This window comes from Cenococcum geophilum (assembly GCF_001692895.1).
Source record: "Cenococcum geophilum 1.58 unplaced genomic scaffold K441scaffold_22, whole genome shotgun sequence".
Classification (NCBI taxonomy): Eukaryota; Fungi; Ascomycota; class Dothideomycetes; order Gloniales; family Gloniaceae; genus Cenococcum; species Cenococcum geophilum.
This window is the reverse complement of record NW_027137580.1, coordinates 116,381-371,229: the sequence shown is the minus strand read 5'-3', so window position 1 is coordinate 371,229 and position 254,849 is coordinate 116,381. Positions and strand designations below refer to the sequence as shown.

At 41.1% G+C, this 254,849-nt stretch overlaps 32 protein-coding genes across 32 annotated transcripts; 16 read left to right on the top strand and 16 right to left on the bottom strand.

Annotated features, from left to right (window-relative positions):
- Positions 1–21,370: 21,370 nt before the first annotated feature.
- Positions 21,371–23,084, bottom strand: K441DRAFT_116089 (NAD(P)-binding protein). The gene is made up of 2 exons (XM_067639987.1): positions 21,962–23,084; positions 21,371–21,889 (listed from the first exon to the last, which is right to left on the bottom strand). Exons 1-2 carry the CDS (start codon positions 22,709–22,711, stop codon positions 21,557–21,559), a joined length of 1,083 nt encoding a protein of 360 aa, XP_067503784.1. The 5' UTR covers positions 22,712–23,084; the 3' UTR covers positions 21,371–21,556.
- Positions 23,085–24,674: 1,590 nt separating this feature from the next.
- K441DRAFT_696494 (PCI-domain-containing protein) lies at positions 24,675–26,395 on the bottom strand. The gene is made up of 2 exons (XM_067652891.1): positions 26,021–26,395; positions 24,675–25,963 (listed from the first exon to the last, which is right to left on the bottom strand). The coding sequence occupies exons 1-2, from the start codon at positions 26,286–26,288 to the stop codon at positions 24,957–24,959; spliced, it is 1,275 nt and encodes a 424-aa protein (XP_067503783.1). The 5' UTR covers positions 26,289–26,395; the 3' UTR covers positions 24,675–24,956.
- A 178-nt stretch (positions 26,396–26,573) lies between these two features.
- On the top strand, positions 26,574–33,801 carry K441DRAFT_696493 (uncharacterized protein; the record flags this gene model as incomplete). The annotated part of the gene is made up of 2 exons (XM_067652890.1): positions 26,574–26,834; positions 26,937–33,801. The coding sequence occupies exons 1-2, from the start codon at positions 26,740–26,742 to the stop codon at positions 33,799–33,801; spliced, it is 6,960 nt and encodes a 2,319-aa protein (XP_067503782.1). The 5' UTR covers positions 26,574–26,739.
- Positions 33,802–34,607: 806 nt separating this feature from the next.
- On the bottom strand, positions 34,608–36,266 carry K441DRAFT_687217 (gamma-glutamyl phosphate reductase; the record flags this gene model as incomplete). The annotated part of the gene is made up of 3 exons (XM_067652073.1): positions 34,608–35,605; positions 35,660–35,821; positions 35,966–36,266. 3 exons carry the CDS (start codon positions 36,264–36,266, stop codon positions 34,608–34,610), a joined length of 1,461 nt encoding a protein of 486 aa, XP_067503781.1.
- Positions 36,267–36,988: 722 nt separating this feature from the next.
- K441DRAFT_561274 (glycoside hydrolase family 16 protein) lies at positions 36,989–38,175 on the top strand (the record flags this gene model as incomplete). Its single annotated transcript, XM_067643529.1, has 2 exons — positions 36,989–38,042; positions 38,099–38,175. 2 exons carry the CDS (start codon positions 36,989–36,991, stop codon positions 38,173–38,175), a joined length of 1,131 nt encoding a protein of 376 aa, XP_067503780.1.
- On the top strand, positions 37,979–38,839 carry K441DRAFT_660092 (uncharacterized protein). Its single transcript, XM_067648645.1, has 2 exons — positions 37,979–38,042; positions 38,099–38,839. Exon 2 carries the CDS (start codon positions 38,243–38,245, stop codon positions 38,504–38,506), a length of 264 nt encoding a protein of 87 aa, XP_067503779.1. The 5' UTR covers positions 37,979–38,042; positions 38,099–38,242; the 3' UTR covers positions 38,507–38,839.
- Positions 38,840–39,177: 338 nt separating this feature from the next.
- K441DRAFT_660091 (glycoside hydrolase family 20 protein) lies at positions 39,178–41,868 on the top strand. The gene is made up of 4 exons (XM_067648644.1): positions 39,178–39,653; positions 39,734–39,866; positions 39,933–40,972; positions 41,058–41,868. Exons 1-4 carry the CDS (start codon positions 39,516–39,518, stop codon positions 41,472–41,474), a joined length of 1,728 nt encoding a protein of 575 aa, XP_067503778.1. The 5' UTR covers positions 39,178–39,515; the 3' UTR covers positions 41,475–41,868.
- A 608-nt stretch (positions 41,869–42,476) lies between these two features.
- On the bottom strand, positions 42,477–44,670 carry K441DRAFT_636552 (putative MFS transporter). The gene is made up of 4 exons (XM_067646481.1): positions 44,107–44,670; positions 43,594–44,053; positions 43,389–43,534; positions 42,477–43,257 (listed from the first exon to the last, which is right to left on the bottom strand). The coding sequence occupies exons 1-4, from the start codon at positions 44,469–44,471 to the stop codon at positions 42,699–42,701; spliced, it is 1,530 nt and encodes a 509-aa protein (XP_067503777.1). The 5' UTR covers positions 44,472–44,670; the 3' UTR covers positions 42,477–42,698.
- A 6,048-nt stretch (positions 44,671–50,718) lies between these two features.
- On the bottom strand, positions 50,719–51,608 carry K441DRAFT_660090 (uncharacterized protein). Its single transcript, XM_067648643.1, has one exon. It carries the CDS (start codon positions 51,445–51,447, stop codon positions 51,124–51,126), a length of 324 nt encoding a protein of 107 aa, XP_067503776.1. The 5' UTR covers positions 51,448–51,608; the 3' UTR covers positions 50,719–51,123.
- A 713-nt stretch (positions 51,609–52,321) lies between these two features.
- On the bottom strand, positions 52,322–53,627 carry K441DRAFT_561558 (NAD(P)-binding protein; the record flags this gene model as incomplete). The annotated part of the gene is made up of 3 exons (XM_067643537.1): positions 52,322–53,031; positions 53,173–53,529; positions 53,591–53,627. 3 exons carry the CDS (start codon positions 53,625–53,627, stop codon positions 52,322–52,324), a joined length of 1,104 nt encoding a protein of 367 aa, XP_067503775.1.
- A 601-nt stretch (positions 53,628–54,228) lies between these two features.
- K441DRAFT_561149 (uncharacterized protein) lies at positions 54,229–55,777 on the bottom strand (the record flags this gene model as incomplete). Its single annotated transcript, XM_067643524.1, has 2 exons — positions 54,229–54,827; positions 54,880–55,777. 2 exons carry the CDS (start codon positions 55,775–55,777, stop codon positions 54,229–54,231), a joined length of 1,497 nt encoding a protein of 498 aa, XP_067503774.1.
- A 13,876-nt stretch (positions 55,778–69,653) lies between these two features.
- Positions 69,654–70,562, bottom strand: K441DRAFT_636545 (uncharacterized protein; the record flags this gene model as incomplete). The annotated part of the gene is made up of 2 exons (XM_067646480.1): positions 70,179–70,562; positions 69,654–69,923 (listed from the first exon to the last, which is right to left on the bottom strand). Coding segments are annotated over exons 1-2 (456 nt in total), but the record flags the coding sequence as incomplete, so codon positions are not given.
- Positions 70,563–83,178: 12,616 nt separating this feature from the next.
- K441DRAFT_561793 (uncharacterized protein) lies at positions 83,179–84,156 on the bottom strand (the record flags this gene model as incomplete). Its single annotated transcript, XM_067643544.1, has 2 exons — positions 83,179–84,044; positions 84,102–84,156. 2 exons carry the CDS (start codon positions 84,154–84,156, stop codon positions 83,179–83,181), a joined length of 921 nt encoding a protein of 306 aa, XP_067503772.1.
- A 360-nt stretch (positions 84,157–84,516) lies between these two features.
- Positions 84,517–86,757, bottom strand: K441DRAFT_561377 (uncharacterized protein; the record flags this gene model as incomplete). Its single annotated transcript, XM_067643532.1, has 4 exons — positions 84,517–85,710; positions 85,764–86,161; positions 86,214–86,421; positions 86,482–86,757. The coding sequence occupies 4 exons, from the start codon at positions 86,755–86,757 to the stop codon at positions 84,517–84,519; spliced, it is 2,076 nt and encodes a 691-aa protein (XP_067503771.1).
- A 1,720-nt stretch (positions 86,758–88,477) lies between these two features.
- On the top strand, positions 88,478–90,403 carry K441DRAFT_677495 (ankyrin; the record flags this gene model as incomplete). The annotated part of the gene is made up of 3 exons (XM_067651075.1): positions 88,478–88,590; positions 88,665–88,721; positions 88,807–90,403. The coding sequence occupies 3 exons, from the start codon at positions 88,478–88,480 to the stop codon at positions 90,401–90,403; spliced, it is 1,767 nt and encodes a 588-aa protein (XP_067503770.1).
- Positions 90,404–90,919: 516 nt separating this feature from the next.
- Positions 90,920–91,817, top strand: K441DRAFT_687209 (NAD(P)-binding protein; the record flags this gene model as incomplete). Its single annotated transcript, XM_067652072.1, has 5 exons — positions 90,920–91,018; positions 91,081–91,152; positions 91,190–91,285; positions 91,366–91,533; positions 91,608–91,817. The coding sequence occupies 5 exons, from the start codon at positions 90,920–90,922 to the stop codon at positions 91,815–91,817; spliced, it is 645 nt and encodes a 214-aa protein (XP_067503769.1).
- Positions 91,818–92,738: 921 nt separating this feature from the next.
- Positions 92,739–93,657, top strand: K441DRAFT_705627 (lytic polysaccharide monooxygenase; the record flags this gene model as incomplete). The annotated part of the gene is made up of 5 exons (XM_067653611.1): positions 92,739–92,802; positions 92,855–92,944; positions 92,978–93,226; positions 93,391–93,415; positions 93,456–93,657. The coding sequence occupies 5 exons, from the start codon at positions 92,739–92,741 to the stop codon at positions 93,655–93,657; spliced, it is 630 nt and encodes a 209-aa protein (XP_067503768.1).
- Positions 93,658–95,494: 1,837 nt separating this feature from the next.
- On the bottom strand, positions 95,495–99,090 carry K441DRAFT_611260 (uncharacterized protein). Its single transcript, XM_067645566.1, has 2 exons — positions 98,772–99,090; positions 95,495–98,589 (listed from the first exon to the last, which is right to left on the bottom strand). Exons 1-2 carry the CDS (start codon positions 98,915–98,917, stop codon positions 95,757–95,759), a joined length of 2,979 nt encoding a protein of 992 aa, XP_067503767.1. The 5' UTR covers positions 98,918–99,090; the 3' UTR covers positions 95,495–95,756.
- A 1,692-nt stretch (positions 99,091–100,782) lies between these two features.
- K441DRAFT_677492 (uncharacterized protein) lies at positions 100,783–101,493 on the bottom strand (the record flags this gene model as incomplete). The annotated part of the gene is made up of 1 exon (XM_067651074.1): positions 100,783–101,493. One exon carries the CDS (start codon positions 101,491–101,493, stop codon positions 100,783–100,785), a length of 711 nt encoding a protein of 236 aa, XP_067503766.1.
- Positions 101,494–101,987: 494 nt separating this feature from the next.
- On the bottom strand, positions 101,988–102,774 carry K441DRAFT_677491 (uncharacterized protein; the record flags this gene model as incomplete). Its single annotated transcript, XM_067651073.1, has 2 exons — positions 101,988–102,285; positions 102,530–102,774. 2 exons carry the CDS (start codon positions 102,772–102,774, stop codon positions 101,988–101,990), a joined length of 543 nt encoding a protein of 180 aa, XP_067503765.1.
- Positions 102,775–103,498: 724 nt separating this feature from the next.
- Positions 103,499–105,288, top strand: K441DRAFT_561812 (uncharacterized protein; the record flags this gene model as incomplete). The annotated part of the gene is made up of 3 exons (XM_067643545.1): positions 103,499–103,904; positions 103,961–104,047; positions 104,111–105,288. The coding sequence occupies 3 exons, from the start codon at positions 103,499–103,501 to the stop codon at positions 105,286–105,288; spliced, it is 1,671 nt and encodes a 556-aa protein (XP_067503764.1).
- A 762-nt stretch (positions 105,289–106,050) lies between these two features.
- Positions 106,051–106,810, top strand: K441DRAFT_660079 (uncharacterized protein). The gene has a single exon (XM_067648642.1). The coding sequence runs from the start codon at positions 106,494–106,496 to the stop codon at positions 106,683–106,685; it is 192 nt and encodes a 63-aa protein (XP_067503763.1). The 5' UTR covers positions 106,051–106,493; the 3' UTR covers positions 106,686–106,810.
- A 21,326-nt stretch (positions 106,811–128,136) lies between these two features.
- Positions 128,137–130,327, top strand: K441DRAFT_687204 (uncharacterized protein; the record flags this gene model as incomplete). Its single annotated transcript, XM_067652071.1, has 3 exons — positions 128,137–128,476; positions 128,537–128,658; positions 128,717–130,327. The coding sequence occupies 3 exons, from the start codon at positions 128,137–128,139 to the stop codon at positions 130,325–130,327; spliced, it is 2,073 nt and encodes a 690-aa protein (XP_067503762.1).
- A 148-nt stretch (positions 130,328–130,475) lies between these two features.
- Positions 130,476–131,321, top strand: K441DRAFT_115727 (uncharacterized protein). The gene has a single exon (XM_067639986.1). The coding sequence runs from the start codon at positions 130,623–130,625 to the stop codon at positions 131,154–131,156; it is 534 nt and encodes a 177-aa protein (XP_067503761.1). The 5' UTR covers positions 130,476–130,622; the 3' UTR covers positions 131,157–131,321.
- Positions 131,322–143,497: 12,176 nt separating this feature from the next.
- Positions 143,498–144,112, top strand: K441DRAFT_660077 (uncharacterized protein; the record flags this gene model as incomplete). The annotated part of the gene is made up of 2 exons (XM_067648641.1): positions 143,498–143,612; positions 143,661–144,112. Coding segments are annotated over 2 exons (212 nt in total), but the record flags the coding sequence as incomplete, so codon positions are not given.
- A 29,998-nt stretch (positions 144,113–174,110) lies between these two features.
- On the top strand, positions 174,111–175,049 carry K441DRAFT_561306 (HET-domain-containing protein; the record flags this gene model as incomplete). The annotated part of the gene is made up of 1 exon (XM_067643531.1): positions 174,111–175,049. A coding segment is annotated over one exon (939 nt), but the record flags the coding sequence as incomplete, so codon positions are not given.
- Positions 175,050–176,702: 1,653 nt separating this feature from the next.
- K441DRAFT_660074 (uncharacterized protein) lies at positions 176,703–177,912 on the bottom strand. The gene is made up of 3 exons (XM_067648640.1): positions 177,542–177,912; positions 177,168–177,470; positions 176,703–177,100 (listed from the first exon to the last, which is right to left on the bottom strand). The coding sequence occupies exons 1-3, from the start codon at positions 177,847–177,849 to the stop codon at positions 177,064–177,066; spliced, it is 648 nt and encodes a 215-aa protein (XP_067503758.1). The 5' UTR covers positions 177,850–177,912; the 3' UTR covers positions 176,703–177,063.
- A 911-nt stretch (positions 177,913–178,823) lies between these two features.
- K441DRAFT_660072 (uncharacterized protein) lies at positions 178,824–180,708 on the top strand. Its single transcript, XM_067648639.1, has 2 exons — positions 178,824–178,904; positions 178,969–180,708. Exon 2 carries the CDS (start codon positions 179,039–179,041, stop codon positions 180,554–180,556), a length of 1,518 nt encoding a protein of 505 aa, XP_067503757.1. The 5' UTR covers positions 178,824–178,904; positions 178,969–179,038; the 3' UTR covers positions 180,557–180,708.
- A 24,810-nt stretch (positions 180,709–205,518) lies between these two features.
- K441DRAFT_720651 (uncharacterized protein) lies at positions 205,519–205,993 on the top strand (the record flags this gene model as incomplete). The annotated part of the gene is made up of 1 exon (XM_067654048.1): positions 205,519–205,993. A coding segment is annotated over one exon (381 nt), but the record flags the coding sequence as incomplete, so codon positions are not given.
- Positions 205,994–217,771: 11,778 nt separating this feature from the next.
- On the bottom strand, positions 217,772–218,449 carry K441DRAFT_720645 (uncharacterized protein). Its single transcript, XM_067654047.1, has one exon. The coding sequence runs from the start codon at positions 218,366–218,368 to the stop codon at positions 217,937–217,939; it is 432 nt and encodes a 143-aa protein (XP_067503755.1). The 5' UTR covers positions 218,369–218,449; the 3' UTR covers positions 217,772–217,936.
- Positions 218,450–230,285: 11,836 nt separating this feature from the next.
- On the bottom strand, positions 230,286–231,207 carry K441DRAFT_660064 (uncharacterized protein). Its single transcript, XM_067648638.1, has 3 exons — positions 230,998–231,207; positions 230,642–230,940; positions 230,286–230,589 (listed from the first exon to the last, which is right to left on the bottom strand). Exons 2-3 carry the CDS (start codon positions 230,826–230,828, stop codon positions 230,519–230,521), a joined length of 258 nt encoding a protein of 85 aa, XP_067503754.1. The 5' UTR covers positions 230,829–230,940; positions 230,998–231,207; the 3' UTR covers positions 230,286–230,518.
- Positions 231,208–236,295: 5,088 nt separating this feature from the next.
- Positions 236,296–236,880, top strand: K441DRAFT_660060 (uncharacterized protein). The gene has a single exon (XM_067648637.1). The coding sequence runs from the start codon at positions 236,442–236,444 to the stop codon at positions 236,661–236,663; it is 222 nt and encodes a 73-aa protein (XP_067503753.1). The 5' UTR covers positions 236,296–236,441; the 3' UTR covers positions 236,664–236,880.
- The last annotated feature ends 17,969 nt before the right edge of the window (positions 236,881–254,849 follow it).

Here is a 254,849-nt window from a genome sequence, read left to right as displayed (position 1 = left end):
ACTTAGCTNNCTCTTTAGCNAATNCCTAGTTNNCTTTTTNTCTTTAATATACNATANANANNTATTNTCTAGGCATTCCCACTACTATTATCCGTCTAAGCATTCTTCTATAAGGAATCTTTCTAGTTAAAGTACTAAACTTCCTTCCTCTTAAACTTCTGCTGGATGCTATCTATGCATATATTTGGCATTTTTATACTATTGCTTATCTATTATTTAGTATATCCTTATAGGGTATTTCTAATTCTTTTCCTTTAGATTCTTATATATCTTGTATATATCGTCCACGCACGCGATTTATGATAACGTATGGTATACTAGGTGCTTTGGGTTAACTCTTAACTCGTCTTTATCTTTAAGTTTAAACCTTTATCGTGCTGATCTAAATATTGCGACTTTATTTGTAGGTACTAAGATACGCCTCTCGCTTTTCTAGTCCTCTAATTGTTCCTTTAGATCCTTTAATGTTATAATTAAGGCTCCTTTAATATACGTTATGGCCTTCTCTATAATTAGGTAGTTTTAGATAACTTTTTCATCTAACTATATATAGAAATCTTCCTACTTGTTATTGTGCCTCTGCCTATACTACTTTTGGTATAGCTACTAGAGTATATATAGTCTGTCTATAAGGAAGTATCTTCTTATTACTATATCGTAATAGCCCTTTATATATTGTTCTTTAAACCTAGTTAGGATTCCTAGATCCTCTTTATCTTCCAGTTTAGTAAGCCACTTAGCTCTTAGTATACCTATTCTTGGCCTATTAGTGATTCTTTATACTAGCGCTCTATCCCTTATACGTTCTAATATACTAGATCTCTTATCTAGTTTCTATTCTTGCTATACGATAATTCTTTACCTAAACTCTTCTATAGTTTCTTTTAGTTTGCGCCTTATGCTTTAATCCTTAAAGTCTTTATACTTCTTAATCTTAGTATTAACTTTTCGATCTTTAGTTCGAATACTATATTCTACTAGTAAATCCTCTAGGTTTATATACTTGTCTCCTAGTCTAATTACTATTTATACTATAGATTCTCTAATCTATAAAGAAGCTCCTTGCCTCTTATTTATAGGTGTCCTAATTTATACCCCAAATTCCTAACCCTATAGATTCTTTAATCCTGAGCTTACTTCTAACTTAAGCTTAGCTCTAGCCTTAGTTTAACTAGGCTTGCTTAGTGTTCTTATTTTATCTTAAGAGTCTTAAATCTTACTTATCTTATTTTGAGAATCTTGTGCCTATAGGAATCTCTGTCTTAAGCTTATTCGTATATTGCTAAACTAAGCTACTACTCTACTCTATTGGTTATTGTCTATTGTGGGTCCTTAAGCTTACCTTATCTTGTCTTGAGAATCTTGGTCGTCTCTTATCTTACTATAAGAATTTTAAGCCTTTGGCCTTTTGCCTTTATTAAATACCGAAGTGGTTTGCTGTTTTACTTCTCTTACGTCTTGTAAAGCGATAGACATTATATTTAGTGGGGTTTTAATCCCTACTAATATTCCCTATTCTATAGTGGAATCATCCTCTACCTTTAGTATAATATCTTTAAGGTCTGCTCGCTTCTAGTAAGCGGCCCTTATTACCTTATTATTACGGAATATTTTACCTACGTTGAATTTATTGTCCTTAATGTCCGATCTGCGAACTAGTTTATTGGTTTCTCTATATCCTATAGGTGCTAGCTCTTATAGCCAATAGCTTACGCCATACTTAGCGTCCTTATAAATTTGGTATGCGTTATTATAACAAAACGCAAAACTTCTAATTAAATATTCTTTTATTCCTCGCAGCATATTATTGTCCCTCTATACATATATATTGTCTGCTAGTCTTGTGCCTTTTACTATATAGTGACTCTGCCTACTTCTACAGTCTCTGACGTAATAACCCTATTTTCCGCAATTTATATAAGCTCCTTCTTTAAACCATTTTTCTTGCTATAGAGTCCGCCTGAATATCTTCTGCTATTAAGATCCCTAATTCGGCCTCTACTCCTTAGACCTTTAATTACTTAATCCTTGTCCTCTAGGTTTCTATAATTTGCTCTATCTCTTATAGGCTTCTTTAGTACTACTTAGGTCTATTGGCTCTGCGCTATACTATAGTTTCTAACTTAGCTTTTGTCGTTATATACTCTGCGCCTTATATAACTATAGAACTCTATTCTAGCCTCTCTTAGCCTATTCCCTTTAGTAGATCTAATTGTTAATCTTAATCACCTAATCTATTAGTTCCCTTAGGGTGTCCGTATCTTCCATTAGGATAATCGCGTCCTAGACTTTAGCCTTAAGTCCCTATTTATACTATGCTATAAGCGCCCTATTATTCCACTTAACTTATATTACTAACGTCTGGAACTATATTATATACTTAATTGCTAAGGTTTATTACGTAATGTCTTAGAGTTTTCTTTCCGCTATAGTTACTGCCTCTAGGTCTCCGAATATTTGTATAAGTCGCTTAACGAATCTATTCTAGCTTAAGAATATAAACTGTACCTCTTGGTTCGTTATTATTATTCTATTTGCCTGGATTTCTATAAGGTAAGGCTTAAACTATTTAAGTGCTCTTCCTGTTAGAAACAATCCTGCGTATATTATTTAATCTATAGGTATTGCCAGCTTAGCTCCCTCTTACGCTACCTTAAAGTGCATTTATATAAGGAATCCTTTAAGCTTTAATCTCTCTCCTAAGTATCTTTTAATTAATAGTAACTTAACCTTTACTACGCCTATTCCGTTAATCCTATTTTCTAATATTGCGTTATTTTCTGTTAACTAGTTAACTATCTCTTATAGCTGTCCAACCGTTACAGGTTGCTATAAGTTAGTGTTTACTATACTGGTGTCGTTACCTGACCTTGATATAGTTGCTGCCGTTAATGGCGTTGTGGTGGCTGCTTTTGGTGGTATATTATTTAACTCTTTATATTAATACCGTAACTAGGTAGTAATTATATAACGGAACCTTATAGCAGGAACTACGATGGGCTCGTTATTAGGCTAGGTGTATAGGAAATGCAAGTATAAAAGTTAACAACGTAATAATAACTAGTGGAGTAGTTGCCTAATAGATTAACTCTAATTATATTCTAAGAATTACTATAAGGAAGGAACTATCTAGGTAGGGACTAAGGGTCCTTAAATATATAACCGTACTCCTATAAAATCCTTCTTATACGTGATGTACGTCTTATATATAAGGTACGTAAGTTCCTCTCGTTCCTCTTATTTAATACGTAGCACATTATATAACCTTAATTACCATTCCTCGTTATATGGTTCTATCGGCTCTATTCTAGACTGTGCCTAAATTAACTAACTAGCTTCTTCTGTCTCTTCTCCAAGTAGTTGTAATATTGTACTTAAAGCGTCCGTAATACCTAAGGCTTTATTTAATCTCTCCGTTGCCGCTTAATACTAGGAACTAACTAAGGATAACGTTCTTGCCCTAAATAAGCGTTTTTTCTAGTAAATAAACTATTTTAATTGGGGACTACTCTACGTGCTTATTAATCTTCCTACCACTAAGCTCTTTGTATTTGTTTATGGATTATTTATAAATAATAAAGATTTTAGCTTCTAGCTAGGATATAAGATTATTATCGCGAACGAATCTACTAGAGAGAATAACTTTATAATCTACGGTAATTTTATTTATTAGAGCTTAACTAAGAGTAAGCGCATTACTTAGAGCGTTTTAGTATTAGAGATATATAAAATGGTTAGCGGAGTTAATATAGTAATTGCAATTAGAACTACCCTAAAGATAATTATAAATTAACTTAAACTTCTCGTTATCCCTATAATTGTATACACTAACTTATATTCCCTTTATAAGTGTTTAGTTAAGCTTAGTACTATAAAGGAAAAGCGCCTTATAATCGATATTATAGCACTTTAGTAATCCTATAAGCGTTAAAAACTCTTTAAAATTTAATANATTAATNGCTAAGATAACCNNGTAGATATAATAATAAAGGNNAACCTAAATAAGGCACTAGAGACGTTTGTTAATATAAATACTCTATATATACGAGTTAAAGGTTAGGTTAAAAAGGAGCCCCTAGAAACTTCTTAGTTATATAAGGTTTTAAGATATCTAGGAACTTTAACCAGCGGTTAAAGTTATTTAATTAGTTAGATTCTCTTACCAAGACTTTTTTAAAGGGGGAGTATAATATTCTATAGACCCTAACTTAACCTAGCTAATTAGGATTTTCTATCCCTAGAATAGAAAATCGCTATTAGCTCGCTTATAACTAGCGCCTTAGCGGCCCTAATATAATATCCACCTATAACTTTAAGCAAGAAAGCACTACGTGCTAAGAGGCAAATTTTAGGATAGCGAGACTTATATTACAATAGTAATAGTAAGTAAGGAGGATTAATATTTGTTACGCTAGTTAAGCAGTATTTATATATAGATAGTAACTATAAAAGAAGAGTTGCTAGTATTGGGAATGAGGCAAGCGGTTATTACATGACGCCGCGGCACTAGCGTGGCGAGGAGTCTAAGACTCCTCGCCCTTCCTTATTCTAATAAATAAGCTTTATTAACTAACATCACTGTAACCTACTCAAGTAGTCGTTATTGGTAAGTCACCCTATATAACTAATACTAAGCCTAATAGCAAATATAAATGGATCCTATAGATACGCGATTACTTTAGTAAATACTATACCCTCTACCCTCTTAAGCAGAAGACCGCTAAGGAAGTCGCTGCCGCTATATTATAATGGATATATCACTATAGTGTTTACCTGTATATTTAGTAAAGTAATAACGGTATAGAGTTTAAAGGCGCCCTTTTTATATTACTTTGTTATTACAAAGTAAAAGTTATTATAAGGTGATAAGCTCCGCACCACTCAGCTATACAAACTAAAAGGTAAGTAAGTGACTGGCTTGATGCCAGACATAGCTGTGCGGAACAATATATATAGGCGAGGTGACTTCGTCACCTAATAGTTATTAATAGCCGCCCGCGCTACCTTTAATTATAAGGCCTTATAGAGTAGGCTAATAGCTTTATAAAGAAGAAGCTTTATATAGTAAAGCAACTCTTAGAAACTTTATAATAGGTAACAGCTTACCTAATTATCACGGCCTTAATTAATCGCACGTACCACGAATTAATTAGCTATATGCCTTTTCGCTATTTATATAGGAGAGATCCTTAAGCTTCTACTTTAGTAGCGCCTGCCCTAAGGGCTATGGTAGAGCCTCCGCCTAATATTAAAGTCTCTAAAGCTGAGGATAAAGATCTAGATGGCAATAAGGAAGTTTTAGGCCCTTTACTAAAAGAGAATAGTAATAGGTAAGAGGCTGCCGAATAGGAGCGCGATAAGGAGGATAATCGCTCTATTACTTTAAACGCCCTTACTACTTCTAATAAGGATCTTAATAATATTTCTAATATAGGAGATAATAGTAATTGGCTCTTAACCTTAGGTAAATCTTCTAATAAGGAAGATAAGGATTCTAATAATGGGAGCCTTTTAAATTTAGGAACTACCTCTATAGGCGACCGCAATCTATCTAAAAAGGACTATAATTTAGCTAATAGATTATAAAGGAAGGAGACTCCTACGAACTATACTCTATTTAATAACAATAGCCTCTCTCCTAATTACTTACTAATTTTAATTTAAACTCGTTAAATTCAATTATTAGGATTAAGTGGATTTAGGCAGCCTCTACCTTTACTAAAAGGCTTTCTTATACTAAGCTAAGAGGCTAGTATATAGGAGGTAATTAAGATAATAGATAGAGAGGCTAAAGCTTTAGCGGTAGTAAGATCTAAACCTACTATAAATTTATAGCGTATAGCTAAGAGAGCTCTGTAATCTATTTAGTAGTAAGAGCAATTATATCTAAATAACTGGATTAAAAATCCGGATAATCCTTACTACACCCCCAGAGGCTACTTTATAAATAATCTTACTATTTAAATTAAAGCTCTATAATTACAGCTTTATTATAAAGCTAGTAAAGCTAGTGTTCTACTAGTAGATCTTTAAGAGTATTATAATATGGTTACACCTACTTTTAGGCGATTAAGAACTCTAATAACCCTATTTATGCCATTCTACTATAGCTAAAGCTTAAGCGGCAGGTGTTAAAGAAGCTTAAAGAGCGCTAAAAGGAACTATGGCTATAGAGGCGTTTAGCAAAGTCGGGCTCTATTTACGATATATTAAATATTTATAAAAGAGTTTGACAGCGATTAGCTTACTCTTATAACTAGATAAAAAAGAAGTACGGTACGCAGCACTCTATTACTATATTTAGTATAAGTGACTTAGTCCTTTTTCTAATTTCTAAAAAGCTTTAAAAGGCTATTAAGATCTCTTGAATACCTAGCTACATCTATAAGATTTGTACTTAATATAGAATTATAAAAGAGCCCTTCCTTAGTAGTGAGCTTATTAAACTAGGAGAGACCTATAACGCTTAAATTCCTATAAGCGTTAGTAAGTGTTGGTACCAATTTAATAGTATAAGTCGTGTCTAGGGGCACGAAATACGTTTAGTATTGTATGCTCATTTAGACGGTGGTGACTGTCGATTGTATTAAAGCAGACTACGTGGTCTATATACTGATGCGTCCTCCCCCTAATTAGTTAGTGCTTTATAAGTGCACTAGACGCGTAAGCGAGTGGCTGGTACACCAAACGCGCAAATGCGTACCTGGCGTACCGAACGCGTAGGCACGCGGTTGGTACGACAGGTGCTGTAATTATACACTAGCGGTACTTGAAAAATGAAGCCACTTGTGTATAGTCTCCGTAATTGCTTTAATAGAACCATAGAACACAAAAGAAAATATATATAGGAAACACCTCCTGAGGTGCCTTCTGGGCTGCCTTCCAAACGGTGCCCCAAGCTGGCCGTAAGTCCTGCTTACGGTCCGTAAAATGAATCGTACGGCCTTTTGACGGGCCGTAGACGTTCCGTAGATGCTCCGTCAGTCTCGTTCCACCTATTCTATAACTTCTAGGTTAAGCTTATTTGTGTTAATTAGGGTTTTAAGGGCTTAACATGGCTTTGCCTTAGTTATAGCGTCTACTAGGTTGTTTCCGCCGCTAATCCATTTAACCTCCGCAATTTCACGTCGTTCGTAGGCCTGACGTAAGCACATTAGGTTGACCATAAGCCTCTTCTCTTATGTCGTACCTAGTTTAACTAGGCAGTCATAGAGGGACTTTAAATCGGTGCATAAAACCAGGGGTAACTACTCTAGTTGTAGGATCTTCTGGACCGTTAATTTGATTGCGGCTGCTATATTAAAGCTATAAGCTAATGCGTATAGTTCGGAAGCTAGTACGCTGCGGGTTACTTGTTTACATTTAATTAAAGACTAGTGCAGTATATTTGCGTCTTGATTATAGTCCGTAAGTATAATTATAAAGCCGATTTGTAATAATAGGTCTTTATTATTAGCAAAGGAGGCGTCTATAAATGCTAGTAAGCTAAGGGAACTTAGGTCTAGTGGTACGAAAGTAAGTCCCCTTACTGCATTGTTAATTTGCTACTAAATACGCTTATTAAGCTGCTTAATATTTTCTTCTTGCGGATCTACTGCCTGGGCCGTAAAGGATAAGTTGTAGGCAGATTTAGGTTAGCAGACTGTGGTAATATAGGCGCCTCTTATACGCTATACAGCGTATTAGTTCTTTGTATTTACAGTCTTACGGGTCTCTCTGTGGGAACTAGTAAGGTCCGTAGGCTTTACTATAATAAGCTTTAGGTTTTAAGCTTAGCGTTCCTGGGTTAGCTAGATTAAGTTGCCCTTTTATATAATTAAGCCTCCATTAAACTTAATTAGAGCCTATATAGTTAACTGCTCTTATAGCTTTGCTAAGAACTTAGCCTTTTATAGTTCGGTTTCTTTAGCGTCTATAAAGGTCTAGTCTGCTAGAAAAAGGGTATTATCTATTTAGAGCCCGACGATACCAAGGCCGTTTAATAGGCTGTATAGGAGGTAGGGGTTATAGGTTAACTGTTCCATTTTAAGCTTACTAACGTGATGCTAGTGGTACGTCTTAAACCAGTGGTTTCCAGCTTCTGGTACTCCGTAAAGAGGTTTTATAACCTATAAAATTGTTCCTAGTTATAAATTAAGCTCAAGCAGTGGTTGTATAAAGATGTCCCTACTTAGGTAGGTATTAGACTGTATATAGGCTTGTGAGATGTCCTATAAGTAGAGGGCTACGGGTTTAGTTTGCTGTAGTCTAGGCGTAAGCGTAAGTATAATCTATTAACTGACCCGTTAAATTATAGGCGATTGCGTAAGGACTAAGCCCTTTCCCTAGTTATTATAAGCTTATATAACAAGCCTTAATTTCTTAAAGGCTTTATCAGTACTAGGGTGCTTAATTTTGTTAATAAAGCGTGAGTTAAATATATAGACGCCTTGCGGAACGTCTCTCTCCGTTATAACCGTAAAGACGCCCTTTTTAAGTAGTCCGTTAATCTCTTTGCGTCGTGAGTCCGTAAAAGGGGTTTTTTATACTAGAACTGATATATCCGTAGGCGGAGATTGTCTTACGGATATTCCTGCGGAGATTAGGTAATTCTCTATTATAGTATTCTTAGTTATAGGGTACTTTCGGGGGCGTCCTCGACTACGCTTTACGGTAGGTTTAGTAGATTTAGTAGGTTCCTAGGGGACTTCTAGAGTAGGCAGGGGTGCTTCTATTTTGTTTAGTTCGGTAGGTGCTTCTAGTTTATCTAGCTCGACGTTATAGGTGTCTTTAGGTCAAAAGTAGGGTTTTATAGACGTGCTTTTAAACCTAGTTAGCCCGCTAGGAAGTTATACGCAGCACGTCTCGTTTTCTACGGCTAGTACACGGTAGGGTCCGGTCTACTTGCCGCTTTTACGCTATATAAGGACTTTAGAGTTAAGCGGGAGGTCGTGTACTAAGGTTATATTAGGTCCGTTGCGGTAGTACAGGGCGTTATTAATAGTTTATTTAGCCCGTAGTTTGACTATCTTAGCCATCGCCTTTCGTATTACAGCTACTCGTTCCGTAATAGATGGGGTAGGAGAATCTAGATTGCTTATCCTTAGGTAGGCTCCGTAGACTAAGAGGGTAGGTACTAGTCTATCTGGGCCAGCGGTGTCATTAACGGCTTTTACGGCTATCTGTAGAGCTAGTTCCTTTTAAATGTCCTTATATTCGTCTGTAATAATCTAGTAAGCTCTCCGTAAGGCTAGGTAAGCTCGCTTAATAAGCCTAACGGACTAGTGCGCCTTAACTAGAACAGCTTTTGTTAATATAGCTATGGCCATAGTATATTACTAAAATTTCTTACTAATAAAGTTCCTATTAGCGTTGTGGGTAATATATACAGGGGGTCTAACGTATATATTAATCTAGCAGGTCCGTAGAATATCCTAGGTATACTTTACGGATATATTTTATAACTAACGGGTGGCTTAGTAGTGGGTTGCCTTATTAATTATATATAGTACTAGGCTGCCGTTAATATACATAATATCTATGTATACTAAATGGTTAAAGTTAAGATCCTTATAAAGGGTGAACTTAAATTGGCCTGGAGAACGTCTATATTTCTGGCAGTAGGAGTAGTATTTAGTTAAGTGGTTAATTACCTTTCTATTAACATTGTTGTATCTAAAGCGTTTAAGGACTCTATGCAGCTTTTTGGCTAATAGGTGGCCGAAACGGCGGTGTAGGCGGTAGATCTTAGTACTAGTAAGGTAATATAGGTTGTAGTTAAAAGACTCTTAAATGTACGTCCGTAAGGTCTCTCCCTATATAAGGAATGGGTGTCTAAATCGTTATATAATTAGTAGGGTAATGTATTTACTTCCTAGGGCAGTTACTGGGCCAATTAGGGTGTCCGTAACGTTATTATAGTATACCTATAACCTATCTATGTCTGTAAGATAGAGTAGGAAGGGGGTATCCGCTTTTACTACATAGAATTTAACTAGGCTAATTAGAGTCTTAACTATAATTAATCTAATTAATGCGGTTAAGCTGATGCCGAACTAGACGTTTACGGCCCCAGTCTATGTAGTGTCAATATCCGCATTATTATTTATAGTGGCCTTATATGCAAGGTATTACCTATAGCCTACGGTAGACTTCTTAGAGGCACCTATATTAATTATAACGCCGTAGAATTCCTTAGGGGTATAGCGTTCTGTAGTAATATATATAAATAGGTCCTATTTATAGTCTGTAACGTCCGTAACGGGGGTACTTATAGAATGGTTTTTGGGCGTAACTAAGTATATAAAGGAACGGTTGGCTAATACGGTTATAATATTAAAGGCTTAGCTGTCCGTAAAAGGTCTAAAAGTAGTTAGGAATGTCTTTAAGGTCTCTTATTCCTAAGCGTCTAATTTAAAGTTAATTATAAGGGCTTCTATTAACTTATTAGGGGGCTCTTCTACTTCCTCTCCTTTATATTCTAAAATAAACTAGTTAATACAGCTATTAAGTCTCTTCCTAGACTTGTTATATTCTTTTTAGGTATGCCTTATAAACTAACATCCTTCCTTACTGCATATAAAGCACTTCTAGCTGGTTTGTCTATGGGGGTATATTTTTATATAGGGGTTACTACGGGGGTTATAGGTAGGACTTAGTCGGTATAGGTACTGCTAGCAGTAGCGGCGGTCCGTAAAGTAGACGTCTAAGTCTGTTTACAGATATTAAATATCTGTAGTAAAGGCTTAAGTGTTACCTAGTGGGTTTAAGACTTTGTACATTATAATAGAGGAGCGTAGATTGTTAATAAGGCCAGCTAAGGTATCTGTAGGCTTATAGTAGGCGTATTTATAAGGCTCTACTTCCTAGTAAGCTATAATAAGTTTATTGTATAGAAAGTCGTCTGTTTGGAGCTTAATATTAAGGCTATGCTATAGATGCCAGAGGTCCTTAATGAGGATTTACAGGTACTTAGTAGTCGATTTTTTGGGGTTCTTATTAATTACGGTCCGTAACTTAATTGCATTCTATTAGGTAAGGATATTACGCTTATATTTAGGCCCTTTAAAGTAGTTATATATAGCTTCGCATAGCTTATTAAAGGGAACACCGAGGGGTTTACTCTTAAGGTTAGTGTAGTAGTAGTTAAGGGCTAGGCCGCGCAGCATGGTTAAGTAGGCTTGGCTAAGTGCCTATTTAGGAATATTAGCCTTCTAATAGAGGTCCGTAAAGATAGTCAGTTTAAAGTTAAAATTATCGTTTTTACCGCTGTATTTAGACTCGTTGGTATAGAGCTTGGCTAGGTTAGCTAGCTCCTTACCGTAGGTCTTTACTTAGGTAGGTTGCGGATCTGTAACTTGCGGATTTATAGCTTGCGGATATATAGCTTGCGGATTTGTAGCCTGCGGATATATGGCTTGCGGATCTGTAGCTTGCGGATATGTGGCTTACGGATCTGTAGCTTGCGGATACGTAGCTTGCGGATTTGTAGCCTGCGGATATATGGCTTGCGGATCTATAGCTTGCGGATATGTGGCTTACGGATCTGTAGCTTGCGGATATATAGCTTGCGGATCTGTGGCTTAAATAATAGAAGTGATCTGGTCCGTATTTTGGGTTATAGGGGTATTATAGTCTATAGCTTGGGTATTAGGTGTATTTTAGCTAGTAAGGTTAGTTTTAAAGCCGCTTATGTTTGTAGGACAAATTTGGTTAAGTGGGTTAGGTGTAAGGCTAGTAATTATATTAAGTTTAGGACAAGTAAAGAGTTTCTTAGTAGTGTTATATTTGTCTAGGAGTTCTTTCTTAGTCTATTCTATTTGGTTTTCTTTATATGTTGTGTTATATAGGGACTGTGTAATAGTAACTCGTTTATTCCTTTTAACCTATACGCCTTAGTTATGTAGGAGGGTCTATAGGTTGCGGATAGTAATAGGGTTACATGCTTTAAAGATAGCCTCCGTAAAGTCCGCGAAGTCCTCCTAGTATTGCTCCTATAGGTCAACGTTTATAAACTTAAAGTATCCGTACTTAAGGGTTTTAAATTTAATATAGTTGTTAATATTAGGTATAGACGTAAGGTCAACTCCCTACCTCTACTTATCCTAACCTTTATTAACTTGCTTTTTAATATCTGCTATACTTATATAGGGTAGTACGTAGCGGGTGGAAGGGTCTTATAGTTGTCCGTAAAGGTGGTTAATAGGTCCGTAACGGTTTATAGAAGGGTAAGAGGTCTCTATAAGGGGTTAGAGAGAAGGCCGGGGTATTAAGGTAGGGTGTAGTAAGGGTTGGGGTTCGAGGTGGTTGTGTTCTCGGTATGATTGCGTTTTTGACGTAGTCGCGTTAATTACTAGTATAGTGGTTAATATATCTGATTAAGGTGGAGTGTAAACGTCTTCTAAAACCAGTATAGATTTAAGGTAGTTCTAGATAAGGTAGAGCGTTAGACGTCTTCCAAATCTGAAGTACTTTGATTCTCTTTAACTGAAATAGGGGCTTATAAGGTAGAGCGTAAACGTCTTTTAAGCGAGTGCGTATTTCCTAATCTATGCGCGCTTACTAATTAGTGTTGGTACTAATTTAATGGTATAAGTCGTGTCTAGGGGTATAAAATACGTTTAGTATTGTATGCTTATTTAGATAGTGGTGACTGTTAATTGTATTAAAGCAGACTATGTGGTCTATATACTAATACGTCCTCCCCCTAATTAGTTAGTGCTTTATAAGTGCACCAGACGCGTAAGCGAGTGGCTAGTTGTTGAATATTAAGGTCACTGTTAAGTACCACCTTATGACTTATACCCTGTTTCTTGCTATTATATATCTTATTACCTATTCATTACCTATTACTAACTAAGTAGCAATGTCGACCTGGTGGCAATTAAGTAATAGTTCTAAATTGTCGTCAGTATCGTCGTTAGTGTCGTCGTTAGTCTTTTGCCCCAATACTATGTATATAGAGAGCTTCTAGAGCCAGCTTTAATTGACAGAGTTCTTATGAGTAACTTATCCGTCCGACAGTTATAAGCCCGGGCCATCTACTACATTATCTTTAATTTGAAACCCTAATTACCCTATTGTCAACTAAATAGTAGAAGCCTTAAAATGTCCTCTTAATAATCCGAAACCCTTATTACGACGTATACTATAATCCTAGTAGGCCTAAACGATTAGGACTAATAAATTGGTGTCGTTAAGTATAGAGCTAACGGTAAGAGTGTATGGGAGTATATTAATCCGGATATTAAGAAAAATAATCTACCTAGATATAGAGTACTGTTAGAGCCATCACTATTAGTTGTTAATCCTTAGAAGACTACGTTCTTAGCCCTTAATAAAGGCGAGAAGGAAGAGCTTTAAGCTTTATAAAAATAGTACGACTATACTTATAAGCGGTATAAGAAAGAGGAAGCAGCCCTTAAGTCTCTACGCACCTATATTATCAGCACTATTTCCCGTAACTATATTAACTACACCTTTAAAGGAAATACCGTCTATAATGTCCTTGTATTACTTAAGCAGGTAGTTACTCTAACTAATAACGCTTAGAAGGTTAATCTAGCCACCTAATATTTAAAAATAAAGAAAGCCCTAAAGAGTTAAAATATTAAGAAGTGGCTCTATAAGTGGGAGAAGGTGTATAATAACTGCAAAAAGGTTAAACTACTTAAGGTAGATAGCGATTGACCAGTTAAGGACTTTATGTATACTGTTAAATCTATCTTATTAGGATAGTTAGAATACTAGAAAAACGAATTACAGAACCTTAAGAGGAAGAAGGAAAAACTACCTACCCTTTAAGTCATCATTAAGGTCTATTGAAATTATCGTTAATTGGACTTAGCTTAAAAGGTAAGAAGCTAGTAGGGCTCCTATATAGTAAGCTTTAAAGGAGAGCTAATTAATAAGCCTAAATTAGAAACTAAACCGGAAGCTAAATCTTTAAGAAGGTTAGATAAGGAATGGACAAAGCCGTGCCTATACAAATTGCTATACCCGTAGAGGAAATGCTTCTACCTTATTAAGTTAATTTAACTATTAGGTTGGAAACCAAACGACTTAAAAATGCAGTTAGTAGAGCAGAAGCTTGCTAAGGCTTTACCTGAATTTAAGGCCTTAATCGACCAATTAAGGAGCTAAGCCTTATTTAATAAGAAGCCAGAGAATATAGAGAATGTAGAGTAAAAGAGCTTACCTAGTAAACTATATGGAAGCTTCGCAGTTAATTAAGCTGGAGCTTATATTATATCTAATTACGCTCTCCGTAATAGTGTAATTCTTAACCCTATAACAACCCTATATATTATTAATGACTAAATAAGGTTTATAGGTGAAATCTAACTAGCTAGTAATTAGTTATATATAGGATCTAGTACGGAAACTATTAAAGGCTTTAGAACAGCTAAAGTTATAATTATTACCCTATTAGGAAAGCAGAAGATTTATCTAAATAAGGCTATATATATATTAGGATTTTATATAAATCTAGTCTGTAATTAAAGACTTAATAAAAAGGGTGTCTTTTAGCATAATAAGGGCAACTACCTCTACCGTCGCGGTGGCGAGAAGTTCGTATATTGCGGATATTACTATAGTTAAATAACCCTCAAATATAACGAATTAAAGCCTAGGACGGAGGACGCGTCCTTTGCGGCTAAATTAATGGAACCTTTACCGAATTAAAAGGTAGACGGACGGCTTTAGTATAGTCGACTTAGATATGTAGGAAGTGCTATAATTAAGAGATTGCCTAAAGAAGTGACTAGGGTAATTATATAAGGCCCTATAATAATTAAATGCAAAACCTATATAGTTAGTAAGGCTTATAAGGTAATATTAAGAAGGGCACCTATAGATAAGGTAATAAGACCTTTCTTCCGTATATATGTGGATTTGATTTAGGGAATTAAAGCCTATAACGGATATAAATACGCAATCTATTTCCTTAATAATTTGGTTTAAATAAATAAGGTTAAGATATTCGCGTAGAAGTTATTAACTACCTAAGCAATTATTAAGTATTATAATGTAGTTAAGCGATGCTACGGCTTTAAAGTTGCTATAATTTATATTAATAATAAGTTATTGCTTAGAAACAAATTTGATGACTAGATAGCCGAAAAGGGTATTATAGTAGAGTACTTAGCTTTAAGTATACTAGAATAAAACGGTTCTGCGGAATGTTCTAGGGGGGTAATTATAACGAAGTTTTAATATATGCGAATTAAAGCACGACTACTAGAAGAACTCTAGCCTAAAGTTTTTAAAGTAGTAGCGTATATAACAAATAGGATACTAAGCTAACGGCTTAACTAGAAGACGCCTTTTAAAAAGCTTTAATTAGTAATAGGCCTTTTACCAACTAAGCTAAATATAGCTTACTTACGTGCCTATAGCTGTAGAGCCTACCTACTTAAGTATAATATTCCTTGTACCCAAAAGCTTGCTCTTAGAGCCTATATTAGGTATCTAGTAGGGTATAATTTAATGAATATCTTTTGAATATATATACTAAGCGAAAAGAAGGTCATTTAAATAAGAGATATTACGTTTAATAAGCGGCTTGTCTATAATAATAGCCAGCTAGATCTTGCAAATTTGCTTTAAAAAAAGGCCGATTAAATGCTAGAGATAATTAATGTAATTAACCCCAATAGAATGCTTTAAGAGGACTTAAATAAGGATAAGGATAATAAGATTTTTGATAAAATTTGTGTAGATATTAATTGAAATCTATAGGTGGATTCTAGTGGAAATCTAAGATAAATCGTTAATTGTAAGCAGCTAGACACTTAAGCTAATAACTTAATTATAGCAGACACCTTAAAGAACGATCCTCTACCTGGCCTTCCTACACTAGAATTAACGCCAGAACCTCAATTAATTCCTACCAATTTAAGCTCCTTAAATACCTTAAGATCCTACGCTCCATCTACCCATTAACGCCCCGGTTTTAAGTACATTAAAATTAACCCAGAGGAGTTAAAGAAGAAAGACTTAGCTAAAGTCTCTAAGGATAATATTATATAAGGAAGAAGATTAAAGAAGCTAATAAAGTAAAATAAAGCCTATTTAACTTACCTTAAAGAGGTAGACACCTTCTAACCGTTTTAAGCAGCCTTTTATATAGGGCTTAAATATTAAAGGAAAATACATCACAATAAGCTTCTACCTTTACCTAAGAATTGGAAGGAGCTGCTAACTTACTAGTATAAAGCAGAGTTCCTAGTAGCTGCTACAAAGGAGTATATAGACCTAGACAATCGTAGAACGTTTAAAGCCGTAGATAAGATACTATTAATTAAAACGGTACTTATTACCTAGGTATTTACCTATAAAACAAATACGGACGGATACCTAACAAAATTTAAAGCCCGACTTTGTATTAGAGGTAACCTATAAGAATTAATCTATAAGGATACCTATGCAGTAACTCTAGTAGCTAAAGTCTTTAGAGCTCTCGCAGCAATTATCGCAGCATTTAATTTAGATGTTTGGTAAGGTAACGCTGTTAACACGTTCGCGAATAGCCTAATTAACAAGATAGTCTACATTAAGTGTCTAGATGGATTTGCCATTAAGGGCAAATGTCTACTACTATATAGAGCTCTTTATGGACTTCGATGATTGCTATATCTATAGCATAACGACTTTAGTAATTAACTTATTAAATTAGGGTTAAGGCCCGTTAATAAAGAGCCGTGTCTCTACTATAATAACTCACTAATTATATTCTTCTACGTAAACGATATCTGCGTTGCCTTTACTAAAGAAAATTAATCAGAGCTCTAAAGCTTTAAGAAAGCACTTATAAAGAAGTATAAAATAAAGGACCTAGGTAAACTGTCCTGGTTTCTAGAAATTTAAGTCTTAAGAGACAGAAGTTAAAGAAAGCTATAGCTCTATCAAGACTCCTATATTAAGAAGATCGCTAATACATTTCACCTAACTAATATGCGCTTAGTTAGTACACCTATAAGCACTGACGAGCTCCTACCTAACCTAAAGGAAGCTTTAAAGTAGGAGATCTACATCTACCAAAAGATGGTCGGATTACTACTTTATGCGACCTGTATTATAAGACCTAATATAGCTAGAGCTTTAAGCAAGCTATTAGAGTTCCTACAAAACCCCTTACCTCTTTATAACGCCGCAGCTCGACGAGTAATTATATACCTATATTAGAATAGGACTCTGGCGATTAAATACTTAGGACAAAATATAGGAAGTTAAGCCTTTATGGGGGTAAGCGACGCGGCGTTTAGAGACGATTTAATAAGTAGACGTAGTATAGAAGGATATTTGTTTACCCTATTCGGAGGAGCAATTAATTGGCGCTCTATAAAGTAGACGCTAGTAATAAAGTTAAGCACAGAGGCAGAGCTTACGGCTCTGTCCCATGTAGGAACTAAGTTAATTTAGTAGAGTCGCTTTTTTAGGGAAATTAAATTATCCTTAGATAAGGAATAAACGATTAGCTATAATAATCTATAGATAATTAGACTGCTTATAAAGGACAGATAAGAGCTCTTTATAAAGCTTTAATACGTTAATATATACTACCACTGGCTACGCTAAGAAGTATATAATAGTTAAATTAAAATTAACTAGACACCTACCGCTATAATAGTCGTAGATGGCTTAACGAAGGCCCTACCGCGCCAGAAGCACGAAGCCTTTGTTTAATAATTAAATCTCGTTAATATTAAGGATCTAATTTAGTTTGATCTGGATAATATTAGATAAGGTAACTATATGGATTTCTTTAACTTAATACCAAATTAGTATTGTGACTTTTTCTATTTTCTATTCAGCTGCTTAGTCTTAACTAAGCAGCTAGGGGGGGGTATTAAACATTAAGGTCACTGTTAAGTACCACCTTATAACTCACACCCTGTTTCTTGCCATCGTATATCTTATTACCTATTCATTACCTATCACTAACTAAGTGGCAATGTCGACCTAGTGGCGATTAAGTAATAGTTCCAAATCGTCATCAGTATCGTCGTCAGTGTCGTCGTTAGTCTTTTGCCCCAATACTATATATATAGAGAGCTTCTAAAGCTAGCTTCAATCGACAAAGTTCTTATAAGTGACTTGTCCGTCCGACACTAGTGCACCGAACGCGTAAACGCGTACCTGGCGTACCGAACGCGTAGGCACGCGGTTAGTATAACAGGTGCTGTAATTATATAGTAAGATTATACCACTTTTAAAAGTAGTAAAAGCTTATCTAACTACTATACGGCCTACTAGCTGTGCGTATAAATAAGGATATAGTAATTACCGATATAGTTATTAAAAAGGAAATATAGAGTATTCTATATACTGCTATAGAGGGAAGCCCTATATAAATTAACTAATAAAGGGTTCTATAGAGCCTCCTATAAGAGGCTATAGAAGGCTTACTAGTACTTAGCTTAGCCCTTAATTAAAGCAAGTTTAATAGGAGACCTTATTATAAAGCCCTATACTACCTTAATTAACAATAGCAAATTAAAAAGGCAATTAATTAAGCCTACTATAAAGGCTGCGTAAGGTAAAGGAAAGGAAGATTATAAAGTAAGTAAGGTTAGCGCAATTAGGAGAAATCTAAATTATAATTACGCTAAACCTAAATAGGCAATTAGTCTACGGCTAGTAGAACCTCGGAGGGCCCAGTTTTTAATAGATCTTAGTAAGATTGGAGCTTTATAAGATTTTTAATTTTTAGTGTTAGGGAACGCAATTAATTACCCCTTACCTAATTAGCTTCTACTACTTATAGGCTATATCTATAACGCGGAAAAGCCTTTAAATATACTTATTAATCGCAGCGTAATCTTGTTTAGATGAAATTTAATAATATTATAGTAGTTAGGGGGGTAGTAAAATATAATCTCTAGAACCTTTTAAAATCTCATTAAAAAATTAAGATCTTGTATTTTTATTCTAAATATACTCCACTAGATGATTAATTATAATATTAAGGATATATTATTACTTATTTTGCGCCCAAAATCAATAAGATTATATATTAATTATTATTTATAACCATTGACTGCACCATACTTTCTAAATTAACTTATAGAAATGGTTAAAATCTACTAAAAAGCTTCATTAAATGGCTTTATATAGCTTCAAAAGTTCAATATAATATTAAATCTTTTCTAGAATAACGCAATTAATCTAGAATGAAGACGCTCAAAGCAATACACGATTTGTTCCTCTTTGAAGACAATCTGTTCCGGTATGAAGCAGAAATAATCCGGAACGAGCCGTGTGCCGGTATGGGGCAGAACAATCCCTTAACATGATGGTTTGCGTCCACAGTTTATCGATAAGAGCCGGCCAATAGAAGGCTCTCGTTGACCTGATATCTTGGCACTGATGTACATGCGATACTGGTGTTCTTAGACTTGGCGCCAAGCTGTGGACACCATCCTGTCAAGGGATTCTACGACAGCCTCGTGGCACTCGTGGCACTCGTGGCAGATCGAATCACCGTGCACTGATGCATAGTGATCCTTGTCCATAGCCGGCGCGCATGGCTATCAGTGACCGCAAATTCAGTGATACCATTATTACCGTTCAAACAAATATAGAGAGGATAATACCATTTCCCAGCCAGTCCTACTGGCTGGCGAGCTGTGGCATGAAACTTGGAGGCAAATTTCACAAGTTTTTCATTCTATATTGAGTTGGAATAAGGAACGATAATTTCAAGCAAGTACATGTACCTTTAGTGAATTTCTAAGGTTGGGTGTTTTGCCATCCTTCAAAACTCTTCTAATCATCAAATGGGCAATACTAGTCTACAGAATCGTATCTCCAGATGAAATAAAACGAGCCATCGATATTACGTCTCTATACTCTACGGACTCCCTTTCTATCACATATTGCGATAGAAAGGCCTTCGATTGCTGCGCCTACAGCCTGTCCTAGACATACCCACAAACCAAATCCTCAAATAACGCTCTCGATACGGCATGCCCCCGAATGCAAAACCAATTTAGTATAAGGGCGGAACGGCTACGCATATAATTATCTCTGGTTTAATAGCATAGGACGTCGTCAGTTCAGGAGGAAGAATAAAGGCCATGCGCATGGAGGTTCTCAGATAATCTCGGAGGAGGTAAATGGAGCGAACACAGCTTGTATGGTTGGATAGAGTTCTTGAATGCTTGAGAATATTCTTGAAGTGTTCAAATTCTGCTGTATTCTTCAAAAGGGTGCTGTTCAAAAGACGTTAGGTCACTGCAGTTCACGCTTAGTTTTCTATCAAACCATTTCAACAACGAGGTTGTGGAGACATCAGCTGTGTATCGAAAGATTGGCCGGCAGCTTTACACACACTCTGAAGAGATTCCGAAGAACGATTGGGGTTCTTTGATGGAACTGCAGCCTGTGGATGTGTCTCGCTGGCTTTAGCCGCCGGTTGCAACTACCATTCTTGCGGTCTATAATATTCCCATAATGCCAAATAACTTCAATTGTCGCTAGAGATCATCTTTCTCTTCATGAATGCGGCTGTGGCATCATCAGCCTTTGTCAAGCACCTTCCGAATGCGTCTCCTTTGCCCGTGCGGGTTATCCGTATTGCCACTGGCCTAAGATTGAGCAAAATATGCCAATGGAAACACGAAGATGATGTGAGGCTCAAAGGTAGCGTGTTTTGGTGATCAAAATTGGTAAATCGGGGTGCTTTAGTGGCAAAGTTTGTCGAGCTGGACAAGGTTAACAACAGAAGTCTTGGACAGCACAGCTGGTGTAAGCTTTGCAGTGTGTGGGAATTGAACGAGCAACTTTATTGTAAATCTATGGAAATCAAGTAGTATAAATACATGAAAAAGGTACAGGTAATAAGATGAAGGGGGGTACCAATGCGTAGCTAAAACAGGGTGATACGCAGTTGAGACGGGGTGGTACGCTAGTGAGACAGCGTACTGTTTTGGCAGGGTACTGATACCGGTAGTCGGTTACAGCTGGACACATGTTGATAGCTTACTAGAAGATAGCTGAATCCTCTCTACGTGTAGTGCAATGATTAAATATGGGTCGCGCATTTTACTGTAGTATTTCTAGGTCCGTTAGGCCGTTGTCCAAGCCCCGAAGTAACCGCCTAGCGCATTACTTTGCTCTTTCTGGATTTTTTGCCTCACTCTTAATGTTTTGGGGGCCTAATCTCAAATCGGATGCCTTTCGTCAGGTTTTTTTCCGTTAATAGAGGACCGTAGTGCCTTTTGTGAGTGTTTGCAGAACTGCAGTCACAGGTCTTGCTGGGGGTTGACTCCGCAAGCGCCAACATCCCAACTTCTAGTCACTATTACTTCGAATTCAGCCACCAACTACTTACTCACTAGAACGATCTCTCGGACCATACCATTAAGTATCTTTGCTTAGTATGTTTCAATGATTCGTGGTTATCATAAATGGAAATCTGCCCAATGTGAAAAAAAAGCCCTCTGTGTTACCGATGAAATACGATAAACACTCGGGAGTATATCTTGAAGGTCAGGCTTCAAGCTGTAATGCGACCAATGCGTGAGTAGAAATAGGAGAAAAGCCATCCGTCCAGTTCACACCAATAATGCTATCAACCTGCCCCACTCCCGACACCTCTGACTGTATGCTCTAGCCCTAGTAGTTGCTTCGTCACGTCCACTAGCGTCTCTTCGATGGTAATATATTTAATTAGGCCAAGTATTGCAGACGCTGGGGCGGAATCGACAAGATCCTTCGAAAACTTCCTAGATATTGCCACTTTGCCCTGGTTGCCTCCAGGCGGTAGTCGGTCTTCCAGTTCAGGGAACCGCGTGCGCAAGATATTTGAAACAGCCTGCAAAGACATCACCCCTGCAGCTATGGTGAATCGCCTGTTGCCGGCTTCTGGGATGAAGACTGCTTGAACGTGCGCAAAGGCAAAATCCTAGTGACTCGGGATCAGCATGACAGGTCCGCAGTAATCCTGCTAATTGTGTTATACGCGCGTCTCACTTACCCGGACATCGGCGTAGTAACTGATTCCGTCAGACGGAAATACAGCTCTCTGATTGGAGGCTGTATGGCGAATGCTCCAAATCACCTGGTTGCCCTCTTCTAAGTCCATGATTTTTCTTGGGTGTCGAGTTGACGGTCCATAGACAGACGGTGCAGAAAGTGCAACAACATCGAACCCGGGCCTTTCATCTTCAATATATTTCCATAGACGGTCATTGACGAGGTCATCGCTTGCTCGACAGGTTGCGAGGAGGAATTCCGGATCTGCTGCCGCAACACTTTGTACAGATGACGTATTGAAACGAGCTTGACTTTCGACCTCGGAACTTTGTAGCCAACGGGCAAACAAAGTGAGGGTACTTGTGATAATAACCCTCCGAACTCTCGGTGCGAATGCTCTGACGCTCTCCAGAAATGATTTTTTACTGTCACTCTGTAGATTGACGAAATGAGAGAAACGATCCTCCTCTGACGAACCAGCACACACAGTGTGAATAACGGTGTCGAAAGGCTCTGAAGTTGCGATCAGCGCATCATCATACGCACGAGGCGCCAGCAGATCTGCGTCCGGAACTATCGCGAAGTCGAGTTCGGCCTCAGTGGTGCAGGGAAATTGATTCCTTAGAGCCTCTCGTTCTGTCTCCGATCCCACCACAGCGCGGACTGAGATGCTGAAGGACAATAGTTGATCGAGAATGTGCGAGCCAATGAAGCCGTATGCTCCTGTTAGCAAAACTCGCTTGGGGGACATATCTCGGAGGTTTTGTTGAATGCTGACGCCGGAGTCCGAAGGTCGAGCGGACAAGTTGTTGAAGAGAAAAGCGGAGTCGGTTGACTGGAATTGGTGACGGCGGTGATGTGTAGAAGGGAATATCGATACTTAATAGTTTTCCCTGGGTCCGCGCACCGTGGCTAGCGCTATTTCCACAGTGGTTAAGCCTCGTTGAGAGAATTGATCATCAGCAAGCCTAACCCAACATAAGTCGCACCAGATTAGGAGATAACATAAATGAACAGTCGGGGATTAAGCTGGCTGCCACTATTGCGTGTGATTGCGATGCTGCGATGCATGTGTAGGAACGGAGATGATAGTTGTTAGGTGTACTAATAAGAGAGATACAACGTTCCTATTGCACCAAAACAAAAGAGACCTTTTTTCGATGGCTTACAAGCGAGGCTGACCCCGCAGTATTGCTCCATTCCCACATGTGTGAAAATCCACTTTATTCCTGACCTGTACGAGATCAATAGGACCGCCTAGGTTGCCTTTCATGAAACACGCCGGATGAGGCCCGCTCAAGCCAGGTGGCGCAAAGCTGCATGCCTAGATGGACAATTCCCGCGTGTTCGCCAAGGCTGGCTGGACAAGAGTTTCCTCTGCTAGCTAAGCCTTAAGTTAGAGCCCTAGGTAGGCATCTAGCGCGAAGACATGGTTGAAAATTCGTGTTGGCAGAGTTGAATTAATAACTGATGCTAAAGCCGTGTTGTTTGATTTGGCATGGTACACATGGGGTACCTGCGGCGAGGCAAGCTTGAAGAGTGGCGGTCCGATCCCGCCCGACTGCAGAGCCATCCTACGCTTCCCCCGAGCAAAACACGGAGAGCAGCAGCTAGTCGGGCTGAGGAGGATGCCGATGGTAGCTCCTGCTTCGTGGGGGATGGTGAGCTCGGCCTGCGGGAGTTGGGGAACTGGCCTATTCAATTGCGCAATCTACTTAGCGCCAGTGCCCCAACAACCGTTAACCTGTTCCTCAGAGACCTAGTACCGGGTGACCGGTTCCCTAGCTTTCCTGACCTCCAGAAAGCTTCCGTAGCACCCTGCGGGCGTGGGCAGGACGAAGAAGTATGACCAACAGGGCCTAGCAAATCAGCGTTGTGGACAAGGGTTTGTTTACACATAGGGCTGCCGCTGGGCTGCAGGAAAGGTTCACGTGTATCCCTGCGACTCTACTCACGTTGTATGTCAAATCAAGTTTACCGATGTGATAATTATATCAATGTCAGCTGCAGAAAGCGGGGTCGAGCTCGAATGTGGTGCTCGCGCAAAGATGGCTGGGCTTTAGAGTTGAGGACGTCGGAGGTCGGGACTCGCTTGCCGCCCCTCGGGCCACCACTCATAGGCATCGGGGCCAAAAAATAGGAACTTAGATACCCCTGTAAGCCAACAGTCTCTGGCGATTACGTTGATAGTGTATCAGAAAAAGTAGAAGTCTGCAGAGATGGGCTTTAGCCTGTGGGCCCGACTTCGTCCAGTCCAGAGATCGTGACCTCTTCACAGTTTCATGCTTCAAGCTTCAAAGCATAGTGCTTATCAGACTTCCTGTGGTGGGTTGGATGGGTAGCTGGCACAGGCATTCCTGCAGGCATCATCATGAAATGGAAATGTAATGGCCCGAGAGATGGGCTACATCTAAGCTGATTACGCTGCTTGTCGAGCTTTGCCTTATTTGAAAGAACTAGTCGCAGATTGAAGTGATGCATCCAGCATTTATGCTGCTAGATAGACACCTTTAGCACTCACTCTTGAAGCAAGCGCGAAAAGCCCAGCGTACATCTTGGCTATTTTGGTCAAACAGGTCCATAAGCAATGAAACCGGGACCAGGTTATGAGGAATGAGGTAATCTGGCCTTCATATAACAAAGAGTTGCAAAAAAGGGAACAAACCCTGAAGGGAGGATGATGCGAGGACTAAACACTCGTTTAGATAAATGGTCGTTGGGACAGTGTGGACTAAATTGCATTTTGTAGGTGTGCCCGTAAATAGCGCAAAGCGAGCGTACTTTAAGAATAGTCACTTGCCCCGGAAGGCGATCCCTCAACAAAGGATACGAAATAGGATTTTTCCAAAGTTGTGAAGCAATGTGGTCTTCTCGATTGAAAGTACCAATGCACAACAAGATTCGCTTTGTTGCATTGCTCCTGGGCCTGTCTATGATATATTAAAACATTCGACCGAAGTAGAAGGTTTGCAGACAAACCCTCTAGCGGCCAGCCCTTACTCCAGTAAAGATGCTTGGTTTGTGTAAAGCACATCGACAACGCTACTTAGCTTTTCAATTGTCTCCAATGCTGCATCATATCCCTGGTCCCGCTCCGCCTCGTCGTACACGATAAGGCATCCTGCCCCTTGATCCAGCACACCGATGATAACCTTGTCTAAGATCATCTGAGAGAGCTTACGTTCGACCTGCTGCGTATCGAGACCCACCATCTTTGCGACGTGGTCGATTTCCACTCGGCTGAATGGTTCAATTACCTTGATAAGATTCTGCTCCAACATGGCATCGTAAAGTCGTCGTAAGTGGTTCGAGATGAATCTGTCGCTTCCAAGCTCGTACCTGTAGTCAGAAAGCGCCGTTTCGTATTCCTCGAGGCTACGGTTGGTGTGTGCACGAGCAACGGCTTTCATCGCATCCAGGTTTTTGCCTGCATACTTGATTGCTTGCTTTGATGTCATGAGGGAAGTGACATCGTCACCAAGGTTAAGCATAATCTTGCAGAGCAACATGTACTGTAGTGCTGATGTTGCTTTCTGCGCCTCATCTTGTGAGTGATATCCTTCCATAGCCTCGATGAAATAAGAGAAGGCGGTGTTAAAATCCTTGTCTTCTGCATGTAGCATGCCGCTCTGCATATCAAGCCCAGCTTGCAGTAGCGGAGGTGTGTATACTGACGCAGCTGATGTTCGTGCGGAAGTAAGAGCAGCGCGCCCTTTCGGCACGTTGCCTAGAGCATGGTATACCCTGGATTCTAGAAGCTGTACTTCTACAAGAACAAGTTTGTCGTCTAACCGCTTGAGCTCCTTGAGGAGGCTGTTGATGAGTGTGAGAGCATCGTAATAGGATTGTTTCTGCATGTACAAAGAGACAAGACGAGTTTCGAGATTTTGACGTAGGAAGCCACGCCTTTCCGAGATAGCCCACTCTATGCATGATTTCGTAACGGAGATTTGGATGTCGGTGGTGCTCGGTATGGTAGTAAAGAGGTCGAGGAGCTGTCGCACTGGATTCGCACATGGTTAAAAAAGAGCTCCTAGATAGTTTTACTATCACTACATACCTAGTTTGGCAGTCTTTGCCTTTGCGAAAGATGATAGCACCGAGCGTGTTTGACGAACGAGTTCCGCAAGCTCATCCACTTTCTTCTGATCTCGGTATAACTCTCCAAGACCCACAAGAGCAGTCTCAAAGCTCTTCACCGCAGCATCGCTTGACCCCGGATCCTTAGACAGCACCTCTTGGTAGGTAGCTTCAGCCTTAGCAGGCTCACTCTTCGCCAGCTTCTGCGCCTCTTCTATCCGCTTCGCGTTGTCGGTCGCCGGCGCCATTTTTGGGTATCGGGGGGATCGGGAAAGAGAATAGATAACCAAGCCAAGGAGAAAGGCTTTGATGATGTTAAACGAAGTGGTGGGGGTGGAGCTGGTAATATCGTGAGAAGAGGTCGTATTAGTGAAGCCAGAAGCTCTGGCAGTGAGCTCAAAATGGGCTTAGCAAGGGCTTGGCTAGAGGCGCCGGCGAAGGCCCGGGGAGACGTGGTAACCGCACGGGCCACATAAGTTTGTTTACCAACTCGTGTCAACATCACCATCCTCATCACCACTGTTACCACCATTTTCACACCTGGACACACTTCTACTGCCTCTCGTACGCGCTGGATCGCTAAGCATAGAGAGCTCTACTGAGCAGTAATGCAATTGATCTAAACGCGCTTGGGTTTTGGTATTCCATTCCGCTTTACATTCCGTACCACTTTTCCCGACATATCAGCACTTCTACACAATGCCTTCGATTGAGAGGGAAGAGTCTCGTGACAGAGATTTAGTGATCAAGCACCAACATTCCTTCTCTGAAGCTAACAGGTCACCTATTCCCATGTAAGCATTTTCTCTATTCTCTTCAGGCGTCAACAGAACCTTCTGCGCTTCCTTCATTGAATCATGAGAGATGCCGCTGATCAACCGTCTTCGGGCTCTCAGGTGGGACAGCTCTGATCCTGACCGCGCACCCCCTCCACTTCCTCTAAACCCAGGCTCGCCAAATCTTTCTACTAGACCGAATACATCCGCAGTCATTGCTGCTACGGCCAGGGCACTGGAAGAGAAGGCACGAGAGAGTGCACCAGCCAGCTCATATACAACCAATCCTATGCCACAGAAGTCACCCGAGCGATCATTGATCAAAGGAGCTCAGCATAAGCGGATGCAGTCGTTGCAAACTACCAGTGTCAGGGACTTACGAAGTTTCCTTGATGGTGTTCGATCCCCGGATCGATCACCAGAGCGACCGATCACAAGGTCAGGTACTCCTACTCAAAGTCGAGAGCATGACAGGGACTATCTGTTGAGCTCTCCAGAGAAGAGTCCAACTAGATCCGGAACACCTACACCTATTGGCCGCGAGATTCTAAAAGAGACTCCTGCTCTCCGACCCTCCAGTAGACCACTTCAAAAGGCTATACTTGGGGAAAATACGCCACCATCAGCAACAATGCTAGCACTACAGACGATGTCTGTCCCACGAGAGCATCTCGATCCTCCTCTATCGAATATCACCAACTCAAACTCGACGATGAAGTCACCGCAAACCTTCGAAGCCATCTCATCCCAGCTCTTGAGTATTACGAATATTGCATCAAATCTTCAGAAAGAAATGGCTCAGCTCAGCCGCCGAAGCAAAGATAATGCTACAGATCTAGTCAGTCTCAAAGAAGCCACAAACTCTCGGGACGAGGACATCCGGAAATGTTTAAGGGAATTAGTCACCACTGTCAATCTCCAGGTACCTCATGGGGTGTTTCTAGGACCACCTGCAGATATGCCTCGATCAAATAGCGCGTTCAGCGCGGGGTACGGCGAAAGAAAGGACCTAAATTCAACTCCCCCAGGACCCTCCAAGACTTTCTCGCTACCTAGAATTCCTTCACCAGGCAGTTTCCTCATTGACGATAGAGTGGGGAGCCCAAATCCATACTCTGTTGAAGGCGCAGCAAGCGTCGCAATGCTGGAAAAGATCATTCGCGAAATGGTGACAAAAGATGGCCAGGAAAGACTCCTTGCCACTTTGTCAACGCTATTCGATAAAGCAAAGCAAGAGTCGGGCGAGACCGCTAAGAAGGTCACAGAGCTTGTGGAATTCATCAAAGAAGGGTCGCAGAGCCAAGCACTTATTGCTCGAGGAGGCGGTAATGGTGCTGGAATAAACGGAGCCGGGGCGGGTTTCCAACCATCACCTGGGACCGGGCCCTTGGCTCGTACGACGCGCGATATCAACGCCAGCTTTGGGATGTCCAACTGTGCAGATGGCCAGAAGCCGTACTCCAGTCCCAAGGCTGCTGATTTTGTGAGTGAAGAGATGTTGAAATATCTGCGTAAGATCAAGGATAGCGTGACGGAATCTGGCTGTATGACTGCCGAAACCAAGTCGCTTGTCCGTGACCTTCGTGGAGAGGTATTAGGCATGGGCAGGGAACTTGGGCGTAAAATTGACGAAACTGATAAAGCCCGAGGGGGTCCTCCCGCAATCGAAAGCGGTCAACCCCAAGAGGACATAGGAAGGATTGTGCAAGAGGGGCTAGCGGAACTCAAGGAGCATATGGATCGTGTCATCCGGGAAAAGCGCCGACAGTCCAGCTCATCGAGTTTATCAAGAAACACGGTGGATAGCCAAGAAGTCTACGATGTAGTCAAACATGCTTTGGCGGAACGCGGTCTTGATCGTCCTTCGGCGCACGTCAACCCTGGATTAGACAAGGAAGCCATCCTGAACGCAGTCAAGGAAGCTTATGAATCCTATAAACCAGAGATTGAACTTCAGCAATTTGGTCTTGAGAGAGACGAAATCCTTCAATGTCTCAGGGAAGGACTGGAGGACTATCGCAACTCTGCCCCCTCTCCCGAGCCCACCGGTGTTAGCAAAGAGGAAGTGATGGATGCGATTCACGAAGCATTCCAACATTTCAACCCTCCCGCACCGATAAACGAAGCACACGAAATCCGTGAGGAGATGCTAGATGCAGTTCGTGAATGCCTTGAAGAGCTCAAGCCTACGATGGCCATAACAGCAGCGTCTCAAGATCTCGAGATTACGAAGGAAATCGTTCTTGATGCTGTCAAGGAGGGACTTGCAAATCATGATCCTAACGGCCCACGGGAAATTGAGATCAGCCGGGAAGACCTGTTTGAAGCAGTGAAGGCAGGGCTCGAAGGATCCCGTACTCCATTAGAGGGCTATGGGGAGCAAGTCATGACTCGTCTCCAAGAGCTTGTCGATGATATGCGAGGTGAATTCAAATCATACTCTTCTGCGAATGGCAGAGATACGGAGCAGGTATTGGATGCCATCAAGGACGGGCTTGAGACGCTGCGTGCAGAGATTGAATCATACGTCGACAAAGCTCAAGATGTGACCGGGAAAGATGAGATCATCGACACCATGAAGGGTGAGCTGGAACGACTTCGAGTGGATGTGCAAGGGTTTGTCGCTGAAGGTCCTCGCGGCGATCATGCTCTTAGCCGTGGAGATATGCTTGCATATATCAAGTCGGAATTCGAGCATCTCCATGAAGAACTTAGCTCACAGTTCCTCCCGGCTGCCAAGGACAAGGATGATATCCTCGAAGCTCTGAATTCTGGATTCGAAAGCATGAAATCCCAAGTCGCTATCCGTGATCTTGATGATCCGCCAAATGACGAGATGAACGAGGCAATGAAAGAAGAGTTCGAGCAACTCAAAGACGTTGTACTTGGTGGAAGCGCTTCTCACAAGGACGAAATCCTAGGGGGACTACAAAGGGGATTCGAGAGCATCCAAGCGAAGCTCAGTGTCTCTGACACGGTTGTCAATTCCAATGACGACGTTTATGCATTAATGAAAGAAGAATTCGAACACCTTCGAGAAACCCTTGCTACCACGCTTGTTCGGTCAGTTGCCCCAGATAAAGACGACATAATTGATGCTGTCCGGGAATCCTTCGACGGTCTTCGAACACAACTACTTGCCGAGCAGGGCGATGTGTCTAAGGAGACCCTGGGCGCAATCCAAGGGGAGCTTGGGCATTTGCGTGAGACTCTTGGAACCGCCCTTGTGCGAAGCGGCGACTCCGTAGAGAAGGAGGAGATATTGGAAACTCTAAGAACTGGCTTGGACGAGATCCGCGGCCACGTCTCTAGACCTCAGCCAGTCGGTCTTAATGAGGAGTTACTAGAAGCTTTCCGAGGAGAGCTTGAGCAACTTCGACAATCAATCGCCACAGGTCTAGCTCGTCACAATTCTCGAGCTGACACTGAGGAAGTCCTGGACGCAGTTAGATTAGGTCTCGACGATCTCCGCTCTCACCTAGAAAAGAGAATAGACAATCCTGACCGTCAAATGTCAGCCACAGGGGAAATCCTTGATGCACTAAATGAGGGTCTCGAGAGTCTTAAATCTGACGTAGCTAAGATGGTTGACAAGCCTGTGGATATGACAGTCTCATACGAAATCTTAGACACACTCAAAGATGGTCTTGCCAGCCTCCGAGAAGACATGGACCGCTTAAAAGGAAAGCAGGAGGTAGAGGAGGTAGAGGAGGAAGTAATTCCCACAGGAAATGAGGTAGTACTGGCTGAAGACCCTGAAACGGCAATCACTCGCGAAATTCCTGCGGTGAAGAGCATCTCGGATTCTCTTCGCCGTAATGACCTGGAGAAGATGGAGGTGATGCTTGCCCAGCTGCAGATCAAGGTTGAAGCAATGGATGCCAACATCCAAAACCCGCCCCCACCAACTGTTCTACCTGAGCCTCAGCCGGCGCCCGATAGCGCAATGAAGGATGATCTAGTCGGAATCGAAGAGCTCTTGAAAGACATCCAGGCACAAGTATCTCTCATTGAGACACGAGAACGCGAGAATGTTGACGGCTTGGCAACGAAGGAGGACACTGATGCCATTGAAACCCTTCTGCGAAATACTAAAGCAACTATCGACGAAATTTCCTTCCCCGACTCTGCCGATGCGGTGACTAAGGAACATATCGAAACTGTCGAAGCCGTTGTCCGGGCTTCCAACGACGCGATCGAAACCCTTGCTGCCCGTATAGAGGAGAGCGGTGCGACCAAAGGCGACGTAGCCGTTGTTGAAGTTTTGGTGCAAGATATGAAGACAGTGTTGGAGGAGCTTAAAGAAGCCAAGCCTGCCGAGGACGAAGGCGAGAAACTTACCAAAACTGACGTTGATACCCTTGCGCTCCTTTGCATGGATATTAAGAGTAAGGTCGAGGAGATGAAGATTCCCGAGGCCGACCTACTCCCCTCTAAAGCCGATGTTGAGCAATTGACTGGTCTTATCCACGACTTCCGGGACAGCCATGACAAAATGAAGGATAGCTATGAGGCAGACATTGCAATTACAGCTAAAGCGTTTGACGATCGCAAGAAGGAAGCGGAAAGCTTGGTTGAGAGCATCGCCGACGTGAAGGTTGTTTTGGATGAGATCAAGGAAGACATTAAGAATAACCTACGCGAAGGGGGACAAGGGGTAGATGGTCTGACAGAATCCTTCAAGAGTCTTGAAGATACTATTGGCTCCAACTTCAACATCACTGCCGACGTTAAAGAGCTTATGGAGACGGTCACCAGAGAGTTCGAACGGGCTCATGGCTCAGTGGAAGGCTTGAAAATCGAGCAGGACGAAAAGTCGGCAGCTACGCTGGAGAAACATAACGAAGTAAAGGAGGCCATCATTGCCGAGTTGTGCCAGAAGCTCGATGAACGTTTTGATACTATTATGGCAAAGTATGACGATGCTCAGTTACTCGTGGAAGCACAAGCGAAGGCCATGGAAGAGAAGGCTGTTCAGCAAGAAGAGATTCTTGCCAACACTAAGGCTATGGCGGAAGAGCTCAGGCTGACAATAGACACCCTCGGCGCATCGATTACTGGACTGGGCACCTCGTTTACTGAAACCAGCGACAAGATGGCACAGGACTCTCAGACAGTCTTTGGTCGTATCGATGAGACCGTCGCAAAGCTCGATGAGCATCACGGAGATATTAAGGTAGAGCATCAACAAACTCGCGGTGAAGTCGCGGATGCTCTACGCGCAATCAACGACCTTCAGGGAGACGTGAGCGAGTTTCACCCCAAGTTTATAGTGACTTTGCAGGAGATCTTAGCTCTCGTTAACCAACACTATGAACATTCTCAACAAGCTAAAATGTCCACCGAGGAACAGGTTCGAGCCATCGCCGATGAAACTAGAGCCCGCGCCGAAGAAATGAGGAACAACTTCTCTAATCTACCCGCTCTTCTGCCTCCACCTCCACAAGCCATTGAGTTACCGGAAAAGTATGATGATGGCCAAGTTCAGCAGAAACTTGACATGNTCCTGAATCACACAAGTGATGTTCAGGTTCAGGGAAAACTCGACATGCTCTTGAATTACGCAAGCGATGATCAAGTTCAGGAGAAACTCGATAGACTCTTGAATCATGCTAGTGATGCTGAGAAGTCTACCGCGCAGCTGGATCGCCTTGATCAAATTCACCGCCAGGTCATGAATACGGCAGCCGAAGTAACCGAGTTCGTAGCAAAGCAAACTCAATTAATTACCGAAGGGCACGAGAGTAAAGAGCGAGAAGCTGAAGAGGTTGCTCTTGTCCTTGAACGTAGACTAGCCCAGAAAGAGCAGCTAGAAACCGACATCCAAGGTCTTAAAGAGGAGAAAGATTCTCTTCTTTCCATAGTAGCCGCTCTACAGGTCGAAAGAGAAAACCTCGCCAACCAAAAGGTCCGTCTTACTGGGGAAGTGTCATCACTGCAAACAGCTCTCGAGATTCGTCGCGAAGAGCTCCACGCTATGGACGCTAAAGCCGATGCCTTGGAACGCCGTATTCTTAATGGCATTATGGATCACTCTCGCGCTCTTCTTCTCTCCAAGTCCAACAAGGGCCCCGGCAAATCAAAGAAACAACGCGTTCCAAGCAATGTATCCCAGAGCACACTAGGAAACATGACTTCTCCAAGCGCAGCTGCAAACGGCCTGGCCTTAGCACTGAGGCCACGTCCTGCCATACGTCGCAACGGGCCTCCACTCAACCCAGCCAGCCGCCGCATTCTTTCTCTCAGTCAAATCACAAACAATGTTCCTACTGGCGCCCAAGCTTACTCCGACGCATCGAGCAACATGTCAAACGGTCTTAGCAATCTCAAGCGTAGTCATTCCGTCAAGACGCAGTTCATGCGGAAGAGGTCATGGGGCAAACGCCATAGCTTGTCTGCAGTGAATAGTAAAGAGAACGAGGCCTTCAGTGAGGAGAGCGACGTCGATGGTGACGAAAATTCCCGTACGATTGAAAACAGCCCGCGCGATCTTGAGCAAGACGACTATAATGGCGAGCACGACGATCTTGGGAGCGATGCAGGTACTGAGCGGAGACACAGTTACGCTACTGCTACCGGTTCGTACGTAGACAGCTATGCTGACGGTAACACTCCCGGCTACTCGGAGAGCAGGGTTAGTTACGGCCCGGTGGATAGCGAGTATACTTACGGAACTGGGTCTTACCTCACTGGAAGCGATGTCGACAGGCGAACTAGCTACGGCTCGACCGCTAAGTCAACAATGCTAAACGGTGCGATTAACGAAGAGGAGGATGAAGTGAGTGGGGATGATCACACGGAGGGTGGTCATGAGCATAATGAAACAAACGCGGGTTCAGGAGAAGGAAACGCGCAGAAAGACATGGTTCTCTTCACGGCTCCTAGTGACAGTGGCATCGGCACCGAGGTTCCGAGCACAGCGCTAGAGCACAGCGAAGCGGATTACTTCCGCCGGGCCGCTGAAGAGGGGTCTTTGGTTGAATAAGCGAATGGAGTTGTCTCAGATTGTTAGTGAGCGTTATGTGGATTATGAATCTTTTATTGCTTTGGTTGTTGCTGGGTATTTGATTTTCTGGTGCTGTAGGAGGGGGTGGTGAGCGGGTCTATTGTGTTACGACTATTAGGAAGGAAGTTCCCGCTAGCATTATTTGGAGTGGTGGAAAAGGGGTGCATGAGATACGGTCTGGTGTTATGTGGTAGGGTTTAATAGGCTCTTTCTTTAGGAATGCATGATCATGACCCTTTTCTAAATTACCTCTTCGAACGTGCGCGTCCTAGGTGTGAAATCGGACAAGTCCTGCCTGTAAGGCCCTCCGGTATCTTAGTTCGTGGTTTTCGCCTACAGAGCTATTAAGCAATCTAGGAGAACCTATCACCACTTGTTTTGGAGAACAAGATGAACTAACCTAGCCGTAGCCCAACGACGCCGTCGTTAAGATATTGATGTCGTGTTACAGAACAGTGCAGATTTTCCTTCTAGGCAATCTGTGGAGTCGATTATTATGGCGAAAATCAACCCCCCGTCAGGAAATCAATGCTGTCTTTCCGTCGCGCCAGGAGCTTGAGGTACTAAAAAAATGACGCAAATGCTCCTTAAAAATGATCGCGTAAACCTCATGAACTTTTTAAGGCTATATAACGTGACACACGGAGTTTTGCTCGGTCCCTGAGTTTTGCTCGCGCTAGTAAACCGCCTCCCTTTTTACTGCCAAATTGGCATTTTGATGTTCAAATCGAGCAAAATCCAGGGACGATCAAAACCCCGTGTGTCACGTTACATAGAACTCCGTCTTACTTCCCAGCCCCATTCACCACACCGGCCTTCTTCGCCCTAAATGCCCGCAGCAGTTCCACTTCCTCTTCGGTCCTCGCAATTTTCTCCTCTTCCCCAACCGGCAATTGCTCATGCTTCCATTCCTTCCCTCCGGCTCCATATTCCGTGCTGACCTGTCCCTGGCCCTTTATCAGCCACCGGTAGATCGTTAGGCCCTCCAGGCCGACCGGACCCCGGGAATGGATCTTGTTGGTGCTGATGCCAACTTCGGTGCCGAAGCCGTAGCGCTGCCCATCCGCCATGCGCGTGCTCGTATTCCAGTAGACCGAGGCGCTGTCGACGCCATCCTGGAAGCGCGAGGCAATGGGTGCGGAAAGTGTCAGGATGGCGTCAGTATGGTGGGAGGAGTAGTCATTGATGTGACTGATAGCTGCATCGGCCGCTTCCTCTAGAGTTGGCAGGTTAGGAATTGTCTTAATGGCGAGGATGAGATCTAAGAACTCCGTGGCGTAGTCCGCCTCCGTGGCATCCTGGAGTTGCACAGCCGAGTGTTTGTTTAGCACTGCAGATAGTGCGGTTTTCGAGGCAGAGTCGCAACGTAGCGACACGCCTTTTGCAAGCAGCGCTTCTGCTACGGCGGGCAACACGGTTCTGAGGGCGTTTTCGTCGACTAGAAGCGTCTCGACGGCGTTGCAGGCGGCTGGATAGCTGGTCTTGGCGTCTACCATTACCCGGACGGCCATTTCAACGGGGCAGTCATCGCGCAGGTAGATGCAGCAGAGTCCATCGGCGTGGCCTAGCACGGGGATGGCGGTGCTGTCTTTGACGGTCCGCACGAGCTTGTTGCTGCCTCGCGGGATTACGAGGTCAATATACTGATCTAGTTTGAGGAGCTCGCCGATCACGTCGTGTGTTTGTACGAGCTGGAGGCAGCCATGCGGGACAGAGGTCGAGTTGAGGGTTTTAGAGATGACGGAAGAGATAGCTTTGAAAGACTCGGTCGATTCTTTGCCACCTGTTGGAGGGTAAGTGCTGTCTTCCTCAGGATTGCAAGCAGTTGATAACAGACCTTTCAAAATGGCGGCATTCCCTGATTTTATGGCCAGAGATGCAATGTTTGCTATAACCTCTGGGCGAGCCTCGAATATGATCAGCAGCACACCGATGGGGGAAGTTTTCCTTTCAAGGATGAGTCCATCGTCTAGCAAAGTGCGCTTGTTCACCACGCCGACTACACCCCGACAAATATTAGCTTTGTAGGTTAAGATGAAGTTGAATGGCAACAAATTAGGTGTATCCAGGATGTGATATTAACTCTTTTCCAATTAACATAACTTTATAGAATATGTCAAACATAGGGAAAAAGCCTGCGTACTTGGATCGTCTAGTGCTCGCACATCGAGGATGCCCTGCAGCATATCCTCATATTTACCCTTCTTGCCTAGATCTAAGCGTTTTACTAGGCTTTTACTTAACTTTCCACTCTCGGCAGCTTTGTTAGCTGCTTCGAGATCAAGCGCATTAGCTGCGAGAATTTGATCCTTGGCTTCAGACAGTGCAGAGTGTATAGCTGTCAATGCAGCATTGCGAGCATCTGTAGGAAGGATCGCAAGCTTACGAGATCCTAATCTCGCTGCGCGTGCAACGTCCAAGGGAGTCGCATTCGTGAAAGACATGTTGTATAGGCCTTGGTAGGCATCGCGAAATTCCCTTGAAAATATTTTTTGCCTCGTAGAGCTCTATTTGCAAGGGTCTTCTCCTCGCTTCCGACGCCACAACGCCCCCCCGACAGCGCCGCTTGGTGATTTTGCGACAACCAAAAGTTCATGTTATAATCAATATTCAAAGTTACCACCTTTGTGGGGAGGCTATCGATTGGAATGACGCCCTGCATGCCAATGATTTTCCCTACAGCGTCGGGATCGCGATTGTGGAGATAGGGGTATGTACCCAGCCACATAGGTCTCGCAGCCACCCGACTTTTCGGGCATCACGAGCTGCCCTGCCAACCTCGCAATTTATCACCCAACACCAGAGCTCCATCTGGCTCGCCACGCCGCATAACTAATTTTAATCATGTAATTATTCGTAGCTGGTAAAAAGATGGCTGGTGTCGCGCCTTCTTAAGTCCTGTAGCTTCCCGAGGTGCTTCCCATGTCACAAAGCATTCACTCCCATCTCTCAGTTTGATCTTTACGATTAACGAACTTATCATTTCTATAGCATTGCTCACCGATAGATTCCTCAGTTTCACAGGCAAATCCTACTACTCCTGCTCATACTCATACTCCTACACCTAGCCGTAACCACACTACGTATCGTCAGACGTTCCACAATATCACCGCATAAGCACCTCCTCCGCCATTTCAGCTCCCCCATCTGCCTTCAGGCAAACAATATGTGGACAACTACGAGAGCGCTCGCGACTCTAGCAATGGCAGCCTTTTTCATAGCGCCATCATCCGGACAAACGTACAGCAACTGCAATCCCCTCACCAATACCGCATGCCCGGCGGACTCGGCACTGGGCCGAAGAGTTAGCATCGATTTCACACAGGGCGCCTCTGACAGCTTTACTTCTCAAGGCAATCCTACATATGATTCAAACGGCGCCTCTTTCACGGTTGCGAAGTCGGGCGACTCTCCACAGCTGACATCAAAATGGTACATCATGTTTGGTAGGGTCGATGTCGTTCTCAAAGCGGCCCCTGGTGCTGGGATTGTCAGCAGCTTTGTCATGCAGTCTGACGACCTAGACGAAATTGACTGGGAATGGCTAGGAGCCGACTCTGAAGAGGTTCAATCCAATTATTTCGGCAAGGGACAGACAACAACGTACAACCGTGGCGCATTCCACGCAGATCCTGGCAGTCAAGCTGGCTTCAAGACTTATACTGTGGAGTGGACAGCGAGCCAAATCGTATGGCAGATCGACGGAGTTACCGTCAGGACTCTTGAGCCGGCCAACGCAGACAACCAATATCCTCAAACACCGATGCAAATCAAGGTTGGTGCGTGGAGCGGCGGCGACCCTGCAAACGCTCCTGGTACCATCCAGTGGGCTCGTGGACCAACAGACTACTCCAAAGGGCCTTTTACCATGCAGGTCAAGTCCATCTCGGCCCAAGATTACTCCACTGGCTCTCAGTACAAGTATGGAGACACTAGTGGAACCTGGCAGTCAATTCAAGCTATTGGAGGCGAAGTCAACTCCGGGGGGACACCTATCGAAACTGCTGCTCCGGCGATAACCTCCTCATCAAGCGGCCAGCCAATTCCGTTTGTTGTGAAGTCGTCATCCACATACGTTACACCGACCGTCTATCCCTGGGTCCCCCTTGCGACGACAATGTCCACCGCGACGGTAACCTACAGCAACTACCCCGGACTCCCGAGCGGCTGGACGGTATCGAGTTCAGGAAAAGTAGTCCCACCCAGCTCGGCACCTGTGAGTAAGAACTCTCCATCTTTTTTCTTTTTGAATCTTAGCTAATATCCAATCTTCTAGTCGACGCTCCTACCCGCTCCATTTACGTCATCTTCTGTAGCCTCACCTTTGGTTTCCTCTACGGCTGGCGGATCTGAGGTAATTACTGCCTATGATCAGCAGGGCTTCACGACTCTCGTAACGGTTGCGGCTGGTGCTTCAGCAATGCCGAAATCATACGACTGGCGTGGTTTCCTGATTACAGATGCTCCATCAGCACCTGCTACCACTTCTACGGCACTAGCTAACGTTCTGGAGAATAATGCGGTAAATTCGACCAAGACTATTCCCTCGGAAAGCGTATCCCCCGTTCAAACAACACAACCATCTGCTACGCCATCTACGCATACGAACGACTCTTATCGTGTCTTTTTGAATTTGAGCCTCCTTGTCACTTCGACAATCGCTGGCGCCATGTTACTATTGTGAGCACCGTTACTTATCAGCAGCATTGTTTTTCTCCACTTCAGAATTCTTAGTCGAGCATTTTTGGGATCGGTCTTGCATGAGCGGTGGCGCATGGGTAAATCTTTGGTTAGGGACGCCTTAGAGCGAGCTTCCTTCGTGATTTCGTTTCTTTTGGCATTTAAGCATCCTGAAGGAGGGAACTACGGTGGACTATTTCATGACTTTACGGCTTAGACGTGTGTATATTTACTAGTGGATGTGACGGATAATGCCGTTATACATAATGGGCGCAGTTGACTAGAGCAGCGCATGTCTATAGCGAACGAAGAATGGTTACGATTCAGAATCATAGGTGCTTATTGCTCAGCCTTAGAGAGTGGTTTTATTGTTTGGCCATGTGGTGACGGCTAAGGAATTGTGGCTGTTTGCAATGTTTCAGCGCATGGCCAAGTAAGCGGCCAAGACAGCAGCCCTGACCAGTGGCTTGGGTGCCTGGCGGCGATCTAGCACCAGCTGCCAGTGAGCTTGCAGCACTATTATTAACCCTAACTTCAGCCTTCTACGGGGAGCAGCAAACGGCTGGACACTCCGCTCTGCGCAGGAAGCCTCCACCAGCAATTGCAATGGTGTCACCACAAAGTGGCACCGAACCGTCCTTGCGCTGCAGCACTGTGCCTGAAGCCATTGACAGCCCTCAATTTAAAAAGCCCGATTTCCCATTCACAGACGGCCTACCCAAGCCACTAAACCAAGTTCCCACCATAAATATTGATCAGCACCCCAGTTCCCTATTCCCCCCGTGCCAACCCCGGTAATCCGCGACCTCGCGTCGTTTGCACCTGTGCATATATATTCCCTTTCGCCCACTTCTTTGCGACATCATTCCCTATCAATCATTTCCTCTTTCTTTTTTTGTTTTTTAAAATCAGGCATATCCCTTTTCCTCCTTCGACTACTCGCAATACGACACTCTTCTTTGCTGGTCCCTCTTAACATTTTTCACCAACATCGAAAGTCGACAACGGCCAAGATGAAGCTACTCAGCGCGGTCGCTCTCTTCGCGCCACTAGCGGCCGCTCTTTGGCCAATCCCGTCCAGCTACAGCTCCGGCAGCACTGTTTTGTGGATTGGGAGTGATGTCAAGGTCACATACAACGGTGCAAACGATGTAGGCTCCGTCAAATATCCAAATGAGCCAGGGCTGTATGTTCCTCACCAGATAGCTACTAACACGAGTTGCACTCACAGACATCTACTCATAGCTATGGCGGAAACACTACCAGTGGCGCCCCACTCACGTCACAGATAGTCCAGTTCGCTATCCAAAGAACATACAGCACTATCTTCGAGAAGAACTTCGTGCCATGGAAGTTCCATCCCCGCAACTCCGACTTCGAGCCGTCGACAGATAACAAAAACCTCGTCACGTCATGGAAGTTCCATCCCCGCAACTCCGACTTCGAGCCGTCGACAGATAACAAAAACCTCGTCACGTCAATTACTCTAGAACAGCTTGTTGCTGACCCGCCAAATGTTGTGAAACCTTTGGCTGGAGAAGTTGATGAGTCGTATACGCTTAGCTTGACCGAAGATGGAGCTGCCACCATTACAGCAAATTCGTCCATCGGCATTGCCCGCGGATTGACCACATTTACTCAGCTCTTCTTCAAGCACTCCAACGGCGGTGCATATACGACTTTGGCCCCAGTTGAGATTTCGGATTCGCCAAAATTCTCTCACCGCGGATTGAACATGGATGTCTCGAGGAACTTCTTCCCCGTCGCAGATATCAAGCGCACCATCGATGCTGCGGCTTACAACAAGCTCAACCGCTTCCATTTGCACGTGACCGACTCCCAGTCATGGCCGCTGGAGATCCCTGCACTACCACTGCTAGCTTCAAAGGGAGCATATGAATCTTCTTTGACGTACAGCCCTGCCGACTTGAAGGAACTTCAGTACTACGCTGCGATCCAGGGAGTTGAGCTCATTCTTGAAATTGACATGCCCGGTCACACGGCCTCTATCTGGTACGGGTATCCTGAACTCATCTCAGCATTCAACATTCAACCAGATTGGGATACTTATGCAGCTGAGCCTCCCTCTGGCACACTTAAACTTAATTCATCCAAAGTTGATGATTTTCTGGACACTTTGCTCAATGATCTCCTTCCACGAGTTAAGCCATATTCAGCATACTTCCACACTGGTGGTGACGAAGTTAATGCGAATGCATACTCGTTGGACGAGACGGTCAAATCCAATGACACTGCAGTCCTCCAGCCTCTCATGCAGAAGTTTCTTGATCGTAATCATAACCAAGTCCGCGCTCTTGGTCTTACTCCAATTGTTTGGGAAGAGATGCTTTTGCAGTGGAACATTACGCTTGGAGACGATGTTGTTGTGCAGACATGGCAGAGCGACCAGGCTGTTGCCGATACAGTTGCCAAGGGTCACAAGGCCCTTGCTGGGAACTATAACTACTGGGTAAGCTAATCGTTCCCAATAGCAACTTTAATGAATAGCTAGCAACTAAAAACCTTGCTTGATTTGCTAACGTTGATGAAAATAGTACCTTGACTGCGGCAAAGGCCAATGGCTCGACTTCGGCCCTGGTGCATCATCGGAGAAATTCTGGCCCTACAACGACTACTGCTATCCACTCCACAACTGGCGTCTTATGTACTCTTACGACCCACTTCAAGGAGTTCCTGACAACGGCACTCACCTTGTTATTGGCGGAGAAGCTCATATCTGGACCGAGCAGACGGACCCAGTCAACCTTGACCGCATGGTCTGGCCACGTGCTTGCGCAGCCGCAGAGGTTCTCTGGAGTGGTGCGAAGGACGCCCAGGGCCAGAACCGCAGCCAGATCACGGCGAGCCCGCGACTGAGCGAGATGCGCGAGCGCCTGGTCGCCCGAGGCGTGCAGGCCGAGCCGATCCAGATGCCGTTCTGTCTCATGAACGGAACGCAGTGCGCACTCTAAATACATCGAGCATGACGAGTTTATGTACCGGCACTAATATACATATATCAGGGGTGATATGGCTGGAGTTAATCTTTGCTTGTTTCTTGTACATACTTAGCCTGGTGGCTTTCATGTTGCACGAAGGGGAGATGGAGGCACATGTTCGGGAACGACTGTATCAGGGGGTTGCATCTTACTGAATTCTCGCGTAATGGCGGAATCATCATCTACATGGACGGAATGGAAAATGGTTGTTATCTTAACAAACAGGTATGGAGAGATATAGTGTAATGTAGTTTTTGCTAAGCGGCACGCTCTTATATCGGATAGTTTGTAGCATTTTAGAGGCTGCATCTGTTTGTAACAACAAGTACACTAAAGCGCCTTTCACAGCTCCGGCTAGATCTCTTCGTCACTGTTCTTGGTCACTTGGTGTCGATCCCCCTGAAGAATTTCAGTATAGAGTCTCACGTCGCGTTAAAAACTGGGTAGCACATACTGTGGAAGATTCTGGGTTCGGCAAAGGCTGCGGGTATGCAAGCCAGGCCTGAAGTTCCAGAGCTGCCGTATTTCTTATCTCACAAATCAGACCAGAGGGTATAGTTCTTTTCACGTGATTTCCCAATTACCTAATATATAGTGTATTCTTGGCGCAACGAAATTTGACAACAGCCGAGCCCCTAGATAGATCAATCAACCAACGTTCGGTACCACACCGATTAAAGTTGCGAGGCTGCAAATCCAGTGCCCTCAGCTTGGATAGGTATATATACACCATAGCACAACAAGATTTAACGTGGCTACTTGCTCCTGCATAGGCTCGAGCGTGCTTAAAGTGACTTTCGGACGAGAACTCCTGAGGTCCCCGCCATCAATCATGCAGATACGGGCCTTAGTCTTCAGGGGAATCTCGACCAGAGAGCACGAGACCCGGGGCCGAACTATTTTATTCTCAAGCAACTAGGAGTTGTCCAAAATGTTGGTCGTTTGAAAAGGATACAGTGGGTGCAAAAGGTAACAGCTAAGTGCTATATTTCCTCTATTTATACTAACTGGTAGCTGTCTCTAAAAGGTCGGTGAAGAATCTCCCTTATTGTTGAATATAAAGTTTCTTTGTGACCCCCGCACACTCTCACTCTTCCACAGACTCGTCACCATTTTCACCTGAGTGAAGAACCTAATCCCCCTTTCCGAAAATGTTCATGAACCAATGTTTTGGTCAGCAGCCAAAAGATTGTTCTTCTACTCCGATATTCCTGTCTTTGTCTCGACATGATCTTTACTGAGCGCTCGCTTCGCAATAAACGCACCTGCAACAATCCCGCAGGCAGAGACGCAAGTATACAGAATCCACATGTTCCTCAGGCTCCAGGCAAACGCCTCCTTAATGACAAGCTTCTGATGCAGATCTGAAACTGTCTTGATGAAGGGGACATTTGCGGCTGCATAGCCACCGGAGAGCTTTTCTGTCATGTCTGCTGACAAGCCAGCCGCTCGCAGGCTTTGTGCTCGGTTCTGCATTCCATTCTGGAATACAACGCCTCCAATTACTACCGAAAATGACTCTGCGATGCACCGAACGAATCCTAACGTTGCTGTGGCAGTAGCAGTGTCTTCTTGGGAAACTAGTGCTTGGAGGGCAATGAGAGGGGGCTCGAAGAGAAGACCGGCTCCAATACCAGCCACAATTTCAAAACCGACGATTTCGGCGATGGAAGACTTTGCGTTGAGATGGATGTAGAGTCCGTTTCCAATGGTGAGAAGTATCACACCAACCCAGACAAGATCGAGGTAACGACCACTGGCAAATCAACAAATTAGCAGAATCCAATGCAGAAAAATGCGAGTTCCCATTGAGATGATTGAGGAAGATATTGCCAAGTGTTAAACGGTGAGTGCGTCGTAGGCAGAGTTTTCTTTCACTTCGCGTACCTGCGATGAATGAAGATGCCGGCTGTGATGCCCATAAGAGCCTCACCGACAGTTATTGGTAAGATGAGGACACCGGAGCGTATTGGTGAAGCTTCCTTCACGGACTGGAAGAACAGAGGCATATAAAACTCTGCACCTATGAAGACCTGCACCAGAATCTATCAGTCTGGATGATCTTTACGAAATATTGTCTAGTTCTACTTACGAAGCCATGCACGAAGCATAATACAAGACTTGCAACGTTAGATCGATTGCGGAAAAGACTTAGCGGCATAAGGGGATATCGTGCTAGGCGTTTTTCGCTGAAAATGAAGAGTATTGACATGAGGCAGCCAAACACGATGAGACAGATGACTTTAGGCGAGTTCCAGGGGAACACCACCCCTCCAAAGTCCAAGCCAAGAAGTAGCATTAGCGTTAAACCCAGGATAGAGAAGCTTCCCCACCAATCAATGGCTTTAACACCATCGAGGATTTCTGTTTTTGGGTTATGAACGTCGAGGAAGAGAACTAGAAGAATAAAGGTTATTCCTGAAACAGGAATATTGATCCAAAAACACCATCTCCAGGAGGCGTATTGCGTGAAGGCTCCTCCTAGAACAGGGCCAACACCCCCTGCCAAGCACCACATAAACTCTAGGAGGCCAAGGTAAAGGCTGCGACTCCTATTTCAAATCAAAAACCACTCCATATGACGGTAATGGAAAGAAATGGGTACCTCATGCTAAATAAGTCAGAAATAACTATATTTACCAGTTGGATCAAGCCTCCACCAGCAGTTCCCTGGAGAGAACGACCAACGATTAGCATTTTCATGCTGGAAGCCCTAGCACATATAATGGAGCTACCGAAGAAGGTCGCAACCGCTGCAAGAAGAATCGGCTTTCGACCCCAAATATCCGAGAGTTTTGACCATATTGGGGCTGCAGCTGCGTTTGCGAGAAAATATGCACCGGCAATCCATGTATAACCAGACGCTGAGTGAAGTTGAGCGGAAATTGTTGGAATGGCAGTGGCTACAATTGATTGATCAAGAGCTGCTATGAAGAGGGAAAGAAAAAGAGCGGTTAGGATAGCAAGCATCTTAAGTTTGCTGCGCGCTATTCCGGGTCCTGGCAGCGTCCCACCCACTTCGCTAAGTTCGAAACTTTCAAGACTCGCTCCGGCATTACTTCTGGCTTTCTCATGCACATTGTCTACTCGGGACTTATGAGGTTCGAAGGTAGCCAGGGCAGTGATCACAACGCTCACGTCTCCCTCCCATGGGCCATTTTTGCGGGTGTGGTTGTCAATTGCGGCCGCCATGCTAGCGGGAAAGGCGGCGGAAAGGGCGAACAGGTTTTAGAGTGAAGAGCATTCAGTGACGCAGTCGATGAATTTAAGGCTCTCCGAGAGTATACTCTGAGAGAGGGAGTCTTTTATAAAATATGCAGGTATCGCCTAAGGTGTGGAAGCGTGAACTCTAGTCAATGTCGTTGGACCACTAACCAATTCAATTACCTAAAAGGTTAAAATAATGGTCTCCAAATGGCTGCAGCATCTTATATTGACTGCGAGATATATATCAACAGCGAGATATATATCGACAGCGAGATATATATCGACAGCGAGGTATATATCGACAGCGAGGTATATATCAAGGACAGCGGTAGCGGGACAACCTTAATTGATATACGGACACTCCCCAATTGATACACGGACACCCTCCACCGATTGAGTTTAGTTCCTTCCTAATTAAGTTAGAATATTACGTGAATTTATATTGTTTGCATCCGCATCGCGAAAATTAAATTATCAAAATGTAACTTTTATAACTATAACACCTCAACTAAGTCCCAATTTCGACTATAGTATAACTAGCAGAGTTAAAATTAAAGTTAAAATGTACTAAAGTAGCCCTCAGCAAAGCCCTCGTAAAAGGGTAGAGCTCCTAGGCCTCTAAAAGCCTATAAATATTACCGCCAATATCAGGTAAGGCACCTCTAATATTACCCATTCGCACCCCTGTAACCCCTCCTGCCTGCTTTTAAGTTAATTAATTAGATTGCGCAGTACCCTGTGAGGCACTAGGTGAACTTATTTAGGTAATACTACCTCTACTTAATATCTACGAACTGCCTCTACGAGTACGCCCGCGCCTACGCGTAGTATTCCCGGTATTTTGTGTAAATGCTGATGGCTCGCGATAAGTTAATATATTAACGCGAATAGAGCTAGCTGGGCGGCCGCGGTGGCGCTTAATAGTTAGAGGCTATTGGATAAGAAGTAGAGGATTAATAGGTAGGGGGAGGATCTAATTAAGGACGATTAAACTATTAGCATATATTAATTTCAGTAAGCTAAATATTTAGTACTAAGGTGGCGCTCTAGTATAACCACCGGTAGATTATATATCAGTAGGGGAGGCTGTATACTGCAGTCTATACGCCGCTATAAATTAGTTAGTAATTAGGAAACTTTATAAGCTTTAGTTGGGCCGTAGGGTAATGGAGGTACTAAGGCGTTACTTTAATAGGATATTATTAAACTCCGGCTCGCAAACGTTATACGGTAGCTTATCTTAGTAGGAAGCTAGGGTTACTCTATATTAATTTAGGTTATTCTTAATTCTTAACTGTCGGAACGTTAATCACGTGACGTAGTCACGAGACTACGAGGCGAGACTAGCTAATCTGACTCGGAGCAACCCCTAACTTCAAGACAATAATTAACTACTAACTTCAACACCGCATACATACCACTACAAGTGATATTCGTGCACGTTGATAAAGAGAGTTATACCGACACTAATTAGTAAACGTATAGATTAGGAAATACGTAATAGCAAAGCTCGAAACCATATATTAGCTTAACTGCTAACGCGTTAAATTGCAGAGCTATTGCCCTATTTTAGTTAAAGGAGAAAGCTACGTTACCCTCGAAGCTTAAGACCACGTATTAGCTTGCTGACGCGTAAGATTGCCTAGAGAATTGTATCTTTACTTAGAGAGAGCTACGTTACCCCTTAAAGCTTAAGACCATACATTAACTTAACTGTTAACGCGTTAGATCGCCTAGAGGACCTTAAAGCTTAAGACCACGTATTAACTTAACTACTGACGCGTAAGATCGCCTAGAGGACTGTATCTTTGCTAAGAATCGTCTTTAGTTTTCAGTCTTTAAAAACTGTAGATTTATTAAGGGGACACGCACACACCCTTACACCCTTACCTTTACACCCCCGACCTCAACCTTGACCTTAACCTCTACCTTACCCTCGACCTCGACCCCTGACCTTGACCATAACCCTTGACCTTAACCTCACCCTTGACCTTGACCTTGACCTTACCCTTGACCTTAACCTTAAACTCAAACCTCTAGAACCTCTACTTAACTTCGAACTATAATATAAATACACCTTTCTATAGCTTCCTACGGCTGTAAAGAACACACGACAATATGGAAATTAATTAGAAGGAGAGAATTGCTAAGTATAGATACGGAATTAATATAGATAAAGCTATAAAGGACGAACTGGTAGAGTTTATAGAAATGATAATATATCTAACATAAGACCTTACAGACAACGACTTATGGTATATTTTTTGGGAGTAGTTTAAGGGGTTTATAGTAAAGAGCTTTAAGAAGATACGCATAGATATTAGATCTAAGCTACGAAGACATCTCCTTAAAAGAGGTGTTTACGTAAGCAGACGCACTAGCAGAATTATTATATCTAAGCTGTTATTTAAAGTTATATAAGAAGAAAAGCTGCATTAATGGACAGATAAGGAGATCGTAGCAACTATTAGGGAGTTAGCAGAACCACTGGCTTTAAGAGTACTATAAAATAGGCTAAACCACGCTCGTGACGGTCTATCGGGTTAGCCTATAGCTATAGTTATAATACCACCTAGGTTTACTATACCAACTACTACCCAATAGTAGTATACCCTATTATAACCTACCTCTACGCAGAATTAGCAACTATCGCCTATAGTAACTACCTCTTCTCCAGTAACTGCTCCTACCCCACTACTAGCTGCTCCGCCAATTCCACCAGCTATTCTAACTACTATACTACTAGTTACCCCAATCGCTGCACCGCCAGCTACCCCAATTGCTACCCCCGCTGCCCCTACTACCCCTCCTAGTCCTCCTACTCAGCCTACAGCTATAGCTATAACGCCGCCTAGAACGCAGATACCTACCCCTATAACACCTCAGCAGCCTAGCCTACCGCAACCTACCCTACCGCAACCTGCCTAGCAATAGTATAACTTTTAGCAGCCTACCTAGTAGCAGTACAACTCTTAACAACCTGGCTAATAGTAGTATACCTTATTTAATCTACCCTTTGCTGCCCAGTCTTTAATTATTACATAGAAGAAGGAACACCCCAGTTAGGGGGTATATACTACCTTTACGGATTACTACTACTATAATTAAGATTAAGGCCGAAACCGCAATTAAAACAACCGAGACTACAGCCATAACTGTAAAGGGGTAGGTTAAACAATAAACTGTAAGGTATTGCCTAGGTATACAGTAGGGAGTAGGCAATACCCTTATATAGGAGAAAGAGAGAGATAAACCAATAGGGGAGGAAGGAGGCTATAAGCCTAAAGAGCTTATAGGGGGTAGCCAAGGCCTAGCTAAAGGCTACCCTTAGCAGCCCTAAGAGCTCCTAGGATATAGTCAAACACTAGTATCTAATATCTGCAATATCTACAAGATCCGCAAGATCCGTAATATCCGCAAGATCCGCAATATTAACAATATCCGCAATATTCGCAATGTCCGCAATTCTCTACACTAATTCGAAATCTTTATACGACTATCTCGTCCGACGAGGAACTACGCAAGAGAAACGCTTAATAATCGATATTAATAGAGACACTAACCCTGCGGACGCTATAACAAAGGGTAAGCCTTATACGGCACTATTACGGCTTATTAACACGAATTAAGTCGAATTACGGGCCGTAGGGTAGGTTAAACGAATGGATTTGGCCTTGGTAGGTACGGACTTGTACTATATAGAGCCAGCCGCTAAGGCGCTAGTAGCAGGTAAGCTAATAGCGATTTTCTATCCCGGGGATGGAAAATCCTAATTGGCCGGTTTAACGGCATAGCAGAATATGGCAGAATTTTGGCAGAATTTAGTAGAAAATCGCTGTTGCGTATTATAGACGGAAGAGCTAGCTATTACATATACGCTACGAATAGTCTAGAAGTAGACTTAACTTTAAAGTATAGATTAGCCTTCTTTTTAGAGTTGCTTTAGTGTTAGAACGTTAATTATATAACGTAGTCACAAGACTACGAGGCGAGACTAGCTAATCTGACTTGGAGCAACCCCTGACTTTAAGACAACAATTAACTACCAACTTCAACACCGCATACGTACCACTACAAGTGATATTCGTGCACGTTGATAAAGCGAGTATACCGATATTAACATTTAAGATAACGTTAAATAGATCGCTAGTAGAAACTTAAAGGAATAGCTTTAATTTAGCGTGCGCGCTCTTAAGTTATAATATAATACTAGGAAGAGTACTTTTAGTTAGCTAATAGCCTAAATGCTCTAATATATAGTACTACTTTTTAAGTTACTAATTTTCGAAATATATAAATAGATTCGTGTAGTAGGTAGCAAACTCTCTCCTATAGAGCCACCTTTAAAGTAGTTAATAAGTTATTCCTAATTATTATAGTCCTTTATAGCTAGTCCTAGGCTATAGTGAACTTCTTTAATATATTTTAGCTATAATAATCTACCTAGCGCTTTATAAAGTTATTACAATACTCTTAATTATTTCCCTTCTCCTTATTGGATAGGTCTCCTTATATTACCTAGTTACTTTACGCATATACAAGGGCGTTCTTAGTAATATACTATAAGCAGAGGAGCTAAGGGATATTAGGAAAGTATATATATAGTACATTATTAAGCGCCTATTCCTTATCCATAATTACTACTTTAGGCTTTAAATTATAACGGTAGTAAAGGAGATAAAGCTATTAAATCATAAAGCCGTAATTAACCCTTATTTCGCCCAGTAGAAAGTAATAAGTAAGCTTAAAGTTCTACTTAGTATTACTAACCCATACTATATATAGGAAGGGCATCTTAAACTTATTTATTTTATAGGTATAATTAAGTAGTAAAACATTAGGATTCTTCTAGAAGAACTTAATTAATTACAGATAAGTAAAGAATAAGTACTTAACGCGATTACTATAGTCTTCCTTGTGCGTTAGGTAGTATCTACTTATCGGGTTTGGATCGGAAAGTCGTAACCGCATAGCCTTGGCCTTTTATAAGCTTATTAATATTATTAATTGTAAGCTCCGGAAAGTCGTATACCTTCTGGGGGGGGGGTGGGTTAAGGGCCATAGTAGTGGTGGGGATAGGTAAGGCAAATGTGAGGTAATGCTTTGGGTCTCATACAGATGCAAACAACATAAATTTACGTGATATTCTAACTTAATCAGGAAGGAACTAAACTCAACCGGTGGGGGTGTCTGTATACCAATTAGGGGTGTCCCGCTACCGCTGTCCTATATCAACCGCGAGATATATATCGACTGCGAGATATATATCAACTGCGAGATATATTCCTCGTGTCTTTGGCCAGTGATCTGTTTGGACCGGCACGAACACTCGCACTAATTGGATTCCTATTTAGGTTTGCCTTCTATATTACGATCTAAACCCCTTGATCAAGCTTTTTTTGGTATAATATTATGATAATTTGACTTTTGACAATATCGTTATGCACCTACCACCAATATCGGTATAAAAAGTAGAGAATTTGTATGGGAAAGAGCCCTATTGGACCCGTGAGGTAGATATTGTCGAACGACGCGCTAATTGTGATCGTCGTCCTAGTGTATAGATTAGGGGTGTCTCGGCTATTTCACTTGACTATATATTGAGGCTTAACAGCCTGCATCAATTCGACAGAGTTCTCCTTCTTGACGTGCCCGTTCGACACTCTTTTAGTATTAAATCCCGTTTTTCCTACTTATTCACCCTATACGTGACTCTTGATATAACAATACCATTGGTATTACGATACGTTCGGCCGAACAAACGGTATCGTATTAAAGAGATTTGACTGTACCCGTAAATAATGTGTAGACACTTGCCTTGGCTTGTGTACGTCTTGCACACTAGTTCTTATGCAAACCCATCCGTTTTAATTCCAAGATTTCGATGTAAAGATGCTGTCGCGAGCTTCATGCAAAACATTTAAGGAAGCTTATCAGAATAAGAGTTCACTGCAATTGTAAATTTTGGTGATATGGCTGACTTTGCTGGATAAAATACTAGACGGAAGGAACACGTCGTTTGCGAATATTATGAACTTCACGCGTTTGGTACAGTTGACCATCTACTGAGATGAAGAGTCCACGGTAGCTTTTGGTTGCTGCACTTGAAATACAAATTACACAATCTTAAAGAGATTGAACATGGTTTGGTAACTGGTTGCGCACTGGTTCTCTGCTGCATAAAATTGCTACTCCTCTTTGGTGGCTGAAAGTATGCGTCTATCATTTCCTGACGCTAAGTCCGCTATACCAGCCTGAAACTAGACTCTACTCTAAATAGGGAGGGGTATTACTATCAGGCCATCTTCTCATAATGCGTCATATCTGAGCCTATGACCGCAAGCCCAACTGTAAACACAATGCCCCATTGATGTCCATAAACATGTTGAAGAGCCTCCTCTTCTCTCCACACCCCTCACTGCCTGACATAGGTAACGCTCTTCCGATATTGATCCACAGTAGGCTGACTCCCTCTCACATACTCGACTCTCTTTACGCTGCTCCTAGGCGAATGGTGCTCGATCCTCGGCTGACTGTTCCTATACTCGGTGCGCGGGGCCTCACGCAACGAATGCGAGCTGCGGCGGTAGGTGTCGTATTCGCGGTATGAGTGTGACGAGCCACGAGGCAGGCGCACAACGCCTGGGGGTGGGTGTGTGGAGTAACGTGAGTGGTGCGGCGGCGGGTCCGTCACGCCGTGGTGGATGGAGGGGTCGTTGGTTGTGGTGAAAAGGCACATGAGTGCGGTGCTTGAGGCGGATGTTGGGTGGAATTAATGTATTTTGTATAGAGTATTTTGGTCAGGAATTTGGAGGTAGTAAGGGCGAAGGTAAGGGTTTGGGGTGAAATAGTAGAGCGACGCACTCCGGGAATTGCATTGGTATTTGGCTATTCATTGTTGGCAGCAGACAGGGGGATTCTTGACAAGAAGCGGGATGACGATTGCCATGCTTTGGCGGCCTTGGCGGGAATAAGGAATCGTGGAGCTACTTCATTCTAGCGATTTCTAAGGTCTTGCGCTGGTTTGTTAAATTTATTCACCTAAATTACAACTTCAGTTTATGATGTTCCAGTTATTATCTTCTGAAGGCCTTTAGATACTCAGGAGAACTGTACATAATTGTTTTTGAAGCACTTCAGATCTCGTACAAAACCTGCATGGCATCTTTAGGATTTGACGAATGAACAAGTTTACCTCTCTTTCTTGTCGCTATAATTCTGTGGTCATCCTATGGCGGAGGCCTTATTGTTATTTTGTACTGCTGTTCCCTAATCGTAACAGCTATCAGACTTCTGTCTCATCTCGTATCATTTCGAGGGGGAGGAGCTGATGCAGGGCCAATGATTCGAGGATGGGAGATAGTAAGTCAGTGACATTATGATATTCTGGCGTAATCGCAATCCCTCATATCAGAATCTGAGTTTACTCAAGAATCTCTCACCCTCAACCACTAACGCTTGCAGCTTTGTCCCACTGATCGGGCACTCCCAACCCCCCCGGCCAACTAGAACGCCACAGGAACCTAAGAAAAACTCGATAAATTGGCCAGGCAGTCACCGCAGAAGAATACATAAAAGCTCTTATAAATCCTACACCACGCCCTCTCAACCCCTCAACCAACCAACACCCCTGACTCGCCCAACTTCCCCTCGCTCGGCTGCTCGACCTGCCGCCCCTTCCACCCCTTCATAAGCCTCACCAGCCGCTTTCGGAGCCCATACTGCATCCAAATCGGCCACCCCCGCAGCTTCTGCGAGATATACCAGCCGGCGCCCGGCAACGTCAAATGCTTGCTGCGACCCGCCAGCACCGCTTTCACAATCTCCTCGGCGACCGTCTCGGGCTGCAGCGCGTAGCTGACGCGCTTGTCGGCGTCCTCGAAGCCCTCGAACAGCCGCGTGCGCGTGTAGCCCTGGCACATGACCACGGTGCGCACTTTCGGCGCGTTGTACAGCGTCGTCAGCTCCGCGCTCAGCCCCTCGTGGAACGCTAGCGCCGCGGCCTTCGACGCGCTGTAGTCGACCATCCGTGGCGCGGTGATGTAGGCGGCCGCGGAGGCGACGGTGACCACCATGCCGTGGTTGGCGCGGACCATGGACGGCAGGAACTCCTGCGCGAGGAAGTAGTGCGAGAGCGTGTTGACGTTGAAGGTGAGGCGGAGGTCTTGCTCTGTGGTTGTGAGGATGGTCTTACCGTGCGCAAGGCCGGCATTGTTGATGAGGATGGTTGGGTCGCCCAGGGTGCTGCGGACGGCCGAGGCCGTGCTCTTGATAGAGGCTGGAGATGAGAGGTCGCATCTGAAGTAGTGGACGGATGAGGGTGCTGCGGAGAGGGAGTTAGCCAGCAAGTCCGTTTTTGAGCTGTAGACATGTTGCTCATGTCTCCAGTCGTCGAGTTTAGACGTATAATATATATACACATATGCATATATATATAGCTTAGAGATATTGAATTCAAACTCACCCTCATAAGTCAATGGCTGCGCATCCGAAACCCCAACCTTGATGCCCCTCTCCGCCAACAACTTCACCACAATCGCTCCAATCCCATCGCTTCCACCAGTCACAACCACAATTTCTTTGGCCCAATCATACGTATCATTCACCCAATTATTCGCGACTGCACTGTCGAGAAAGCCGCTGATATGGCTGGCTAGGCCTAGCCACAGCAGCGCCTTCAGGTTATGGAACGCCCGCCCATGGTCGGCTGCGAGCAATTGGCCTTTTTGCGTGTATCGTGCGAGGAAGATGAGCGGGAGGGTAAGCGCGGGATTGAGGAGCGTTTTTCCGATAAGGCGGCCGATAGTATCGATCGTGATACCTGAGGAGCATGTTTAGTAAGTTCCGTTCGGGCGATTAGGAAGGTATTGAAACTGGGTTACCTTCGCGCTGAAGCTTCCAATCACTGCGAATCGGCATTTTCTCGGGTATTTAGAAGCAATCCAATTTATTCTTTATCCTCAAAAAGGTGTAGAAATAGAGGAAATCAAGACACAAAATACTTTCACAGGTCTGGGGCGGAGGTCTGGGGGGAGAGGACGTAGAAGTTAGAAGCTACGAGTAATGTCTTATGAGCTCTTGCGCTGCCTAGCATTGCTGGTCCATCATTTTGCGGGGTTATGCGGAACCGAGGCGCGCCCGTGTCTGGGTTGTGTAGTTAACCAATATCTGGTATAGACCTGAAGCCGACGGAGATGGCTACTTGTAGATGATGGCGTTTGCAAGGAACGTAAGGGGAAGACGGCGTTCAGCTAGGTGGGCTGCATAGGACGGAGATGAGATCTGCATATGAAATACCCCCAGAACCACATGGAAGGAATAATGAACTTTTTTGAAAAAACTATACAGATCTATTACATCCCAGGATGCACCGAATGCCAACCAGCCTACCCAAGTCAGCACCCAGAAAGCCTGCCGAAAGAGACACAAAGGAAATTCGTTACCACAAACTCCAGAACCTCGCAAAGAATATTAAAAAGGCCCCTATGACCAGAGAACCTATTACAAAATGCCCTGCCATCTACATAACGTTGCTACTGAGGTCCATACTCTCGGGCGCTAGACTCTGCATTGACCGAGTGCGGCTGTCTATGTCCATCGCTCCGCTCAGCACCCTCACCACCTTTTTGGTTGCCGGTTTGGCCACTAGAACCTGCGCCGGACATACCACTATCTCATCCTCACCCTCACCTAAATCGTCACCCTTCTTCACTACCAGGGGAAATAGAACAATCTTGACAACTGCACCCCGCGCCTCAAGGTCGTCGTTTGATGTGGTCTCGCCACTGCGCTCGTTCATGAGTGATGCGTTGAAAATGACCTTTGCTACGAGATCACCATTAACGTCATACTCTGGCTGTAATGGCGGCAGCATAATGTATTCTGCTCGTTGAGTCCGCATCTCGATGGATAGTTCTACAGCTAGAAACATGACGTTGCGAAGTGAATCCTGAATCTGCTTTTGGAGATGTGCCGGAGGAGGTAATAGCGAAGCTAGTGTACTGAATATTTCGTGAATAACAGCTTCGGTATCTTGAGCACGCTGTTGGAGGAATGCTTGTCGTTTAGAGAGTAGAGTAAGAGTAATTGCTCGCCACTGGGCCACTGCTTTAGTAGGGCCTGTACTGTTATTAGCAAGAATACAAAATGAATCGGATAGGTGTTCACTGACCAACTTCAGATAATGTCTTTTCAAGAGACTTTAGCTTTTGGCGCTGTTCTCTGTCCATGCCGAACAGGTATCGCGTGAAGACATATTCCCAAATCATCGTCATCACGACAGACATGAAGACATCGCGCCGCTTGACGCGGTCTGCGAGAAGCATGTCTACATCTGAACCATCAAGAATGGCATTGTCTAGGCGCGTTTCAATCTTATCTCGCATCGGGGGTTCGAGTTTTGGATCATTGGCAACATCAGAGGAGAGTCGGCAAGCCTTAGTGTCAGAGAACTTTGAGAATCTCAGAACCCATTGCTGCACGTGTTGACAAAGTTGTTGGCATGCGCTGTCGAAGTAATCTTCATCGCGGACAACGAGGAAGCTGTCACCTTGCTTTGAAGCATGCATTTGTTTCTGCAAGGTCTTAATCTGCTCCATGGCTGACTCAAGCTCGTTGTTCAGACGCTTAACCTCCGCATTTCGATCGTCTAGCGCAAGGGCAATTTCATGGCGCACAACTTCTTCCATCCCAGAAGTCAGTTGGGTGTGCTGTTCGCGCAGCTCTTCTAATGCCCTGGAAGACTCCTGCCATTTTTGATGCACTTCAGCTCCCTCAGACTGCAGCTGTTCTAATGCCCTGGAAGACTCCTGCCATTTTTGATGCATTTCAGCTCCCTCAGACTGCAGCTGTGCATATCTGGCATTGGTATCGGCAGTGAGGTTCCTATTAGCTTCTGTAAGACCCCGGTTGAGCTCGGTGAGCCTTGCGATTTCTTGCTCCAGGTTGCGCAGGGTGTCACGCATCTGGGCAATCTCGATATCCTTTTCGCGAATCTGGCGGTCACGTGCCTCAACAGCTTCGGTGATAACTTGGGTGTCGACCTGTCGCTGGTAATGAGCAGCTTCCATTTCCTGTTCTGCTTTGGCTTTGGCATCTTGAAGAGCGCGATTGTCCGATGCGAGTTGCTCGACTTGGGATTGTAAGTCCATGATTTGCGTGCTTTGACGTTTGCGCACGCTGGGTGGTCGCGTTGGCGATAGCGGCGAACCTTGCGCATCGCCCCAGCCCTCCTGCAAGTTATGTTGGTCAGCTATCAAAATTCATCAAATAATCATCTCGAAATAGTTATGGTACTTACATAGACATCCGCCATGTCTAAGGCGCGGGCTTTGCCCTTGTCCTTGAAGGGGTCGTATGTTGACGGTCCGGGGACGGCTGATTGTTGTGATGAAATTTTAGCGTCGCGCGCTTTGCCTTCGCTAAGCCTACTAGCAGACCGCAAGTCACCTGATAGGCTGCGATCAATTCGCCGCAGTGGCGGCGTGGCAGATCGATTGCTCGCAGCACTGAGAGGCCGAAGGTGGTCGGGCGTTTTGTATCTTGCCACACTGACTCCTGATCGGTCATGCTCGCTGAGACTGCTCGGGGATAGCTGTTCACTTCCTCGCCGCTTGGTAGGATCAACATTTATGTTTGGAGTATGCTGATCATGCGGTAGTCGCCGCGATGGAGTGAGGGTCAGAGCTCGATCAATGCCAACCGTCTCATGCTCTTCATCCACGGGAGGCCAGGAGAGCCGGGAAAGGGCATCGTCGGTTGTAAAAGGAATCTGGGTTACGCCAGGCTGACCATCCTTAGTTGAGGGTGTTGCACCAGCACTTCGAGGCGGTGGAGACTGCAGACGCTCGTGAAATGACTTGGGAGTTCCAGATCGTCGTGCTGATTTGACACCCCGCTCTGGCGCTCCAACATCTGTGATTGCACGGCTTTTCTTGCTCAGAGGAGATTCGTCCGGACTGCTCTCTTTGATAGTGTCGAGATGAGCACTTGGCGATCTAACGTTTCTTGACGGTGTGGAATAGGCCGGCTCTCGTTCAGTTGGACCACCAAAGATTGAGCGGCTTGTCTTTCCCTCCGCCTCAACTTCTCGGCTTTCTGTTGGGCCAAAGATCGACTGGACAGGTGCTGTAGGTAGGTCTCGAGGTTTGGTAGCAGGTGAATGAGACTCCTTCTCTGCACGCTTTCTGATATTCCTTTGTACTTGAGGGGAGGCGCTTGGGGACATATGACGCTGCTGTGATGCTTGAATGAGCCCTGTATATGGGGATTCAGCAGAGTTCTCGGGTAGTAGCTCTCGAGTCGACGGTGAAGAATTGAATAGGTACGATGTACGTTCTTTCGAGGTAGCATCAAGTGGAGAAGACGGTACTATACCTCCTGTGAACCCTAGGTCTGGCAATGATGGGCTCCTTGACCTTTCTATTTCTTCACGCGAGACCTCGGCTTTTGGAATTACAGGCGCTGTAATGGGTTCAAGATCGCTATCGGAAAGCCGTTCGGACGGTCGTTTTCTGGCAACGGAAAGTTCCCAGTCTGGATCAATTTCAACAGAGACTCGTAGGGGATCCGCAGAACTCGTCGAGGTACTGGGGATCTCTGGTGTTGCTTCGTGTTCACGGGCGTCTCGTGGGGGATCGCCGCGATTTTTGACTGCGTCTTCAAGCGCATGCTGCGACTCTTCGGGTATTTCTCGTTCCAGCGCAGACTTCTCAAATGTTTCCGCTGGGCCTTGACGCACCATAGGGCTAAATTGGCTGTCATGGTAGCCACTATCGCGCATAACATCGTGCAAAGGTGGAGATGTCGAGAGAAGAGGGGAGTCCGAGACGAGTACAGCGCTATCTCGCATTGGAGGTAATGACCACGCAGGTTCTAAATTCGCAGCTAGACCTTCATTGTTGAAGTTCTGCGCCGAGGTTTTCTCCTCTTCTTGCTCGATTGGCTGTTGAACAGTAAGATGGAGCTTATTAGTGGTGGTTTCAGGCACGATGGTTCTTGAGATAACTACCGGTTCTTGAGTCGTGACAATCTCGTCGCTGATTCTTTCTAAACCTTCCCTGTTATTTGATTTAATTTCTGGAAGATGGATTCGTTTCTCTTGTGGTTGCTCATTAAATATTGAGATTGGTGAAGCTCGACGTTTGACTCTTTCTAGACTAGGGGAAACACTTGCGTGCTTGTCACGGGAGTTCTTCGCGGATTTCGGAGACTCCACACGCTGTTCGGATAGCTCTGGTGGCGATATATGGTGTTTTTCTATAGGGGTAGCTTCGGGGTGGGGTTTTATTTCAAATTGGCCCCGAAACACCTCTGTTGTATGCGACCCACCTGGAAGATCCGGTGTGACGTCTTCTAAAGCTGGCATGTCCGACTTTTCGATAGACTCGGTAGGATCTGACGCTGGCATTGCTGGCTGACTTGCTTTCCGACCCTTCTTGCCTTTATTTCCCTTTTTCTTGGTAATAAAGTCATCCCAGTTGTCCTCATCTGCAGCTAACCCAGCTTTCTCGATCCCCGGTTCTTGCGTTTCGGCTGTGGTGTTCAAGCTAGGCTCCTTGACCTGTTCCTTTTCGGTTGGTAGGACTGCTGTAGGCTCTGCGACTTCTTCCTTCGCAGGTTTCTCCTTGGGTTCAACCTGTGGTTCTGGCGCACTTCTCTCTCCTACTATCACACTCTGCTCCACCACATTATCCTTCTTTGGTTTCTTGCCCTTCTTGCCCTTCTTTTTTGATGGTAATGCCCATTCATCTTGTTCATGTTCCTGGCCTTCGGCAATATCCCCCTGAGGCTCCTCAATCTCGCGTCCCAGAACCCCTAGCGCAGCTGCTCCGGCAGTAATAGGTAACATAGTTTCCATCACTGATTTTTCTTCGACTTCAGCCTCACGCTCGGGTTCCTCCAACGTTTCCACAGTGTCCCGCGTTCCCTGCTTCTTCCCTTTCTTGCCCTTTTTCTTTCCTCCGAATGCAAAGTCGTATTTCTCTTCTTGTGGAGCTGCAAGGTCAACGTCTCCCTCTTTTCCGCTCTCAGCAGGAGGCTGCTCCTCAACAGGTAAGCTCGGTGTATCCCGTATCGGTTCCGAAATAGGTGGCTCTGCTTCGGAAGCAACCATTTGACTAGGGGCGTTCGCTGTAGGAACCTCTTCGAAAGTTGAAACTGATGGCTCTGCTGAACCCTTTTTGGCCCCCTTCTTCCCCTTCTTGCCTCTCTTCCTGCCAAAGGCTGCCCGGTCCTCTTCTTCTTTGGTCGCTTCCTCAGCTATGATGTCTGTGTTCTCATCATCTTGAACGTCTCTTAAAGCTTGCTGGTCTTGTGACTCTTCCGTCAAAAAAACTGCAGGGATAGCCGTAATGGTACTTGGTTCAGCGAGTTTTTCCTTTGATCCTGTCTCGTTTTGCTTAGAAGCTCGTTTCTTGCCCTTCTTTTTTGGTTGATTTGCCCATTCATCCTCTTCGGGTGCAGGTGTTCCCTTGATAATTTCAGCCTCTTTTGCGACATCGCGGTCTGGTTCTATTTCGGGGCCCATGGTCTCTTCAGCGGTGTCTCGTGAGATCGGTCCTTGACCTTCGACTGGATAATCGGAGATAGGTTCCGTAAGTGGAATATCCTGAGAAGTCTCGTGCTCGCGAGATTCCTCAGCTATTTTACGTTCTGCCTCAGAAGGTAAAGCGGTAAATTGAGTTTCAAAGCTACTACCTATATCTGTGAAGATACCACCTAGTCCTCGCTCAGAACCCGGCATTTCGGTAACGGATGGCTCTAGGCTAGGGGTCTCATAAGTGGGCGCCTCAAAGGCTGGAGTCTCGAAGGCTGAAGTCTCAAAGCTAGGTGTTTCTTGTGCAGACTCAAAAGCAGAGGTTTCCAAGGCCGGAGTTTGAATTGGAGACTCTGTTCGTGGGGCTTCAAGTGCCGGCGACCCAACATCCCGAGCCTCACTCTCTTCTTGGGCAATGGAAGCTCGCTTCTTGCCCTTAGCACCTTTCTTTCCCTTCTTCTTTGATGTGAACGACCAATAATCTTCTTGTTCAGCTGATTGTTCTGCGGAAGTACCAGGCGGGGCTATTTCAGAGGGTTTAGAAGGTTCAGGCTCAGTATGCTGAAGTTGTGGCTCTGTTGGTGCTTCAGAAACAACTTGTCGATCACTTTCCAACGGAGTGGCTGTTCCAGATTCTTGAGGGGTATCGGATGTTGATGCTTGTCCTTTCTTCCCCTTCTTGACTTTCTTAGGTCTTTTCTGCATTGCAAAGAGCTCTCCAGGTTCGGCTTCTAGAGAAGTGCTAGGAGATGATTGTCGCTGAGAAAATTTCGGATCATTTAGAACAAGATTTGGGTCAAATCCAGAGCCTTGAAGCCCAGCAACCAGCGCCTCAGCGAACACAGTGTCTTCCATTGGCGGCTTTGTATCGGCGCCAGAAGCTAGTTCTCGCTGTGTATCAGTCATAATTTCGGCTTCTGTAGCTTGGCCGATCGAAGAAGCGCGACTTTGCTTGGTTTTCTTCCCCTTTCTTGTTTTAATGAAGACTTCTTCTGGGTCAGCTTCACCAACGACCGAGGCTGTCGCCGATCTTTGGTGGAACGAGGGATCATTAAGGACGAGGTTGGCGTCAAAGCCAGATTCTTCGAGTCCTGCCGCTACTGCTGCAGCGAATTCGACGTCACTTGCTGGCGATGCAGCGCGTTGCTCAATTGCTGCTTTCGGTCCCACAATATGTGTAACGCCTTGATCTTTATCTTGTGGGGCGATAGCATCGGACTTTGCCCCTGAATCGAGAGGTAAGTCTGCGAGCTGCTCTGTTGATTGCTCTAAGAAATTGCTTGAAGCCGCGGTATTGTGCTCTTGAGTCCCACGTGTTTTTTCAAGGAATCGGTCAAACGCTGGGTCTGCGGTACTCATAACAAGCCCCTTATGCATCTCGACTCCTGTAGAACTAGATTCGATGGCTGGTTTGCCTGTGTCTAGATCGAGACCTATATCTTCAGCTAAGGGGGCCGCGGAAGGCTCTATGATGGGATGCACTAGGAGATTGGATGAAATCAGGTCATCAGGTTGGTCCGAAGTCAGCGGTTCCTCAAGGATAGCATTCTTAGTGTCGGTGCTGTCATGAGATTCAATGTCTTCTTTCCTCTGCTCCAGCGTCGGAAGAGTTGCAAGTTCGTGCTCAATATCGATCGCTTCTGGAGTAGCCTGATCCAAAGATGGTGCCAAGTGCTCTGCTTGTCGTAGTGTTGAAACGAATTCACGCGCGCCATCGTCCAAACTGATTGACGTTCGAGGAATTGCAGGATCGCGATGCTCGATATTATCCTGAGAAAGTTCAGAGGCATGAACTTCTTGATCTAAGCTACGCTCAGGCCTAGTTTCCGTCTCTTGGATTCCTTGAGGAGCGGTTTCAAGGTTTTCGTCTTGCGCGGGCTCTGGCACTGGGATTGGCTCACTTTGCTTCGAGGTAGGTTCAGCGGCTGTGAGCGTCGGTTCTAAAGACTCCGTCGGAAGTTCTTGTGCAGTCTCTGGTTCTGAAGTCGACGCGACTGCGCCTTTCTTTTGTTTACGTTTCTCTTTTTTGCTTTTCTTGCGAGAAAGCGGGGATGACTCCTCAGCTTCAGGTGCTTCGCGCTCGCTAATGGCTTCAGTTTGTTCGGGCAGTGTAACGGGGTGAGGCTCTGCTTCTTCCTGAGTAACGATCTCGTCGAGTGGTGTTGCGACAATGGCTTTGATGGTGGTAGGTTCGGACTCCTTAGGCAAAGCTGAAGACTCGGCTAGCTCAGACAAGTCGATTGGAGTCGCCGTCGCTTTCCTTGATTTGCGCTTCTCCTTCTTACTCTTCTTGACGCCGAACGCTGCCTCGGGCTGTATGCCCATTTGTTCTTCAGGAGCTTCTGCAAGATCCTTCTCGTCTAAAGTTCGCTCAGGAATGGATACATCTGCTTCGGGGACTGAGATCTCCTCTGCTGGCACAACGACGTGTGCGACGCCGATTGGTTCTTCTACGTGACCAGCGTTCTGTGGCTCAAATGTTTCCGGTACGCCACATTCCTGTTCCTCTGCCTCCGCAGGAGATGACTCAACAGGCACCGACTCTGTAGGTTCTGGCCAGTCGTATGCACTGGATTTAGCTTTCTTAGCCTTTTTCTTATCCCTCTTGTTCTTTTTAGAGAATTCCTCAATTGCGGCGGGCTCCTCCAATGGAATTACACTCTCTGCCAGAGCTTCGGCGAATGGAGCGGGTGTCTCTTCGGGCAATGGCTCTTTAGGCAAATGCTCTTCGGGTAAGGGCTCTTCAGGTGGGTTGTCCGGTGGAGATATTTCCTGTTGCTTTTCTAACGTTGTGAAGGAATCGTGCTTTTCAGAGACCAATGAGGTTTCAGATTGAGCAGTGATCGGCTCCTCAAGCAACGGAGGTGGCGTCTCTTTTGGAATCTCCTCAGCACTGCTGATGGCGGTCAGTTCCTGGACTTTTGAAGATTGAGACGTTCCTTCTGCTACCAAGACAGGCACCTCTAATAGAGTCCAATCAATTGATGTCTCTGCAGGTGTTGCGAAATCATCTTTCTTAGTTTCAGGGGTGTCTAGAACCATATTCTCTTGCCGCTCGAAAGGTACTTCACGTTCAAGGGCAGGTCCGGGTGGAGAAGGTTTCCGTTGCTCCTCACTTTCAACCACAGGGATGTCGGATTTTAATTCCGCTGGAGGTACGCTCAAGGCCGACGGTTGTTCGAGTGCCGGTGTAGCAAAGACTTCATCCTGATCACTTAAAGTAGTTTCAAGAGTCGTGTGCTCAGTAGGAGGGCCCGTGGATTCGGTTTTCGGAAGAATTTCTTTTACCCTCTCAGGAGAATGATTAGAAGATTCGGTAGGCACGTTAGTCCCGATTCTTTCAATTGACGAAACGTCTCTAGATTCGCCGGTATGGACGGGAGGTGTGGGGAGTTCCTCTGAGAGCGTTGGCTCAGTGGGATTAGGTGCGCTAGTGGGAGCCTCGTCGAGGTCTTGTTGTATTGATAAAGCCGGCTCAGCCTCAGGTCGAAAGGAGTCCGCCGACTTTGCCTTCTTTTTACCTTTCTTGTCCTTTTTGGCTTTCTTGATGTTGAATTCTTCCTCAACCGCTGGTTCAGGCGCAAGCTCTATCTGTGGCTCCGGTTCTTCAATGGCTGCTGGAGATGTGGATAATTGCACATCCTGTTTTACTTTCTTCACTTTCTTGCCTTTCTTTTTGGACGCAGAAGGCCAAAGCTGGTCATCTTCAGCTTCTTCCTTGGCGGTGGCAGGCTCGAATTCTAGTTGCTCGGTCGGAACATCTTTCGGAATATTTGGAGACGGCGTGGCAAAGTCGATAAATTTCACTTCGGAAGGTTCGCCCCTTGCTAGATCACGGTCTTGTTCTGGTACTGACCCTGCCACTGACTCTGGCGCTGGGGCTAGTTCTGGCGCTGGCTCTGGCGCCGGTTCTTCTGTCACTGGTGGAGTGCTCGACACGGATGCTCGCTTTGACTTCTTGCCTTTCCTCCCGTTCCTTTTCCTGGTCTGGGTAAAGAATTCCTCAGCATCTTCCGCATCCTTGGGTTCCTCCGCAGGTGTAGACGGTTCCCCTTGTGGCGGCTCTGGACCTAGAGGAGCTGTGCCTTCCTTCGGAGCTTCAAACGTTGGTGATGAGCCCTGAGAAGCTTTATCTTGCACTACTTGCTCCCGTGATGATTCCCCTTGCACCGGTTCTTCTGAAAGTGACTCCTGTACTGGTTCTTCGAGCGATGGTGTCTTAAGTAGCGCTGCCTCACGCAAAGGATCCACGTGTTGTTGCAATTCTTCTCGTGAAGGTTCTTCCTGTGGAGTTTGTTCCTGCAGAGCCTGTTCCTGGAAGGGCACTTTATGCGACGGTTGATCTTGCAAAAGCTGCTCGCTGAACTGCTCCCTTGGCACTGATTCTTCAGCCACTGGTTCTTTATGTGTTGGTCCGTCTTGCAGTGGTTCTTCCGGTATCAGTTCTCCGCGTAATAGTTCCTTTCGTACTAGGTCTTCAGGCAGCGGCCCCTCTTGTAGTAATTGCTCTTCTGCAGCTTCAACAACAGGTGGTTGCTCAATCGTCTCAGGAATCTCAAGCAATGGCTCTTGCAGCTGCTCTACTGGCTCGAGCACAACTTCCCTCGCGGCCTCAGGTGGTACCTCCACAGGGAGATCACTCTTCGACTCTAGCTCCTGCTCTTCAGCGATAGTTGGGGTACTTGGCGTAGAAGTTTTCCTCCCCTTCTTACCCTTCTTGCCCTTCCTTTTCGACGATTGGGCAAAGGGCTCGAACGGTTCTTCTTCCTGAGGGGTTTCAGGGATGTCAAAAACTTCTTCGGGTACTGGCTCTAGAGACCTAGTGGCTTCACTTTGAAATTGGCTTGTAGTATCGAAAGATTTGTCACCAAGGGGCTTATACTCCTCAAAGGCAGGAGGACTAGCCGAAGAAGCCTGCTTTCCTTTCTTGCCTTTCTTGCCTTTCATTTTCGCTGTGGGGGCCAAGAAGCTCTCTTCGTCTGCTGGCTCTTTCTTTGGAGTTTCAAGAGTTGCCATAGACTCTTCAGCGAATGTCTCGACAGCAGTGGTTGGCTGTTCACCCGGCAATTCGGTAGCAGTCGGCTCTTCTTTAGAAAGTTCGTGTGTAGTTGTGTGCTCTTCCTTCGGTGGTTCAATGGGAGCAGCAGAATCTTCCCCTGGTACTTCAACAGCAACATCTGGCTCTTCTTTAAGCATTTCAAGATCAGCCGACGGTTCTTCTTTAGGCAACTCTGTGGCAGTAACAGTTGGCTCTTCTTTGAATATTTCGATTGGAGTAGCTGGCTCCTCTTTAGGCAAGTCAATAGCGGCAGGGGACTCTTCCGTTGGCGTTTCGATAGCAGCAGGCGATTCTCCTTTAGGCGCCTCAGTAGTAGCGATATCTGGCTCTTCCTTGAGTGTTTGAATGGGCGTGGTGAGTTTCTCGCGCATTTCGGAAGTAATGACTGGCTCTTCTATTGAGGTCTCTGCAGGGGCTATTGGCTCTTCATGGGACACTTCAATAGTAGTTGGCGGCTCCTTCTTTGGCAACTCAGATACAACCGTAGGTTCCTCCTCTAGCACTTCAGTGGTGACCGTTGGCTCTTCTCGAGATAACTCAGCAGGAGCTGCTGGCTCTTCTCGCGGCAATTCAACAGGAGCCATTAGTTCTTCCACAGCCGCTTCGAGAACAGGAGCCGGTGCTTCTTCAGGCGCATGAACCCCAGTAACTGGTTCTACTACTGTATGCTCTCGAGGAGTCTCGGAAGGTTCAGGTTCGGCCTCTGTGGCAAGTTTCGTATCTGCGAGTTCTCTTTCCACTTCTGGCTCTGGTACAGCCGGAGGGGTGCTAGGAACAGATTCTCGTTTGCCTTTCTTACCCTTCTTTCCCTTCTTACTCTTAGCTTGTGGCATGAAATTATCATTACTCTCTGCGATTGGAGTCTCGGCGGCCGTGTTCGTGAGCGTTTCCGTGGGTGTTTCCGTTGTCATTTCCAGCTCCCTGGGAGGCTGACTTATCGGTGTTTCGCTAGCAAACTCATCAGCTCCAGGAAGGGAAGATTCGCCTCTCTCAGACTCTCCAGTTTCAATTGGTACCTTCTCAAATTCTTCGGCGACAGGCGGTGTTGCTGCGGCGGAAGCTTGCTTCGACTTCTTGCCTTTCTTGCCCCTTTTGACCTTCTTGCTTGCCGACGGCGCCCACTCATCTTCTTGAGCATCCTCAACTTGTGTTTCAGGGGTCGTATGTATTTCCATTTCTTGTTCTACTGCATGGGCGGTCTCCTGAGACTCGGTTTCTAGGGTCCGCTCCTCAGTGGGAGGCTCTGAAATAACTAGCGTCTCTGTTTCGGGCTGCTCGGTAATTGAAACAGGAGCCATAGGCTCAGATTCTGGCTCGGGGATCACTGTGATAGGTGTCTCAAGAATAGGAGATTCATGTTCGCTAATATCTTTCGTAAGTATCAAAGACGCGATAGCAGATGAATCCGCTTCTGGCTTTTCTTGCGGAACAGCTTCTCCTTTTAATGGCTCGGTTTCAGCGATTTTCTCCTTCACGGATGGTCTTATGAATTCCTGGGCTTCTGCAAGGATAGGCGCAGGTTCAGTGGTAAGTAGTTCCACTTCATGTTCCTCTTGTGGAGGAATATCTTGCTCCAGAGTTTCTAGTTCGGCTGCTCGCTTCTCCTCAACAGGTGGTTCAGTGGGTTCTGCTGAGACGGTCGGTGGCTTGGTAGTAAGGGGCTGTGTCTCATGCTCTGACGGAATAATCTCTTGCTTTAGGGCATCCACCTCACACACCGTTGTCTCCTCCATAGAAGGTTCTGTGGATTTCGGTTTATCTGTAGAGGCGGGCACTAGTTCAGTAGTGGCTAATTCTGGCTCTACTTTTGCTACGCGCGATGAAGTGATTTCTCGTGCTAAGGGTTCGACTTCAGCCATCGGTGTTTCGTCGGCTGTTGGCCCTGCGGATTCAAGGGCTTCTGTGAAGGTTTGCGCAGGCTCGACGGCAAGAGGCTCTGCTTCATGCTCTACTCGAGGAATGGCGCCTTGCTCAAGAAATTGTGCTTCCACCGCTGGCTTCTCTTCGGTAAGTGGTTCAGTGGGCTCGATGATAGGCTGCGTGATTTCTATTTCTTTATCACCTGCTGGTTTCTCTAATGAAACCTCTGGTGAAGGAGGTGTTTCCGGCTCCGCTAACTCAGATGTTGGTGTCTGTGCTGCCGATGCCCTCTTTTTCCCTTTCTTGCCTTGTTCTTTCTTGCTGGATGTAGAGACCCATGTATATTCTACTTGTTCAGCTGGCTCGCTCAACGCTGCGGCCTCTGAATCCATGACCGCGGAATTCTCAAGTTCCCTAGAAGCCGGCGCGGCGGCCTCCGGCGTAATCACTTCCGGAACTGGGCTCTCTGGGGCCGATTTCTTGCCTTTACCTTTCTTTCCTTTCCTTTTCGCTAATTTAGAAGGAGCCCATTCTTCCTCTGCGGCTTCTGTAACCTCTGCGGTTTCTGTTGCCTCTGTTGGTTCTGCCACTTCTGCTGGTTGGGTCACTTGAGCTACTTCCGTCGGGGCTAAGGTGACTAGTCCTTCGACGGTGGGGGTTTCGGGAATCTCAGGCACAGGTTGGGGTATCTCGGGCTCAGTTTTCTCAAACTCTGTCGTTTCTGGTACCGGACTTTCTGGAGCTGACTTCTTGCCCTTTCCTTTCCTTCCCTTCTTTTTTGTAGGCGCTGGAAGAGCCCACTCATCCTCTGCTGTTTCTACTACTTCAGCCACCTCTGCTCGAGCTACTTGGGTTAGCTCTTCAGTAGTGGGAGCTTCCGAATCCTCAAGCACTGGTTCAATTGGATCGAACTTGATCTGGTCGGGCCCAACATTCTCAGGCTCAATTGTTTGTGGCACAATTTTTTCAGGCTCGACTTGCTCAGGCTCAACCGTCTTAGGCTCGATGATCTCCGGCCCAACTGCTTCAGGCTCGGTCTTCTCAAACTCAACCGTCTCTGGTACCGGAGTCTCTGGTGCAGATTTCTTACCCTTGCCCTTCTTTCCCTTCTTTTTAGTAGAGACAGGGGGAGCCCATTCATCATCAGCTGTAGGAGTCGGCTCTGTTGGGGCAACAGTAGTCGGTTCCTCGACGCTTGGGAGTTCCCGATCTTCAGGCATAGGCTTAACAGTTTCTGGAGACGGGCTATCTGGTGCGGATTTTTTCCCTTTGCCCTTCTTTCCATTCTTTGAGACTGAAGGAGCCCATTCATCCTCAACAGACTCAGCGGGTTCGACTAACTCAGCTAGGGTCGCGATTACCGGTTCTTCGATAGCGGGAGTTTCTGGCTGTTTAAGGACAGTTTCGGGCTCGACTGTTTCAGGAGTAGGGCTCTCCGGAGCAGACTTCTTCCCTTTACTCTTCTTTTCCTTTTTCTTTATCGGGAGTGAAGATGCCCATTCATCCTCAGCAGCCTCGGCAGGTTGGGTAAGTTCAGGAGACTCAGTAGGTTCAGCTAGTTCTATTGGGGCTATAGCGCTTGTTTCTTCGATAGCGGAAGCTTGGCGGTCTTTAAGAACGGGTTCGATGGTTTCTGGGGCTGGGCTCTCTGGCATGGACTTCTTTCCCTTCCCTTTCTTTCCTTTTCTCTTGGACGCAGTTGAGGTGGCCCATTCATCTTCAGCGGGCTCCACAGACCCAGCAGGTTCTGTTGAAGTAATGGCTATAAGATCCTCTGGGGAAGCCGTCTCTGCTGTTTCGATTGGTGAGGCCTCAGTTACTGGCTCTCTACCAGTAAGAATCTCCCGGTCTTCAAGTACAGGCTCGACAGTCTCAGGAACTGGGTCCTCTCGCGCAGATTTCTTGCCTTTACCCTTCTTTCCCATTTTCTTAGACGGGGTTGGGAGAGCCCATTCATCCTCAATGGGTTTAGCAGGTTCAAGTGACTCGACAGGCTCGATAGGCGCGACAGACTCGACAAGCTCAACAGGTTGAGCAGACTCGGTAGGCTCGGCAGGTTCAGTGGACTTAGTAGGCTCGGTAAACTCGATGGGCTCGATGGGCTGAACCGGTTCAGCAATTTCGACAGGCTCGGCAGGCTTGGTTGAACCTTCAGCGATAGGATCCTTTGTGATAGTTGTGTCTGCCGGCCCCACTAGTGTAGCTACGGCAACCGGCTCTTCAACGGCTGTTGCTTCCCGACCCACATCTGTAGGCTCAGTGGCTTCTGGAGCTAGAGCCTCTCGGGCTGGACTTTCTGCACGGGGCGTCTCCGGGGCAGACTTCTTGCCTTTACTTTTACCCTTTTTGCTCTTCTTTCTGGTTGGCGGGGCCGATTCACCCTCTAAAGCTGTAGTAGACTCTATTAAGGTAGGAGAAATAGGATTTATATCTGAAACTTCTGTGGGCTCTTCAACTGGAGCTTTTACTGTCAATTCTTCCAGTGGAGCTGGTGCTCCCGCTTCGACAAATGGAGCAACGGTTATTTGTTCTTCAGCAGCAGGAATTTCCCGAGTCTCAGGTATAGATTCAATAGGCTCAGAAACCGAAGGCTCTGGAGCTAGCGCTTCTACAACTGGAGGTTCTAGAGCTTGGCTCTCCGCAGGCGATGTTTGCGAGGTAGACTTCTTGCCTTTGCCGTTCTTGCTCTTTTTCTTAACCAGCGGAACCGGTTCGTCTTCTATTGCTGGGGCAGGCTCTGTGGAAGTTTCAGGAATCGATTCTGCAATTGGAGGTTCTGTTGTCGGCCCTACAGTTGGAGCTAAGGCTGGCGGTCTCTCAGTAGGAGCTTCCCGAATGCCAGAAATGGATTCTGTAGTCCCAGGAGCTGGAGTCTCCGAGGTTGGAGTCTCTAGAACAGAAGTCTCCTGAGTAGAGGTTTCTATAGCTGGTATCTCCAAAGCTGGCATCTCAGAAATGGATTGCCTGTTTTTGCCCTTGCCTTTCTTGCTCTTCTTTCTAGTTGGCGGGGCCCATTCGTCCTCTGCAGCTACGGTAAGCTCTACCGAAGTTTCAGGGATAGCTTCGAGAACTGGAACTTCTGCTGTCGGTTCTACAGTCGGCTCCACGGCTGTCGATTCCACGGGGGTCGGAGCTCCTGTAGTCTCTAATACAAGCTCTGAGCTCTCTGGAACAGGAGTTTCTACGGTTATAGACTCTTGAACCGCGGTTTCAGCAGCCGGGGTTTCAGGAGCAGGTTGCTTGTCTTTACCTTTCTTCCCTTTCTTCCCTTTCGTTTTAGGCGGCGCAGCCCATTCGTCTTCTGCAGCCACAGTAGGCTCTGATGAAGCAGCAAGAATCGGTTCTTCACTGGGAGCTTCTATTATCGGTTCTTCAGCACTGGGAATTTCCCGGCCCTCGGATACGGACTCGATAGGTTCAACTGGAGCCTCTAGCGCTGGAGTCTCCAAGACTGGCGCCTCTAGCGCTGGAGTCTCCAAGACTGGCGCCTCTAGAATTGGCGTCTTCAAAGTTGAACTTTCCGCGGCTGGCGTGTCTGGAGTAGATTTCTTGCCTTTACCTTTGCCTTTCTTGCTCTTCTTCCTGCTTGGTGCAGCCCATTCGTCCTCAACAGGAGCCGTGATCGGCTCAGTACTTGGTTCAGGAAGTGGTTCGTCTCGGGGCGATTCAGTTTGCATTTCGGGAATGGGAATTTCCTCAGCCTCTGCACTCTCCTCAAATGAAGGCTCAGGCTGTTCTTCGTGAGCTGGCGCTTCAGTGACTGGTTTGTCTACAACCGAGGCTTCTGGAGCTGGAACTACAGAGATTGGTTCTTCAGTGGCTTGAACATCTCTGACCTCTAAGAAATCCAAGGGGGCAGATTCAATAGCTGGCTCAGAGACTACAGGTTCTTCGACCTCAAACGGCTGATCGAGTGGGATTTGGGCCTGTACTTCGCGGGCAAGCATTTCTGTGACCTCTGGTAGTTCCTCATGCTTATGTTCATGCTGCGGTTCTGCAATAGGCGCCTTGTCACTATCTAACTGTTCAGTAGTCGGTGGGTAAGCCAATGATTCGGGAGCAGGCAATTCTTTTGTTTCAGATGCAGGTTCCTCCTCTACCATAGGAGTTGGCTCTTTTTCAGTAGTCAGGGCAGGCTCCTCCTTAGCTATAGGAGTTGCTTCCTCGCTGACCTCGAGAACAGGTTGTTCGATCTCAGGCATAGGCTCTTCCTTAAGTTCGGCGGTAGGCTCTTCTGCTGTAGGAGCTGTTTCCTTCGTCACAAGAGCGGGTTCTCGGATGATTTGTGGAATCAGATTTTCCTTTGCCTTAAGATCTGGTTCCTCATTTGATTCAAGGGCAGGCTCTTCGTGTGCCTCAGGAGTAAGTTTCTTGGCTACCTCTAGAGTGGATTCTTCCCCAGCCACAAGAATAGGTTCTTCTTTAATCTCTGGAGGTAAATCTCCCTCCGCTTCAAGAATAGGCCCTTCCGTCATCGTCTGGAGAAGAGTTTCTTGTTCAATCTCGAGCGGGGTCTCTTGTCTTGCTACAAGAAGAGGCTCTTCCATCATCTCAGGGATAATTTCCTTCGTTGCCTCAGGAATCGGCTCCTTCCCTTCAAAAGTGTGTTTATCTTTGACCTCAGGCGCAGCTTCTTGCGCAAGCTCAGGAATAGGCTCTTCCTTCATCTCTGGAGCGATCTCCTTCTGCTGCTCTAGTACAATTTCTTCCTTCGTCTCCGGAGCGAATTTGCCCAGTACTTCAGGAGTGATCATCTCCATCAGAGAAGGTTTTTTCTTAACCTCATCCTTAACTTCAGGAGCAGGCTGCTCCTTAGGAATATCATCTGTCTTCACAGTAGGACCAGGCATCTGCATCATCTCTCGCTTAGGCTGTTCCACGACCATAGGAGCAGGTTCTGCCTTCGCCTCAGCAGCAGTCTTCTCCTTACCCTTACCCTTCTTGCCCTTCTTCTTGCCCCATCCAAGGACGCTCAGTACACTCTCAGCAAGCGACTGTGGCTCCTCTTCAGCTGCAGTCTGCGCCGGCTGTTCTAGTGGTTGTTCTCTTGTCGCTGAGCTCTCAGCAACTATAGGCTCGACTGCAGCCGTCTTCGGGGCTGTCAGCTCCTCCGGAAGAACAGACGCTACTGGTTCAATCATCTCAGACTGCTCTTCAGGCACGCTCAAATCCTTCATCCCATCCTCGATCGGCAGGCCCGCCGAGGCCCTCGTAGCCTCAGGGAGTTCGCCGGACGCAAATTGTGCTTCGAGTAATTCGGTAGAGAGTTGGGGGGTGGGTCGAACTGAATCGAACGCTCCAATGTCACGAGATAATTCGGGAGTCAGGCTTTCGGGAGGCAGCTGGGTGACTTCTTGTGTGACTTCAGGCTCGCTAATTTTGGCTTTCTTGCCCTTTTTCCCTTTCTTCTTGGATTTCTTTGCGGGAGCTGCGAAGGTAGTGTCTTCGGGTTCTTCTTGAGGGACATCAGGGACTAGCTTCTCGGCGACTAGCTCCTCAATTTTAGACGGTTCTGGAAGCTCGTCTACAGGAGGCTGGGACAAGGAGATGGGCTCTTCAGGCTTCGACGGTTCTTGAGGCTCCTCAGTAGGCTGTTCTAAGGCAACGGGTTCTTCGGCTGTTGATGACCCTACAAGCTCGTGTTGAGTAGCTTTGGGTGAAGACAGAGGCTCTTCAACTACTCGCAGTTCTGAAAGCTCTTCATGGACAGCTGGAGGTAAGAAAGCAAATTCTTGAATGCTTCGTGGTTCAACAACCTCTTCCTGAATAGGTTCAGGCGGTGTCATAGGCTCTTCGACGGTCGCTGGCTTTGGAAGCTCTTCCTCGACGGGCTGGTCCAATGTGGTAGATTCTTCAGCTGGAAGTAGCTGTGCAGGTTCTTGAGCAGGTTCGGATAAAGACACAGGCTCTTCAACGCTCCACGGCTCTACGACACCCTCCTTGACAGCTTCAAGTATGGAGACAGGCCCTTCAACCTTGGACGGCTCAAGAATCTCAGCCTCCGTAGCCTCAGGCAAAGAAACAGGTTCTTGACGTTCCTCAGCCTCAGCAAGCTCTACAATAGGCGCTTCTTCCACCGCAGCAACCGGTTCCGACATCTGCATCTCCTCAGCCGGCTCACTAAAGTAATCTTCGCCGTCAGGTAAAGGAACGCTCTCAGGGCGAATCTCCTCGCTGGCCTTGAAACCACTATCATAAGATGCTTGCCGAGATTGAGGTGGCCTCGAGAAAACGCCGCTTCGAGGTAGTGGTGTAGTCGGCGCCGATCCTCCAGCTTCAAGGAAAGGAGTTGACTGGCCCGAATCCTCAGTCTCAGGCGCAGAAGAGGTGAGATCGACGCTGAGGCTCTTGCCCTTCTTTTTCTTCTTCTCGCCCTTTCCTGTCAGTCTTCTAGCCAGGACCATGAACTCCATTTCTAGAGAACTCTCGCGGTCGTGTGTGGTAGGGGTTGCGGGCTTCAATTCGACGGTAGGTAGTGCGGTAGCGGAAGCTGTAGGGGATACTGCGACTTCAGGAAGAGGAACAGGGTTGAGCTGCTCGCGAGTTGGAATCAGTTCAGGGGCAGTTGCAGGCAAAATTTCGATTGTTGGCTTAGTGTCTTTTCGCTTGCCTTTGGACGCTTTGCGGGATAAGGTAGGTGTTGTAGAGGTCTCAGCGCTGAGGATCGGTTCAGAAGAGATAGCAGATTCAACAAGATCGCGCGTTGAGGTTTCCGGGACATCTTCGGCAGTTTCTTGAGTGAGGGGAGATAGGCCTTCACTGAGTTGTTTGTCGCCTTTGGCTGAGGGCAATTGAGGCTCTGGCTCAAGAACTGCACTTGGTTCTGAAACTTCGGTCCCTTCAATCCCAAGGCCGGTAGCAGGCTCTTGCTCCACCACCTCATCCGGCGGTGACTCCAATGTCCCCGACCGACTGCCTCTCCCCTTCTTACCTTGTTGCTTCTTCTTCTTGCTCTTTCCCTTGTCGCGCTTAAAGAGCAGCGGATCCGGCTCCTCGACCTTGGGAGATTCAATAGAGACACCTTTGACGGATTCAGCAGGCACCACACTAGTCATCTCCGCCGGTTCTTCGAAGACCTCCTGCTTCGCACTCAGCTCGAACCAGCCATCCACAGCATCCATGGCATCCTGCTCTCTTATCTGCTGCTGCTCTTCTGCGGACAGCTCCTTCGGCGTGCTTGGTTGAGATGATGAAAGATCCTTGCTCTTCTTCGAGCCTTTCTTACCCTTCTTGCCTTTCTTGGCACTGGAACTTGTGGTGCGGGAGAGTGTAGGTGGTTCGACAGGCCCAGCCACTTCCTGAGGGACCTCTGGTGCAGGTTTGGGCGCAAGATGGAGGTCTTCTTCGTTTGGCTTGCCGCCCATGAAGTCGGAGTCATAACCTTTAGAGAACGCTTCTTGTGTTGCAAGAACAGCAGCGCCGCCGATAAAGACACCGGTCGCTGCGTTCTCAATGTGAAAGTGTGGAGGTTCTGGGTCTTCGTACATTGAAGCCGGTCTGCTCTTGGGTAGCTCAGGGAGATCAGCAAGATCCGGATCCTTTTGCGAAGTGCGAGAAAGAGGTCGCTGTTCTAACAAAAGCGGCTCAGAAGTCGCAACAGAAATTACAGCTTCTGACTCTTCATATACAGACATCGGTCCGCTATGAGGCAACTCAGGAAGGGTCTCAAGATCCAAAATTTTCTGTGAATCGCGAGAAACAGGGCGCTGCCCCAACAATTGTGCTTCAGAAGCTGCAGCTTTTGCCAAAGGCTCAGGCTCATCATACAGGTCGGAGTTTGAACTCCTCGGCGGCTCCGGTGAAGCCACAACCGCAGGCATCTGTTCTTGACCATGCAGCGCAGGAAGCTCAACCCCTCCCCTCTCCTCCACCTCGTCGAGATCAAGCCCCGGAATATCCTCTACTCCGCGCTCCAACGGCGCCGGCGCCTTCGGCGTAGCCTGCTGACTTCCCAGAAAGTCTTCGTCATCAAGCTCCAGCGGTGCATGCATAACAGGACTTGCAAAAGGCTCATCTAACTCTGTGCTGCTCGCATGCGGCGACTCAAGCGCAGACTGATATTCATCCTCCGTCCCGCGCTCGGTGGCTGATTGATAATCCGCATCGGTTCCACGCTCTGAAGGGCTGCGGCTGGAAGGCAGCGAAGGCAGAGTTTCTTCGATTTCAGGCGCTTTGCGGTTGCGTTCGACTAAATAGAGAGGGCGAAATTCAGTGGAGCTTTTGAATTCGGTGGAGGAGGATTTACCGTGACGGGGGCGAGGCGCCGTTAAAGGCGAAGGGGAGGGTGCATATGGCGAGGGTGAGTAATTAGAGTCACGAGATACTCTTGGGGATGGAGGGGGACGGAACCGTAGCGGAACTTTGGTTGTTGAGGCTGCTCGGAGAGCTGAAAGCGGAGAAGAAATTTGTTCGGGAGATTTGTCAAGCCTGGAAGGAGAATTCGTTCGGGAAAGAGGAAGTGGAGGAAGGTCACCAATAAAGCCCACTTGCGACGGCGAAAGAGGTATTCCTGTGAGTCGTGAAAGTAGAGCTCGGCTCTCTTCTATTGGTGTAGCTGGACGATGAGGATCGAGAGCACGGCCCGCTAGCGGAGGAGTAGAAGGGCCACTGGCAGGGAGAGCTGGGAGGGGATATTCCGGGCGATCGCCAGGAATAGCGGTATCATCATCGGTTGTTTGTGATTCGTGTTGCTGACCGAAGTAGTCGGCCTCAGTTACGGGCGGCGGAATAGCTTCCACCGCCCGCTCACCTAAAAAAGACACCTTGCTATCGTCTGCTAGTATCGATTTTTTGGCTAGTAGGTCCCTGCTAGTATCTGTGAGGCTGCGTTCCTTGGAGTTTTTCAGCGATTGTTCATCCTCAAGTCGAGAGACTGGGATTTGAGAAAGTGGGAGATCTACCTTGGTAGTTTGGTGTCGGGTGTCCATACCTGTATCGTCTCTGCTTTCGCGGCCTTTTCGCTTTTCTCTCCTTTCGCCGGATTTGGTTGAGCGAGAATCGTCATCATCGTCGGAGCCGTGGGTTGAGCCGCGGTGTTTCTTTCTTCTGTGCTTTCTGTCCGGGCCATCATAGTCATCTTCAACGCGCGAGTCCCTAGACTTAGATTTACTGGTAGTCTCTGGCAGGCTCTCCGATGATTTGCGACCAAAGAGGCTCCCGAAGAGGCCTCCTGACTTCTTTTCCTTCCCTGGCTTGGGATCTTCATCATATCTTGCGGGAGAAGAGACAACAGACGCATTGTCGTCCAAGATATCACTGTCCCTCTTTGATCGTCGCCTTGACTTGCGATCACGCTCGTAGATATCTCCAGGCTCAGAAGCAGCTGAGGATCGCATGTGTACTTCTGGAGATCCATTCCTCTCACCATCACGTCGCTTGTGCTTCAATCTTCTCCGCTCACCATTCTCATCATAACGGTCTTCCGAAACGACGGATCTTGTATCTTGACCATCGTACTTTTCACTTTCTTTGCGCCTATGATGATTATGTTTCTTACGTTCTCCATCCTCATCATAGCGGTCTTCCGAAACGACGGATCTTGTATCTTGATCATCGTACTTTTCACTTTCTCTGCGCTTATGATGCCGGTGCTTCTTGCGTTCTCCATCCTCATTACGGTCCTCAGAAACGACGGATCTTGTGTCACGATCGTCGTACTTGTCAGTGTCTCTATGCTTATGATGCCTATGCTTCCTATGTTCCCCGTCATCGTCATGACGACCTTCTGAAACGACTGACTGTTTGTCATTGTCGTCATACTTTTCACTATCCCGACGTCTGTGCTTCGAACTCTTCTTGTCCTCGTATGCTTCCGATCGAGCCGTAGAGGGGCGGCGATGCTCTTCATCACGTTCTCGGACAGAATATTCCTCACTTACACTCCTCTCACTACGTCTTTTCGACTTCCAATCTTCGTAGTCATCGACAGCTGGCGCCTTGACATCGTACTGCTCGGGTTCAGCGCGATCGTCCTTTTTTCTCGGCTTCGGTGATTTCGACTTCCTGGATTGATCAACATCTTCCAAAGCCACCTCTCTCGAAAGAACAGTTTCCTTCCTCGACTTCGGAGTCTTTGGCTCCTCAAGATCATCAATGGCACTCTCTGGAAGTGGTACAGCAGCAGCGTAAAATGGGTCGACCACGGGCTGCCTCTGAGCTTCAGGTTTGCCTTCAAGGCCAATATAATCTTCGAAGTCCGCTTCGCTTCTAAGAGGCGATTCAGGAGTTGGCGAGCCGTACTTGCCGCTACTGCGTCTCTTCTCCTTCCTGGGCCTCCTGGCATCCGCCAGTTCTTCGACGTCATCGAATGCAGCACTTGGGATAGTGACAATTAGCTCGCTTAACCGTTGGGAGGTCTCGCGGTTACCGTTTGAGTATGTGCGAGAAGTATCAGGCTGCTTGGATATAAAAGAGTATCCGCTAGCTACGGGATGAGATGTTGTGGGAGAGTAACCACCGCTTGAGCTCGTTGAATCTGAACGCTTGGCGTCTTGATGTTGCGCCGCGGCGGCAGCAGCCACGCTAGAAAATCCACTGGCTGCTGCTGCCGCAGGAATAAAGCTGCCAGTCGACTGGAACGTCCCTATATCAACTCCACCTTGGGATGATTGATTCTTTAGCGCTTGATATTTCTCGAACTCTTCTTCAGGTACAGTAGGTTCGATGTCCCTAATATCACGTTCAATTGCAATGGGTTGTGTCTTCTTGTCCTTCGTACCCTTTGATGAGCTGAATTCCTCAAATTCGGGAGGTGGGATTGAAGGCTCAGAAGCACCAGCAGCGGTCGGGCTGTCATCTCGGTTAGCCTCCCTAGACTTCTTGCCCTTCTTCTTGCCTTTCTTGCTTGTCTTAACCTCAAACTCTTCAGCGGGCGCCTCCTGAGCTACTACAGGCACGACTTCCGGAATGATTTCCTTTTCCATACTCTGTCGTTTAGCCTCTCTCTCAAGTTTCTTCTTTTCCTTATTGCTAAGAGGCTTCTCAAATTCTGGCTCCTGTATTGCTTCCGAGTCCGGCGGTGACTCATCAAACGCACCGGGCATGATATCCTTCTTGGTTGGTTCCGGCTCGTCAACAATCTCGCCCTCAACGAATCCCCCTCGAGTCGGTCTTTCCGAAGCAATGTCCGACACCGTCTCGAAAAATGGGCCTTGGTAGAACGCGCCATGGTGCCTGACATCCTCATCAGGTTCAATTACCACAGGCTCAACCTCTGGAGAATGAGATTCGTAAACGGGCTCATTGTCTACTGTTCTAGAGTTGATGACTTCAGCCTCGGGCGACGAAAACCGAAATTCGTCTACTTTGTAAATAGCTTTCCTTGCGCCTGATTGGGGAGAATCCGGCTCAACCACAATCTCATAGTGTGATTGCTCTGGCTCATTTATCTTCGAATCCCGGTCGGAGATGTACGTTTCACGATAAGAGTCAGACGTTTCTACCTCATAATGAATGGTCTGGTCCTCGCCCCAAGATACCCTTGAACTTGAAGGTCTTCGGATTGCATCCTCTTCTTCTCTTGATTTATCTTGTTGATCTTGTGGGACAATAGCGGGAGAAGGAGGCATAGACGGAGCCCTCACGGAGCCGGCTCTGCTACCAGGAGGTGTCGGTTGAATAAGATTGAGGATCGGAATAGGTCTCATCAATGAAGAGCCGAGTGTTCCTTTCCCTAAATCGAACGAATAACTAGGAGGATAGGGAGGGGCCCTAGGCCCACCCAGGATATCGAAATCATGCGCTTGGTAGACCTGAATATCAGTGCCCTCATTAGGATCAATTCTCGGTGATTGGGCTGCAGAGTTGTCACGAAGCTCAGACGGAGCAAAGAACTCCGCTTGCGATACAGGTGCCTCGTTGTAGCGGTCTTCAAAATCTTCAAATACTTTCGATGCTGCTTTTTGTGCAATCTCGGCTTCGCGGGTCTTTCGGTCCTTCTTGAACAAATTTGGATCGAAGATATCCTCGTCGTCAAGATCATCAACGACTTTGGTAGGCTCCACGTGGCGTACTGAAGGAGGTTCCACTGTCCGCACTTCAGGAGGCTTAACTATCCGTGCTGCGGGAGACTCCACTGTCCGTACCGCAGGAGTTTCATTATGGTGCTCATTGATTGCAGAAGTAACGATAGCTGCTGCAGCCGCTGCAGCCGCAGCACCAGCAACACCAGCAGCGGAAGGCTTCCAAGAATTAGGCTGAACAACAACTTGCTCACGCTCTTTGAGCTCCTGCTCTCGACGGAAGATTTCCCGGTCAAGATCTTCCTTTCGTTGACGCTCAAGGGCTTCCCGCTCCCGACGGATACGATCTTCCTCGTACTGGCGTTGTAAGCGCTCGCGCTCAAGTCTCGCGACTTCACGTTCTTTCTGCAAGCGCTCCGCTTCTTGGCGGACAGCTATTTCGCGCCTTGCAGCTTCACGGACAGCATTTTCCCGCTCAAGTCGAATACGTTCTGCTTTTTGCTCAATATCAGCCTTTCTCTGGGCCTCAAGCTGAGCGTCACGAGCGCGCCGTTCCGCTTCTTCGGCCTCTTGCTTGTCACGGGCGCGTCGTTCAGCCCGCTCGCGTTGGCGTTCCTCTCTCTGCTTCGCTTCGAGGAGCTCCAAGCGCTCAGTTTCTTTCCGACGAGCCTCCTCATCTTCTCGTCGCTGGCGTTCGCGTCGACGAATTTCTTCGTCCTTGCGGGTTTGCGCCTCCTGACGCTCGCGATCTTCCTTCTTGGCCTGATCCTGGCTTTGTTGCTTGGTGAGGTCGAAGCGAACATTACTCATAGGAGAGCTTTGGCGCCGCTGATGGCGAGAAGCCATTGATGCGGCGACGGCACCTGCTGCAACTCCAGCAGCAACACCAATGGCGGTGTCCCGCCTCATGGAGCTCAATGTTGGCGAAGAATTACCGCGGCGTGGGGGCATACGTGGAGGGCGCTCTTCAAAGGATGATGAAAAACCTTGCTCCGGTGATTCAACTAGCCCTGGCTGGAAGGATGTAGATTGAAGCGGAATTTGGGGAGAAGTATTAGCAAAGACCGAAGGACCAATAGGAGCAACGTAGCTCGATTGAATTGGCTGTTTCGAGGTATATAGTGTCCCTGGTACCGTCTGTTTCGGTTGCGGGTGCTGTAGGCTAATGTTTTCAGGCCTGGTGATCTGGATTGATTGGGATTGGCTAGAAGTAGACTCCGTACGTCTGACAGCATCGTAGCTATTTGGGTCGCCCGGGGTAGGCATAGCATGGACAGACTGCAACGTTGGAACGCTGCTTACGCTACTGCTCATGGCGCTCTCATTACGACCCAGACTATTGCCTATTACTGCTGCACCAGCCATCCCAGCTATGGTAGGGCCGATAAGAGATCCGGAGCTGGCAGTTGGACTTGGAGCTTTCTTTTTCTTCTTCGTTCCCCACCGCCAGCCCCATTTGCTGGTACCGGATGATTCAGAGAGGAGAGACTCTTGACTCCTTCTCTTATCCGAAAAGTTGAAGTCTCCGAATGCTAAACCTGAGATGATACCTGAAGATTCAGAGGCGTTATCCTCTGCTGCAGACTCCCATCCGTCTTCTTCATCACTGGATGAGTGGGACGAGTGGTCAGGGAGATAAATTTGGTGTTTCCCTTTCCCCTTGCCTTTCGATTCCCGGACAGCAACCAGCTCGGATTTAGACTTGCCATGCTTTGAGCGACTTTGTGCAACACTAATAGCAGCTGCAGTAGTGGTGAGGCCGACAAGCGTAGCTTTAAGATCTTCGTCAGAATCTTGACGCTTTTTGCTCTTACGCTTCCTAACATAACCATACCCGAAGGCAAGTTCAGAGTTAGATGACGAAGAAGACCCATTCCCGAGGTTGAAGAACCCCTTCCGCTTCTTGGTGTGGACCTTCTTACGCTTTTCCGGTGCCTTCGAAAAGAATCCACCGAACATGCCACCACTTTGTGGACGCTCGGTTCGTGATATGTCAACAATGGAGGATGAGGAGAGTGAACTACGAGAGCTTCGATAAGACTTCGTTTGTCCGCGTTCGTGATCGCTACTTCGTTTACGGTGACGAACATGTTCTCTCTGTGGTGAATTCGATCGGCTACGGTGCTTCTTGCGGGAATGACTAACTGCAGCTGCGCCGGCCGCGGCTCCCAACGCTGCGCCAACAAGGGCACCTTTATGATCCCTTCGTGGCGAGGCAGACCGTGAACGGTGACGGACAATTTTGTACGTTTTCCCTTCTCGAGTGATTCCGGTTTCTACGCGATCACTAGAGTCCGTCCTACGTCGTACTTCAATGGCTTGAGAGGTATGGCGCTTGGGGGATCGGCTTCGGCTATTACCTGCAAGCGAAGTCCTTGAGCGAGCTTCTGGCCCAGACTTTACGCTGTAAGTATCATCAAAGTCGTTCTTCTGTTTCCACAGAGCTTTGCCGACCTTCGCAATACTGTATCCAGTAATTCCGGTGGCAATCAATGAGGCTTTCCCTTTCCCCTTACGTCTGCTTTCACTATCCGAGGGATAATACCGAGACTCCTTGTTGATTCTACTCGGACGAAGCTCGCTAGATGGTCTTCGTGAGTAATTGTGTTTGCGAGGTGCATCCGCAGGTGTAGTACGAGGATCAAAGCATTCTCGGCAGACTCCGATATATTCGGTATACTCCTCCATCCTTCGTACATCCTCGTAGTCCTTCCACCAGTCCACGAGTTTGCTGACGGGGCCTCGGTGCTGATGTCTTGTGCCCAATGTAGCCATACCTCCTGACATATACGGTCCAGCAGATGGAGATGGGCCACCGTATTGCTGTGAACTTCCTGGAAATTCCCCGGGCATCGAGGATGAATGCTGATTAGATCCATGGTGATGAAGACCATATGCTCCGGCCGCCAGCCCAGCAGCCCCCGCTGCATATAGTGGGAGGTTAGAGTGAGAGGATTCGGAGTGCTTACCTGGTCTTGGGGGCTTGATGGGGGCTGGCGGGCCATAGAGGTCGTCCGCATGACTTCCATCCGTAGCAGCGAGAGAAAGTGATGAGGCACCAACAGGCACGTTGGAGCCCTGCTGGTAGAGCGAAACACTGGTGTTCTGAGCTCCATTAACCTGAGTCGAGGATTGATGACTCTCAGACTCGTGGCCTAGCGCATATCCGAGAGCTGCTCCACCAGCAAGAGCAGCACCTGTAGACATTTTGCTTGGCTTACTTGGTTTGCTGGAACTACTAGGTTTTGATGAATGTGGGCGGGGAGGTTTTGGAGGGCCCGGTGAACTATCGAAACTACCAGGCATGCCTGGTCGGGGAGGTTTTGAAGCAGATGGCTGGCCTGATAATGGGCCTTGTGGAGTGTTGCTGGCTGAGCCAAAATAATCTGCTGCAGATCCATTTCCGGTCTCGGCGGGAGGGTTGGCAACTGCAGAGGCGGCCATCAAGTGCGGGGTATCTGCAGGTATTATCACGGAAGGTTTCTGTGGGCGCACGCCAGGCTGGTGCTGAACTGACTGTCCTTGGTCACCGTAGTAATCAGCTGCAGCACCAAAACCTCCTCCTGGGCTGAGTGCCGGTCGATATGGAGCGGCGAATTGTGTGGGATTTTGCCCTGGAAACTGTTCGGACACATGAGCCGACATAGGCGAGTGTGATTGCGAGATAGGCGGGAGGCCTCCGGACATCATTGGTGCTCCAGATTGACCAGGGAACTGGGAGAAGCCAGGAGTGGTAACCTGGGCATTGAATAGGCCACCAGGAGCCTGGGTCAAGTCGCCGGGGGCTCTTTCGGTGACAATACGATCCTGAAGATAGCTGTCCTGGGAGCCACTCCCGCGCTCAGAGCGGCTCTTCTTTCTTGATTTCTCTCCCCTATCTCTTTTCTCACGATTCTTGCTGTCTCGATCTCCGCTTCGGGAGCGGTCTCTTCTATCACGTTTGAGATCGCGGCTGGTGGAATGATCTCTGCGGCGTTCAGAATGTTGGCCGTCTTCCTGGTAACGGGAATCGTTACTAGTTCTAGACCGATGTCTATGATGAGACCTGGTCTCGTACTGGGGATATTCTTGCGGACGAGAAGGCTCCTGAGCAGTCGCGTACGACGATGCGACTGAGCTTGGTGTTGGTGGAGGATAAGAGTTTCTCGATGAAGGCGGAGCAGCACGGGGGTCACTGCGAGTGGGCCTTCTGGTGGATGATGAGGATACGATGGACTCGGCGCGTGGGCGCGTGCTTGTCGATTCAGTCTTTCGGCGCTCGTCTTTCGAAGAGCTCTCGCTCTTTCCCTTGAATACATTCCACATGATTTAATGATGATAGTGGGTATGATTCGCGTGTTCAGATGTTCTCGTTTGTGCTTGTGGAACTGAAGCTGAAAAATTATCGTCGATCGCAAAAGTCGGGGGATGCAGTAGCAACAACACGGCAGGGTATCCGGGGAGGCAAAGTCGTCACGTCGTCAATCGTCATATGGTACAATTAGAAAATAAGTTCGCTCGCTATGCGAAATCACAAAACCAGCTCCACTTGGTGATGAAACATGCTGGGGATGAGTGTGGTGATGGGTGCTGGGCAGCGTGGGAGAGCTTCGTCGGCATCGACAAGATCGCCACCAGCCTCCCAGCCAAGAACCAGCACGGTCGAATCAAAAGCGAGAAGAGCCCAAAAGCTGCAACCACTATGCGCCCATGTCGCCATCACCGCGAAACAGCCCTGTGTGGCAAAGGAGGCATCGTAGCGTCCAGTGACTCGGCTATCACCATGTAAACAAACAGCGCAAGGACGCCACTAAATAACTTTCATTTTAATCCATGGACAGCTACTTGATATCTTAAGTCACTAGCTTTAGCTCAACCACGCGTCCAGAGCAACACACCAGCTGAAAACATGGCCTAGATAGATCTACCCGGGTTGTCTTTGCGCTATCTACCAATACCGAGAGTAATTGCCCAAACCAATGAACTCTAAATGCCGCTTTTCCCAGCACTCAGCGCCACTGCGCCGAACGCCACCGCTGCCCAGACAAGAGACCGCCAAACTATCCATGCAATGTCCTAATATCCTGCAGGCCTTGAAGACATGAGGGACTGCCTCAGTATCATAATCTGTGCCCGATGATCCGGCGGTAATGCATCAATTTGCTGCTGCGTCATTTGCATCACAGTTCTTATGAGATCATCCCTGCTCATTTGGGGTGCCTGCGGTTGCGGTATTGGAGGAGGCGGATACTGCTGCGCAGCGACCGGCGGTGTTGGAACATGCGGCGGCGGATATCCAGGAAAGGTTTGTGGTATCTGCGTAACAGCTGGCTGTGGTTGCGGTTGCGGTTGCGGTTGCGGTTGCGGTGGTGGTAGCGGTGGAGGAGCTGCTGCCTGCTCAATAATTGAAGAGAGTACGCTAGTATCGACGAGATTGAGCAGGAGAAGAGATTGGAAAATAGCATATGATAGTTGCGGTGCTTGCTTAAGCAGATCCGTCGCCTTCTGTGGATCCGACATGACCAAGCCCTTCATCTGTGAAAGTATGTCGAGCAACTGTGGGGCAGGCAGCGTGGACAGCGTGCGCGATATAGCATCTGGACAGGTGAGATTAGGTGGCAGGTCAACGCCCGGTGGGAGAGGAGGTAGTATGCTTGAATGTGGAGGTTGCGCCGGTTCTTGTCCATTTGTAGGCTGTGGAGTGTATCCTGCTGGTGCCGCATCGCCAGCTCCATTGTCGTTCGACCAGTCCACCCGCAGTTTCCGCCCCATAACTTCGTAATCGTTGAGGTTCCTCACTGCTGAAGCAGCTGCGTCAGCGTCTGAGAATTCCGCAAAGCCAAAGCCTTTCGGCCGTCCTGTGTCTTTGTCGTAAACGAGTCTGAAGTTGACAACCTGCCCAACTCGGCTGAGAGTGTCGATGATGAGCTCTTCCGTGCCACCTATATCGATTGTCAGGACGTGAGCCTCAAGTGTTTCTCTGTAATTGTTTCGCTTACCATAGGGTATGTTCCCGATGAAGACCACTTTTCCTGCTTTGTCCGCGGGAGGCATTGTAGAGGTAGGGAAGTTGTCAGCTTTTGGAGCGCGGCCGGATGACTAATATAAGGTGAGGAGATAGGTTTCAGAACGAAACTAGCAGGCCACAGGAATATTATGGTGAATGTGGAATCGCAGGTGCTGTATGTACGGTCGCGTGCAGTGAACGAAAGACAAGAGCTTCACTCAAGCATATGGTCCGTGCGCATGTGTTTCAAAGAGTTCACGAGTGGTGCCCCCAGACATTTTTACGCCCATTTCACTTATTCGCAACTAATGGTTGTATTATTTGATTTGTATTAGGTGGGCATCTTGCAGTGCGTACGATGTATCTTATTAACATCCGCACATTGATGAGCCTGCTTTCCCCAACTATCAGAGCTTGCTTGAGCAACACACGTCTCCTTTGCTTCCAATCTTTGCCTCTGTTGATGGTTGCTGTGAAACTAACACGCTCTTATTGAAGTTTTGTTCTGATGGCGGCACATCCAGCGCAGGGTTCTTGTCAAAGAAATTGACCGGCTTCATATGCACCTTCAAGATTTCGCAAGGCATAACTGGGAAGTCCTCCACACGTGGGATGTGGTTGATGCCAAATTGGACAAAGACAACAACATCCTCATCCTTAACATTTTCTTCCCTGTCTGCCCATGCCCGCACGCCGGTTCCGCCGCGAGATTGATTAGTATACCTCCCACCAGCGTAGAGCTCGTCATCTTTGTATTTGACAACATATATGTTATGATCAGAGAACTCGGCACGCTTGTAATTAAAGCTGTTTTTGTCCGAAAGTATCTTTTGGAAGCCTGGAGCTTGAATCTTGTATGCCACCGGCTTACCATTAACGGGATTGCGCACTGCTGCGTTCTGAATCTTGAATTCACGGTTCTTGTCGAAGTCGATATCATAACCACCGGATTTCTCGATGACTGTTTCTTCCACGTAATATCCAGTGCCATGAGGGTTGAAGTCGGACCGTGGCATGGGATGAGCTTCATCATAAGCCACTCTGTTCTTGTATCCTTCAATCATGGGATCCACACGGAGAGAGAAAATGTGTTGGTGGTGAACGGCTAATACACCCGGGTGGACAACAGTGCCAAAAGGCACCTCAACGCCGTCATCCACGGGCTGGGTGCTGAGAATACCGGTTGCCCGGACCTCGTAATCAACTTCTCCGGCTTGATTGAAGATAAAAGCCAGGATATATTCGTAGTTCGACACGGTGATGATTGACTGGAGTACCAGTTCTCTTGAGCGCACTACTACTGCTCTTCCTGTCCTATAGTTCATATGTTTCCATCCGATTCCAGCATCCTGTTCGTGTATGCACACAACGTTATCCATTGGTGTCACCCCGCCTTTGTCATCAGAGAGGACAGCATCGAGATAGTAAATTGAACCTAAGCAATCACACCCAAGCTTGAGGTTGTTAGCCATGATTCCTGCACCGGCATCACCAAGATCAAATGCGGATTTCTTATGGTAAGGATGCCGGGGATCCGCATAAGGGATGTTCATATCTGACAAGGATAACCGGTAAAATAGACTCCGGTCATCGTAACGAACCTATTAAATGGTTAATTGAATCCCCAGTAGGCACTTTCGAACGCGCTACTTACATCATAGAGAACCATGCCTTCCCTCTGATTGAAGCCAACTCTAAAGTGCCATTTTTGCCACGCTAGAACACTCGAAGTTCCTTCTTGGGTAACTTTGAAGCTCGGTCCTTCGGGTTGGGTAACGTTCAGTGGTTTAAGATCTGTCCGTAACTTCTGGTGTTCTGGTATGTACTCATTTGGTGGTCTGATTTGATAGGGTTCGATCTCCTTTACTGTGTTGTCCGCACCTGTTGGGAGCATATCTATACGGATTACCTTCATTGATTCAGTGCTGACGACAGGTGAAATAGGAAGCGGCAGGGCATAATGGTTTGAATCGGCTTCGGAAGGGTTCATTGGATCCCTTAGGTAGAGGAAGCATTGGTACATGCGATCGTCGTCATTTACGCCATCCGAACCTGGCAAACTGGGTTAGAAATATCATAATTGAATAGCGACACGAGTCTTTACCGTATATCCAAGGATCACTGATCACTACGGTGCCCTCTGGAAGCTTCAATTTGGCGAGTTCGGCTTTGGCTCCTTCATCCTCCAAAGCTGCTTTTTCAACTGCCACTATTTCCATACCATCTCCATTAGCGTGGAAATTGGATCCCAGGAGTACATTGCGCTGGACTCTGCCTGCTGAGAGGTCTACAACTGCCTCGTGGAACTTATTCTAATTCCCATAACTGATCAGCTTCGATATTTCCACTAGAAAAGTCACGCTAATACATACGGTGTTACGAATATAATAATTCACGAAAGCTCTCCTGCTAATTCTTGGAAGCGGTCTGCCACAGTGCTCTGCTTCGAGGTAGGTGATAACCTCAGCTTTCGGAGGCTCTTCAAGAGTGATGACCTTGAAGTGAAGATCAGTATGTGCTGGCCATCTGCGTTTAACGAGAGTAGCAGCAGTGGTTATTTCCAAAGCTGCAAGTGGCGCAAGAGGATGGGAGGCGGTCTGCTTGGTGGTGAAGGCCGCAGGTGTGGTGTTAATTGATTCGGTAGACATGTTGGAGGATGAGGGGAGAATGGGAGGTGGCTGGGGGAAGCTACCAAGTTAAAAACATGAAGGAGGGTTGAGGGAGGCCTGAAGGCGATATGTACCGGAGGGTTTTGTTGATTGGGGTGAGAAGCGGTCCAGAGGCAGCGATAAGCAGGCGGAGCTAGCTTTCCCCCTGTGAAGATACACAATCCTGGTGTCTGGGTCACCCTTTCAATGGTCAATCGCTGATCGAACTTTACACATCGGTACCCTTCAAGCCGCATCCGACTGCCGCATAGGGACTGGCAAACATCCCGGCCTTACTCCGTATGTGGGACAGGAGTCACAACAATCACATCCGCGGCGCGCGCTTGGGAGCGTCGATAACTCCTTGTGCCCCTCTTATGCCCCGCAACCCGAGATTACCCAGACGCTAGCGCCAAATGGGCAAGTGCAGGCGGGCGTGGGATTGAGGAGCTTTGTAGCCTCCGCGTCTGACTGCTGTGGGATGATTCTAGATGCTGGGAGTGTGAATATCGTGAGCTTTAGCACTGAATCAAGTTCTGTATCCAACCAACCAATTGCTTCCTACATTCCCGCTTTGGTCTCTAATCTCACAACTTGTTCCATTTGCCGATCTCAGAACATGCCATCGGTTTGGCGTATCATTGCCCAGTTGGAGGCTCCTTCACACCATCTAAGGTCTTAGCCACCCATACGAAACAGCCACCCACTCGAGACAATTTACCGATCACGCAATTCAAACCCTTCTCAATCAAATACCCTTTCAAAGAAAGTTCTGAAGGAACGACTAATAAATTATAGTGTATTTATAATAGGGTAGATTTGCAGTTGGCCTTAAGGTCGATTTTGATGTTAATTCGATTTTGATTTTCATAAGAGTCCGTGCGCGCGCTCAAGAGGGCGCAGGGGGCAGTAATTGTCTCGAGTGGGTGGCTGTCTCATATGGGTGGCTAAGACGTTACTGATGTCACCATTGAGCACTTCCGTTGCGAAGCTACGTGGATATTGTTCAATTGCGGATGGCATTTGGAAAATCCGCGACTGACTCGTGGAATCTGCAGGGCAATGCAGGGAGTAAACGCCTTTGTCTTCGCATCCCAACCGCAGTACACACATCAACGCCATCACACTTGGCCAGAGACTGAATAAGGGAAAGCGGGAGGGATCATCAACGTCAGTCGTGGTCAACAAAGCGTGCTCCACAGAAACCCCAGGCGCAATTCTTCAACGATCTACATACGCTTTCTCAACAAATAATTGAGCGCACATTTACTTCTTATACAAAAGTCAGCAGATGTATTCAACCTAATCACCACTAATTATACACATTCCTGGTCAGCTAGTGTGATGAGACTCCCGCAACCGACTGATGGAGATATTGTACTACAACGTTTGATAATCTAATTCTCAGCAAATTCTCAGCAAAATTATCTGATAAAAAAGCATGGCGCACAGCATTTTACGAGGAAGGTCGTTTTTTGGTGACTTGTGTTTCCACAAATGTGTTAGGGCGCCAAGCTTTTGCAATATTTTTGCATACGCGAAATGACCACGCAACCTCGACATACTCGCGTAGGACTATCCGCCAGATAAGTTTAAGAACTCTCCACAGCCCTGGAAGTGTATCCATCCGAAAACAGTGTGCTAGAATGAATTACAGGCCTAAAGCGGTCTGACGTCTTCCTACTCTTTCAGGCGCCGAAATCTCTTTAGCACTCTCAAAATGACGAAGAACTGGGCGGTTGTAGAGGAAGAGATTCGGGAACTTGCTGGAGTCCAGAAGAAAGAAGTAGAAGAAATCAAACGTATAATGAAAAACCGGGGGTTTGACGCTTGGTGCGTACTCGATTTCTTTACATTCAACGTACGATTCTATTCGGGACTCGCTAACGACTAACATGGCTGTATAGTACAAGTTCTTATCGCAAGAAGCTGAAAGAATGGGGGCTCCTGAAACGCGCACAGAAGTAGGTTATTTCAACCTCATGTGTTACTCATCCTATCTCATAGAAACAACCACAACTATCTTCAGCTGTAACTAACCCGCCAAAGAAATCCACCAACTGAACTAAGTTCAGAAGATATTCTCTCCCACATGCATTCCTTGGTTCGCAAAGACAACGTTGACGATACCAGAGAGCTATTGGGGTGGATTTCTGATGGAATACTACCCGATACATCAATCTTTAATATTTTGAATACGCCTATGTACAATCACCCTGCTCCCTTTGCTGAAAGTGGCTATCTGTTCCATGTTGCGGCATCGTATGCGTCGCCAGAAATAATCCGAATGCTGGTTGAATATGGAGCTGAAATCAACGCTACTCCTAGTTCTCTCAGTTACACGCCCTTAGCTGAAGCAGTCTGTTCCAATAAACCACACAACGTACAGGCTCTGTTGGAACTAGGCGCTGATGTGAACAAAAGATCATACAGTCGCTTGGGGGAAATTACCCCTTTGCATCAGGCCGTCTTATCCAGTCAGTCACAGCAATTATACTCTCCCCATATTTTTCGATTACTTCTGGAGCATGGTGCCGATATTGATGCTGTGACGTTTGGCCATCCAGCCTTAACAGCATTACATATTGCCATCGATCCTAGAGCGGACTGGTCATCCTTCACTCATTTACAACAAGATCATACCGTGAAACTTATCAAAAATCTTCTCGAACACGGTGCAAATACTAAGCTACTGCGGGCTCCTGATGACTCAGGCATGTTTGCGGGGTTTCTGAGGCCATTCCAATCAAACCTTTTCTGGTACCGTCACATGTTTCGGACAGAAAGAACCTGTCTCAAGCATTTTGTTGAGTCAGGCGCAGACCTAAGCTTGCCCTTCAAATCAAAAACTTGCGGGGAGTCTGATACGAAAGAAGTGGCACTGCTCCATGAGATACTTTTCCACACACCTGGGTCAGGGTTGGCTATGTTATTCATTCAGCGTGCGGACTGCCGGCCCGGAGGTAACGGGGAGAAAATATTGCACACACTTCTGAACCCTTGTGTAGATCGGCGCATAGCTCATTCTGATCCATCCATGGCGGACGTGATAAAGGCTACTCTTAAGAGAGGAGCGGATCCCAATCTTGCCAATGATGAAGGCGACACCCCTTTCATTAGTTTGATCCTCCACTCGAAGGAATCTGAAATTGTTGCAAACATGAGAGCATTGCTGTCACATCCGGAAACGAATCCGATGTGTAACGAACAAGCAACATCTCTCATATTCAAACGCCTTGCGCTTCTCCATCAATCATTTCGACCAGAGACCTTTTTTGAGTTGACAGACATGATTCTGTCCAGATGTAATGGTGAGGACGAGGGCGGTGTGGATTGGTTGAAACCTTTTTTCCCAATCACATCTGAATATGACCAACACGATCCCGAATCTGAATTAGACCTCCCAGACACGACTGCGCAAAACCTTCCATCACACGTTTGGCAAACGTTCAAAGTCGCGCGATTCAGCTTGTCCGGAAGAATGTTTCTCGACCATGCCATTACAAAGCCACCTTCTCGAGCCGACCTAGTTGAGATATCAAAAGTCCTCAAGCTTCGAAAGACGTACAAATTACCCGAATACGCGCTTCCTCAAAAGTGGATGGAAATGCTGCTAGATATGGTAACAGATGCAAGCGAAGCCTAGCGCTACGCTGCTTGAATAAAGCAGTTCTTTCTCCTCGATCGGGATTAAGTTTTTGCTTCTCTAATGAGTACTTGAAGAGCTCTTTCATAGCTTACAACTGCCTGAGCTATGTTAGCATTTGAACCCTATAATTCCAGTCTATGGTACAGCTCCGGACTAAAGGAAAACCATTACCGCTTAGTAGTTTATATCATCGAGCAAGATGGCCGATCTCCCGTAGTGCCAGAAAGGTTACAAAATTTCTCGGGTTCCCAGTCCGAGAGTCTCGGTCACCCAAGATGGACGATAAGATTCCAGAAATGCAGGCAATCGATCCTCATTGTGGTAGGTTTTCAAGTCCTCTTCGTCAACCTTTCTCCATACGCAATGAGTTACTTCATCGTATAACACCCGATTAGAGTCATCTTTTTAGTGTATTTCAACTGGTATGCACCAGACTTGAAAAGGTCTATACAAGGCCAAGTTAACCTTTCGTCCCGGCACCAATAGGGGCTTTTTTCACATCAAAAATTCACTATGACACGTACGAAGCGATTGCGCCCTTCTCAACGGACTTATCCGGCAAGGCTATTTTTTATAACCGGGACTTCTAGAGGCATTGGAATTGCTGTCGCTGTAGCATTAGCCAAAGCGGGCGCGTCATTTATTGGCCCGAGGCTCTAGGATCACTTGCGAAGACTGAGGATGTTTTGGATGCTGCAAAAGAGGCGGGGAAGGCGGTGCCAAATATCGCTGCTGTAGAGCTCGACGTGACGAACCACGCCTGTGGATGCGGCTGTAGAAAAGATCGAAAAGAGTTTCAGAAGACTAGACATTCTGATCAACAACGCAGGGTGGCTAGAACTCTCAGCCCCGATCCATTCCAGCATCCAGATATATACGGTAGAAGGGCTACGAAGTTAACGCGCGAGGCGTTTATCTCTCCCCTAGAACTTTCCTACCTCTACCGCTCAAGACACCAGGACGGCTATGCGCGACAGATCTTGAATCTCACATCGATAGGAGCACATATGCTCTTGCCTGCTATGTTAGCTTATAATGCAGCTAAATTAGCAATATGCCGATTTACAGAGTACACGGCCTTTGAGTATGCGGACCAAGGTATTCTGGCCATGGCAGTGCATCTAGGAGTGCGATAGGTATGCGGCTTGGTTTGCCAAAAGAGCTGCATGTGGGTGGGTAAAGATCTGCTGCCAGCCCTGAGATAGGGATCGAACGTTCTACTGACTTACCTGTGATGTTAGCTCTAACTGATACACCCGAGCTGGTTTCCAACACGATTGTTTGGTTGACGGAGAGGCGCGAACGGCTATCTGGGCGTTATGTAAGCGTTCAGCAGGACATGCTGGAGCTTGAAAAGAAAGCGAAAGGGATTATAGGGAAGAATCTCTTGAAGGTTAGAATGCTGGTATGATGCTGCGACTGAAACCTCAACAACCTCATCATGTCAAGCGTGTAAATCAGTTTTCTCGCGTGCCTATCGAGTACCCCGTTCAAATTTCTTCAGAATTACGAGGGATGCATGTTAAAGCAAAAGACCTAAATGGTGGATCTCATTTATATTCCGGGGGGAGACAAACGGGATTTCCTGGACAGTGTTCACGCTGTAGATCGACCTGGGCTTCACTCTTGAATACATCATTATCGCCTTTTCCACGCCCGAATTTATTGCTAACTCAAACGTCAGTCTAAATTCCTTATAATATCATATTCTTGCTAAGAAATTCCCTTGTTTTCACGTCTTCCGCGCCGGGCGCTCTAGAAACGGAATGTTTAGTGCGGAGGGTAAGAGCCAGCAATTATCTAACATCCAGCATCCTCAATCTCACCAACCCCACAAGTTTCCTGTTTTAACCTCCCTAGGACATCAGCCATGCCGTCTATTGGTTGGTTCGCTTCAACCCATGTCTTCGTGGCGGACTTAAGGTTGCAGATCATGGGGTCGAAATAACCTTATATTATCTGCTGCCGGCAACTCCATGTTACGGACAATTATTTTGTCACACGTACACATTCTAACTATGGTGGTGGATAGCCAATTTGGGACACCAAGCATTGGACCGAAACGTGTTAATAGCTGCATTAAAAGCACTGTTGCCCAAACAATTGCCAACCCAGGAATTGGGCTCGTTTATAGTCCTCATTTGAGAATCAATGCTACAGGAACCGAACAATCCATTTATATGAAGAAAATACATGGCGATTAACAAGTCTAATATGGAGGTCAGGCCGTCAAACAACCAAAGCTTGGAAGCAGGAGACAACGTATATAAGGTTTGCCAGCCAAGTTCGTCATGTTGTGTCTGCACTGCAGTTTCTGAGATCTACCTTGACAATGAAGACATTCACAGCCGTTGCTCTCGCCGCCTCTGTGCTGGCTGATATAGCCCACAGCTATTGTCAGCACTCATTCAAATTTAGTTTGCTTGGCTAAAACTAACATTTCCTTAGATATCTTCGAATACCTAACAACCAACGGCCAAGAGGGCGCAGCCTACCAAAACATCCGCAAGAACACAAACTATAACCCCTCCGTGACTGGCCCGCTACCTCCAACCTGCTAACTACCCACAGATCTCGTGTCCCCAGGTCTCCGCTGCAACGTTGGCGGCGCCAGCGGCTCCAATGCCACCGTCGTCCCTGTCGCCGCGGGCGGTAGCGTCACCTTCACGGCCGATGTCGCCGTCTATCACCAAGGCTCCGTGCCGTTCTACATGACGAAGGTTGCCAACGCCACAAAGGCCGACGGCAGCACGCAGCGGTTCAAAATCAAGGAGATTGGACCAACCTTCTCAGGCGGGTCTGCGACGTGGGATCTGCGGCGTGGGATCTAGCCAGTACGTTCCCCTCCCCTAAAGCTTCTCTTAGACCTCTATCCCCCCTCCTTCTCTCATCCCTACCCTGACCCCTTCTGTTTTTATAACCCCAAGCACCCCCACACTCCACATCCGACTTTATGCTGAAAAACTCGACTAACTCACCGATAGAATCTTACAGCATCACTCTCCCCTCGTGCCTTCCCGCAAGCAACTATCTAGTACGCATCGAACAGGGCAATCTACAACCCGGGCTCGACGCCACAGTTCTACATCTCGTGCGCGCAGGTCAAGCTGGCGGGCGGTGGCAGCGGCAGCGGGTCCCCGACGGTCACCATTCCAGGCCACATTAAGGCGACTGATCCTGGGTACACCGCCAGCATCTACAATAGCTTCAACGGCTATACTGTTCCGGGGCCGAAGGTGTGGACGTGTTAGGTAGGAGGGATGCTAGAAAGTGGTGGGTGGGGAGAAGAGGAAGGGGTGGCGAAAGGGGCGGGTTGGTATACGGTTTTGTATTCAGCACGGCATTGAGTTTGGAATTGGAAACCCTGTAGTAATTTGATGAGTGTGTTCTGTACGTGTCTCCGCTCCACATAGAGATAACCTTCGTTCTCCCCAAACGGAGTGCGTGAGTACCACCGTGCATACACAAGAGCAAACAGCCAAGAGTGTGAGACCGTCCAATCCAAACACCCGTAGTAAAGAAACCTCCACACGGCCATTAAGACCGCACCCCTCAATCCGTAGCCAACATAATAATAACGCCACCACCACCACCATAATCCAGCAAACCCAACAACCCCCCTCTCCGTCCACCCCACCTCCGCAATCCCCAACGCCCCCTTCTCGCCCTCATACGGCAGCGCCCTCCCCTTGGCGCACTCCCCCCACCGCGCTCCACAGCCTCCATAACCGCCCACGCGCTATTATCCTCCCCGGGCCGCAGCACGTCCATGGCCGCGCGCACGCCCCAGTGGCAATCGAGGTACTTCATCTGGAACGCGAGCGCCTTGCCGCGGTTCTCGGGAAGCCAGGGCGCGGACTCGCTGAGCACGTGTTGGCAGAGGCAGTGCTTGTCGCTGGAGAGGATGCTGGTGCCGCGGCGGAGGCCCGGGGGGAACCGCGTGCGGTCTTTCGGGTCTGGGGGTGTGGGTGCGGGGGCTGCGGCGCGGTGGTAGGTCTAGGTGGGGCTAGGAGGGGGGTAGTGGCGGGCCCCAGAAGAAGGGTGGAGGAGGAGAAGGAAGAGAAGGAGAGGGGTAGTAGGCTGGGCCGTGCGGCGGGAAGTTGTAGAGCAGGCCTGGTGGTGGGTCGCGGAGGATGCTGGGCTTTTGGCTTAGGGGGTCGGCGTAGCCCCATGGTAGGTGGGCGAAGTAGGGCGTCGCTGGTGGGAAAGGAGGGGGTGCTTGCCACGGTAATGCTGGGCCGTTGGTTGGAGGCTGGAGGCTGGTTCTTGCCCTCCAGTGATTTGGTAGAGCATTGGGCATATAATGAGGCGTAGACCGTTAAAGCCGGCGATGAGTCGTAGAAGAAAGAAGCTGTAGGTTTTCGTGCCCGAGAGAGACTTGCCCGTGAGGCTGAAGAGAGGGAAGGGAAGATGCTGTATGCTTGTAGGACAGATAAGGCAGCTGGTTGCTTGAAGGTAAGAAGAATCTCGACGAAGAAAGGAAGATTGGTACATCCTGAGGGAGAGAAGGAGAGGCCTATATATATCTTCTGAGGAAGGATCCTTCGCTTAGGGAGCACATTATGATCATGCTCATGATAGCTGCCAGCAGAGCAATAGCAACACCTGACACTACTAGGGTGGCCAGCTTTGACTCGTATAGAAGAGATTTCGTGAAGAAGTTGGCAGTGTTGTTGGATAACGACAAACAAGCATGCAAGAGGTCTGGTGTGATGCCAACAAAGCAACAGCATCATTTAATATTGCTGGAATGACCAACTGTGACTCAGGGAAGGTAGATTTAGTGAAGGGAAAACACCGTACAACAACGAGGTGGTGAGAAATGACATGTCGGAGAAATGGTGAGCAGGATTCCGACCACGAAGCATTATCGTCATCCATCACTGCCGGAATGACCTGTATTGATTCAACCAAGAGTTTAATGAATAAATGTATAGCACGAGGTACGATAATGGCATTTCCGATAGTCAGGCAGAACGAGCCATACAGCCCGCTTCTTGTGTTTGGTAGATTTGACAGTGAATAGTGATTATGGAGTTGACGTGGTCGTGAGAAGAGCAGATGAGAGAAAGCTACGGTTTAAGGCTTGACCTCACAGAAGAGATGCTGATAGATTCGGAGCGGGTGATGTTTGGCTTCTGGTGGCACTGGAGTGATTAGTAAGGCAAAGATCGGACTGTGAAAGCTTGCGGCCCCAAGTCCTGTCAACAACGCGCAAGTGAATTGAAGCACTTCAAAACTATCATACTAAAAACAACAACAGTAGAAGCGTAGTCATGGGCGGGAATATGTGGTTAGACAGACAAGAAAGTAGATAGAATACAAATTTGAAGCTTGTACTGGGGAATGCTTATCCTCCGGCAACAACTGCCAATCCTTCATAGATCTTTCTCTTGACTTTGAAGAAAGTCCCTCCTTCAGTACTTCGAGGATCGGCCATACTGTAAGCACCGCCGTCAACCTCAATTTTGCCTGTCCCACTCTTTCTCACTGCGACGGTCCCATTGATTACCAACGTTCCCTCACCTCTAAACTCAGCCGTCATCCCAGAGGCCTGCATGATCTTCCGGAGGTCTGCTAATCTCAAGTCGCCTACATGGAGTGGTTGGGCTACTGATCGCGTTGCGGCCGCCATGTTAGCTGGCACAACATCGAGGACTGGCGTTGCATCCATCTCCGAATCAGCCTCGTCCTTGCTCTGTGAGTCTTGACCTTCTCCTTTGATCATCTTCAGCTTCTTCTTAGCACCTTCTTGACCGGGCTTTTCCTCCAAGGATGCAGCTTCCAGTCTCCCAGTGATGGCCACAACACCCAAACCTTTTACTTTCTGCCAATGCAGCCTCCGAATCAGCGACTGACTGAGCTTAACAGTCCAGGCATTTGTGTCGACGCTAGCATCAATGGTTATCCCGATGGATGGTGTGAACACATCGCCGCCACCCTCGGTGGATTCTTCAGAGCCCGAATTGAGCAGTTTGCGGCAATCTGTTGCAAGTTCATTGGTCTCCGCTTCTTCTCCGGCCACCAAAATCAGTTTCCGTGGCTTGATAAGAGGGACAAGCATCTGAATGCTGCGTTTGTCGTGTAGTCCTGAGAAGTCGACGAAGGAAATGCGGCATTCCAAGCGGAGGGTTTCAGAAGAGAACACAATCTTCGACGGCCCTTCCACCTTTGCTTCGGATGATTCTTCATCCGATTCGGCATCTGAGGAATCGCTTTCTGGCTTAGTGGCGCGCCTTCGAGGATCGCTTCTTCCTGTCGGTTCCATTGAGGTGTCGCGGTCATCGGTCGCTCTGCGGCGTTTGTTGATACCGTTGGACAAGCGACGACCTCCAGCTGCGTTACGCACACCGACATCGTCCCACTTTCGCTTTTGGCCCACTGCGTTCTCTTTCTTTGTTCCGCCATCACGCATGTCTTCTCCATCAACCTCATCCCGTTCCTCAGCTCGTAAATATTCTTCCGGCCGGATGAGGTCGCCAAAATCATCGGCACGCCTGCGCTTGGCAACGTAAGGGAACATCTTCTCTCGGCCTTTCTTGCCTCTTACTTCGTAGTCGTAAACGTTTTTCCGCCGGATTAAAATGTTGATCCCGAGCTCTGCATCACTGAGGCCAAGCTTATGTCGTGCGTGGGATAGGGTTGCAGCAGTGTTGAGAGCCTTACCCTGGTGCTCCACATCTGAATCCTCGGAAGTTGTGGACGTCGAAGACGAGTGATCGTCTACGACATCGGCGGATGTTTCCAGGGCAGTACTTGTGTCGCCTTGCATAGTATTCTGTAGTTGCCGCTGTCTCGCGAGGTATTGTTGATATAATGGTATCTCGCTGCCACTTAAAGGGGCGAGCTGAACATGTTGCAAAAACACTTCGTTGCCAGAAGCATCAACAACAGCAGTCGCACTACTCTCCGCATCTGCTCCAGCAACATCACTTCTTCTCTCATCCCACAGCTCCCAGAGATATCTGCCAAGTCCTTTCCTTTCGCTTGCAGACTGTCCGACGCGCTCTGTCAGGATGATCAGGTTCCTGTTGTCCCCTGCAATACTCCGAAGCGTCTCTTTCGAAAACCCCCACTCAAGTGATGTGTCACTTGCAAGAATCACTCGGGGTCCATCTACAGCAAGTAGACGATTGACCTGCGTCTTTCGTTCTAGCAGTTTGAGGTATTTAAAATCGAACGGTGCTCTCGCAACTTTCTGGTCGTCTTGCTTGGCGCCTCCGGTAAATCCCCCCTGCTGGGTTCTATTGCGCTTGTGGCCTTGGGTCTCTTGCCCTCCGCTTGCGGTTTCGAATTCCCTCACAATGCCCTCCTCCATCCATTCCAGCATACTGCGCACATATCTCATCGTCGCGCCGCTAGTCCTGCTGGCAAGGTAGAGCTTGGCGTTCTTCAAAGGGCTGCTGCCATCTCCGTTTTCGACCTCCGCCTGCCATGCTTCCTCCAAGAGATACGACAGCTCCAGCACGCGAGCGCTCGAATCAGAGGGTACCAGCACAGTGCCGCCTTTCGCGACGGTATCTCGAATCATGCTCAGAAGCGTGTCGTCTCTCTTTTTCCGCCCGCCTGCAAGCGTGACTGGACCGGACCCCCTGCTGCTGCAAATCATCGCGGTTGGGCGTCGCAGTTGCTCGATGACTTCCGAACCACCTGTTCCAGCCCCTCCCAGCCAGGCAGCGCCGGATAGGACATGCTCCCGGGCCTGATTCCAGTCCACCGCATACACAATCGATTCCAACCCATGCTGTATATGCCAAATGGTTCCTCCCAGGGTATGTCCAGCACTATAGGCTGTGACCGTGAGCCCGCTCAACGGCGGGGAGAAAGGTGATGGTGAAGGTTGGTGTGGCTGAGAGTACTTGAGAGGATGGATCAGGGAGAAGTAGCCAGCAATTTCATCAGGTGTAGGAGGCTGCAGCAGAATGTTCGGGTTGCTTCCAGCTCGAAAGGAGGGAAAGGAGTATGCTGATTCAGAAAGCGCTTCCTTCGGGATGATCGATGAGGCTAGAGGCGTTGACGCGTATAAGTCTTGTATGAGGGTTCGCCCAAGCGAGATGACCGGGAGCGTAGCATAGATGGGTATCCGAGTGAACAGCGGGAAGTTTTTACAGCAATGCGCAAAAGCAGCAAGATGGGCCGTGGTCGCGTGGGTCAGGAGGATGACGGAGAGGGTAGGAACTTGTCTGGAGAAATATTTGTTAGCTTCGTCTTGAGGTTCCTTGAGTGACCTGTTGTCCGCCGTGATGTGGTATAGCTCCTATTGTCATATTTATATACACCAAGTCCGCTTGATTGCAGCGATAACAAATAAAAGTTTCCTTCGTATACGCTAAAGGAGAGAGGTTAAGACCAAGGCGCATCATACCTTTCAAGCTCTTTCAGCTTCTCAACATCAAAACTCTCATCCCAACCCACGTCAATAAGGATTTTGATACCTCCATCGAACTCGAGCAGTGATTGCGATGCCGGGGAGGTAGATTGGGCGCCGAGGAGAGGCGTGAAGTTGAACATCCTTTAAAGGAGCCTCCTCGGCCTGGGTTCTGCGCGGTCAGACGGATTGGTTACAGGATCGCAAGCATTAGCGGGTAGAGCGGGTCACGGCGCATAGCATGGAGATGGCGCATAGATGTGAGCGGCTTAGGACAAAGACCCGCAGTCAATAAAGTTGAACTCTTCACTTCGCCAGTTCACGAAGTGTCGCGTTTGATGCAAACATGCCAAGGCATTTTTCTTGGCAGTCTTTCATTTATACCTTATGTTTAAAGTACTAGGTACACGGGCAAAGTACCTGATACTTGGCTAAGGGAATCACTTGACTTGATGCTGCTCAGAACACCAACCCCCACTAATCCAGAGGATTGCGTGCCTTGCATCATGTCCCGCTTCTCGTTAATCTCCCATCTCCCATCCCTCATCTCCCCGCCAGCATGATGTTGTGGATCGCTGCCAGTAATACAAACAAATATCTCTAGGTGGCTTGCGTATGGTGTGCCTCGCTTTTTGGTAGACACTTTCCGCATCCAGCAGGCCGTAGGAAATATTTCAGCTGTATACTGCATATATCGCCGCGTCTTATGACGTTTGAGGGTCTGGCTGGGTCTAAAAGTTGACCCGACCATCCTGCCTTCTGCACACTGACCTGCAGCCAACACTTGAGCAGAAGTTGGGCCACCCCGCAACAATGGCCACCCTCCATCACGACCCTACTTCCTACGCTAATGCAAATCATCGCTTGAGTCCACGTATCCAATCGACTGCTTTTAGAAGGATCACTGCTTGTTGGAGTCCCCCTCCTTCACAAAACAAGTTGTCCAGGAATCTGATCTCGGGTCTATCTCCGAAACATTGGCCAGACTGACGGCGCATGCTTTCGAAAGCAGCTACTCATGCGATCTTCTTCTGGGGGCGGCTACTCTGCAGGGGAAACAATGCTCGATGACGCTGCCATGTTGAACCCATGATCTGAAGGGTAGTTGTTCAGCTGCACATTTTGAGAGATACTAGCAGATTTTGCAAACTTTCGGCCGTCTGACGGAGAAAGCATGCCGTCCTCAGGATATGTTGCTCTAGCAGGATCTTTTTAACCTGGGCGGAATGGAGATCGGGAAGGCGGGAGAGTGGCAAGTGGATCAGCTCTCGCAACCTCACTTGCAGCTGTTGACGATCCACAGCTCACCACGAAATCCGTGCATCGATTCGAAGCTACCGACTCCCATCGTGTCTGCAAGAGACGAGATTCGCAAACGACACGTATCGCATGGGTTGGGCCACGCTTCCTTGTCCAGAATATGTGGCCAAGGTGCAAATGGGCTTCCGTGCCGCGTCACATTCTTGCGCCATTTCTGGTTTTTTGCAACCGTTTGTAATGAGCTCTTTAGGTTATATGAAGAGCGTGCGATGGATACGAAGTTTGGAGCAATATGAGCGGCTTCGGAGGTTGGCGAATGGCGAGGCAGACTGATTGCTCAAGGAATTCGTCATCGCCAGGTTTCCCTATCACGGTGGGTGGCTCAACTTGGCGCGCACAGAAGTTGCAGCAGGTCAGGATGCGAGAGGCTCGCATCAGAAGTCTTGTCAGAGTCGCATCCTCGGTTGGGCCGAAAGAGGCAAGTTAATGCAAGTTGGGTGCAAGTCGGGTGCAAGGTCGGTGCAATCGGGTGCAGTGGTGGAAAAGTGTTACCTAACTGCCAATAGTAAGATTGTGGCAGGTGGCAGGGTGATGAAAGTCAAATGTGGCCGATTTGTCCTGGGCTGGGCGCGATGGGCTCGATGGCTGCCCTGCAATAGGTTGTCGATAGTTCAAACCCTAAAAAGAGTCATCCCACCCCGCATTAGCCCAGAAAGTTTTGAAGCTTTGAAGCTTGAAGCAACCGCTATCACGAGGATTGCACAGATCTGCGCAATGACTGGAATCGTTTATCTTGTGTTCGCTTTAACGGCTTTGTGGCTTGGGGGGCCGGGACCAGGTGCTGGCTCGAAGCGACCCTTGGCCTGTCGAGTCGGCACTGCTCAGGAGCCAGCATCGGGAGCGTGCTCGAGTCCTTTCTTCGAAAAGCTGTGGAGCGCCCTCCGCAGCGGCCGGTAATGCACGTCCGGTTCGGGACGGTATCTGTATCTCTTTCTTTGTTCGCTGCAAAAGACGAATGATAACGATTGGACTTCATCTGTCGCTGTAGGCAGCCGTCCGGTTGCGGAACACCACGTCTCTCTCGCCTCTGCACGTGGCTGCATTGCTCTGCAGATCCAATGTAAGCGGCAAGTCTCCAGAATTTTCCATCGTTTTTGTTTTTTTTTGCTCGGCCCACCGCTGGAATTTGTGGGGATCTGCGGCCGTCCTTTTCTCCGACTGGCAAAGCGGCATCAGGTGCTAAGAACGGGCGCCAGAACAATTTGGCGTCGAAACGGAGTGAAACATTGCGGCAATATATGACCAATATGCGAGCTCGAGAAGGCAGGCTCGATAGTCTAGCAGCGGTGTTTAGAGTCGGATGATGATTTCTGGAGAGCGGGGGCTCCGCCAGCGTTGAGCGCTGTGCTCCATGGGTTATTTTAACTTTTGGCCTACATGTATTCGCGCTCCCAGACATAGTTGCATATATTGCATCTCTCGGGCCCCTCGCACCATCCTAACTGTAACCGTGTGTGCTCCCCCATGATTCCCCAGGATCTGCGGTGAGGCGCAGGCCCTGCCCTTGCTTTTTGCGGCTTCAAACGTCTGACCTGCGTGGGTTACAGAGTGCTGGGAACGATTGCGGGTAGATTCCGCCCTTGCCCGGAGCTTCTTCACCGATGTCAGCGTTGATAAACCATCGTGTCAGCGCTGTTAATTCCAGGGAGGGCAATATATCACGCTGGGGGGGGGACCGGGGGGAGGGGGGTTGTTCGGCGTAAGGCTGTGTGCGTGATGGGAACTGGCAGCCTTTGGCGTGTGTGTCCTTCCCAAAGACTCTTTGTGTGGCTTGCTGGACCAAGCGCATGGATTCGCTCAAGGCCCGTCTGNCATGGTTGGCGTGCTTGGCCTGGTGAGCTAAGGATGCTTGTTCGGCTTTTATGGGACTTTGATGGGGGCTTCGCGGGATCCTTAGGCGTTTAGGCCTGGTCGTGGTATTGCTAGCCGTTCTAGGTCAAAGGCAGATGTATCGATAGTGCCATTGCCCGTTAGGCCCGGCGTTTGATCGCGTTCACTTGTAAGCAGATCATCCAGCCAGACCCATCGCTTCAAAGCGCACACAGCAAAACCTGCCGGGCTCCCTGCTAGCTTGGTTCTGCGCGCGGGCAAATCAGGCGTGCTTGGGAGGAGAATAGTCGCAAGGTTCACTGGGCCTGCTCCCACTGCCGCCGAGTGCTGCCAGACGTCTAGCCAAAAGTTTATGGTGCAGCTGGCCGTAGGTTAGCAAGCTAGAAGCCAGCAGCTAGCACCACCAGCGACCCGCCAGCGACCCGCTCTGATTTCGCCGCCTCGCTGGCCTCCTGAGACGGGCCGGGGTGTGTGTGCTGGGGCAGAAAAAAGTTACAGCAAGAAGGTCGCGACAAGAGAGCATCGCAATGCGAAAAGCCGCGCTGCGGAAGTGTATCCCAGCTTGCTCCACACTAACACTAAAAGTCGCTGAAGAAGCTTTCTACCCGCCCCGTTTCAGACGCAAGCCCGCTGAGCGCCCGGAGACAACCCCGGTCGAGGGACTGCGAGCTAAATGCTCTCCGCCCGTTACCGGTTGCCTGCGCTGCTTGCATTTCAAAGGCCCAGCAGCTCGGCCGCGTCCCAGGGTCATCCTTTTAAACCAGTTCATCTGCTGCGTGGCCTGTCCGAGGGTGGACTTGTGTTTGGCTTGGAACATTGCATTGTCTCTTTTCGACACCACCATCCACATAATCTACATAATCCACAAATCCACAATCCCACAGTCCTTCTCCACATCATCTCGTTGCTCCCTAGCGTAATTCTAATCCTAATAATACAATAGTTCCTGGGCCGGCACTGATTGCTGCTGCTGCTATTGCTCGCCCGACTCGTGTCCCTCTCCAGATCCACACCCCCAGTCCCCAATGCATCAGGGCCCTGCACACACACCGAGTCTAGCAGAGGCCCCGTGGAGGCCAACATCGTGAACCTGTCCTGCGTCCTGCTTCCTACTCCCTTCGGCTGCCCACTCGTAATTGCAGCGCTCGCCTGGCCCCCCATTGCTGCACTCATCTGCACGGCCTAGGCTTGGTTGCACTGTTGTGGAGCTCGTTCGCTAAAGGGATATCCCCGCCCAAGGACTCGCCATTTATCGGAAGCGACAATCCCGTCCCTGCAAGCTGCCTTCTCGCCCTTCAACTGTTGCTGTTGGACGGTGCTGAAGCCTTGAGGGTTCCTCTGGCGGACGCCGGCCTCCAACTCCCACGCCCGTCCTTCTAAACACCGTCACGACTGCTGCCGCTCTGCTATCCTCTGCACCGGCAGACTCGACCCGGCAGCGAGACGGACGACCCGCTCCCGAAGCAGACCTCATTCCACCATCCTCAGATTGCGAACACTGGCCTACGCCGACCAATGTGCGGAGTCCGCCACCGCCAGCCTTACTTTCGGCTGTAGAGCCACATTCCTTTCGAATGGCAACTGACGTTGCGTTCGGTCCTGCGCTGTCGCAAACCAACGCCAGACTAAGCATAAGCTCGTCCTCGCAGGCCTCACCTTCCTCGAGCGAGTCCCCGAGGAACACATCTTCAAGCTTCGGTTTCGGCTTTCGCTCCATGAGCGATGCGTCTAGCGATGGCATCGTGCCGAAAATTGAAGAGCTCGACGACGATGAGGTGGAGGACATGAAAATTGCACCCTCTGCGGAGGACCCGCTACCATCCCCAAGTAGAGCCATTGTGAAACGGCCTCGCGGCCGACCTCGAAAACACCCAATAACACCGCCAACTGCCATCTCGAAGCCTCCGAAGGGCCGATCGAAAACGGGCTGCATCACATGTCGGAGACGGAAGAAGAAATGCGACGAGACGAAACCACACTGTATGGCCTCATGGTCGTTTCTTTTTTCAAAGTACAGGGGAACTGATATGCTGTAGGTGTTCACTGCCAAAAGAACAATGTCCATTGCGAAGGGTATCCGCCTAAAGAGTACTGGAAGAGTGGCAAGCAGCGTGCGGCTGAAGGTACGGACGACATTTCGCCAGACGAACTCACCTCGTTGCTAAACACTCTACTAGGACCGAGAGTTAGCTTCGACCGACCACGAGACTTGCCCATTCTAATTGAGGGTGTGGAAACAGACTTGGATCGATACTTCCTCGACCACTTCAATTTCAACGTCAGTAGAGTACTGAGCTTATTCACTGACAAACAAAATCCGTTCAAAGAGATTTTGTTGCCCATGGCTATTCGGCATCGTGGCCTGATGCACTCTCTTCTCTGCCTGTCTGGCTCGCATCTTTCGTCACGCGAGCCAAACTCGTCGTTTCAGGAGAGGCAGATTCATCACTTCGATTGTGCGCTGAGGAACCTCAGAACGGACAAGAACATGGCCAAATCTATCGCTGGAGATCAAACCGCTCTAATCGAAGATCCAACAGTAGCTCAGACGCTGGTGCTCTGCCTTCGGTCTATTTGCGCCGGTGAAGTGAATGGCGAATACAGACCGCATATGGATGCAGCGAAGCACTTAATACAGACTCAGAAGTCGCCCAATCAGGAGTTCCAAAGCTTCCTCTTTGAATTCTTCATATACCACGATGTTTCGAATTCCGTCACGTCTCTAGATCGGCGGTCGGTGCTGATGATGGAGGACTTCAAGCTCCCGCAGTTTATGATTCAGCCTGAAGCGGGAGCACTGCTTGGAGTTGTGGATGGCCTCTTTGGGTATATTTCGAAGATTAGGCAGCTCCGAGATCGGATACGATCGCGAAGAAGCGAGGGCTTAAAACCCCCTGTGGACTATCCGATCCTCAGCGACGCACAAGCTATCGATACCGGGCTACGTTCGTGGGTGTGCGTTCAGCAAGAGGATACTCCGCGATGGATCGCTTCGATGCTCTACCGGCAGTGCACATGGCTCTATCTTCATCGGACAATATTGCCTTCGACTCCAAACATCAACCTCCGCCAAGCAGTTGACGAAGGCCTTTTCTACCTACGGCAGTTACCATCAGACGCGTCAACGCAAAGCATTCTGCTCATGCCACTGTTCCTGCTAGGTTGCGCTGCATTCGAGCGGGACCAGCGGCCTGAGATCCTCCAAGCGTTCGAAGGACTGGAGGCCTATTCAGCTCTGGGCAACATCAAGTACGCAAAGGTCATTGTGGAGAAGGTGTGGAAGATGATGGATGCTGGCGACGAGGACTCGTGGGATTGGGAAACTATCATTCGGAAACAGGGCTGGGACTTCCTGGTGACTTGAAGCGCGCTTGTTTCTCAACCGAATATTGTAGATGTCAAGAGTGTCTGGCGTGTTAATATGCACATGTCTGTTACATTTTGATTCCGCTTAGCTGTTTTGGAGGTCACTTTTGAGCGGCGTCTGTTTGGCGCATCGTCTTTGGGTTATCTTGGGCTGCATTGGGCGGAGGCGGTCTAATCCACTGCACATAGGCGGGGTTTGGGTTAAAAAGTTGTCTGGCTCCGCTCTCCTCTGGTTTACTTTTGTTTTTTCCTGCGTTGTATCGCTGCGCTTTGCTGGCGATTGTAGGCGTCTAACGAACCCACGGCTTTGAGCGTTTCTCCTCGCATGCCCTCATCAAAAAAAATTTTTATTGGCGAGGCCATAAGTCTATTTTCACATCTCGTTTAACAGGTATATAGGCATATGTAACTCACATGGAAGCGCCGATCTCTATTACAAGCACATCGGAGCAGCTCCGACTGGGCCGGGACACAGACGCCGAGACGCAGAGACGCAGACTTCCCATGATGCAAACAACTGAGATATGCTAAGAGCTCTTCTAGCTGGCCGTCGCGAAGTACGAAACGGCACCAATCAGCATTTATCCTCCAATGCCGCTCGCGCGCGGTCGTACTAGCATCGAAATGCAGTTGCTGGGGGTGTCCGGAGCGCGGTCCATTCCCTGCTAGATTCCTTCTCATCTCAGTGGCCCAATCCAGGTCATACAATTGCTCTTAGCTACCCTTTTTTCGCTGCCTCGGCTGGTCGGCGCATTGGCTGAGGGTGTTTTTTTAAATCCCCGCTTCCCTCAAACACACTGTTCTCGCTGCTCAGGGCTAATTATGGCAAAATATACCAGCCGACGAGCTTGGACTTTCAGAACGCCCGACGCTGGCCGCTTTCCAGTACCTGGCCGTAAGCAGGCCCTCGGCTTGATTCGTTGGGCAGCACACTGCGCATAGAGGGATAAGTCCTTTCAACCGGCGGGAAGTAGGGGCCCACACTACTTCCGAATATCATGGTGCGGAAACGCCCTGGAGAAGCGCGACGGACGAACCGTCTTCAGGAATCCGGAGGGCATATTAGAGGAAGATGGAGCCATCTAGAAAATCGTACTAAACAAAGCATGGATCCACTGGAATAGGGAAGGATGCGTGGGGGTTTCCCATTGCAAAAACTGCTCATATCGCGATTTACTACACTTTCTTCACCATCGTCACACCATGATTGCACGTCTCGTTGAGGGATTCAGCCGTCGAACCGCCAATAACCGCTCACCGCCGACGTTTGAAAGTCGCGAGTCCCACTGCGTCTCTAGGTCCATCCATGTATTCCATGTGTTAGGGGGGCAGTTGGCGCAGCCCTATATGCTCGATATAGTTCTGACCTATTTGTACCACGTGCAGGTTTCTTGATTTGTGGTGTTGACCTGTCGCAACGCTGTGCCTCCGGCCAATCACACTTTGTCGCTCAATGTCGATGGTACGTACCAGGGGCTCTCCGAGACTTCCCTCCCTTCCCTCAAACGCACCCTAGCAGCAGCAACAACAACAGCAGCGGCAGTAGCCAGAGCCCATCAAATCCCTCATACGTACCTGCACGCACCCTCCGCAATGGTACGACCAGGCTTCATCGTCACCGATGTCAGACTGCAAGGGGAGTGCTTTGTCATGAGGCGTGAGCCTTTAAGTGCGAAAGAGGGAATCGGTGGCTGTAATCAGTCAGATCGACCAGGGGGGGTGCCAGCCCTACGGTGCGCGGAAGTCCCGATTTCTTAGCATTGACATGGCCAGGCCCAGGACCGGAGATGCCTCTTTGGCAGCGGCTCCTGATCGACGGCGTATGCGGTGGGGGAGTCGAGTAATTCACCATGCACGGTTCTGTGGCGCGAAAAAATGTCTTCGCGAGTCGCTGTGCGATCACGGTTCCTTCGTTTTCGTCAGGGTGGTCGGTCCGTCTTGCAGTTTGTGGAACCAGGCGGCCGGAATATGCAAAGCCGTTCTAGAAACACGTATGTAGCCGTGCGCCGGGAAAATGGGTGTAAGCCGTGCTTGAAGTGAGGCCCCTGGTGGCGTCCTACGAAAACTGGACCGTGCGCAGAACACTAAAACATTATAATCGACTACCCGTGTACTCTACATAGATCCAATTAATATAAATTAATTAATTATGCCTATCCTTTACACTTCTAATAACGTAGACTTAATTTTACTATTTATAATTGGGGTTTTAGTGCTGGAGCATCCAAAATCGGATGGTCGCTGCTTTTGAAGTCTCCAATACTGCGTTAAACCCTGCAGCCCTTGCCGTCCGAAGGCATGTCATCCCTGTCACCGCCCTTACCTATAAAACCCATATCTACGGCAACAAGCACATGTCATCCCTGTCACCGCCCTTACCTATAAAACCCATATCTACGGCCCTTGAAGTACTTAAAGATTAATCTAGTTAGCCTAGTTAATATTATTAAAAAGTATATAAATGCTTACGCTAGCCTTTTACCTAGCTTACATCTTCTCTCTTACCGCTATTTATAATATATTTGTCATTACGGACTAACTTGAGAAACAAGTACTAAGAGAGGATTAGGACGCTAGTCTATAGAGAGACGGTGGTGCCTTATCTCATAAATTAGAGCATTCGTGAATCGTTAGTGTGCACGGACGAACTGCTCGTTATCAACCAACGGAAATTTCCACGAAGGGTCTAAGAGCTTATCCCTTCATATGGCAAGTTTTCTTGGACTTTTCGTATATGCACGCCTTATAAGCCAATCTAGAGGCTCTATACCATATAGAGCTTGGTGTTTGAAGCCTCTAATTAGTGCGATTGCTCAGCAATAAGGGTCCTGGCGCCTTATTGACGTTTTTAACGCTTGGATATTACGGTAAACAGGAGTGATATGGCCAGGAAGCCTACAATATTTGGTGTAGTTAATTAAAAGGCTTTAATACAGTCGTTTAGGAAATATCGGTAACTCGGGTAGAGCCGAATGTCGCGTATCGCCTACCCTATCAAAACGATAACGTGTTCCACCACTTAGTCGGACACACCAGTCAGTCGGACACCCCACCAAAACCGACACGCGTCGCTAGCAGAATTAGTAATGATACCAATACAGAAGCTTTAATAAGAAGGCAGATTAGTTCTTGCTACTTAAATCTATTAAAAAAATTAATTTTCTAGCCTTCGTAAGGCTGCAACGTTGTATAATATTCCAAAGTCTACCCTCCATAATTGCGTTTAAGGGAAACCACCTTAGAGCGCGCTAAATACACAAAAACGAAAGCTACAGCCCTCTAAGGAGTAGGCACTCGTGCAGTAAATCCTAGAGCTCGACCAACGTAGATTTCCCCCCTAGATTATCGACGTACGACGAATGGTAGACGTATTACTCGCTGCGCGTAGCCAGAATCAGTGTGGCCAACAGTCAGCGTCCAGCGAGCTTCGCTGACTGACTGTACCAATTGAACCGCTCGCTGTCCACTCGCCGGGTAAATGTATACGCTGACTGCACCGCTAACAGCGCGCTTATCTAAATTGAGTAATTTGTATAGATATAATGGAGTTATAGAGCCAAAATTTAGATTTTTAATAGCACTTCTATATATACAAATATTAACATTACTCGATCTTGAATCTACCTTAATTAACCTTATATAGTATTTAGATATCGCCGCGCCGCGTAGGCTTAAAGAAGTTGGTAGTAATATTAGTGGTAGGGACTTAGGTTAGGTAGTTAAGTAGGCTCTATAAGCTCTATTTTAAAGTTAAATTCTATTAGGAAGAGAGCTCTAGTAAATATGCCTCTCTTATTTAGTGTTTCTATTACTAGATCTAGCCTATAGCAAGTAAGATCGGGTTTTAAACTTATTAACTAGGGCGTAGCTAAGGCTCTATTAGAGTTAATACGGTTAATTAAGCTGCTTAGTAGAAGGACTTTAAGTAGCTACTATTTTTAATATTAGTCTGCTTTAACTGTATTGGCTAAAAGCCTATTATACTTATTAGCAATAATCTTCTTAGCTTAGCTAAAAGCTTACTTATATATAGAGCTTATTACTAGTATAGAGAATAGATCTAGAGTAATCTTAGTAAGAGTTAGATAAAGGATTTAACTAGTAATAGGCTACTAGTTAAGAGAATTTAGAATAACGTTATTTACCTTACTATCGTTTTTATTATAGATCTTAATTAGCTTAAGGCTTACGTTATAGTAGTAGGCTTAATTTGCTTTTGTGAGCGTAAAGAAGTAAGGTTCTTATTAACTAGTAGAGATTGTAAATATTTATTACCTAAATTGTTACTAGATATATAAGGAACCTTTCTACGTTATAGTTTAAATACCTCCTTATTTTTCTTGCCTACTTACCTATTAATATAGTTATTAAATACTGTTTCTATATACCTTTTAATATACTTTTATTATTATAGCTACCGTTTCTACTTATTGCAAAAGTAGGTATATTTAAAAGAGGGATAAAGGATAACTGTAATAAAGTAGTATAGGCTCTTAGCTTTTATTTTATTAAATACTTATTAAGCTTCTATAAAGCTATATTAACGCTAGATTAAAAAAAGCAGTTACCTATATTTTTAAGATTTTGCTAAGTTTATATAAGGATCTAGTAAAAAAGCTCTATATTTATAATTAACTTCTATAAAGCTCTATATAAGCCCTTAATACTATAGCTATTAGTATCGCCTTTTATAACAACATATAATGCAATTACCTACTAAAGAAACCTGCGAAATAAGCCTAATAGAGCCCCTATAAGCTCTAGAGGACTATAAAAACCCTTCCCATCAAAACCGTATACCTTAAGTTGGCGTTAGTAGAGGTATATATAGTGTTTTCCAATATATAGCCCCTAAAGCCGGATTATAACAAATAAATAAACCCCCTACCCTAACTACCCTAACTACTCTAATTAAACAGCGCGCCCTTTAAGAACGCGTTCTATAGATTATATAGGCCGTAGAATAAACCCAGCAGATACTATAGAAACGATCTTTTAATATAGACGAGGAGCGTACCACTATGCTCTTCTTCCTTACTACCGTAATTACAACCCTTTAGATAGCCTTTACTATATTAGCGGAGCTTATCTAGACCTAAGGAACCTAGGAGCAATATGCCTAGAATATAAAGGCAATCTGGATAAATATTAGCGCCTTTAGAAAGGCCGTAATAATAGCTATAAAAAGTGGACCAATGTCTATAGGCCCGCTATTGTATATACACGTCGCTGCTACTATACCTATAATGCCCTAAGCTATAAGATAAGCTGCCTATAAACCTATAGAAGTATATAAGATTATAATCCATATAGGTAACGCCACTAACCGTAAGGAAACCTTAAAGTAGAATAGCTAAGCCCTAGTATATAAGCTCTAGGCTATAGGACCCCTAGACACCTATAAAATACAGGCCGTAAAGAAGTTATAAAGCAGTAACGTTAGGGCGTATATTATAGATAAAGATATAAAAGATAGGTTGCTATAAAAAACAGAGTAGACGAAGGTCCTAGGACGCTCTACTATACTAGCTATACCGCTAGTACTAGTAAAGGTCTACGTAATACCTATAAGCCTTACTATTTAAGGCTTAGAGGCTAAGTAGATAATAGAAGATATAATAAAGTAGAACTGCACTATAGCGGGGCTTATAGTAAAAGGGCTAGTATAGAAAAGGCTAGGAAGAGTCCAAACGGAATAAAAGGCCAAATTATTACTTATTATAGGTATACAGTTAAAAGAATTAGTAAATACGCTATTTAATTAGGGCCTCTTTTTAGGAGGAGACTATTACCTAGTTATAAGGTATAAGACAACGTTTCTAGTAACGCAGTGCTTTAAATACTAAGGCTTTAACTATATAGCTAAAAGTTATAGGAAAGAGGCTAGATACAGACGCTGTGCTAGGTAGTATAATACTAGTAAATATACAGGAGATCTACCTAAAAAGTATATTAACTATAAAGTAGACCATAAGGCATAGAATAGGGCGTATAGCGTAAAGCGGATATAGTAGGAAAAGGCCGTAGCAATTAGGGCCTGTACGTTAATATATTACGTAGGCACCTATAAGGCACCTATAAGCGGATAGCAATTATAATTATAGTATAAGATTACTATTAAGGAGGCCACGCAATAAGCTAAGAAAAGGAAGTTAAAAGAAATAGTTACGCGGGAGAGCTCTATATAGGCAGAGGAAGCCCCCTAAAAGGTCGGCCGGCTATAGACTTTTAATTGTTTTAAGAAGGAAATAGGTTAAAGGACCCTCTAATTAACACTCTAAATAGCACTATATAGCAGTATATACGCCCTAATTTAAATCCCAGTAACCTAGGAGCCCTTACTAAATATAGAGTTTAATATAGAGGTGGAAGCAGAAGCCTAGATCCGGAGAGAGGTATTTAAAGGCTTTAAAACTGCATTATAAGGAAGCAAACGGATGCTAAAGGGCACTAACTTAGCTAACTTAGAGGCCAGTATAGATCTCTTATATTAGGACACCGGAAACCGCTTATAATTATATAGTATAATACTAATAATAGTAGAAACGGCGTACTGCTTTACTTCCTATAGGAGGTAAAGTAGGCAGACCCCTAGCTAGATATATTAGCTATCTAAAAGCCGTAGTAAAGGGACTAAGGAAATATAATATATACTATAAAGTCCTACTACTTAGTATACGCGGGAGTAGGCAATATAAGGGTCTGCTTCTATATAAATAAGGCTATTAATATAAACAAGTAGGCGCCTATATACCACTTAGCGGATATATATATAATTAAGCTAGAGGGCTACAAGAGGACTATCCGGATTTATAATATCTATAACCCCCAATAAATAAATAGTAGTATCTGTATACTACTAGAGCTACTAAGGGCCGAAGGAAAATATATACTACTAAGTAACTTTAATCTACACCACCCCTTTTAGGGGGGTGTAATAGTAATATACGCGGACAACGCGGTGGATAACCTTATCCACGCTATAGAGGTAGCTAGCCTAAGCTTAGCTACTTAGGTAGGTATAAAGACGTAGGTAAAGGGTATATTAAGGAGCACGCTAAACCTAGTATTTACCTCCCCCTAGATTACTAATAGGCTGCTATAGAGTTAAAAATAAGACCGCTAGCATATAGGGTCTAACTACTTTCCTATTATTATAGAGGTGGACATAAAGGCGCTAGAGGGGCCTCCTTTACCTAAGAGACCGCTATAGAAAAAGGCTAATTAAAAGGTAGTATAGAGTAAGCTAGAGGGTTAACTCTAGCCCCTATATAAATTCTATATAATATAAGAGATAAACTAAACGCGCTGGCGGAGGCTATACACTAGGCGATTAAAAATATTATAGTAAAAATAGTACCTAACGCGCGGCCCTTACTATAAGCCTCTAAAGCATAGTTAGAAAAATATATAAAAGTAGTAAAGAAAACCTAGCAGGCCTTTTAGGCGTAGAAGGCCTCTTAGTTAGTACCTAACTAGATTAACTACAGAGTTATATAAAATAAAAAGAAAAGGGTAATTAGATAAGAGGCTAATAAGCTATAAAAGCGGACCGTTAAAAAGCTAATAAACGACCCTAAGGGGTTGTAGAGAATGGTAAAATGGGCGCGTATAGCGAATAGGAAGCCGAAGGCCCTACTATAGTTTCCTCCTATTAGCAAACCAGGAGAGGAAACCCTACACTATAATAATAAGGAGAAGGCTACTATTTTTATAAAGTAGTTCTTCCCGCTGCCTATAGAGGCAGACCTTAGTAATATATTAGGGTTTATATACCCAGAGCCGTAAATAATAAAGGAAGTAGTTAAGGAGGAGGATATTATTACGGCCTTAAAGGGGCTTACCCCTAATAAGGCCCTAAGTTTAAAAAAGATTACTAATTAATTCCTTAAAATGTACGGAGAGTAGCTAGCCCTAGTGCTAGCTAAACTCTTTAGTAGCTATATAATAATTAGATATTACCTAAAGCCGTTTAAAGACTATTATAGTAGTCCTTTAGAAACTATAGAAGCCATCCTATACTATAGTAAAGGCCTACTAGCTAATTGCGCTACTTAACACCATTAGGAAGCTACTTAAAAGAATAATAGCTAGCTAACTATCTAGAATTATAAAGGAGATAGGTATACTACTGGCTAGCTAGATAGGAGTAAGGTTAGGGTACTTAATATAAATAGCACTAGAGCTACTAACCTAATAGGTATATATAGTATAAAGAAGTAACCTAAACCTAGTAACCTTATTACTTAGCCTTAATATTTTTAGGGCCTTTAACTAAGTCTCCTATAAAAGAATAATCTATAATATAAAGGCCTAAGCTATACCCTACTAGATTGTATAGTTTATAAAGTTCTTTTTTAAGGATTAAATAATAAGGCTCTTAATTAGAGGATATATAGCATAAACAATATAAACAAATACTAGTATACCCTAAGGCTTAGCGCTATTACTAATCCTATTTCTCTTTTTTGCCTATATACTTCTACTAAAGCTATAAGGGGGAACCACTATAGTATTTAGATTTGTTAATAACTCTAATATACTAATATATAGTAAAACTATAGAGAAGAATTATAAAACTATAAAAAGGGCGTATAAGGTATATATAGCGTAGGTACGCCAGTATAGAGTAATATTTGCCCCTAAAAAGTACTACCTTATCTATTTTATAAGGAGTTACAAAAAGTTTAATATAAAGGCTATAGTTAATATATACGGCTTTACGGAAGGCCTAGTTAGTAACCTACGCGTATTAGGGATATAGGTTAACTTAAAGCTTAAATAGGAACCGTATAATGGGCGGGGCTCACTATATAATTAGAATCTTGATTTTCTGCCACATTAGGGGGAGGACCGTATAGGGCTGATTTAGCCAATAAGAGATAGGCGGTAAGCGATTACGTAACGAACATTAATCTAATTTCTTATAAGATTTTATAAATAATACTATAAAATACTATAACACACGCGCGAAGGGTGCCTTAGTGGGTCTAACGACCTTCTAATTTAATTAAAATTAGCTATAATTATACTTAGGACCTTTACTAATTTAACTTAGGCCTAAATTAAGGCTAAATTAGGGGTTATAGCTAATACTTACAACAAAATCTACCTTAAGGTATGTAATAATGCTAGAAACACCAATTTTAACGACCTTTTAGATACTCTTAGTACTAAATTAGATAGGCTAGGGCGCCCCCTAAGGGTTTAAAATAGCTTTAAAACATCTATAGATATTAGGGCTAATATAATACGCTTTAATATATATAAACTCTAAGACGCTAAATTAGGGGCTGCCGTAGTATATAAAATTAACTACTAAGGAAGGCACTAATATAAGGAAATAGCCTATAATTATAGAGACCTAGTGCACAACTATAAGCTTATAAAAGGAAGGCGTCTAAAGAAGCCCTTTTTAAGGCCTAAGGACAAAAGAAACCAAATTATATACCATATTTAGATTATTCAGCAACTCCAAAAGTAATACCCTATATATTAGGTAAGATAATATCTATTACTTTATAAGAGGAGCTCTTGCTACACCCGGCCTAAAAAGACTAAAACTAACCAAAAGAACCCTAAAAAACACCTAGAGAACCCCCCTAAGATATATGCATCGCAGGGGAGGCACACGTTAAACGACGGTGGTTCGCACTCGCGCGTGTCCACTAGAACCACGTCTAGCAATAGCCCTCTATAATAAGAACGGGTGAATACCACACTATAAAGCGGAAAGACCTCTATTAAGAAAGCATCTAACAAAATATAAAGCCTATTGGACGCGTCTAGTATCTATAGTTATAGGGGAGTAACCGTTAGCTATAACAAACTAATACAGCTAGTAGAATAGCTCCGCTAGTCTAGCGAACCCTAGGCGCCCCTTTAGTAAACCCTTAATTAAATCCTCTAACGGCTAAGCAAAATTAAAAATAAATAAAAACCCTCCTTACCGGCGAACCGCACCTGGGCCGCCATAGCTATGTATTTATAGTATAGGGAACCTACCCCTCTAAAGATAACATCCGGGTATATAATTATAATATAACCAAATACAGAAAAAGCAGAGGAGCTTAGGAGATAATTAGAAATAGAAGTCCTTACGGAGATTTGCAAAGAGGTCTATAATACTATTATAGTTTAACACCTTAGGAGCGGAGATATTAGAGTTACTCTAAGGGACTAATAGGTAAAGGAATAAGCTATTAGGGCAGGGGATAGGCTAGGAGAACGTATTNGNATAAAAGTGCTTTNNNAAGATTACCNAGTTAAAGTNCTAGNNGTTCCCCTAAGCCTTAGGGTAGAAAAGGGACGCTAGGCGGATAATATAGCAACTATATATAAGATAGTAAAATAAACGGAACGCCTTATACTAGGACTTAAGATTACCTAAATCTAATGGCTTTAATAGGAAAATGTAAACTAAGCATATAATAAGAATAATAAAAGAACATAAGGGTCGCCAAAGACTCGCTAGGGAAACGCCGGTCGAACATATAGCTCCCTTATTATTAGCACACATATACTAGGAATGTAAAAACTCCTTATTTAAAAAGGTATTATTATAAATGGCCTTATATATAACGCAAGGCTCTATAACTACAGACTCCGCCTAAAATAATACTATTGCTGTGTATAATAGGGATACACCTAATCCATATACGCAGTATAGGTATGCTATAGCCACTATACAGGCCCCTATAATATAAGACACTGCTTAAATTAAGACTAAATAAAATGCGTAAACTGCCACCGAAGCACATATAAGGCGTAGGAGAGAGTAAACTGTATTAAATACAGGAGATGAAAGGTAAGGGCTTAACAGCTACGGGAACAACTGCACGCTAGATTATATAAATGGAAATAATAGGCGATAAGCTAGGGGGGCACGGGTGCCTTTCTAGCGTTTCCTACCTTTAACACTAGGGGGCTAGGCCAGCCATCCTAAGCCTTAGCGGGCTAGAAGTAACACCGCGCGATATTACTAGACCATATAGGGATATAAGGGTTATAGGGGACATAAGGGAGAGGACGCCCTATAGGAAGACCCTTATAGACAGCTATAGTAAGCTTAAGACCAGGACAATTAAGAATTAAACTTAACGCAGCAAATATAACATTCGCAGCCGACTCTTAAAGGGTATATAGCTAACTAGTAAGAATAGGGGAAGAACTAGAGATAATAATAGATTTAGATATAGAAGCGCTAGTAGAAACACAAGACACGGGAATAAAAAGCTCTATATAAAATAAGTAGTAACTAGGGTGTAGATATAAAAGACAGAAGTTCTAAATATCCTAGAGAAAGTAGAAATAGAAGAAGCGAGGAATAAAGGAGAGGCGAAGGACCCTCGCCAGGGGTCCGCCACCTATCCATTATATAGTACAACTGCGGTAATACAAACCACTATCTTGTAAGGCCCTTACTAGACAGCCTAGACCCAGAGAAACACTATATCCTTACTATACAAGAGCTGTATTATAATGCCTATATATAATTAATATACTGCCCCTAAGGATTCTAGCTCCTATACGAACTAAAAGCAGCTATACGCGTGTACTTTATAATTAGTAAGGCTATCAGCCTATTCTTATAATTATAGTAGGCAGTTAACCTAGATATTATAGTTATAACAATCTAGACATATAGGGGACCAGTATAGATTATTAATGTGTATAACCCTAGGGTTAAAGGGGTCCTATAAACAGAGAATATTATATTAGTAATAAGCTTACTAGAAACCAAAGGCATAGAGTTTATTCTATTAGGAGATATAAACCTCTACCACCCGCAGTAGGGGGGTATCTATATTACTGCTAAATAATAGGCAGAGTACCTATTAAGAGCCATAGACACCTAGGGCCTTAAGCTAGCCACCCCCCTAGAAGTAATTACATGGCAACGAGGCACCGCTAGAAGTATAATTAACCTTACATTTATAGATAAAGGCCTATACTAGAGACTTGAAAGGTGCAACCCTAAAGAAGAATAGGTACTCGCTTTAGACTATATCCCTATCTAAATACAGCTAGATCTAAATATTAAGGCGTAACCTAATAGCAAAAGATATATAATAAGAAAGCTTAAGATAAACAGCTTCCTTAATATAGTTAAACAACAACTTTAAGACCTAGAAGAAATCTACCTAATACCAAACAAGCGAGGCTTATTGGCTACCCCTAAGGAAATTGACCGAAGACTAGAAAGGATTTAGGCAGCAATTAAAAATAGGCTAGAAGAGCACTGCCCGGTCTTAAAACCGGGCCCCTATATATAACACGTATGGTCTGCATAATACGCAGTTCTTATTACTAGCTAATAACAAGCAAGAAGAAAATATACAAGCAGCTATAATCCTAAAGATAAGAGATAATATAAAGACATAAGAAACCAGCTAAAGAATACCCTAAAAAAAGAAGTAAGAAATAGCTGGAGACGGTTTATAAATAAGCATACTACTAACCTAAGCCTCCCCCACAATAAAGGTCTCTAGAGAATAGCGAAATAGGTAAAAAAAAAGGCGGGATACCTAGTAGAAGACCTATACCTTCCGCCCCTATAAAGACTAGGTAAATTACTAGCTATAAGCAATAATAATAAAAAGGCAAAAATCCTTACAGAAAGATTTTTCCCTTAACTAGCTTTAGTAGACCTTAGCGATATTACAGGCAAAGTACTAGTAACTCGCCTAAGGGTTAATAGCGATATAACAACTAAAGAAATGGCCAGAACCATTAGCTGCCTTTTAAATAATATAGTACTAGGACCAGATGGGATCCTAAATAAAGCCCTAAAGACCTACGGACCACTAATAGCACCTTAGCTTGCGGATATAGCTAGAGTATGCTTTATAATAGGCTACTACCTAAAACTTAAAAGAGCTATAATAACGTTTATCCTATATAAAGAAGGTAAAGCAAACTACTTACTTCCAGAAAGCTACCGCCCTACTACCTTAGAGAATACCCTTAGCAAGATCTTAGAAAGGGTAATAGCGGATTATATAGTAGATATAGCTAAGGAACACGCCCTACTACCACAAAGCTAAATAGGGGTAAGAAAGAACCGCTTAACACTATTAGCACTTACGCTACTCACTGCCACTATTAAACCTGCATGGGCGATGCGAAAGGACTTTATAGTATCAATGCTTAGCCTAGATATTAGTGGCGCCTATAATAACATACCCTACGAGCGTCTCCTATATATCCTTAGGGTAAAAGGCTTCCTAAAATGGATTATATAATTTGTTTAAGGGTTTATAGGTTAAAAAGAAACATTATTAATCTTTAGCGGATACTAAAGCCCCCCTATTATAGTTGTAACAGGAATACCACAAGGATTACCCCTCTCGCTTATACTCTTCCTTTTCTTTATAAGCAACCTACTTAACTCCTTTAAGGAAGGGGCGACCTAGGGAATAGGCTTTATTAATAACACAAACCTAATTATATACGGGCTAACAGCCGTAGAGAATTATAGAACACTATAGAAAGCTTATAATACCTATATAGAATAGGCAAGATAATATAGAGTCTAATTCTTACCAGAGAAATACCAGCTAATCTATTTTATAAGAAAACGCAACTAATCTACAGATCTTTAGCATATAATTCGCATCTAAGGCTTTAGGGGTTAACTAGTTTAGGGCCTAAGAGTATTAGGAGTATAGGTAGATAGTAAGCTCTGGTGGAGCGCATATGCGGTATAAGCGGCCTATAAGGGCTAAGTATAATACATCACATTATCTAGGATCGTTAACTCTATATAGGGTCCATGCTTCTAGAGGTCACGCCTACTATACACAGCAGTTGTCCGGCCAACTATAACGTATAGGTCCAGTATTTAGGCCATTAGAGAATCTAAAAAAGGCCCCCCTAAATCGCTCCTTAAACCACTCTAAAAGGTCTAAATAGCCTGCCTTTAAAGTATAATAGGTGGATATAAGCAAACGGCCACAGTACTACTTAAGAAGGAAGCTAATATTCCCCCCCTATAACTATATATTAAAGCCGCTGCAATATAAAGGGCGTAAAAGGAACGCAACTCTAATATCACAAAGTATATTAAAATACGCCTAAATAAACTATAAAGGGACCCTAGGGCGCCTTATAGGAGAACAAACCAACAACCCCAAAGTAGGGAAGATATATTAGAGAAACAGGTAAAGAAAGCAGAAGAAGAATAGTGCTGCTTTAGGGCCTAGGCCTATATAGAGGAGAAAGGGAGACGTATAAGAGGCTAGTAAGGATAACAGTAAGAGAGAGAAAGGAGCTAAAGTAGAGCATAAAAGAACGCCGGGAAACTATCTACCATAATATAATACTGGCTAAACCAGCGCTGAAGGGGCGTATGGGAGTTAAAGGTACAGAGGCTAACTAAGGTAAGAGGAACCTAGGCCGTAGCATAGTTAACGCTATAGGGGGTAAACACCCTAGGGCTCTAAGAAGGCCTAACGAAGGNANAAAATATAATAGCAANACTCTTAAGAATAGGAATAATAGGACTAAAAGACTAGCTCTACTAGGTAGGTATCCTAGTAGGTAGCCTAAGATATAAATATGGCTAGCTAAGACAAACACTAAAATATATAATACTGTTATGCCCCTTACGCACTAACTAAGAAGTAATACTTTTAGTAGCTAGCACAGAGAACTATAAGACACTACTCTTAATATAAAAAGGCCTTAAGGCGGTTACCTAGTGGCTTATTAGCTAAAATATACTAAACTAGTTCTAGGTTATAAAGGAAATAATAATAGAGGGCGGGGGGGTAAGCAACGGGCGCCCCCTAATAACTCTATAGTAGTAGAGTAAAGTATACAATACTAGCGCGTCTATAGGCTTATTACGGCAGTAGTGGTTTCTAAGGAGGTTAAAAAGTAAGGTAGTAAGAGCACTATAGGTGACTTGTAGGCGCCTCGCAGGCGCCTTATAGGCGAGTCCCAAAAGGCAGGGAGATAGATTACGGGGTTTTCTTAAGTTAAGTCTTTCTTAAGTTAAGTTTTCTCCCTATATATAAATAAGGAGTAGTCCGCGTGGGCCTAATAGGGATCCGAATTGGACATTAAGCAATGAATTATTATTATATTAGGTAATAGTAAATAAAGTAAGTAAGGCCTATAGAGGGGGCTTAGGGGCTATTTAAAAGATTATAAGGCCTATTAGAGTTAATATAAATAAATACTTAATTTAGGACCCCCCTATATAGTTTAAGCTTATACTATACGCTATTATATCCTTAGATATAAGATATAAGAGGCCTATAGTAATTTAGGTTAAGGAAATAAAAGAGTAATAAGTAGCTTCTAAATTAGACCTTATAAAGAAGAATAAAAAGGATCTTCTTAAGAAGTAGGGGTAAAGGAAGAAAGCTTTAGAAGAGGGTACCCCTAAGTAAAAGGAGCTTTATACCCTTAACAATAATATAAAGTTATAGAATAAGTAATTAAAATTAAAATACTTAAAATTAAGAGGTAATAAGGGCCTTAAACGGTTATTTAACCTAAAGCGTTATTAGAAGTATAAACTATTTACTAAGGGGGCTAAAAAGGGCATAGATGCCAACTAGTATACTAACTATATACTTAAGGTATAAATCTACCTATATTATTATATAGTTCGCGATACTAACCTATATTCTAAGGTATTCCTTATTAAGAATAACGTATGCCTATACTAGGCAGCTTATACTAAGTTAGAATAGAAGGCAGCTAATTTAAATATTAAATTTATACCTTATTCGCTATATAGTCCAAATTTATACCTAATTAAGTACTATTTTAGAAGGCTTAAAGGCTTTCTAAATAACTATAAGGTTATAGGGGCTTCTAAAAAGGCTAAGGAAGCTATAGAAAAGTATATAAAGTAGGTATAGTAGGAGGATATTAAAATAAATGCCTATATTATAAAGAAATCGTTAACTATAACATTTATACTAAAGGCCCTTACCTATATTATGTATAGAGGAAATAATAACTAGACAGAATAATTATATACTTTATTTAGACGGAATTAATATATTTTTAGTATTATTATAGCTTTTTAAATATTTACGGAGGCATTAAATTTTATAACCCCTATTAGCGCCAATTCTAATTATAATATAAGCCTTACCCTTTATACGTTAATATTATTAAGACGAAGGCAATTACCTAAATAGCCGTACTAATCTAGCTTACAGCCTCTATATAGGGAGCCTCCTTCTAAAAGGCGCGGATAGTATACTCCGCCGTAGTCTGGCTAGTAATCTTATATAAATATAGTACCTAGTACTTACTACCAGAGTAAATAAAGCCTAAGGAGATAAGTAAAACTAAGCTATACTAGCTAGGTATAGTATAGAACCTATGCCTCTGTACCATTATAGGGGCGTATAAATTAACGCTAATAGTAGTACTAGAGTATAAGTGTCAGGTAATTCGTTACCTCGCCTATATATATTGTTCCGCACAGCGTACCTAGCATTAAGCCAGTCACTCGCTTACCTTTTGGGGTTTGTGCTGTAGCTAAGTAGTGCGGAGCTTATTACCTCATAATAAGACGGGGTTTCCGCCGCTTTAGATATACCTTAAAAAGCTAATTATAGCCTATATAAAGAGGACATAGGAAGAACTAGTAAAAGAGCATATTAAGAGGGAGTGTAATACTATACGGGCTATAATAGCCTACTAACTCCGGCCTAAAATAAAGCTACTAATACGGCCCACTAGACGGGATAAGCTTAAGAAGATAGTGGCCGCTATTATAGGAATAGATATATAACTAATAGACTTATCTAAAGTGCAGTATAAGAGAAGTAGAAGGGCTAGAGTATAAGAGGTATTTAAGGAGCGGTAGAAAAGAGAATAGGAAAAGTACTAGAGCATACTTACCTACTATATAACGGCCTAGGCTAAGCTATAGAATAAGGAAGTTTTTAAACGCTATATAAAGCTTATAAAGGTAAAGAGTATAATTAATACACTGCTTAGAACTAAGTATATAGGGCTTAATAGATACCTCTACTACTAAAAAGTACTAGGGTACCTAACTCTAGCCTACCTATACGGCTACGGCTAACAATTAATAATATATATAATAGTGTTCTACCCTAGACACGCTACTAGCTAGGCGGAAATATATTACTATACTAAAATATCCTTATATAAAGAGCTTTTAACTAAGTTAAAGGCTGCTAAGGTAGTTACGGACTAGTTTATATAGATAAACCTCTTACTATACCTTTTATTTGCTAGAGAGCTAGTAGGGGCAAAGGGAAGAGGCTAGGAAGTGCTATAAGAGGTAAAGGATAAATACTATAGGGATAGTAGAATATAATAGAACTTTATAGGGGGCAACCTAGCAGAATTTAGCAGAACTAGTAGAATATTAGCAACTTAGTAAAATTTAGTAGATTTTAGTAGATTTTAGCAACTTAATAGAGTTTAATAGAGTTTTAGCAACCTAATAGAATCTAACAGAATTTAGCAACCTAGTAAAATTTAGTAGAATTTTGGCAACCTAATAGAATTTAGCAGAATTTGGTATAAAGGGCGAGGCTTATATTATAATTAGAATTGGCGCTAATAGGGGTTATAAAATTAAATGCCTCCGTAAATATTTAAAAAGCTATAATAATACTAAAAATATATTAATTCCGTCTAAATAAAGTTTATAATTATTTTATTTAGTTATTATTTCCTCCATACGCAATATAGGTAAGGGCCTTTAGTATAAATATTATAGTTAACGATTTCTTTATAATATAGGCATTTATTTTAATATCCTCCTACTATACCTACTTTATATACTTTTCTATAGCTTCCTTAGCCTTTTTAAAAGCCCCTATAACCTTATAGTTATTTAAAAAGCCTTTAAGCCTTCTAAAATAGTACTTAATTAGGTATAAATTTAGACTATATAGCAAATAAGATGCGAATTTAATATTTAAATTAGCTGCCTTCTATTTTAACTTAGTATAAGCTGCCTAGTATAGGCGTACGTTATCCTTAATAAGGAATACCTTAGAATATAGGTTAGTATTATAAACTATATAATAATATAGGTAGATTTATGCCTTAAGTATATAGTTAGTATACTAGTTGGCATCTATACCCTTTTTAGCCCCCTTAGTAAATAGTTTATGCTTTTAATAACGCTTTAGGTTAAACAACTATTTAAGGCCCTTATTACTTCTTAATTCTAAATATTCTAATTTAAATCGCTTATTCTATAGCTTTATATTATTATTAAGGGCATAGAGTTTCTTTTACTTAGGGGTACCCTTTTCTAAAGCTTTTTTTCTTTACCCCTACTTTTTAAGAAGATCCTTTTTATTCTTCTTTATAAGGTCTAATTTAGAAACTACTTACTACTCTTTTATCTCCTTAACCTAAATTACTATAGGCCTCTTATATCTTATATCTAAGGATATAACAGCGTATAGTATAAGCTTAAGCTATATAGGGGGGTCCTAAATTAAGTATTTATTTATATTAACTTTAATAGGCCTTATAATCTTTTAAATAGCCCCTAAGCCCCCTTTATAGGCCTTACTTACTTTATTTACTATTACCTAATATATAGGGTATTACTTTTAGAGTTGCTAAATAATCTAAATATAGTATATAATTCGGTTCCTTTTATCCTTAGGCCTTAAAAAGGGCTTCTTTAGACGCCTTCCTCTTATAAGCTTATAGTTATATACTAAATCTCTGTAATTATAGGCTATTTCCTTATATTGGCGCCTTCCTTAATAGTGAATTTTATATACTTCGGCAGCCCCTAATCTAGCATTTTGGAGTTTATATATATTAAAGCGTATTATATTAGCCCTAATATTTATAAATATTTTAGAGCCATTTTAAACCCTTAGGGGGCGCCCTAGCCTATTTAATTTAGTGCTAAAAGTATCTAAAAGGTTGTTAAAATTGGTATTTCTAGCATTATTACATGCCTTAAGGTAGATTTTGTTGTAAGTATTGGCTATAACCCCTAATTTAGCCTTAATTTAGGCCTAAGTTAAATTAGTAAAGGTCCTAAGCATAATTATAGCTAATTTTAATTAAATTGGAAGGTCGTTAGACCCGCTAAGGCGCCCTCCGCGCGTGTATTGTGGCATTTTATAGTATTATTTATAAAATCTCACGAGAAATTAGATTAATGTTCGTCACATGATCGCTTACCGCCTATCTCCTATTAGCTAAATCAGCCCTACACGGTCCTCCCCCTAATGCGGCAGAAAATCAAGATTCTAATTATACAGTAAGCCCCGCCCTTTGTAACCTAGTAGAATTTAGTAAAATTTAATAACCTAATAGAATTTAGCAGAACTTTAGCAACCTAATAGAATTTAGCAGAATTTAGTAACCTAGTAGAATTTAGCAGAAGTTAATATTCTAGTAAAATCTGGGAAAACTTAGCAAGTTATAAAGCTGCGTACGTTAACGTAGTTATAGATAATAGAACCTTCTATACTACTACTAGCCTTATAGGCCTCTAGCCTATACCCTACCTAAATAGCTAAAGCAGCTAGGAATAGAACCTAGAACCTAGCTATATACCCTACTAGATAAACCTAGGAGTACGCATTAAGATAGCTTTTCTATAGCGCTTTAAAGAGACGTCTACTTATGCTTAGTAGTTACTAATTAGAAGAAAGGCTATATAGGCCATATAATAAGAGAAGGAGAGGTTTTATCCAGCCCTAGCTGTACGGTTTCCCTCTTATATATATATATATATACCTATATAAACCCACTATATGGACCCTAATAGAAGCCGTAATAGTGTAATTAAATATTATAATATAATATATCGCCTTTTATACGTTTAGTAGCTAATATAAAAGGCTTTAGGGTTTTAATAAGCTGCTTAACTTCCGCCTAATTTTCTTTAGTAAGAAAGTTCTGCGTAAGGTTATAGCTATTATTAATAGGCTTCCTTTAAGTTAGCAGATATTTATTAATCCCTTTTTTAAGAAGTAGCGTCTATTAAAGTATAAAGTAGGTAGAATTTTACTAAATACTACTGTCTTAATAAGTATAAGTTTGGCTTAATTAAAGAGCTCATCCTCTATATAAGCCTTAGATTAATTTTTAGTAAAGTCCTAGTAGTAAGCTATAGATTATATAATATATTAAATATTATTATAAACCTTTTAATAACACCTTTCTGCCGTATAAGGTTAAATTTAGCTTAATTACTAGCACTAATTAGCAAGCGTTTAAGCTTGCTAATACCTTTACTATATAGTAAGGCCTTAATAATAAGGTTTATAATATAGCCAATATACTAGAGTTGTTCCCTTTTTATTACTATAAGGCTTTATAAAAGGTGTTTATAGAGCTTGTTATTATTAGTAGCGGTATTAGCTATTAGATAGCTAAGCTTATATTTAAATTAATACTTCTAAATAACCGTTGCTAAAGCTACTGAATCTGCTACTGGTATCTAATCAGGCCTTCTATCCAGCACTTCAACTGGTTTCGCATCTAGAACTACATCATCTCTCTCTGCGGGATCATCAACGTTTCTGGAAACTGGAGTCTCTTCAACTAGCTCTTCGCCGACCTGTTCACTTGCGTCTGTCTCGGCATCGATACCTCTCCCATTTACAGGGTTCAGTGGCTTCTCGACTATCGTCATATCCGCTACCGCCACGTCTACACAGTCTTCAACGGGCTACCTTTCTAGTAACGGAACTGTATCTAGTGATATACCAGGGCCAACGGCATCTTCATCTTCCAATCTTTGCGGCGAATACGACAACTTCACCCTTAGGTATGCATTTTTTTGATCTTTGTCGGTGGGAAGCTAATGAGAGATAGTGGGATGATACTCCAACTTCTGCCCCGACCAACACTACCACCTTCGCGGCACCACCAATCTTCAACCCGTATCACCACCTATTCTTCGCTAATGGATACGTTACGTTCTCCCCGAGTTCGAACCATACCCTCCAGCTTCGGCACTAAACGTAGCCATGTTCTTCCCAGGCCCAACATTGCTCTCAAGCGAGCCATTTGCAGGAAACGTGCTCCCTGGAGAAATCGGGGCTGGACCTTGTGCTTCGGTCAACGCATACTGGTTCAATGCGTACAGTGCCTTTTTCGGATGTGACGATGGGCCGGCGGATTGCGTTATGCAAATCTCTGGTTATCAGTACGATGGGCAGGGAAGTTCTGGAAGCTCAGGAGAATGCGATGATCCCGACTTGTCATGGATTCAAGAACTGCCATCTAACGCCAGTCACGTTTTCAGGCCATTCCCGCAATCTCTCGGGCATCCAGTTCGACGCTTTCATCAACGGAACAGGTCCACAAGTGCTATACAAACCCCTAAGCACCTACTACTAAACTGTAGCCTATATTGGGGAGAAAGAAGAGAAATACAAAGAAAACTAGGCTCTTCTCTCTCTCTAAAGAAGTTATTTTGTACGGAAAAAGGAAAGAGGCGCTTTTTCTATTTCTAGATAAGACAGGAATAACTACTAGAAATGGCTAATAGCAGCGGGATCCCTAGAAGGAGGCAACTCCCACTAGGCTTCTAGTAGATAGACAGTAGAGAGTAAAAGGACAGAAATGAATTATAAATAGGATAGAGATAGGCGTTAGGGTTTCTTATAGTCTTTCCTATTATTTCCTTACTACCTAATAGTTGTCAGCAACCTAGTATTCTACTAGGAAGCGGTAAACCCCTAGCTTAGAGGTTTATAAATTACTAGGACATAGCTACTAGTACATGCTAAGCTGCCTAGAAAGGATTCATGTATATAGAACTATAGCGCCATAGCCTAGAGGCTGTATGCGCAGTATTGTATGTAGTGCGGTACAATGGATATAAAAAAAATAGGGGTAAAAACAGGTCCACAGGTCTTCATGATGGACAGTCTGGCGATGGGTTGGGTGAACAACACGTGCTCAGTAGGCATTCTGCGCATCAGAAACCGCAAGTAGTGCGGGGCAAAAGATATCTGTGGCGACGATGTGCTAACTCTACTGTGTTAGACTGGGGGGCTCCATGAGGTGGCGTAAGGGATGTGTCCGGGTTACGAGCGGGGGTTGCTACATGTACTCATTCTTGCTTGCTACGTGAGTCCTGAGGTCTCGGAATATGGGTTCTGTTGGCATGATAAGAAAAATACAAATAAAAGCACAAATTACAGGTTGTTGATATATTCCCCGGGGACATGTAATCATGGTGATTTAGTATGTTTGAGGTTGCGCAGAACCCCTTGTCTCCATTTCTTGATGAGGCGAAAAACGGCTTTCTGCGCGCACCGAGCGTCTTGCAATTGCTTCTATTGCTTCTAGCTCCACGTGCGCGCATCATTTACAGCGACATGCCTCTAGCTTCTTATCTACATAGACATCATCTCACTCTCCACCATCTTGACGCGTGACTCTGTTGGGAGCAAAACGGCCTGGTGCTTGGCGACCGCGTGACGTGCTTCTGGCAGCAATTTGCGAGGGACGACAGCTGCCGGAATTGCAAACCAGAGGCCTCTGCTGCTTCTGTTACAGGCGCTGCTCTTACTTGTTTCGCCGTCCTCCCTGCAACTCGCTGCCATCCTGCAGCTTCATCACTGCGTTACTGCGTTTCTAAGTTACTGCGTTATTGCGTTACTACATTACTGCATTATCGCATTATTGCATTCGTGGGCTCCCCCCAAAAGGCCTGGATAGCATCCCTGCGGTTCCTGTGTGATTCGGCGCTAAGCGAGCTGGTCACAGGCTTCGTGGGAGCCTTTTACCTCCGAGTCCCTGTCTGCCTTTGATTTGAGGCTCCTCCAACACCAAAACCTCACATCCAACCCTTTCGTTGCAGCCTCACCCAACTTGGGCCTCTGGCTGCCTCACGAGAGTTATGACAGCTTTCCCGCCTCAGAACCCACCTCCCTCCGACCTCTCCTCCACACCCCACCACGATCTCCCCCCACCAGATCTGCAACACCGTGCTATCTCAGATACCATGAGCACCTTCACCCCAACCTTCCCGCCTGCAAACGACACCCAAGGCCAGAGAATACCACAGCGACAGTCCGGAGACTTTCGCACACAATCTTCAAACGGCACCGTCCCGGGCGCAAACGGCAACGGTGCTGTCCCAGTACCTGCAGTCCCACATAGTCGCATGGGCAACGGGCATCCTGCGAACATGCGCGGAATGGGCTTCGATGGGCCGAGGAGCCCGCCCAACAACAAGAGTGAGAGAACCTGGTTTCTGAGCGTCATTCGACACGACGCAGCCCTGTTAACTCACCTAGGCACCTCACATGTACCCTGCAAGTTCTACCGACAAGGAGCTTGCCAAGCTGGCAAAGCTTGTCCGTTCCTGCATTCCGATGAACCTCTGGCGGAGAGAGCTCCGTGCAAATACTTCACCAAGGCAAGTCCTCTTTCGCCCAATTTTTTGCGAGTGAGATGACCGCTAACCGTGTGCTAAGGGAAATTGCAAATTCGGCGGAAAATGCGCTCTCTTACACATCCTCCCAGATGGCCGTGTCGTCAATCGACCAAATATGGGTGCTGGAGGAGGACATCTGAATCTTGGTGGCCGTGTCAACCTACCTCATAACCCGGAATCCGCTCCAGGCAGCTCACTGCTTACAATGCAAGCTCACATGGCTCCGCTGCAGCAACCAAACTATCCATATCCGATGCAGGATGAATACTTTGGAGCCCAGTCTAAGCCTCACTACGATATGATCCCTACCATTGATACCACTTTCTCATCTCATCCTGGCTCACAGTATGGCTCTCCTCCAAATGAAGGCGGCCGTATGCCAATATCTCCCGTCCAGAAAGGCCTCAGTGTTCTAGACGCTACTCTCCCTGCATCATTCGACAGTCAAGGTATCTCCCACATTGCCCGCTACGGGCAACTAGCTGCATCCGTTCCGTCAAGATTTGGCCTCGAATCGTCTCCTCCATCCTCCTTCCAGCACAAGGCCATCGGTGACTCTCCAGCGCTGCGTAATCTTCACAACTCTGCATTTGGTGACGACTCTCGAAATGGAAAGAACGGCCTTCTTGCGTCGTCACCTCCGGACACGAATGAGCAGCCTTTTGGACGCCGTATTATGCATTCCGAGCGATTTTCCAAGTCTAAGAATATGATGTCAGCAAGCTTAGGCGCGCGGCCTCCTCTCACCACCACGGATGACTGGGATGAGGAGAACTTCACATTCGAGGAGGACCTTGTTCCGACAGCATTGCACGACCTCCTGACTCCACAAGAGAAGATGCGCCGCTTCTCACGTGACCGTATTGAAGATGAAGGCAATACGCTATCACACCGACACTCACTCTCTGGCCTCGGTGCCTCGCCTGCGGATTCTAACTCAAAGGTCGGCTCGCCATCCGCAGCAACTTCCTCTCCGTCCCGCTTCGGTGCGCTATGGACGCGTGCTCGTCAGAACGAAGGTGGACTAGAGTCTGGCTCCTTACCCGGCGTTTCGGCCTTCGGCCATGTCGGCTCGCCACTTCGAAACTCGAGCTTACATCCCGGTGCCAGCCCATCAATGCGTGCGATATCCAAACCCACATCGGGTGACGTGAGTCCCTTCGTCTCGTCACCGCCACGCCAGGCCACTATGAGCATGATCAGCCAACAGCTGCAGCGCACGCGGCTTTCCTCACGTGCATCCGAAGGCTCGGAAGGGTCTGGGTTTGGCGCAGCAGGCTCGCTGCATCCGGGACTAGGCATGGGCCGCGTGACATCCAGCTCGAGCGTCGGCAGCTCAGGAGGTGGGCGTCTTAGTGTCGACCGCGCTGTCAGCAGTTCTAGCGTGGGTCGTGAGCGGATTGAAGAGGAGCAGGGCCTGTTTAGCATGGAAGAAGAAGAGGAAATGGAGAAGGAGAAAGAGAGGCGGAAGGATGGGTCTGCTGGTGGCTCTACACCTGGTGGTGCAGCTGGAAAGCGGTATTCGGGTCCCTGGGGGCTGGGATTCGGGAAGTCAAGTCCGAGTTTAGGGCCGATCGGGGGGCAGCGGGCTAGTAGTGGGAACGTGGGCAGTTTGGGAAAAGAGGGCGGAGTCTGGGGAAATGGAATGTGAGGAGAGGATCTGACACGCCATGTTGGGATTGATACTGAAGGGATGTAAATTTTCCGTGGGAGGAGTTCAAACGAGCAAAATGCAAAAATTCTGCGGAATCGATCGGCAAAAAAGGCATTTATCGGAGCAAGGCTCAAAAAAACCAAACGGCAAAAAACTCTCTCTTCCACAAATAAATTAAATACGGGCGTTTATTTGGAACGACGAAAAATTTCCCTCTCTTCGGTCCGATTCAACTCGGTTCTCCTGCCCATCTTTCCATGTGGATGACGATGACGACGATGGGCTATGAACGATGAGCGACGAGAGATACGAATGGCATACAGCGAGCGAGCAACGAGGAAACCGATCCCCTTCACACCATTTTCACAGACTACATCCTTTCCCTTGCTACATCTACTACTTTCCACTACTCCAAATTCATCCAGCCTGGTGTTTCTGGAGTTTTTTCTTTCTTTCCTCTTTCTTCTTATCCATGGTCAGTGCTAACCAACAGCGCATACTACATTGCACCACATACTGTTGCTACTTGTTTCCATCTGGCGACTGTGCATTTACTTCTTTTCTACACTTCTGGCCTGCTTACATTTCTGGCGAGCGGACAGGTGGGCGAGCCGGGGGCGTATGCTGCTATTGTACTCCTCCCTTTCTTTCCTCTCACTTCTGGTTTGTGGTTCTCGATTCTGTGTTCGATCTGCCGAGGGGATCCCGGCCGGCTTCTCCGCTGCAACTGGTTCGACTCTGCCGGCTTGCCTGCTTCTGCTCGTCGCACTATCTGCCCGATATGTCATGCTCGGTCGATCTGCCACGCTCTCCGATGCAACTGTAGAAATTTCTCAACATGTGTCCAACACTTAATTTTCCTTCCCTGCCTCTCTCTCTCTCTTTTATCTAAACCGTTCCAGGTTCTTCTACAACTAAACTGGCACTTGTGAGATGTAGGCATTTCAACGGGGTTTTTCTTGGCTATGGCGTGGGCGTTTTCGGGAGTCGTGAGGGATTGGGTATATTTCTCTCTCTTTTCTCTGCTCTTCTCTTTTTGGTGAGGGAACTGCTGGCTGGAAGGCAACAAGGCTACGCGATGATTGTTTATAAAGATTTTTTTGTTTGTGGCTGGGGCGGTGGGAGGCTTGGGATATGTGATATATGCATAAGAGAGCTAGGATAGAGAATGGTAGCTTGTGAGATTGAGGTATGGTGAAAGATTGATTGAGGAAGACATGCCAGTGCTAGTTTTTTGTGTGAGATTGTCCGTGGAGAGCAACACCTTGTCATAAACATTTCGTACTGTGCTGTAGTAGATATCCACAAAGTACGCAACTTGCTGAAGTACAGCCTGGATGTCTGCGTGCGCACAATGACGCAGCAATTTTGCTAACAAGTGCATGGCCCAATATACGAGAAAGGCAAAGTTGTCAATTTTTAAGTTTTCAGTAAGGATTTAAGCTTGATATTCTCTAGTCGCATATACTAGGGAGAAGCGAAATCGCTGCATCGTCTCGCGCGCCTACCGTAGAGGGGAAAGAAGGGATTGGCAAGTTGGAAACAAAACTTGAAAAATTTCAGGGCCAGGTCGACACTACCTCGTTGATATGCATTCGGTAGGCCTATTGTTTATCTGGTCCATGATGATTCTTGCTCACGAATAGTGTAGGGAAAGTATTGACAAGTTGCAAAACGACAGACCCTCGGCTTAATGGAGATATTTTAATGTGTGCGGCTCTTATTAATCGAATTTGTAGAAGATTAGTCGTTTGCAAAACGAACTGGAATCCTTGGTATGTAGGTCCCTAATTTTTGCACCCAACCTTACGTATAAAACCGTGAGATAGTAGTATATTTTCCACGTTAAACGCGCCTTACTGTCAACTCCCTGCTATTAGTTAGTAAGTTAAAGCCGACGCCGCCCCGCTATTTGCCCCGTTTTGACGCATTTGGTGTTATAGTCCCTTATACTAACCCTGCTTGTCGCGCGGATATAGTCCGCTTACTTAAATTGGGCTAGCGACTAGATGCTATTATAGAAGAGCTATATATTTATTAAACTACTATATATAATACTAAACATGACCTTATATAATATGGCTAGCCTATTAGGCCTTATATAGCATGACCTTATATAATATGGCTAGCCTATTAGGCCTTATATAGAAGAATGCCTAGTGGCGTTAATAAGAGCTAATAAAGAAGCCCTTCTTAAACTCTACGGCAGCTAGAAATATTTAGATAAAATTTAGTACTGGCTCTATTACGAACGCGATCTTAATGTTATTTATTCTATAATTTACTGTATTTTTTTTTTAAAAAAAAAGGGTAGGTAAGAAAGGTAATTAGGTATATAGCGTAGGGTTATAACTTATAGCTAAGGGAGCTCTATTATAATAATGTAAGGCGGTTTCTAGTAGATATTATAGTATTCCTTTATAAGGCTATTTTAATAAAAAGACTAGCTAGTAGATAAGAGGGCGAGCTCTAGTTAGTAAAGAAGCGTACTATTAAGGCGATTCTTAAAGGGGCAATACTTAGAGTATTTACGCAGCTATAACAATCAATAGCTAGGTTTGCCACTAAGCCTATAAAGGCTATTTTAATATTAACGACTTTATTAGGTAGCTACACAGCTACCTATTTCCTACGCTTTATAAATAATATCTAAATTAGATTATAGTAATCGTAATAGATAACCTTAAGGTTTATATTAACGCGGGGGTTCTAGCTGCTATTAAAGAGGAGGGCTATATCCTTTACTATCTACTATTATACTTACTAGGCTTTAATCTAATTAAGCTTATATAGGCCATTTTAAAGACGTAGATCCATTACTAGCATCTATTTACTTAAGAATTCTACTATAATTATAGTAAGTTTCTTAAGCAAGCTATCTACGAAAGTAGGTGCAATTCCTTTACTAGTAGTAATTTTAATATACTATAGGGGGAATATATAAAAAATAGGCTAATCTAGAGCGTTTTCGGCGTTAATTAGAGTAATTTAAGCGTAGCATTAAGGTTAAGGGCTAGGGGAGTTAACTGCGGCCTTTAATATTGCTATAGGCATTTACTAGGAAATCGTCTAATATTAAATTACTATAGAAAACATACCCTTTTACCTAGTTTATAATCCTATATATACGTATAAAGCCTCTTACTAGGTCTATTAGGGCGTTCGCTACTATAGTAGCCTTTTACTGCTTATAGTATATTTTAAACTTATAGAGCTAGCTAGCTATATTACTAATGAAGCTGTTAGCGGCACCTAACTATTGCTAATAGAGCGAGTACTGCTAGCTAGAGGAGCTGTTGCTGGCGTTGACTTTAAGGCCTACTTTACGGCCTTTTTCGCGGGCACTAGGAAACGCGTTAAAATAGGGCAAATAGCGGGGTGACGTCGGCTTCAACTTACTAACTAACGGTAGGGGGTTACGTTAACAATAGGAGTCTATGCCACCTTACGCACGGTACCACTTCGCGCACAGCTTTTCCTCTCTAAAAAAGACTAAAATTGACCTTTTTATACTACCTATTACTTAATAACCTTATAATAAAATTTTATAAAAATTTAAATATAGCTTATTAAGTATTAAGACTATATTTTTATAATATAAAATTATAAAATATAAAGCCATATTTATATTAAAATTAAGACTAAAAAAGTAATATTTTATTATATACTATATTTATTAATAATATTATTAATAGCTTTATTATATACTTATATTTTATATATATATTTTATATATTAAACATTATATATTATATATATATTTAATTTTATATTAATTTATATACTAAAACTATAAATAAAGCTTAAAGATACTATTTATTAAGAAACCTAAAGGAGGCTTAAGGTTTTATATTAATTATTAAGCCCTAGAAAAAGGAGCTCTTACTATACCCGGCCTAAAAAGACTAAAACCAACTAAAACGAACCCTAAAAAACACCTAGAGAATCCCTTTGAGATGTATGCATCGCAGGGGAGGCACACGTCAACCGACGGTGGCTTGTACTCGCGCGCAACCGCCAGATCCACGCCTAATAACGGCCCTCTATAACAAAGACGGGCGAATACCACACTACAAAGCGGAAATACCTCTATTAAGAAGGCATTTAATAAAATATAAAGCCTACTAGACGCGTCTAGTATCTAAAATTATAGGGGAGTAACTATTAGCTATAATAAACTAATATAGCTAGTAGAATGGCTCCGCTAGTCTAGTAAACCTTAGGCGCCCCTCTAGTAAACCCTTAATTAAATCCTCTAACGGCTAAGTAAAAATAAAAATAAATAAAAACCCCCCTTACTAGCGAACCGCACCTAGGCTGCCGTAGCTATACTTTTATAGTATAGGGAACCTACCCCCCTTAAGATAATAACCGGGTATATAATTACAATATGACTAAATATAGAAAAAGTAAAGGGGCTTAGGGGATAATTAGAATTAGAAGTCCTTATAGAAATTTATAAAAAGGGTTATAACATAGTTATAATCTAATACCTTAGGAGCAGAGATATTAAAGTTACCTTAAAGGACTAATAGGTAAAGGAACGAGCCGTAAGGGTAGAGGATAGGCTAGGAGAATATATTAGCATAAAAGTGCTCCGTAAAGACTACCTAGTTAAAGTCTTAGTGGTTCCTATAAGCCTTAGGGTAGAAAAGAAACGCTAGGTAGACAATATAGTAACTATATAAGAGATAGTAAAATATATAAAACGCCTTATACTAGGCCTTAAGATTACCCAAATCTAATAGCTTTAATATAAACTAAGTAAATAATAAAAATAATAAGAGGATATAAGGGTCGCTAAAGACTTGCTAGGGAGACGCTGGTTAAACGTATAGCTCCCTTATTATTAGCACACATATACTAGAAATATAAAAACTCTTTATTTAAAAAGGAATAATTATAAATAGCCTTATATATAACGCAAGACTCTATAACTATAGACTACGCTTAAAATAATACTACTGCTGTATATAATAGGGACACACCTAATCCATATACGCAGTATAGGTGTGCTGCGGCCACTATATAGGCCCCTATAATATAAGACACTGCTTAAATTAAGACTAAATAAAATATATAAACTGCTACTAAAGCATATATAAGGCGTAGGAGAGAGAAGACTATATTAAATATAGGAGGCGGAAGGTAAGAGCTTAACAGCTATAGGAATAACTATATACTAGGTTATATAAATGGAAATAATAGGCAATAAGCTAAGGGGACGTAGGTGCCTTCCTAGCGTTTCCTACCTTTAGTACTAAGGGGCTAGGCTAGCTATCCCAAGCCTTAACGGGCCAAAAGCGGCGCCGCGTAATATTACTAGACTATATAGGGATATAAGGGTTACAGGGGATATAAGGGAGAGGACGCCCTATAGGAAGACCCCTATAGATAGCTATAGCAAGCTTAAAACTAGGACAATTAAGAATTAGATTTAACGCGGTAAATATAATATTTATAGCCAACCTATAAAGGGTATATAGCCAGCTACAGTTAAACCCCCTTATAACAATACGACTTATTTAGCCGACCGTATTGTAATACCAAGGGTATCGTTATATTTAGTATTTATATATAAAATATACCAAAAATTAAAATTAGGTAATGATATTATATATCTACACCTATAAATTCGCAATTAAGCGATTGGCTACACTAAAATACATTATAATTAATTGCTGTTTGGTGTTCTAACTTCGTCAATTTTAGAGTCATCGCTCATGCCTTAATAGAGTCGTAATTATGTCTCTATTACAATCTTCCTACTATTCCTTATAAAGATAAAGCTTTTATAAGGCGTCAAGCGCCTTATTAAGCTTAATTTGGGATTGCTTAACGACTTCCTCATCTATCTCTGCATCGCGATCGGGCCCTGCGTAGAGCTCTACTATATGCTTAATAAGATCCTCTATTAAATCCTCTACTTCCTTACCTAGTAGCTTAATAAAATCCTAAATATTCATTACGGCATGGATTCTTCCTACTGCTTATAGCTCTTCTGCTATTACCTGCAGCTTATTAATAATAGGAGGATCTATATAACCCTAGGGGTGAGGCCGTAGGCCTATACAAAAGCTAAATAGTATAGATTTAATAAAGCAGTTCTTAATTATTTGCGGTGTAACCTCCTACTAAGCTGCAATTACCTATTAAATTGCCCATAGGACATGCATCTGCTTAATTAGATATTAGTTTTTAAGTAACTGCTCTACTATAAACCGCATCCAATATCTTCAGTAGAAGAGCTTAAAGTTTATAATTATCTCTTAGTTAAGAGGCTAGTATATAGAGGTGCAATTTGGGGGAAGGAACTCGACACACATATTCTTAAGAGAGCCGTTCTTAGAGGTCGTTTAAATAGCTACTTTATAAGCGCTAAAGCCGTTAATTAAGAGGAGCACCTTCCTGCTAGACATCCTTTTATTAAACTAGGTAAGCTAATTAAGTATAATAACCGTTGTTATCTAGGCCTTCTTATTATACCTCTAGATAATATCCAATAAGGCTATATTAACTTTATTAGCCGTAAAGTAATATAGCCGTTATGCTAAGCTAATTACGAGAAGAGGAAGCTTTTCAGAGCTATCTATATTGCAGTAATTGCCTAAAGAGATTTATACCTTTTACTTCTTTATTCCTAATTAAGCCTTAATAGCTAATATAGTATCCGGTATAGCCTTCTAAAATAGTCCTGTTTTATCCATATTAAAAACATCCTTTAATAGATAAGGTGTAATAATTGCTTAAAGCTCTATTATGCGATCCTCTGCTCCCTCCATATTAACTAAGGCAGCCTTACTATACTGCTTTCTCTTACAAATATTGTTGCGAGATTTAAAGCCTTCCAACCAGCCAGTAGACCACTTTAGCTCCGCTGTCTTAGCTAATACAGGTATCTATTACTATAACTAAGCAGCAGCAATACATATAAGCTCGCCGGAAATAGGAATGCGAGAGTTCTATAGGCGTTAGTGCCACTTAAAGAGAGCTTCTTCCAAAAGAGGTTGTTCAGCGTCCCTCTTACGCTCTCGCCTGCCTTGCCTACGTAGCAATTTAGCTATATTAAGGTGCTTAAACTTATTACTAAGTATTTCCGATATTAAGGATTAATTAATTCTGCGACGGAAGAAATTAGTAGCCTATTAAGCGAGCTGGCTTTGTAACAGGTGGGGGTAACTTTAATAGTAGGCGCGTATTTTTTGGCGTTTGAAGTTAGAAAACCCATAACGGCGTTACCTTTTAGAATTTTAATGTCTTGCTATAATAAATAAGGTAGAATTAGGTACAGAGAGTAAGATCTAAGGGTTATTTTAATAGATTTAAATCGTTGTATAGTGGTTATTAATGGCTGAATATACGGTGAGCAAGCGTCAAATCCAACGAATCAAAATCTGCTTATACCAATATTGGTGAGACACCTTAACGATATCACCAAAAGCCAGAATATCGTAATATTACACCAAAAAAGGATTAATTAAGGATATATATCGTAATATAGACAATATCGTAATATACCCTATATCGTTATAAGGGGGTTTAACTGTAGTAAGAATAGGGGAGGAACTAAAGATAATAATAGATTTAGATATAGAAGCGCTAGTAGGAATATAAAACACGGGAATAGAAAGCTTTATATAAAATAAGTAGTAATTAGGGTATAGATATAAGAGATAAAAGTTCTAAATATTCTAGAGAAAGTAGAAATAGAAGAAGTAAGGAATAAAGAAGAGGTAAAGGACCCCCACTAGGGGTCTGCCACCTATCCATTATATAGTATAACTGCGGCAACACAAACTACCGTCTTGTAAGGCCTTTACTAGATAATCTAGATCTAGAGAAATATTATATCCTTGCTATACGAGAGCCGTACTATAATACCTATATATAATTAACATACTGCCCCTAAGGATTTTAGCTTCTATACGAACCAAAAGTAGCTATACGCGTGTACTTTATAATTAGTAAGGCTATTAGCCTATCCTTATAGTTACAGCAGGCAGTTAACCTAGATATTATAATTATAATAATTCAGATATATAGGGGACCGGTATAAATTATTAATATATATAACCCTAGGGTTAAAGGGGTCCTATAAACAGAGAATATTATATTAGTAATAAGCTTATTAGAAACCAAAGGTATAGAGTCTATCCTACTAAGAGATATAAACCTCTACTACCCGCGGTAGGGGGTATCTATATTGCTACTAATTAATAGGTAAAGTGCCTACTAAGAGCTATAGATACCTAGGGCCTTAAGTTAGCTACCCCCCTAGGAGCAACTATATAGCAATAAGGAACCTTTAGAAGTATAATTAACCTTATATTTATAGATAAAGGCCTATACTAGAGACTTAAAAGGTATAACCCTAAAGAAGAATAGGCACTTACCTTAGACTATATCCCTATCTAAATATAGCTAGACTTAGATATTAAGGCGTAACTAAGTAGCAAAAGATATGCAATAAGGAAGCTTAAGATAAATAGTTTCCTTAATATAGTTAAACAACAACTCTAAAACCTAGAAGAAATCTACCCAATTCTAAATAAGTAAGGCTTATTAGCTACCCCTAAGGAAATTAACTAAAGACTAGAAAGGATTTAGGCAGCAATTAAAAATAGGCTAAAAGAGTACTGCCCGGTCTTAAAACCGGGCCCCTATACGTAATACGTATAGTCCATATAATATACGGTTCTTATTACTAGCCAATAATAAGCAAAAAGGAAATATATAAGTAGCTACAACCCTAAAAATAAGAGATAATATAAAGATATAAGAAACCAGTTAAAGAATACCCTAAAGAAAGAAGTAAGGAATAACTAGAGATAGTTTATAAACGAGTATACTTTTAATCCGAGCCTCCCCTATAATAAGGGCCTTTAGGCTATAGCGAAATAGGTAAAGAAAAAGGTAGGGCGCCTAGTAGAAGACCTATATTTACTACCCCTATAAAGAGCAGGGGAATTATAGGCTACTAATAATAATAATAAGAAGGTAAAGATCCTTATAAAAAGGTTCTTCCCCTAACCAGCTCTAGTAGACCTTAGTAATATTATAGGTAAAACACCGGTAACTTGCCTAAGGGTTAACAGCGATATAATAATAGAGAAAATGGCTAGAACTATTAGCCGCCTTTTAAATAATATAGCACTAGGACTAAATAGAATTCTAAATAAGGCTTTAAAAACCTATAGACTACTTATAGCACCTTAGCTTACAGATATAGCCAAGGTATACTTTACCGTAGGCTACTACCCGCAACTTAGAAGATTTATAATAACGGTTATTCTATGGAAAGAAAGTAAAGTAAATTACTTAATCCCAGGAAGCTACCGCCCTATTACCTTAGAAAATACCCTTAGTAAGATCTTAGAAAAGGTAATAGCGGACTATATAGCTGTCAGATAATCTGTATTCTCGGTGGCGTAGGACGTGCACGAGTCACGTGCATGGGGTCGTGCATCGTCAATCTCTCCATAGAGCCCTAGGGGCCCCAGGTCAATCAAATCAATCAACCCATTTCATCAATGAATAGCTCTATATGAGTTATCTGACAATAGTAGATACGGCTAAGAAATATAACTTACTACTATCCCTTGCAACGTCAATTCGGGTCCTTAGGTTATCGATAAGAACCAACTAATAAGATTAGCTGAATTTGGTGCCCGTACTTAGAAATAAGTAGTGTTCCCGCACGGACTACTTACTCTAAGGACCCTAACGTTGCAAGGGATAAAGCCAAATAGGGGCAAGAAAGAACCGCTTAATACTATTAGCACTTACGCTACTCGCTGCCACTATTAAATCCGTATAGGCGATGCGAAGGGACTTTATAGTATTAATGCTTAGCCTAGATATTAGCGGCGCCTATAATAACGTACCCTATAAGCGTCTCTTATATATCCTTAGGGTAAAAGACTTCTTAGAATAGATTATATAATTTATTTAAGGGTTTATAGGTTAGAAAGAAATATTACTAGTCTTTAGCGGATACTAGAGCCCCCCTATTATAGTTGCAACAGGAATACTATAAGAATTACCCCTTTCGCCTATACTCTTCCTTTTCTTTATAAGCAACTTACTTAACTTCTTTAAAGAAGGGGCGACCTAGGGGATAGGCTTTATTAATAATATAAACCTAATTATATATAGGCTAATAGCCGTAGAGAATTGTAGAATACTAGAGAAAGCTTATAATACCTATATAGAATAAGTAAAACAATATAGAGTCTAATTCTTACTAGAGAAATACTAGCTAATCTACTTTATAAGAAAACGCAACTAATTTATAGATCTCTAGTATATAATTCGTATTTAAGGCTTTAGGGGTTAACTAGTTTAGGGCCTAAGGGTATTAGGAGTATTATTATAGACGCTTTAAGTACAATGTTACGACTACTTGGAGAGGAGTTAGAAGAAGCTAGTTAGTTAATTTAGGCACGGTTTAGGATGGAACCGGTAGAACTATATAATAAGGAATAGTAGCCAAGGTCACATAACATGCTATATATTAAACGAGAGGAACGAGAGGGACTTATATACCTTACGTATAAGACGTACATTATATATAAGAAGAATTTTATAGGAGTACGGTTGTGTATTTAAGGACCCTTAGTCCCTACCTAGATAGTCCCTTCCTTATAGTGATTCTCAAAATACAATTAGAGTTAATCTATTGGGCAACTACTCCACCAGTTATTATTACGTTGTTAACTTTAGCTTACTTCACCTATACACCTAGCCTAATAACAAGCCCATTATAGTTCTTACTATAAGGTTCCGTTACATAATTACTACCTAGTTACGGTAATAAGTACGGAAAGTTAAATAATATACCACTAAAAGCAGCCACTATAACGCCATTAACGGCAGTAACTACTTTAAGGTTAGGTAACACTAGTATAGCAGATACTAACTTATAGTAACCTATAACAGTTAGACAGTTACAAGAGGTAATTAACTAGTTAATAGCTAATAATATAGTGTTGGAAAAAAGGGTCAACGGGATTAGAGTGGCGAAGGTTAAGTTACTATCCATTAAGAGATTCTTAGGAGAAAGATTAAAGCTTAAAGAATTTCTTATATAAATGTACTTTAAGGTTTTACAGGAAGAAGTAAAGCTACTAATACCTATAGATCAAATAGCCTATACAGGACTATTCTTATTAGGAAGAGCACTAGAGTAGTTTAAACCTTATTTTATAGAGATATAGACAAACGGAATAACAACCACTAATTAAAATATGCGATTTATATTCTTAAGCTAGGAAGGGTTTATAGAGCGACTTATATAAATATTTAGAGACCCAGAATTAACAACTACGGTAGAAAGAAAACTCCAAGATATTATACAATAAACTTTAGCAATTAAGTATATAACATAATTCTAGACGTTAGCGATATAAGTAGAGTGGAATAATAGGGCGCTTATAGCACAGTATAAGTAGGGACTTAAGGCTAAAGTCTAGGACGCAATTATTCTAATAGAAGATGCGGACACCCTAAGGGAGTTAATAGATTAAGCAATTAAGATTAATAATTAGATCTACCAAAGGGAACAAACTAAGAGAGGTTAGGATAGAGTTTTATAATTATATAAGGTACAAAGTACGCATTAACTAAAGCCAAGTTAAAAACTATAGTATGGCACAGAGCTAATAGACCTAAGTAGTACTAAAGAAGCCTATAAGAGATAGAGTAAGAAACTATAAAAACCTAGAGGTTAAGGATCTAGTAATTATAGGACTAAGGAGCAGAGGCTAAACTAGGGATCTTAGCAGCAGAAGACATTTAGGCGGACTCTATAATAAAGTCAATGGTTTAAAAATAAAGCTTATATAAATTGCGGAAAACAGGGTTATTTCGCGAGGGATTGCAAAAATAGTCAAAGTTACTATATAATAAAGGGAACTAGACTAATAGCGGAAGACATATACGTATAAAGGGATAATAGTATACTACGAGGAACAAAAGAATGTTTAATTAGAAGTTTTACATTTTGTTACAACAATATATACCAAATTTATAAAAATGCTAAGTATAGCGTAAGCTATTAGCTATAAGAGCTAAAATCTATAGAGTATAGAGAAACTAATAAACTAGTTCGCAAATCGGATATTAAGGATAATAACTTTAACATAGGCGAAACATTCCATAATAATAAGGTAATAAAGGCAGCTTACTAGGAGCATATAAACCTTAAAGATATTATAACAGAGGTAGCATCAGGATTTTTTTTTTGGGCGCGTTGTTGCAGCCGAAAATTGGGGTCTGCTTAACTCGCTTAAGTCGCAATTTTGGCAATTTGCGGCGATTTGCAGCGATTTGCAGGCTACTTTATATAAATTGCTAAAATTGCGACTTAAGCGACTTAAGCAGACCCTAATTTTTGGCTGCAATAAAAATGCAAAAAAATGTAAACAAAAATACCATAAAACTGCATAAAGCGCTGTACGAAGCTCCACACAAAAGCTCTACACGAAGCTCCATACGAAGCTCTACACGAAGCTTTACACGAGGTTCTATACAAGGCTACATAAAGCTCTGCGTACAGAGGCTCTGCACGAAGCTCTACACGAAGCTCTACACGAAGCTCTACACGAAGCTCTACACGAAGCTCTGCACGAAGCTCTACACGAAGCTCTGCACGAAGCTCTACACGAAGCTCTACACGAAGCTCTGCACGAAGCTCTGCACGAAGCTCTACACGAAGCTTTGCACGAGGCTCTACACGAGGCTCTACACGAAGCTTTGCGTACAGAGGCTTTGCACGAGGCTCTACACGAAGCTCTGCACGAGGCTCTACACGAAGCTCTGCACGAAGCTCTGCACGAAGCTCTGCACGAAGCTCTGCACGAAGCTCTGCACGAAGCTCTGCACGAAGCTCTGCACGAAGCTCTGCACGAAGCTCTGCACGAAGCTCTGCACGAAGCTCTGCACGAAGCTCTGCACGAAGCTCTGCACGAAGCTCTACACAAAGCTCTACACGAAAGCTCTTACACGAAGCTCTACACGAAGCTTTGCACGAGGCTCTACACGAGGCTCTACACAAAGCTCTGCATATAGAGGCTCTACACGAGGCTCTGCACGAAGCTCTACACGAAGCTCTACACGAAGCTCTACACAAGGCTCTGCACGAAGCTCTACACGAAGCTCTACGTACAGAGGCTCTGCACGAAGCTCTACACGAAGCTCTGCACAAAAGCTCTATATAAAGCTCTACACGAAGCTCTGCATAAAGCTCTACGAAGCTCTACACGAAGCTCTACATATAGAGGCTCTGCACGAGGCTCTGCGCGAAGCTCTACACGAGGCTCTGCGCGAAGCCCTGCATACGGAGGCTCTACACGAAGCTCTACACAAAAGCCTTTGTGTGTGCGCGCGATACACTACTATCGGGTCCCCGCTATATTCCCGATAGCCTCTACACGTGCCTCTGCCAAGTATACCCCCTATATACACCTAGGTAGCCACCTCATTTTTTACCCTTCCTTACATCCTCCCTACCTAGGAAGACACCAGAACGACAGCCAGCAGACGACCGTCGCCGGAGCCAGACGACCGTCGCCAGAGCTAGACGACCGTCAGAGCCAGACGACCGTCGTCAGAGCTAGACGACCGTCGCCGCAGCCAGATGGCCGTCGCCAGAGCTGGACGACCGTCGTCAGAGCTGGACGACCGTCGTCAGAGCTAGACGGCCGTCGCCGGAGCCAGATGACCGTCGCCAGAGCTAGACGACCGTCAGAGCCAGACGACCGTCGTCATCGCCACACGACCGTCGCCAGAGCCACACGACAACCGTTCGAACGACCAGCCAGCGAACACGATAAACGATTCGATCGATCGATCGAATCAAGGTGACATAGACAGGTAGGCACAGACAGGTAGGCACAGACAGGTAGGCACAGACAGGTAGGCACAGATAGGTAGGCATAGACGGGTAGGTATAGACGGACGGACAGACAGACAGGCAGACAGGTAGGCAAGCAGGCAGGCAGGTAGGTAGGTAGATAATTTGGAGCCTCTGCGAGAGGCTTCCCCCTTGACGCCTAAAGTAGATAGCTCTATATTTTATATAGTTATAATATAAATATATTTAAAAGTATATTATAGAAATCTATGGGAATATATAATAATTTGGTTATTATGTAATATAATTATAATTTATAGTTACAATTTATATAGTTACAATTTATACAGTTTTTACAATTTATACAGTTTTTATAATTTGTACGGTTTTTACAATTCGTACGGTTTTTATAATTTGTATAGTTTTTATAATTTATACAGTTTGCAAGCTATTTATTTATAGGGTAGCGTTTTGCTGGCATTGGTTTAGTAGTTAAGCGTTTTACTGCAATTTGCTAGCAGAAGCTGTAAATTTGTTGCGAAACGCGCGGTTTACGCAAATCGCTAACGACCATATACGACCACGTAAATCGCACAGTTTGCAGCAAATTGCCGCAATTTGCAACAACGCGCCCAAAAAAAAAATCCTGATGAGAGGATAATTCCACTATAGAATAAGGAACATTAGTAGGGATTAAGACCCTACTAGATATAATATCTATCGCTTCACAAGACATAAGAGAAGTAGGACAGCAAACCACTTCGGCACTTAATAAAGGCAAGAAGCCAAAGGCTTAAGATTCTTATAGTAAGATAAAAGACAACCAAGATTCTCAAAACGAGATAAGGTAAGCTTAAGGACCTATAACAGACAGTAACTAATAGAGCAAAGTAGTAGCTTAGTTTAAAAGTATACAAATAAGCTTGGGATAGAGTTTCCCACAAGCACAAGACTCTTAAGACAAGATAAGTAAAATTTAAGACTCTTAAGACGAGATAAGAACACTAAGTAAGCCTAGTTAAACTAAGGCAAAAGCAAAGCTTAAGTTAAAAGCGAGCTTAGGATTAAAAATCCTATAGGACTAAGATTTTAAGATATAAATAAGGACCATTAAACAGATTAGAGAATCTATAATATAAATAGCAACTAGACTAGGAGACAAGTACATAAACCTAAAGGACTTACTAGGGGAACACAGTATTTGGCCTAAAGATTAAAAAGTTAATACTAAGATTAAGAAGCAAGAGAACTTTAAGGATTTAAGCACAAGGCGCAAACTAAAAGAAACTATAGAAGAATTTAGGGCAAAAATTATCGCATAGCAAGAACAGAAACTAGATAAGAGATCTAGCATATTAGGACGTATAAGAGACAGAGCGCTAGTACAAAGAATTACTAATAGGCTAAGAACAGGCATATTAAGAGCTAAGTAGCTTACTAAACTAAAAAATGAAGAGGATCTAGGGATTTTAACTAGGTTTAAGGAACAATATATAAAGGGCTATTACGATATAGTAATAAAAAGATACTTCCTTATAAATAAACCGTATATACTTTAGCAGCTATACTAAAGGTAGTATAGGCAAAGGCATAATAATAGGTAGGAAGATTTCTATATATGGTTAGACAAAAAAGTTATCCAAGACTACTTAATTACGGAAAAAGCAATAAGTTATATCAAGGGAGCCTTAATTATAATATTAAAGGATCTAGAGAAATATTTAGAGGATTAGAGAAGCAAGAGATATATCTTAATACCTGCGAATAAGGTTATAACGTTTAGGTTAACACAACAGAAGTTTAAACTTAAGAATAAAGACGAGCTAAGAGTTAACCTAAAGCACCTAGCATATTATATGTTGATGTGGATTATATGCGTAAATAATATATATAATATACACAAAGCACTAAAGGATAAGCATTAAAAATATCCTATAAGAATGTATTAGTTAGTAAAAGAATAAAAGTATTAAAACGCTAAGTATATATATAGTTAGCATCTAGTAAAAGTTTAGGAGTTAAAAGACTTAATACTTTAGCCAGGAAGATTCCTTATGGAAAAATACCTAGATAGACAATAGTAGTGGGAATGCTTAGAGAATACGTATCTATAGTATATTAAAGACAAAAAGCAAACTAAGTATTAGCCTAAGTTGGACCAAGTATAAATAGGATTAAGTAGCTAATAGTTAGGAAAAGTAGAGGCCCACAGGACCAAAGGGAGCCAGTAGTAGAGCCTTAGACCCTTAAAGGAATTTAAGGTTAACACCTAAATTTATAAGTTAAATAGTAAGATTAACAGTTTAAAGTATTAATAGATAGTAGAGCAATAAGGAACCATATCTTACTAGCAGCAGTTAAAAGAATAGAATGACCACATAGGAAAAAGGAGTACCCTTACCTATTAGTAACAATTTTAGGAGATCTAATAGCCTATAGAGGAGGCATTATCAATCTTAAAATAGGACCTATTTAGTTAACTATTAAAGGGAGATAAATTAAGATGTCCTTTAATATATTACCGTTAGGGAATAATAAGGCAGTACTAAGAATACCTTAGTTATAGAAATATAATCTAAAGATTAATTAGGTTATAGGTTAGGTTAATATTAGAGATACTTAACGCCATAAGATGCGATAATAAGCTAAGTTAGTATAGTACTAAGTAGGAGTGACCTATAAAGAAATAAAAAAAGGACTAAGTTATATACTAAAGAGATACTATAAGTATAGTAAGAAACTATAGTCACCGGAAAGTAAAAAGCTATTAGAGTATATAGCATAGGACTATAAGATAAAATTAAAACTAGGAATAAGTCTAAGGTTTTTTCCAATCTATAAGCTTACTAAAGAAAAAGGTAGAGCATTAAAAGAGTTTATCTAAGAAAATCTATAAAAGGGATATATTAAACCATCGCAGTTATTAGCGGGTTATCCAGTACTGTTCGTACTAAAGAAAAATAGTAAACTAAGGCTATATATTAACTACAGATAGTTAAATAGCATTACTAGGAAGAATAGGTATCCTTTACCCTTAATTAGCAAAATCTAAGATAGGATAGGCAATACGTAAATCTTTATAAAGATAAATCTAAGATAGGTATACTATTAGATTAGAATTAAGGAAGGCAATAAATAGAAGGCAGCTTTTAGATTAAAGGAAGGACTATACAAACTATTAGTTATATAATTTGGGCTTATAAACGCACCAATAACGTTCTAGAAGCGTATTAACAATATATTAGGAGAATACTTAGATGAATTTGTTATAGTATACCTTAATAATATTATCATCTACTTAATAAACAAGGAAGAATACGGAGAACACGTTAAATAGGTTTTAAAAAGACTATAGGAAGAACAGATGCCGGTAGTAATTAAGAAATGCAAGTTCTTTACTAGGAAGACCAATTTTGTTAGATTTATTATTAAACTAGGCTAATTTAGTATAGATTTAAAGAAGATCGAGGTTATAGTAAATTAGTAAGAACCAAAAAACGTTACGTAGTTAAGATTGTTTTTAGGGTTTTATAATTACTATAGAAGGTTTATAGCGCAGTAGTTAAAGGATATTAAGCCATTTACGCGGTTAATAAAGAAAGAAGAACTATAGGCATAGGGAGAGGAACAGAGAGAACTCTTTAAGAAAGTTAAGGAGTTATTTACCTAAGAGCTAGTTCTTAAGATCTATTAACTAGGTCTAGAGATAGTTATAGAAATAGATATATTAGACTATATACTAGGGGTATACTTTATATAAAAATATTAAGATAGATAGCACTTAGTGGCATATTATAGTTAAAAGATAATACTACTAGAGTTAAACTATAACATCTATAATAAAGAATTATTAGGTATAGTTATAGTATTAAAGGAATAAAGAGCATTCTTATAAGGCATAGAGAAACTATTTATAGTTAAGATAGATTATAAAAACCTTACGGGATTCCTAATAATAAAGGAACTTAACTAAAGATAGGTTAGATGGGCAGAGATACTTATAAAGTACTATTTTAAAATTTAGTATACTAAGGGTACAGACAATATAAGAGTAGATGCTCTAAGTTAAAAAGCTAAACTATAAAACAATAAGAAGCTATTAGGGGCTTTACTACAAAAGGATACAGATAGATTAATTAGGTATAATTATCTAAAGATTATAGCAACTTAAGAAGAACTAAATAGAGTTTATAAGTCACTAAAGAGCTTTTAGGTATAAAGAATTCTAAAAGTATAGCTAGAAGATCTATAGATAGATATATATAAAAACTAAAAAGCTAAGTATATCCTAAGAAGCATAGTAGAGCAATTTATAGAAGATTTCTATAAAGGATTAACTTAAGGATATAATAGAGCTATAAGCTTAGTGTTAAGACTCTAAGAGAAGTATATTATTAATAGAATCTAGGGCTTAGCACGGAAAGTTATAAGAGAATATCTAGATTGCTAAAAAAAATAAACTAATAAGGCATAAGCTATATGGAGGGCTATAACTAGTTAAAATACTAGAGAGACTATAAAAGGTTATATTATAGGACTTTATTATTAAGTTGCTAAAGTTAAAAGACCCTATTACCGGATAAGATTATAATATAATCTTAGTAATAGTAGATAAGCTTATAAAGTGGGGATACTTTATAGTATATACGGAAGAAATCTTAGCGGAAGATATCGCTAGAATCTATATTAAAGAAGTGTTTATAAGATATAGAGCACTAAGTAAGATTATATTAGATAGAGATCTAAGATTTATAGCAGTATTCTAGGAGGTATTCTTAGCGGAGTAAGGAGTTAGAGCAGCAACTTCTACTATATATTATCCGTAGACAGACGGTTAAACAAAAAGATTAAATTAGACACTAGAGCAGTATTTAAGACATTATATTAATTACGTATAGAATAATTAAGTATTATTATTACTAATTATACAGTATATATATAATATAACACCTTAAGAAGGAATAGGCATATTACTATTTAAGGAAAATTATGGATATAAGCCAAAAACATTATTATTACTACGGTAAGTAAAAAAGACAAGTAGTATAGCTAAAAAAAAATTAAAGACATTAATAAATCTTTATATAGACCTTATAGAATTAGTAAAGAAAGTATAAGAGAGAATAAAAAGGTACTATAATGCTAAGAGATCTAAGGGACCAGATCTTAAGGAGGGAGATAAAGTATAGCTACTACACAAAAAATTCAAAAGTTAACGACTAAGTAAGAAGTTAGACTATGTTAGACTAGGACCTTTTAAAATTATATAAAGGATTTCACCGGTTATATTTAAGTTAAACCTATTAGCTAAAATAAAGATCTACCCTATATAGTATATTATAATGCTAGAGCTAGTATATAGAAATATTAAGCTATTAGTTTATAAAGCAGATATATATAGAGGATAGGAAGAAAATAAATAGTAAGTTTTAAAGATCATTAGTTATAAGGACGTTAATAATAAAATATAGTATAAGGTTAAGTGGATAGGCTATACTAAAACTACCTAGGAACTACTAGAGAATTTAAAAAACGCTATAGGAAAGGTATAGAAGTATTAAAAGAAATTAGGTTAGGCAGTATTAAAAAAAAGGATTACTAAAGAATAAGTTACCTAAGGGGAACCTAGGAAGAGTAGTTACCAAACTACTTAGATCTATTTCCTTCTCTATTAAAAGAGAATCCGTTTTTTTATTACTAAGTTTCTATAAACCCTATTTTATAAGTTTTTACTCCTTAAAATAAATCTTCTTATAAACCTTCTTAAGATAAAGTAAATAAGTAGACGCCGTAATGCGAGTATTTAAGGCCTTCTATTCTATATTTTAAGAACGTTCCAACTTAGTAAGGGCTTAAGATAGTTTACCATCTAGCCGCATAGCAGTAGATTAAACACAAGACCCTAAGACAAATTAATTAGGGAACTAAACGACTATTAAGAGTAATAGGTTGCGTATATTTAGTATTAGAGGTAGAGCGAATATTATAGGACGAATAAATATTTGCTTTAGTGTACTCTAAGTAAGAGGACGGTTATTGTAAAGATGGGTTTGCCAACGCAATATAAACTAACCCCTCTTTTAAGCAGCAAAAACACAGAGACGGTATAATCTTACTAAGAGATAATATTACAGTAATAGTGCGAGCACGACGTTAGGCGTGTAAAGAAGAAATTACTTTAGGTATAATAAGCAATAATATTAACTAAATTAATTAGACGGATATTATACCTCTAGTAAACAACTTGGAGATATTTTAAATCTTTAAGGATAAAAATAGGAGAAAGGGAGATAGTGTTACGGACGCTTTAAGTACAATATTATAACTACTTAGAGAGGAGTCGGAAGAAGCTAGTTAGTTAATTTAGGTACGGTCTAGGATGGAACCGGTAAAACTATATAACGAGGAATAGTAGCTAAGGTTATATAACATGCTATATATTAAACAAAAGGAATAAGAGGGACTTACGTACCTTATATATAAGACGTATATTACGTATAAAAAGGATTTTATAGGAGTACAGTTATGTATTTAAGGACCCTTAGTCCCTACCTAAATAGTCCCTTCCTTATAGTAATTCTCAGAATATAATTAAAGTTAATCTATTAGGCAACCACTCTACCAGTTATTATTACGTTATTAACTTTAACTTGCTTTACCTATACACCTAGCCTAATAACAAGCCCATTGTAGTTCTTGCTATAAGGTTCCGTTACAAGTATAGGTAGATAGTAAGCTCTAGTAGAGCGTATATATAGCGTAAGCGGCCTATAAGGGCCAAGTATAGTATATTGTATTATTTAGGATCGTTAATTCTATATAGGGTCTATGCTTTTAGAGGTTACGCCTACTATATATAGCAGTTGTTTAGCCAACTATAATGTATAGGTCCAGTATTTGGGCCATTGGAGAATCTAAGAAAGGCCCCCTTAAATTACTCCTTAAACTACTCTAAAAGGTCTAAACAGCCTACCTTTAAAGTATAATAGGCGGATATAAGTAAACGGCTATAGCACTGCTTAAAAAGGAAGCCAATATTCCCCCCCTATAACTATATATTAAAGCCGCTATAATATAAAGGGCGTAAAATAAACGTAACTTTAATATTATAAAGTATATTAAGATACGCCTAAATAAACTATAGAGGGACCTTAGGGCGCCCTATAGAAGGATAAACTAATAACCCTAAAGTAGGGAAGATATATTAGAGAAATAGGTAAAGAAAATAGAAAAAAAATAGTGCTACTTTAGGGCCCAGACCTATATAAAGGAGGAAAGGAGACGCGTAAGAGGCTAGTAAAGATAATAGTAAGAAAGAAAAAGGAGCTAAAGTAGAGTATAAAAGAACGCTAGGAAGCTATCTACCGTAATATAATACTGGCTAAACCAATACTAAAGAGGTATATAGGAGTTAAAGGTATAGAGGCTAACTAAAGTAAAAGGAACCTAAGCCGTAGTATAGTTAACGCTATAGGGGGTAAATACTTTAGGGCTTTAAAAAGGCCTAATAAAGGCAGAAAATATAATAGCAATACTTTTAAGAATAGAAATAATAGGACTAAAAGACTAGCTCTACTAGGTAGGTGTCTTAGTAGGTAGCCTAAGATATAAATATAGCTAGCTAAAATAGATACTAAAACACGTAATACTATTATGCCCCTTATACACCAACTAAGAAGTAATACTCTTAGTAGCTAGTATAGAGAACTATAATATACTGCTCTTAATATAAAAAGGCCTTAAGGCGGTTACCTAGTGGCTTATTAGCTAAAATATACTAAACTAATTTTAGGTTATAAAGGAAATAGCAATAAAGAATAGGGGGGTAAGCAATAGGCGCCCCCTAATAACTCTACAGTGGTAGAGTAAAGTTTACAATACTAGTATTACGGACGCTTTAAGTACAATGTTATAACTACTTAGAGAGGAGTCAGAAGAAGCTAGTTGGTTAATATAGGCACGGACTAGGATAGAACCCGTGGAACCATATAACAAGGAATAGTAAGCAAGTCACATAATAGTTAAACGTATTAGCTGCGTTAAACGTAAGGGACGTCACGTTTAATATAGATAAGACGTATATTACATACAAGAAGGATTTTATAGGAGTACGGTTGTGTATTTAAGGCCCCTTAGTCCCTACCTAGATAGTTCCTTCCTTATAGTAATTCTTAGAATATAATTAGAGTTAATCTATTAGGCAACTACTCCACCAGTTATTATTACGTTATTAACTTTTATACTTATATTTCCTATATACCTAGCCTAATAATAAGCCCACCGTAGTTCTTGCTATAAGGTTCCGTTATATAATTACTACCTAGTTATAGTATTAATATAAAAAGTCAAACAACATGCCACTAAAAGCAGCCACCATAACGCCATTAACGGCAGCAACTACTTTAAGGATAGGAGGTAATACTAGTATAGCAGATACTAACTTATAGCAACCTATAACGATCAGACAGCTATAGGAAATAGTTAACTAGCTAACAGCTAATAATATAGTATTAGAAGAAAGACTTAATAGGATAGAAGCAGTAAAGATTAAGCTACTATTAATTAAGAGATTTACCGGAGAGAGGTTAAAGCTTAAAGGATTCCTTATGCAGATATATTTTAAAGTCTTATAGAAGGGAACAAAGTTACCTATACCTATAGATCGGATAGCCTATATAGGACTATTCTTATTAGGGAAAGCACTTAAGTGGTTTAAACCTTACCTTACGGAGATATAGGTAAATAGAATAATGACCACTAACTAAGACGTGCGATTTATATTCTTAAGTTAGGAAGGATTTATAGAATAACTTACGCAGATATTTAGAGACCCGGAAGAAATAACTATAGTTAAAAAAAAACTCCAGAACCTCGTGCAATAAACTTTAGTAATTAAGTATATAATATAGTTCTAGACACTAGTAATATAAGTAAAGTAGAATAATAGGGCGCTTATAGTATAGTATAAATAGGGACTTAAGGCTAAAGTTTAGGACGCGATTATCCTAATAAAAGATACGGATACCCTAAGGGATCTAATAGATTAGGCGATTAAGATTAATAATTAAATCTACTAAAGGGAATAGGCTAAGAGAGGCCAGAATAAAGTTCTATAGTTATATAAGGCGCAAAGTACGTAACAATAAAAGCTAAGTTAGAAAATATAGTACGGCGTAGAGCTAATAGACCTAAGTGGTACTAAAGAAGCCTATAAGAGATAGAGCAAACTATAAAAACCTAAAGAATAAGGATTAAGTAATTAAAAGTCTAAAGAGCAGAGGCTAAATTAGGGATCTTAATAGTAGAAGACATTTAGGCGGACTCTATAACAAGAGAAATGGTTTAAAGAAGAAGCTTATATAAATTACGGAAAATAGGGTTATTATATTAGAGACTATAGAAGTAGGTAGAGTTACTATATAGTAAAAGGCATAAGACTAGTAGACGATATATATATATAGAGGGACGATAATATGCTACGAGGAACAAAAGAATGTTTAATTAAAAGTTTTGCGTTTTGTTATAATAACGCATACCAAATTTATAAGGACGCTAAGTATGGCGTAAGCTATTAGCTATAAGAGCTAGCACTTATAGGATATAGAGGAACCAATAAACTAGTTCGCAGATTGGACATTAAGGACGATAAATTTGACCTAGGTAAAACATTCTATAACGATAAGGCAACAAGGGCCGCTTACTAGGAGTAAGTAGACCTCAAAGATATTATACTAGAGGTAGAGGATGATTCCACTATAGAATAGGGAACATTAGTAGGGATCGAAACCCCACTAGACACGATGTCTATTGCTTTACAAGACGCAAGAGAAGTAGGACAGCAAACCACTTTAGCACTCAATAAAGGCAAAAGGCTAAAGGCTTAAGATTCTTAAGACGAAACGAGGTAAGCTTAAGGACCTATAATAGACGATAACCGATAGAGCAGAGCAGTAGCTTAGTTCAGAACTATACGAATAAGCTTAGGACAGAAGTTCCTATAGGTATAAGATTTTTAAGACGAGATAAGTGAGATTTAAGACTCTTAAGATGAGATAAAAATATTAAGTAAGCCTAGTTGGACTAAGGTAGGAGCCAAGCTTAAGTTAAAAGCAAGCTCAGGATTAAAGAATCCAAAAGGTCAAGAATTTGGAGTATAAATTAGGACACCCACAGATAAGAGGTAAGGGGCTTCTTTATAAATCAGAGAATCTATAACACAAATAGTAATTAGACTAAGAGACAGGTATATAAACCCAGAAGACTTACTAAGGGAATATAGTGTTTAGCCTAAAGATTAAAAAGTTAATACTAAGATTAAGAAGTATAAAGACTTTAAGGATCTACTCGTAAGACGCAATGTAAAAGAAACCATAGAGGAGTTTAGGGCAAGAATTACCTTATAGCAAGAGCAGAAACTAGACAGAAGATCTAGTATATTAGGACGTATAAAGGATAGAGTACTAGTATAAAGAATTACTAATAGGCTGAGAGTAGGTATATTAAGAGCCAAGTAGCTTATTAAACTAGAAGATAAAGAGGATCTAGGGATTTTAACTAGGTTTAAGGAACGATATATAAAGGGCTATTACGATATAGTAATAAGAAGATACTTCCTTACAGATAAACCGTATACACTCTAGCAGCTATACTAAAAGTAGTATAGGTAAAGGCACAATGATAAGTAGGAAGATTTCTATATATAGTTAGATAAAAAAGTTATCTAAAACCACCTAATTATAGAGAAGGCTATAACGTATATTAAAGGAGCCTTAATTATAACGTTAAAGGATTTAAAGGAACGTTTAAAGGACTAAAGAAGTAAAAGACGCATTTCAGTACCTGCGAATAAAGTTATAACGTTTAGATTAGTATAATAAAGGTTTAAACTTAAGGATAAAGACGAGTTAAGAGTTAACCTAAAGCACCTAGCACACTATACGTTATTATAGATTGCGTGCGTAAATAATATATATAAAATATATAAGAATCTAAAGAAAAATAATCGGAAATACCCTATAAGGATATACTGGATAACGGACGAGCAATAGTATAGAAATGCTAAATATATATATAGATGGCATCCAGCAGAGGTCCAAGAGGAAGGGAGTTTAGTACTTTAACTAGGAAGATTCCTTACGGAAGAATGCTTAGATAGATAATAGTAGTGGGAATGCCTAAAAAACATATATCTATAGTATATTAAAGATAAAAAGCAAACTAGGCATTGGCTAAAAAGCGAGCCAAGTGCACTAAAATTAAGTAGCCAATAGTTAGGAAAAGTAGAGGCCTATAGGACTAGAGGGAGCCAGTAGTAGAGCCTCAGACCCTTAAAGGAATTTAAGGATAACACCTAAATTTACAGATTAATTAGCAAGATCAGCAGTTTAAAGCGCTAATAGATAGTAGAGCAACGCGAAACTATATCTTACTAGCAGTAGTTAAGAGAATGGGGCTACCTTATAGATAAAAGGAGTAACCTTACCTATTAGTTACAATTTTAGGAGATCTAATAACCTATAGAGGAGAGATCATCAATCTTAAAACAGGACCTATTTAAATAACTATTAAAGGGAGATAAATTAAGATGTCTTTTAATATCCTACCATTAGGACGGGACGAGGCAGTATTAGGTATGCCTTAGTTATAGGAATATAATCTAAGAATTAATTGGATTATAGGTTAGGTCAATATTAGAGATACTTAATGCCGCAAAATATAATAATAAGCTAAGTTAGTAGAGTACTAAGTAGGAGCAATCTATAAAGAAATAGAAAAAGGACTAAGTTATATACTAAAGAGATACTATAAGTATGGTAAGAAACTATAGTTACCGGAAAGTAAAAAGCTATTAAAGTATATAGTATAGGACTATAAGATAGAGTTAGAACTAGGAATAAGTTTAAAGTTCTTTCCAATCTATAAGCTTACCGAAGAAGAAGGTAGAGCGTTAAAAAAGTTTATCTAGGAAAATCTATAAAAGGGATATATTAGACCATTGCAGTTATTAGTGGGTTATCCAGTACTATTTATACTAAAGAAAAATAGTAAACTAAGGCTATATATTAACTATAAATAGTTAAACAGCATTACTAGGAAGGATAGATATCCTTTACCCTTAATTAGCGAAATCTAAGATAGAATAGGCAATGCGTAAATTTTTACGAAGATAGATCTAAGATAGGCGTACCATTAGATTAGGATTAAGGAAGGCAATAAATAAAAGGCAGTCTTTAGGTTAAAGGAAGGACTATATAAACCATTAGTTATATAATTCGGGCTTATAAACGCACTAGCAATATTCTAGAAGCGTATTAATAACGTATTAGGGGAACACTTAAATAAATTTATTATAGTATATCTTAATAATATTATTATCTACTTAATAACTAAGGAAGAACATGGGGAATACGTTAAATAGGTCTTAAAGAGACTATAAGAAAAATAGATGCTAGTAGTAATTAAGAAATGCAAGTTCTTTACCAGGAAGACCGATTTTGTTAGATTTATTATTAAACTAGGCTAACTTAGTATAGATCTAAAAAAGATCGAGGCTATAGTAAATTAGTAGGAACTAGAGAACGTTATATAGTTAAGATTATTCTTAGGGTTTTGTAATTACTATAGAAGGTTTATAGCGCAGTAGTTAAAGGATATTAAGCTATTTACGCGGTTAATAAAGAAAAAAGAACTATAGGCATAGGGAAAGGAGTAAAGAGAACTCTTTAAAAAAGTTAAAGAGTTGTTTACCTAGGAGCCAGTTCTTAAGATCTATTAACTAGGATTAGAGACGGTTATAGAAACGGATATATTAGACTATATACTAGGGGCATACTTTATATAAAGGTATTAAGATAGATAGCACCTAGTGGCATACTATAGTCGGAAGATAACACCACTGGAGTTAAACTATAATATCTATAATAAGGAGTTATTAGGTATAGTTATAGTATTAAAGGAATAAAGAGCATTCTTATAAGGCATAGAAAAACTATTTATAGTTAAGACGGATTATAAGAACCTAACAGGATTTTTAATAATAAAGGAACTTAACTAAAGATAAGTTAAATAGGCAGAGATGCTTACGGAATACCATTTCAAGATTTAGTATATTAAAGGTATAGACAATATGCAGGTAGATACTCTAAGCCATAAAGCTAAACTATAAAATAAGGAAAAGCTATTAGGGGCTTTATTGCGAAAAGATATAGACGGATTAATTAGGTATAATTATCCAAAAATTATAGTAACTTAAGAAAATAATAAACTAAAGAAAGTCTATAAGATATTAGAAAGCTTTTAGGTATAAAGAATTCTAAAAGTATAGCTAGAAGATCTATAGACGGATATATACGAAAATTGAGAAGTAAAGTATATCTTAAGAAGTAAAGTATATCTTAAGAAGTATAGTAGAGCAGTTTATAAAAGACTTCTATAAGGGACTAACCTAAGGACATAATAAAGCTACGGGCTTAGTGTTAAGACTTTAGGAGGAGTATATTATTAATAGAATCTAGAGGATAGCTAGAAGGGTTATAAAGAAATATCTAAATTACTAAAGAAATAAACTGACGAGGCATAAGCTATATAGAGGGCTATAACTTATTAAAATACTAAAGAGACTATAGGAGGTTATATTATAGGACTTTATTATTAAGTTGCTAAAATTAAGAGATCCTATTACCGGATAAGATTATAACGTAATCTTAGTAATAGTAGATAAGCTTATAAAGTAGGGATACTTTATAGCATATATAAAAGAAATCTTAGCGGAAGATATCGCTAGAATCTATATTAAAGAAGTGTTTATAAGATATAGAGTACTAAGTAAGATTATATTAGATAGAGATCTAAGATTTATAACAGTATTCTAGGAAGTGTTTTTAGCGGAGCAAGGAGTTTAAGTAGTAACTTCTACCGTATATTATCTATAGACAGACGGTTAAACGGAAAGATTAAATTAAACGCTAAAGCAGTACCTAAGGCATTATATTAATTATATATAGAACAATTAGGTATTACTATTACTAGTTACACAGTTTATATATAATATAATACCTTAAGAAGAAATAGGTATATTACTATTTAAGGCAAATTATGGATATAAGCCGAAAACATTATTATTACTACAGTAAGTAAAGAAAACGAGTAGTATAGCTAAAGAGAGAATAAAGATATTAATAAATCTTTATATAGACCTTATAGAATTAGTAAAGAAAGTATAAGAGAAAATAAAAAAGTACTATAATACTAAGAGATCTAAGGGACTAGATCTTAAGGAGGGAGATAAAGTATAGCTACTATATAAAAATTTTAAGAGTTAACAACTAAGTAAGAAATTGGACTATATTAGACTAGGACCTTTTAAAATTATATAGAGGATTTCACTGGTTACGTTTAAGTTAAACCTATTAGCTAAAATAAAGATCTACCCTATATAGTATATTATAATACTAGAGCTAGTATATAGGAATATTAAGCCATTAGTTTATAAAGTAGACACGTATAGAGGGCAGGAAGAAGACAAATAGTAAGTTTTAAGGGTTATTAGTTACGAGGATATTAATAACAAAATATAGTATAAAGTAAAGTAAATAGGCTATACTAAGACTACCTAGGAGCCACTAGAAAATTTAAAGAACGCTATAGGAAAGGTATAGGAGTATTAAAAAAAATTAGGTTAGGCAGTATTAATAAAAAAGGATTACTAAAGAATAAGTTACCTAAGGGGGACCTAAGAAGAGCAGTTGCCGAACTACTTAGATCTATTTCCTTCTCTATTAGAAGAGAATCCGTTCTTTTATTACCTAGTTCCTAAAGACCTTATTAAATAAGTTTCTACTTCTTTAAACAAACTTTCTTATAAACATATTCCAAACGCTAAAGACGAGTATAAGCTAGATGCTAAGCTTTAAGAACATATATAAACTCTTCTAAGATACGCTAAACCTTAAGCAGCGCAGAGGCTAGCTTACTATTAAGCTTCGCAGTAGTAGATTAAATATAAAACCCTATAATAAATTACTTAGGGAACTTAAAGACTATTAAGAGCAATAGGATATATATATTTAGCATTAGATATAAAATAAACGTCATATAATAAACGCATATTAGCGCGAGTGTATTTAAAATAAGAGGAGGGTTGGTAACCGGAAGGACTTACAATTATAATGTAACTTAATCCCTCTTTTATACAACGAGAATAAGGGATTACTATTACTTTACCTAGTAATAGTATTAAGGAGATAGTACGAAGGCGACGCTTAACCCAAAAGAGAGAAGAAATTGCTTTAGGTATTATAAGCAATAATGTTAACTAAATTAATTAGATAGATATTATACCTCTAGTAAACAACCTAGAGATGCTAGGTATCTTTAAGGATAAAGATAAAGAGGAGGGAGATGGTATTACGGACGCTTTAAGTATAATATTACGACTACTTAGAGAGAAGTTAAAAAAAGCTAGTTAGTTAATATAGGCATAGACTAGGATAGAACCCATAAAACTATATAATAAGGAATAGTAAGCGAGTTATATAATAGTTAAACGTATTAGCTGCGTTAAATATAAGGGACATTATATTTAATACAGATAAGACGTATATTACGTATAAGAAGGATTTTATAGGAGTACAGTTATATATTTAAGGACCCTTAGTCCCTACCTAGATAGTTCCTTCCTTATAGTAATTCTTAGAATATAATTAGAGTTAATCTGTTAGGCAACCACTCCACTAATTATTATTACGTTGTTGACTTTATACTTGCATTTCCTATATACCTAGCCCAATAACGAGCCTACCGTAGTTCTTGCTACAAGGTTTCGTTACAACTAGCGCGTCCGTAGGCTTATTACAGCAGCAGTAGTTCCTAAGAAGGTTAAAAAGTAAGGTAGTAGAGCACTATAGGTAACTTATAGGCAAGTCCTAAAAGGCAAGGAGATAGATTACAGGGTTTTCTTAAATAGAGTTTTCTCCCCATATATATATAAGGAGTAGTCCGCGTAGACCTAATAGGGATCTAAATTAGATATTAAGCAATAAATAATAATAATAATAATAATAATAATAATAATAATAATAATAATAATAATAAATAAAGCTTAAATATTATAAATTTAAATATAATAATGTTTTATTATAACTATAGTAGGTTATAAAAAATATAATTAAGTTAATAATTATATATAAGATTCAATTTACCGTCCGACCTAGTCCCCCTAATAGGTCTATACAGACTAATTCCTATGGGAAAAACCTCCTTACTAAGAAAAACCCCATTTTTAAGTGTACAAAAAACCCCTAGGGGAGACGTAAGAGGTAATATTCCAGATAATATCCATACTATATTAACGGGAGGAAAAACACTATTAGGTTGCTGCTTTGAGACTCCCTTTATATAGGAGTGTCTAAATATATTACGGACGCTTTAAGTACAATGTTACAACTACTTAGAGAGGAGTTAAAAGAAGCTAGTTGGTTAATACAGGCACAGACTAGGATAGAACCCGTGGAACTATATGACGAGGAATAATAAGCGAGTCACATAATAGTTAAACGTATTAGCTGCGTTAAACATAAGGGACGTTACGTTTAATATAGATAAGACGTATATTACGTACAAGAAGGATTTTATAAAAGTACGGTTGTGTATTTAAGGACCCTTAGTCCCTACCTAGATAGTTCCTTCCTTATAGTAATTCTTAGAATATAATTAGAGTTAATCTATTAGGCAACCACTCCACTAGTTATTATTACGTTATTAACTTTTATACTTATATTTCCTATATACCTAGCCTAATAATAAGCCTACTATAGTTCTTACTACAAGGTTCCGTTATATAATTACTACCTAGTTACGGTATTAATATAAAAAGTTAAATAATATACTACTAAAAGTAGCCACTATAACGCCATTAACGGCAGCAACTACTTTAAGGATAGGAGGTAATACTAGTATAGCAGATACTAACTTACAGCAACCTATAACAGTCGGACAGCTATAGGAAATAGTTAACTAGCTAATAGCTAACAATATAGTATTAGAAGAAAGACTTAATGGAATAGAAGCAGTAAAGATTAAGCTATTATTAATTAAGAGATTTATAGGAGAGAGGTTAAAGCTTAAAGGATTCCTTATATAAATGCACTTTAAGGTCTTATAAGAGGGAGTAAAGTTACCTATACCTATGGATTGGATAGCCTACGCAGGACTATTCTTATTAGGAAGAGCACTTAAATAGTTTAAACCTTACTTTACGGAGATATAGATAAACGGAATAACGACCACTAACTAAGACGTGCGATTTATATTCTTAAGTTAGAAAGAATTTATAGAACAACTTATATAGATATTTAGAGACCCAGAAGAAACAACTATAGCGGAAAGAAAACTCTAGAACCTTATATAACGAACTTTAGTAATTAAGTATATAATATAGTTCCAAACACTAGCAATATAAATAGAGTGGAATAATAGGGCGCTTAAGGTATAGTATAAATAGGGACTTAAGGCTAAAGTCTAGGACATAATTATCCTAATAGAAGATACGGATACCCTAAGGGAACTAATAGATTAGGCGATTAAGATTAATAATTAGATCTACTAAAGGGAATAGGCTAAAAGAGGCTAGGATAGAGTTCTATAGTTATATAAGGCGCAAAGTACGCAATAATAAAAGCTAAGTTAAAAACTATAGTATGGCGCAGAGCTAATGGACCTAAGTGGTACTAAAAAAGCCTATAAGAGATGGAGTAAACTATGGAAACCTAGAGGACAAGGATTAGGTAATTAAAGGTCTAAAGAGTAGAGGCCGAATTAGGGATCTTATTAGCAGAAAACATTTAGGCGGACTCTATAACAAGAGAAATAATTTAAAGAAGGAGCTTATATAAATTACGGAAAACAGGGTTATTATATTAGAAACTATAGAAGTAGGTAGAGTTACTATATAGTAAAAGGTATAAGACTAGTAGACAATATATATATATAAAGGGATAACAATATACTATAAGGAACAAAAGAATATTTAATTAGAAGTTTTACGTTTTGTTATAATAACGCATACCAAATTTATAAGGACGCTAAGTACGGCGCAAGCTATTAGCTATAAGAGCTAGCACCTATAAAATATAGAGGAACTAACGAACTAGTTCGCAAATCGGATATTAAGGACGATAAATTTAATATAGGCGAAACATTCCGTAATAATAAGGTAATAAGGGCCGCTTACTAGGAGCAAGCAGACCTTAGAGATGTTATACTAGAGGCAGAGGATAATTCCACTATAGAATAGGGAATATTAGTAGGGATCGAAACCCCACTAGATATGNTGTCTATCGCTTTATAAGACGTAAGAGAAGTAGGATAGCGAACTACTTCGGCACTCGATAAAGGCAAAAGGCTATAGGCTTAAAATTCTTATAGCGAGATAAGAGATAACTAAGATTCTTAAAATGAGATAAGGTAAGCTTAAGGACCTATAATAGACGATAACCGATAGAGTAGAGCAGTAGCTTAGTTTAAAAACATACAAATAAGCTCGGGATAGAAGTTCCTATAGGCACAAGATTCTTAAGACGAGATGAGTAAGATTTAAGACTCTTAAGACGAGATAAGAACACTAAGTAAGCCTAGTTAAACTAAGGCTGGAGCTAAGCTTAAGTTAGAAGCGAGCTCGGGATTAAAGAACCCAAGGGGTTAAGAATTTGGAGTGTAAATTAGGACACCTATAGATAAGAGGTAAAAAGCTTCTTTATAGATTAGAGAATCTACGGCATAAATAGTAATTAGACTAGGAGACAAATATATAGACCTAGAGGATTTACNAGTTAAANAAAGTGTTCGGACTAAAGATTAAAAAGTTAATACTAGAATTAAGAAGTAAGACAACTTTAAGGATTAGAGCGTAAGGCGTAAACTAAAAGAAACTATAGAAGAGTTTAGGCAAAGAATTATCGCATAGTAAGAACAGAAACTAAATAAGAGATCTAGTATATTAGGACATATAAAGGATAGAGCACTAGTATAAAGAATTACTAATAGACTAAGAGTAGGTATACTAAGAGCTAAGTGGCTTACTAAATTGGAAGATAAAGAGGATCTAGGGATTCTAACTAGATTCAAGGAATAATACATAAAGGACTGTCACAATACAGTAATAAGAAGATACTTCCTTACGGACAGACCGTATACACTCTAGCAGCTATACTAAAAGTAGTATAGGCAAAGGCATAATAATAAGTGGGAAGATTTCTATATATAGTTAGATAAAAAAGTTATCTAGGACTACCCAATTATAAAAAAGGCCATAACGCATATTAAAGGAGCCTTAATTATAATGTTAAAGGATCTAGAGGAACGTTTAAAGGACTAGAGAAGTATAAGGCGCATCTTAATACCTATAAATAAAGTTATAACGTTTAGATTAGTATAATAAAGGTTTAAACTTAAGGATAAAGACGAGCTAAGAGTTAACCTAAAGCACCTAGTATACTATACGTTATTATGGATTACGTATATGGACAATATATATAAAATGCATAAGAATCTAAAAGAAAAAAAGAAAAGAATTGGAAATACCCTATAAGGATATACTAGATAACNGACAAGTAATAGTATAGGAATGCTAAATATATATATAGATAGCATCTAGCAGAGGTCTAAAAGGAAGGAAGTTTAGTACTTTAACCAGGAAGATTCCTTATAGAAGAATACTTAGACGGATAATAGTGGTGGAAATGCCTAGAAAATACGTGTCTATAGTATATTAAAGATAAAAAGTAAACTAGGCATTAGCTAAAGAGCGAGCTAAGTATACTAGGATTAAGCAGCTAATAGTTAGGAAAAGTAGAGGCCTACGGGACCAGAGGGAGCTAGTAGTAAAGCCTTAAACCCTTAAAGGAATTTAAGGACAACACCTAAATTTATAAGTTAATTGGTAAGATTAGCAGTTTAAAGCGCTAATAGATAGTAAAGCAACGCGAAACTATATCTTACTAGTAGTAGTTAAAAACATAGGACTACCTTACAGATAAAAGGAGAAATCTTACCTATTAGTTATAATTTTAGGAAATCCAATAACCTATAGAGGAGGGATTATTAATCTTAAAATAGGACCTATTTAGATAACTATTAAAGGGAGATAAATTAAGATGTCTTTTAATATCCTACTATTGGGACAGGATAAGGCAGTATTAAGTATGCCTTAGTTACAGGAATATAATCTAAGGATTAATTGGATTATAGGTTAGGTTAATATTAGAGATACTTAACGCCGTAAAATGCAATAATAAGCTAAGTTAGTATAGTACTAAGTAGGAGCAACCTATAAAGAAATAGAAAAAGGACTAAGTTATATACTAAAGAGATACTATAAGTACGGTAAGAAACTATGGTTACTAGAAAGTAAGAAGCTATTAGAATATACAGCATAGGATTATAAGATAGAGTTAAAACTAGAAATAAATCTAAAGTTTTTTCCAATCTATAAGCTTACTAAAGAAGAAGATAGAGCGTTAAAAGAGTTTATCCAGGAAAATCTATAAAAGGGATATATTAGACTATCGCAGTTATCAGCGGGTTATCCAGTACTATTTATACTAAAGAAAAATAGCAAACTAAGGCTGTATATCGACTATAGATAGTTAAATAGCATTACTAGAAAGAATAGATATCCTTTACTCTTAATTAGCGAAATTTAAGACAGGATAGGTAATACGCAAATCTTTATAAAGATAGATCTAAGATAGGCGTACTATTAGATTAGGATCAAGGAAGGCGATAAATAAAAAATAGCCTTTAGGTTAAAGGAAGGACTATATAAACCATTAGTTATATAATTTAGGCTTATAAACGCACTAGCAACGTTCTAAAAGCGTATTAATAATGTATTAGGAGAATACTTAGATGAATTTGTTATAGTATATTTTAACAATATTATTATCTACTTAATAACTAAGGAAGAACACGGGGAATACGTTAAATGGGTCTTAAAGAGACTATAAGAAGAATAGATGCTAGTAGTAATTAAGAAATACAAGTTCTTTACCAGGAAGACCGATTTTATTAGATTTATTATTAAACTAGGCTAACTTAGTATAGATCTAAAGAAGATTAAGGCTATAGTGAATTAGCAAAAACTAGAGAACATTACATAGTTAAGATCGTTTCTAGGGTTTTGCAATTACTATAGAAGGTTTATAGCGCAGTGGTTAAAGGATATTAAGCTACTTACGCGGTTAATAAAGAAAGAAGAACTATAGGCATAGGGGAAGAAGTAAAGAGAACTCTTTAAGAAAGTTAAAGAGTTATTTACCTAGGAGCCAGTTCTTAAGATCTATTAACTAAGACTAAAGACAGTTATAGAAATAGATACATTAGACTATATATTAGGGACATGCTTTATATAAAGGCATTAAGATAAATAGCACCTAGTGGTATACTATAGTCGAAAGATAACACTACTAGAGTTAAACTATAATATCTATAATAAGGAGTTATTAGGTATAATTATAGTATTAAAAAAATAGAGAGTATTTTTATAAGGTATAGAGAAACTATTTATAGTTAAGATGGATTATAAAAACCTAATAGGATTCCTAATAATAAAGGAACTTAACTAAAGATAGGTTAGATGGGTAGAGATGCTTATAGAATACTATTTTAAGATTTAGTATACTAAAGGTACAGATAATACGCGGGCAGATACTCTAAGCCGTAAAGCTAAACTATAAAATAAGGAAAAGCTATTAGGGGCTTTATTACAAAAAGATATAGACGGATTAATTAGGTATAATTATCCGAAAATTATAGTAACTTAAGAAAATAATAAACCAGAGAAAGTCTACAAGATACTAGAAAGCTTTTAGGTATAAAGAATTCTAAAAGCATAGCTAGAAGATCTACAGACGGATATATATAAAAATTAAAAAGTAAAGTATATCCTAAGAAGTATAGCAGAGTAGTTTATAGAGGACTTTTATAAGGAATTAACCTAAGGATATAATAGAGCTATAGGCTTAGTGTTAAGACTCTAGAAGGAGTACATTATTAACGGAATCTAGAGGATAGCCAGAAAAGTTATAAAAGAATATCTAGATTGCTAAAGGAATAAATTAATAAGGTATAAGCTATATAGAGGGCTACAACCTATTAAAATACTAGAAAGACTATGGGAGGTTATATTATAGGACTTTATTATTAAGTTACTAAAATTAAAAGATCCTATTACCAGACAAGATTATAACGCGATCTTAGTAATAGTAGATAAGCTTATAAAGTAGGGATACTTTATAGTATGTACAGAAGAAATCTTAGCGGAGGATATTACTAGAATCTACGTTAAAGAAGTGTTTATAAGATATAGAGCACTAAGTAAGATTATATTAGATAGAGATCTAAGATTTATAGCAGCATTTTAGGAAATGTTCTTAGCGGAGCAAGGAGTTTAAGCAGTAACTTCTACTATATATTATCCGCAGACAGACGGTTAAATAGAAAGATTAAATTAGACGCTAGAACAGTATCTAAGGCATTATATTAATTATGTATAGAACAATTAGGTATTACTATTACTAGTTATATAGTTTGCATATAATATAACACCTTAAAAAGGAATAGGCATATTACTATTTAAGGCAAATTACGGATATAAGCCAAGAATATCGTTATTACTACGGTAAGTAAAGAAAATAAGTAGTACAGCTAAAGAAAGAATAAAGATGTTAATAAATCTTTATATAGACCTTATAGAATTAGTAAAAAAAGTATAAAAGAAAATAAAAAAGTACTATAATATTAAGAGATCTAAGGGACCAGATTTTAAGGAGGGAGATAAAGTATAGTTACTATATAAAAATTTTAAGAGTTAACAACTAAGTAAGAAGTTGGACTATATTAAACTAGGACCTTTTAAAATTATATAGAGGATTTTACCGGTCATATTTAAGTTAAACCTACTAGCTAAAATAAAGATCTACCCTATATAGTATATTACAATGCTAGAGCTAGTATATAGGAATATTAAGCCACCGGTTTATAAAGCAGACACGTATAGAGAATAAGAAGAAGACAAATAATAAGTTTCGAAGATTGTTAATTATAAGGACATTAATAACGAAATATAGTATAAGGTTAAGTAGATAGGCTATACTAAGACTACCTAGAAGCTACTAGAGAATTTAAAGAATACTATAGGAAAGGTATAGGAGTATTAGAAGAGATTAGGTCAGGCAGTATTAATAAAGAAGAATTGCTAAAGAATAAGTCACCTAAGGGGGACCTAAGAAGAGCAGTTGCCAAACTACTTAAATCTATTTCCTTCTCTATTAGAGGAGAATCCGTTCTTTTATCGCCTAGTTCCTATAAACCTTATTAAATAAGCTTCTACTTCTTTAAACGAACTTTTTTATAGATATGTTCTAAACGCTAAAGATAAGTATAAGCTAGACGCTAAGCTTTAAGGACACGTGCGGACTCTTTTAAGGTACGCTAAACCTCAAGCAGCGCAGAGGCTAGCTTACTATTAAGCTTCGCAGCGGTAGATTAAATACGAGACCCTATAATAAATTACTTAGGGAACTTAAAGACTATTAAGAGTAATAGGATACGTATATTTAGTATTAAATATAGAATAAATGTTATATAATAAACGCATATTAGCGCGAGTGCATTTAGAATAAGAGGAAGGTTAGTAACTAGAAGGACTTGCGATTATAATATAACTTAACCCCTCTTTCGCATAATAAGAGTAAGGGATTACTATTACTTTACTAAGTAATAGTATCGAGGAGACGGTACGCAGGCGACGCTCAACCCAAGAGAGAGAAGAAATTACTTTAGGCATAATAAGCAATAATATTAACCAAATTAATTAGACGGATATTACACCTCTAGTAAATAACTTAGAGATATTTTAAATCTTTAAGGACGAAGATAAAGAGGAGGGAGATAGTGTTATAAACGCTTTAAGTATAATATTATAATTACTTAGAGAGGAGTTAGAAGAAGCTAGTTGGTTAATATAGGTATAGACTAGAATAGAACCCGTAGAACTATATAACAAGGAATAGTAAGCGAGTCATATAATAGTTGAACGTATTGGCTGCGTTAAACGTAAGGGATGTTACGTTTAATATAGATAAGACGTATATTACGTATAAGAAGGATTTTATAGGAGTACGGTTGTATATTTAAGGACCCTTAGTCCCTACCTAGATAGTTCCTTCCTTATAGTAATTCTTAGAATATAATTAGAGTTAATCTATTAGGCAACCACTCCACCAGTTATTATTACGTTCTTAACTTTTATACTTGCATTTCCTATACACCTAGCCCAATAATAAGCCCACTGTAGTTCTTGCTACAAGGTTCCGTTACAAAATACCTATCTTGCCCTATCTACCATTTAAACCATCTTTGCTATATTTATATATTGCTTATTTAAGTTATATGCCTATCCCTAGCTTCTTTTTTAAGTCTCCTATAAATATCTCCTAATAAATAACACTTGCGTTCCGCCCGGGCCTATATGCTAAGGTCTCTTATCCACTCCTCTATTAAAGGGTTTCTATAACAGGGTGTATAATTTAGTATTGCTTTTACCCTAGGGCCCAAACCTAGGCCCTTATACCTATTTATAAGGTATAGGAGGATAATCTAGTATTTAATAGGGGGCCTAATCCCTATAACTAGATACCTAGGTTACCGGATAATGTTAAAATAGGGGGCCTCTGCTACGCTTAGGGCGCGGATTACTTATATATATATAAAGATGCTATACGGTATATATAGTATTTATAGGAGGAAGGGGGTACGCCGAAGGGATAATACTTATCAATTTAATGTCTAAATATGTATATTAGAGACGTAGTAGCGGTGTTTAAACTTTTTGCTAAGGCTTACCCCTTAGTAAAAAGTCTTTGCACTACCACCACGTCGCTGCGTAGGCGCTGCGCAGCCGTATATACGTCTCTGCGTTCGCTCTAGTAGTTTATTAACACGATCTAAATGGAATATTAATAGTAGCTGCTAGGTTCCCGGGCTCCACCGTATGGGGGTGCAGAAGTCGCTTTTCTGGAGTCGTCTTTTTAACTGGTCTGGCGCCAAGGCCTGTGAAAACTCTGCTGTTCTGACGGCGTTAAGGGTTGAGTATTCGAAGGCCCCCTCTAGCCACAACGTAACGCTGCTGCATCAGTAATAGACGAGATCCTCTCTTTTAGCTTGACCATGCGGACAAGATAAGACGGAAAGGAACCCCTATAGGACTGTATGGGTCGGATCTCGATTTTGGTGTTCCTTTAAGTTAATAATTATATTATATTTTAATTATATTTCTTAATATATTGTCGGAATATATAGACAGGAATATATAGATAGAGGTTACGTGGTCACGTCTCTGATTAGTCATCCTTACGGTGACTTATTAGCCCCCTACTTAGGCACTGCGATCCTTACGATCCTTTGCTTTCTATACCTATTAAATAAGAATTAATTCCATAGTTAATAGGCCATATAAGTGCACTTAGGTGATACCGATATTGATTAATAGTTAATCTTACTAGTTGGCTATAGAGCAACAAGGTTCACTGCCGCCTTAGTAGCTTTGTTTAAAAGCAGCAATTTAATACCTAGCAGTAAAACTATACTAGTAAGCTTAGAATATATAAATACGCAACCTATAAGATATTCTATAGCATAAGATATTCTATAGCACGCAAATTAACACCTAGTAGTACTATGGCAGCGCTCTAGCCGTATATAGTATACCAGCTTTAATAGCACCTAACGTCTAACAGCCCTCGGGCAGTACCCCAGCAGTTACCTTAGTAGCTACCCTAGCAGTACTACGGCAGCGCTCTAGCCGTATATAGTATACTAGCTTTTATAGTACCTAACATCTAACTACTTAACTGCTTTATGTAGTATCCTAGCGTAGCTACGCAACCTAGCAGTAAACTACCCCCTAGTACGCGTCTTAGCATATAAATTAATATCTAATAGCCTTATGCAGTACTCTAGCGTTATAGCAACCTAGCAGCGTTAGTAGTACCCAGCACCTAATAACCTAGCGGCATTAGCAGTACTAAAATACCCAGCTACCTTAGACTTGCGGAAAACTAGTAATAGAAGTGTTACTAAGTACTAGGAGATACTAAGTTGCGTCCATTATATAGAACAACCATATTTACGAAGATTTGGTTAAGTACTTTAGGTTAGAAGTATTACTGAACTTAGGGTCCTAAGTTAACGTCTAAAACGTGCTCCCCTCTACCTATAATCCTAACACTATCTACTACCTTCCTTATAGATCTGCTACGTTGAATACCACGTCTAATAGCGCGCCTATAACGCCAGCGCGCTCCCTACCCTCTACCCTCTTAAATCTGCCGGCGTCTGCGGCAGCTATAAACCCTTAATGGCACTACCTTAACTTCCTAAAGGATACAAAAGCGGGAGCTGTACGGCTACTGGGCGGCGTTACTATATTAACACCTATAACAACAAAGCCTAATAGGAGTTTCTAACTATAACCGCTTGTTAAAAACAGATTTAGGATATATAAGACATGGTTTAATAACAAGAGCAAACTTTTAAAGTAAAATTACGCCAGTAGCAAGATATTTTAGACCTATATTGACAGCAGTACGAAAAAGTCTAGAAGGCGTATTAAGAGCAAAAGGAAGAGATTAAGGAGTTATAAAGCGTAGTTCAGCAATTATAGCAGTAAGCTATACTAGCGCAAGCTCCGCTAGCTTTACCCTCGTTAACTAAAGCTAAGGAGCTACGGCAGCTAAGCTTGTATAAGCCCCCGCAACCTTAAACCTGCGAAAAGTGCTCTACTACGTTCCCTTTAGGTTAAGCGCTCTTTAAACATTTGCCAGATTATTAACTATTTTAATATACTAAGTGCGAATCTATATTCCCCTTAAATACTACTCTCTATAAGCATATATGGGGATGTTGTCGTCTAAAAGATGTAAACGGGAATTCGGGTGTTAAGCTTTGTTAAGATAGAGATCTACTAACTAAATAATTGTGCCGTTACGCCTGTAATCCATCTAACGCTAGTACTGTACTACTATATACTATCGACAAACTAATAGCGCCGCTATGCCTGCTATTACGATACTGATCGTGCTAATATGCCTGCGATCTACCAACCGACTAATAGACAAGCTCTACGCTTGACTACTATTACTACCGCTAGTACCGTACTACTACCCGGATAGACCGCTGCTATGCTTGCAGCTAATTCCGATTTAACTGTTGCTGCTCTACCCGTAGCTTACCGATATTTTACTGCTTCCGCCTGCAGCTAACTAACACCTTACTGCCTTCCTGTAGTACCACAATTAACTTCTACTGCTTTACCTGTAGTAATATAATTAATAACTGCTGCTCTGCCTGTAGTACCACTATTACCTTATACTGCCTTCCACCTCCAGCTAAACTAATACCTTGCTGCCTTACTGCCTTCCTATAACGCCATAAGCATAAAGAAAGAACTGCTAGTGTTGGAATATATAGACAGGAATGTATGGACAGAGGTTACGTGGTTACGTCTTTGATTAGTCATCCTTACGGTGACTTATCAGCCCCCTACTTAGGCACTGCGATCCTTACGATCCTTTGCTTTCTATACCTATTAGACAAGAATTAATTCCATAGTTAATAGGCCATATAAGTGCACTTAGGTAATACCGACATATATTTTTACTATATATTATATATTATATAATTATAAACTTAAATATATTTTTTAATACTTACTATAGTTAACGTAGTTAATGGGGTTTTGACCGCTCCCCTAGTTATGACCGTTTGGAACTTTTGTTAGTTGTTTTCCACCAAATTAACATTTCGGCTCACTTTGATTTTCCAAACGGTCATAACTGGGGGAGCGGTCAAAACCCCGTTAGCCACGTTATAATAAAACATTATTAAATTTAAATTTATAATATTTAAGCTTTATTTATAGTTTTAATATATAAATTAATTTTATATAATTATAAACCTAAATATATTTTTTAATACTTACTATAGTTATAATAAAACATTATTATATTTAAATTTATAATATTTATGTTGGTCTCACAAGGTAATATCACGTAGCTACGGTTCGTAGATAGTATGATGATTGTTCTTCTTAATTGATTTAGAAAGCGAAGGATCGTAAGGATCGCAGTGCCTAAGTAGGGGGTTGATGAGTCACCATAAGGGTGACTAATCAGAGACATTGTAACCACGTAACCTCTGTCCATATATTCCGACAATTTAAGCTTTATTTATAGTTTTAGTATATAAATTAATATAAAATTAAATATATATATAATATATAATGTTTAATATATTTAATATATTTAATAATTATTAAAAAACATATTTATATATATATATATATATATAATATATTGTTTGTATTAACTTAATAATATAAGTGAGTTATATTTAGGGGCACGAAATACGTATAGTATTGTATACTCTTTTAGATAGTAGTAACTGTCAATTCTATTAAGGTAGACTACGTAATTTATATACTAACGCGCCCTCCCCTATAATTAGTTATAAGTGAGTAGTTGGTGCACCAAACGCGTAGATACGCGTTTGGTATACTAGGTGCTGTAATTATACATATATATAAAAAATAAGTATATAATAAAGCTATTAATAATAATAATAATATATATAGTATATAATAAAATACTACTTTTTTAGTCATAATTTTAATATAAATATGGCTTTATATTTTTTATAATTTTATATTATAAAAATATAGTCTTAATACTTAATAAGCTATATTTAAATTTTTATAAAATTCTATTATAAGGTTATTAAGTTATAGGTAGTATAAAAAGGTCAATTTTAGTCTTTTTTAGAGAGGAAAAGCTGTGCGCGAGGTGGCACCTTGCGTAAGGTGGCACAGACCCCTAAGGCGCGTTTAACGTGGAAAATGGGCAGTAAGAAAACCATAATGAAGCGTCAGATTGGACAACAGTATCCCAACAGCGCTGCAAACCACCTGCAAGACCACACAAATCAGGCCAATGAGCTGAGGGCGAACAACAAATAATGCGGCTTATTCGCCCGACTTGGTTGTTGCCTTGTGGCCTTCTACACATTTTAAAAGCTCTTAATCGAAGCTGCTCATATCTCCCTTCCCACTACGTCTCTCAGGCTCAGTGTTGTTGAATCTATCTTATATCATATTGTCTATAATATGCAGTATCTCCTTCGCGGCCTGCTGTGTGAGACCACTGTCTGAATCAAGCAAATAGCTGTCCTTGAGTGAGCCACAACACCACGGTACTTCGGCGCGTCAACGCTAATGGAACCTCGCGCGTCCAACCCGGAACAAACGAGTGCTACGCTAGCAGCAGCTCAGAGCACTTGTTCCACATGCCGTGCGGTGATGTCCAATCTACTTGTGCATCCTCTGCCCGGCAAACTTATCCAGGAGCCGTTCAAATGGCGAAAGACTCGGGCAGAATTTGATAAGTCCCTGCGCCAAGGCTGTCACCTCTGCCAAAGATTCAATGACAGATTCAAGAGGGCAATTTACGAACTCGATCTGTGCACCGACCCCAACCGCGAATTAGAGGATGAAATCTGCCTCACGATTGGCTATCTGTTGAACATCAATAACACAGTTCGCGTCTCCCCATACAATTACGGAAGTTTTGACACAATCGTATTTAAGACATCCATAGCTCGTGGTAGGTCATCAGGCTCGGCTGTAAACCTCTACAGGTCAGATTCACATTATATAGGGTTCCAAGATGATACACCGTTGACTGTAAGGCAAACCCATGACGTTAATTCGGAAAAAACGTACAGGCTTGCGACCACGATCATAGCGGCTGTGCCACTCTAACGGAATCACTCCTTCCCACTAGAGTCATTGATGTGACTTCAGATAATCCGAGGCTGGTCATGTCCCAAGGCCGTGCCCCATATGCGGTGCTTAGTTATTGCTGGGGAATGGCGCAAGCGCTGACTACGACCACGAATACGTTGAACCAGCATATCTTAGGTATCTCCATGAATGGACTTCCTCAAACCATTCAGGACGCCATTGACGTCACTCGCAGACTTAAATTACGTTATCTCTGGGTTGATTCTCTCTGTATATTGCAGGATAGCGAAGATGATAAAGCCGTCGAGATTGCAAAGATGGAGAAGATTTATCAAGATGCCTACATTACAATATCCGCGGCCGGCCCCAGCGACTGTACGCTCGGGTTTCTGAGAAATCTGGCGGACCCTTTGCCTATGCGTATGGCGCCCATTATACTTCCATTCCGAGCGGAGGATGACACGGTCGGCACCTGTAGTTTGTACGAGCAGTTCAGCGAAAACATGCGGGCCTCACTACATAAACGCGCGTGGACAATGCAAGAGCATTTACTATCACCCCGCCTGTTGGTGTTTTCGACCTGGCCCGTGCTGGAAGTCTTCTGGTATTGTCGCATGTATCTGGAAACTCCGGAAGCAGAAGCAGGTTTTGGCATCCGCTCCTCTCGAGGCGAATGGAAAAAGATGCATGAGCTACTGTCTCCACCCAAAACTTTTAGTCATGATGACAATGATGAAGCCCGTCGCAATGACCAGCTGAGGAACCTTGAATTAATCTGGAAAGGTGTCATGGAGGAGTATTCGAGCCGGAGGCTCACTCAAGTCACGGATAGACTTCCAGCACTCTCTGGCTTGGTCACAGCATTTCAGCCCTACGTCGCAGCTGATTACGTTGCTGGGATCTGGAGCAGATGGCTTGTTCGGCATCTAGTCTGGAAGGTCGTAAAGTCGGACTGCAGCAGACCTGCTCAATTGTCTTGCCCTACTTGGTCGTGGCTATCAGTGGATGGGTCTATAGAGCTCAGCTTATTCCATGGAGAAGCCCGCGTCATTGCCCGCGGCGTGGAGGTCTGTGAATGCTGGACAACACCGTTGGATGAAAAAGTGCCATTTGGTCAGATTAGAGAGTGGACCCTGAGAATACAAGGACATCTTCAACAAGTTAATCTGGAAAAAGATAGCACAAATACTTACAAATGCCTTCCGTGCTTTCCTAACCGCGCAGCATCAGAACCAGCCTATGTCAGGCTTGATACGGTAGACGAGCATATGCAAGTGGAGGAGAACTACGAAACATCTGCTAGCTACCAGGTAACCTATTGGTGCATGCCTCTCATGGAGTACATACCGCAAAATGCTGGCTGGGCCAAAGCTATTGAAGGGCTAGTGCTTTCTCTTACGTCTGAAGACTATCGGAGGATTGGGTGGTTCTCCTGTAATCGTGGATGGGATGGTTCATCACCGCTCTTTGAGGCTTCTAGTATAGAGCCTTATTATTGGGTATTTGATTGCGAGAAATCTGCCATCAACATTAAATAAGCCTCTCGCTGTACAGACATGACAGTCTGAGGATATTGCATCTCGGCTCAGTGATGTCAGCGGTTAGGTTAGGTTACAAAAATAAGGCCAAAACCGATCCAAAATTCGGATTTAGGCTACTAACCGGTTATATAACCGGTTAAACTAGATCAACCGGATAAAATATATAGATTTTGGAGTAATATAGTGTATAAAGCGGTAAAGGTGCTTAAGGAAGGTACGGAGGAGTTATATAAAGTAATAAAATAGTATATAGAGGTCCTATAAAGCTTGCAGGACGTCAGCAGTAATATTAGCGATTAATAAGCAAATTAGAACGTCGTACTTACTATCGCGAGTCTTAGCATAGTATTAAATGATGATTAGTCGTTAATTATAAAACAATAAGGGTAGTATATGGGCAGTAATAAGGGTAACGCGATGAGGGCAGTAATAAGGGTAGTAATAATAAAGGCGACACGTTATGGGCGACGTAATATAGGCGACGCAATAGGGATAACGCGGTTAGGAATAACCACCGTAACTTTATTAACTCTATTAAATTAACTATATCTAATGGATCTGGTCATCTACAAAGCCTTGAACGGATTAACTAGGGCGTTACTACACGGCAATTTTAAGCCAATAGACAAGGCTTGGCTCCCTTAGGTGATGTTCGCCCTTACCCAAATCCTTACCACTAAGGCCTTACTGGTTCCTGGTTACCTGGTTATCGCTAAAACTTCAGAACCGATCCAGATTAAGCCAATAAAATCGTCTAACCGGTTAGGCTTTGAATTTTGGTTTAACCGAACCGATCCAATGAAGTAACCTAACCAGTGACATCACTGTCTCGGCTAAATAGGAAGAAATACTCTGTCGCGTTGTATACCAGGCCAATGCCCATCTTTCGAACTGTAATATTTAACAGTAAATTCGTTATTCGAATCCTTTGCCACTCTGGTAGCAGAGAAACAGTAAAGCTGCCCAGTAATACTTGGCAATTCGCTAAATTTGCGTCTTTACATTACTAAACCTTCGCTTGTGTTCAGGTAGAGATCTACACTGCCACGACTGTCTATCCTGAACTCAACTTTACGAAGACTCTACACGGCATTTCTATCATTTAACCTCTTTTTAATAACACCGTTTCTAAAGCAACTACTTATTTAACAGCTATAGAGGGTATTCTCAATACATACCAGAACTAATGAAGCAAAGCCTAACGGAAAACACGCGAACTGTTACGAGGCAGTATGAAGTCATCATCCATGACTGATTACTTCTCTCCACCATCTAGGGAAACATAAAAAAATTATAAAGGCTCTCCCCGACACAAACATGTATTGATCTCATCCCCACACGCAAGAAGCACTTCGCGCTAGCCTATATCCCAACCTCGGAACACTTCGCAGCCACATCAGCCCCGCCCGGTATATCAGTCCATTTCCGTTCTCTCGGGTTCCAGCACCCAAGCCATATCGCTTCCAAGCGACCGCAGAGTTCATTCGCCTCACAGCTCGTTCCTCAACGGAACCTGGTGCGCAGATCTGACCCACCAGCTCAGTCAGCCCCATCGATAAACAGCAAAACATTAAAATAAAGAGCTGTACTTACCCGCCATCAGCAACAACACCAGCTCCCTCATCCACCATCCCATGCACCTGCCCGATCTCCTTCAGCGCGTCCACCATGCTTTTCACCAACCCCGCTGTGCTAGCGCACACGCAGTCCGGGTAGCACTTCCCGCGTGGGCAGACGATTACGGTTATTTGTTGGTTTGTAGGCCTGTGGCCGCTGATACCGTGAACGCTGGAGTCGGCTGGGATGCAGTCGATGTCGTTGTGCGGGTCTTGGCCTGGTGAACAGATGGCTATGAGGCGCGGGGCTGTGTCGTTGCAGGTTGGGAGGATAGGTTGTCTGCGGTGGGGAGAAGGGGCGGATTAGTTTGGTTGGGAGGGGTCTAAGGGGGGGCAGAAGGGCAGACGTACTGGTACCCCGCGACGGTTTGATTCCGCTGCAGCTCTTCGCCGAGTTTGGCGGCCAGCGGTTGCACTTCGTGCACCATGCTGGCTGCTATCTTGGCTTCGTGCTCGGGTTCGGGCTCTGGGCATGGGCAGCACTGGATCTCGGACAGCCCTGGCAGTGGAACGTGGATCCCGGGAGCTAGGCCGCCGATGGAGCTGACGCTACCAAGGGAGGAGAGGGCGAGGCTGGCTGCTGAGCTTAGTTGGAGCTTCATGCCGCAGCAGCCTTGCAGACAAAGGGGGTCGCTGGCTAGGGCTGCGCTTGCGAGCATGGAGGTGATGATGAGTGTGCGGGAATGCATTGTGGGTGATGTGGGATTGGATACTTGTGCAAGTAGGTTGGAGGTAATGAGGGATGGTGATGGCTAGAGAAGAATTTTGCAATGCTCGAAAAGAGACTGGGGAGAGAAGATGAGATTTTGCTTGGATGAGGAATCGCACGACGAGAATGTCCTCAATTTATATTACAACGCTCACAAACCTAGTCGTCGAAAGCTCACAAAACTCTGAAGTCTGCCTCGGCGGTTGTAGCTGTGCTTACGTCACGACGAATTGACCTATGACGGTAAAGGCTTTTATCTTCCTCTTCCAGGGACACGCCCTTTAAGCTGCAGGAGGGCGGAGGAGGCAACGGGAATGCAGAAATTGTGATTGGGTGACGGTTGAACATCCCTGAGTCATTCACAATGTCTTATCATCTTCCTATTTCTAATATCTATTTAAGGGGTAGAGATATTGAAGTCACTTGCTTCTGCGTATCTTATTTAACCCCTTCATGCGTCTAGTAACTTGAATTTAATTTTCTCTAATTCCCTTGAGCACTAGCTGCAGTCAATCTCAATTCTTAATAAGCATCCCCAACTGGTTGGACGGACGCCACAGAATTAGTATCTTCACAGAATATCAGTCGCTTCCCTGTATTATTGTCCCGAAGCCGAGAGGGTGGTCCTTCTACTGCTGTTTCACGCGTAACGGCTATATTCAGCACGCTGGCAGAAACCTACTATTCTTTCGATTAGCTCCGTCTTCAATTCCTCGACGGCTTCGGCATTGGAGGTCTCGCTCTCGACCAATAGGGACCCGCAAAGCTCACGTCTTCTGTGCTCGCCTTACCCAGATTCTGAGAGCGTGGCATCCTCCCGTCAGCGCTATTCCCGTCTCTCTATACTGTCTTCTTGGCAGATGTCTCTGTTCTCCGTTCTCGAAAGGCCCGTGCCTGACCTGACCGTCAAGATTGAGACTGGTTGCTCTCCTTCCTCAGTAGAGCCGGTCCTTCAAGCCGACCAGGACGAGGAATTGGGCAGAGCGACTATCTACCGAGATCTAACTACTCGGAACATTAGTTTAGCTTGTCTATGTCTCGGTTGGGTCCTAGGCATCGCTTCTCTCACCACGGGTACTTGCATCGTGGCTACCAGCAACCCCCCACTTCCTAGCTGGCTCGTCGATAGGGTTATGAATATGGGCATGGTGGATTACCCCTTCCCACAACTGGACCTGCCTCTTCTCTACATCCAAGGCCACCGAGTCTACTGTCTCCCACGAGCACTTGTCTTTTTGATTTCCTTCCTGCTTAATATCGTCTTAACGGCCATCCTCGATGGAATGAACTTCATCCACTCTACGACTCTACGGTGGAATTTATGGCGCGAGAGCCGCCTCCAGTACAACTCCAACCCACGGCTCTTTAGCTGTGCCAGATCCTCTGACTCCCCTTACGCGAACCGGTGGTTCGGGAACGTCCTGTCAGCACTCTCCCTGGCGCTCAGCTACGGTGCCACCTCACTCCTTACCTTCAACATCTACATTCGTGGCGTCTCGGACGGCAGAATTGGCGTTACCGCTGAGAAAGTAGATGGCGATCGATACGGTCTTGACATTAATGGCTGGGCCGTCGTAGGTCTCGGCATCGGATTGTTGATCCAAGCAGCCATCTCCACCTCCTGCCTCCTCTCCAGCCGCGCCGTGGAAACCTGGAGCTGCAACCCCTTCACTAACGCCAAAGCCTGCGCGCTCCTCCCCACCCCCAATCTGCCCCCCCTGGATTCATCCCTAGAACAGCCAACCCTGGCCCAACCCACCCAGCCTTCCGCCCTGACCATCATCCCCTCCATCCGCGCCACCACACGGCTGCTCTACCTCTTCACGTTGATCCTACTTGCCTGCACCGCCACAACCGCCCTCATCGCCTACCGCGCCGGCCGGCTAAATAGGGCCTACGTTATCAGCCAAACTGGCCGTGCGGACGTCACCTCCTACTTTCAAGCCCTCGGCCAGCTCTCTGTGCCCTACTACCTCCCGCGCGGCAACCCATATGACGCGCGCCAAGACTATGTCGGGCTGCTCATTCAAGTCGCTGCACAAGCCCTTCTCACACTCGACCTGCACGGCGCCGAAGCCGTCGTAGCGATCGTGCGGGACGAGAAAGTGTGGCGCCGCGCGTCGCAGCGCAGCGGCGCGCGGTTCGACGCGCAGGACTCGTTTGTGCACGACGCGCTGACGTGCTGGGAGATGTGGGTGCTGTCCGCGTTCAAGGCGCTCGCAAACTGTGTCTTCGGGTTCGCGGTATCGTGCAATTTGTTCGTGTTCGTGGCGGTGCTGCCTCTGGGGGCGCTGGTGCTGCTGGCGGGGATCTTGGCGGGGTGCGTGGATGTGCTAGCGAGGTGGCAGCCGCGGGGGACGCAGCCGGTGGCGTTTGGGGACTTAGGGCGGTTGGGGAGGTTGGTGAGTAGTTGGGGTGGGGAGGTGGAGGGACGCTTATTTTGGGGCGATTTGGGCGTGGCGCGGGATATGGGCGATGGAGATAGGGAGTTGGTGAGGACGGCGGGGACGGCGGGGAGGAAGTTAGATAAAGTGAAGGTTGGGGAGAGCTATGTGGGTCTTGGGGCCAATTTAGTGGTTAATAATAGGGAAAGGGAGAAGGTGCCGGAGAGGAAGGGAGGGTGGTGCGGGTTAAAGGTAGGGAGAAGAGGAGACTAAGTGGGCTAGTGGCGGGGTGCAGCTCGCAGGGGTCACGGAAAAGTTGAACGGGGTCACCGATGGGGGTCAGCGAAAGCTGAACGGGGTCACCGATGGAGCGCCGGAAAAAGGACGGCGGGGTCACACTTTTACCCATACAGAACGCGCATTGGTAGCTATATTTAACTTAAGTAACCGCATAAACCAAAATATCTAGGGTATATGCTACGCATACGCACATAGGCACATAATATACACATATATATATACGCGCATTTACACGTATCTCACTATACTAATAATAAGTAAAAACTATACTAATGTGAGGTGAGGATGTGGATAGGGAGTCCAATAATAGAATAATAGGGTATATTGTATATACACCCTCTCGTCAATTCCGGTGGTTAGCGTGTTTTATTAACTTTCCCTTAAACAGCAAAAATACCAAAACTTCCCCTACAAAAAGGCCGTGCAGACGTGGCTGCGCTAACCACCGGAATTGATGAGAGGGTGTACAGAGACGAATCCTTAAGGGAAAAGGAGGAGTCTGTGTGCGAGGTAGGAAGGGTTTTCCCTAGGCACGTGCAGAGCACGTGCCTTACGGGCGAGTCACCCCTGGGTTGCCCCAGGGTCGCCTATACCTTGCGGCTATATAACTATCTACTTAGGTTTCACCTGACAATGCCCCCCCCCTTTAAAAAGGGTTGTCCCCAATCCTTTATATACTTAAGCCTTAATAAAACCCTATAAAAAACCTTAGTAAGGAAAAAATTTAGAGGGGAAAGAGCGTCTTAATTTTATATATAAAGAGATAGGTAGTATATATACGCGGCGCGAAGATATTAAGGAACTTTAACCGGTGGTTAAAGTTATCTAATTAGTTAGATTTGCCTTACTAAGACTCCCCTATATTTAACTAAGCTAGTAATAATTTTATATGCCTAGTATAGAAAATCCTAATTAGTTTATTTAATAGGTAAAGCTAGTAGAGCTTAATACCGTCGCCTAAATTTAGTAGACTAGAAATATTCTAAAGCTTACTTATATAGGTAGGTTGCTAGTACCTTGCGGGTAGGTTATAGGTTATTTATATACAGCCAGATTTATAAACGGTAAGGCTATATACCTATTAAATCCATTACTAACCCTACTTTAGCCTTATGCTATACTGGCGTAGCGCCGTATATACTTAATAGGTAGGTTATAGGTTATTTATATACAGCCAGATTAGGACGGTAAGGCTATATACCTATTAGACCCGCTACTAACCTATACTTTAGCCTTATATATTATCTGCGTAGTATATATATAGAATAGTATATAAGTTATTAGTATAGGTTACTACTAGCGGGTTACTAGTAGATTATAGACTCTAGTTAAATAGACCCTAGTTATAAATAGGCCTATTTTCTAATATATAAACAATCTGCTTAGCTAGTATAGAGTAACGGATTAGGTCTAGGAAGGGTGCTTTCTAAATTAAGGCTATAGTTTTTATAGCAATCGTTACTTATTCTTTAATCCCTTAGAATATCCTCTGCTCTACTTTAATACAGGTTATATTTTAATAGCGGCGCTTACTTTTTGCCTACGCTTTAGCTATAAGGCTAGGGTATCCCACTTACAGTACTTATTTAATAGTTATTAATAATTTTTAAATTCTATCTTATATTTCCATTTATTATACTTATTTAGCTATCCTAGCTATTTAATAAGGTACTATAGTTGTCTAGTATAATCTTAGTGGGTAATAATTACTTTTACTTCCTAGCTGCCTTTCTTAAGCTCTTTTACTACTAGGGGTTAAAACTTAGGGCGTAACCTATAAGGCTTTAGTAGGGAGATATAGAAGACTAGGTAGAGCCGTACTATAGTAGGTAAAAGCTCTAGCTTATATACTTACTACCCTACACACTTTAAGATCTAAAACGGTTCTATAAACTTATAGTTAAGCTTTTTATAGGGACGTTTTGTATGGATATTCTTAGAGGAGAGCAGGACTTGTTTACTAATGGCGAAGTACTTAGCCAGGTGGTAACGATTATAGTATTTTACCTAAAGCTTTTAGGCGTATATTATTAAAGCCGCCGCTACCTTATATATAAGGCGTAGGCGTTATAGGTACGTCTCTACGAGTTAGATATTTATTAATTTGGACCCTTCCCTACCTTACTAGGCGTCTTAAACGCTATCTAGGACTCTATCTAGGACGTTTAGTAGCTAGCTATAGGCGAGCTTAATAGGGAAACGCTTTATTATAGTATAGACCTTAGAGTTATAGGTAAAGGCTACTTCTTTAAGTAGGGAGGCCTAATTAGACTGTTCCTAGTTCGTAAATATATATAGGTATACTTTAAGCTCCTGGTTCTAACGCTCTATTTAATTATCTATTTACGGGTAGAATATAGTACTAAGTTTACGTTAAACGCGGAGTTAGTAGTATATAGTACTTTAGTACTCGCTTATAAATATACTACCCCTATTAGAAATAATATTATCTAGAGGCCCTATTTATATAAAGACTCTAAATAAGAGTTCTGCGAGTTACGTAGTATTAATTATTTTATATACTAGATAGTAGCGTACTAGCTTTATAAAATAGTCTATAAGGATAAGGACGAAGTTATACTCTATACTATTAGGAGTCTTAAACTCTAAAAGATCCGTAATAAAGTTAAATAAATAATGCCGCTAGGCTTGGATGGGGACCTAAAGAGGCTATAGCTTACTATAAGGTTTATAGCGGCGCGATTTAGAGCGTTAGTAGGCATTATAATTATTTAGGTATTTATAGAGGTTCTAGGTAAGGCCGTTCTAAGTATACTTCTACATAATTACCTTAAAAGTACGGTTAAAACCATAGTAGCCGCCTATAGGATTATTATAATTCCGCTTAAGGATTTCCTATTATAGTAGTATACAATTTGGCACCTAGACCTTGTTATTTTACCTTAAGAGTCCTTAATTATTAAGGGTATAGTCCTTATTACTAGCAGGAACTTATTTCTAAGTTAACTAATTATATATAGAGCGTATAAAGGCGTCCCTTTTTTATACTTTATAAATAAAATTAACTAGTAACTTAGGGAGGTGTTTTATAAACGCCGTTTCGGCTAAAGCAGCTACTACTACCTCTTACTATAGTATAAGACTCTACGTAAAGTCGGTGCTAGCGAAGTAATATATAATATATAAGTAACTTACTAGGTTATTATAGGGGACCGTAGCCTAGGCTAAGGGGTTTTCCCTAGGGTTAAGCGCTATTAGGCTAGTTAAAGTGGTTTTAAAGAGAATAGTAGGACACTCTAGTCCGCCGGCGCTAAGTTTATAAAAGTTACTTATATACTATATGTATACTACTCGCTGGTTTAATATAGTAGTATTAGGGCCACCTATAAGGCCTATAACCCGCAACTTTTACTGCAATATAAGTAGTATAGCATTAAGGATTATCCTCTTACTACTATCTTTAAAGCCTTTAGTATAATTTAGGCGCTAGGATAGTATATTAGCGGGATTTACTTTACCTAGCTTATATTTAATCTTAAAATTAAACTTAGCTAGTTTTTTAGTATACCGGGCCTAGTAAGTAGATAAGCTCTTAGTGGTTATAAAGTACCTAAGATTATTATAATTATAGAGCACGCGCGTTATATACGCGGCGTGTTTAAAGTAATAGCGCTATATCTTAAAGTATTGCACTATAGCGAGTAGTTCTTTATTATTTGTATTATACTATACTTCTAGGCTAGTAAGCTTTTAACTATAATAAGCAATCGGGTGCTAGTAAAGTTAGTCTCTCTACCCTAAAGGCTATAAAAGTATACCGCTATAGGCATAATCGGAAGCATTAGTAATTACTATTAAGGGTAGATTAGGGTCAAAGTAGTAAAGTAAAGAAGCCTATATAAACGTAGTGCGTAGCTTATAAAACGCCTACTACGCGTTATTAGGCCAGGACCAAGGTTAATACTATTTAGTAAGCCCTTTTAACTTACGCTTCTACTTCTTCTCCCTATCTAACATTAGGTCGCGATGTGCCTATATAAGATATATATATAGGGGGTATGCGGTATCTAAGTAGTTCTAAATAAATCGCCTATAGAAGTTAATAAAGCTAAGGAAGACCTAAATGTCCCTATAGGACTTAGGCTTAGGCTATTCCTTAATAGCTTTTACGCGGTTAGGATCTAATATAATACCCCTAGGGGTAATAATAAAGCCTAGGAACTTAACGTTCTTAGTATAAAAGATACATTTTAATAATTTAGCGTATAGGCCCCAAGCGTAAAGCTATTATAGTACCTACTTAACGTGCTTAACGTGCTTATACTCGTTATTTAAGTAAATAAGAATATTATCTAGGTAAACTATGTAAATAGTATTTACTAGGGTTTCTAAAGCTTTATAAATATAGCTCTAGAAAGTCATAGGGGCGTTAGTAAGGCTAAAGGGCATCACTAGGTACTTAAAGTAACCGTAGCGTGTTTTAAATACGGTCTTCTATTTATCTCCCCTTTTAATATAAATCCTATAGTACGTATTATAAAGATCTAGCTTTATAAATATCTTTATATAGCTAAGCCTATTAAAGAGTTTGCTAACTAGCGGTAGGGGGTACTAATTTTTAATTATAATCTTATTTAGGCGTCTATAGTTAACGTATAGCCATATTATACTATCTGCTTTTAGTATAAAGAGGATGGGCGCTCTAGTAGGCGACTTACTAGGCCTAATTCAGCCCTTTTTAAGAGTACTGTTTAGGTACTCTTATAAGATCTATAACTCTTTCTATAAGAGGTTGTAGAGGGGCATTTACGGTAGTGTTTTACCTTCTTCTAAGTTAATTATATGGTTATACTTAGAGTTCTATAGTAGTATACTTGCTAGCTTATTAGAGAAGACATTAATTTCCTCCTTATATATATTTAGCAAGCTAGGGGCTACGAAGGTTAAAGCAACTATTATATAGTAGTGTGCTTCCGGGAGCTAGTAGAGAGAAGGGTGCGGCTAATATACATTTCGCAGGTATACTTACACTAAGAGTGTATATAGCTCTGCTGTAGTATACTTAATAGTTTTAGGGTTTCGATTACCTCCCCCTTATATAGGTAATCTACGCCGGCACTAGAGGGTCTCTATAGGTACTCGCTGCTAGTGACGGCAGGTTCTCTACTATATTTATAACCGGTATCTTTATATTTAGAGGGTTTATACAGGTACTCGCTACCAGTAATAATAGGTCCTCTATTATATTTACAACTAGTATAAAAAAGGAGTCTTCTAGCTATAGCGAATAGATTATTTTACCAGCCTTAATATCTGCTAGGAGAGCATTAAGGGTAACTATCTAAAGGTGTTTAGGGTCCGAAGTACCCTAGATAAACTATCTAGAATAGAAGCTAATTAATAGATCTACTTCCGCGAGCTAATCCCATCTAAAAACTATATTATAACTATTAAATAAGCCGCCCTAAAAGGCCTATAGGCTAATAGTACGAGAGGTACCCTAGGAGTCGCTAGTGGTAACTATTAGATTATAAGTATCCTAGATTATTATCTAGTTGCTATTAAAAAAACGTGCAATAGGTTTACGTAAATATAGCGCGTAGCGTATAGGTAGGTTAAACCTATGGACAATATCTTAATTAATAAGGTTAATTTAGTACCTATTATTATATAAAGCACATAGGCGGACTTCGCCTTAGGGCGTATTTATTATAATATATACTATAATGCGTTTCTTCTCTTCCTCTATATTAGGCCCTAGTTGCAGTTAAAAAAGATACGCTACTAGGGCTTTAGGTTTTCTAAAGGCCAAGCTAACTTCTCTTTATTAGCCTACTTCTAGTATTCCTTATAGTAGCCGCCTACGGTCCTTTAACTCGCCTATATAGCACTAGCGTTTAGGGGGTCCCCTAAGCCATCTAGATTTTAGGTAGTCTCCCTAGGAGTTTACTTAAAAAAGCGTTGCCCTTTTTAGGTTCTGTTTCCTAAGCCTAAGTCTATAAAGCCTATGCTGCAACCGCGCTTTATATACAATAATTTGCCGCTGCCACTTACGCGATCTTCCGTAAGCTTTATAGTATTAAGCAATTACTCTATATAGCGGATTTCGTTAAAGAGGTCTTTAGCGGTTCTTACCTATTGGGTAAAGTTCTAGCGGAAAAGCTTTACTTATAGGTAGGCTGGGAGATATAAGAACTAAAAGTCTACCTATTATTTAGGATTAATAAAAGGGGTATAAGAGAAGAGGTCCTCTAAGCTATGTATATAAGCTAGGAAGACGTTAAATATCTAATTCTCCTTTATAATTGTTAGACTCACAAGGGGATATCACGTAGCTACGGTTCGTAGATAGTATGATAATTGTTTTTCTTCTTAAAGAAAGGGGTGAGGAACTTAAGGTTCCTTACCACGCTAGTGCCGCGGCGGCACGTGATGGCAACTTGCCGCACATAACGGCAACTTGCCATATATAACGGCAATATACCTCATATAGTAACCATTTACCTTTATTCCCAACACTAGTAACTCTTCTTTTGTGGTTGCCATCTATATATATATACCGCTTAACTAGCGGAATAAAAATTAATCCTCTTTACTTACTATTGCCATTATAATATAAGTCTCGCTATCCTAAAATTTGCCTTTTAGCACATAGTGCTTTCTTACTTATAAGTTATAGGTAGGTATCTTATTAGTAGGGCCGCTAAGGCGCTAGCAGTAAGCGAGCTAATAGCGATTTTCTATTCCGGGAATAGAAAATCCTAATTAGCTAGTTTAAGTTAGGGTCTATAGAATCTAACTAATTAGATAACTTTAACCGCCGGTCGAAGTTCCTAGATATCTTAAGACCTTATATAACTAAGAAATTTCTGGGGACTCCCTTTTAACCTAACCTTTAACTTATATATGTAGAGTATTCGTATTAATAAACGTCTCTAGTACCTTATTTGGGTTTACCTTTATCATTACATCTGCTAAGTTATCTTAGCTATTAATCTATTAAATCTTAAAGAGTTTTTAATGCTTATAGGATTGCTAAAGTACTATAATATTAATTATAAGGCGCTTCTCCTTTATAGTACCAAGCTTAACTAAACACTTATAGAGGGAAAATAAATCGGTGTACACGATTATAGGGATAATAGGAAATTCGAGTTAATCTATAATTATCTTTAGGGTAGTTCCAATTGCAATTGCTATATTAACTCCGCTAACTATTCTATATATCTCTAACGCCAAAACACTTTAGGTAACGCGCTTACTCTTAATTAAGCTCTAATAGATAAGATTGCCATAGATTATAAAGTCATTCTCTCTAGTAAATTCGTTTATGATGATAATCTTATATCCTAACTAGGAGCTAAAATCTTTATTATTTATAAACGATTTATTAACAAATATAAAGAGCTTAGCGGTAGGAAGATTAATAGATATATAGAGTAGTCCCTAATTAAAATATATTATTTACTAAGAAAGGCGCTTATTTAGGGCAAGGACATCCTCCTTAGTTAGTTCCTAGTATTAAGCGGTAATAAAGAGATTAAAGGAAGCTTTAGGCTAATAAATAGAAGCAATATAAGCTTTATAGGCGCGTTACTCCACATATCCTTGCTTTGGGGAATTAACGTTAATAACGTTAATCTTCTTACCTTAACCTTTCTAGCGTAAAGCAATAGAGTCCTTGTTTAGGGAAAGGATATATCTATTAAAGAGTAATAGCGTTATTACATTAAGTCTTTCCTTTAGCTTTACCATAAGATTTACCTTTACTAGCTCATCTTCCTTAAGAGCTAAGAATTGATTGTCTCCTAAGATAATTATATTATTAGTTTATATACCAATAATTCCAAATAAAGTTCCCGTAGTTATAATAAGGAAGCAGGGATTAAATATAGAGGTAGTTATTAGAAGCTTCTCTTTATAGTGCTTGCTATAGGTAGCCTACTAATAAGTTCCTACCTCTGCAATTCTATATAGTGGCTTAAGTATAACTATAATCGTATCTTCGGGATATTAGTGGCGAATTTACTCTGAAAGATATGCTAGTATTAAGCGCTAAAGGCGCGTTTCTAATTAGGTGTAGGCCTAAGTAATATTTTATAAATAAACTACCATTCCGTTCTTTATTAAGGAGGGAGCTAGTACAATAATAACTCGCTAACTAGCTTATTAAATTATAGGGGATTACGTAAGGATTGTCTCCTTATTGTTATTATTATAGCCTTAGATAATAAGCCTTAATTTCTTAAATAGGGCATTAGTAGCCTTACCCTTAATCTTGTTAACTATTCTTAACTTAAAGATGCGAATTCCATTAAACTTAGTAGGGTTATACTTCTTAAATTTAAAGACTCCTCTTGTAATAAGACTGTCAATTTCCTACTTATTAGATACTTAGAAAGGAGCTCCTAGAGTTATAATATAACCTTCCTTTTAAAACTATTTTACGAGCTTAAAGTCAGCCTTCTCTTTAGCTATCATAAAGGCCATTAACAACTTAACTCTACTCTCTATAGTAGTAACGAATTGCTCTTCAAAATTAATAAGATATTGGCGATTTTGTAATCCCTTTAGGCGACCTCTACCGCGTCATAGTTGCGGCACGTCTACTATAATTATATTAGGATTATAGTCGCCTTCTAGGGTACGTTAATTATAGTTCTCCTCTAGGGTATCTTTTAGGGTATCTTCTGGGGCATCCTATAAAGGCTCGGAACTATTATCTTTATAGTAAAGCCTAATAATAGTTAAATGGAATTAAGTAGGTCTATAGGGCATTTAAAGAGTGTAAGTTTAACTATTAATTATAATAAGTTTATATAGGCCTAACCATCCTCCCTTTTTACGCCATACCCATACTTTAGATTAGAGTGGCAGATTAAGCGTAGTTAAGGTGTTTAGGCCATTTCTTATTCCTAGTACGTTATTAACCTAGCGCGTAGCGTATAGACGTCATACCTCCTTCATTACTTTATAAATAGTCTTAGCTCGTTACACAATAGAGGGAGATAGTAGAGAATTATTAGTTATTTAAGGGTAGGCGCTAAAGACTAGCAATATAGATACAAGCCTATCTAGGCCAGCGGAATTGTTAACGGCCTTAACAGCCATCTATAAGATAATTTCTAGCGTCCTCTAGTTCTAAAGAAATAATCTTATATACTCAGCGTAATAGCGTATAGTATCACTCTACTTTTCTAATACTATTATATACCTTAATAGGGACTTCCTTAACCTTAATTACCATTGCTTTTACCTATTATTAAAACTCCGCAGATAAAAAGTTCTTTCCTATATCATAAATAATTTAATTAGGGGGTCCTAGGTAGACATTAATCTAGTATAACTAAAGGGTATTCTATACGTTCCTAGCTAATATATCCCTTAAGAAACGTATAGCTTAAAAGAAGGTTAATAAGTTAACAGCTTAAAGGACTAGCTTACTATTAAAATATATAATATTAATAATAATACAGAAGTTAAAGTCGTAGTTATCTTTAAGGGTAAACTTAAATTGGCTAGGGGACTTCTGGTTTATTTAGCAGTAATAGTAGTACTTTATAAGATGCTTAATTGCCTTAACCTTAACTTTATAACCTACTCGTTAAAGAACCCTAAGTAGTTAGTAAACAAATAGGTGGCTAAAACAACGGTATAGTTAACGTAGCTCTAACTTAGTTAAGTAACTCTAAGCAACGCTCCTTTCTAGTTATTAGAGGAGCAACTAAGGGTAACCCCACTTGCGTACAATGGGCACCCAATTGTCTCCCTAAATAAGCATATTTTTAAGGTTATTAAGCTTAATACCTAATTTATCTATATCTTAAATATAAAATAGGAACGGGGTATTCACGGGAACAACGTGGAAGGTAATACATCCTAATAGGGTTTAGACCTTAATTGTGCCAAGAGAGATTATAGTACCCTTACTAAAGCAAATTATATATTGGCCTACCGTTAATTTGTTAATTTAAATAAAGCTATTAAGCTACTAAAAAGCTCAAACTTAAGGTTTTCTTACTATAGATACTCCTACGGCTCTAGTATCTAGTATAATACTATAGAAGACGTTTACTAAGTATCTATTATTAAAGGAAAACGTGGAACTTTCCTTTAACTTATTAAAGATATCTAACTTTATAATAGAATGGAACGTAGATTAGTTATTAAGAATAGCAACGGTTTATATACCATTTACCTCACTATACTTAGTAAAGTATTAGTTAGAAGAGTAATCCTTAATATCTATATCCATAAGAAGCTGTTTGGCCTTATTAACCTTATCCTTAAGGTCTTCTATACCTTTATATTAGACTAAAAAGCTTTAAAAGTAGGCCGTAGTAACCTTATAATTTCTAACATTTCTTATACTCTATTGGAACTTATTATATACCTCCTTTCACTTATTAAGAGAGTATCTATTTAACTAGTAATTTAGCTTCTTATAAACGTAGCACTTCTTCTAATAGTTATTCCGAAATGAACCTCCACAAGGACCTCTACAATTACTTTATAGTTAACGTTAATTATACCCTCTACTATATCCCCTACTCTAGCCACCATATATTTAATTAGTCTAGTTATAATTATATTAGTCTAAAATCCCGGTTTAAATAGGGTTTTTAGTATAGAATTATTAGGGTTCTTATATTTGCATTATAGTGCCTATAGCAAAGCATAGTTTAGCATATACTCCTTTAAATATATTTATAGGTTTATATAGCGCCAAGTTATACTTAAAAACGTTATAGCATACTAAGATAACCTAATCCCTTAGACTGTTCTTGTTTTAATAGGTTTTAGTAAAACTATATTAGATTTTCTAAAGTTTATTAAAGAGTAGTTAAAGATACTCTAGGCAAGTTATTATCGGGTTAAAAGCAATAACTCTCTAGAATATAGTCTCCCGCTATTTAGATATATAGAGTTAGCAGTTTTTATTAGTTTTAAAGTAGGCTCTAGTAAGCTAAAGCATTATATTAAAGCTATAGTTTTTACCTATAATATTGTCGTAATAGAACGTTGCTGCCCATCCCTTTAATATAATAGAGAAAATATAATGGAACTAATAGCGTTAAATTTTAACCTTATTATAGCAGTTATAAAAAACCTATAGTTTTACTCTAAGTATATTATATAATTCTCCTCTAAACTTCTTCTCTTCATCTAAATATACCTTTATTAGATTCGTGACTTCTTAAGATAAAGGCTTATTAGTTAGCTAGAATAGAGGAGTTAAAGATAATAAAGGTAGAGGAAGAGCACCTCTAGGTAGGAGAGTACCTTTAGGTAGAAGAGTAGCGTTCTAGGGGTTTTGTTCCGAATTAAAGTTACCTTTTAAAGAATATAGGTTAGTTTTAGGTTTCTATAGTTAACGTATAATCTTAGCTTCCATCTATACTAGTTCTTCTATACTAGTAAGAACGGCATAAATATTACTAGTAATTAGGTTACCGTCCTTAGCAACGTATACCCTATTCCTTTAAAGGGAGTCTTAAAAATCCTAAATAATATTAATATTGCTAAGTGCCTAGGTATTAGCGGTCCATCCTATAAAATCCTCTCTAAAGTATTCCTATAACTATAAATCGGCGTAGTAGCTATCTTAGTAGAATAAAATATAGTATAGGAAAAAGCTGTTAACTTATTTTATGGTATAGGTTATTATATTAAAGGTAAATGCGTCCTAATCTTTATTAATAAGTTTCGCGTATATAGCTACCCCTAGTGGTAAGAAGTCTCTTTAGTCGTTTAAAGTAGCCATAGTTATATCTTTAGAGGAAGGGAATATTGGTAGTATAGGGATTGTTATTTAGTACGCGTTTATAATATATATTTGCGATTATAGGGCTTAGGACTAGTTCTAGCCTTAAATCGCGAAAACTTATAAAGCGTATTATTTTACGTAATAGACGCAAGAATCTATAATCTTAAAAAGGCTTAGGACCAGTTCTGGCCTTTAAATCCTTAAATTTATAGAAGAGTTCTATTTAAGGTTTAGGACCAGTTCTAACCTTAAAAGACAGCTTCCTTTAGCATAAGTAGCACTAGTACAGTGGCTTATTTCTTCTTAGTGGAATACCTAGCTGCTCTATAGTATAACAGTAAAGTTAACTACTAATTAATATTGGACTCATAAGGGGATATCACGTAGCTACGGTTCGTAGATAGTATAATAATTGTTTTTCTTCTTAAAGAAAGGGGTAAGGAACTTAAGGTTCCTTACCACGCTAGTGCCGCGGCGGCACGTAATGGCAACTTGCCGTACGTAACGGCAACTTGCCATACGTAACGGCAATATACCTTATATGGTGACCATTTGCCTTTATTCCCAACAATAATAGCTATATAGTATATTATAGCGTTATTAAAGCATCTTACTATAGGGTTCCTAATCTAGTCTTAGACTATAGTCTTAAACTCATCCTATAGTAGAGGACTCTTATTCTATAACGTGGCCCGCCTCCACGTCGCCATACGGCCAAAAAGACTAAGAGTGCTTGCGAACTTATTGCAAGCGCGGCGGGACCTAATATATATACTCTTACAATTACCCTCTCCTCTGCGCGCTCGTCCCCGAGCGCTCATAAGGATTCCTCTATGCGCCCGTTTGGGCCTCCACAGGGATCAAACGCCAAGAGTATCACTATATTAGTTAGTCCCCAGTAACGTAAGCGATTAGAATCCACCGACGCCTCATCGCATGGATGCGCGTTAGACTATACCAGAGCGAAGTGACCGATAGGGATCAAACCCACGACACCTAGCCCCAGAAAGTTCGCAAGCACAATTGTAACGTGGCCCGCCTCTACGTCGCCATACGGCTAAAAAGACTGAAAGTGCTTGCGAACTTGTCGTAAGCGCGGCGGGACCTAATATATATACTCTTACATATTCTTAGTACCTAACTAGCAATAAACTAGTTAGGTAATTATCTTTTCTTTTATAAGACCTTTAATGGCCTAGCGCATACGTTGCTTATAGTTATAGTTAGCGTTATTAACCTTAAATTGGTTCTTAACTGTAGTAATCTACTAGTTAAAATGCTGTTAAGTAGTACCGCTAATATTAGGTGGTAACTTCTTAACCAGAGCGTTGAGATTTAATTAGCGTATATATTCGCTATATAATTTATACTCTTTACTAAAAAGGCAATAGGAGGGCTTTATTAAATTAATAATGCTCTATAAGTTAGCTATTTTCTTAGCTAGCTCATCTAGCTCCTTTATATTAGCGGGATTAGGTAGGACGCTAGTAACCTTACTAAGCTTCTATTAAGCCTAGGTATATAAGTTAAACTAGTCTCTAGCGTTTATAGATATTTAATCATTTTAAGATTTAGAAAATAGCTTAGATGCTGCTAGTATAATTCTAGCGGTTTTGTCTGTACTAGATCCTAAGGCGTTCTGCGGTTATATTGCTAGCGTATTACCGTTAGGTATAGGCGTTAGTTTTCTTTTTAGAGGCATTATAGAAAAATTAAACCGGCTATCCTTCTAAGGGGATTGGTAAGGATTTAAATATAAGGTAAGAATATAGATAGGGAGTCTAATAATAGAATAATAGGGTATATTGTATACAGAGACAAATCCTTAAGGGAAAAGGAGGAGTCTATATGCGAGGTAGGAAGGGTTTTCCCTAAGTATATATAGAGCACGTACCCCACGGGCAAGTCACCCCTAGGTTGCCCTAGGGTCGCCCGTACCTTGCGGCTATATAACTATCTACTTAGGTTTTACCTAATAACTAAGGCAAATAAAAGTATAGTAGGATGGTTAAACGGCCTACTAGTTAGTATGTATAACTATATGCTACGCATATGCTAAGTATACGTAGATATTTTAGAGCGTACCTAACATTAAATATAAAGGCGATGGTTCTTAAGATAATATAATTCGTAGGGAGAGTATTAAAGATAAGGAGGATAAGGAGGAAAAAAAGGAGGAGGATAAGGATAAGGAGGGCGAGGGCTAAGATAGTATATAACAGCGGCTTCTATTTTATATAAGTCTCTCTAAAATAAAACTATATACGACTTTATGCATATACTATATATATACTTAAAATAGCTAGGGCATACTCTAAGACTATAGAGCACTTATTAGCTCTAACGGTAAGCATTAAGTTATTATTTAAGAGGTAATAGACTATATTATAATGCCAAAATATTCAGTAACTAGAAAAGAAGGAATTGCATACTTTATCTATAAAGCAATACCTCTACTGTCTATAAATGCGGATAAAAAAAATAGTATATAAGGTTATTAATTAGTATATATTAAAGGTAAGTAATATATATGCAAAGTATATACTATACTTATACATCTAGTAGATTTAATTCTTATTCTATTAAACTAATAACCCTAAAATTATATAACTATAACTTCTTAGGGAAAACAATAATTGGGAGAGTAGAAAAGTATTTTATTAAGCGTTTAAATATAGCGGCATTAGATACTGCGAGTATACCTATAAGGATATGCTCTGTATATACTCCGCATATAATAGGGTTAAGCTTAAATTAATTAACAACCTCTAAAAGCGTAGTAGTCGTCTATACTAAGTAGTAGAGATTAATAAAAAGCTTAAGTAAAGTACGGAGAAGTAAGCATTATCTATATATGTTAGGTATGTGCTTATAATATATAGCTACTATTATAGTATTCTATAATTATAGCGGTAGTATATCTACCCTAGTACACAAGAACGTATATATAGTAAAAGTAGACTTGTCGGGAATGAGGCAAGCGGTCGTCACGTGTCGCCGCGGCACTAGCGTGGCGAGGAGCCTTAAGCTCCTCGCCCTTCCTCATTCCAATCAAAAAGCTTTATTAACCAATATCACTGTAACCTACTCGAGTAGTCGTTATTGGTGAGTTACCCTATGTAACTAACACTGATTAGTGGTTGAATATACAGTTAACCACAGAGCAGCTAGGTTTTCGAATAGAAGAGACAGTCTCGTATAGGGGTGCTATATGCGCTTATATGGAATGGATCCCGGCGATACCGTACTACCTTAAACTTGCGGAAAACTAGTAATAGAAGTGTTACTAAGTACTAGAAGATACTAAGTTGCATCTATTACGCAGAACAACCGCGTTTACGAAGATTTGGTTAAGTACTTTAGGTTAAAAGTGTTACTAAATATAAGGTCCTAAGTTAACGTCTAAAACGTATTAAACAATATCTTAAATTGCCTACCTCTTAACAGCAAACCTATAAGATCCTATAAAACCGAAAATCCTACCTACCTTTAACGTACGACACCCCGTTAATTCTATACCTACTATAGCGTTAACCTACCTAAAGAAGTATAAGGAAGATATTAACCCAAAGACATAAAATAAAGCTATAATTAATCTTGCAAACGCTAATAAACAAGACTTAAATGGATTTTTATTACACCGTATAGTATATTATAAGGACAGTAAATATAATAATACTGCGCTATAGGAATGTATAAAGGAGGACTTTATTAAATGGATAAAGGAAACATAGGCCCCCGTAAATAAGGATATTATATAAAACTTTCGTAACTTCCTTTAGGAGAATAGAGTATTTGTCCCTAAGGACGGGGGTACTATTAAAGATAATATTCAGAAGTAGGTTCTTAACGTAAAAGAAAAGCATAAATGGACTACATAAGAGATTAAGCACCAACTACGCACTATAAGGAAGCTTAACTTATAATAGAATCTAAGTAATATACTATAAGAGACGCGTTCTAATTCCATTACTCTAGGCACGAGTTCTTCCGTTCTGTATCCATCGCCTCTACCTCTATCTTTAGTTCCCTAAAATCCACTAATTTAACCCGCAACTTTAACTACTACCTCTTAACACGAGTAAGTATAAAATCCCCTTGCTTTATAATCTACTAACCTTTAAACTCCACCAACTAGACCTACGTCCCTACTGCAGCCTATAATATAACTCCTACCTCCTCCATCTTAATCTTAAATTAGAGGCAGTTTAAAATTGCTTATAGAGCTTACGAAGCTCTATTCGGATTAGGAGAAGAAGTTTAGCAGGGAATTATATAATATTCTTAATTTAAAACTACGTATCTTCTATAACTATTGCTAAAAGGTAGGAATAGAGTCTAATTAATACCACAACGCCTATTCCGTTATACTTAAGGGCCGAGCTAGTACCTTCTATTATAATCATTTAGTAGGAAAAGGATATGATTTTAACCGCATAATATATAAGTTAAGATGCCACTTTAAAACAGAAGAGAATAAGCAGCAATATATATATTAGAATAGAGAGAGACTACCTTCCTAAGGATCATTACTATAAACCCAGGTGTCCCTCAGCTTAATTATCTTTAAAAGCTCTTTAATTAACTTTAGATAATTTAGTATGGTTTATCCGAATTATATTAAGAGGACTTTAGCCTATATAATTAAGTTATTAGCGTATATTAAGGTGTTAAAGAATATAACCTTACTCTCTTTAATCCTATAAATACTTATAAAGGAGTATATGCTTAATTAAGATCTTCTATTAGCACCACTCTACGCTCTTAAGAAGTACAGTAATTTAACACCCAACTCTAACCTACTTTAATTAACCCGCCTAACCAATACAATTATAACTGGACTAATCGAATATATAGTGGCCGGGGTAAGCAATATGGTAGAGGGTATAATTAACGACTATAAGGCAAAGGTGGAGGTCCTTATAGAGGTTTATTTTAAAGTAATTACCAGAAGAAGTACTACGTTTATAAGAAACCAAATTGCTAGTTAACTAGGCATTCTCTTAATAAACGAAAGGAGGTATATAATAAGTTCCGCTAAAGTGTAAGAAACGTTAGAAATTATAAGGTTACTATAGCCTACTTTTAAAGCTTCCTAGTTTAATATAAAGGCGTAGAAGATCTTAAGGGTAAGGTTAATAAGGCCGAATAGCTCCTTATAGATATAGAAATTAAGGAGTACTTACCTAACCAATACTTTACTAAGTATGGTAAGGTAGATAGTATATAAACCGTTACTATTCTTAATAACCAATCTACGCTCTATTTTACTATAAAGTTAGATATCTTTAATAAGCCAAGAAAGAGTTTTACGTTCTCCTTTAATAACAAATACTCGGCGAACGTCTTCTATAGTATTATGCCAGATACTAGAGCCGCAGGAGTATCTATAGTAGGAAAACCTTAAGTTCGAGCCCTTTAGCAGCTTAATAGCTCTGTTTAGATTAACTATTTAACGGCAGGCTAATACACGATTTATTTTAGTAAGGGTACTACGATCTTTATTAGCACAATTAGGGTCCAAACCCCCTTAGGGTATATTACCTTTTACGTCGTTCCTACGAACACCCTATTTCTATTTTATATTAGAGATATAGATAAATTAGGCGTTAAGCTTAATAACCTTAAGAATGTACTTATTTAGGGAGATAATTAGGTGCCCGTTATACGCAAGTAGGGTTACCCCTAGTTACTCCTTTATTAACTAGAAAAGAGTATTACTTAGAGCTATTTAACTAAGTTAGAGTTATATCAACTATACCGTCGTTTTAGCCACCTATCCGTTTACTAATTACTTAGGGTTCTTTAGCAGGCAGGCCATAAAGTTAAGGTTAAGGTAATTAAGCATCTTATAAAGTACTACTATTAATACCAAATAAACCAGAAGTCCCCTAGCCGATTTAAGTTTACCCTTAAAGATAACTACAACTTTAACTTCTATATTATCGTTAACGTTATATATCTTAGCGGCAAGCTAGTACTCTAAGTTATTAACTTCTTAACCTCCTTCTAAGCCGCACGATTCTTAAAGGATATATCAGCTAGGAACGTATAGGATACCCTTTAATTATACTAAATCGATATCTACCTAGGACCCCCTAATTAAATCGTCCATAACGTAAGAAAGAACTTCTTATCTATAGAGTTTTAATAACAGATAAAGGCAATAGCAATTAAGGTTAAGGAAGTCCCTATTAAGGCACATAATAGTATTAGAAAAGTAAAATAATATTACGCGCCATTACGCCGCGTATATAAGATTATCTCTTTAGAACTAGAGGACGCTAGCGAAGAACTTACCTTGCAAATAGCTATTAAAGCTATTAATAATTCCGCTAGCCCAGATGGACTCGTACCTATATTACTAGTCTTTAGCGCCTACCCTTAAATAACTAATAATTCTCTACTATTTTCCTCCGTTATATAATAAGCTAAGGCTATTTATAAGGCAATAAAAGAGGTATAACGTCTTTACGCCATATATTAGGTTAATAATGTACTAGGAATAAGAAATGGCCCAAATACCTTAACTACGCTTAATCTGCCACTTTAGTTTGAGGTACGCGTATAGCGTAAAAAGGGAGGATGGTTAGGCCTATATTAACTTATTATAATTAATAGTTAAACTTATACTATTTAAATGCCTTACAGACCCACTTAATTCTATTTAACTGTTATTAAGCCTTACTATAAAGATAACAGTTCTGAGCCTTTATAGGATACTATAAAAGATACCCTAAAGAAGAGCCACGATTAACGTGCTCTAAAAGGCGACTATAATCCTAATATAATTATAGTAGATACGCCACAACTATAACGCGGTAGAGGTCGCCTAAAGGGATTATAAAATTACTAACATCTTATTAATTTTAAAGAGCAATTTGTTACCGCCATTAAGAATAGAGTTAAGCTATTAATAGCCTTTATAACAGCTAAGGAGAAGGCTAACTTTAAACTTATAAAACAGCTTTAAAAGGAAGGTCGCATTATAACTCTAGGAGCTCCTTTCTAAGCATCCGATAAGTAGGAGATCGATAGTCTTATTATAAGAAAGGTCTTTAAATTTAAGAAGTATAACCCTACTAAGTTTAATAAAGTTCGTATCTTTAAGTTAAGAATAGTTAACGAGATTAAAGGCAAAGCTACTAACGCCCCATTTAAGAAATTAAGGCTTATTATCTAAGGCTACAACAATAATAGTAAGGAGGTAATTCTTATACAATCTTTTATAATTCAACGAGCCAGTCAGCAAGTTATTATTATACTAGCTCCCTTCCTAATAAAGAATAGAATAGCAGTCTATCTATAAGATATTACTTAGGCCTATACCTAATCAGAGACGCACCTTTAGCGCTTAATATTAGCATACCTTCTAGAGTAAATTCGCTACTAATACTCCGAAGATACGATTATAGTTATACTTAAGCCATTATATAAAATCGCAGAGGTAGGAACTTACTAATAGGCTACCTACAGCAAGCACCATAAAGAGAAGCTTTTAATAACTACTTCTATATTTAATCTATGCTTCCTTATTATAACTACAAAAACTCTATTCGGAATCGTTGGCATATAAACCAACAATATAATTATCTTAGGAGATAACCAATTCTTAGCTTTTAAAGAAGACGAGCTAGTAAAGGCAAATCTTATAGCAAAGCTAAAGGAAAAGCTTAATTTAATAACACTATTACTCTTTAATAGATGTGTCCTCTCCCTAAACAAGGATTCCATTGCTTTGTGCCAGAAGGGTTAAGGCAAGAAGATTAACGTTATTAACGTTAATTCTCTAAAATAAGGATACGTAGAGCAACGCGCTCGTAGAGCTTATATCGCTTCTATCTGTTAACCTAAGGCTTTATTTAATCTCTCTGTTACCGCTTAATACTAGGAACTAACTAAGGATAACGTCCTTGCCCTAAATAAGCGTCTCTTTTAGTAAATAAACCATCTTAACCAGGGACTACTCTATATACCTATTAATCTTCCTACCGCTAAGCTCTTTATATTTATTAATAGATCGTTTATAAACAATAAAGATTTTAGCTCCTAGCTAGAATATAAGATTATTATCGCAAACAAATCTACCGGAGAGAATAACTTTATAATCTACGGCAATCTTATTTATTAGAGCTTAACTAAGAGTAAGCGCGTTACTTAAAGCATTCTAGCGTTAGAGATATATGGAATAGTTAGCGGAATTAATATGGCAATTATAATTGGAACTACCCTAAAGATAATTATAGATCGACTTAAACTTCCCATTATCCCTATAATCGTATATACCGACTTATACTCCCTCTATAAGTACTTAGTTAAGCTTAGTACTATAAAGGAGAAGCGCCTTATAATTAATATTATGGCACTTTATTAATCCTATAAACGGCGAGAACTCTTTAAAATTTAATAGATTAACGGTTAAAATAACCTAGTAGATGTAATAATAAAGGCAAACCCAAATAAGGCTCTAGAAACGTTTATTAATATAAATACTTTACGCGTATAAGTTAAAGGTTAGGTTAAAAGGGAGTAAGAGCATAACGCTCTACAGACCCTAATTTTAACTAGCCAATTAGGATTTTCTATACCCGGCATAGAAAATCGCTATTAGCTCGCTTATAGCTAGCGCCTTAGCGGCCCTAACGACCCTAACACGATATCTACTAACGACTCCTTAGCAAGAAAGCACCACGTGCTAAGAGGCAAATTTTAGGATAGCGAGACTTATATTACAATGGCAATAGTAAGTAAGGAGGATCGATATTTATTACGCTAGTCAAGCAGTAGTTATATATAGATGGCAACCATAAAAGAAGAGTTGCTAGTGTCGGGAATGAGGCAAGCGGTCGTCACGTGTCGCCGCGGCACTAGCGTGGCGAGGAGCCTTAAGCTCCTCGCCCTTCCTTATTCTAATCAAAAAGCTTTATTAACCAACATCACTGTAACCTACTCGAGTAGTCGTTATTGGTGAGTCACCCTATGTGACCAACAAGACTAATAATGTTTTTTTTGGTATAGAGTACGTATATATCCGGCGTATACGTAATATATACTTATTATATATAGGTAGAGTTTATTAGTTATTCTAGTAGCAGTAATGCTAAACTATAGCATACTGCCTGGCCTTTATTATTAACAACTACCTAGGTAGATATTTAATACCTTTATTTACTTATTAAATATAGAGTTTAGGAAGTTAAATAAGAATGTACCTATATTAGACATACAATGTTAAAGCAAAAATATTGTAGTATGTGATGTATATATCGTGCATGCGCTATATATATGCTAAGCCTCTATAGCATTTAACCACCCGTAAGGCTAAGGTAGGGTAGTAAGCCAAATATACGGTGCATAGTTAAACTACTATATTCCTATTAATATAGCACAATATCCTTATATTTGCCTTATTACACGGAATTCTTATATATATTATCCACTATATCTAATAAAGCTACTAATTAACCTTGCTAATAATATAGTTAAAGCAATAAAGCAGGTAGATGTCCTAAGCCTTACTATATATATGCCCCGTATATATATAGTATATATAAATAAAACTACTTACCATTATATAGGTCGATTTATCCTATTACCGTAGTACTATATTTTATATAGGAAGTATAAAACGCAGATACTACGTATAGTATATAATAGTCTTAATATTAAGGATCGAATTACTGCTCTAATTCAAAAGGAAAGGATGCTATAATTTCTAGAGGGGACGGCATATATAGGTAAGTATAGGTTAAATACACGCTAAGTATATGTAGAGGCTAAGCGTAGTAGGTATACTACGCGAGTTCTTTATTAATTAATATAAAGAGAATACCGAGCAATAGATTCGGGCAATTTATAACTTTAACAACGAGCATTTCCTTATTATATACTATATGTATACGCAAGCTAAGGCATTTTAACGCGTAATATATATCGAAATGGACCTATTATTTAAGATAGTTTAAGGCAAAACAAACCTATTCTTAATTATAGGATAAGATAAGAATTCTAAATATATGCATACCCTATACCATATATATGCTATATATAAACTAAACACTTATAATAGGAATTAAGGTATAGGTATACGCCTTTCTTAACCTAGAAACACGTATTGCGTACGTAAAGATATTTTAGCTAGTATTTAAGGTTTTAGGTAATACTGCTCAATTATTTATATAATTTACATATATTCACGGAACTAGACTTTACACTACTATAGTTAATATATATAAGAAATAAGCTGGTGGTAAGTATACGCTTTATATATGCTTAGTATATACCTAGTATATACTCACAATATAGGCTTTAGAGATTACCTATATATAATTAACCTATCCCGTAAATGGGATAAACACCTTTAGTATATGCTTATATTCTGCCTAGTATACGTTAAACAAAACTTTATAAAGCACTTTTAAACTTATAAAGCAAGATATATTATAAAGCAGATATAGGAAGCGGAGATAGAGTAGAAACTAATAGTGCGTATATAAAGTATATGCATACTATATCTAGAGCTTACGTCTTAGATAAATAATAAGAAGAAACTATAGATACTAGCCAGGCTTATAAATGAAAAGTTAAAAATCCCTTATAAGTGGTGGGTATATATATATAAGCATACTAGAATTAATAAAAGTAGTTACTTTTAAGATAATAACTTTACTGGTCAAAATTATGCATACTTGCCGCAGTACTATAGTAACGGTATATGCTCCGTATATACACTGCATATTTTAATATTTTAGTATAGGCTTAAACTTCGTATATAGGAAATATTTAATCTATAAGAGCTATATAAAGAGACGGGAATAGATAATATATAGAAAAATTAGAGTAACTTAAAGCGGATAGTTATACAGCTATAGAAATAATGTATGCATATATACCGCATATATGCCGCATATACTAAGCTTAAGTAGCGCAAAAATAGCGGAAATTAGCTAAGCGGCAAGCTAGAAATCCTAGCCTAAATCTTCCTTAGAATCCTTAGAATCTATTTAATACCCCTAAGCCTACTATATCTAGTAGCCAGATTATCTCGCAGATAAGTACAGTAAATAATAATATTATATTAGTATCGGATATATTATGCGTATCTACCGCATATACAGCGGAGATGCTACTACTATTATCGCGAAGTTAAATACCCCGGACTATAGGTAAGAGGTATAGGTCTTACCTATCTACGGAGGAGCTAGAAAAGGAGGTATATATACTACGTATAGAAAATATAAAGCAACGAATTAATAAATTAAAATAAGTTAAAGACGTATATAATAAAGCAAAAGAACTAGTAGAGCTTAAGAAGTGGGTATAGGAGTATAATGTTAGTATATAGGGCGCATATGCACAGTATATATATAGAAAGTATTATATAGGGTTCCATAATAAATAAAGAATTAATTAATATAGGCCTATCGCCCCGTGCTTTATATTAGGCATATACCTAGCTTACTTACCAAATAAACCCTAATAAAACTCTAACTGTATATAATCTATACTATATACTATATACGCAGCGTATAGGTCTAGTATATACCGGGACTTATAGCTTAGGACTTACGCGGTAAAGGTAAGTTAAGTAGTAGGTTTTACCTATAGCTTATATAGAGTATAAGTATAATATATATAACGGAAGGAACTAAACTTACTAAAGCTCTTACCTCTACTATAACAGCTCATTAGCTTTTTACTCGCTAGTGCTAAATATTAGCTATATATATATAGGGTATATATAAGATAAGCTTACCCTTTTAGCAGCAGGTGGATAGTAAGGGGAACTTCTTACGGTCGCTTAGTGGGGTCGGGCCGCGCTATATATATAGTTAGCGTATACTAAATATATATAGGTAAAATACTAACCCTATGTTTTAAGCCGGTAGAGGGAGTAGACGGGCTAACGCGCTATTTCTCTCTTATTAGTATACGCCTAGTATAAGCATACGTTAATCTATAGTTAGTAGAAGATAATAGGGGTTTATATATACGAAGTATATACGCGTATAAGCTAGTAATATAACTAAGTAGTGGTTTTAGTAATATATATATAGGGCCTATATAAAGTTGGACTTTACCAGTCTCCTAAATATAAAGATAAGCATTTATTTCCAAATCGGGCAGTAGTCCTAGTAGTAGCCATACTTATTCCTCCTATATACTACCCTTAGGCCTATAAGTACCCTTAGGTCTAAAATTAAACTTAGGGAGAATAAGTATATAGATAGATAGATAGATAGATATATTAGGGTATAGCGCGTATATATAAAAGCGAAACTAGTGCTCTTACCTTGCGATAAAATTGCCTGCTAAATTAGGTAGTAAATCTCTAGTCCTGGGTACTATATCTAGTTAGCTTAGGCTAGATATATACTAGGTATAGAGTAAGTATACGTAATTAAAGTATAGGCGTTTATATACTCCAAAATTCTTAACCCTAAAGGGCCACGGCTATATATAGTACTAGTACTATATATATATATTGTATATATATAATCTACTTAGGCTTATATAGGTATCTAGTATCCAGCTAGCCACTAAAAAGAATAAAACGCTTTAGAGCGCTACGTTATATTAGCTTTATATATATATATAGTATATACTAGGCATATACTTCTCCCTTATAATTAACTCTATAGCTAATATATTAATAATAGGGGGGTTGGTTACTGTATATAGTAAGTATATACCTTTAGTAAACTGCACAGTAATATATACGGGCACTGCTATGCTCGTTACAGATATAGTGGCGGTACTATAACTATATTAGTAGAAAATAAAGATGCTGTGCATATGCGGAATATACGCTTAGCTAAGCCGTAAAAACCTAGCCGTATATCTATATACTATTTACCGCAATATTATAGCTATGTTTATTATTAGTATATGCTATATATAAGGTATAGATATATAACCTATACTATAGAGTTAACGGCGGATAATACGGAGGCGGGGTTAGGTGGGTCTAGTTTACGCTTAGTATATACACACTCTTTATATAAAGCCTCTCTAGTACCTACTTATATTGCCTTAAACCGTCACAGCTAGGGCTATATAAGGTTAGTATATACTATATCCTACCCTACCTTTCCTAGGAGAAGGAGGCTCTAAGCTTCTAAAAGAAGAAATTGAGACCTTTAATCCTATAAGGATACAAGAACTACCTAGATAGATCTTATCTAGTGTAAAAAGACACGATCCACAGACCAGATTTGGCTCTATAGTTTTTACTATAGAGAACGAAGAAAAAAGACAAGAAATCCTTAAGCAAAAAGAGATATCAATTGTAGGTACAGCTACTAAGGTAGTAAAATACCTCGAAGTCTCTCCTACTACGCAGTGTACGAGCTGCCAAAAATTTGGCCATATAGGAGATAGGTGCTCTACTAGGGCCTGCAGATACTGTGCGGCTGTACATTTATCTAAAGACCATTCCTGTTCTACCTGTATAATAACAGGCAGGCCTTGCCAGCATACCACCCCTCTTTGCATTAATTGTAAAGAAAAACACTTTGCTAATAGTAAAGACTGCGAGACTCTTAAAGCTGCTAAACTAGTACGCGAAGAAGATTCTATGGAAGAATAAAACAGATAGGATTCTAGAAGGGGGTAACTCCTACTAGGCTCTTAAAACGATATTAGAGAGCAAAAGGATAGAAATAAATTGCAAAAGGACAGGGATAGGGGTTAGGATTTCTTATAGTTTTTCTTACCATTTTCTCATTCCCTAGTAGTTGTAGTATCTTAGTATTTTACTAGGAAACTATAAACTCCTAATTTAGGGGTTTATAAACTACTAGGACATAGCTACTAGTATATATTAAGCTGCCTAGAAAGGATTTATGTATATAGAACTATAGCGCCATAGCCTAAGGCTGCATGCGCAGTATTGTACGTAGTATAATACAATCGGATAAAAAAAAAGTATATACTATAGCTATATGGCTCTAAATTTACATACGCCTTTTACCTATTACTACTACTACGGCGCGTGCTTTGTCTACTATAAGTATATACTTTATATACGCGTTCTTTATAACTAACCTAGTATTACCTAATTAGGGTTAGGGTTAGGGATTAGGCCTATACTTCTATTAGTATATACTTCTTCTAGGCATATATAAAGTATATACTTACTATAGTAGTACCCAAAGGCACTAGGGTTGGTAGCACTGGCTACTTATAGATTATTAAAGTCTATAATTATAAGGCTTATAGTAAGCGTAGGCAGAGCGTATATAAAAGCAAAGTTAAGATATTAATATTGCCCTAGCCAGATATTAGCATATATAGCGCTTATACATAGGCTATATAGTATATACTTATAGCATATACTATGGTATTATAGAGAAGTTTTAGTGCGACCGCTGTTATTATAAATATATAACGCGTATATACGGGCCATGTTTTAATAACTTAGCTCGCCTACTTTATATACTACCCTTTGCGAAAGTATTGCGAAAATCAAAATTAAGCGAGCCTCCCCCCGCAGACGTTCGTTTTACAATAATACCTTTACAACAACCAAAAATAAGTCTTATTTTATAAAATTAGTAAATAAAACTGTAAAATAGATACTGCCCCATAACCCTAAACATATAGCAGCTTAGCAAATAGTGTAGTTGTGGAAATTTAGGTGGTAGAGAGTCGGGCTAAGTATACCCTCTCTATTAAAACAATATACCCCCTATAGCCCCACTAATATAGCTTTATATTTTATAAATAAAGTTATATTTTATAGCCCTATGTTAGGGCTATAAAATAAGCCCTTATTTGTATNATTTAGGGCTGTTTTAGTAGAGTTATAGGGGGTGCTTATTTTTAGGGTAGATGGGTCAGGTTAGTCAGCGCAGAGCCTCATTTTAAGTTTTGCGGCCATTCTAAAATACCCCANATAGTTCCACTAATATTAGTCCAATTTATATAAATAAGGGCTTATTTTATAGCCNTAATATAGGGCTATAAAATATAGCTTTATTTAGAAAATATAAAGCCATATTAGTAGGGCTATAGGGGGTATATTGTTTTGATAGAGAGGGTATACTTAGCCCGACTCTTTACCACCTAAATTTCCACAACCACACTATTTACTAAGCTGCTATATATTTCAAATTACAAATTAGTATCTATTTTATGGTTCTATTTACTAATTTTATAAAATAAGACTTATTTTTGGTGGTTGTATAAGCATTATTATAAAACGAACGTCTGCGGGAGGGAGGCTCGCTTAATTTTGATTTTCGCAATACTTTCGCAAAGGGTAGTAGTAGCTAGCGGAATATATATACCCCGTATATACATTCCTTACGTTATATAATATTTACGATTTATTAAATAGTTAATATAAATTTTAATTTTATAAATTTTTTTTTTTATATATACGCTGCATATATAGAAGCTTAGCGGGGTTAGAAGCTAAGTAAGGTCAGAATAGTTATAACCCCGTTAAACTTTGTAACCCTACCGAGTTTTTCCATAACCCCCCAAGCTGTTAGCCCGGCTAGTGGTTCGACTAGTTTACAATTATCCGCCCCACAGACTATTCGCTTACGCTTATAGTCCTATATAGCTTAACGGAACACCAAGCTCAACGGAACACGAGCCCTACCACATGATTTTAAAGCTATAGATTTCTACGTAGGCTACATATATACAGAAATCCTTAGTGGAGCACCTTAAGCAATAGCCTAGCTACAATCCTGCCAAATATTACAAGTCTAAGGCCCCTGCACGTTGTGTAGCGTCCTCCTTTACCTACTTCTTCACCGTACGTACAGCCGCCCTACCTGCCTTCTCTGCTTCCTTTTAAACTCGTTATAATACTTTAAGCCGTCCATCTACTGCAGATATTAAGCCTCCCTTTTAAACAACCCGTTGGTTGGTTCTTTAACGCTTTACATAGGCGCGTACTACTACCTATATTAAATGAAGGTCCTCCTCTACTAATAAGCAAAGTACGGCATTCTTCCTAGCGCTCTAACACCAACGCGAAATTACGATTTATCTTACTGGCTAAGTGCATTCTTTTAGTGTCTGATATACGCGTAACTATCTACTAGCTGCCACTAATTTTAATATAAAATCCAGACTTGTTAAAGTTATATTTATTATATAGTAGAATACCCTATTGCTTCTTTATATTCCTATATCGCGGCAGGATTATTTATAGTAGCTTAATTAATCTCTATAGGCTTCTGTTTAACCTTATATACTATTAGGTTTTATTTAAGAAATCTCTTAGTCCAGTCGCGTTTAAGAGTGCCGTTAAGCGCATAAAGCTTAAGGATACGCTGCGCGCAATTATAGACTTGGTGAAATAGCGCGCCGACTTTAAGGCGGTCTATTTAATTAATATAGGATAGGAGCATGGCCTTTTTAGTGTTAATTAAGTATCTTATTACTACCAGGCCTCTGCATCTTACTCTTAATGCCGTTAACGCGGTTATAGATATGTTTAAACGGCGCGTTATATAGGCGGGCTGCTAATTAAATATTAGGTGTTTTTATATATAATAACTTACGAAGTGTATCTTATACGCGTATCTTAATAATTTCGGATTCTATAGGCATGGTTATCGTGATTTAATTATATAAGGAAATAGGTGAGGCTTGATCTTAGGTACACGTTCCGTTAAACCCGGTGTTCCGTTAAGCTGCGTAGGACTATAAGCGTAAGCGAATAGTCCGTGGGGCGGATAGGCAGGTTTATACCGTCGGAGTTTAAAGAGGATATTCAGTACTATAATGTCCGGCGAAAGTATTGTACATTGTCGGTACGTTGCAGGGGGGTTGGGTGGCTTGCGGCTTATCTTTAATTCATTTTTCCAGCAGATGAAAAAGGAGGACAATTAAGAAGGTTCATGTTTTCTATATAAACCGGCTTTCTTATTGGTGTAAAATGCTCTGCAAGGAACCCCTGCAACGTACCAATAGTGTATAATCTTTCGCCGGATACCATAGTAAGTTTAAAAACACCCCTTTTGGATTAGCCAGAGCACTAAGGGTCAGTAGTCTCAACAATAACGTTATTATCGATTTAGGTTGGATTTAGCCTATTACCCTATCCTTGTCCCTATTCCGGTTATACTACTACCCCCTATTCCTATTACGTACCCCCCCCCTTATTTCCCCTTAATTTCCGATACTTTCCTCATATATATATAACGTAGTTGACTAGGAAGCGAGCTACCCCACATAGCGAGCCACACCAGAATATTCCTACTATTTTTAATTTTATAGCAAATTACACTAAAATTAAAAAGCCTTAGCATATTACAAGATGCTAAATTAATCTTTACCCTCTTATAAAGCCGAGATTACTATACAAAATATTATACAAGATCTTTCTTCTAGTACTAAGCCGTTAATTCGTAAGGCCTCTAGCGCCCACAGACCCAGATCTACCGTTAGATATTATCTTATTAGCTGTCTCTTATAACATAAAGCTTACCTAGGTTTATTATATCCTTTATAAAAACAGTAAATTATTAAATAGATCTATAAATATTAATCGTAAGGCCTTTTATTAAAGGTTAATATACTCTTAAAAATAGCTTATTCCCTTTTAGGAAAAGGCTAAATTATAGATAAACACTAGGGGCAAAGATTCGTTTAATACCACGGTCTCAGTACTATATTAAGTCGTTAGCTTAACTGCTAGAGAGCTTAAAATAATAATCTAGTAGTTATATATAATTGGTTTACTTTCTTCTATACCATTTATAAGTAATATTAAGTTAAGCATTTAAAATTTATTAGCAACTTTAATAAGAAGGGGGTAATGCTAGGCCTTATAGCGGTAGCCTAGGTAATTATACTAGGTAAGATATATAGGGAGAGGTTAAAAAATTTAATAGTTATATAGCTAGGCTCTCGTAAGTCGGTATATATTATTAAGACGATTTATACTAACAGCTCTTTACTACCTATATTCTTAATTTAGAAGGCGTAAACCTATCTAGAAGAATAGTATTAAATTAGTAAGCAAAATAAGGGCCTTTATAGATATATATACGCTACCTCCTCTAGTAGGTAAATAGAGAACTCTTTAGGCCTATATTATATTAAACATTATAATAAGTATATAAGACACTCTATAGAAGATTCCAACGGTAGAATATAGTAATATCGCCTATTTTTAATGGATAACTATTTAAGCCACTTTATCTAGCAATTTATTTAGTATATACTTGTATATAAAACCGTTCTAGTAGCCCTACTACCTTATTTAACTTATAGGCTTTAACCACTAGATATAGGTTATTTTGGGCCACTCTCTTACTACTATAGGAAGTAAGTAGATGACTTATATTAATATAGCCACTTAGGCGTTAATAAGGAATATTTTTTAAAGCTCTACCCAAAGGCGTATATAGGCATTTACCCCTAATATAATTTGCAGCGCCTAAAAAGCTATAGGCCTTCTACTCTATAATCCTACTACTATTTTAAAAACTCTTATATAAGAGAGGTAAGCCTAATTCTAATTATACTCACTAGGGCTTAGAACGGCTCTACTTAATATAGCAATATTAAGCTCTAGTAAAGTCGTTAGTATCTTTAGAGTGCGTAAACCAGTAGGTATATTTAATTCTCTATATCCTAGCTTATAGAAGGCTCTATATAGGTATTTGGGTCTAATTTATAGCCTATAAATAAGTAGATTAACAGGTCGTTAATCTAAAAAGGGACGTTATAGGAATATAGTAGTCGCTCATATAATTGGTCGGCGCGTGAGTTTATATTACTACCATAACGTAGTTAAATTAATTTAAGTAATATTATAGTCCAAATAGTAATATAAAAGCTTTAATTTGGCCTATTTAAAATATATATAAGCTCGTTATTAATTTTATTATAAATTGATCAAATATTACCTGTATGTGGCTGGCTACGTAGGGTGGCTCGCTTCCCGGTCAGCTACGTTAGCTTCCTTTTCTTTATAGTTTGAATAGATAGAGAGTCCTTATTTATTTCTTATAATTAGTGCACGGACTACTAATTAACAGTTATAGCCTAGGTGACTTATCGTATTACACCTAATTTAATTAATTAATTAAATTGATCCTATCCCTTATTGAATTGCTATTTATTACTAAATCCTTTATTTATCTTTATAACTACCTTTTAATATAACTTCTTAACCTACCTAAGCTGTTACTATAATGGTAATATTACCGAACTAAGCTAATTAGGATAAATGGATTAACCTTATTAGGCTTTAAGCTTAAATAGGAGACGTATAGGAATATATTAACTATTAACGACTTAGTTAATCGAGGCACTGGCATGGCAATACAACGTGCGCAAGCCTGTATAATTGGTAGTCTATAAACGAGAATCTAAAACTAAAGAAAGGAAAGGAGAAGACAAGTAGTACCATTTAAAGTTTTATACGGTCCTAGAGTTATATAAGCTTATATAACTCTGCGTCTACTATAACGTCTACTATAATCTACCGTTTTCCACTAGCGCTGTAATATTACCCCCCCTCTGAAAAAGCCTGCCCTTACGCTTTATATATCTATATTATATCTATAAGGTATTCTTATCTTTATACTTAATAGGTAACCTATTATTTTTACTATACTGGTATTTTATTTACTTATTAAGGTACTTTAGAGGTCTAGGTATATTAGGGTATTAGGTATAAAACTCTTTAAGCTTTTAGGGGTAGCCTATAAGTTCTAAGTAGGGTACTAAGTTAAGTCTAAATTATAGCCCTTTTATTAAACGCGGTACTTTAGCGCTCTTCTTACTAGTTTATAGGCTAGTATTTCTTTAATTTTCTATTTACTATTAACTTAAATTTATAGAGGAGTATTAGGGCGCGAAGAGACCCCAGGGAAGATTCGAAGGAATAATATAAATTCTATCTAAATCTAAGGGTATATAGCTCTTGCAGAGAACAAGACGTTGCGTAAGGAAGAGAAAGGAATAACGAGATAATCTTATAATTAAATAGTTAGGGGTCTTGGTGGTCAATACGTGCGTACGTGCGCACGCGGTCTTCGATGGACTTCGGTAGAATTCGATTGATCTTGACAGAACTTGGCAGAAGTCGCTTAAGCTGGCAGAATTCGGCAGAATTCGGTCAAAGCGTCGGAATTCGTCTGTCAAGTGTTTCACCGAAACATTCCTACTGTAACTGGGCTAGTCCCGTTACAAGGAGGTTTATTCTTTTATTTAGGTAATAGGTAATTTATAGCTGTCTATATCTTATCTAGTAAGAAAATAGGGTAAACCTTAATTAAATTTAAGAGCTTTACCTTATATAAGTTGCCTATTTTTTTAAGAACCTTATATAGTCCTACTATATAATAGTCTAGCTTATAGCTAGGTTATTCCGTCTTTTAGTTTTTTATTATAACCTAAACTATAATACTTACGGTAAAGTTAGGCTCGCGTCTATATTTATTTACTATTTTATTAATTTTTAAGCCTTTTTTAGATTTATATAGGCTACTATCTAAGCTTCTTCTAAGTGCTTAGCGTATTACTAGGCTTCTTTATAAAATAGTTTTTTTTAATATAGTTTAGGGTCCTTTTAGTTTTTCCTAGTTAAAGCTAGTATAGGGTAAGTAGCCTATTTTTCGTTACATCAGGATTTTTTTTTTTGGGGCACGTTGTTGCAAGCGAAAATCGGGGTCTGCAAAACCTGCGTAAGTCGCAATTTTGGCAATTTGCGGCGATTTGCAGCGATTTACTACAAACACACAGGCTACTTGTGCAAATCGCCGCAAATTGCTAAACCCTAATTTTCGGCTGCAACAAAAATACCATAAAAGCTCTGCACGAAGCTCTACACGGGGCTCTACACAGAGCTTTGCACAAGGCTCTACACAAAGCTCTACGTACAAAGGCTCTGCACGAGGCTCTACACGAAGCTCTGCACGAAGCTCTACACGAAGCTCTACACGAAGCTCTACACGAAGCTCTACACGAAGCTCTACACGAAGCTCTACACGAAGCTCTACACGAAGCTCTACACGAAGCTCTACACGAAGCTCTCCACGAAGCTCTACCAACCGAAGCTCTACACCAAAAGCTCTACCACAAAGCTCTACATAAAGCTCTCTACATAAAGCTCCTACACGAAAAGCTCTACCCGAAGCTCTAACACGAAGCTCTACACGAAGCTCTGCACGAAGGCTTTACACGAAGCTTTGCACGAGGCTCTACACAAGGCTCTACACAAAGCTCTACGTACAAGAGGCTCTGCACGAGGCTCTACACGAAGCTCTATACGGAAAAGCTCTGCACGAAGCTCTATACAAGGCTCTAACACCGAAGCTCTGCACAAAGCTTTACACGAGGCTCTACACGAGGCTCTACATAAAGCTCTGCGTACAGAGGCTCTGCACAAGGCTCTACACGAAGCTCTACCACGAAGCTCTACACACGAAGCTCTGCACGAAGCTCTGCACACGAAGCTCTGCACGGAAGCTCTACACGAAGCTCTGCACGAAGCTTCTGCACGAAGCTCTCACGAAGCTCTGCACGGAAAGCTTCTACACGAGCTCTACACACGAAAGCTCTACAACGAAGGCTCTACACGAAGCTCTAACACGAAGCTCTACACGAAGCTCTGCACGAAGCTCCTGCACGGAAGCTCTGCACGAAGCTCTGCACGGAAGCTCTGCACAAAGCTCTGCACAAAGCTCTACAACGAAGCTCTACACGAAGCTTTGCCACGAGGCTCTACACGGAAGCTCTATACGGAAGCTCTTACGTACAGAGGCTCTGCACGAGGCTTCTGCGCGAAGCTCTGCGTACGGAGGGCTTACGCGAAGCTCTGCATCGGGTCCCCGCTATATTCCCGATAGCCTCTCTACACGTACCTCTGCCAAGTATACCCCCCTTATATACACCTAGGTAACCACCCATTTTTTACCCTTCCTTACATTCCCTCCCTACCTAGGAAGACACCAGAACACGACAGCCAGCAGACGACCGTCGCCGGAGCCAGACGACCATCGGCCGGAGCTAGACGACCGTCGCCAGTGCTAGACGACCGTCGTCAGAGCTAGACGACCCGTCGCCGTCGCCAGATGACCGTCGGCCAGAGGCTAGGCGACCGTCAGAGCCAGACGACCGTCGTCAGAGCTAGACGACCGTCGCCAGAGCCAGATGACCGTCGCCAAGAGCTAGACGACCGTCGTCAGAGCTAGACGACCGTCGCCAGAGCCAGATGACCGTCGCCAGAGCCAGACGACCGTCAGAGCTGGACGACCGTCGCCAGAGCCACACGACCGCTGCTAGAGCCACACGACAACCGTTCGAACGACCAGCCAGCGAACACAATAAACGATTTGATCGATCGATCGAATCAAGGTGATATAGACAGGTAGGCACAGATAGGTAGGCATAGACGGGTAGGTATAGGCAGACAGACAGACAGACAGACAGACAGACAGATAGATAGATAGATAGATAGATAGACAGACAGACAGACAGGTAGGTAGGCAGGCAGGCAGGCAGGTAGATAATTTGGAGCCTCTACGAGAGGCTTCCCCCTTAATGCCTAAAGTAGATAGCTCTATATTTTATATAGTTATAATATAAATATATTTAAAAGTATATTATAGAAATCTATGGGAATATATGATAATTTGGTTATTATATAATATAATAATAATTTATATAGTTACAATTTATACAGTTCGTACAGTTTGTACAGTTCGTACAGTTCGTACAGTTCGTACAGTTCGTACGGTTCGTACAGTTTGTATAGTTCGTACAGTTTACACGCTATTTATTTGTAGGGTAGCAAAAAGCTAGAATTAGTTTGGTAGTTAAGCATTTTGCTGCAATTTGCTAGCAGATGCTGTAATTTTGTTGCGAAACGCGCGGTTTGCGCGAATCGCTAACGACCATATACGACTGCCCGAATCGCACAGTTTGCAGCAAATTGCCGCAATTTGCAACAACGTGCCTAAAAAGAAAATTCCTGATATAAATAGAGGCGAATTTAGTAAAATTATAGGATAGGGTTGCTTAGGTATAGTCTATAAGGGGTAGTAGTTTAGCCTTATTATTCTAGAAGTAGTTAATAAAGGGCTAAAGCCCCTAGTCTAGGTATTAATTTATAATCTCTGTCCAATTGTCTATTTAGAGGTAATATACTATAAAAAGCTTTAGCCTAATGCCTAAGATTTAGGTACACTTGTTTTAAAAAGCTAATATAAATTATAGCCCATAATTAGATAAAATCGTATTTAGTAACCCGTAATTTAGTAGATATATAATTAGGCCGCCTCTTTAGTATTAATATTCTTATAATAGGGAATTAAAAATAGGCGCTTACTAAAGCGGCTAACTAGAATTATAACTATATCGTATCTATTACGGTCTATAAGTAGCTTATAGAAGTCTATAAAGATATACTGCTAAGGGCGGTTAGATATTAGAATGGGTTTTATTTTATAGACTTATAGACCTATAATAGCCGTTATAGTTCTGTATATAACGGTTAATATCTATAACTATTCTAGGCTAGTAGTAATGGTTACTAATAATTTTATAAGTATTATTTTCTCTAGGGTAGGCCAGGCCTTTTATCAATATTCAATATCAATATGAGACCGTATTGAAGTTGATATTGAAACCAAATTTTATATTGAAATTTTACTGAATATTGAATCCAAATTACTTATGTAAAGTCTCGGTATAGTAATATAGTTGTAGTCAAGCTCCGTACTGCTCTAGGCCTTAGTAGAGCTCCAAAATACAGCTGCCCTCTCACCCCTACTCTCACCACTATCGCCAACTTCACGATCCTTGGCTTGGTGTAGTTGGCAGTAGCTTCTTAGGCTCTCCTTCTTGATTTGCCAAGACGCCAAAAGCGTCTTCCATTACGCTCGTTGCCACAAGCCCTCCCCCAGCCGTAATATTACTGAGCAACCAACTCTTTAAGCACTCCGTACGCTCAATATTCGTACTTCCGAGTGACATACGGTCCCATGAGACCGTTCGCCGTGCACCTGAAAATACTCGCTCGGCCTCTGCTGACATAGATGGAATAGATAATATATCAATAGCCATCTGAGAGAGTCGTGGGTAGTCAGCTTGGTGAGTAGGATCAAGCCACTAGTCAAGAGCCGTGCCTCGTATTGAGGTAGGCTTTCCTTTGATGAATTCCTCATACTCTTCCTCGACACTACTAGTGACGTTAAGCATTCGCATGTAGAGTTTGGTTTCGGAAGGCTCAGTAGATTCAGTAGATTTGGAAGCCGTAGAGCTGGTTGAGCGTTCCATATAGTGGTCCTCCCAAAGCTTCCTCACTGCAGTAAATGATTGCTTGTGCCACTTCTTATTCCAGTGCCTCTCAATATAAGTCTTCCGACGCGAGGGGTGAAGTAGGATTGAGGCTGCGTACGCAGAGGTGTCGTCAGTGAGCTTGTAGTATTTGTCAAAGGTATACCAGCTGGTGATAATGGCAGAGAGAAGGCGTTGATTTGGGCGATATCGATCCTAAAATTGCCAATTAGCAGAGCCTTAATAGCCTCCAAAAAGCTTACCTTTGAACGCTCGAAGTGTTTAATAAGAATATCCATAGTATATAGCGTTTGATCAATTGATGAGAAGTCGCTTTGGTTCATTATTGTAACCTCGTAGAACGGCTTTAAGAAGGCGTGCGTGTCGTCAATAATCTGCCAATCTTCAGGTGAGAGGTAGTCATCTTTTACTTCCCTATACCAGTTCCGAGAGTACGTATCAATTGCCGTTTGAACTTTCTCATCCTTGATAACCTTAAGTACGGTAAACCACGAGTTTCACCGAGTATTATTATCCAAAGGAACTGATCGCCCGGCTAAGGCTTTGAACTCATTATAGCGAGCTTCCGACGCCCGAATATGTACGATGAGGTTGTGAACTTTACTAAGCGTACCAATCTCCCTCCAGCCTGCAGCCTTTGCTTCCTTTATTTTTTGTGCGAGCTTCTTGTCAATTGTTGAGTTCTCATCAAGTGAGACTTGCCGAACGGCTTCGTCAATCGCGTCTTTATCTTTAAGGTAGAGGAAGGCTTGAAGGGCAAGATTGATGATATGGCCACTACATCGAATTCGGTGGTGAACTGGGTCCCAGTAGGGGAGTCCTCTTGCCTTAAGGCCCGCAGATATATGGCGACATATCTTATCGTTCGCGCCGTGATTGTCGCCGCAAATATAGCCAATTCTACCTAGAATTCCATAGCTCTCAGTAACTTGAAGAAAGGCGTTGGCTTGGTCTTCGCCACCATGTGAGGGAAGCTCTGGTAGAGCAAGTAGAGCCTTCCGTAACTGCCTTGTTTCCGCGTCAATAAAATGGGCGACGATTGCTTGGAGGGAGCGGTGATTTGGTGACGTCCACATATTAATTGAGAAGTGGATTTTTGAGAGAGAGCCTTGAAGCTTTTCTTTTAGGATCTTGCGATGTACTAAGTACGATTGCTTAATTAGCTTTGGTATAGTTCCTACCGCATTAATTGCAACTTCCTCAGCAGTATAATTGACCGTCATAAGTAACGCGTGTAGCTCTGGCCAGGTAGCCGCATTGTATGGTAGATTGCGTACAGCAATTAGTTGTACAAGAGCTTCGTTGAAGGCCTCGCGATTGATGGCGCCTTGAAGGATCTGCTCTTTTTAAGCTTCGCGTTCGAGCTGTTTAGAGCCTTCCAATTTGCTTAGTATATTCGTAAGGCGTTCCTGCCGCAGTCGCTTTGCTTTGACCTCTCCAGCTTGAATCTCTATACCATGCTTTTTGTCAAGGTGGGCGCGAACGGATGTCAAAGAGGCAGAGTCCCATTCGCACATTGAGCAGTACCAGATTCGATTCTTGCCATCGCGGGTAGCTTCATGAGGAAGAGGATCGCGGGCAAATTGCCAAGTAGAAGTAGCAGTAAGTCTTCGTCTTTTACGAGGCAATTGAGAGGAAGTTACACCTGGTGTACTTGGTGCAGAGTTACTCGACGCGTCGCCATCGCCAGAGTAGGTAAACTGATCCGAATCAAGCTCCGAAATAGCAGAGGTAGATATATTATCGTCGTCTGTTGTATTGGTAGATGAGGAAGGCATGGCGTTGGTCAAAGATAAGGTAGTTGAAGATTGGGTGTATGTAGGGCGCGTAAAAACTAACGATGTGGTATGCAATATTCTATAAACCAACGTGCAATGTTCGTGCATTTTAATTTTGTATGGGTTTACCTAATAAATTTGAAATACGCACGTATCGCTTAGGGGCCAAAGTCATCTACCGAGGCATCTATATAATTTTTTACTACCTCAACCCCAAAAATTGTCAATATTCAATAACTTTCAGTATTGAACATATCGTATTGATATTGCATATTGACCGTCAATATTCAATATTCAATAATCGTTAATCAATACTGAATATGGATAAAAGCACTGGGGTAGGCTATAGAGACCTAGGTATATACTTTGGTAATAAGCTAAGTCTCTAAGTTCTACTTCTTTACCACTACTAGTTATACCTAGTGCTTAAGTAGTCTATTTTTAAGGGACTATAGACTAGTAATATCCTTTATCTTTTTATAGTACTTTTTATAGAGAAGGGGCCGTATAATTTACCTATAGTAGTTTATTAATAAGGTTAAGTTCCGTAAAGTTAATAGGATATATCTTAGCATCTAGAAAGTTTATACCTAGTCCTACCTATATTTAAGGGTTAAGGTGCTTTAGTTATAGTAGCGTCTAAGTCTATAATAAGATCTTTATAGCTATCTAGTTATCTAAGTCCTATTTATATTATATAAAAGCGCCTATATGGTTAATAGCGCCTAGCTTATATATAATTAGGAAGTTAAACTAGGATAGAGTATCCGCCTACCGCGCTTACCGGGCTATAAGAGCCTTAGTTATTATAAAGTATACTAGGGCCTTAAAATTTAAAATTACCTCAATAGACTTAAGAGCACCCTCTAGTTATATACGCTAGTACTAAAAGCAAGAGATAATAGCTAGCATTTCTTTATTATAGATAGTGTAATTTAGCTTAGTATTTAGTATAGTCTTTAAACAGTATATAATAGAGTACTATTCTCCATTTAGTTACTTCTAGGAGAAAATACTAGCTATAATACTATTTAAGGCGTTAGTCTCTAGTATTAAGGGTTATTTTAGATAGAAGTAGGCGAGTAAGGGGGTAGATATTAATCGCTTCTTCAGCTTATTAAAGACCTACCTATATACGGTGTTAAAGTAAAAGGGCTAATTCTTTTAGGTAAGGCGGCTAAAAGGCCGGGTAATTCTACTATAGTTCTTAATAAAGTATTAGTAGAAATTATAGAAATTTAAGAATAATTATAGTCGTTTTTTCTAGATCTGCCTTAATTCTATTTATACTAATTATAAATCCTAAGTGTGAGGTGATAAGCTCCGCACTACTTAGCCACACAAACCCACAAAAGGTAAACGAGTGACTGGCTTGATGCCAGGCACGGCTGTGCGGAACAATATATATAGGCAAGGTGACTTCGTCACCTGACACTAAGTGCTTTATATATTTAATACTAAATTCTAACTTCTTAACATTAACCTAAAGGCTAGCCTTGTAGAGCCGCTATAGAACCTTATAGATATATTCCTCGTATTCTAGTTCATTTTCAAAGTAGATTATAATATTATCTAGGTAGCCTATATAGAAGTTATTGAGATAGTTATAAAAAAAGTATATAATTTATATACCGCTAGTACGTAGCTAGTTTATTAGTTAGTTTAAAAGGAAGTGCCTTATATTTATATAATCTATAATAGGTCCTAAATATAGTAAAATCCTTAAATCTAGGGTTTATTTTAATTTAATAAAATGTCTAACAGATATTAAACTTTATAAAAACCTTAGCCCTACTTATTTAGGCCAGAGTTTTATTAAGTAGGGGCAGCGGAGAGCGGTCCTTTTAGGTTATATTATTTAGTTTATTATAGTTAATGTAGAAAAAAAGTCCTCTATTTAGCCTTTTAATAATAATAAAAAGACGAGGTAAAAGGGACTTAGCTAGGTTTAATAAAGCCCTTATTTAGGTTATTAATAAGATACTACTTAGTAGCCTATAATTTGGCAATAGATTACTAATAAAGGGGGCTATAGCTAAGGGAGTTCTCCTTATTTAGCTTAATTTTAATCTTATAGTTATATGGTTATTAAGGCAGGAGTATATTAGATACTACTTTAGAAAATACGTTCTTAAATTTCTAGTATTAATAGGGTAGTTTCTATTTTACTAGCTCCTTATCTATAAGCTTACTTTCTTCTTTACTAAGCTAGTTATAAGCTAAAGTTTTTTTATCCTTAATTATTTAATTAATTTTATATAAGCTAGTTATAAAAGTAATAGTATTAGGCTAGACTAAGTTCTAGTAGAATTCTACGGCGCTAATATAGTAAATATTAACTAGGGAAACGTCTATAGGTTTTTTCACGGTCGGTTACTAGACTATATTTTATAGTTTAGGGTTTATAATCTTTCTTAGCTCCTATTCTATCTTCTACAAGTTATTCTTCTAATCTATTAGTTCTATATAGCGTCTAGTATTCCTTACTATTCTTTATAGCTATATAGGGGACTTAGCTAGGTTACTACTAACTTCCTAGGTCTTTAGTGTAGATAGCGTAATATAGGTAGTCTAGAGGTAGTTTAGTATACGGACCTATTACGGATTAGGCTATATATCTTTCTTAAAAGCCTAGTTCCTATATATAGCATTGGCCTAGTAAATAGTATTAATCTAGGGCTGTATAAGGGTTTCTATTATAATACTAATTTCTTTTATAAAGGAAGGGGTTAGAGGTAGAGTTTTAGGCTAGATAAGCCGTCTACTTTATATATTAAGCTATAAGCCTAAATAGGCTAGCTATTTTCTTCTTAAAATTATATTATAGCTTCTTAGATCTATAATAAGGAAGGGGATATTATACTACCTTTATTTGTTAATATAAAGGTAAATCCACAAGATAGTTATAATAGGTAGCCCTATTTATCTAACTATTTTAAATTATATATAGAAACTCCACAGGCTATTTAAAACAATTATCTCTAATAGGGGCCGCTGGTTTATCTCTATATTTTAAAAAGAACTAATTGCCTAGCTCTATATTAAAGCGTTATTATCTATAGTATACTACCTAAAAATAGATAGTTAAATAAAACGTATAAATACTATAATAAAATACTATAGGGCTTTATGAAAATCGGCCTCTGCACCTTTACGTAGTAGAGCCCAGGAACCTAGTATACAGCTATCGGCGTTCTATTAGGATCGTGTTAATAGACTACTAGAGTAAACACAGAGACGTATATACAACAGCGCGCCGGCGCTGCGATGTAGTGGTGGCGTAGAGAATTTTTTTACTGGGAGGGTAAGCCCGAACAAAGCTTTAAAAACGACCATTACGTCCAGTCCCGGCCGCGTCTGTATATTAAAAATACTACTTAAACCACGGCATCTATATCCAGCGTCCCCCCCTTCTCTTATATAAATACCTATATAGCCTAATAACCTAATAAGCCGCACGCGGCAACTAATAAGCCGCATATAACTAAATAAACTATATATAATGACTAAATAAACTATATATAATGACTAAATTAACTATATACGCCTTAGGAAGCCTATAATAAGCCTTTTATTCTCTACCCTACCTAACAGCCTAGACTTACCGCACGGTATTCCGTCTTTCTCTATACCTTTAGCTAGAGGTATATATAGGGGACCTAGGCTAGGGCCCTAGGATAAAATACCTAAATCTATATCTATATTTATCCCCCTATTACTTTAGGGTAAAAATTATACTATAAGTAGGAGGGCTATAGGCGTATATATATATAGGGCATTTAAATAGGAGTGAAGTAGGATTACATTATTTTTACGGCACTTGTAAATTTAAAAGGAAGTATAGTATAAGCGGTAAATAGGGTAAGATAGGTAATTGGGACACTTCTGTATAGGAGTCTTAAAGTAATAACCTAATAGTATTTTTTCTCCCGTTAATATAGTACGGAGGTACTACCTAGAGGGGTATACTTTGTGTTACCACTTACGTTTACCTTAGAGGTTTTTTATACCTATATTACGGCAGTAGTCTATATAGACCTTAATTAGGACCACATTAGACGTTAATTAAGAATTAATAATAATAATAAAATAGTATATTTAAATATATATATTATACTTATAGAACAGCTAGACTAACTAGCTTATATTTACTAATTTTACTATAAATAACTCTATCTTAGAAACTATAAAGGTCTCCCTATTTTAAGCTAGCTATAGTTAATATTTATAGATATATAATAATAATTCATTGCTTAACGTCTGATTTAGATCCCTATTAGGCCCACGCGGACTACTCCTTATATACATATGGGGAGAAAACTCTATTTAAGAAAACCCCGTAATCTATCTCCCCGCCTTTTAGGACTCGCCTATAGGGCGCCTACGAGGCGCCTACGAGTTACCTATAGTGCTCTTACTACCTTACTTTTTAACCTCCTTAGGAACCACTGCTGCCGTAATAAGCCTACGGACGCGCTAGTATTATAAACTTTACTCTACTACTGTAGAGTTATCAGGGGGCGCCCGTTACTCGCCCCCCCGCCCTTTATTACTATTTCCTTTGTAACCTAGAACTAGTTTAGTATATTTTAGCTAATAAGCCACTAGGTAACCGCCTTAAGGCCTTTTTATATTAAGAGTAGTATATTATAGTTCTCTATGCTAGCTACTAAGAGCATTACTTCTTAGTTAGTGCGTAGGGGGCATAACAGTATTACGTGTTTTGGTATCTGTCTTAGCCAGCTATATTTACATCTTGGGCTACCTACTAGGACACCCACCTAGTAGAGCCAGTCTTTTAGTCCTATTATTCCTATTCTTAAGAGTGTTACTATTATATTTTCTGCCTTTATTAGGCCTTCTTAGAGCCCTAAAGTGTTTACCCCCTATAGCATTAACTATACTATAGCTTAAGTTCCTCTTGCCTTAGTTAGCCTCTATACCTTTAACTCCTATATATCTCTCTAGCGTTGGTCCAGCTAGTATTATATTACAGTAGATAGTTTCCTGGCGTTCTTTTATACTCTACTTTAGCTCCTTTCTCTTTCTTACTATTATCTTTACTAGCCTCTTATACGTCTCCCTTTTTCCTCTATATAGGCCTAGGCCCTAAAGTAGTACCATTCTTCTTCTACTTTCTTTACCTATTTCTCTAATATATCTTCCCTACTTTAGGGCTATTAGTTTGTTCTCCTATAGGGCGCCTTAGGGTCCCTCCATAGTTTATTTAGGCGTGTCTTAATATACTTTATAACATTAGAGTTACGTTTATTTTACGCCCTTTATATTACAGCGGCTTTAATATATAGTTATAGGGGGGGAATATTAGCTTCCTTCTTAAGCAGTGCTATGGCCATTCGCTTATATCCGCCTATTATACTCCAAAGGCAGGCTATTTAGACCTTTTAGAGTGGTTTAAGAAGCGATTTAGGGGGGCCTTTCTTAGATTCTCTAATAGCCTAAATACTAGACCTATACGTTATAGTTGGCCGGACAACTGCTATATATAGTAGGTATAACCTCTAAAAGCATAGACCCTATATAGAATTAATAATCCTAGATAATATGATGTACTATACTTGGCCCTTATAGGCCGCTTACGCCGCATATACGCTCTACTAGAGCTTACTATCTACCTATACTCCTAATACCCTTAAGCTCTAAACTAGTTAACCTCTAAAGCCTTAAATATAGATTATATACTAGAGATCTACAAATTAGTTGCGTTTTCTTATAAAGTAGATTAGCTAGTATTTCTCTGGTAAGAATTAGACTCTATATTGTCTTGCCTATTCTATATAGGTATTATAAGCTTTCTCTAGTGTTCTGCAATTCTTTGCGGCTATTGGCCCGTATATAATTAGGTTTATATTATTAACGAAGCCTATCCCCTAGGTCGCCCCTTCTTTAAAGAAGTTAAGTAGGTTACTTATAAAGAAAAGGAAGAGTATAGGCGAGAGGGGTAATCCTTATAGTATTCCTATTATAATTGCGATAAAGGGGTTTTAGTATCCGCTAAAGACCAGTAATATTTCTTTCTAACCTATAAACCCTTAAATAAATTATATAATCTATTCTGGGAAGCCTTTTGCCCTAAGGATATATAGGAGACGCTTATAGGGTACGTTATTATAGGCGCCACTAATATTTAGGCTAAGCATTAATACTACAAAGTCCCTTCGCATCGCCTATGTAGATTTAATAGTGGTAGCGAGTAGCGTAAGTGCTAATAGTGTTAAGCGGTTCTTTCTTGCCCCCATTTGGCTTTATAGTAGTAGGGCGTGTTCCTTAGCCGTGTCTGCTATGCGGTCCGCTATTACCTTTTCTAAGATCTTGCTGAGGGTGTTTTCTAAGGCAATAGGGCGGTAGCTTCCTAGGATTAAGTAATCTGCTTTACCTTCTTTCCGTAGGATAACTGTTGTTATAGATTTTCTAAGTCGCGGCAGGTAGTTATATAGTAGAGTTCGACATACCTACTTATCTAGGCCTCTACCCCAGTTTTCTAGTATTTATCCTAAACCCAGGCCTAAAGGCCTAGGGGCTTTCTATAAGTAGTTAGCTGCCACCACCTTAATGGGGGGTCTTACCAGTTCTTTTAGATATCTTATAATGGGATTGGCCTAAGCACCAGTCCGCCCCCCCGCGGTCTATATAAGAGTCTCCTCTTAGAGTTAGTACGCTTTCGTACGGCTTAGGAGCCTTCTATAGCCTCTAGTTTTATACCTTTTCTATTATTTCTACCGGTATAGGCATAAGCTGCCTTTTCTAGGGGTTATAACTCCCGTCTTACATGCCTACTGGTATAATCCTATAAAGGTATTATAGCTGCATCCTATAATATAGAAGCCTTAGGTACCTTATATAGTTAAGGCCCAAACTAAAAAGCCTTCCCTACCTAAGTAACTCCTATTTGCTCCTTAAGCACGTCTTACTAGCGTACCGCCCTAAAGGCGAACGGTTCCGTCTATTAATATACTAACACGCGCATCCATTCTCTTAAGCCACGTAGTAGTCTTCTCCGGCTAGGACGTAATCCTACCTATATACTAGGTGCACTAGGGGTTAGAGCCTAGCTAAGGGGTAAGGTCCCTAAAGCCAGCAGTAGCTACTATATACTACGCCCTATGGGAAACTAGTAGTAATATAGGGGCGTAACACCCTATACACTACCAGCTTCCGTTTCGCGTTGCCTATAAGGGTCTCCCTATAATAGGCCGACCGTGTCTTATAGGAGGGGGCTATAGACTAGGTCCCATGCTAGGCAACCTACTCCCCCCTCTTCTACTAACCAAGCTTATATCCCCCCTTTTTATAAGCTGTACCTATATCTCTAACCATTAAGTCCTTATCCGACTGGCCTGTATTTCCCCTACAGCCTCCCCTATATATATACATTAGGTTATATACACCACGCCTATTAAGACCTTCCTATAAGTCGCCTTATATATATACATTAGGTTGCGTACACTACGCCTATTAAGACCCTCCTATAAGTCGCCTTTTAACGCCATGGGGCCGTTAAAGCTGGCCTATATTTTCGCTGCCTAGAGCTTTACCCGTATTTCCACCTCGTTAAGCCGTCTAGTCGCTGTCGCGTCGCTATCGCGTCGCTGTTAACTAGGTCGCGCGCACTATGCCTATTAAGACCCTCTTTTAAGTCACCTAGGTGTACCAGTATACTAGATAGGCCCTTAGAGGGGCCTTAATAAGTTCTTTAAGTAGGGCCTTAATAAGTTCTTCGTGGTGGCCTTTGGGGCCTTAATAAGTTTTGTACAAGGTATCTGCGACGCGTTAACCTTAATAAGTTCTTATAAAAAAGGGTTCCCTACGCCCTCGCCATATCCATTTGGTCTTAGAGCTAGTGCAAGCCCAAAGGTGTCCTATTGTACGCCTAGGACGCGTCTATATCCGCTGGCTTAATAAGGCCAGTTTCGGCCCTAGCTATGAGCTAGGTAGACGTATATCGGGTGGTTTTCGTATCCCAGTTTCCCTTAGTAGGCCTCCCTAGATGGTAGAACGGGAGCTCCAAGCGGAGGCAGTGAGGCTCCTGGTGTTATTGAGGGCGATGCTTCATACGCGTCGCGGGCTCAACACCACAGAGTCGGACGACAGCGCGCTGCACGCGCTGCGACGGCTCTCTACCATCGCCTCTGCACTTGGCCATCAAAAGGATCAGTATCCTAATGATGTTTCCACCCGCGGCGACGTGGACGCGTGCAGTAGGGCTTCGCGGGCTTTATAGATATATTTTAAACTCTTTAATAATGTCCCTCGCCCTACTTATTACGCCCTATAAGTTATAAAAGCAAACTAATTTATAAAAAAATTAGAGGAACTATACTAGTTTCTTATTAATAAGATAACTTAGGCCTAATTTGTTTATAAAGCTGTAGCAAATAAGAACTAAACCCTAGTACTAGCCTATTAAGTTAGTAATTTTATCTAGCTAGATATAAGAAATCTAAATATAAAATAACCTATTAAGAAACTTAATTAAAAAAACGCTGGCCCTTATAAGGTTAAAAGGCTTATTTTCCCTTACGCCTATTAACTAAAGCTCCCTAATATAGTTAAATTTTATCTCGTATTCTATACGTTAGTAATTTACCTTACTATCCTTATATTAGATACTTTACCTAAATAAATATAAAACCCTCCCCTATTAGTTAAAGTAGATAGTAAAAATAAGTACTTTATTAAAAGAATTAATAATATTAAGTATAATAAGCGGAAACGCTAATATATATACCTTATAAAATAGAGAGGCTTTATTAAGCCCTTATAGAAACCTATTAACTCTATAAAACTTATATAAGCTATAGAAGACTTTTATATACTCTGCCTAGAACTACTATAACCCTATTTTATAGAAGCTTAAGTTTAAAGAGGGGGTACTATTTATTACAGATCTTATATTAATAGTAGTATAACTACTAAGAAGAGATATAAATAGGTTAGTTAAGATAGTATAGGAGGTACTAGAACCGATTAAGCTATAGGATAAGTAGTAGCTAAGTTATATAATTAGTTACGTTATAAGTTTAGAATGTAAAAATATGGGAATATAAGAATATAGGCGACATAATAATATATTAACGTATTAACATACTTAGTATATTTCTTAGGCGCAGTATTATATATTTAAAGGACTACAGTCCCTACCTAGATGGTTCTCTCCTTTATAGTAAATCTTAGAATATAATTAGAGTTAATCTATTAGGTAATATACTCCACTAGTTATATTTACGTTATTGACTTTCTTATTTACCTATATACCTAGCCTTTTGACAAATCTACCGTAGTATTTCCCATAAGACTTTATTACGCTATTATAGAATACCTCTATAATACCTTATAAATATTTACCTATTTCTACTAACTTAGTAATTAGAGACCGATTATAAGACCGTAAATAACTACAATTTATAGCAATTTAACGGCGATCTACTGTATTTTGCTATATCCTATTAAGTTCTGCTAGGACCGCTACCTAAATTCTATTTCACCCTATATATATATTAACTAAGTAACTAAGTTAATAATATATACCCTTTCTTTTTATTTCCTTACCTTCTTTCCTTACGCAATATTTTAACTTTATTATATAGTTTATATATATAGCTTAATAATATCTACTTTGCTATATATTATTGTCGCTTATACTTACTCTGTAATAGTTTCCTTAATAGTAACTAGATAATAATTTAGGATACTTATAATCTAACGGTTACTACTATAGGAAGGTACGGCCTCTCTTAGATAGAAAGTCATGGTGCTATTAGTCTATCTATCTATCTATCTATCTATCAGTTAGTTAGTTATAATTAGTTATAATTAATTAGTAGAAAACAGTCCATAAGAAAGAAAGAAAAGAGTATATTCCTGGTAACTAGTAAAGTTATAATATATAAGGAGGGAAGCCGAAGGCTCTATAAATATAGGAAAATGCTAAGATACTAGGCGTTGTCTAGTCTATACCACTATACTACTAGCGACTCCTAGGGTACCCCTTATACTATTAGCCCCTAAACCTTTTAGGGTGGCCTATTTAATAGTTATAATATAGTTTTTAATTAGGATTAGCTTCCGTTCTAGATAATTTATCTAGGGTACTTTAGACCCTAGACGCCTCTAAATAGTTACCCTTAATACGCTCTTAGTAAATATTAAGACTAATAAAACAGTCTATTCGCTGTGGCTAGAAGACTTCTTCTTTATACTAGTTATAAATATAATAGGGGACTTACTATTACTAGTAGTAAGTACCTATATAGATCCTCTAAACGTAGGGTTAGTAATGGATTTAATGGGTATATCGCCTTACTACCTATAAGTCTAGCTATATATAAACAACCTATACCCTAACTACGAGGTATTAGCGACCTACCTGTATGGTCGAGCTTTTAGAATATTTTTAATAGTGTACTAAATTTAGCCGAGCCTTAAATAGACTAATTAGAATTTTCTATACTAAGTGTAGAAAATTACTATTAGCTCGGTTAAACGTAGGGAAGTTATAGTAAGTTAAATCTAACTAATTGGATAACTTTAACCGCTAGTTAAAGTTCCTTAATATCTTCGCGCCGCGTATATATACTACCTATATATCTATACGCAAAATTAGAACGCTTTTTCCCCTCTAGTTTTTTTCCTTATTAAGGTTTTTATAGGGTTTTATTAAGGCCTAAGTATATAAAGGATTAAGGATAATCCTTTTAAAGGGGGAGGGGGGGCATTATTAAGTAAAACCTAAGTAGATAGTTATATAGCTATAAGGTATAGGCGACCTAGGGGCGATATAGGGTAACTTACCTATAAGGTACGTGCGCTAGACGTACTTAGAAAACCCCCTTCCTTACCTTATATACAGACTCCTTCTTTTCTCTTAAGGATTTGTCTATCTATATAATATACCCTATGGAGGTCGCTAACATAGCCAATTGCACCTTCCCGATTAGGCAGTTAGGACACCCCAAGCTTACCACCCACTATAACTACCTTTAAAAGCATTAAAAACACCAACATTTTATATAAAATCTATCTAGTCGTTAATTAGGCAAAAAAAACGAGTAAATTAGGGCTGCAGAAGCCTCTGCTTTAGTAGTTAACGGCTTCTACTAGGGCACTTAGGCGTCCCAGCGGCCGGGCGGCCGAGGCGCCCCAGAATTATGCGACCGCAGATTGCATCCTTTTCTGCTTAGGCAGAAGCTTTTACAGCCTCAATTCTCCACGTTCTTTAAGCCTAATTGATATCTAGATATATTATATACAAAATTCTAGCATTTTTAAGGCTCTGTAGAGAGTTTCCTGAGGAAACGTGTCCTAACTGCCTAATCGGGAAGGTGCAATTGGCTATGTTAGCGACCTCCGTATTGTTCTCTTAATTGGACTCCCTATCCATATCCCTATGTTATAAGTAGTAGAAGTACGCTAAGCAGTATATAGAGGTTCTATTTAGTAACTATATTAATAAGTAAATAGGAAGATAAGGAACTAGTTAAGCTATAATATAGGAAGGTTTTTAATAAATCTAATATAGAAATAGAGCCTTCACGGGTGCGTAGGACGAATTTAGCTATATTTAAATAGCATATTAGGTAAATTAGGGTTAAATTTTAATCGGGTAATATTATTAATATTTATACATAGAGAGGTGCTGCCAAAAATCCGTAATATAATACCATAAAATCTATGCCACTTTCCTAATTGGGACGGCTAGCGTGACAGTCAGCGTACGTCATTCAACAGTTAGCGGACAGCGAGCGATCCAATTGATGCAATCAGTCAGCTATTTTGCTCAAGCTCGCAGCTAGGCTGACTGTTGGACACACTGGTCGCGGGGGTGACGACAGTGGTGAGAGGGCAGTCGCGAGAGAGCAGATATTTTGAAACTCTACTAGAGACCAGGGGCGTGGAGCGTACTTTTAATTAAAACACTATGCCAAGACTGTGCCATATTCAATATCAATATCAATACGACCTTATACTAACATTGAATATTGATAAAAGCACTGCCTAGAGCTAAATGACCAGAGCCGCCAACCGGCTGAGGTAGGACGCGCATAAAGATAACTCTATGTACACTCGCTTTGTTAAACGGGAAAAGGAAAGTAAGCTCTCATGCTAGACCTGCTCGGTTAGACAGTACTTTTACACTGTCTTAAAGAAGCCAATCTGCTGAAATAATGATGCTTTGAGGAAGTAGAAAAAAGCAAAAACGACTAAGGTCTTGTTACCGGCTTGAATGCGATTTGCAATGGCTGAGGGGCTTACATAGAACAGCAGGGCGAATGGTAGGGATATACAGAATTGCACTCCCAATCAACATCCTCCTGATGAATGAATACATGACGTCTTCACCTGTATTGACTCGAGAGAGCGTCCCCTTGCGGAAAGTGCTAATTTCCGCGTTGCCATTACTTTGTAAGAAGTGGCCCGACATATCCCTCTCATCAGTCATTATTTTTGTCGTGGTGGGTATAGCGATTCCGCGATGGATGATCGTATTTAAAGGACGTTGACAATAGAGCAGGTTGGTGCTTTGAATGAAATTCGAGTGCTTGTGACAAGATCTTTCAAGGTATTAGAAAAGCTATAGAGAAAAGTAAGAGATTTTTAGATATCGGTACCAGATCTCAGATTGAATAATGCAGTGATTTCCCAAGAATAAGGAACTGGTAGAGCGCAGTGCGAATGCCACGTGGTAAAGCCGAGTTATATAGCGAAGAAAACGAGTCTCAAATCTCAACCAGAAAGTATGTTGAAAAATTATTTAACGGAGGAGACAATAGGAACTTAAACACTGCAGGCAGAGAGAGTAGAATATAAGCCTTCATCAGAAACCGACGTGGCTATTCTACAACAGAAACTGGTGTGACATAGTTTTACGTGGCTCCAGCCTCGCGGGGTTGCGTGCAGACCGCTCTGTTATTGGCTGCCGGTGAATTATCATGGTCGACTATTCCCTCGTATGTATCTATATTGTTTAGAAAATATTGAATAGCCTGATATATATGTGCGAGTGGATAGTGTGTAGACAGGTGGACAATGTACAAAATACGGACGTCAGCTTTCTTAAACCGGAGGTTCTTGATTGAGTGCCGGCCCTGAAAAAACTGCCCTGAAGGTGATTAAGCAGCCAATCAACATTCTATCTAGCGTCTGGCTGTCTGGCTTAAAAATACGGCGTCCAATAAAGCCAATTAATGAGGTCATTTACAACACGGCAGTACCCGCAATGTTAGAATTACAAGGTCATGGGGTCACAGCGGAGCTATCTTGAGGGTCTAATTAATGATAGAGATGACGCAGACGATAAATATTGATTGATTCGTTATGCAGTAGATGCGGTTAATGTCTATATAGATTGCATGCGGACTTCAACCTCGCAATATGTCCAGAGCTTAGTCAGCATTCCTCATGCTAACGTGTTCCTTACCTCAGAAGCTCAGACTAAGAAATCGATTGTGCGGATATAGGAATATCCGCACCGTCCGCTAAGCTGATTTAGGACGGCAATCGTTTTCTTAGTCTGAGGGACTTTGGCGAGATTTGTAGAAAACCTAAACATCGTTTATATGAGAAGACCTCATCAACTTTAACAAAATTGATCTACCCTCCCACAATACCTGTCGACATAAAAATTACACCAAATTATAGAGAAAAGCCTACTCTATAAAGCTATGAGATCTTCAGCTCCTTATACGCGCGCGACGTTAAGAGGAATTCGTCGCCGTAGAGGCCCTAATTCTACCTCTGCACCGCCGAGCCGCGCAGTAAACACCAACGCTGAACGCTTACGCCCACGCCGCCAGCCCTCTGCGTAGAGCTTTGCGAGAGCTCTGCGGAACGAAGCTCAGGGGGAGACCTGCACGGAGCTCTGCAAAAGCTCTGCACGAAGCTCCGCACGAGGCTCCGCACGAAGCTCTGCTCGAAGCTCTGCTCGGGGCTCTGCTCGAAGCTCTGCTCGAAGCTCTGCTCGAAGCTCTGCTCGAAGCTCTGCCCGAGGCTCTGCTCGAGGCTCTGTTCGAAGCCGCTATAAGAGCTCCAAAGCTTCTACTAAACACGCAGCGCTTAAATATACTAGGAAGGTTCTACAATTGGCCGCGTACGAAACGCCCGTACGAGCGCTCCATACAATCGTCCTCTACAAACGTCTCTGCAATTAATCGCCCGTACGAAACGTCTGCACGTCTGCACAGTTACACGTCTGTACGCCTGCACGTGGCTCTGCACGAAGCTCTGCACGAAGCTCTGCACGAGGCTCTGCACGAAGCTCTGCACGAAGCTCTGCACGAAGCTCTGCACGAAGCTTTGCACGAAAGCTCTGCACGAGGCTTTGCACGAAGCTCTGCACGAAGCTCTTGCACGAAGCTCTGCACGAAGCCCCACACGAAGCTCTGCACGAAGCTCTGCTAAGGTTTCTGCACGAAGCTCTACACGAAGCCCTGCATAAGCTCTACACGAAAGCTCTACTAAGGCTCTGCACGAGGCTCTGCACGAGGCTCTGCCCCCTAGTAGTAGCAGAGACACTCCGGGCCAAGGGAGGATATTTTTAAGGAAGGACCCAACTATAGCACCTACTAGGTGTTGCAATAGCTTTAAGTAGTAGATATCTATATATCTGTATAGTTTTATCTATATTAGTAGACTATTTAATAGATATAATATATTGTTACGCTTTTAACAACGCGTTTTTTAACTTTAACGAAATTATGTCAGGACCAAGCAATAGCCGTATAATAAAATTAATACCATTTAGAAGCCCTAAGTCTTAAAAAAAATGTGACTATGGGGTTTAATAATAACGCGTTGTGTGAATGAATAAATTAGATATCCGCAATATCCGTTTTGCGGATTTTGCTTACGTTTTTAACAAAACTCGCCAAACCCTCTCAGACGTGATTTTGCAATTCGGAAGACGGCGTAGGTTATTCCGACGCTAGCTAAAAAAATCACGTCTGAGCTCGCTGAGGTAAACGTGTTCCACCGCTCAGTGAGCCACACCAGTCAGTGAGCCACCCCACCAAAATCGACACACGTTTTTGTACGATTATTCTACCACAATAAAATAAAATGAATTGAAATCTAGCCTATAGCTTCTCTAGTTACTAGTACATTAACGCCTGTTATGGCCTTATATATAGCAATTTGAGCACATTAGTAGTGCGCGCTGGCGCACCTAAGTAGCCTCTCTCTGAGTCTCCTCCACCTATATATTATCCAACGTCTCAATTAAGCGCTGGCCCTCCTAGGCCTGTAGAGCTCCTCCCTGTACAATATACCTTCGGCGCTACTATTACTTCTGTTTTCAACGTTAATTTGCTATATAAAGCTCTAAATTCTCCTTTATAAGTAGAGCAGCTAAATATATTATTATTTCGCATCCTTTAATAAGTTAATTAATTGCTTAACTAGGGCTTTATAACTGGCGCTGAAGAAGGTCATATATAAGCCTTACCTGCTGCTCTAGTTAAGTAGTAGTATGTGGTATTTCTGACGTCCATTAAGGTGCTAGGCCATTAGCTGTACTTAGTGGAGAGATCTCTAAGACTAGAAGCAACAATAAAACGCGCTAAGGATTGTACGGCAATAGACCTATAGCGAGAAATCCACTTTTAATATTCTAATCTAAGAAGATAGATAGCCGTACCTTTCTATATATCTATAGAAATTCTTCTTTATTAATATAATAGATTCCTTAGCGGGCAAGAGTAAGTACCTCTTCTCCGTACGCGTGCTTAAGAGGAGAGAAGCAGCTTATATTAAGCGGCTAAAGAAGGTATAAGGTATGCGCAGGCATATAAAGCGTAATAATCTTATTAGCAGTGCAGAATTAATTAAATTTAGGCGTTATATGGCTACCGTGGCCATTAAGAATAAGAAGGTAGTAGACTCCCTTTATACAAGACTGCGTACACTTATTAAAATGCTAAATCCATTTATACCCCAGCTCATCTATAGTTTAGCCATTATCACTAATAGTAAGTATCCAATTAGTAGGTAGGCCTTAATACCAGCCTACCTAGTAGAGCTTTCCTGCTAGGATAATAAAGGGTAGAATAAACCACCTAGTTGCGTTAACTGCTTTAATAGCTGTTACCTACTTATAATTACCTAGCTGCATAGTAATTATATAGCCTATAGTATTAGAGCTAGTAACAACCTTTAAAGCTATAGCTATACCTATTATAAATCCAGTCTTGTTAAAGTTATAGGTATTTTTATTAAGTATGCTATACGCCTAACGCGTTTCCTCTACGAGCTTAAACCACGGGCCTATTATCTTTGGATTTTTGTATTTCGCGCGCTATAAGTGGAATTTATAATTTAACTTTGTTTAAAGCTCTGACTAAGCGTTAATAAATTATAATACCCAGTTCTTACTAACTGGCTAAGGGGGAGGATTCTAGCTACGTATAGCAAGTAATATGTCTACTATTCGTCGTACATTAATAATCTAGGGGGGAAATCCGCGTTAGTTAAGCTCTAGGATCCACTAAATAAGTAACTGCTCCTTAGATAGCTATAGCTTTTGTTTTTTAGTATTAGATAGCGCCTAGGGGAGTATACCGTTAATGCGTTAGTAGAGAGTTAATTAATTAACATTATACAGATATCCGGCTCGTCGGTAGCTTAAAACCTACTAATTCTAAATAGCCTATATTAAAAGAGCCATTCTGCCTTCTTTTTAAAGCTTCTAAATGTTGTATTATGATGCCATAATTAATTTAATTAAAGACATGTCTTTTTTTGGTAGGGTGGCTTACTGACTAGTATGGCTCACTGAGTAGTGGAACACGTTAATTCTAATACTCCCCTATACTAATAAGGCTCTCCTTATCTGCTTCCTAAATAGGTAATTATAAAGCTATTCCTAAATACCTTATAAGTGCCATTCGGCCTATATACAAAGGGAAAACCTAATAGGCAAAAAACCTCTATTACTTACTCTATTAGTTACTAATTCCTAGCATTACACAGTGCTTTATAAATTGGTTAATTGGTAGCTATTTTATAAGTATATCTTTCGGTTAATCTTTACCTAGTATATATACCACTTTAAGTTAATCTTACTAAACTATATTGTTTTGTATAAAGAGGTATTAAGTCTTAATATGCTTAGCTTTCTAGTAGTATTTCATGTCGTATAAAAGGTTAACTATACCTTTATTGTCACAATAGAGCGTAGGGATAAAAGAATTATTATCGTCGTCTCTCTCCCCTAGATCTCTTATTAGCTTCTTAAGCTATATTACTAACCTTGCTCCTTTTAATACTGCCATAATCTCTACTTCTATTAAACTTAATGCCGTTAACTTCTGCCTTTAAGCTATCTAAATTACGGCTCCCCTATAGCGTATAACTGCTATGCCTTAGAATAATATCCGATTGTATTCTGTTCCCTATATAGTGTTAGTAAAGATATTATAGCTAGTAGGTAATATAAGCTTATATAGAGGTAGTGTCACGGCACTGACCTGACACGTTGTTATGACTCAGTGTTGTCATGACACGAGCACAGACCTGACCCCTGAGCGACGTGTATATATATCGCCTCACCTCCTACATAGATCCTCACACGACATCGTTTGTCAATGATATACAGTCACCTCGTACCTCGTACCTTGACAGTCGGNACGTACTGTGACAGTATGTCGTGTCATCACCTACGCCCCCGGTAGGGCTTTGTTTCCACCGTTCCAAAGCTACGTTCCAAAGCTACGACCCTACCCCGGGCGGGATTCTTACCCTCGTTCCACGTCAATGCCGACCCAGTAAAATCTCTGTCAAATCTATTCGAGTACCCGAGCCGATCTCTCCATCTACCTGAGTTTCCTAGGCCGGCTGCAGGGAGACACCCTACGGGCTATGGTTCCTCTTCTCAGTCTCCACCCGAGTTTCCTAGGCCGGCTGCAGGGAGTTCACCCTGCGGGCTATGGTTCCTCGTCTCAGTCCCAGTCTCCGAGTCCGTTTCTAGCCATGCTACTGCTTCACGTCCAAGTTTCCAAGCCGGCTGCAGGGAGACACCCTGCGGGCTATGTTCCTTGTGTCTTGATTACAGTGTAAGACTATGGGTTACGATCTCGTCTCCGTCTCCGTCTCCGTCTTCGAATTTGCACAGATAGTACTTCAAGTTTACCGCGACAAGAATCTACGCAATAACCTCGATCTCCGTAACCCCCGAGCCTTTCGAGTCTACGCCTTAATCTCGATCTCCGCACCCCGAGCCTTTCGAGTCTACGCCTTAACCTCGATCTCCGTAACCCCCGAGCCTTTCAAGTCTACGCCTTAACCTCGATCTCCGCAACTTTGAGCCTTTTAAGTGTCAATATCCGCCATACACCCCGTGGATAAATTTTTTCTTGTCTCCTTCGTTTTGCCCCTTTGCCTTTAGCTTTATTTAGTGCTCGAGACGAGCACTAGCGGAGAGCGATGTAGTAGGGATATAGGTAGGAGGGTCTGAGGACTGTAAGGACGAGGACCTTTAAGGACTGGAAGGACGAGAAACTTTAAGGACTGGAAGGACGAGAAACTTTAAGGACTGGAAGGACGAGAACCTTTAAGGACTGGAAGGACGAGAACCTTTAAGGACTGGAAGGATGAGGATAACGTGAGCGATAGGGTTATGACGGTCGGCATAGTTATGACGGTGGGGCCTTACCGCCTTCCTAAATAGACTTACCGCCCGCCCAATTAAGCATATTGCCGATCCTAAAATCAAAACATTAGAAAACTTACCTTTATTTTAAATGCTTGCATCGTGATTAAGAATATTATTATCAACACTACAATGCCCCGCTGGCCTCTACAACCTGACCTCGACGAGACTATACAGATCGCTGTCATTGCCTGGCGTTCTGGCCTTTATGGCAGTCGGGAAGCCTGCGCAAAAGCCCATGGATTGGATCCGCAGACATTTCGACGTCGCCTTGATGGAAAATAACAGCCTTATAAAGTCGCCCATATTAACTAGAATCGTATTACTATTGCTGGCGAAGATGCGATTACCCAGCACTGTATATATCTTGCTAACGCCGGATTTCCATGTCGCCAATATACTGTTCGAACGATTGCGACGATAGTGCTTAGACGGGAGTATGCTGACCTTCCTCGATACCTTCAAATCGAACCTTTGGGCCAGAAATGGGTGTACAATTTCCTAAAACGGCAAGAAGAGCTTCGTTGCTGCTATGTACGTTCAATTAATTAAGAACGAGCTTTTGCTAATAACGACCCTGGCCGTATTAAGAGGTTCTTTTCCGACTACTATAATGCCGTTACCCGATATAATATTGACGAATTTAATATATGGAATATGGATAAGACGGGCTTCACAATGGGACTAGCTTTTGCCGCTAAGGTAGTTGTTTTAAGAGAGGGAGTTATTAATTTTAAGACAATTGATGGGAATAGAGAATGGGTTACCCAGGTGGACGTAATTGGCATGTATGGGCAAACGATTCCACTATTTATCATTTTCAAAGGACAGTAGTATATGGATTCTCTATGGGAGACTGCAGAGGAAGCTGTAGGAGACTGTTTAATTGGAATAACAGAAAATGGTTGGTTAAATGGGGAAATGGGCTTTAAGTGGCTTAAATATTTCGAACGACATACCCGATGAGTAGAAGCATGGGAGGTCTCTAGAATTAACAGCCTAGATATCGAATATGGACATCGATTGCTTATTATGGACGGATATAGTTCTTACACTAATATCGACTTTGTGGAGTTCTGCTGGAACCATAAGATTATACCTATTTGTCTTCCACCCCACTTAACATACCTCCTACAGCCTCTAGATCTTGTTATCTTTTTAGTGCTTAAGCGCCTCTATTTAGCCAAAGTCGACAAGTATACGGCTCGCGGTGTTACTGGTATTAATAGGGACTACTTTCTAAGAATTCTAGGCGAGATTTGACCCTATATATACACCCCCGAACTGATTAACAGCGCCTTTGAAGCAGTAGGCCTCCTTCCTTTTAACCCTAATTAAGTCCTCTAACGCCTTATAAAAGGACCTTCTATACAGCTGTCTACCAGTGATCTTTTTGGACTGGACTAAAGTTGGAGTGGACTGGACTGGACTGGACTGCTAGCCCTGTTTAGGAACGAGCTAAACTACAAGTAATTTGGACTGGAGTGGATTTGAGCTCAAATCCACTCCAGTCCAGTCCAAAAAGATCACTGCTGTCTACACCCTCTAAATGAGTTAACGCTTTTATCCTTACCTCTGTATCTAAAGACTCTAAAAAGTCACTCCGATTGAGCTTGGTATAGCTATATAATCCGTTACCCAGATACCTTACCTAACGTAGTTAACGTAGTCGTTAAGAAGCTTATGAGCCATATGGATTTATTAGAGGAAGGCATGGAAATACTACAGTAAGAAAATACTGAGCTTCGTAACGGCGCTGCAGAAAAAAGGGCTAGGAAGAAAAAGAAACGGGTAATGCTTTCTACTTAATTAGTTCTTACTACTGAATCAGCTAAAGCACTTATCGCCGCTAAGGCAGTAGTAGAAGAGACTAAGTAGCAGGCTAAAAATACTAGGGAGCGCTGTAGAAAAAATAAACGGGATGCAGCTATAATTGCGCAGGGGTAAGTTTAAGAAAGGAAGGAGGCTCGTGCTACTGCAAAGACGGCTAAAGGCATTGCAGATAAACATAAGAGGAATCTAGGATGCGCACAGAGGGGCTCAAAGAAGGCGCAAAAGGCGTTAGCAGTTGCAAACAACGTCGCTATTAAGAAGAAGACACCAGAAGCCTATATGGCAGCTGCTGAGGCAGTAGAGGAGGCACAATTAACGGTAGAAGCCCTAGCAACACTACAGAAGCAGTAGGAGGACTCCTCTACCGCAGCTACAGAGGCTATAGCTTGCTCTATTGCTCTACGAGACGCCGCAAGGGCCTAAAGAAGGATTCTTAATAGGCTACACAGTCTACACAGGTAGAGGATGAGGAAGGGCTAGATAGATCAAGCAGTGACGATAAGGTGTTAGACGAGGATGAGGACGACACCGAAATAGACGACTTTGTGGGGTTAATTGAGGAGCGATCAGAGCCTGAAACACCATAAAATATTAATATAGAGCCTCTTTTATATAATAATAAGGCTTTATACTACCTTAGTAATATTATAATGCTATGCGATGCTTTGTTCTAGTATTTTACCTGTAATTAAGCATCTGGTAGAATTTTGATGTTCCAAACCGTTATAACTATGCCGACCGTCATAACCCTATCGCTCACGTTATGTGTCTATTTTTTTTACCACTGTGTTTTTACTGCCGTTACTTGGCTTATAGGAGCTCGCCTTGGAAGGGGGATGTACTGTTACGGCACTAACCTGACACGTTATTATAACTCAGTGTTATCATAACACGAGCATAGACCTGACCCCTAAGCGACGTGTATATATATCGCCTCACCTCCTACATAGATCCTCACACGACATCGTTTGTCAATGATATACAGTCACCTCGTACCTCGTACCTTGACAGTCGGCACGTACTGTGACAGGTAGGCAAATTATTTAATTTAAGTAGGTAATTCCAGTTTCAAAAGTGCCGTTTAAATATTGTAGTAGCGGCTTACTTAAGCGGTAATGTAATTCTTCTAGTGCTATTATAAACCTAGCTAACTAACAGCATAGCTAATATTAGGACGTGTGTAGTTTAATAAGTAGATTATAAAGCTAATAATCTGTTAGTATACCGTCGCATTATTATACTTAAGGGGACTTTTAATATTAGGTTTTAGAATAGTGCCAGCTAATATTAATAGCTTAACCGGATTGCAGTTGTCCATTTTTAGCCATTTAAGTAGCTTTTTAGTATACATCGTCTAATATAGCTTAAGGGTTTGACTTGTACGATCTTAATTAATTTAGAAGCCTATAAACAGCCCTGGCAATAATTAAATAATTATAATTACTAACCTAATTCTGATTATTATATAATCACCGACTCTAATTTTAATTAATTATATTGATTATATAATTATACCTTAATTACCTAATATAGAAGTTAGTGAGATTTTTGGTATAGAAGAGGGCCTTAGAGGTCTTACTAAAATACTTAACGCCGCGTGTCTACCTAATTCCCGTATTAGGAAGTCGGCGATAGCTTTTTAGAGTTTATTTGTACTCCGAATCCTCATCTACTGCCTTATCTACTGCCTCATCTGCTGCCTTATTATTGCCTAAATCATTATCCTGCGCCCAATTAAGCCCTTTTTCAATAGCCTCTATATTAAGCGCGATATCTGCCGTTATAAAGCCTCCTAATTTAACTACCTCACAAATCCAGCTCTTTAAGCACTCCGTTTGTTCCACCACTGTTGCTTTAAGGCTTAAACGCTCCTATAAGATTATATAACGTGCGCCTAAAAAGACTTATTTAGATTTAGCCGACATAGCTAGTATAGAGAGGATATTAATAGCTATACGTAAGAGACGTAAATAGAGGCTTTATTAAGATAGTTCGAGCTACTAGCTAAGAAAAGTGTCGGCGATTAATTATAGAGGCGTTGCCTATAAAATTAAAACCAAATATTAGTAACGTTAGGAATATTAAAATAGTGCTTATATTAATAAAGCGCTTAAATTTATTATTAGAAGACGCTCGTTTAAGTTCCTAAATATACTTATAGCGTAGATATAAGTTCTTAATAAGATCTAGATCTTTCTACTACGTCGTCTTACTATTAACAGGCTTAAATTTGTACTCCTTCTGCTATAGCTTTTATATAGCATTAATCGCTCGTTTAATCATCCCTTCTAAGCGCTACTCTAGATACTCCTAGTTATTGTTAAAGTACTTTCTTTAATAAGTAGGGTTAAGGAGCAGCGCCGCTGCGTACGTAGGAGTCTTATTAGTTAGCTGGTAGTACTTATTAAAGGTAAACCATATTATTAAAAGAGACGCTAAGAGGTTCTAATTAGCGGCATGTTCTTCCTGCTTATTTTTAACATAATTAATAAGGAAATCTATGCTTTAAAGAACCTTATTAAGTATAGTCTTATCACCTTCTAAAGCCTCCATTATATCTTTAAAAGGCTATAGTATATTAATTATCTCGTGGATAGTCTCCCATTTATTAGAATTAAGGTTATTCTTTAATATAAGTTTATAATTCTGATTAATAAAGACTTAAATTTAGTTTTTAAGGTTAATTACCGACTCTAGTATAACGAGCCACGAATTCTATCTAGTATTATTATCGCGTTTAAGTATCTTCTTTGCGAGCTTTATGAAGGCTTAATAGCGCTTAGTTAAACGTCTTAACTAAACAGCAATATTATATATCTTTCTAAGCGCTCTAATCTCTCGCCATTTAGCCTATATAGCTTTATCCTAATTATACTTATATTCCAAACAAATATTAAGGCGTTACTCCTTATATTGGAGTTTCTCTACTACCTAAATTACAACCTTAACGGCTTCTTTATCTTTATAGAATAGAAAGGCTTATACGGCGAGGTTAATAATATAGCCGATGCATTAAATTCTATGTTAAACGGCGTCCTATTTTTTAAAGCGTTTTTAAACAAACTAGCAGAGTTTATTGTTACTACTATAATTATTACCTTTATATAGCAGAGTTAGCAGAGAATTAAGTAAAGGTAGAGGCGCTTAATTAAAGCTTACCGGTAATATAACCAATTTGACTCTTCTTAATCTTATACTTATTAATCACCTTAAGCAGCACCTCTACTTACTACTTACCACCGTATTCGTCCTTATGCTCCCTTAGAGCTAGTATAGCCTTTAATATCTAGCCAAATTCGTCCATAAAATGAATAGTAATAGCTTAGTAGGCTTTTTTATTCGGAGACGTCTAGCAGTTAGTAGTAAAGTATAGCTTTAATAAGGCCTTTTTAAGCTTTCCTTTAATTATCTCTTTATATACGATAAACGTCTTACTAATAAGAAGAGGCACCAATCTATATAATTTATAAAGAAGGCCTCCTTTACTAGTAAGCGTGTAGTTATAAACGTATAGAAAGGCCCTAAACTCTAGCCATTTAATAATTATATAAGGGAGATTTCGGGCGATAATAAGGTAATAGAGGGTGTTAAAAAAGGCGTATTTGTTAACAAGTTCTTTAAGGATCTTTATAGCCTTTAGGTCCGGTTCTTTAGCCTATTACTTCGCCTGTTTCTTAAATAGAGCTCTAAGTATAGCTTTAGCTTTAATATCAACTTCTAAGCGCTTTAATTCGACGTAAATTCCGTGCCGGCCTTTTAAATAATGTTAAAAATAAGTAGCACTGCTAAAGGCTTTTAGGATGCATCCTTTATAATAAAAGAGTTCTTAGTTCGAATTCCCTTGTTCTGGTAAGCCCTTAGGAGGCTTCTTAAGGGCGTAGGACCAGAGCTCCTTATCCTCGCGTGACATTTTACGCTTTTCTTCTAGCATACTGACTTAGTGGTGAGAATCGTTGCGCGCGAGCGTCGCGTTATCGAACTTATGCGAATCGTGCTCGCTAAGGCTAGAACCCGCGTCTTCTTCTTTTTAACGCTGGCGCTTTTGGATATAGGTGCGATTGGGGGGTAAAGAAGGCATTGTTGGTAGGTTTTAGAGGGGTGGTAGTAGTAATAGAGGTTGGCGTTAATAATAAGGAAGAATAGAACACGGTGCTATACCTGAGTACCTTAACGGGAGCGCGCACGGCTTTTATTTGTATGTATTCTGGTACCTATTTCGCGTTTTAGAAGTACCGCGGCATATTTACCAATGATCGCCAAATTAACTAAACCACCGCCCACCACTTCCTCCCCTTCTTGCCCTAGGTGATTATATAATTATATTTATATAATATAATCAGGACCTTAATTCTGATTATATTAGTTATAATTATATTATAATTATAATTAATATAACTAATTAACTAATTATTGCTAGCGCTGCCTATAAATACCTTTATAAGACCTAGGTCTTTACATCTCCATCTCTTAAAATTTTTGTCTTTATAATATTAAGGTGTCGGCGCTTTCCTATAATTAGCATATCGTTAATAAATAATAAGATATATACTTTATTTCCTATAAAGAGGTTAGGGTTAGCTTTAGCTAATTTTAAACCTATACTATTGGTTATATAAGGGGATATCACGTAGCTACGGTTTGTAGATAGTATGATAATTATTCTATATGATTTTAAAGAAAGGGGTGAGGAACTTAAGGTTCCTCACCACGCTAGTGCCGCGGCGGCACGTGATGGCAACTTGCTATACGTAACGGCAACTTGCTATACGTGACGGCAATATGCCTTATATGCCTTTATTCCCAACACTAGCAACTCTTCTTTTATGGTTGCCATCTATATATATATATACCGCTTAACTAGCGGAATAAAAATTAATCCTCCTTACTTACTATTGCTATTATAATATAAGTCTCGCTGTCCCAAAATTTGCCTCTTAGCACGTAGTACTTTCTTAATTATAAGTTATAGGTAGGTATCTTATTAGTAGGGCCGCTAAGGCACTAGCGGTAAGTAAGCTAATAGCGATTTTCTATCCCGGGGATAGAAAATCCTAATTGGCTAGTTTAAGTTAGGGTCTGCAGAATGTAACTAATTAGATAACTTTAACCGCTGGTTAAAGTTCCTAGATATCTTAAGACCTTACATAACTAAGAAATTTCTAGGGACTCCCTTTTAACCTAACCTTTAACTTATATACGTAGAGTATTTGCATTAACAAGCGTCTCTAGTGCCTTATTTAGGTTCGCCTTTGTTATTATATCTACTGGGTTATTTTAGCCATTAATTTATCAAATCTTAAAGAGTTCTTAACGCTTGTAGGATTGCTAAAGTGCTATAATATTAATTATAAGGCGCTTCTCCTTTGTAGTACTAAGCTTAACTAAATACTTATAGAGGAAATATAAGTCGGTGTATATAATTATAGGGATAATAGGAAGTTCGAGTTAATCTATAATTATCTTTAGGGTAGTTCTAATTGCAATTGCTATATTAACTCCGCTAACTATTTCGTATATCTCTAACGCTAGGACGCTTTAAGTAACGCGCTTACTCTTAGTTAAGCTCTAATAGATAAGATTGCTATAAATTATAAAGTCATTCTCTCTAGTAGATTTATTTGTAATAATAATCTTATATCCTAACTAAGAGCTAAAATCTTTATTATTTGCGAACGATCTATTAACAAATATAAAGAGCTTAGCGGTAGGAAGATTAATAGGCATGTAAAGTAGTCCCTAATTAAGATAGTTTATTTGCTAGAAAGACGTTTATTTAGGGCAAGAATGTCGTCCTTAGTTAGTTTCTAGTATTAGGCGGTAATAGAGAGATCGAATAAAGCCTTAGGTTAATAGATAGAAGCGATATAAGCTCCGCGAGCGCGTTGCTCTATATATCCTTACTTTAGAGAATTAATATTAATAATGTTAATCTTCTTGCCTTAACCCTTCTGGCGTAAAGCAATGGAATCCTTATTTAGGGAGAGGATGCATCTATTAAAGAGTAATAGTGTTATTAAATTAAGCTTTTCTTTTGGCTTTACTATAAGATTTACCTTTACTAGCTTATCTTCTTTAAGAGCTAAGAATTAGTCGTCTCCTAAGATAATTATATTATTAGTCTGCATGCCGATAATTTTAAATAAAGTTCTTATAGTTATAATAAGGAAGCAGGGATCGAATATAGATATAGTTATTAAAAGCTTCTCTTTATAGTGCTTGCTATAGGTAGCCTACTAATAAGTTCCTGCCTCTGCGATTCCGTATAATGGCTTAAGCATAACCATAATTATATCTTTAGGATATTAGTAGCGAATTTACTCTAGAAGGTATGCCAATATTAAGCGCTAAAGGTGCATCTCTAATTAGGTGTAGGCCTGGGTAATATCTCGCAAATAGACTGCTATTTTATTCTTTATTAAAAAGGGAGCTAATGCAATAATAACTTGTTAACTAGCTTGTTAAATTATAAAAGATTGCATAAGAATTATCTCCTTACTATTGTTATTATAACCTTAGATAATAAGCCTTAATTTCTTAAATAGGGTGTTAGTAGCTTTACCCTTAATCTTATTAACTATTCTTGACTTAAAGATGCAAACTCTATTGAATTTAGTAGGGTCATACTTCTCGAATTTAAAGACTTCTCTTGTAATAAGATTGTTAATCTCCTGCTTATTAGATGCTTGGAAAGGAGCTCCTAAGGTTATAATATAACCTTTCTTTTAAAGCTGTTTTGTAAGCTTAAAGTCAGCCTTCTCTTTAGCTATTATAAAGGCTATTAATAACTCGACTTTATTCTTAATGGCAGTAACAAATTATTCTTTAAAATTAATAAGATATTGGCGATTTTATAATCCCTTCAGGCGACCTCTACCGCGTTATAGTTGTGGCGTATCTACTACAATTATATTAGGATTGTAGTCGCCTTCTAAAGCATATTAGTCGTAGTTCTCTTTTAGGGTATCTTCTAGGGCATCCTATAAAGGCTTAGAATTATTATCTTTATAGTAAGGCTTAATAACAGTTAAACAGAATTAAGTAGGTCTGTAAGGCATCTAAATAGTATAAGTTTAACTATTAATTATAATAAGTTAGTGTAGGCCTAACTATTTTCCCTTTTTACGCTATACGCGTACTTTAGACTAGAGTAGCAGATCAAGCGTAGTTAAGGTATTTAGGCCATTTCTTATTCCTAGTGCGTTATTGACCTAGCGTATAGCGTAGAGACGTTATACTTCCTTTATTGCCTTGCGAATAGCCTTAGCTTATTATACAACGGAGGGAGATAGTAGAGAATTGTTAGTTATTTAAGGGTAGGCGCTAAAGACTAGTAATATAGGTATAAGTCTATCCGGGCTAGCGGAATCGTTAATAGCTTTAATAGCCATTTATAAGGTAAGTTCTTCGCTAGCGTTCTTTAGTTCTAAAGAGATAATCTTATATACGCGGTATAATGGCGTATAATATCGCTTTACTTTTTTAATACTATTATATGCCTTAACGGGGACTTCCTTAACCTTAATTGCTATTGCCTTTATTTATTATCAGAACTCTATAAATAAGAAATTCTTTTCTGCGTTATAGACGATTTAATTAGGGGGTCCTAGGTAGATATTAATCTAGTATAACTAAAGGGTATCCTATACGTTCCTAGCTAATATATCCTTTAAGAATCGTGCGGCTTAGAAGGAGGTTAAGAAGTTAATAACTTAGAGTACTGGCTTGCCGCTAAGATATATAACATCGACAATAATATAAAAGTTAAAGTCGTAGTTATTTTTAAGGGTAAACTTAAATCGGCTAAGGGACCTCTGGTTTATTTAGCAGTAGTAGTAGTATTTTATAAAATGCTTAATTGCCTTAACCTTAACTTTATGGCCTGCTCGCTAAAGAACCCTAAGCAATTGGTGAACTAATAGGTAACTAAAACGGTAGTATAGTTAGCGTAACTCTGACTTAGTTAAATAGCTCTAAGTAATACTCTTTTCTAGTTATTAAAGGAGTAGCCAAGGGTAACCCTACTTACGTACAATAGGCACCTAATTATCTCCCTACACGAGCATATTCTTAAGGTTATTAAGCTTAATACTTAGTTTATCTATATCTCTAATGCAAAATAGAAATAGGGTATTCATAGGAATAATATAAAAAGTGATGTACCCTAAGGGGGTTTAAACCTTAATTGTGCTAAGAGAGATTATAGTACCCTTGCTAAAACGAATTGTATTAGCCTGCCGTTAAATAGTTAATCTAAACAGAGCTATTAAGCTGCTAAAGGGCTTAAACTTAAGGTTCTCCTACTATAGATACTCCTGCGGCTCTAGTATCCGGCATAATACTATAGAAGACGTTCGCCAAGTATTTGTCGTTAAAGGAAAACGCGGAGCTCTCCTTTGGCTTATTAAAGATATCTAACTTTATAATAAAATAGAGCGTAGATTAGTCATTAAGAATAGCAACGGTTTATGTGCCATTTACCTTACTATACTTAGTAAAGTATTAGTTAGGTAAGTAATCCTCAATTTCTATATCTATAAGGAGCTATTTAGTCTTATTAACCTTACCCTTAAGATCTTCTACGCCTTTATATTAAACTAGGAAGCTTTAGAAGTAGGCTGTAATAACCTTATAATTTTTAACATTTCTTATACTCTAACGGAACTTATTATATGCCTCTTTTCGCTTATTAAGGGAGTGTTTAGTTAACTAGTAATTTAGCTTCTTATAAACGTAGTACTTTTTCTAGCAATTATTTTAAAATAAACCTCTATAAGGACCTCCATAATTACCTTATAGTTAACATTAATTATACCCTCTTTCGTATTCCCTACTACGGCCACTATATATTTAATCAGTCTAGTTATAATTGTGTTAGTTAGGAGTACTTAGTTAGGTAGGGTTTTCGGTATAAAGCTATTAAGATTCTTATATTTATATTATAGTACCTACAGCGGAGCGTAGCTTAGTATATACTTCTTTAAACGTATTTATAGGTTTATATAGCGCTAAGTTGCACTTAGGAACGTTATAGCATGCTAAGATAACCTGGTCCCTTAGGCTATTCTTATTTTAGTAAGTTTGGTAAGGCCATATTAGATTTTCTAGAGTTTATTAAAGAGTAGTTAAAGGCACTCTAAATAAGTCTTTATTNGGTTANAAGNNATAACTNTNTANAANNTAGTCTNNNGCNATTTAGANATATAAAGNTAGCGATTCTTATTAGTCTTAAAGTAGGCTCTAGTAAGCTAAAGCATTGCATTAAAGTTATAGTTTTTACCCGTAATATAGTTATAATAGAATATTACCACCCGTCCTTTTAATATAACAGAGAAAGCGTAATAGTACTAGTGGCGTTAAATTTTAACCTTATTATAATAGTTATAAAAGACCTATAGTTTTACTCTAAGCATATTATACAGTTCTTCTTTAAACTTTTTCTCTTTATCCGAATATACCTTTATTAGATTCATAACTTCTTATAGTAAAGGCTTACCAATTAGCTAGAGTAGAAGAGGTAGAGGCGGAGTAACTTTAAGTAGGAGAGCACCTCTAGGTAGGAGAGTAGCTTTAGGTAGGGGGTTAGCGTTCTAGGGTTTTAATACGAATTAAAGTTGCCTTCTAAAGAATATAGGTTATTTTTAGGTTTCCGTAATTAGCGTATAATCTTAGCTTCTGTCTATATTAGTTCTTCTATACTAGTAATAACGGCCTAAATATTGCTAGTAATTAGGTTACTATTCTTAGTAATATATACCCCATTCCTATAGAGGAAGTCTTAAAAATTCTAAATAATATTAACGTTGCTAAGTGCCTAGGTATCAGCAGTCCATCCTATAAAATCCTCCCTAAAATACTCCTATAGTTATAAATTAATATAGTATCTATTTCGGTAGAATATAATATAGTATAGGAGAAAGCCGTTAACTTGTTTTACGGTATAAGTTATTATATTAAAGGTAAATTCGTCCTAATCTTTATCGATAAGTTTTACGTGCTTAGCTACCCCTAGTAGTAAGGAGTCTTTCCAGTTATTTAAAGTAGGCGTAGCCATGTTTTTGGAGGGAGGGAAGTATTATTAGTATAGGGATTGTCGTTTAGTACGCGTTCGTGATATATATTTGTTGTTTGGTACGCGTTTGTGATATATATTTGTCATTTAGTACGCGTTTATTATTTAGTACGCGTTCGGACGTGTATTTGCGATTATAGGGCTTAGGACCAGTTCTGGCCTTAAATCGCGAAGACTCGTAAAGCGTGTTGTTCTGCGTAATAGACGCAAGAATCCATAATCTTAGAAAGGCTTAGGACTAGTTCTGGCCTTTAGATCCTTAGATTTGTGGAAGAGTTCTATTTAAGGTTTAGGACCAGTTCTGACCTTAAAAGACAGCTTCCTCTAGCACGAGTAGTACTAGTATAGTAGCTCGTCTCTTCTTAGTAGAATACCTTGCTATTTTGTGGTATAACAGTAAAGTTAACTACTAATTAGTGTTGGTTACACAAGGGGATATCACGTAGCTACAGTTCGTGGATAGTATGATGATTGTTCTATATAATTTTAAAGAAAGGGGTAAGGAACTTAAGGTTCCTCACCACGCTAGTGCCGCGGCGGCACGTGACGGCAACTTGCTACACGTAACGGCAACTTGCCATACGTGACGGCAATATGCCTTATATGCCTTTATTCCCAATATATACTCTTAAAGAACTTCTTAACTATATAAAACCATTTTCTTAGTGCCTGCTTTAGGCCGTAAAGTAACTTATTTAGCTTTAAGTAGGCGTCTTTTACCCCTTTTAGCTTAGGTTTAAAGTCTCTTAATAGGTTAGAAATCTATATATAAATCTATTCTTATAATAGCGGGTTTAAGAATATAGTTTTAATGTTAATATGGTTAAGTTTAAGGTCTTCTACTACTACCTTTACTATTAAGAACCTAAAGGTGTTATATTATACGATAGACGTAAATATCTTGAAATAGTTAATATTAGGGGTCTATTTATCTCCCTAAATGCATAATCTTACCTTTTTATAAATTACTTCTCCCTTAGTATTATACTTGTGCTTTAGAACTAGCTTGCTTGGGAGTAACAACCTTCCTTTTAGTACTCTCCCCCTTATAATAGTATAGGTGTGCATTTTCTTAAGAGAGAGAAATTCTTTAAAGATAGCTTTTATCTAGCCAGGAGTGTCCTCCCTTAAGGCCTAATCTAGCTTAATAGCGTTAAATGGTGCTATAGATGCTTCTAAGGAGGTAGTATTTTTAGCTTCTAGGTAGATAGCTTTTATAGCTATTACTAACTAAACTACCGTGTTGTTAAAACCCCTTATATTTAGTAACCTTCTAGACCTTATTCTCTACGTATAAGAAATATATATTAATGTGCTTTATACGGGCGTCCTACCCTTAGCATTACCTTATAGATTTAAGTGTCCTACTTAATCTTAACCTAGGCTTCCCACTTAACTATCTAAGCGGCCCACTTAGTCTTAACCTAGGCTTCCTACTTAATTTAAGCGGCCTACTTAGTCACTATCTAGCCTACTCTTAGTTCTCGCAACTAGAGTCTCTATTAGCCTATTTAAGGTAGTAGGGGGAGGTCTAGGTCGGTTTGCAGCTTAGCTCGTAGTATATACCTAATATGCTCTATAAGGGAACCTATACTTATTTACTTTAGTATCTTTAAAGAGCTTAATTGCTTATGTATATAGGTTTATTATCTTAAATTAACTACTCCCTTTTAATCCCATAAAGATATAGTTAGGTTTTATTCTTAAATTATACTTCTTAGGGTGTTTTTTAAGTGTATTAATTAGGTTAGCATAACATCTAAAAATAATAAGATTTTTAAGGTTAGGGACTTGTTAGGTATATACCTTATAGGGTATAATAGTACCACTATACTCGTTATTAAATAGAAGTGCTAAGGTTAGTACTTAATTTTTAATCTAGATAGTGTGTTTAACTATATAGCACTAAAGTTTAACTAGTATATTTCCTTAAAATAGAAGTAACCTTATCTTATAGTCAACTGTATAGATTATGCGCTCGATCGCGCTATTATATAAGTGCTTATATAGCGGGCAAGGTTTAAAATTAATACCCTAGGGTATTAACTCGTCTTAAAATCTACGGCTAAACTCCCCCTTTCTATTATCCGTTTAAATCTAGACAGCTTTATTACTAGTAAACCTCTCTACCCTTATAATAATCTCTTTAATATACAGTAGTACCTCTTTAGTTTAGAGGGTTTTAAGAGAAATAACCTAAGTATAGCGTGCGGCGTTATCTAGGGCTAGGAGGTAGTAATTATAGCCTCTAATTAATATACTAATTCGTCCCATAGTATTAAAATATAGCCCTTAACTAGGTATCTTCTCGCGCTTAGTTATCTTCTTACTTAGTATTTTTTATATCTTCCTAGCTAGACAAGCTTTGTATATGCTCTTATTAACTAGTACTACTCTCTTCCTAAGCTGTATACCTAGTAAGAAGTACTATAGCTTAAGTAGATCACTATAGTTCGTGTATCCAGTTTGGCGATACTATAGTTTAGCATCTATTTTATTAATGTTTAATTATAAATTATATACTTCCGCTATTGCATTAAATACTCCCTACGGCTCTTATAGTACATAGAGGTTATTCTTTATAGTGGCCTTAAATATCGCCCCTAATTTATGCTTACTAGTAGCTTAATTATCTATATTAAAAGTAATCGAGTAGCCTTCTTAAGTGAGAGTCCTTACTAAGATTAGCTTAATTGTCTTAAATAAAGGTATAAGCCAAATATCTTTTAGCCTTAGGCTGCCAATTTAAACTTAGCTATAGCCTATAGCAGGGATAATAATCCCATTTATAGTACGGACCTGTTAAGGTATATTCTATCTCTTTAAGTATACTAGGTCTAATTAGTTATTAGTAAAGTGTTTAGTTGCACCTAAGTTAATAGCCTAAGCTAGAGATATCTTATAAAGTATAACACGTTTAGGGTTAGGGTTAAGGTAGATTAAATTGCTATTAAATTCTTCCTTAGCTATTACTATATTCCCTACTTCCTCTACCTTAAAGATAATTTAATCTTTCTTCTTAGCGTTATTAAATTAGAATTATTTAAGTAGGGGACAGTCTTTCTAGTAATAAACTTTTTAATAGTATATTTAACACTCGTCCCTTTCTAGTCGTCTTAGCTCTTTATTTTTATTTTATTTTTATTTTTTTATATCCATTGTATTATACTACGTACAATACTGCGCATGCAGCCTCTAGGCTATGGCGCTATAGTTCTATATACATGAATCCTTCCTAGGCAGCTTAACATGTACTAGTAGCTAAGTGGACACTCCGGCCCGTTTTTAAATACTAGGGGAGTCCTAGCCTATTGGTGTTTTGTCCTAATATTTTGCTTACTATGGTCCAGTTTACACCAAGAAAATCACACGAAAATCCTGGCTCTTTTATCTATTTCTGCCGTATTCTGCCGTTCCTAGAGTAGAAAAAGCGCTCTAAAAGGTAGAGATTTTTAACGTAGTTTGCATATAAAGAATAAAGAGAAAACCCATATAGTTACTAGCTTGAAAGGTAGCTACCAATTACCCCCATACGACTGTTTAATTCTGTACCCTATTCCTTCTCCTTGCTAAAGAAATGGGTAGGGAATTAGTAATTAGTAGGTACACTCCCCAAAAGTAACCTACTAATCCTAGATTTACGCTCTAGAAAACGGGTATTTTTATAAGGGCGAACCTCGTTACGTAAACCCACTCCCATAGGAAAATTTTCACGGAGGTTGTCTTTGTATAGGGTATAAACACCAATTCGCCTTATACACCTTATATTTAACGTGCTAAAGTAACACGGGCCGGCCCCCTTCCCTATCCCCTACTATAGCTACCCTAGCAGTGCATCGTCTGCGGTACGCCTGCGGTGCGCCTGCTGCGGTACGCCTGCGGTTCCTCTATAGTTTATATATCCCTATAGCGCGACAAGCCGTGGACCGGTTGCAGTAGAGGTCGTCTGCTCTGCAGCAGACTTGGTTATAGAGGAAGGTCGTCTGCCCTGCAGCAGACTGGTTGTAGAGGAGGTCGTCTGCCCTGCGGCAAGACGGGTTGTAGGAGGTCGTCTGCCCTGCAGCAGACGGGTTGTAGAGGAGGTCGTCTGCCCTGCAGCAGACGGGTTGTAGAGGAGGTCGTCTGCCCTGCAGCAGACGGGGTTTGTAGTGGAGGTCGTCTGCCATGCAGCAGACGGGTTGTAGTGGAGGTCGTCTGCCCTGCAGCAGACGGGTTGTAGTGGAGGTCGTCTGCCCTGCGGCAGACGGGTTGTAGAGGAGGTCGTCTGCCCTGCGGCAGACGGGTTGTAGAGGAGGTCGTCTGCCCTGCGGCAGACGGGTTTGTAGAGGAGGTCGTTCTGCCCTGCGGCAGACTGGTTGTAGTGGAGGTCGTCTGCTCTGTGGCAGACCGGGTTGTGGTGGAATCGTTGGTTGTGGTGGCTAGCGTCGTGGTGACGTGTCTTTAGGGGGTATACAACCGGCGGCGCCTTGCGACGACGGACGGAGAGGCAAAGGGGAGGCGACGGACGGAGGAGCAAAGGGGAGGCGACGGACGGAGGAGCAAAGGGGAGGCGACGGACGGAGGAGCAAAGGGGAGGCGACGGACGGAGGAGCAAAGGGGAGGCGACGGACGGAGGAGCAAAGGGGAGGCGACGGACCTTAGCTCTTTACTAACTTAAGACAACGAGCTATAACGTAAGGAATAATTAAATCTACTAGTATAACCTTTACCCCTTATTCGACCTCGGTTTTCCCTTCTCCCCCTAGGTTTATCTTTCCTCTTATATATAAGTATAGCAGTTTATAATTATATAGAGAGAGAGTAGTCTCTTGCTCCTAAAGAAGGGTAATGCAACTCTTAAGGTCTTATTTGTCTCGTAGATACTAGGTCTTTGTATTTTACTATATAATATCACTTAGTAGGGCTAGGAGGAGTTGCTCTTTAATATCGTCGTTAGTAAGTGCTTAAGGTATAGAGGCTAGATTAATCTTAAATTAATTTAGTATATAGATAAACTTAATAATTTATATCTTTATAGGGTCGAATATAGTGCTATAAAACTCCCTATAAAGTCTAGAGATATAGACCTTATTATTAGCCTTATTAAACCTCTTTATTCCTTCCCACATTGCCTAAATATTGTACTTCTTTATTATTATACGCATCTCTTCCTAACGGTCGTCTCCTATAGAGTTAAAGATAATCTTATTTGCTTCCCCCCTTCTTCTTCTTCTCCTATTAGCTAAATTAACTTAAGCTAGGTCCTCTATACTAGTAACAAAATTCTATCCTTCTACTATAATTAGGGCTGCCTCGTAGGTACGCTCCTAATCTACGAAGTTGTCTTTATAAAAGATAACGATTTTACCAGCCTTATAATCGTATATAGGCGCCGTTAAGGTTAAGGTAGATAAGGTCATTTTAGGGGTCGATTTTCGAGTTAGGAGAGGTATTGCTACCCGGGCTTATAACCTATTAGAATTATAAGGTCATGGGGTTATAGCAGAGCTATCTTAAGGGTCTAATTAATAATAGAGATGACGTAGACGATGAATATTAATTAATTCGTTATATAGTAGATGCGGTTAATGTCTATATAGATTGCATGCGGACTTTAACCTCGCAATGTGTCCAGAGCTTAGTCAGCATTCCTTACGCTAATTCTAACACGCAAGGCTTAAATATGGCCTGGATAGTCAGTAACGCTTTTGACTACATTTTTGTTCAATACCATTTTTATAACTATGCTATCAAAATCCAAAATAACTGAAACAACGAAAGAGATATGCTATGACATTTAGATATTCGCTGCTAGCATTCCGTCAAATAGATATAAGTTAGTCTCACTACTGACACAATAATCTAGAATAATTTATCCGGATTTATATCCTAAGAAATATATATAAAAAAAGTTGCTTATATCGTATCCGGAGGTTTAA

Excerpts from the sequence above, each read along its gene's own strand:
- K441DRAFT_660091 (XM_067648644.1), top strand. The coding sequence starts at position 39,516 with ATGAAGCTACTCAGCGCGGTCGCTCTCTTCGCGCCACTAGCGGCCGCT. Across the intron at positions 39,867-39,932 it reads GCCATGGAAGTTCCATCCCC|GCAACTCCGACTTCGAGCCG; the intron begins GCAACTCCGACT and ends AGTTCCATCCCC. Across the intron at positions 40,973-41,057 it reads CTGGGAACTATAACTACTGG|TACCTTGACTGCGGCAAAGG; the intron begins GTAAGCTAATCG and ends TGATGAAAATAG.
- K441DRAFT_660092 (XM_067648645.1), top strand. The coding sequence starts at position 38,243 with ATGCCGAAATCATACGACTGGCGTGGTTTCCTGATTACAGATGCTCCA.
- K441DRAFT_720645 (XM_067654047.1), bottom strand. The coding sequence starts at position 218,368 with ATGCCTTCCTCATCTACCAATACAACAGACGACGATAATATATCTACC.
- K441DRAFT_660060 (XM_067648637.1), top strand. The coding sequence starts at position 236,442 with ATGGGTTACGATCTCGTCTCCGTCTCCGTCTCCGTCTTCGAATTTGCA.
- K441DRAFT_660074 (XM_067648640.1), bottom strand. The coding sequence starts at position 177,849 with ATGCTCGCAAGCGCAGCCCTAGCCAGCGACCCCCTTTGTCTGCAAGGC. Across the intron at positions 177,471-177,541 it reads CAAACCGTCGCGGGGTACCA|ACAACCTATCCTCCCAACCT; the intron begins GTACGTCTGCCC and ends TCCCCACCGCAG. Across the intron at positions 177,101-177,167 it reads GGTGTTGTTGCTGATGGCGG|ATCTGCGCACCAGGTTCCGT; the intron begins GTAAGTACAGCT and ends CTGGTGGGTCAG.
- K441DRAFT_116089 (XM_067639987.1), bottom strand. The coding sequence starts at position 22,711 with ATGTCCCCCAAGCGAGTTTTGCTAACAGGAGCATACGGCTTCATTGGC. Across the intron at positions 21,890-21,961 it reads GTTACTACGCCGATGTCCGG|GATTTTGCCTTTGCGCACGT; the intron begins GTAAGTGAGACG and ends CCGAGTCACTAG.
- K441DRAFT_660079 (XM_067648642.1), top strand. The coding sequence starts at position 106,494 with ATGATTGCACGTCTCGTTGAGGGATTCAGCCGTCGAACCGCCAATAAC.
- K441DRAFT_696494 (XM_067652891.1), bottom strand. The coding sequence starts at position 26,288 with ATGGCGCCGGCGACCGACAACGCGAAGCGGATAGAAGAGGCGCAGAAG. Across the intron at positions 25,964-26,020 it reads GGCAAAGACTGCCAAACTAG|TGCGACAGCTCCTCGACCTC; the intron begins GTATGTAGTGAT and ends GTGCGAATCCAG.
- K441DRAFT_115727 (XM_067639986.1), top strand. The coding sequence starts at position 130,623 with ATGAGCGACGAGAGATACGAATGGCATACAGCGAGCGAGCAACGAGGA.
- K441DRAFT_611260 (XM_067645566.1), bottom strand. The coding sequence starts at position 98,917 with ATGTTCAACTTCACGCCTCTCCTCGGCGCCCAATCTACCTCCCCGGCA. Across the intron at positions 98,590-98,771 it reads AAGCTGAAAGAGCTTGAAAG|ACAAGTTCCTACCCTCTCCG; the intron begins GTATGATGCGCC and ends ATATTTCTCCAG.
- K441DRAFT_660064 (XM_067648638.1), bottom strand. The coding sequence starts at position 230,828 with ATGACTGATGAGAGGGATATGTCGGGCCACTTCTTACAAAGTAATGGC. Across the intron at positions 230,590-230,641 it reads CATTCGCCCTGCTGTTCTAT|TCGTTTTTGCTTTTTTCTAC; the intron begins GTAAGCCCCTCA and ends ACAAGACCTTAG.
- K441DRAFT_660090 (XM_067648643.1), bottom strand. The coding sequence starts at position 51,447 with ATGTGCCTTTTCACCACAACCAACGACCCCTCCATCCACCACGGCGTG.
- K441DRAFT_636552 (XM_067646481.1), bottom strand. The coding sequence starts at position 44,471 with ATGCTTGCTATCCTAACCGCTCTTTTTCTTTCCCTCTTCATAGCAGCT. Across the intron at positions 44,054-44,106 it reads TCTGACTTATTTAGCATGAG|GAGTCGCAGCCTTTACCTTG; the intron begins GTACCCATTTCT and ends GATTTGAAATAG. Across the intron at positions 43,258-43,388 it reads GGCATCTTCATTCATCGCAG|TGGTCGTTACCTCGATCTTG; the intron begins GTACGCGAAGTG and ends TTGATTTGCCAG.
- K441DRAFT_660072 (XM_067648639.1), top strand. The coding sequence starts at position 179,039 with ATGGGCATGGTGGATTACCCCTTCCCACAACTGGACCTGCCTCTTCTC.